Source organism: Mus musculus, chromosome 2 (assembly GCF_000001635.26).
Source record: "Mus musculus strain C57BL/6J chromosome 2, GRCm38.p6 C57BL/6J".
Classification (NCBI taxonomy): Eukaryota; Metazoa; Chordata; class Mammalia; order Rodentia; family Muridae; genus Mus; species Mus musculus.
The window spans coordinates 82,044,967-82,333,324 of record NC_000068.7 but is presented as its reverse complement, the minus strand read 5'-3'; the positions used below and the strand labels follow the sequence as shown (position 1 = coordinate 82,333,324).

The 288,358-nt window shown below is 35.3% G+C and overlaps 1 protein-coding gene and 1 pseudogene across 2 annotated transcripts; one reads left to right on the top strand and one right to left on the bottom strand.

Annotated features, from left to right (window-relative positions):
- Window positions 1–73,445: 73,445 nt before the first annotated feature.
- Zfp804a (zinc finger protein 804A) lies at window positions 73,446–283,196 on the bottom strand. Of its 2 annotated transcripts, XM_011239522.3 has the most exons (5): window positions 279,424–283,196; window positions 97,384–97,527; window positions 79,734–79,864; window positions 74,217–77,110; window positions 73,446–74,176 (listed from the first exon to the last, which is right to left on the bottom strand). In XM_011239522.3, the coding sequence occupies exons 1-5, from the start codon at window positions 279,532–279,534 to the stop codon at window positions 74,079–74,081; spliced, it is 3,378 nt and encodes a 1,125-aa protein (XP_011237824.1). In that variant the 5' UTR covers window positions 279,535–283,196; the 3' UTR covers window positions 73,446–74,078. The 2 variants fall into 2 exon arrangements, with proteins under 2 accessions (XP_011237824.1, NP_780722.2); NM_175513.3 differs by having other exon boundaries at window positions 73,446–77,110; window positions 279,424–279,667.
- Gm13677 (predicted gene 13677) lies at window positions 210,196–211,001 on the top strand (annotated as a pseudogene).
- Window positions 283,197–288,358: the final 5,162 nt, after the last annotated feature.

The following is a 288,358-nucleotide window of genomic DNA, read 5'->3' as shown; positions in this document are numbered from 1 at the left end:
TACATTGATGGATTTTCGTATATTAAACCATCCCTGCATCCCTGGAATAAAACCTACTTGGTCAGGATGGATGAATGCTTTAAGGTGTTCTTGGATTCGGTTAGCGAGAATTTTATTGAGGATTTTTGCATCGATATTCATAAGAGAAATTGGTCTGAAGTTCTCTATCTTTGTTGGGTCTTTCTGTGGTTTAGGTATCAAAGTAATAGTGGCTTCATAAAATGAGTTGGGTAGAGTACCTTCTACTTCTATTTTGTGAAATAGTTTGTGCAGAACTGGAATTAGATCTTCTTTGAAGGTCTGATAGAACTCTGCACTAAACCCATCTGGTCCTGGGCTTTTTTTGGTTGGGAGACTATTAATAACTGCTTCTATTTCTTTAGGTGATATGGGACTGTTTAGATGATCAACTTGATCCTGATTCAACTTTGGTACCTGGTATCTGTCCAGAAATTTGTCCATTTCGTCCAGGTTTTCCAGTTTTGTTGAGTATAGCCTTTTGTAGAAGGATCTGATGGTGTTTTGGATTTCTTCAGGATCTGTTGTTATGTCTCCCTTTTCATTTCTGATTTTGTTAATTAGGATTTTGTCTCTGTGCCCTTTAGTGAGTCTAGCTAAGGGTTTATCTATCTTGTTGATTTTCTCAAAGAACCAACTCCTCGTTTGGTTAATTCTTTGAATAGTTCTTTTTGTTTCCACTTGGTTGATTTCACCCCTGAGTTTGATTATTTCCTGCCGTCTACTCCTCTTGGGTGAATTTGCTTCCTTTTTTTCTAGGGCTTTTAGATGTGTTGTCAAGCTGCTAGTATGTGCTGTCTCCCGTTTCTTCTTGGAGGCACTCAGAGCTATGAGTTTCCCTCTTAGAAATGCTTTCATTGTGTCCCATAGGTTTGGGTACGTTGTGGCTTCATTTTCATTAAACTCTAAAAAGTCTTTAATTTCTTTCTTTATTCCTTCCTTGACCAAGGTATCATTGAGAAGAGTGTTATTCAGTTTCCACGTGAATGTTGGCTTTCCATTATTTATGTTGTTATTGAAGATCAGTCTTAGGCTATGGTGGTCTGATAGGATGCATGGGATAATTTCCATATTTTTGTATATGTTGAGGCCTGTTTTGTGACCAATTATATGGTCAATTTTGGAGAAGGTCCCGTGAGGTGCTGAGAAGAAGGTATATCCTTTTGTTTTAGGATAAAATGTTCTGTAGATATCTGTCAGGTCCATTTGTTTCATAACTTCTGTTAGTTTCACTGTGTCCCTGTTTAGTTTCTGTTTCCACGATCTGTCCTTTGAAGAAAGTGGTGTTTTGAAGTCTCCCACTATTATTGTGTGAGGTGCAATGTGTGCTTTGAGCTTTACTAAAGTGTCTCTAATGAATGTGGCTGCTCTTGCATTTGGTGCGTAGATATTCAGAATTGAGAGTTCCTCTTGGAGGATTTTACCTTTGATGAGTATGAAGTGTCCCTCCTTGTCTTTTTTGATAACTTTGGGTTGGAAATCGATTTTATCCGATATTAAAATGGCTACTACAGCTTGTTTCTTCAGTCCATTTGCTTGGAAAATTGTTTTCCAGCCTTTCACTCTGAGGTAGTGGCTGTCTTTTTCCCTGAGATGGGTTTCCTGTAAGCAGCAGAATGTTGGGTCCTGTTTGTGTAGCCAGTCTGTTAGTCTATGTCTTTTTATTGGGGAATTGAGTCCATTGATATTAAGAGATATTAAGGAAAAGTAATTATTGCTTCCTTTTATTTTTGTTGTTAAAGTTGGCATTTTGTTCTTGTGGCTGTCTTCTTTTTGGTTTGTTGAATGATTACTTTCTTGGTTGCTCTAGGGAGTGATTTCCGTCCTTGTATTGCTTCTTTTCTGTTATTATCCTTTGAAGGGCTGGATTTGTGGAAAGATATTGTGTGAATTTGTTTTTGTCATGGAATACTTTGGTTTCTCCATCTATGGTAATTGAGAGTTTGGCCGGGTATAGTAGCCTGGGCTGGCATTTGTGTTCTCTTAGTGTCTGTATAACATCTGTCCAGGCTCTTCTGGCTTTCATAGTCTCTGGTGAAAAGTCTGGTGTAATTCTGATAGGCCTTCCTTTATGTGTTACTTGACCTTTCTCCCTTACTGCTTTTAATATTCTATCTTTATTTAGTGCATTTGTTGTTCTGATTATTATGTGTCGGGAGGAATTTCTTTTCTGGTCCAGTCTATTTGGAGTTCTGTAGGCTTCTTGTATGATCATGGGCATCTCTTTTTTTATGTTTGGGAAGTTTTCTTCTATTATTTTGTTGAAGATATTAGCAGGCCCTTTAAGTTGAAAATCTTCATTCTCATCAATTCCTATTATCCGTAGGTTTGGTCTTCTCATTGTGTCCTGGATTACCTGGATGTTTTGAGTTAGGATCCTTTTGCATTTTGTATTTTCTTTGACTGTTGTGTCGATGTTCTCTATGGAATCTTCTGCACCTGAGATTCTCTCTTCCATTTCTTGTATTCTATTGCTGATGCTCGCATCTATGGTTCCAGATCTCTTTCCTAGGGTTTCTATCTCCAGCGTTGCCTTGCTTTGGGTTTTCTTTATTGTGTCTACTTCTCCTTTTAGTTCTAGTATGGTTTTGTTCATTTCTATCACCTGTTTGGATGTGTTTTCCTGTTTTTCTTTAAGGGCCTGTAACTCTTTAGCAGTGCTCTCCTGTAATTCTTTAAGTGACTTATGAAATTCCTTCTTGATGTCCTCTATCATCATCATGAGAAATGTTTTTAAATCTGGGTCTAGATTTTCGGTTGTGTTGGGGTGCCCAGGACTAGGTGGGGTGGGAGTGCTGCGTTCTGATGATGGTGAGTGGTCTTGATTTCTGTTAGTAGGATTCTTACGTTTGCCTTTCGCCATCTGGTAATCTCTGAAGCTAGCTGTTTTAGTTGTCACTGTTAAGAGCTTGTTCTTCAGGTGACTCTGTTAGCCTCTATAAGCAGACCTGGAGGGGAGCACTCTCCTTAGTTTCAGTGGGCAGAGTATTCTCTGCAGGCAAGCTCTCTTCTTGCAGGGCAGGTACCCAGATATCTGGTGTTCGAACCAGACTCCTGGCAGAAGTTGTGTTCCACTCACTAGAGGTCTTAGGATCTCGTGTGGAATCCTGTGTGGGCCCTTGCGGGTGTCAGGCGACTCCGCTGGCAAGGTAGCCTGGGGCTCGAGTGGAGCGGAAGGGGTTTGTGCCCCAGATCAAGCCCGGGTAGCCTGCTTCCCTATGTTCCGCGCGATTGGATTGGGGCAGGCGCTGTGTTCCACTCACCAGAGGTCTTAGGATCCCGTGGGGAGTCCCGTGTGGGCCCTTGCGGGTGTTGGGCAAGACTCTGCTGGCAAGGTAGCCCGGGGCTCGAGTCGAGCGGAAGGGAATAATTTTATAAACCAAACAATTGTTAACAAAAATTCTCTATCAATCTTTTGCTGACCATGTGATTACAGCATATAATTTTATATATAATAGATTTATCATACTGTGATCACTGGAATTTCATGGTTGCGACAAATATGTGAATACTCTTGTTTGACAAAATTTTTTAATTGCCTTGGTTATTACTACTGAAATTATCATCATTAACAGAGGCATGAATATTAATATTATGCATTCTGAATTAGAGGCAGTTGTAAAGAAAATCATATCTCTCTATATATGAATATAGATATATAAAGATCCACAATATAATATATATGTTATGCATATAATTCAAATGGGTCCTGTCCAGCTAACAACTGATATGGAGTTATAATTCAGCTCTGTGTTTCTATTTATTTCAGCAGTCAGCTTCCTGATAGCTTATTAATCCATTCAATCACTTAGAAATTCATCTAAATGCCTGACAAGCAATGAAAGCATATCAAGAAATATTAAATATGTCAGTTGTAGAGTACAAACAAACCCATTCTTATTTATAAGTTGCTAAGGCTTACTCCGTTAGTGAGCACCATGGTAATTATTATAAAAGAGATCACTGATTGTGAGGAGATGTTATTTTCAGGTTTGATTTTTGTGTAATTACTCCAAAATAGTATATAGTAATAGTCACTTATTTTATTTATTTTTCAGGTTTTTTTACTCTCCATATATTACTCCCTTCCCCATCCACTTTCTGACTGTTTCACATCCCACACCTCCTCCCCACCCTCCTGTCTCCACATGGATGTGCCCTACCCCACTCCACCTGACCTCTAAACTCCCTGGGGCCTCCAGTCTCTCGAGGGTGAGGTGTATTATCTCTGAATGAACAAAGAACTGGCAGTCCTCTGGTGAGATTGCAAACTGGTACAACCACTCTGGACATCAATCTTGAGGTTCCTCAGAAAATTGGAAATACATCTACCTGAAGACCCAGCTATACCACTCTTGGGAATATACCCAAAAGTTGCCCCACTATACCACAGGGGCATATATTCCACTGTGTTCATAGCGGCCTTATTTGTGATAGCCAGAAGCTGAAAATAACATAGATGTCCCACGACATAATAGTCACTTATTATTTGTAGGCTACCTTCCCCTGACATGTCTACAAATTAAATAATGCATTATTATTTAACATGTCATTATGCACTTGTAAATTTTGTATTTAGAAATATGTTATCATAGAAATTCTCAGGTATAGATCCTAATCCAATGAATAAGTGAATTTTCCACTCTTGGTGTGAGTCTTCAGGAGGATAGAACTGATAGGGACAAGCCTGTCTTTCCTTCTCTTTCTTAACAATGGAAACTTTAGTACTTTGGATGAAAACCAATTATAATCCTCAGTTATAATATTGCAAAAGTTTTTCTCATAATGAACAGAAAATGTTTTGCTGGAACTTATAACCACTGGCCCTAATTCTGCCCTCTGGAGTTAAGGAAACAATCTAATCCTCTTCCTCATGTTCTAATAAAAGTATTTATTAAAAAGTAGGAAATTTTTATTTTCCTTGTGCTGTAAGCGAATAGAGAGAAATGCCCAAGGGATTTCTTTCTGTTTGCCTGCATGCCAATAAAACCTGCTTTAAAAACTCTGTGCTGGAACATGGTCAGGGATCAACATAACGAACACCAGTGCCATGAAAACGACAGGAACACAGAAGCAAGGAAAAAAGCGTGGGAGACTGTGTCTGGGGAATTCAAATGAAAAGGGTTTCTGACTAGAGAGGGACAGGCTTTAGGAGATTCATATAAAATTTTCTTACCATCTTCACAGGCAAAAATCTCAAAGTTTATAAGGAAAATTGACAAGAGAAAAAAATACTGAACAAAGAAGCATTCCAATTTATTTACAGAAGTTGTACAGCGAGATGTACATAAATTTGTATATGAATTTGAGTATTTCATATGGAATAAAAATATCAAAAGACAGAAAATAAACAAACAATATATGGTTTGAAAAAAGACATAATAATATTCATATCTTGTCAAGGTAGCTGCCTATTATTTTACCTTTAAACAATTAAAAATTAGTAACACCATGCTTCTACCAAGATATACTACTCACATAAGATTTTTCTTCTTTCCCCATATCCATTTTTAGCTGGATGAAGCAGCAGAGGGCTGCTATCCCAAGGTATGTTAAGTTGAAATAGGAAGATTGACTTGATTTCAGGGTATACATAAAACAAACAAACAAGCAAAGAAAGAAAAAACCCTGTCTACGACAAAATAGGAAGAAAAAAAAAACTAAAGTATCAATCATTCTAAAGCTTTTCTTAGGTTATTTTCAAGCATTCCTTTCTTTATATATTTAAGGACTACTTAAATCATTAAATGTTATGAAAGTTGCAAGTGTTTTCATATTTGTCATTCTGTTTGTATGACTCATATATGTTAATCGTTGCTCTAACTAACCAGCATCAAGCAGCCTAGTAACACCTTTTATTCTTTTCTTTTCTTTCTTCTTTTTTTTTTTTTTTTTTTTCTTTTTTGAGACACGATCTATCTGTATAGCCGTGGCTGTCCTGGAACTCACTTTGTAGACCAGGCTGTCCTCGAACTCAGAAATCCACCTGCCTCTGCCTCCTGAGTGCTGGGATTGGAGACGTGCAGCACCACCGCCTGGCACCTTTTATTCTTGAATCTAAAGTCAGAGCCACATAGCCAAAACTGCCAAGTTTTGCTTCTTACCGGGGCTGGAACATGCCATCATTTTTCTATACATCTTCCATAGCTTTCTCATTTTACTGGTTTCCTTCATTGCCTAATGAAATTAATCTAAATATCTTCACTTTAGACTTGGGCACATTCTTCAGACAAGGTTAAAAAGAAGCCATATTCTTCAAAAAATTATCACAAAAATTATTTCTAGGTAGTATACTAAAATTATTATACTCTGAAACCACTTGAGGCAAGCCATTACAGTTCAAATCATCCAAAGTACAACTGTCGTCCATGTTCCTATGAGAATGGCCCATTAAGTCACACTTAAAGCATTCCACTGCTTTCCAAAGTTCCAAAATCCACTTCCTGCCAAATGAAAGCAAGGGCAGGCTTATCACAGCGATACTGTTTTCCTAGTACCAACTTTCGCCTTTATTTGAGTTTTATTGCTGTGTAGAGACACAATGACCATAACAAGTCTACTAAAGAAAAACATTTAATCGAGGTTGGCTTACAGTTTCAGAGGTGCAGTTCATTAGCATCATGGCAGGAAGCATGACAGTGTGCAGGTTAATATGGCACTGGAGGAGCCAAGACTTGACCTCATGATGTGAGGCAGCAGAAATGGACTATTTCCCCCAGAAAAGAGAAGGGGACTTTCCCACACAGAGTGAATGTTGTGAGCACTAGGAGACCTCAAAGCTCACCCACCCCCCAATAGTGACACACCTACTCCAACAAGGTCACACCTATTCAGACAAAGCCACACATCCTAATAGTGCAATTCACTGTGAGCCAAGCTTCAAACACAAGAATCTATGCGGACAAACCTATTCAACCCACTATAATACCAAATATCTTCCTTTATTCTTGCCTGTTTTTAGACAGAATTTTTCTGTGTAGTTCTGGATGTCCTGGAATTCACAATATATACCACACTGGCCTCAAAATCAGAGATCCTCCAGCTTCTTCCTCCTGTTGCTAGGATGAAAGAGAGAGAGAGAGAGAGAGAGAGAGAGAGAGAGAGAGAGAGAGAGAGAGAGAGATACTTGCACACCAGAAGAGATCATCAGAGTCCATGGGACTATAGTACAGTTATAGATGGTTGTGAACCACCATGTAGGTGCTGAGTTCAGTACCCCTGGAAGAGTAGCCAGTGCTCTTAAGTGCTGAGTCATCCCTCCAGCTCCCCCAAAATACTTCTAAATATGCTTGTAATAGCAGTAGATGTGAAATGAAAATGAATCTTGATCTTTGCTAGGTGCCTAAATATATCACATTTATTATACTACTAAAAACAAGGCAAATATACATTAATTTTTAGTGAAATATTAGCTTCTTTATCCCAACCCACCAGGACTCACATAATTTCTAGACTTGTGAACTTTGCGTCTCATGAGAACTCTTCAGAAATGCAAGTTCTTTGATCATCAAAGCAGAATTTTTCTGCAAGAATTCCTGGTAATCGATTCAATGATCTAATTTGATCTGCTCCTGATGCACATTAAAGTTTGGAAATCACTGCCCTGTGACCTCAAATCTTAGCTATAACAACGTTTTTAAATGGACTTCTTAGTTACTTGATTATACTGATTTACAAAACATAGATCGTATTCAGCTCTTATTCTTTTTTCTAGTCTACTCATAGTCATATAATAATTTCTACCTTGTATGTTTATTAGCACATTTGAGGACTTATGTGAAAAAATCTGCACCATGTTTGTTTAATGATTTACTTTTAGATTAGAGTTTCATTCTTTATGTTATTCTGTGTTCTTATTGATTCCTATGTACCTAATACTATGCATATATGTGTGTGTGTGTGTGTGTGTGTGTGTGTGTGTGTGTGTGTGTAATCATTTACCTTCAAAGATCAAAGATCAATTGGAATTGAGCAAATATCAACTTTCATTGTGTGTGTGTGTGTGTGTGTGTGTGTGTGTGTGTAATCATTTACCTTCAAAGATCAAAGATCAATTGGAATTGAGCAAATATCAACTTTCATTCATTCAAGCTCTTTGTTCAAAACTCTCAAGACTATGATTTGTTTGTTTGTTTGTTTGTTTGTTTGTTTTGAAACAGATTATTATGTAGTTCAGGCTGACACTGACCTTGTGGTACAGCCCAGCCTTGCCTGAAACTCCAGCTCTGACAGCTTCAGCTTTCCACATGGATACAGGTATATGCATTACGTATCAGGCACATGTAAGACTTTTAATTTAAATTTTGAATGAAGAATTATAAATAACAACCAAAACAAGCCCCTTTCACAGGAAGACACCACAAATTGCACGTCAGATGAGGGTTTTCTTTTCCCTCGCACATATTCAGCCAACACTCAACTTAATTTTAAAACTGGTCACATAATAAAAAATGTTTTAAACAATAAGCAGAACTACAACGACATTAATTCAAACATTTCTTTTTACTTGGGAAAATGCCAACCAAAATTTCAAGAGGAATTGTATCTAACTGAATATAACAGTATCCTGAGTTGTATCAGCATTGTTATGGCAACATCCTTGCTGTTACAAGCATTGATTATCAAGCCAGAAGTGAATACATTCTTTTTATAATAAAAATTTATAAAAATTTTTCACATTTATAAAAATATCACATTGTATTTCTCATGTAACTTGTATCAATGTATTGGTATATCTATAAAAACTATATGAAAAATTACTAATACATTAAGAGTATTATTTTAATACTGAAATTATTCAGGAATATCTTTTAATGTCTAAATATTACTTGTTTCAGTTTCAGTCATAACAGTGGAAACAAGCTATTTGGTCACCAAAAAATTGGATAGAAATGCCAATTCCCATATTTTAAAGTGATCATTTTATTTGTGTGTGTGTGTGTGTGTGTGTGTGTGTGTGTGTGTGTGTGTGTGTGTGTGTATACGTGTTTGTTTGCTTATATCGGTATAGTTGTGCAATATGCCATGACATACATGTGAAGTTAGAGAAAACATTGAAAGAATGAGGTCTCTCCTTCCACCACCTGGTTCCTGAAGATTGAACCCAGGTCTTCAGACTTAATGGCAAGGATCTAACCTGCTGAGCCATCTACACCCTCCCCCTAAATTATTTTCTTAAGCCATTCATCTCTACAGTGAAGTGAGAATGTGTTGTAATGGAGAGTGCTTTTGAAATTGTTCTTTTATTCTACCCATCATATGTATGTGGAGCTACTGAAAAATGTTGCCATAGGCACATACTCCAGACTACTTTCTCAAATTGTAGATGATGTAAAGAAAATGTTTTTCTTTTTCCATTCAGCAAGTTTTTTAATAGAACATTTAAGTTGTACACAAATGTAGAAACGGTAACAAAATTCATGTCCTTACCCAGCTTCAATGACTCTCATGTGGAACATTTCATACCTAACCACCATTGAACTGACCAAGTGCAATTTGATGAAGCAAGTAGCTGGAATCATTTTTTTTTTTGTAAATATTTTTGTATGCTTTTCAGGATTCTCTTTATACCACAATCCAACTCCATCATATTCAGAATATTACCACCAAGCACCTTCTATAGTCTCACCATGATCTAAGTTCCCTACAGTTGTCTCACCTGTGTGGGCTGGAGTGGTCTTATTGGTTTAATTGGTTGTATACATTCTTTATTCTACTCAGAATCTAGTGATGTCTGTCCACTGGCTTGTCTAAACTTTTGATATTGTAACACAACACTATCTGCAAAAGACACTTAAGACCTAAACAACAACAACACAATAAAAAAAATCTCACAGTGTTGTCAGTACATTTGGGCACATTCACAGCTATCCTCAGCTACAAAGGGCCTGTCCATAAGTTGGGCATGTCTGATTGGTTTTAGGTCACAGATTTCTTTTGTCTTTTAGATTCCCATGACCTCTATACTTTCTTCCATGTGCAGCTAGAATCAAAAACTTACTCACTTAAAAGACAGTGTTTAGGCTTCATTGATTAAATGTAGATGCTTTCCTGAGCCTATTCTTCCCTGTACCAGTATCTCTGTCAATTAGTCCTTGTGTCTTGACGGAGATGAAGTGAAGTTCTTTTTCTCCCTAAGAGTGTTTCACTGATTGTGTCTATTTCTATTTGAAGAATGATTGATTATTAACATAACAATTCGTTACAGGTTACAATTTTTTGCCACAGTTGTTTGTAGGATATTGTTTCTAGAATATTCTCCTTCTATATCCCCCACACCAGGATTTCCAACATCTATTTAAAAGCATTTAGACTCAATAAAAATGACACAATGTTTGTATATAACATACTTCCTTCCCTAAATGATAAATCATATATAGAATTCTCATAATAAAGTGTATAATATAAAAGTTATAAATATTTATATTTAGGGAATGTTGGTAAAAGTATACTTGTTAATTCAGGGGGAATTCTTTCTAGGTTTTATTAATCTAATGTTATTTGAACTACACCTGAGGAGACCACATATGCATATTATACTCACCTATTACCTAGAAGAACTCAGTGTTTTCATAGGACTTACCACAACACTTTATATCACAGTTCAAAATACTTGACACTATTGGTATGACAGATTCTGGATGGCAAGAAATCAAGAAAACACAAACAAGATGGAAAAACAAACTTCAGGACATTGAAGCAGAAAAGGTTAAAAAAAAAAAGAATATGGACTTTCTTATGTATCCTGCAGCATTAAGAATTTCACTGTCTGTTCCACACTTTGTCTCTGGATCTTCTCCCATGGGTACTTTGATCCCTCTTCTAAGAAGGACCAAAGAATCCACACTGTGGTCTTCCTTCTTAAACCTCATATAGTCCGGGAATTGTAGGCTGGGTATTCAGAACTTCTGGGCTAATATCCGCTTATCAGTGAGTGCATACCATGTGTGCTCTTTTGTGATTGGGTTACCTCACTCAGGTTGATAGTCTTTAGGTTCATCCATTTGCCTAAGTTTTCTTTACTTTTTTTGTTTGTTTGTTTGTTTGTTTTTTTAATATTTTATTTTATTTTAATTAGGTATTTTCTTCATTTACATTTCCAAAGCTATCCCAAAAGCCCCCCATACCCTCCCCCACTCCCCTACCCACGCACTCCCACTTCTTGGCCCTGGTGTTCCCCTGTACTGAGGCATATAAAGTTTGCAAGACCAATGAGCCTCTCTTTCCACTGATGGCCGACTAGGCCATCTTCTGCTACATATGCAGCTAGAGACACGAGCTCCGGGGGGTACTGGTTAGTTTATATTGTTGTTCCACCTATAGGGTTGCAAACCCCTTTAGCTCCTTGGGTACTTTCTCTAGCTCCTCCATTGGGGGCCCTGTGATCCATCCAATAGCTGACTGTGAGCATCCACTTCTGTGTTTGCTAGGCCCCAGCATAACCTCACCAGAGACAGCTATATCAGGGTCCTTTCAGCAAAATCTTGCTAGTGTGTGCAATGAATGGTGTCATCGTTTGGAGGCTGATTATGGGATGGATCCCCAGTTATGACAGTCTCTAGATGGTCTATCCTTTCGTCTCAGCTCCAAACTTTGTCTCTGTAACTCCTTCCATGGGTGTTTTGTTCTCAATTCTTTTTTTTTTAATTTTTACTTTTTAATATTTTTTATTACGTATTTTCCTCAATAACATTTCCAATGCTATCCCAAAAGTCCCCCATACCCTCCCCACCACTTCCCTACCCACCCATTCCCATTTTTTTGGCCCTGGTGTTCCCCTGTACTGGGGCATATAAAGTTTGCGTGTCCAATGGGCCTCTCTTTCCAGTGATGGTCAACTAGGCCATCTTTTGATACATATGCAGCTAGAGTCAAGAGCTCCAGGGTACTGGTTAGTTATGAAGGGGCAAAGTGTCCACACTTTGGTCTTCATTCTTCTTGAGTTTCATGTGTTTTGCAAATTGTATCTTATATCTTGGGTATTCTAAGTTTACATTTACACAATGGAGTACTACTCAGCTATTAAAAAGAATGAATTTATGAAATTCCTAGGCAAATGGATGGACCTGGAGGGCATCATCCTGAGTGAGGTAACCCAATCACAAAAGAACTCACATGATATGTACTCACTGATAAGTGGATATCAGCCCAGAAACTTAGAATGCCTAAGATTTTCATGAATTCATTGTTTTTAATAGCTGAGTAGTACTCCAATTGTGTAAATGTACCTCATTTTCTGTATCTGTTTCTCTATTGAGGGGCATCTGGGTTCTTTCCAGCTTCTGGTTATTATAAATAAGTCTGCTATCAACATAGTGGAGCATGTGTCTCACCTAGGGATCCATCCCATATTCAGTTACCAAACCCAAGTTGGAGCCATGGGTCCCTCCATATGTACTCTTTGGTTGGAGTTTAGTCCCTGGGAGCTTTGTGGGGTCTGGTTGGTTGATATTTTTGTCTTCCTATGGGATTTCATATGCCTTCATCTCTTACAGTTCTTGCCCTAACTTCTCCAATTGGGTCCCCACTATCAGTCCAATGTGTCTGTTTTGGTCCAGCTCTGACACAGCCTCTCAGGGGACAGCTATATCCGGCTCCTGTCAGTAAGCCCTTCTTGACATCAGCAATAGTGTCTGAGTTTGTTGTCTGCAAATAGGATGGATCCCTAGGTGGGGCAGACTCTCTCTTGATGGCCATTCCTTCAGTCTCCGCTTCATTCTTTGTCCCTGCATTTTCTTTTGACAGGAGGAATTCTGGATTAATATTTTTGAGGTTGGTGAATGGCCCCATCCCTCAACTAGGGACCATGTCTATCCACTGGACATGGTCTCTACAGGTACTATCTCCCTTTTTTTTATGATATTTGAGCTAATGTTCTCCCTGTTGGGTCCTGGGAACCTCATAGGTCCCTGGCATCTGAGACTTTCTAGTGGCTACCCTCCGTTCCCTCTCCCCCACTGCTACACAACTACTTTCAAATTCCTGACCCTCTGTACTTCTCCCCCATCTCCTCTTATATCTGAACTATCCCCCTTTCCCTCCCCCCTCCTCTCTCCCTCTTAGATCCATCTCTCTCTCTACTTCCAGGAGATTATTTTCTTCCCTCTTCTGAGTAGGACTCTACATCCACACTTTGGTGCGATATCTTTCTTTTTTGGTTTAATATGGTCTGTGAGTTGTATCATGGGTAATCTGAACTTCTTTTTTTTTGCTAATATCCTCTTATGAGTGAGTACATACCATGTGTCTTCTTTTGTGTCTGAGTTACATCACTCAGGATGATAGGTTCCAGTACAGGGACATTCCTAGGAAGTGAGTTTAAGGTAATTGATTTGTTTTTCCTCCAGGGGCTCTGCTTGTAGTCAGATGTTAGATGTTAGTGTAGAGGAGGAGGGCAGAGGTGAACTCTTTGTGCATCAGTTCATTCTGGAATGTCTGCAGCATAGACATAAACTGCCACCATGATGAATTTACAGCCTCCATCCTTTAATATTTCTGCCAATTGTAACAACTTCATAGGATAAAAAACATAAATGAAGGGATGTATTAACGTACTTCTATTTTGGATACATGACATTCACTATTATTATTATATTTTGAAAGGAACTTATATTCATACATGTCACATTTTTAATTTTATTACCATCATATTTATAATTCCTATTCTTCCTACAGATATTTACCCAGTAACACATCTAATAAAAACAAGAACCAGTTATAATATTGTGCTCTTTAGTTTTCTTTCAATCATGAAAAGGTCTCTGGTGTTTTTTTTTTTTTTAAGATTTATTAATCTCATTTATATGAGTACACTGTAGCTGTCTTCAGACACATCAGAGGAGGGCATCGGATCCCATTACAGATGGTTGTGAGCCAGCATTCGTTGCTGGGAATTGAACTCAGGACCTCTGGAAGAGTAAGCAGCCACTGCTCTTAACTGCTGAGCCCATCTCTCCAGCCCCTGAATCTCTGTTTTTAAATATTTGTGTGACCAATGAGTTCTAACAACAGAACACATGTAATCATAACATCATATAATTATAAACATAGACAAATCTTAGACAATGTTAGAAAATATCAAGAATTTCAAAATGCGTAAGTCATTTGTTCTTAATTATATAAATCAGTTGCCATATAAGGCATAGTGATATTGTAGTTACTGAGAATAGTGCAACCACATAGACTAAAGCAACTCACTTTCAGTATATATTGAAAAGGGCAATGCAATAGTTTCCTTTTCTGTACTTGGTGTGAAAGTCTGCTGGTTAAACTAGATGTCTGCTGGCTATGCAAAATAAACATATCAATGTGCTGCTTATTTACTTAGAAATTGCTTGACGTATGGAAATACTAGCCAGGTGGAAATTATTTCAGACACCTGTAGAGAAATCTAAACTTTAATAGAAAATCTGTTAATTTTTTAAAAAATGAAACACCCAGCAAAGTTATTCCACTCTAAATTTCTTAGTTTCTAGGTTTGAGAGACATCAGGGTGTTACTGTGATTAGATGCTCTGCTGTGTTGTGAGTTCCACTAGTATCTAAGCACAATCAATCTGACAACTACCCAATGAGTACTCCTCTGACTTCTTTCCTGTCTCTGTCCCAGAGACCGTAAAAAGAAAGGGAAAGCATTTTCACACATTCCTTAAGTCTCTCAGACACAGTATTCTATGGCATTATTTTCAAATGTAGGACATTATGTTCACAGAGCAGATGTTAAAATAAACATGTTGCATAGGACTCTGGAGGCTGTGCAGTTGCTTCAAAATTTTTGAGAGTGCTATAGTCATGGTTTATGGTAACCTTTCTCCAAGTTTGTTGCATGTCTTTTAATCTAAACATACTTTTGTGAAGAATGTTAATATATTGAGAAAATCGAGTTTCTCCTGGAAATAAATTTCATTCTTTACTCTGAAAAAAAAAAAAACCTCCATTATACAACCCATAATTTACTAGGGTAAATGCATAGAAATTGCCACATTTTACTGCAAATACGCTAATAATCTTGAATACAATCCATTTTAATATTCTAACCTGTATTCATATTTGCTTGGTGTAATTTTAGCAGACAGTAATGAGAGTATAATTAAAAAGGTGTCTTGAATTTTTCTATAATCTTCAACTTGCACATAATAATAAATTACATCTTTACCAAAGCAATAGATTGAGTCTGAGAGTAATTTTAAGGAAAGATAAATTGGACTACATGTTTAAAGAAATAAAATGTCTTTATAATACAAGGGACTCTTTGATTTTATAAAAGTATAATTAAAACTTTGATATGAAATCTTTATTATAGATTATAATTGTAAAAGATTAAATATGATATCAGTTATATCTGAATTTCTGGAGAAACTTAATAGAAAAAACAAATTTCCATAAATTTGAGGATTGAAACTATTATTCTCCATGCACTCCTTCACATTTTAGTCTCATCCCAAATTTACAACTTTACATGTTAGAATACAGAAGTACATATGACAGCATGCAATGAACTGAAATGATCATAAAATATATAGATGTTATATGTGAGAATAAACAAAATCTTGCTTAGCTTTCAGTTTTTCTCTTCAAAATGTTTATCTCATCAATCAATTGTTGTTGCTCAAGGATTACTTCGGGGAGAACATCTAATTACCTAGTTCTAAGACGAGGTCACACATGGGCCGAATGGCCCATTTCCCACTGAAAAAGCCCTAAGGGACCAGCATTTTGATGTTTCAAATTGACCAATCTACTGTCCTCAGTGATTTGGTTAAACATAGATTTAAATTTATCTAATAGTGTTTAGAAAGTTTCAGATGGAATTTAAAGGGCTTTTTTATGTTAAATAAAGATTGTTAAAGATTATTTGACCAATTTTGTCTCAACACGTTGTGGTTTTTCCATGGAAGACTGAGGTGTCCCTGAAAGTGAAACCCTTTAGCCTGGAAACAAGAGCCTTGACTTTGCTCCCATGTTCAAGTCTGTCAAGGTCTTCTGTTTTCAGAAGTGCCCACACTGTGGAGTTTACATTTGCTTGCTTCATCATTAAAACTTTTGCCCTGTCTCAAAGTTGGTACAATGAACATAGGTTTAATGTTGGACTCAGAACACAGTGCAAATGTCTAAAGGCTCTTCAGTAAATAAAAGGTTCTGTCAATAAGTAAGCCATATGCACACATAGCCCCGAGGAATACAATTCATAAAAGTACCAAAATGTAGTCCCTGGCAATTAGGGAATGATCTGATAGACATGAATTGATGAGTTAAAAACACACAGATGAAGAACTGGGAGAATCCTCATACTGTCTAGACATGATCATGGCTTATATTAACTAATGAGATAGAATTGAATACTCTATATTATCCCATCTTGTGCTCTAATAGGAAATCGACTATGTCTTAATAATTGTTCCATTGTGATAGTTGTTGGCAGTGATGGTCTCTAGGCTGTCAACTTCACTAGGTTTAGAATCTTCATTTAAATAAAAGTTTAGGGCCCTGCCCAGCCTGCCATCCCAGAGGGAACCTCCATTCTCCCCACACCTGCACTTATCTACCTACCTTCATCAGACCTGTGGATCCTGAACCATACAGGTAAGCTTCCCTTCCCCCACTCATCTTTCCTGATGGCTGAGTCCTCTGGAACAAGTTGAACTTCACTAAGCAGTCTGTATCCCAGGGGAATTTAAATTCTCCTCTCACTTGTTCCCCAACCTTCATTGGGGTGACTGTTCCAAAACCATACAGGTAGGTTTCCCTTCCCCCACCCATCTCCGGTGCTAGGTGAATCCTCTGGGCCTTCCAAGCTTCTCTGAGCAATCTGCTAGTCCAGGCAGAACTCCATTCTCCTGCCAACTTTCTACCCACATTCCTTGTATATGCAGCTTATAAATCATACAGACCTGCAGATTCTGAACTATACAAACCTGCAGATCTAGAACCCTGCAACGCAAGAATACCATTCAGAGGCCTGCCATGCCAGCACCATGAACATCCATGAACCAAACCCATCCACATGGCTAAAGGCCCTCAAAACAACACAATCAACAAAAGACAGGTCAAAAAGACAGCTCTAGAGCACAGCTACCCTAATACAGTAAGCCCTGGATATCCAAACAGAACCAAAGTACAAGTAAATGACCTTAATTCTAATCTTATAAAGATGATAGAGGCCTTTAAAGAAAAAGTGAATTAATGCCTTAAAGAAGTACAGGAAAATATAATCAAACAGGTAAAAGTCTTTAAAGAGGAAACAAAAAAATCCCTTAAAAATATAGGGAAAATGTAATTAAACATGTAAAGGAAATAAATAAAACTGTACAAGACATGAAAGTAGAAATAGAAGCAATGGAGAAAACACACTCAGGAAACCTGGAGATAGAAAACCTGGGGAAGCGAACAACAGATGCAAGCATCACCAACAAAATACAGAAGATGGAAAAGAGAATCTCAGGTGTATAAGATGCAATAGAAGAAACAGATACATCACTGAAAGAAAATATTAAATGTAAAAATTCCCTGACACAGAACATTCAGGAAACACAAGACACCATGAAAATATCTAATTTAAAAAGAATAAGAATAGATTTAACAGAAATAAATCAGTAGCTTTCCTTTATACAAATGATAAACAAGCTGAGAAAGAAATTAGGGAAACAACTCCCTTCACAATAATCACAAATAATATAAAATATCTTGAGGTAACTCTAACCAAACAAGTGAAAGCTCTGTAGTACAACTTCAAGTCTCTCAAGAAAGAAATTGAAGATCTCAGAAAATGGAGAGATCTCAATCCATGCTTATGTATTGGCAGAATTAACATAGTTAAAATGGCCAACCCAAGAAAGTCAATTTAATGCAATCCCCATCAAAATCCCAACACAATTCTTCAAAGACATGGAAAGAACAACTCTTAAATTCATCTGGAAAGGCAAAATATGCAGAATAGCAAAAATAATACAAAACAATAAAAGAATGGATGGGGGAATCATCATCCCTGACCTCAAGCTTTACTACAGAGCCATAGTGATAAAAAACAAAACAAAACAACAAAAAACAAACACAAACAAAAACACACTGCATGATATTGGTACAGAGACACACACTTGATCAATGTAATAAAATTGAAGACCAAGAAATAAAAGCACACACTTACAGACATTTTATCTTTGACAAAGAAGCCAAAAATATACAATGAAAAAAAGAAAGCATCTTCAACAAATGGTGCTGGTCTAAGTGGCTGTTGATATGTAGAAAAATGAAAATAGACCCATATTTGCTACCTTGCACAAAGCTCAAGTCCAAGTGGATTCAACGACCTCAACCTAAAACCAGATACACTGAATCTAATGGAAGAGAAAGTGGGAAAGAGCCTTGAACTCACTGGCAAAGGGGGAATTTCCTAAACAGAATGAACTCTAATGGCTCATGCTCTAAAATCAAGAATTGATAAATACGACCTTATGTAACTGGAAAGCTTCTGTTAGGCAAAAGACATAGCCAATAAGACAAATCAGCAACATACAGATTGGGGAAATATCTTCACTAACCCAACATCCAATAAAGGCTAATATCCAAAATATATAAAGAATTCAAAAAGCTAACCACCAAAAAACCAAACAACCCAATCAAAAAATGGGATTTAGAACTAAACTGAGAATTCACAACAGAGGAATCTTGAATGGCTGAGAAATGCCTAAAGAAATGTTCAAAGTCCTTATTGATCAGAGAAATGCAAATCAAAACAAACCTGAGATTCCACCTTACACCAATCAGAATGGCTAAGATCAAAAACTCAGGTGACAACACATGTTGGTGTGGATGTGGAGAAAGAGGAACACTCCTACATTACTGGTGGGATTGCAAACTGGTACAACCACTCTGGAAATCAATCTGAAATTTCCTCAGAAAATTGGAAATAGTTCTACCCGAAGAGCCACTATACCACTCTTGGGAACATACCCAAAAGTTACCCCACCATGCCACAGGGGCACATGTTACATTATGTTCATATCAGTCTTGTTTGTGATAGCCAGAAGCTGGAAACAACCCAGATGTCCCACGACAGAAGAATGGATACAGAAAATGTTGTTCATTTACACAATGGAATACCATTCAGCTATTAAGAATGAGGACATCCTAAGTTTTGTAAGAATATGGATGGAACTAGAAAATATCATTCTGAGTGAGATACTTCAGACCCCCCAAAAGACATGCATAGTATGTACTCACTAATAAGTGGGTATTAGTCCCCCAAAAAGTGCTGTATACCCAAGATACAGCGCACAGAACACAAAAAGGTCAACAAGCTGAAGTGCCCAAGTGAGGATGCCTCAGTCCCACTTGGGCAGGAGAAGAAAGCAACCACAAGGTGGGAGGGAGGAATCTGGGAGGGGAAGTGGATTGGGGGGTTGGAGAGGTGAACTTGATTGGATATTGGCTGGGGGAAGAGGTCTTTGTACAAATTTAAGGTAGTTTAAAGTATATGGTAATATAATGATAGTGAGAAATATGTACTGAATTATTTTGTTATAATCTAGTTCTTATTAATGGTTTATGTTTATAGAAATTTGGAGGCATAATTCTGGATAGATAATTCCCAAGCTGCTAGGTAAGAATGATCTTTACCAGCTGGGTGTGGTGGGGCACGCCTTTAATCCCAGCACTTGGGAGGCAAAAGCAGGTGGATTTCTGAGTTCTAGGCAAGCCTGGTCTACAAAGTGAGTTACAGGACAGCCAGGGATACACAGAGAAACCCTGTTTCAGGGGAAAAAAAAGAATGATCTTTACCATACTGTTGAAAAGAAAATGTAACTGTAGCTGAAGCTCTCTTATGGTAAAGAGGGCAATGACAAGAGAAAATGACAGTTTAAATATAGACTACCCTATTCAACACAGAACTGTCTGCCTGGAACAAAACCATGAAGAGGAAAACAAAATCACCACAAATTTAGGTCTTAGAAGTTTGCTAATAAGTGGACAGATATGAGTTCATTGCAGCTGTGGCTGTTTTGTTGGATGAAATTATTTGGGGGCAACTTTGTGCTTGTAGTTATTACTAACATGTTTTTCCCATATGCATCACCTCTTCCTTGAGCAAATCCATACAGCAGTTTGAATCAGACAGCAGGCTTCTTAAATCCTCTCAAGATGTCAAACAACAGATGCTCAGTGAAAGGCGAGGTTTTTGAAAAGTATTAAGAGCACGAGATGAGATGATTTCAATTATTCAGTTCTCTGCTATTACTTAATATAGCTACGTGAAAACAATTGTCCCAGAGTGCTGAATCATCTGAGATAGTCATTTGTAGAAACAGCTGCATAAGTCCATTTGAATGACATTTTTAAAGTGAATTTTAAAAGTACAGAAATTTACTGGTATAAATTTTAATCACACTCTCACAGAGCAGCATATGCAAGTGACAATAAATTTAAGTTTTATGCCTACAGGTAGGGCAAAATGTTAATAGTCTATCTCTAGTTTAAACGGATATCATTAGTTAATAGTCTAAATAAAATGAGCACATGATTTTATATTTCAGAAATACATTGTAAATATATATATATATATATATATATATATATATATATATATAGCTTACAGAAGTATTTTTATTATATATATTCATCTTTAGTTCTTTGAGAAGTTATTACATTCTTTGATCACAATTCTTCCCAGTTCTGCCTCCCCCTTCACTAACCACTCAGTCCTTTATCTTAATCCCCATCATGGCCTATTTGTGTCTAAGATACTTGAAATGGAATTTTCTGGTTGTGTCATGTGATGCAGAGTCACATTATGTTTTGCTGAAGCAAGACATGTTAAAGGATATGTATTGTTTGGAGAGAGTATAAGTAGGACTCACCAGAGAGTTTTGTGCTACTTACATAGCTAGGTGTGTAACTCTCGTTAGTCTTATGTCTTTGCTGATCTTCACTTCATTGAGAGGAGCACAGCAGAGAATTCCTGGTGTTCTGGCTTGAATTAGACATTCCTGCTGATTGCTGCAGATTTAATGGAGCCCTAGTGGTTTCTGCTGGGTTGTGTTGGCATTGCTGATTTGTGTTTGGTGAGACTTTGGAAGTAGAGTGTTGGTATCCTGACACATACTGAGCTGGACTGCTGGTATCCTGACAAACAGAAATTAGAATCACTCCAAAGAACTACTTCTAAAGAGGTCCACATGCCCTTGTCCTGTTTGTCATCTTTTCTCCCCTACCTTTGGTCAATGGGCTAAAGGGGGGATTGAAACATTTGAGAAACCTTATTAAAGTAATTGTGAAAAATAAAAGCCTCCAGATATTCTTGGATGTGTGACATTACATAGGAATATGGTTGACTTATCAGCATATACATTTTTTTAGAAAACTGACCTTCTTCCCAGCATCTGATAATTTCCATATACACTAGGCTAGATGAACTCAACAGGCTTAAGAGAGCATATGAATTTGGAAATAAATTGCTAGAGGAAAATAGGAAAGACACAGGATAGGAGGGAATGGGACATGATCTTGATGAAAACTCATTACATCATATGTAAAATTATCAGCACAAAATTTTGCTGTATTTAAACACTAGTTGTATAATTGACTGTTTATATCATTTAATGTTTTTATATATTATATGAGTGCTATAAATTAGAAAACTGTATCATTTTATACTATTTTGACAACTAGTTTTTAAACTCAAGCTTATTTAATCCTGAGGCACACAAGTTAAAATGAGATGTAGCGTACATGCAATCAAGTAAATAGAAGAAAGGACTTCAGGGGTTCATTTATTTCCTTTATTCATCTTTTTCTACTCCTCATAATTTGCCCCTTCTGTAATTGATTCATAGTGAAGATCAATGCAAAATTTCTCATCTGTTGAGGTTTGAATATGAAATATCTTACAGTAGGCCTATGTGTTTGAAATTGATCTCTAGCTGTTAGTACTGTGAGGGAAGATTAGGGAATGTTTAGAATGGAGCATTGCTTGAGGAAGTACTGTATTGTGGGCAGATTTTAAAGTGATAGAATTTGGTCCCACTTTCTATTCATTTCTTGCTTCCTGTTAGTGGATATGTGATCAACCAGCTTCCTGCTCTTGCTTCTATTCTTTCCTGCCTGTCATGTTTTCCTGGCCATAGTGGATACTATCACTGTGGAACTTCATGCCAAAATGAGTGACTTTTCCCCCCTAGAGCTTTTTTATTTTCGTATTTTTTCATAGCAAAGGAAAAGAAGCTAATCTCCTGTCCTAAAGTAGGAGGGGTACAGAAGTCTCAAGGTTATTTAAGTATAAGGATTAGCCATGTTAAGGATGAGATCATGAATTTCTTATGAGGGCAGCACATATACATACACTGTCTTCTTATTGCTCAACCTTCAACCTATGCACAATGGCAAACAATTGGCTCTGGCTTCTCTGCTCTATGAAGCTACTGGGATACACCTGTTAAAACAAGACTAAGACAGCCGTCTTACCCCCTCAAAATATGAGGACATAGACCAAAAAAAAGTGTTATTTTGGAGCCTAATTGTAGATCTTTGAGAGATGCCAATTCTAGAATGCTTAAAAATTAAATTTTGGCTTTATGAATTAATCAGTCTTGTATAATTTGTAATAAAAGTCAAATGAAATAAGACAAGTAAGCACACACACAAACAAAACAAAAAACAAAACAACTAAAAAACACTACAAAAAAAAACAGAGTGAGGATTAGGAATATTATTAATGTGAATCTCCTGGAACAGATTTGGATTAGTGCCAGGCTAGGAGAGTTGTGAAGTACATGCTAGAAGTCTGTGTTTCTATGGGCTGGTTGCTAAAGAGGATTCAGGTGAAATGTGTATAGAAAAGAAGAGAAACAGGCTCACTATTTTCAGAGAGAATGTGAGTAGTTCTTGATAAATTGTTGGTCGAATTATGGATTGTAAAGGAAATTATGATAAGGTGTTAGGCAAAAACGAAGAATGCTACTAGGATTTTGATCTTAAACTTTGTTGGATCCACAGTCTAGGGGGAAAATGTTGCTAATAAGTTATCTAGTGAATGTTCTTTTCTTAGAGCACTTTAAAAGACTCAAGTTTAGTATGTTGTACATTACTTTGATATAAGCCTAAATGCTCTTATTTTAAATGCCTAATATGTAAATTAGGTAATTGTATTCTTTTTATGTTAGGCCATTCAAACTATGTTAGCAACCAAATAGGATATAGGGTAGTGTGAAATCCTTAGAAATCCTTAGAATAGAAAACCCTGTGGGCCTTTCCAGAGTTCTAGAATTATCTCATAAGCTGTGAGTGACTCCAATATAAATTATTCTTTTTCATTTTGTTCCCTTCTCTATAACAAATACATAATATTTGAAAGATATTCAAGGAAGGAGATATGAGTGACTAGAACCAAATTTGAAATTTGTCTTAAATTACTTAAAAAAATAAAATAACTACATTTTAGTTAGTCAAAATATTTTAAAGAAAATCTGATATTTATAAATGAGTTGGTTAAAAAAAACTGTCATTTTTTTTCCACGCAGTTTGTCATTGTCTCTCACGGTCATATGTTACTAAAACATTGTTAGTATACTAAGATAAACAATATAAGATAAGTAATTTTCATACATATTACAACTATGGAGGTAATATGGTAAGGAGACAGTAAAATGCAATGTAAATGTTTCCACTTTATCAGAAGCACACAGTATTCATAGTCCACATCATAAAATGTCTTTTTAAGTGTAATCTAGAGCATTATATAATTTCATGTGAGGAATAGGAATGGGAGAGAGGAAAGCAAGGATAAAAATGCTGAACAGCCAGAAGGAGTGAGGTCCTTATTGGAATAATGGAATATCTTTGAATGTAGCTGATCATTCAATAAATGTCATTATTGACCAGGACAATAATTAAGGTGGACTATCATCTTTCAAAGTGAATTGATACATAGTTAATGATGGTGACAAGGGTGATTCATTACATCTTAGTATTTTATTATTTGAGGTAAGATCATTAATGTATTTCACAAAATGAAACTTTAATTTTTTCAAACTTTATTTTTAATGATAGTTACTAAATGCTTTAACCTCCCTTTCAGCCTATCACACAGCAGAGGTAGTTAGAAAGACAGAATATGGGGAAAGTGGACCTGTTTAGAAGGGTTCATTGGAGCAACTCCCTTGTGTGTTGTCTGGAAATCAGCATTTTAGTTCATAGGTTAGCAAGCAGTGACAGCACTATCCACTCTCAAACACATCATGGATACACCTTGCCCAGTACAGGTAGGGTAGAAACAGAAGTGACATGACCTAATAGAGACAGTCAGGCCTGAACTTTGGCTTGAGCCAGCCGGTGGGACCAACATGAAGGCTAGGAGAAGTTATCTCAGCTATGAGTCTCTCAGGGAAGTGAAGATCAGCAAAGACTCAAGATGTACAAGCGTTGCACAGTGAGCTGTACCAGCAAGCCAAGCTCTTTCTCTGTTACTCCCTGGAATTCTATTTATACCCTCCAAACATCACATGTCCTCCACATGCATTGCCTCAGCATGTGCATCCAACCAGCCTGAGTCCTCCAAGTCCTGACAAATGCAGCTCAACTACACAATGTAAGGTAAACCAATACATGCCTGCTGTTTGCAAAGAATCCACCATCTTGTGTCCTTTCATGTGTTTGATTTATCAGAACATCCTCTCTCTTGTGTTTGCTTCAGTGAAATGTTCCCTCACAAGTCTGCATTAGCTTTTCATACCTGTGTCTACTTTAACGAAATATTCCTTCACATTTATCCCAGCAAAACACCATCCAACACAACTGACTCTCCCTTAAGTTTCCACTTCAAAAGAGAATTTAATATTTTCCAACAAACTTTGCATCTTTTCCTTTGGGTCTTCAACCATGTACACATCAGTGTCTGTGGGGCACGGAACATCTAGAATGACTAATATCTATCACACATAATCAGGGTGTTGGGTAGAGAGGATAATTAAGCAATTACAAGAGCAGCATAGTCATATTGATACTATTGCTGCGATATATTTCATAATGTAAGTGCTATGCTTCATAAAGAACACTGGTTAGATATATCATTACTACTAGGTAGAAAGTCTATGGTCACTTTTGAGATATTTTGTTATTACATCAGTTTGAAATAAATTAATGATTTCTAACTATTATTATACATTGTATTATTTGGCTATGTTTAAAATTAATGTTTCTAAGCATTCTACCCATGAGCTTGATGCCAACAATGGAATAACACGTAAGTGCTTTACATGTAAGTGTTTAAAGATCTGTTTCAGATTAAATGATTTGAGCTAACTTTGAATGGATCTAGATCCCAGAATGGCTCTGGTGTGGCATTCCACAGCCAGTGATTACAGACAGGGAATTCAGACACTGAGCCCAATTACTCTTTTATGGGATGCAATCTCATTGTATAGCACACAAGAGCTAATCTACATGAGTAGATTTAATTTTGTAATATGCACAAGCTTTTCTAATTAAAAGAAAATACTGTGTTTTACTGTATTATTAGAGATTATCAATTAATTCAAAATAATATTTAAACTGAGTTTAGGGAATTACAAAATACTACTCAAGCAGTCTGATAATTAATTCAACAACATCTTAGACTTTAGATTTTCTGAACTATTGTTTCATTCCACTTTTCATGAGGAAGTAGGTTGGACAATTAAAGTAACTATCAATAATAGTCAATGAGATGATTTCAAGCCAAGCAGATTTAACTGTTAAAATTCAGGAATAAAAATGAAACCATCTGGGTAAACAACCAACAAAATTCACCAGTAATACATCAGTTTCTCTAGGAAACATTGATTTCAGCCATGCTTTTTGTTTGATTGTTTGTTTTATAAATCATGGAATAAGTCATGTATGTGTGTGTGTGTGTTTGTGTGTGTGTGTGCGCGCGCGCATGTATGTGCATGTATGCATGCATGTGTGTGTGTGTGTGTAAATAAACTTGAAGATAAGTGTTCAAGAAGAAAGATTAATATAAGAAGATAACTATTTTGTTTTTGGTTTTGTTTTTGTTTTGTTTTGTTTGTTTGTTTTTTGTTTGTTTGTTTGTTTGTTTGTTTTTTGAGACAGGGTTTCTCTGTATAGTCCTGGCTGTCCTGGAACTCACTTTGTAGAGCAAGCTGGCCTCCAGCTCAGAAATCCACCTGCCTCTGCCTCCCAAGTGCTGGGATTAAAGGTGTGCACCAACACGCCCAGCAGATGAACTATTGTGAAGGGCATTATTACCCTGATTTCTTCCTCATCCATTTGGCATTTTTATAGGGAATGGCTACTCAATTTTTTTTTTGAGTTAATCTTGTATCAAGCCACATCACTGAATGTATTTATCAACTCTAGGAGTTTCCTAGTAAAAGTGTTCGGCTCTCTTATCTATACTATCATATTGTCTGAGAATAATGATACTTTGCTTTCTTCCTTTCCAATTTGTACCCCTTTATCTTCTTTAGTTATTTTATTGCTATAGTTAGAACTTCAAGTATTATATTGAATAAATATGGAGAGAGTACATAACCTTGTTTTGTTCCTAATTAGGATGGGACAGCTTTGAGTTTCTCTCCAGTTAAATTTCTGTTGCTACATAGGCTTGCAGTAAATTGTCTTTATTATGTTATATATGTGTGTCTCTTGTATCCCTGATCTCCCTAAGACTTTATCGTGAAAGGATGTTGGATTTTGTCAAGGACTTTTTCTTCAACTAATAAGAGAATCATGAAGGGTTTTTTTTCAGTTTATTTATATGTTATATCCTTCAAAATAGTCTCAATATCTTGGGGTAACTCTAAGCAAGCAAGGGAAAGACTTGTATGATAAGTACTTAAAGAAAGAAAATAATGAAGGAGATATTAGCAAATGTAAAGTCCTCCAATGCCCATGCATTGGTAGCCTTACATAGTAAAAATAGCCATCTTACCAAGAACAATCTAGAGATTCAATGCAACACCCATTAAAAATTCAAAACAATTCTTCACACACCATTAAAGAATAATATTCAACCTCATGGAAAAACAAAAACCTAATATAGCTAAACAATACTGTACACTAAAAGAACTCTAAGAAGCATCACTATCTCTGATTTTAAGCTGTACAATAGTTACAAAAATAAAAAAATATGGCATTGAAATGAAAATGGACAGGTTGATTCAAGGAATAAACTAAGATTCAAATGTAAATCCACACACCTATGGGCATCTGATATTTGATAAAGAAAGAAGAGTTATACAAAGGAATAAAGAAAGTACTATCAAGAAATGATTCTGGCATAATTAGATGTCAGCACATAGAAGAATGCAAATAGATCAATATCTGTCAACCTGAACAAAACTAAACTCTAACTGGATCAAAGACTTCAACATATAAATGAATGTACTGACACTGATAGAAGAGAAATTGTGGAATAACCTTGAAGACATTTGCATTGGAGACAACTTTCTGAACAGAGCAACAATAGCAAGGGTGCTATGATTAACAATTCATAAGTGGGACCTCATGAAACTGAAGCACTTTTGCAAAGAAAAGGATCAGCAACAACAACAACAACAAAAACAAACAAACAAGCAAAAAGCACAGCCTAAAGAATGGGAAAAGATTTTCAAAAACCCCATATCTGACAGAGGACTAATTTTCAAAATACTTAGAAAATGCAAGAAAGTAGACATCAAATATACCATAACTCAATTAAAAGCAGGGTGCAAAGCACTTAAAAAATGTTTAACATCTTTAGTAATCAGGAAAATACAAGTCAAACTATTTTGAGATTCCCATCTTATACCTGTCAAAATGGTGAAAATGAAAAACACAAGCGACAACTCAGTCTGGCAAGGATATGAGGCAAGCAGAATATTCCATTGCTTGTGGGAGTAGAAACGTGTACAACCACTTTGGAAATCAATATGGTAGCTTCTCAGAAAATTGGGTATAGTTCTACCTAAAGACGTAGCTATATGAAGTACGAAATACTTACTCTTGGGTACATATCAAAGTGATGCTCCATCCTACCACAAGGACACTTGCTCAACTATGTTCCTACCTGCTTTACTCATACTAGTCAGAAACTAAAAATAAACTAGATGTCCATCAACTCCATACTACTCATTTCAAAAAAAAATTAAATCATGATATTTCTACACAAATGTATGCAACTAGAAAAAAATCATCCTGAATGAGGTAATACAGACCCAGAAAGACAAATATGCTGTGTGTTTACTTATAAGTGGATCTTGGATGTTAAGTAAGTGATAATCAAGCTATAATCTAAAGACCCAGAGTTACATAAATAGGAAGGTTTATATTCTTTTATAAATAGGAAGAATGGAATAGAATAAATTTTCCTGGGTGACTATGGCAGATGGGCCAGGGGTGGAAAGGATCAGGTCTGGAACCAAAGGGATGAATGGAGTCAGTAAGGGGAGAGACAGATGGAATTTAGGGAGCATTTAGGAGGTGATGTGTAGATCTAGTACAGTGGAAACTTCCTGAAATCCATGAAGGTGAACCTACTGAAGACTCTGTAATGGTGGATACAGAGTGTGAAGTGGCCATCTTTTGTTGCCAAGCAAGTGTTCCAATGGTAGGACTAGGTTCTAATTGGTTAAAATGTTGGCATAAGGTTTCCATCACAGATCCCTAAACAACCCAAGCTGATGTTAGGACAGAAAAATCACTCTCTGAATACTGATAGCAAGGCCTCATTGCTGAGGATGATGGCCACATAGCTCATTGAGAATAAAGGTCAAGCCCTCATCTCCATGTTCTAGTCTCTTTCTTGTAAAAAGGTACTCTGTAGGCTATAGAAAGAGGAAAACAAAAAAACAATCCTGAGTGATATGGCTCAGATCCAGGGAGAGAAACATGGCATGTATTTACTATAAATGGATATTTGTTTATTACAATCCACAGACCCCAAGAGGCTAAATACCAAGTAGAGCTCAATGGCAGATGTATTGTTCTTCCTGGAAAAGGGAAATAGAATAGATTTCATAGGTAGACTGGCAGTTTGGGAGATGGGAATGTGAACAGGAGGGATAGGGAGAGATTGGAGAGCATATCTGAAGAGTACTGGAATTGAGGAGGGAGGGTTGCATTTTAGGATGATGTAGAAACCTAGTGCAATTGAACCCCCCCAGAATCTACAATAATAACCATAAGGAAAATTCCTAGTAATAGGGGATATGGAGCCTGAACCAGTCAAGGTCTCTAGAGTAGTGACCGAGACATCAACCCAGCCACAAGGAAAAACAGAAACAGAAAACAAATAACAAGGAAAAAAAAAAAAGAAAAGGGAAGGGAAGGGGAGGGGAGGGGAGGGGAGGGGAGGGGAGGGGAGGGGAGGGGAGGGGAGGGGAGAGGAGAGGAGAGGAGAGGAGAGGAGAGGAGAGGAGAGGAGAGGAGAGGAGAGGAGAGGAGAGGAGAGGAGAGAAGAGAAGAGAAGAGAAGAGAAGAGAAGAGAAGAGAAGAGAAGAGAAGAGAAGAGAAGAGAAGAGAAGAAAATTGTCCTGTTTGCAAGAAAGATATGCTGTGGTAAATGGGGTGTTGAACTTTTGGGAGTGACCAACCAATGACAGATCCAACTTGAAACCCATGCTTTAAGAGGAAGCCTACATCTGACACTATGTAAAGGTCTAGGCAAATACTGGCTAGCCAAGAGACCTTGCTGGAAAAACTAGTTAATGATATCCAGCTGTACCTGTAGACAGGAGTCTAACATAATCATAATCAGAGAGACATAATGCAGCAATTGATGGGATCAGAGGCAGAAACCCCAAGCTAAACATTAAGTGAAGATCTGGGATGAGAGGGAGGAGCCAGGCTGGTTAAGGACAGCACAAAAACAAGGCTCACCGAACAAATTAACAAGGACCCACAGGGACTCCCAGAGATTGAACCAACAGCCAGAAAGCCTGCATTGGTCTGACCTAGGTTTTCTGCATATATATTATGGTTGTGTAGCTTGGTGTTCTCATGTGACTCCTAGGAGTGGGAAACTGTGTTTGACCCTTTTGCCTGCTTTGGGAAACTTTACCTCCTAGTGGGTTGCCTCATCCAACCCTGATATGAGTGAGTTTTTTTGTTTGTTTGTTTGTTTTGTTTTGTTTTGTTGTGGTGGTGGTGGTTGTTATATCATGTTCAGCTGATATCCCTGGGAATTCTGCTCTTTTCTGAAGGTAAACAGAGAAACATTGAATCCAGGGGTGAGGGGCTGGGGGACTAAGCATTGAGAGGATAGGAAAAAGGAGAAATTACAGCTGGGACGTAATTTTTGAGAGAAGAATAAAAAAATAAATTTTGGAAAAGAGGATAAAAAAGAATTGAATGCAGTAATAGGCATAATTATGAGAACAGATATAAAGATGATTGTTTTCTAGTTCTAATTCTGTCAGGAATATTTTTGTCATTTTTTGTTAAGTGCATAAAAATGCTATACAATATGAGCTTCCATTACAATATCTATTCTAACTGTACAGAAGTTCACGACATTGTATAAGCATGACTTGATTTCTGTTTAATTTTTCTGAGTGGTGTTTTATATGTTTATAAGACTTTTAATAATAAAGTTTATAAAATTTTTAAAATGTATATAAGTTTAAGAAAATAATTCCCCAAAATCTTTAATGTTATTCTAAAGTAGTGGAAATGTGGACTGGGTGTAGATGGAAGATGGCTTAGCATTCATAGCATGCAAGAATTAGGGAATGAAGGAGTTGAAGGGATTTGCCACCCCATAGGAAGAACAACGTCAGCCAACCAGACCCAGCTCCCAGCGAATAAACCACCAACCAAAGACTACACATGGAATGACCCAAGGTTCCAGCTGCTTATGAAGTAGAGGATGGCCTTGTTGGGCATCAGTGGGAGGAGAGGCAAAGGCTGGCTAGCCAAGAGACCTTACTGGAAAAATTAGTTAATGATATCCAGCTGTACTTGTAGACAGGAGCCTGTAAAAACTCAATGCCCCAATGTAGGGGAATGCCAGGGCAGGGAGGTGGGAGTGGGTGGGTGGGGGAGCACCTCATAGAATCAGAGTGGGATGGGAAGGGGGTTTTTAGAAGAGAAACCTGGAAAAGGGGATAACACTTGAAATGTAAATAAATAAAATAACTAATTAAAAAATACCAATTTCAATCAGACGCCAGTATCTACCATAATTACAGCTCTCATACTGCACCACCAATATTTTGTTGTCAAATTCATAAGAGATTTCAAACAAAAGGTAGAACACGTAAGGATAAAGATACATATAAAATATTTCAACCATTTCTCATATTTAATTTCCATAGAATCATTTTAACAAATGATCTAATCACTGTCCAAAATTGTTTGCTAGAAATTTTAAAAATTCGGGTGAATTTTGGTTGAGAGGGTATCAAACTGTATTTGTTTTGTTCGATATAAAATTCTATAATCGTAGGTAAAGATAATACGTTTATACTAAGGGAAAGTACACAGTTTTCTTTTGACTTTCCTTAAATACAAATACTTCTTGTTATATATTTGAAATATGTCTTCATTCAGGAAGTGACACTTTTAGCCATTAGCTATTAAACATTATTAAATTTTTATGTTCATTAAAGCATACCCAACTTTGTAAATTAAAATCCCCGCTACTCATTTATTCAATTGTTCTTGTCAGAGTGTGATGTAATCTGGTTTTCATTTTTTGACTCACATTTGAATATCAAAAGCAACCTATCTTCTACTCATTGTTCAAGAACAAAATACTAGGAGAAAAATTAAAAATTAGAATCAAAACTCTAAGTAGATATCATTTGAAGAATAAAGGTCAAACAGAATCTTGTAGTACAATGATTTGGGAAAATCAATTTACAAGGACAAGAAAGTTAATAAAAAATTTGAAAGTATAATAATGCAAAGAGAAGAAATAGAAGCCAAAATGTTAACAGACACGAAGAAATATAATAAAAGGAATACAGAAAAGGGAGGAAATGGCCACGTGATCCCATTAATTGGAATAATAACTAATAACAACTTTAAAGGACATAGCAAGCACACTTTCATTAGTTTTAGCTTTTTAACAATGTACAAACAGAATTAATAGAATTCTGGTCTTATTCAGAATGAAATTTGGAAATTATTTCATTTCATGCTTTTTATTAAACTTAAATGAGATTTATTTGCAGGCTGAAGTGATTTTTTTCATACATATATTGCATAGTGTTCTGCAAAGGTTAACATAGTCTAAAACATTTCTGCTTATTTAATACACAATTGAAGTACTTTCTTAAGTTGTGTAATACTTAATTATCCATAGTCATATACCTTACAACAGTACTAAAGAACTTCATATCATATCTAATGATACCTTATAACATATTGATGATTAACATCATCTCTCTCCTTTTTATTTTCCTCAACTTCAGCTAACTACTATTTCAGTCTTCATGATACCAGACAATAATCCACATTTGAATGATATCATTGAATAATTGTATTTCTGATTTTAGGCCCCAGCATGCATTTAAATGCTGGGAATAGACACAGGCATCTGCACCTCCACAACTGTGACTTAAGCAAATGAGGATCTCTGAGGCTCGTTGGCCACCATTCTAGATTTATAGTCACTGAGATAGGATATCTCAAGTGAATAAGGCTGAAAGATGGGCAGGGAAGGATAGAACAGTGCACTCAACACTCTCCTCTGGCCACAGTATACTTACACAGGCACATGCACACACATACACATATACACGTATACACCACACACTTATATCACACATAAAAATGTACAGATACCCAAAAACAAAGCATAAAACATTTTTCATTTCTTGTTTCTCACGGTTGTTAAGCATATGGAGATAGTAGTATTGAAATATTATGGAATGGGGACAGAGTGTGTGTGTGTGTGTGTGTGTGTGTGTGTGTGTATGTGCATGTGTGTGTATATGTATGTGTGTATGTGTGTGTTATGTTTCTATATATATGTAACTATGTGTCCATGTAGATATTCTACTTTTATTTTATAACAAATACAAAAAAAATATTTGTTTTGTAATTACAAAGAACAAACACAGATATATTGTCGCTTCCTATTCCGACCAGCAGAAAAGAGCGACAACACTACTTTCTTCTCAAAGCAATTTATTCAGGAACTTCTCAACATCATGCATGAATCTCTCTCCAGAAATCAATCTCTCCAGGAAAAAACAACAACAACCCATCCCCAATCGCAATCCCTTATATATCCTCTCAACCACGCCCCATCAGTCCAGTCCATGTAACAGCAGTCCATTGGCCAGAATCATTACTCGTCATATGGTCCAATCTTGCATCATGGTGCACCTGCGCAGTTCTCACGATGGATGGGGCTTATTTTCAGGTGTATGAGGAAGTCAGGTGCAAGTCATAAGACTTGGCTGCAGTCCCAGGCGCCATCTTGGGACTGCTGCCACACCCGCTCCTCATAATATATTGAAAAGGTAGTTAATAATTACCCAGAAGGGTATAACATTTGAAATGTAAATAAGGAAAATATCTAATAAAAATAAATACAGAGACAATTTGTGCCAATTGCCAACATTATCATATTCTAAATCTTCTTTATACTGTAAAGAGGCACTGACACTAACTTGCTGTTATAACCTCTGTTTATTAGCTTCTGTAAGAATGTTCTTCTTTTTTTCTTTTTCTTTTTTTTTTTTTTTTTTTTCCCGAGACAGGGTTTCTTTGTGTAGTCCTGGCTGTCCTGGAACTCACTTGGTAGATCAGGCTGGCCTTGAACTCAGAAATCTGCCTGCCTCTGCCTCCCAAGTGCTGGGATTAAAGGTGTGTGCCACCACTGCCCGGCTGTAAGAATGTTCTTATCTGACATTTCATAATTTAATGTTTTCTATCCTTATTTCCAATAGGCCATTTATTTTCATATAATCATGTTTTACATGCTCATAGTTGTAATAAGAGTTTTATTTCTTCATTTGAAACTAAATATGAGTGCCATGTAGAAGTTAAATTCCCTGTCACTGACCTTGCAGGTTTATATCCATCAATATCTTTGAATTTCGTTAGTGTAATACTAAAGAATGTTGAGGTCATCATAGGGTGATGATGTTGCTATACATCTAAGACACAGTCATGACTCTGATATGAGGATATATGATATAGTATATTGACTACTGTGTGGTCAATTTCTCTTAACAGGCCAATTTCTTAGGCAATTACATTCTTTCACTGTATTCTTAATACATGTCAAACCCATAGTCCATACATTATATAGTAGCTGTCACTTCATTTTTAAACAGTTGTATAAGGTTTTAATTAAGGAAGAAAAAAAGTTATCTGTGACTTTAATAAGGAAAATTACTCTATTACTTTGACAAACCAAGGCCATGACAAACTATATCAGATTAAAGAAAACTAAGTAGTTGACCTGGAACTCAGATATCTTCATATCTCTGTCTTCTGAAATGCTGGGATTAAAGGTATATACCACCATGCCTAGATATAAGCTTTTCTTCATCTAGAACATGCTTTGTCCCAGGCTAGACTTGAACTCAGAGATCTGTTTAGCTTTGTCTTCTATGATTAAAAGTTTGTACTACCATGCCTGGATCTAAACTTAGCTGGATGGGATCTTTCTCCCAAATCCATTAGTCTGTTCTCTCCTAGAATATAGGATTCAACTCCATTTCTCATCCTGGTGACCCTTTAATATTTGAACCATATATTTTATATTTTTCCTTTCTAAACTTGCTACCCTTGCTCAAAACAGTCTACATGAGATTTAACCAGAGAACAAAGTCCCTACTGTCAATGCAATTAGTACAAATCTCTTCCTTAACCTCAAGTATACTCTTTAGACAAAGGCAAAAAAAGCAGCCACATGCTTTACCAAAGTACCCCAAATTCTCTTCTGAAACTTTTTGGGTCAGGTCTGCACAACTCAAACTATTTTCAATAACAAAGTCTTCCATATTCCTACTAGGATAGCCTATTAATCCCCATTTAAAGCATTCCATAGTATTTTGAGTTTCTGTGCTAATATCTACTTATCAGTGAGTGAATATCATGTGTGTTCTTTTGTGATTGGGTTACCTCAATCAGGAGGATATCCTCCAGATCCATCCATTTGCCTAAGAATTTCATAAATTCATTTTTTTCAATATCTGCATAGTACTCCATTGTGTAAATGTATCACAATTTCTGTATCCATTCCTCTGTTGAGGGACATCTGGGTTCTTTCCATCTTCTGGCTATTATAAATAAGGCTGCTATGAACATAGTGGAGCATGTGTCCTTATTACATGTTGGAGCATCTTCTGGGTATATGCAAAGGAGTGGTATTGCCAGATCTTCTGGTAGTATTATATTCAGTTTTCTGAGGAACCAGCAAACTGATTTCCAGAATAGTTGTACCAGCTTGCAATCCCACCAACAATGGAGGAGTGTTCCTCTTTCTCCACATCCTTACCAGTTTCTGCTGTCCCCTGAGTTTTTTTTTATCTTAGCCATTGTGACTGGTGTGAGGTGGTTCTCAGGGTTGTCTTGATTTACATTTCCCTGATCACTAGGGATGTTGAACATTGTTTTAGGTGCTTCTCAGCCATTCAGTATTCCTCAGTTGAGAATTCTTTGTTTTAACAATCCCTGTATCCCATTTTTTAGTAGGGTTATTTGGTTCTCTGGAATCTAACTTCTTGAGTTCTTTGTATATATTGGATATTTCCCTCTATCCACTATAGGATTGGTAAAGATATTTTTCCCAATCCGTTGGTTGCATTTTTGTCTTATTGACAGGGTCTTTTGCCTTGCAGAAGCTTTGCAGTTTTATGAGGGCCCATTTGTCAATTCTTGATCTTACAGCATAAGCCATTGTTGTTTAGTTCAGGAATTTTTCCCCTATGCCCATATGTTCAAGACTCTTCCCCACTTTCTCCTCTATAAGTTTCAGTGTATCTGGTTTTATGTGAAGGTCCTTGATCCACTTATACTTGAGCTTTGTATAAGGAGATAAGAATGGATCGATTTGCATTCTTCTACATGCTAACCTACAGTTGAACCAGCACCATTTGTTGAAAATGCTGCAATTTTTCTACTGAATGGTTTGATCCATCCCATATACAACTGCCAAATCCAGACACTATTGTGGGTATCAACAAGAGCTTGCTGAGAGTAGCCTGATATAGCTGTTTCCTGAGAGGTTCTGCCAGAGCCTAACAAATACAGAAGTGGATGCATCCATTGGACAGAGCACAGTGTCCCCACGAAGGAACTAGAGAAAGTACCCAAGTAGCTGAAGGGGTTTGCAGCCCCATAGGAGGAACAATATGAACTAAGCAGTACCCCCAGAGCTCCCGGGACTAAACCACCAACCAAAGAAAACACATGGTGGAACTCATCGCTCTAGCTTCATATCTAGCAGAGGATGGCCTAGTCAGTCATCAGTGGCAGGAAAGGTCCTTATTTCTGTGAAGGTTCTATAGGGGAATGCCAGGACCAGGAAGTGGGAGTAGGTGGGTTGGTGAGTGTGGGGGGGGGGGTGTTGAGAGAAACCAGGAAAGGGGATAACGTTTGAAATGTAAATAAATTCTCTAATAAAAATAAATAAAGCATTCCACTGCTTTCCAAATCCAAAATCCCCCAAATCTACATAGTTTTAAACAAAAGCATGGTCAGGCCCACCACAGCAATACTCCAGTTCCTGGTACCAACTTCTGTCTTAGTTAGGATTTTATTGCTGTGAACAAATACCATGACCAAGGCAACTCTCATTAAAAAAAAAAAAAAAAAAAAAAAAAAAAAAAAAAAAAGACATTAATTGGGACTACTTACAGGTTCAGAGGTTCAGTCCATTATCACCAAGGCGGGAACATGGCAGTGTCCAGGCAGGTATGGTACAGGAGGAGTTGAGAGTTCTACATCTTCATCTGAAGACTGTTAGAAGAATACTGACTATCAAGAAGCAAGAAGGAGAGTCATATAACCCATACTCACAGTGACACACCTACTCCAACAGGGCCATACCTTGTAATCCTGCCACTTCTTGGACTGAGGATATAAAAACCATCACAGCACACCATACTTTGTTATCAAAATTACAGGAGATTTCCCAATATACTCCAAAATATAGACCAGTACACAATTAACTCTTCATAAATACTATGTAAGTGCTTATAACTGTGTCTATGTATAAACAAATCTATCTGCATTAAAATGATTTACATTTTAATATTTTCTTTTATTTTCTATGTTCATACATATTATGGAATAATTATATTTTAATGATGTTTAATGGTCTTTGACTTCTTTCATTAGTCAATATATCTTTCATATTTTCCATTTGTCAATTTCAGTTTTTGATAAAAACTAGAATCAACTTACTATACAATTATTTAAATATTAGCATATGCAATATAAACAATGTCCAACTATCATATTTTCATAAAGTCACAATCACATATGCAAGAAAAAAATTGTAGATAGTCATGTTTAACCATAGTTACTGAGCAGTATTAAAACTGTATACATATCTCTTATGTCAGGCCAAACTAAAGGAATTAAAAATGTTAAAACATCTTAGTGTTACTTCTGAAATATGTGTTATTAAACTGACTGACTATTAATAAGAACAAATTTTTTTTTCTTTTTCCATTAATTAATTTATTTTTATCTCAAAATACCATACCCCCTCCTCCTCTTCCCCTCATTTGTGGATCTTGGTCTACTACATTTTTCCTTTGACTTTTGCATTGAAGAAACTGCAGTGCAACACTACTGCATATTAAAGGAGTTTTCTGAGGTCTCCTCAGCACATTTTGATCTAGAGTCAAAGTGCTAAGAAGGTGGTAAAGGAAGAGGTGCTGTGTGGGTAGAGATTTAATATAAGCTGAGGCTGGAGGGGGTAGAGAAGAGGAATTGTCTATAAATCTTGTTGAGAGACTAAGGCCAACAGAAATCTGTCACCAGAAGTGAGTGGAGATTTGCAAAACTTACCAGCTACTCACTAGAGTGCAGCTAAGCACAGCGGGAAAGGAGCTCAACAGATGTTTAGTTGGAGTTGCCAGCAGCCATCTGATACAAATATGGCTGCAAAATCAAATAGGTAATGGTAAAATAACTACAAGCTTTACTGTGAATCACGAGAGATTCTCATAAAAATTCCACAAAGAGTCTGTCCTTGTTGCTAGCCAAAAGGCATAACTGAAAACATCCACACAGGCTGCAGGAGCCAGAACATATAGAGTAGCCTGTAGTCAGAGTCCACAGAACATATGGTCTCCAGTACCACTACTCTGTGTTTTACTCACAATGCTGAAAGCCAGTCCATATAGCATAGAGGAAGTAGTTACAGGCCAATTCTCCACTGCCATCAGACATGAATGGAAGAGTGTAAATTAGCCACTTTGAAATGTCTCAGCATATAGTACTGAATAATATGAATCTTTGAAAAATTTCTGACATTGTATGTTCATAACAGTTAAAAATTTTGATGGTATTGAAGTCATTTATTCCACTTAGCAAATGAGTTACTTTATTTGAATTTATATGTTAATTTAATAGTTTTTACCCATTTACAGAGCTCGGGACATCTTAACAAAATTATCTTTAAAATATATTCTTTTTTTCGTATCTATAGCTCTTAAGGAACATAAGAAGAACTACAGTATAAAATTTAATAGAACCTTTTATAATGAAAATGAGGAGAAATGGAGGGAGAAAGTATAGGGAGAAACAGCTGGTATTAGGAAATATTTGAGGTAATGTGGGAACTTACTGCAGTGGAAACTTCCTGGAATCTATGAGGGTGACCCTAGTGTTGACTCCTAATAATGGAGAATACAGAGTCTGAACTAGCCATCTTTTGTAGCAAGGTCAGGCATCTATTGGTAGGATTGCTTGTGTTCAATTGAGTTGTTGTCTGAGGAGGTCCCATGGAGATCCTTCAATAATCAAGGCTATTACCAGGAGGTTTCTCTCTAAAAACTAATGGCAGGGCTCCATAGCCAAGAACAACTTCCACTCAGCTCATTGAAAGTAGAGAGGTTGAGCTGGTATGGGCTTGGAACCTTCACCCCTACATTCCTGTCTCTTTGTTATTGTGTAGGACTTGAGGGGAAAAAAAAAAACAGAAAAAAAAAAAAAAAAAAAACTAGACATCAACTCAGCCACAAGGACCTTTATCTACAAACTTTTCTGCCTGCAAGATGTTCTGGGGTAATGATGGCACAGAATATGTGTGAGTTGCCAAACAATGATTGTTTTAACTTGAAGCCCACAGGAGAGAGAACACATGCCATACACTGAAAATGGCCAGGAACTGGAGAATGGATCATCCAGAGACACAGGGCAAAACCAAACATGACTAGCCTATCTCTATCTCTGCTGCTGCCCCTGCCCCTACACCTGTACTTCTATCTGTTCTCTCTGTCTCTGTCTCTCTTTCTCCCCCCCCTGTGTGTGTGTGTGTGTGTGTGTGTGTGTGTGTGTGTGCGTGCCTTGTCCAGTAGTCATCAGAGAGGTTTCTCCATAAACAGATGGAACTGTGTCTAGAGACACAACAGTCATACATACGAAGAGAGAGTCTAATGTTGAGGTCTACATCAAGTCACCTCCCTCAGAGACTGGGGAGCCCCATGGAAAATGAAAACGGAAGATTTTAGGAGTCAGAACACCTGGAGAAATCAAGAGAACATAGCCCACTGAAGCAACTAAGCAGGGTTCACAGAGATTGAAGTGGCAAATACAGGGCCTGCAAGTGTCTCTACAAGATCCTTTGCATGTGATATTGGTGTAAGCTTGGTAATCTTGTAAGACTTCTAACAGTGGGAGTGGGTACATCTCTCACTCCTTTGCCTGTTGTAGAGATTGTTTTTCTCCTATTGCATTTCCTTGTTCAGCCTTGATGTGAGGGCTTTCATCTTGCCTCATGATATTACTTATTTTTTATTGGTCTGGTTGTTATCTCTCGGAGAGCTACTATTTTCTGAAGAGGAAATAAGAGGGGGGTAGATCTGGGGAAAGGGGAGGTAAGGGGGATTTGGAAGGTATGGAAGGAACACATGTAGGAGAGGGAGGAGAAACTGTGGTTGGGAGGTATTTAATGAGAATCTATTTTAAGTCAAAAGAGAGTGACAGTTAGAGAAAGAGAGAGCGAGCGAGCGAGAGAGAGAGAGACAGGCAGACAGACAGACACAGAGACAAAGACAGAGACACAGAGACAGAGACAAACAGAGATTTCATGTAGATATTTTACTTCTCCCACCTTTGAGAATAAGAAGACTTTGTTCTGTTATGAATTGAATTGGGTCTATCTCAAAATGTATATGCCGAAACACTGACTCCAACATAAATGTAATTTGTGATAAACTTTATGTGTTGGTGATTAAAATATTTACAAGTAACTAGAAAGCTAATGAATAGAGCTAACAACATAGAAGAAATATGAGAAAGAACTCTTCCTGTCTTTGTTAATATCTCTTCCCATATTTTTGCAGTAAAAGGCAAGGCACAGATATAGATATTGAGGAAGGGCAATTATCTGTCTCTCAGGAAAAGTAAATTCATCAGAAAACCCAAGTACTAATATTATGAAAATAATTGTCCTATTACTTAAGTGTGCCCAGTATCTTATTTTATCACTTCATCCAAAATAGTCTAATTAGGTTCAATTGCCTTCACCGCAGGTACTCACATAATTAGTATGTGATTAACACCGCATTCTGTGTAAAGCATTGGTGGTACATAGAAAATATGTCATCTTCATTTCTTTTGAAGCATTCACAATTGCATATTAACAAAGAAATACCACAAAATGGTGAATGCAGTACACTCCAGATCTGCATTCCTTAAATTCAAATCTGCACTGAAATAGATGACATGATTTTAAAAATAACATTGCATTCTTAGTTTTATAACAAGACAAATAAAGAACGATACATAAAATAAAGGTGTTTCTCCTTGTTAGTAGTGATTATAGTAGCCATCCATCACACTACTCATGCTATACTGAAGTAAATCATTAACAAATAATTTCATTAATATTATACTTACACTGATATATACCTTTTCAATCACATTGAGATTCATTAAGTCATTAATTGATGTATCTTGCCCCAATATGCCCCAATAGTTATCACATAGTTCAAGAAAAATATTGTTCAGAATCAGTATGAAAGATTGTAGAACAAAGGAATGTATCACTGAAAAATCTAAAATTAATTTAATTAAAATAATAGGCATTTGAGACTGTATTTTCCACATATTAATGACACTTATCTCTACTAATGTGTCAACAATTTACCAACCATTTTAAAAATTTAATTTAATTTAATTTCCTAAAACTGCATCAAACGCCATTTAGAGGTCACACGAACTTAGTTAAGGTAACTACAAAGCAACTAAAGAGATAGCAGGGAGCAATCAAGCAAATGATCTCCAAGCCAATGGGAGTCCTTTTTTAGATGTTACACAAACCTCTAGTGGCCGAGAAACATCTCTATTGGCAATTCTGTCCTGTAACAAGGTACTTGAGGAAAGAAACACAACAATCTGAAAGTTTGTCTTATCTGCTCAGAGGCTTGAGTAAATGTCAGTCACAACGCTACTGACGGTGAGGCAATAATATCACGACAACGAGAGCACTTCTCAACTGAATCACTCACTTAAAGGCATCACAAAAGGAAAATTAAAGGAACAGGGAAAGGACAAGACAAATCCATCACAAGTGTTTCCACCAGTACCTAGTTCTTACAACCAGCTCCTAGTAAACGCCTAACACACACTCTGTATGAAATGTTAGAAACTCATGATCAATTATTTCTATAACATCAACTTGGGATGTAAATTCCAACATTTCAACCTTTAGAAAAAGATTACATGTTTAAGACACAGCAGGTTATCTCTGATACCTGCTTCCTGATCTTAAGTATTCAGCCCAACTTCGGGATTCCACAACTGTTTCCCCAGTTTCATCACTGTTAGGAGATTTTGTCTGAAGCTGGGCAGTGGTGGCACACGCCTTTGATCCCAGCACTTGAGAGGCAGAGACAGGTGGATTTCTGAGTTTGAGGCCAGCCTGGTCTACAAAGCGAGTTCCAGGGCTATATAGATAAACCCTTTCTCAAAAAACCAAAAAAGAAAAGAAAAAAATGATTAAAGTTTTCTGAGAACCAGGGCAAACTGTTGTGGATGAGTACTAATAAAATTACTTGTCCCCAGCACACATATATGTGTGACCTTGCATAATATGCTGTATCCCTACTTAGGGCAAGATCTCTCAGATAATTTACAAATGTACATCCTTGAGAATGTGATGATTTATTTGCTTCATCTTTCTTATGCTCTTTTTTATTACCTCTTACTTTTATAGAACGTCATACATGAACACTGCAACTACATCACTCATTTTTATCCTTCTCCTCTATTTCCTCTTGTGTCGCCCATTCTCTCCTCAATTCAAAATACTTGTTAATTATTTTTCTTTTACACACCCCCCTCACACACACACATACCATATTTGGTTGCATTTAACAGTGGTAAAAGTTTTAGCAACCATACCTTCTTTAGTGCAAATGTGAAATATCATATTTTTTGGATATATTGAATGTCTTTACAAGCCTTTGGCTTTACTCTATGTACCTATACCATACTGATAGGTATCTTTTCATACCTATCTCTATGTAATCCTAATTAAAAGCAGCTAGAATAGTCATATCATTGCCACTATTCAGATTTCTAAGAGTCTATACTCCCATTTAAGACAGCACAGATTTGTGTACATTCCTATGGGGACTTTCATCACCCAAATTCATATCAAAATTGTCCATTATGAAAGACATAAAGGCCTTGTGGAACATGCATTTAATTATATAGCCGTCTCCTGAGAGACTATGCCAGAGCCTGATCAATACAGAAGCAGATACAGGCAGCCAAATATCGGATTGAATGCAGGCACCCTAATGGAGAACTTAGGGCAAGGTTTGAATGAACTGAAGAGGTTTACAACCGCATAGGAAGAATAACAATATCAACGAATCAGAAACCCCTCAAAGCACCCAGGGACTAACTCACCAACCAAAGAGGATCCATGGCTCCAGCTGGATATGTAGCAGAGAATTGTCTTTTCTGGCATCAGTGAGAAGGGAGTCCCTTAGTCTGTGCAGACTGGATGACCCAGGATGGGGGAATACTAGTGTATTGAGGTGGGAGTGGGTGGGCAGGTGTGGGAACACTTTCATAGAGAGAGGGGAAGGGGGAGTGGATAGGGGACTTGTGGAGAGTAAACTTGGAAGGAAGATAACATTTGGAATGTAAATAAATAAAATAACCAATAAAACGGAAAAAAATAAAATAAAATAAAACAGCATTCCAGCTTTCTTTAGATTTCTACATATTGAAATTTTCTATAAAACAGACTCATAGTTTTGTTCCTCTGTGCCTTAGAAAGTGACCCAAGATTTATATTTTATATCATGAATTTTTAGAATATGATAAAGATTATTGTTTTTTAACTGATTTGTTTAAGAATGATTTATGCATTCTGCTAAAAATTTATTCTATACAGAATTATCAGCCTTTCTAATATTTCTTCTTGGAGTCCTATAAATACAACTTCTATCTACCAGATGTAATTGTAATCCTGTAGGTTTATGGCTGAATAAGCTCACACTTTCTAGATCTTTCTGTACTTTGTCTGGTTCAACTCAGCTGTTCTGTCTCATAACTCCTCTCCAAAGGTAACTTCTTCAAGTTGGATCCTCTCAGCTTCTGACTGAATTGCTCTGTCACAAACTAACTTGTAATTTGTTCAATCTTCTGGCTCCTTTCGATCCTCTGACTTGTTCTGTCTTCACCCAGAAACCTTTCTCTGTGAAATTGTCCCAGTACAACTAACACACACACACACACACACACACACACACACACACACACACACACATCTTTTTCTCCTTGTTCTGCTCTTAAGTCACCTCTTTTTCCTGTGCTGTTTGCCTGAAAGTTAGGCATTTTTTATCTGATTCATTCTGTCAAATCATTCTCTGATTTGTTACATTGTCTGTCTTTCAATTAGATGTCACTTTCAAACATGGCTCCTTCCTTCTATGAACTAATCTTCTTTTCATTGCTTGAGATTAAAGGTATGTATTAAGGACATGTCTATATTCAAGCCAAATCATACTTTAATCCAGAATATGCCTGCATTCCATCCAGATCATATAGACTTAGAAAGTCTTTGGATATGATCCCTTGCCATAGCAGCCACACTGTTGAATTAAAATTCCTCTACAGGACTCAAGATCACTCCAGACAAAAGCAAAAATAAAAATAATAATTATTTTTTCATTATATCAAGTTGTAATGAAAGCCAGTATAGTTCAATTACATTTAAATGGCATGGATATTAATATTATATAAATAGCTTATTGACTAAAATTACAAAATAAGAATAATTTTTAGTGTAGATTTAAAATTGCTTATGCAATGTATAATAGAGTATGTATAGGTATATGTGAGGGTGTGTTTATGCATACATGTGTGTGCATGTATGTAAAGGGGAAAGAAAGAGAGAAGGGAGAAAGGGAGGAAATGGAGTGGAGAGAGAAAGAGGGGGAGAGAGAGAGAGAGAGAGAGAGAGAGAGAGAGAGAGAGAGAGAGAAAGAGAGAACTTGACCTAGATTAAATCCATAGTTGCCTTTAAATATATTAAAATCAGGTCCAAACATGTTTGACTATAATCACCAAGGTAATTAATGTATCTTGAAAGAAAAATCATGCATTTTCATAAGTTACTTTTCTCATTTTAAAATTCACACTTGTATATAATAGTAATCTAATTCTCACTTGCTGGGGGAAAAAACATATATAAGGCCCCTCAGGATTTTAAAAACTTGTGTATCTTTATTCAACTAGAGTAGTTAAGAATATTTTGAGCTATTTATGAGATTTATGGAAATTTTTTTCACTCCTCATTTTTCTCAGTTTTTTATTAACTATCATTGGGCCAGAAAGGCACTAGGAACTATGGGAACTATTAAACTGACGGAAAGAATTATTTCTACCACTCTTCTTTTCCCTTTTTATATACAAAGAGCAATACATAAAATAAAAACAAAAGAATATATTAATAAAAATTTCAGGCAGTGGTGGTGGAGCCCTTTAATCCCAGCACTTGGGAGGCAGAGGCAGGCGGATTTGTGAGTTTGAGGCCTGTGTGGTGTACAGAGTGAGTTCCAGGACAGCCAGGACTACATAAAGTAAACCTGTCTCAATAAATAAATAAATAAATAAATAAGAAATAAAAAAGCTAGAATTTCAAGACAATATATTTATGTGCTAAATTGTATGGACCAGGATGTTAGTGTTATAAATTGGGCAGCCAAGCCAAGCCAAGCCAAGCCAAAAAAAAAAAAAAAAAAAAAAAAAAAAATACAACTCACCCGAACTTTGTTGTTTTTTGCAATAGACAATAAGCCAGACATCTTCAGACTATAAATTGGTAGGAATAAGAATGATTTCTTTTTAGTTTTTAACCATTTTATTTATTGGTAACAATTTACTTTGGTTTTACAACTCAGATTTTATACATTTTACTAATTCTTTGAGAATTTTACAATTATAATTTTATTATATTCATTGCTATTCCCCTATTCCTCCAGGATTCCTCCCCCTATTCTCCCAACTTCATATCTTCTCCCTTTGTCTCTGTTTTTCTCTCCGTCTCTGTCTGTCGGTCTTTCAATATATACACATTCATATACACTATTATATAGAATGTGGTATATTGTATAGAGTATAGAGTGCAGAACATACTATAGTTATGTAATTTAGTATTTAATTTATACCACAAATAACCCATTTAGGAATTTTAGTGAAAAAAAAACCCTATTTACAGGGGTATTAATCTACATGGTATTTAAATGTTTGCATAATTGAACTCTGCTAAATTTTATTTTAGGTATAATGACCTGGGGCAGATGTGTACAGGTTCTCTACATTCCATTCAAGAATACATCAGTGGTATACAGATTACAAAGGTTTATTATTATTATTATTATTAATGAATACCTTATTTCAAACCATGTGCTTGTAGTAGACAGGAAAATGAGAAGTCAAGAATGACAAAAGGCTACATGAGGGAGCATTCTCGGGGTCTGGAGTTGTTTGGGGCTACTTTTGCAGTACTCAAGAGAAGTAGTTTGCTTGTTAGGTGGCATCATTTAGGTAGTTCTCTGTTTTGATTGACAGGGTGAGATTGTACAAGGCTTTGCTTACTGCATGTTTCTTCCCATGATGTATCTGATTTTAATTACATACATGCTTAAATGTGCAGAAGAATAAATTTTTAATGAAAGGATTCTTGTGGAAGTTCACACAGAGCACACAGTTTGCTATAAAATGCATGTACTAAAAACTTGATGAAAACGTGCCTGGATGGAGTATACACCTGAGTATACTGGGACACAGCATTTAATTCATTTGTAGGTATTTACTTTGTTTTTACATCACAGTTTTTATGATTTTATTAAGTCTTTGATAATTTACGCATACTAACACAGCACATTCATGGGGAGCAACTTATACCTATTGTTTAGAGCTGTTACAAATACAACCTGACATAGATGCGAGTCCTAGGTTGTCAACAAATTACTTGGCTTTTACTTGGTTGCTTGTCCCAGTATTATGACTTCTAGAGATCTTATTGTTGACAGTTGGCATTAATGGACAAGTAAATATATTCAAAATAACATACCATCTCCCCCATCATTTGTAGCTGACTAAAAGACCATCACCTTTGCCAGCTTGGTTTAGCTTCTGGTTTTGGGTTATCCATACACTGCTATGCACCTGGCTAGACTCAGGAAGCTTAAACAGGCAAGTAAGTTCTGAAGATGGTGAGGAATGCCAGTGAAAAACAGCCTTTGTTGATAAAGTTTTCAGTGAAATAGGTCTCTTTTATTGGGGTGAATAAAGGCCATATAAACTTTTGGGGGTTGTTAGGGGTTTTCAGAGAGTGTACATTATTAGCTGGTGCTGAGGCACTAGCAATGCTTCCCATTCATAAAGAGGAATTCCAGCTGCTTGATAGACACATCCTTACAGGAAGAGAGGAAGTTCAACCTGTAATTTGGCCACATGACTACTTCAAGGGTGGCAGAGGTGTGGGTCACAAGTCTATGTGAGCTGGGACAGGCAGGCCCAGAGCAGGGAGGAAAAACAGTTTTACTCCTGCAGGTATCACAGTGAGGTTTTCCATATTTGTACAATTCTCGAACTCATTCTTCGTTGGACTAGCTCCCCCAGTCACAAAGCTTTCTGACCCTACACATCTCTACCCTAACAAATATAAGTATTCCAGGAAAATGATTAATAGACTTCTTAAAGACATAAGAAAGCAACCTTTAAAACATAAAACCCTAAGAAGAAAATACTTCCAATTCTAAGAAGAGATTCCAGTTCTAAGAGGAAAAGCATAAATTAGCTTTACAATCCAAAGCCAAAAGTAATGAAATATAAAGAACATTTATAGTTCAAGCAAGAAGCTCACTCATGTTATAACCTCACATACCCTAAAACCAGAGTTGAAACTATGGGAGTACATGTTTACCTGACTTGTTTTAATCTGAAACAGTTTATTATTTTCTTTTTGGTTCCATTTCAGATAGTAGTACTGCCTTTGTGCTGTTGTATTATGGATATATGTAAAGCTCTGTTTTACAGCTAAGAGTTTGTCTTGATTCTCAACAGACTCTAAACTTTAATTTAATTAGGTTTTAATTGTTTAGAAGATAGACAAGATGGATTTTGTTTTATGAAATAGCTGTGCATCTTCAGAGGCCAGAAAAGAAATGCTCTGTTCAACTATGACATGCCATCAATAAATTTGAACTTTGGACACTTGGTATCCAGCTGGAGATGATAGTTCACAAAGTTCTGGAAACTTCAGGTGGTGAGCACTCACCTGATGTCAATGAAGGTGACCCTTTGCAGATTATACCTGACCTCAGTTCTTGCACTTTCTGTTTTCCATACACAATGTGACTGGCCTCCTCCAGACCCTTTGCTTCCATGATCTAGGGCTATCCGTACTCAGACCAAAGAAGTCAGAACTGAAATCGGTGAAACCAGGAGTAAAATACATTCTCACCTTTGAGTTATTTGTTTTTTGTGTTTTGTTTCAGCAAAACATAATGAACAAAATAAACAATAATAACCTTCTGGGTTATATACATTCTCCTCTAGATACTACCACCGAGGGTACATTTCAAATCATAGAAAAGAGAAGAATGTAATTTATGATGCATGTGAATAAAATGATATAATCTTCAAAGTACATGACTAATTATTTTATTAAATGATATGGATATAAATGTGTATAACACTCAAATTATCTAAATGCCCTGACACAACTTATTGATTTTTGAGTTTGTTTGTTTTTATTCTGAGAATTTTATACATGAGCATTATACTTACATCATTTCAATTCCTTTCTCCTGACAATTCCTTGGTATTCACCAAATCCCTTGAAAGTATATTTTTACGGTTGGCCAGTTGGAGTTAGACAATCTAACAAGGGTTCTTGCTAGCAGAAGATTATGTGTCTACCTTTCAGAATCCCTTTGTCATCTGTGGTTCTTCATGTATTACTAAGGCTTTCTGAGATGTTACGCATCCAGATTGTGAATTCAACTACAGTTGTCATTGTGCAGCTGTTGCCTGAATGGCAATAGTTTTGAGGTGTCATTGTTACAGATCCTCCCTCTGGCATGGTGGGCTTTACTTCCCTAAGAACTCTGAGGGTACCTAGGTCATACACTAACATCTGAAACTTAGCAGCAAAGATCCTCCAATGGTGAACCTGAATCTCGGTACTGTACTCAGCATAATATTTTCTAGTTCCATCCATTTTCAGCACATTACATGATTTCATTTTTATTTACAGTTGTGTAATGTGTCACATATTTTTATTATCAATTTATCAGTTGAAAATTTAGGTTATTGTAGCTACAGCCATCTGTTTCCTCGTGTTTTTCCATCTGTCCATTTTGCTCCCAGAAATAATGAACCTGAGACTTAATATTTAATGAATAAATACCTAGGCCAAAAGCTTTGCTTGTTCTCTGACTAGCTCATAAGTTAATTACCCATTTATTCTATTCTATGTCATGCCATGTGGCTGTTTTCCTTGTCCTTATTCTCATGTGGCTACCTTCTTCTGTGTCTGGGGCTAATCTTTCATGACTATCTCCCAGAATCCCCACCCCCACCCCTGTCGGTGTCCCACCTTCTAATTCTGCCTCAGCTCATTGGCTGTAGGCTTTTTATTGACAGGAAATGCTTCCACACAGTACATTGCACAAGAGACTCTCTCTACAGGTTGTTTCATTTTCTAGTTATTGAGGGACCCAAGCTTAAATGTCTTAACCTCAGCAAAAGAATTTCAAAAACCCTCTAGAGTTTCACTGTGCTACATTATAAAATCAAAAGGCCATATTATTGTAATTACTATGAAATAAAACAGGAAATCAAGGGCTAACATTTTAACTTTGAAAAAATGCTCTAAGATAATTGGCAAAGTTGAGATAGTAAACTTTTTTGTTGTTGTTGTTTTGTTTTGTTTTTCATTTTATCACAAGTGGCTATACTTTCCTTCAGTGGCTTATTTGTTTCTGTTCATGAGGGCTGCCTGCCATATGTGACCAATAACCCATCTGCCTTCTCCTTCTCAGGTAAGCAAGTCCCTCTCTCTTGGGGCTGTCTGTCACATTAAAATCATTTTGACAATGTACCTAGTTTTCTATCATTAAAAAAATAGAAAACACCAAGAATGGAAAGATTTACGCATAACATGGAATGTTTTTATACCATGAATTGGATATATTAATACAAATGGATTAGATTCTTTTTGTTTTGTTTTTGTTTTTGTTTTTGTATTGTTTTGGTTTTGGTTTTTTGAGACAGGGTTTCTCTGTGTAGCCCTGGCTGTCCTGGAACTCACTCTGTAGACCATGGTAGCCTGATTAGATTCTTCTGGAAAATATATACATATATTTACTTTTGAATGGATCTAAAAATGTTGGCTTATAAATTTGAGGAATTAATAGCTCCCTTAGAGCCCAGGGACCCTGATCAAACATGGATGACAATTGTTTAATTATCTCCCAGTTAAATACATTCAAATGCCCTCCCTGGGCCTCACAACAGCAATGATGAAATGCCTGTAGTCTTCTGAAGTCTATACTGACACACATCCCGGAGATCTGCCACATCAAATAAACCAGCCAGGTTAAGCTCATAATACCACAAGATAAGACTCTGTGAATGAGACAAGTGACCTGGATGGAGGTTGTCAAACAACAGTGTTACAGTAGGGATTTAAATTTTAAATTTCAAATAAATAATAGTCTTAGACATACAAGAACCTTTGTACATGGGTTAACAGAGCTTTGCTTTCTGGGGAAAGGAAAAGGTTCCAGTAGGTATTTGCTATTTAAATCTTTTCAGGTAATTAGTCCCTATGGTGCCTTCTACTTCAGGCTCCAGCTGTGCATGCTAATGAGGAGTTACATAGTGTCAGGGATTCCCATCCTCCAGCACTAAGTGGTTACCCAGTAATGGTGCACTTGAGAAGTTGCACATATAAAAGGAAGTGAAGAACAACTTAAAGTCCATTATCACCTGCTTTTATGAAAGGCAAATACTACTGAAATTCACAGATTTAGTACTAAGTTCTTTTCTGATGAAGCATCGTTCAAAAATGAAAGAAAAGCTGAAAGGTTAATATTTCAACCATAAAATATGTCAATCCTTCACATGTACAATGAGTTTTAAAATATATTGATGTAAGAATGATCAAAGTTCATAATACATACCCTCTTATATCTTATATTTACAGTATTTCCAGGAAGACGTCTAATTTATAAATGTCTCTGGGAATAAGGTTCAATAAACTTCATATACCCAACCTGGACAATGTTGTTTTAGCAAATCCGGCTTAGGAATTTTTTTTTATCATTTTAGAAATTGATCATAAAGAATCTTGAATTTAATATTTCATTTATTATTTAGTGACTTGTACCCTGTACAATATTTTTTGAAAACATTCTCATCAAGAATGCTAAAATAATATATATTTGACATAAGGTGTATACTTAAAGAATAGAAATGGGAAGATGGATCAATTGATGAAGCTCTTCTTTATAGTCCTGAGTGTGGATATCCAGCAAGCATATAAAAACACCAGATAGATGGTACAACCCTATAACCCTATGTGTCTATAACCCTAGCGATTTGCCAGGCAGATACAGGAAGACCTCTAAAGCTCACTAGCTAGCCATCTTAAGTTAATAAGTGAAGTCTAGGTTCAGTGAGAGAACATGTCCAAAAACATAAGATGTAGAGTGACTGAAGATGATACCTACAATTAACCTCTGTTGTGCACATATGTACATCTACATGTGCGTGAAGACATGCACACAACTACATCACAAACACAGAAAACCCAGCTACATTATATAAAGAATTATCAAATAATTGCTAGGTGAATCAATGAATCAAAACATTAAAGGTTAATTTTAAAATGAAAATTATAGACATTTGAATGTTTTGAATGTTTTCTGTTTACCATTAATCAAAATACGCAAATAAAGAATTTAAACTTAAATAGTAAAAATAAGAGTAGTGCATATTTTATGAAACTGATAAGTATGAAAGAAAATCAAACTAAAACGATGGCTCACGGGGTAGGAGTTAAGTGAGGCTTGGAGAACTAGCTCGTCATTTAGGAATGCTCACTGCTCTTGCAAACAATCCTGACTCAGCTCCTAGAAGCCCTAACCCTCTGCGATCCCAGTTCTAGGGTATCAGACAACCTCTTGTCGCCTAGGCAATCACAAAGCATGTAAGCAAGTATAAGTACTTATATGCAATCAATATACTCGTGCACATAAAATAAAATAAAAAGCTTTTTTTATTATTAGTTTTTCGAGACAGGGTTTCTCTGTGTAGCACTGGCTGTCCTGGAACTCACTCTGTAGACCAGGCTGGCCTCGAACTCAGAAATCTGCCTGCCTCTGCCTCCCGAGTGCTGGGATCAAAGGCGTGTGCCACCACGCCCAGCTATAGCTTTTAAAAATATAAAACATAGAAGTTAATACCTTCAAATCTGTCTGCAAAAAATACAGAGGTTGTGTTTGAAAAATCACTTAGTTCTTAGAAAACTGGAGAAGGGTGGAGAATAATGGCAGACTAGTGTATGTATGTTTAACTATAAAAAAGTAAGATAGATTAATTTTATTAATAAATTAAAATATAAATGAGTTCCAATAATTCATTTGTAGGTTCTGAAAAAGAATAACCATACACAAAAGAGGAATATGTAGTTATAACCTGAATTAATTTTTAGTAAATAATGATATTTGTGGAATCTTATACACATGTATGTGTGTATGTGTGTGTGTGTGTGTGTGTGTGTGTGTGTGTATGTATGTATGTGAATGAGTACAGATACATACATACATTGAGAGGTATGATGTCATGGTCACAAAAACAACTTCAAATAACCTTTGACATCTAACTCAATTGAGTTTAAAGAAATGACTGAGATACTATTCTATGTTAGGAAAAATTGGATATTAATTGTGCTTATTTTTCCTTCATAATGAGCCATCACTCATGAAAAGTATGACTGAAAATGAACCCTAACTAACCAGCTATACATTATGTACTTGAGGTCTCTTTCCTATTTCTTATTGTTATTATTATTATTTTATATTCAGATATACTACAAATAGGACCACAAGCAAACATTACCATCAACATTTTAAATCCATTAATGGTAAAATAAAATTTATTTGAAGCAAAATGATTTTTCATTCTATAACTATGGAAATAATCAGAAAAATTCTAATTTTGAAATATCAATTTTCTAATTATTTCACCTAACCAATATGATGGTATTTATTAATGAAATTTTTATTTCTTCAAAGTAAATTCCATATGATAATATTTAGAATTATTTCAAAGATAAGAAAACCCTCTGTTGAAATCAGAAGCTACAATATGACATAAATATATACCTTCCATAGAGAAAAGATTAAAACAAAATACTTAAATATTAGCTACTCGTCTCCTTATAAAAGTATTTACTTAGAAAACTCTAGTTTATCTTCCCCTAAAGTAGGTGAGAAAACTCATTTCAGAAGGTCTGCCTGTACCTGAAAGAAAAGAACTAACTAGGTTCTTGTGAAAGAGGTTAAGAGAAAGTAACAGTGGCCATTTTAATCCAATTAATGAATGCATTTATTATTTAATTACTTATAAACTTGCTTTTGTCAAGGTCTCATGAATCTCATGCTGAACATGATTTTGAATTCTTAAGGCTCTGGACTCCGTGCCAAAACTTCTCAAATATGTGGGGTTTTTATATTTTGTTTTGTTTTGTTGTATTTTTTGGTCACCTTAATGGGCTTAGAATAACGTATTCATTCTTAACTATTTGCATGTGATTTGTCTGCATGAGTGTGGGCATGTGAGCATGTGTGGGCATCTGTGTGTGTGTGTGTGTGTGTGTGTGTGCTTCGATGTGTGATGTGTCTCATGTTTGTGGCTCCGTGGATGACAGAGAGGAATCAGGAGCCCCTTGACCTGAATTACAGGAGGTTGTGATGTGGATTTTGAAATAAACAGATATTTGATTTTATGAGGAAAAACCACCAACATATATTCAATTCTGTAAGGAACCAAATAAAGGATAGTAGAGCGACACTAACCTTGTCATGTGGTAAGAATGGTTGCTGGGAACAAATTTTAGGTCATCTAAGATCAATAAGTATGTTTAATCCTAGTGCTGTCTCTCCAGTTTCCAGCATATCTCTTAAAATTCCATGTTTTCCTCAAATACCAGTGTACTATATTTTGGTATTGGAATAGTACCCAATAGAAAGGAATAGAATGCAGAGTAGCCTTGAATTATTAATTGGTGGTAGCTTGATGGGGGAAAATGGTCTTCACTTTGACCTCACTCTGGACTCTCCATTCTAAGGTTCCACAGATAATGGTCATAAAGGGAGAACCACATGTAGAAATTTGTGGTACACAAGAATCTGCTTTCCTTTAGAAATGAGATTTTTGAAATAAACAGATACTTAATTTTAATGAGGTAAAACCACCAACATATATTTAATTCTGTAGGGACCCACATTATGGACAGAGTAGAGGGACATCCAAGTCTATGTCAAGATTGAGCATATAGAATTTATTGACTTTTCCCAATTTGGACAAAGGACTCCTTTTAAGTGTCAGGAGTAGGAGAGGTGCAGCTACATATATAGAGAGTGCCAAAGACACCCCACATCAAATCAAGTTAATGACTTCTCATTAAAAAGCAATTACTTATTCCTCAATTAAATTAAAATGGTAGTTCAAATATTTATTTTTTCTTCTGTTTGCAGAATGTAGAATCTTAGATATAGATATCATGGTATTTGTATTCATAAAAAATGGTTTCATGGTGCTTCATACAATCAAGTGGAATGTTCTCAACCAGGGCTTAAATTCCTAATCAACAAATGAAGCCACCTATGATTCATTATGTGGGATAGAGAAGATTGAAGAATATTTCCAATGTGAATCAGGAATTGAATGATTTTATTTTCAATGATTTGATGGTGATGTGAATACTTGTTTTCTTGGGTTTTTTTTTTTTTTTTTTTTTTTTTTGGTCTGATGTTACATTGACTGTGAGTTTTAATCATAGATATTCTGATCAATAAAGTGTTAAATAATTTCAATAAAAAACCCTTGTCATTGTATTAGCTTCACTAGGTAGGCTCTCTGCTATCTATTTTTGTGGCTTTGGCTACCAGAGCTGCATCTGCAAGAATCTTTCCTAGGAGACTTCTGAATCTTAGCTGATATTCCTCAGTTTATTTTCTACTTCTAATTTCACTTTAAGTTGAGAGAACCCATGTTTGGAGAATAATATGTGGTTATTTCAAAATATTTTTGAAAGTGTCATCAATCTCCTCACTAAAATGAGAGGTTTGCAGTAGGGATCTTGTAAGAACAGTGTCTATATGGGTTGAACAGATCAGAAGGGTAGAAGCTTTAGAAATATGGGTGACCTTAGGATTTGGTCAGAAATATTGGACACAAGCTATATGTGAAGATGATTTCAAAGGTAGTTCAGTCTTTCCTTTGAAACTATTAGATAAGACAAAAGTGAATTGAGATGAAGAATTTCATCATATAGTAAAGATAAAGTCACTAAGTTTGTATACTTCTTTTCACTTCTGGGCTCTGCTAATTTAATTATAATAGAGAGGCCAAAACCTTTCTCACATTGACATACCAAAACAATTGTAACATAGGTTACAGTGAGATAGCTATTTGGAGTAGACATTCTGCACTACAAATAACATGAGAGTAGCTCTCAGTGAAACCGAGAACTATATTCACACAGGAATACCATTGGTATAAAAGGAGAGCCTCAGTTGAGCTATGAAACCATTATCCCACATTACTGAGCATTCTATATAAACAGGAAAGAACGGTTTCCTAGGTTCAGCATAGTTACTTGACTTTGGGTAGCCAACTCAGAGAAATTTCTCATTAGAATTTTCTAAGGGAATTGGCAAAGCTAGTTGTCAATTTATCAATGCATAGAATGAGTTCATCTCTGGATGCAGTCAGCGTCACCCAATCTGGATTACAATCTCATCTCTAATATGATGTCTTCATCATACTCAGTACAAAGTCATATGACAAACAACAGAATAGATTATTCAGCTAATGAAATCAGAGGTATATCATGAAATGGAAAAACTTGGTTTCACCACAAAGTCATTTTGATCCATTTATTTTTCACAATATATGGCTCTGAATGTTAAGTCACAGAAATGTAAATGCAGGTGCACATCACACTGATGACCTAAATATTACCAATTGTAATATAATGATTTGAATGTCCGATGCCTCTAATTCTAGATTTATTTCTATTGTTACTATATAGATCATGATCAAAACCAACTTGGTGAGAAATGACTTACATATCTTATATAAGCCAATACTTACTGCCCAGTGATGGTCTTGACCACCATAAACTGATCCCTCCCATAGCAACCACTCATCAATAAAATGCCCCACAAACATGACCACAGGTCTATCTGAGGCTCCCTCTGGTTATATGATTTTCGTTTGTTGGGCTAACAGAAAACAAAAACACAAAAACAAAAGGACAGAAAAACAAAACAAACAAACAAACAAACCAAAAAAAAAAAAATCAAAAAACCAAAAAAAAAAAAAAAAACCCAAAAATCAAAGAAACAAAGAAAAAACTGAAAACACAAACTAACCCATAACAAGTAAAAGAGTGATGCAGTATAGGCCTTAGTGTGAGGTATTCAGTGATGTAACCCCATGGAAACTTTAAGAAATGATTAAATAAACTAAAATGGTTAAAGTACTTATAAAGTTCAATGGTTATCTGAAAGTGAATCTATTTCATAAAATCCAATTTAGCTCTGTGACACTATAGGAGAATGCCACAAAAAAACCCTATACAGAAGGTCAGGAGATGCAGTCATGATTTCTCCAGACTTGCCTTGAGAATATTAAATATCTATCACATATAAACTCCCCATTCTCAGATCACAAGACACAGAAATGACTCAGATACATGGGATAATAAACACAGTCGTATTTATTGGTGGGAGAGCTCCTGACCAAGAGTGCCAGGAGTGACATATCATCAGCTCAGGCAATGCCAACACCTACATTTTTATATAAAAATTAACAAAAAAACTATTTTATAAACAAATTTCTCAATTTTTTTGAAGAAACAATGTCTTCAGATATCAGTGAAACTCAAAATTATAATTACAATCATAATTACTAAAATGTAAAGAGAGAAATTATATGTATACTCAAAATCTCCTTTGTTTAGGCAAAAATAAACAGAGTACCAGGATTGAAGATTCCAAACCAAAACAGGAGGAAAGTTATGAGGGATTTAAGGAGGAATGTGGTATTTAGGTTGGATGTAAACAAACTGGCTTTTTGTTTGTTTGTTTGTTTGTTTTCACTTAGGCAGTGTGAAATGGACTAAAAGAAGAACACTTTGCCCTTCAGGAAGCATCAGTTCATAGAAAGCACTGGTAATGTGTGGTTGAATCTAAAACAAATCCTATGAGATTTTCAGTGTCTTAGTTCATCAGAGTCCTATCATTCGTGGTCTTTCAGGAAGACGGGTATTTTAAACGTCCATCAAGTCTTCAAGAAAGAATTGCTGTGCTCTCTGTTGTAAATGTAATTCCAGTTCAAAATTTCTTGTTTCTTTGGGTGTTTGTTTGTATGTGTTTGTGTATAGGTGTGTGGGTAGGTGGGTGTGGGTTTGTGGGGTGGGTATATCTGGTTTGTGACTATAAACAAATGTGAGACAAGTATCTTATCAGTTACAATATTTCTTGAAAGCTGAACAATGTCTTAAGTATGTAATAATAAATGCTTTAATAAATTATAATTTATTAAATCAAATATAGAATATAGCATTTCTGAAGCCAGCTACATATGAACAAAATGGAAGAATTGTCGTATGTATGGATTTTTTTTGGTTTTAAATTATCTGCCAAGTAAACTTCAAGACAAATGTATACTTTATTCATATTTTCTGCTAAAGATTCCAGAAGGGCAGGAGGTATAACCCATTAAGTTATCATTTAAGTTACCATTGTTGCTTCTTCTGAAGCTACGCTACACACCTGACTCCAAACTCTAGAACACCATTAGTCTATTCTCTGCTACCACTAATGAGTTTACTATTTGTCCACACGGAAGGGAGCAAAAGTTATTGATAATATTTTCCAAAGAAATTTTATCTGTTCAGAAAGAAGTTAAGATATCATTTTCTGATATTAACTTAAGAGGTGGCTTTGAAAATTTCTTACAAAAGGAAGCACATTAGTTATGCTACAGGTTTGAAAAGAAATAGATCTGAGGTATTTGGCGATTGCCTTTTGAGTTTGCGAGCCTCTCATGAGGGGCCTCATGATGTTCACATTCTGCACATGTAAAAATAGCATGCTTGTCTAATATTTTAGTGAGATTCTTAATTAAAATAAGAATACAAATGATTTTCTCTTCCATAACTTTTTGTTGTACTTTTACAATAAGCTCCTCACATTGTATTTTAAAGGGTCAGAATTATTTTCTATGTTTTAGAAAAGTCCAAAAGATATTCAATTATTACATTACCAAATAAAATAATGATGTGATTTTCAAATACCTATGGAACAGATAGTTTTCAAATGAAATAGAAAGTTAGCAAAAATGAAGGGAAGTTATTAAAATGTTTAAAAACTCACAAAAATTCACTACTTTTTCTATTAAGGTTTGTTTTAAAAGTACCATTTCAAATGCTTCTCAACAAAGTTATCATAAGAAATAAAAATTGGGATTGTGTTCTTGTCCTCTCTCTCCATTTTACTTTCCTCCCTTTTGTTTCCTTGTGTATTTTTCTTTCTCCTCTCCTCCCTCCCACCTGCTTTTCTTCTTCTCTTATCTCTCTACCTTAATCATTAATACTTACTCTATCCCATTCTGCATTTAATTGGATAAAATGAAGCACCCTTAGCATATCATTTCAAAGGGAAGAAAATATAAGAACCTATACATATGATTTATTGTTGAGATTAATTTATTGAGATATTATTAAAATAATATTTTAAGAGAGAATAGTTCATATTTACATGATCTGAAATTTTAATATAATGGTCCCTGTCAAATCAATGAATCATATTACTAGGTAAATTATATTTTCCTAGAATTAATCATCCTTTGGGAGTTTTCTCCACTGCCCTTATATATTCAGAAAAGCCGGTACCAATCAAAAAGTAATTTGAATAGTCATAGTTTGATATGAAAATCATTAGTGTACCAAGAGTGAACCTTCAAAGCATCTTTGGAAATCTAATAGTGAAATGTTATCATAGAGCAGTCAAAATGTGTCAAATATTGAAGGGAATTCATTGCAAATCTGGGTCTCAGACCTTTCTGGAGAAGTACAGAAGAAAACGTGCACTTGACTTGATGGCTGAAAAGTTATTTCAGCAGCTTCAGTTAAGACTTAAGCCAAACCACAAAATCACTAAGTCATAGTCTGTTTTCACTGCAAAAAATATGCTAAGGTAATGTTCCAAACCTTGTGGGAGTAATCAACAAATGTCTGATCTGACTTAAGGCCAACTACATGCAACATAACCTATACCCAATCTGCTTGGATGACCACGGACCAGAGACTATATAGAACAGACATAAGATAAAACAAATCACCACTTGTCCCTACCCCCAAAAAGTATCAATAAAATGACTCCCAATGATATCCTGCTATACTCATAGATCAGGGTCTTATTCAGACATCCTCAGATGGAACAGATGGAGAGACTCACACAGACATAACTCAGAGAAAAGAGAATCTTTGGAACCCAGAGCTCTAAATTGGATGTTTCCATTAAACCCGTCCCATCAGAGCACAAGAAATCTTTAAAGAGGAGGTGGAAAAATCCAGAGGGGTTGGACGACATCATGAGAAAAGGACCTCTCAATCAATTGAACAAGCTCATACGAATTCACAGATACTAAAGCTTCAGAGTCAACTCATATCTGCCTGAGGTCCTCTGTCTATATATTAGCACTTTCACCACTAGTATTTCTGTGGGAGTCCTGAGTATGTGATTGAAAGAGTCTCTGACTCATTTGCCTGATCTTGGGTTTCTTCTCTTTCTATTGGGTTGGTTGATCCAGCCTTGATATAATGCTTTTAGTTTTATCTTATATTTTATGTTGTTTTGTTGTTATCTACTAGAAGCCTGCTCTTTTCTAATGAGATAGAAAAGGACTTGATCTGGATTGTAGGAGATGTGGGGACAAACTGAGAAACATAAAGAAAGGGAAAACAATAATCAGGATATAATATATGAGAAAACAATGTACTTTTTCAATAAAGAAGAAAAGAAAAATGAAAAAAAAACTGTTTTAGCAGTCTTTGAGGAAACGTTATGTATCTCAAGGTGCAGTTGGAAAACCATGTTGTTTTTAACGGGACAGATAAATCAATGCTCATACTCATTTGTGGAAGTCAGGAGTTAGGAAAATTCTAGAACTGTCAAATGCTCCAAATGCTTCAATTTTTAACTTCCAAACTTGGCTTCAGACAGGTTAAGGTTGGAAGATGAGTTCAAGAGAGAACTTCTATTGCTTCTATGCTGGAAGTAAGGTACCAAGAGCACTCCGCTATTCACTGGGTCACAGCCAAGGCTGTCATTTCAGCCAAGGGCTGATATCATCAGCATGGGAACTGCCAATGATGCAGCAATATGATTTCTTTATATATGACTAGCCACAGTAAGAGGAACACAGACAAATCAAAACAAAAAGTACATTAAAATGAGGAATTCAGGCCCTTTTCTCAAGCCCAGCACTTATATTTTCTGTACTGATGAATGTTATCATACTTTTTAAAAGAAACATTTAATGCTGAGCTCTCTTACATTAGAAATATATTGTCAGGGAGGTTTTGAAGCAAAAAGTTAACAAATTAATAATTTAATTCTTGCTCCTTAATAAACATCAGGTCTCATGTGCTACCTCATTAGAATAATAGAGAAGAATCCATATCAGCAATTACCCATTCCCTAGGTCCAGCATAGCCTGAGATAATCTTGTGTGTGGGACCTCCAATCATATAAGTAATGAAGACCTTTTGATTTCAGCTAAATTGTGTACTCCATTTGCTCTATCAACAAAAGAAGCTTGATTGCTACAAATTGGCATTTAATTGAAAAAAATTAGGAAAGAGAAGGAAACTCATAAAAGTTTCACCATAAGATTTCTTCCTGAAGTTTTGTGTTAAAACATTTCTCTCCTGTTCATTCTCTTCACAGCTATTTGTTATGGTTTCATGACTCACAATCAAATGAAACAAACTCTCTTTTACAGACTTATTGTCTGGGATCCAGAAAAATTCCCGTGGGGTCTGATTGAAATAGACTGTATTTAAGTAGGAATCTTCAGTGAAAACAAGAACAGAGGTAGCAAGGAGACTGAAATATGCTATTCAGCTTTAGTTACTGTGTGCAGCGACTGTAATAATCAGTATAAAATTAGAAAACCGAATTTTTGTTTAGTTGATTTTGGGCTCATTGTCTGTTACTGTGTAACACTACATGTTGAACCTGTTATGAGTCTATATATAATGGCAAAGGTGTTTTATCAAATTCATTATTTCATGATCAGGAAAAATAAGCAATGAAATTGTCATCAGAACCCAATAAGCATCTTTTAGGACACATCACAATGACCCTAAGGACCACCTTACCAAGAAGATGGAAGTCTGAGATCAAGTTATTGGCAGATTCGATTTCTTCTAAAGCCCCTCGCTTTTGGAACAGAGAGCCATTTTATTGTGCTTTTCAGTACTTTGACTATATGTAAAAATGGTTTTATGATCAAATTATTATTATTTAATTAATTATAACAATTCCATAGCAACACCAGTACATTGTGTACATGACAGTATCCTTCCTCTAAAACTGTGTAGATATATGTCTTTTTCATCCTGCTACTAATAACTAATGAAACTGCTGATTTTCCTATTATCTAGACTTTTGTTTTTGTTTGTCATATTCATAACATAATTTATTATGTAACGTTGCATGCTAATTTCAAAATGTTCATGTAATTTTCTTGATGCATTTTATGCTTTGAGCATTTGTATTTTTAAAGGCTGAAAAGCATTACATTATTAATGCACACGATGAAATATAAACACACATACACCCACACACTCACTTTACTACTTATTTAACATTTGATCTTGGAAAACCTAATCAATTAACCTCAGTCTATTTATTGGTAAAATTAGAGGCTGAATGTAGATGTCTCGTTTATTATAAAGTTCTATATCAAGGCAAGAAAGCAAACTACGCTGGTATCTTATAAGATTATTGAACTTCAGATAACCTTTGCTCATGGAGTAGTACAGCATGTCCATATCCTCATTATAAAGACTAAGCTATGAAAGGACTCAGATAGAGCTGTCTCTTGTGAGACTATGCCGGGGCCTAGCAAACACAGAAGTGGAGGCTCACAGTCAGCTATTGGATGGATCACAGGGCCCCCAATGGAGGAGTTAGAGAAAGTACCCAAGGAGCTAAAGGGATCTGCAATCCTATAGGTGGAACAGCAATGTGAACTAACCAGTACCCCCCTGGAGCTTGTGTCTCCAGCTGCATATGAATCAGAAAATGGCCTAGTTGGCCATCAGTGGAAAGAGAGGCCCATTAGTCATGCAAAGTTTATATGCCTCAGTTCAGGGGAACAACAGGGCCAAGAAGTGAGAGTGGGTGGGTGGGGGAGTCGGGGGGGGGGGAGCGTTTGGGGAACTTTTGGGATAGCATTGGAAATGTAAATGAAATAAATACCCAATTAAAAAAAAACAGAAAAAAAGAAAGTTTCTTTCAATTGAAATGTGTCCAACAAAAGAGAAACCCTCACAGAAGAGCTCTGTAATAATTCTTATCCATAACTTTATCCTTATGTGACATAAAGTCTTGGTTTTTTTATACTTTGTTTATAAACTAATTCAACAATGAGTCTCCCTATGCCCCTTTGTAGGTAGCTTTGTAGAGTCACTGTATCTATAATGGTCTTCATTTAAATCTCTTTTCTGCCTCTACAGAAGCAATGGGCTGACTGTTGACACATAGGTATACGGATTTTCAATCATATTATTTCTTACACTGTCTCAATTGGAGGTGCCAGAGATTTATAGCAAAGTTGGAACACTATTATTAAATCTGTTATACTTTTCTAGGAGAATTGTGAGACTGAAGCTGGAAGCAGTAAATACTATATTGCCTTCTTATACACATTTCTTTTTCTAAATGATTATGACCAATGCTTACATTCTCTACTCATTCACAGTACAGTTTTATGTTAAGACCAGCTGTCAAAGTAAGAAATTGCTTCAGGTAAAAGAAAACATATTATATTTTTGAAAAAAAGTACATCAGATCAAATACTTATTAAATTATAAATATCCCATTTATAAATTATGAAAATCAATACAGCAAATCATATATTACCATTATGTATAAATAAGTGGCCTATAAATAATAAAAAAATCACACATCATTCTAAACAAAACGATATAAGGAAAATGTTTTAATTATATACCACATTCTATTCTAAGTATATATTCTCTTTTTAAAAATTTTGTTAGTTTAAATTGAGCTGCAATTCTTCAAAGACTGAAAATTTTGTTGATAATTATAGACTATTACAGATTGTTATTATTATTATTATTAACAAGGTCATTCAGATAATACTAGATAGAGATCTGATTTGGAATCAATGTTGTTTATGGAAAAATAGTCTGTATTTAATCTGTAATGTTTGGTTTCAGTTCCATGCTTAGAGTGAAATAAAACCACAGTTTTAGATGGAAATGAAACTTCATGCACCTAGTTACTGCAGATAGAATGTGAACATTCTTACTCTAAAATATATCCCCAAGTTAATTATAGTGTGTGTGTGGTACTCAGCTAACATGAAAGCCTAATGTTCATGGATCAATTGCAAGAATTAAAATTTACACATGAGGCTTTAAATATTCATAGCATTCTTTTTTCATGATTTATCTTTTAATTGTGTCCATCTCAGTGTATTTAATTTTGAACAAGCAATGTCAATAGTATAAATCTTTACCTTTGCTTCTTACCATTGGAGTCATGGTGTTCCATAGAAGCAAACCTGTGAGTAATATTCAATCAAATGCTATGCCTACCTCATCAGTATTTTCTCATATTTGTGTTGTGTTTTGGAAATGTAATATTTCCAAATAAGTTAGAAATATTTTTGTGTGTTTGTGATTTATCATGGAAAAGAATGAGGCACATTGGAAAAGAGACACAGTAAAAGGTAAAGAAAAAAAAAGTGACACGAAGAAATTTACACACCAAAACAGAGTGAAACATGAGAGTCTTTATCCTACTTCAACACTACCAAGTTAGCTTACCCTAGTTGTGTGGATTCAAAGGTGAAGGGCAGTGTACTGGCTAGTTTTGTGTCAACTTGACACAGCTGGAGTTATCACTGAGAAAGGAGCTTCAGTTGAGGAAATGCCTCCATGAGATCCAACTGTAAGGCATTTTCTTAATTAGTGATCAAGGGGGAAATTTCGGCCCCTTGTGGGTGGTGCCATCTCTGGGCTGGTAGTCTTGGGTTCTATAAGAGAGCAGGCTGAGCAAGCCAGGGGAGGCAAGCCAGTAAAGAACATCCCTCCATGGCATCTGCATCAGCTCCTGCTTCCTGCTTCCTGACCTGCTCGAGTTCCAGTCCTGACTTCTTTGGTGATGAACAGCAGCATGGAAATGTAAGCCAAATAAACCCTTTCCTCCCCAACTTGCTTCTTGGTCATGATGTTTGTGCAGGAATAGAAACCCTGACTAAGACAGGCAGTCATAATTGTTTCTCTGAGCCTTGACTCAAGATAACATAAAAAAGGCTCAGCCGGCACCTGAACACTCTATCATTTACCCAGAGAAGACAAGCGCTGACCTTAACTTGGGAGTTATTTATCTTCTACATAACTGTCAGTAAGCATGCCTACACTTTGCTCTAAAAGCAGAAACTATCCCACTCATCTAAGGTTGTTCATTATATATACATGGTTTAAAAAAAATTCAAAAGAAAAAAAATGCTATCTTACATAAACAATGAAGATATGTGAGTGGATTCCCATGATTTTCTAATTTCATGAAGAGGCTTTCTTTGTTTCTCTTTGTAAAGTACAGTAATTATTGGAAATGTTTCCAGGTAGGAAGGAGGAAAATTAAATGAAGCCCATTTGAATATAAGAATGTTGTAGGACTCCTACAAGCAGAATACAACCAAGAAAAGAACCACAAGAAATAAAACCAGCGAAGCGAAGCTTTATTTGTGGGCTTTCTGAGTGTGCTTAATCACTGGCTCGTTGGGATTTTATTTCCTTTTTTTTTTTCCTTTTGTTTTAGATTTTTATTTGTTATTTTATACATTTACATTTCAAATGTCCCTCTTCCTGGTTTTTCTCTCTGAAAATCCTCCATCCTATCCCTATCTGCCTGCTTCTATGAGGGTGCTTCCCCACTCAACGATCCACCCACCCATCCACCCATTCCTGCCTCTCTGCCCTAGCATTCCCCTATGCTGGGGCATCAAGCCTCTACAGGACCAAGGGCATCACCTCCCATTGATGCCAGATAAGGCAGTCTTCTGCTACATATGAGGCTGGAGCCCTGGGACCCTTCATGTGTACTCTTTGGTTGGTGGTTTAGTCCTTAGAAGCTCTGGGGGATGGGGCGTGGTGTTCTGGTTCGTTGATGTTGTCGTTCGACCCATGGGGTTGCAAGCCCCTTCAGTTCCTTCAGTCCTTCCCCTAATTCTTGTGTCTTTCTCCTAACTCTCCGTGCTCAGTCCAATGGTTGACTGCAAGCATCCACATCTGTACTGGTCAGGCTCTGCTAGACCCTCTCAGTGGACACAGGCTTCTGTCACCAAGCTCTTCTTGGCATCAACAATAGTTTCTGTTTTACCTCACCTTTTTCTTGAAATAAAGTTCCTTAGGATTTTGTTACAAAGTTTTCAGAGTAAAGTTACATTTTGCTTTCCTGGTTGCTACACTGATGCAGCAATTGGTTTTTAGTTTATTCTGAGGGTGCTTTTCAAATAAGTTATTTCCTCATATTTCTGCCTCAAACTCTCTTCCGAGTGGGCTATCAAAGCCAGACTGAGAAAATGAAGAAAAATGATTGCCAACTTCATGACGGTATATGTTTAAAGGATGTAAGAACTACAACATATTGCAGCATTTCTCTTGGTAGGTGTTATTACAATTCTTATTTGAATATTTGAAGCAAACTTCAAAGATGGTTCTTCATTGGCTTGTTTAGTTATGTGAATCCCATTGTCTCTATGGCCATCAGTGTACTTCAACTGATTTATAAGAAATATGAGTTCTGAAATATTCTATTCTCACATCACATTAAGTAAAACATTAAGTAATAAATACATTGAAATTCATATTCAGTGTGAATTGTAAAGTGTGTTGCATAGAAGGTTAAAAATATTAGGACAATAAAAAGTCTTTTCTCTTTGTGGATATTGTCAATGTTATTGAAATAATACATTTTGGATTTCTGAATGTTGACAACAATTTTTCATATATTATAGTATTAACCAAAATTTTACATGTAACACTATTTTCTCATGGTTAAGTAACTTCAAGTGAAAAATGAAGAATATTAATATAAAAATTCAACACTACTTTTAATGAAATATTTTTTCTTAAGCTCACTTTAGCTCTGTAAAATTTGGGTCACTCATCTAATTAATATACATGACTAATCATACTGAATATATATATATTATATATATATATTATAAATAGAAGCTGCTTTGTTTAGATATTATTATTAAATTGTAAAGCTCTTTTTGTAGTCCTTACAATCAATTTATTTTATTTTTGCCTTAGTAGAAATTTTAAATTCCCATGACCTTTCTCTTTTGTTTTTATTTTAATAGAAATTAACAAATAAATGAAGGCATCACAGACCAACATCAACCAGAGCCAAAGTCTACAAAGCTTAATGAACTTATAGAAATGGCCTTTGAAATTGAAGCTGTGGGAAAATAACCCTGCCTAGACATTTATTCAGCTTGGTAAGATTAATTCTCATGGTGTTTTCTTCAGAAAATTTACTTCTCTTCTTTTCTGTGGATGACCCAAAGACATATGTGTGTTGTAGAATGAGACTATGTATTTAGTGTTTCCAAGTAGTTAGAGATTTTTAAATCTCTTTTATACTATAATGAACTTGAGGACATTGTAGCATCCTGTTAATGAAACAATGTTTCTTATTTCCAAACAACTGTGTGTGTCTGTGTGTGTGTGTGTGTGTGTCTGTGTGTGTGTGTGTGTGTGTGTGTGTGTGTGTGTGTGTGTTTTACAAAGTTGGTATATAGAGACAAAATGTATGCACTTTTTCCAACAGATATTTAGTTCGTTGCCTTCTATAGAAATAGGAGTGATGGTGGCCAGGCCTCTTCATATATGGTAGTCAAAGTGAATGATTTTGATTTGAGGATAAGTATTACTTCCTGATGGTGTAGTAGAACATTATTATCTATTAAAACAGGGAAACAATTCAAAGGCACCTTGATAGGAATTTCATCCATTTGAGGAAAAGTGAACCAGGGTAAGGGTAGAAATATTTCCCCCTTGCAATAGCTGAGTGCATTATTAAAGAAGACATTCAGTCTCCTTTACCAGCCTCAAGCTCAATGACCATCTCTTAATTAATCAATGATCATCTCTTAATTAATCTTTAATGGTCCAGCCCTTTAAAAAGCAAACAGATACTTTCCCCCTTGCATTATACAGTATTTGGCAGTGTGGTATTGGAACAATGTGGCCTCTTTCATGCAAGTTCTTTGCTATGACTGTGTGGAAATTATAGCCTTGCTAGCATGGCATGCAGGAAGTGGAGGCAGTGACAAACAAGCATGACAACCGTAAAGAAGGGAGAAATTAATTCAATTTTGTAAAGTGGCTTACACAAGCAACTGATGTTACACCATCAACTTTTTATCATTAAACTCTGACATCATGTTATATATATGAGTTCAGTTTAAAATATTCTAATAGAAATAGTATTGTGAATAATTTTCCTGTCATGTTTTTATTTTAATCTCCTATATTCTTATGCAAATTTAAGTATCATTGCTATTAATAAATTCTCACTTAATATATATATATATATATATATATATATATATATATATATATATATATATATCAACCGAAAGGGACAGCACTGTAAATGACATTACAACTTGCAAACAGATAAAAATATGCTTGGATGCCAAAAGGTTTATTATATTTGGTAATATTTAAAATATATTTCAAATACTCTAGCTTTCTCCACATTACTTAGGAAATCTGGATTGCCTGTGTGTGTGTCTGTGTGTCTGTGTGTGTGTGTGTGTGTGATTATAGTACATGCTAATAGTTCTAGCCTTTTCCATTTCAGATGTTCTTGGAATAAAAAACCATTTAATAAGACCTATAATCTCTTTTAGGCTTATCATTGTAATATGAAGATTGATTTCCTGCCAACTCACTTAAGTCAAAGTAATAGCCACTTGTAAAACCGTTGGAATAGAAGATAAGTTGAATGAAATAAGATTAGTTGAATCTCAGAGCATTAATTTGAATCTTACTTGTTTAAAATATGTAGAGAATTTAATATGTAGAAAAAAATTAAGACTACAAGAGCAGAGTTTTGGGAGAATTCACTCTCCTTTTATTAAAGATGTTATAACCATTGAAAATTCAGTCCAGAAACATGAAGAGAATATGTTTAGAAGGTGAGGACATTTGATGTCTGTCAATCGCACTTAGAGTGATGTAATTAACTCGGATACAGAAGTAGAGTTTCACAAGAATGAACAGAAGACGTAAGACACATAGTGCGTTTAGACCCGGATAGAAATGGTAGCTGTTCAAATAACCCAATGGGCCAGGGAAGAACCTAAGAAAGGAACTTAATCTGCGGAATCTGAAAAGCAAACACTGAGGAAAAGCAGGGGAGAATGTAAGATGCAGTATTGTTCTCCTGGAAATGTGGACTGAATAAGGTGAATCTAAAATTATTTAATCAGAAGGTTTTCCAAATAGACGCTAACTCATTATGTTAAGTCACCAAAGCATAAGAAAATGACTTGTATTATATATGAGCATATGGATTTTTCTCCTAATTCACTATATCTTACATTTTTAGCAAAATGTGAATTCACATACGGATAGTTACAACTTAATAATAATTATTATTGGAAAGGATACAAAGTTACATTCCTAGAAGCCTCTTAACATAAGGTTCATCAGGAAAACTCAGTACATAATGCATGAATACTTTCTAGGAACTTATCTTTCCTATTTATAATTTTGATATAAAATTAAGGATAACACTTAACCACTAGAAAAGAATATGCCAAGTAAGACAAACATAAATGTGGATAATTAGATGTGGAAAATAAGATAAGAGAAACGTGTTTGAAGGGTTTAGATACAGTGAATGATTTTTAATTTTAAATATGCAGCATAGTATTCTGAAGACTATGAAGAAAACTAAAGTTTAGAAAACAACAATGAATTGTGTTGGACAGCAATTTATATAACAAGTTAAAATAATTCAGATAAAATTAGAATTTTAAAAAGAAAAAGACCAAATAAGCTACAAGGTTTAAGAGAAAATTGCAAGGAGAGTAGCTAGATGATTGGCAAACTCCTGGAAAGAGATGCAGATCTGGAAACAGTGCAAGGAGATTGGGCTTCTGTGAAAGAGGTGACAGCTTGGTCCAAAGGTATGATTTTCTTTTCACCTTTGTAATGCTACTTTTATTTGATAGATTATTTCACTAGAACATATATATACCTTGAATAACAGTGTCTTTTGAAAATTATATTCTAACTGAAGTTGATTTGGGAAAAGCCTGGAATAAAAATGTGTAACAGCCTTGAATTCTACAGTACATTTTGTATAAAATTTGAGATATTTTTCATACAAGTTTCATTCCTCATCATTGATTATATGGTGTGTTCACTATGTGTCATATACTGCACTGTTACAGAGAGATTGTATTCTAAATGATTGGGTTAAAGAGGCAAGACAGAGAAAAGAGGCAGCAAAGGGAAATATTTATAAAAATAGTGTTGCACTGCATGTTATATGAAAATAGAAAGCAGGAAGTGTTTCATGTGAGGAAGAGATAAGGTGAAGGGGAATTTCAGAGCATAAATGGCATCCTTATTGAGTATTGGCTATGCCTGCTTAGGTACATGATGGTACATTAGAAACAAAAACCACTGAAGCATGCCTGGTCATGCTCATATGAGCTACAAGAGGATTGTAGCTGTGTCAACTAGGATCATTGACCTTAAAGAATGATATATTAGATGGACACTGACATGGACTTCATGGAAGAAATTTTTTCACATGACAGATAGAGGATTTTGATGTTTGTATTGAAAGTAACACAATCTAAAATAAATTTAAAATGAAACCTCTAATGTTGAGGTTGAGTTTTTAAAGTATAATGTGAGAACTATACCTGAAAATGAATTATCTAAGGTGGAGCCTGATTGAATAGACTTGACTGTAAACCAGGACTGACTTACCCATTAGCAAGGCTAGGATCAAATGGCATCTCACCAAAATGGATACTATTTCAAAAGACATTAAAGAAAAGGAACCAAAGGAACTCAGGAGCTCAATAGTTTTGATGTAGGCAAAACACTATGCATTATGGTTTTTACCTTAGTAAGATGTTTTAGTAATTTGTTATTCACAGAATTTATAAATATAGGACCAAAAGACAGGATTCATTGGTACTTATAAGAAAAGATGATTTGTTTGGGCTTTGAAAATTTTGTTACATAGTCAAGTTGAGATGTCCAGTGTGTCACACATTGCAAGTAGACCACCACCAACAAAGGAATTTGGAGAAAATACTAGTCTAACATCCATGGAACAAGAAATTATAGGTGTTTTTTTCTTACTTTTCCTATTAATCAGTGAATGTTGGTTGTTATTTTAGCATTTACTTATTTATTTGTGTGTGTTATGAATGTACACACTGTATATGCATGCAGTATTCCCCCATGCTTGTGGGTACATGTATTGTGCATGCATATGCAAAGTCAGGAATGGTTTGACAGTGTTGTGCTCTGTCATTCTCCACCTCATTCATTAGAGACATCTGGAATGTTTCATGGAATGCATAACCCATGGTTTGGGATAGGCTTTCTGGCCAAGGTGCAGTGATCTTCAGGTCTCTACCTATCAACAGTAGTAGGGTTACAGAAGTATAAGCCTTCATGCTAGACTGTTTACTTGCAACTTCAGAATGAAAACTCAGTTCTCCCTCTTGTGTGCCATGGGCTTTAACTATGACATCATCTCTCTAGCCCTGTAAAACCTTTTGTTAGCTGATTATAGCATTTCATACTCATGCTTCACTCTGAATTTGAAGTTATTCACCATGAGTGCCACATATGTCATAGTGATAAACATAACTAACAGATCATATATAGCATTCACAATAATGATAGTCTGAAAAAAAATAAGATGAATAGGTGGGGGGGATAGGGATCTTTTGGATAGGAAACTAGGAAATGGATGATATTTGAAATGTAAATAAAGAAAATGTCAAATAAAAAAAGAGAGAGAAAAAAAAAGATTTCTGCTTTAAGGTATCAAGGGAACATCCTATAGTGCTCTTATTGAGATGAGCCATTCTCTATTCCTGAAAGTTTAAGCTTGAGTAGTCTGATGGCCCACTGCTTCATGACTCTTTCATGACTATTTAATGATTTTCCACTCAATGTTGTTCTTGAGCCAGTTGACCTGAGATACTTGATTGTAGGGTGTTATTAGGAGAGATTAACAAGTGTCTCCTTATAAAATCATATCTCTAACATGTAATGGATGAGAAGATAATATAAATAATATCTTAGGACACTGTTAAATACAGAAATGAAATTATAATCAGAGTTACTTTGATAGTACTTAACTAAAGCTCAAGTCTCTTGTTCAACTATCTGTATCCATGACAACCTAATAATTTATCTGTCAAGTTCAATTTCCCACTCTTCTTACATAAGAACTTTCTTCCACATACATTCTAGAAACTCCTGCCATTAGATAGCAAAAAAATCTACATAGTCAGTCTAATTCTAAGGTTAACTAAGTCTAGTTAGGCACATAATTTAACAACGACTTAAACAGTAAGAAAGCCACATCATTCGGGAATGAAAACAGAAATGATAACATGGTGAGAGACAAGGAAACACACAATTGCATATAAACTGAGCTGCCGGAAGAAGCTCTTAGAATAATAATTGCAAGATATAGACAAGATGTAAAAATAGACAAGCTGGAAGATAGGCATAAGGTGATGGGAAATAAGATGTACATTGTAAAGTTCGACAGTTTGGAATTGGGGCAGTGTAAACAAAAACTTTGTTCTTAAGTATGGAAACCAATTTGGGTCACAATTTCCCAGTAGATGCCTTCATCTACTTTTTCTTCAAAGATATTTTTAAATGCTTTGCTTGGAGAAAATAAAAAAAGATCTATTCAAAATTAAGTTCCCACTATGGAAACATAACATGTTAAAACATGTTAAATAAAGTTACATCCATCCTGTATTTATCTATGTATTTGTCAATCATAATAGGCACATTTAGCCCATTACAAAAATTTTTAGCAGAACATTAAAATAAATTATTAATATAGTAAATAATAATTAAAATAATTTTTCTAATGTTCCTCATTGGCTCTTATTTCAAATAAATACATGACATGGCAGATGCCATATGTTCTGTCTTTTAGGGTCATTCATTTTTTACATGAATAAAATTTTCTCAGAACAGGACTGCTAAAAGTTGAAGTCTATTGTGTTGTCTGATATGACAAAAATCCTAACATTTGGATATGTTGAGATTGACTCTGACTCATATGAAGACTTCTTATCAGCTGGCATTCATTGGAGCAGACACAACTAGGAAACTGCTTGGAGAAATTGTGTTCCTCCAAGGTGTGTCAATAAATATTTGCATTCTTTACTACTCACCAATAGTGGGTTAAAACATAATACTGAGATAATTACAAATAATTAGAATAAAAAAGGCTGCTTTAAACCTGAAAAGAGGTCAAGAAAATATCGATAGTCATTGCTACCTGATTGGTAAATATATTACATGTGTGACTACTAGAAAGAATTATTGAAGGAACAGCTTTTGATTTTTACTTTTCCTTATATCTATATTCTCAAGAGTATACCAAGACAAAGACAATGTTTCTGCACTTGATCTCAAATTGTCATTTAATAGTGAATGATTAAAATTGAAATTATTCCTTAATTTATGTCAATATCTTCATATCTATTTCCTATAGGACTTAATATGAATATAATAAATTTAAGAATGTTAATGTTCAAACTTTATGCACAACTAGTATTTGTTGACATTTCTGTTTTAGTACTCTTATGGGGATAATATATATTCTGCATGATTTTAAGACTACTTCACTTTCAAATTCTAAAGTTGCTTAAATGTAAATTTCCTTGGTTACTGTCTAAATTCATGGTCAAGAAAATCAGTAAAACTCAATATAGGTAATATTCTATGAAATGGAGAAACCAACAATTATACTATGTGTTATATTTGCTGTGCTTGATGGCAACATTTAAGTGTGGTAAAACTCTGAAGATACTTGGTTCTTGGTGATTGTTTGATACCACTGGGCAGAAGAGAATCATAAATAGAACACAATTTCCAAAACTACTAAACCAGTGAAGACCACCTAAACACCACAGTTTGATTTACTTAAATAATTAACAAAAATTTATTGCAAGAGATATATTTCACTGAATTTACAGTTTCAAGGTACATGGTACAAAACAAATAGGGTCATCAGCTTTGTCTAAACATTAAATAGGTGCAAATACACAAAGATTAGAAAAAACAAGGAGCATACTTTACAACATAAATTACAGTACTATAAATATATTTTATGTACATTATACATACTCTTAAGACATCATTTTAATATACAGCATATATTATATTGATTCTCAAACTATTCAGTGCTTTAATAATATTATATATCAGAAACTTTAATAATTTATTAGCATCGTTACACTTACAGTCAATGTTTTGAAATAAGGCCATCTTTGGCCAGTTTATTTTGTCCAATAAATAGCCAATTATGCACATAGATGAACACCTACTCATACACATGTCCTTTTTCCTTTATGGTGGTGACTAGAAGAGGGGCTGGAGGGGAATGACAGTTGGATGTGGTGAAAGCAATGAGGGAAAGAATGAATGGGGTAAGGGAGGAAAAGCCAAGGGGCTGGGGTGAAGAACGGATGCAGGGATGATTGGCATCTGAGGAGAAGCAACCAAAGCTGGCTGACCGCCAGGACAAAGCCTAGGTCCTACAGTTCCTACGGAGATCTGAGGTATAGATGTTCTGGCAAGAGCAGGGACCTGGGGAAGGAACTGTTGGTGTGGCTGAAGCACTTTGAAGGTTCCTGCAGCTGCAGCTGCAGCTGCTGCTGCCGCAGCTGCAGCATGATGCTGTAAAACAGTGTGATGGATAGTGGTTACAGAGGTAGAACAAAAGGGCCGCTGCAAAGGCAAAGGCTGCACTGGAGTGCTGGGAGGAGGCAGGGGAGGCGGAGGAAAGGTAAATTTGACCTTGTTGGTTAGCATGTTCGGCTGAATGATGTGCTGGTAGACCTCACATGGTAGATGTTTTAACTTGTCGTGGTTTTCTAGTGGAATCAATAAAGCTTGCTCTGGTAAAGGCAATGGAGCCAGGATTTGCTCTGTTGTAACAAAAGCATGGCCGCTGACGTGTGCTTCCTTGAACTGCAATGGTGGTTGTGTGTTAAGGATTCCTGAATTATAACATAGCCACTCTGTTGATGCCTCATTCGTCTTTCCCTGTGGAATGGTCTCGGCCAGCTCATATCGGCAAATGTACGACTTTGCCTGTGAGTGTCTAAAGTTCCTTTCGGGATTAGTCACCTTGAAAGGAGTTTGTTTTTCGTTACTGTTTGTAGTCTGACTTCTTTGATTGTGTTCAAGCAAGGTATTGTCAGTGGTGCTATTTGATGGGTCCCTTGTGACATTCACAGGTGTAGCAAGATCATTGGAAGTCTGCGATGAGTCACATGGCGTAGTCTCTGTTACTGAATGCTCACCTTCTCCACTGGGTTCAGAAAGAAGTGGATTATAAGGATGGAGCATCCCTTTGATTTCTGTTTGCTCTGTTTGCTCTGAGTTCTTCTCGATACTTACATTTTCTTGTGGATTTATGTCCTCTTTTATGCAGTCCTTTGCTAACTCATCTGGTTGACTCAAAGAACTACACTTCATGGGATAATTTGAATTGCCTTTCATTTTCGTAGTTCCATCTCCAATGTGGAGTCGGCTTCTTTTTCTCCTTCGTTTCTTCTTAGGCTGACAGGAAATGAGTGAAGTACTTAGTGGCTTCAAGTATTCTCCTAAATGATGTTGTTGATTTAAACTTTCATCTGACGAGTAAGAACATGAATGCTGTCTGCGTTTCCGATGAATTCTTTCTGAGTCATTTGTGAGAGAACTATAACCTCTTTTAACAGGCTGATTCTGAGTTGGGCCTTTCACATTACTTTGAGAAGCCAAGCTCCCATCATCCTCTTGATATCTGGATGTTCTGGCTTTCCAACAACAGTAAGTTCTGACATATGTTAAATTTTGTTTCACAGAATGTATCACTAGTGGCTTTGCTTGTTCATTTACAACTGTTGCATTTTTTCCTCCACAGTTTTGAGAACCAGGAGCAGCATCATTGGATTCAGTGTTCACTGTTGTGTTCATTGTTTCTTTTTCTCCTAAATGTGTAGAGGCTGCTTTGGGTCTTTCATCTGGCAGCTGGTGTAGGTCTGACGCTCTCTCTGGACTCCTTGGATGTTTTTCCAGAACTGGCTCCCGTGGATTCTTCCTGGCCTCATCAGTGCGTTGTCTGCTCCTTTCTGTTTTGCCAGACCCTTCAGGTTCTTTGCTTGACTTCCCAGGATGATACCGACATAACTTTCTTCTCTTTTTCTTTCTTCTACTTTTATGGAACCAGTGCTCACGGGTTTCCTTCAACCTCATTTTGTCGTATTTCTCATTTAGCATGTCTCGTTTAATTTGACATCTAGTAAATTTGTATTTGTTTGTTTGTCTGTTTGTACAGGAAATATGTTTATACCTCTGACCCACATTCTCATTTTGTCCTAAATCACAGCCATTAGACAAAACGTGGACAGGCGAAAGTGTAGTAACTTGAGGGTAATCATTTTTACTATGGCCAGTTTCATCATTTGTTACTCTTGCAATTGGAACATCTTTGCAGTCAGCATGTGCTCCCTTACAACAGTCCTCCTTCTGTTCAGAGAAAAGGTCATTTAAAGTTAGCTTATTTTTATCTTGATTGTTGTTTAATTTAGTGGACTTGAAGTCAAAACAGAGTGGATTACAGCTATAAGATATTGATGGCTCTGTAGTTGTATAAGCAAGCATTTCTGATGGCCACTGAAGCACTGTGGATCCAAGTTTGTTAAGTACAGGTACAAATGGGTCACATTGTCTCTTACATAGATCTGGCCTTTTTTGCAACCTTATGCTTTCTTCTATAGTACTTGAAGGTGTCAGTGGCTCATGATCAATTTTATTTCTAGTTTCCATTTTGGTCACATCATTAATTGTGATGTTTTCCTCTGTGGTCATCTGTGCTGATGTGCGGTCATTAGGCACAGTGGGATTCTTTTCTATGATATTTGGGTTGCTTTTACTCACAGGTCCATCTTCATTCACAATAACTGCTTCCATTGGTAATTGGTCTTCAAATGGTGCCAAATTTTGGCAAGTATCTGCCTCAGAACATGTAGGGATGTAATGTTGAAGCTGGCAAAACGAAGAAGTTAACAGTGTGTTGTTTTCATTAGAAGTGATTTTCCTCTCTTCAGTTTGAGCAGTTGCTTTGTCAGTACACATGGCCTCGGGTGGAGGAGAGTTACCTTTCTCCTCAGAGCTCAGAAGCTCACATGTTGGTGGTGGTAGTTGAAGATGAGAAGTGCTGGGGACAAATCTAGTTTTCCTGCTAAATTCTTTCTCCATAGAGGATTCATCGCTGTATTCCGAGAAGGCTGCAGCTGAGCAGGATTCTAGCTTCACCGTGGCTTTCTTTGGAAATGCAAAGGAGAAGCCAATTCTGTGTCTGTGGACAGCCTGGCTTTGATCCCCAATCTGGCAATTATTTGCTGTGCAGTTACTCGCAGTTTCTGTTTCTGCCAGAGCTGTAGTGCCATCTCTCTCTTTCTCTTCACTAGGAATCAAATCTTGCTGGTTGTTAATTGGATCTACACTCTCCCTTTGGGAAACATCATTGAGATTTTCTCTCACGGTAACAGTCGTTGACTTGAACATGGGGCCACTTCCAGGAGCACTACAAAGGATGGAAAAATATAAGTTACAAGGCAAGCTGAATAAAAAAAATATTCAATGACTTATTTCTTAGATATATAGTTAAATGTTTTTTGGGGGAAGTTTTCAAATTTATATTAAGTTTGTTGATTGATACTTTTATACATATAGTAATGTATTCTGATCATTTTATTTACCACTTCTTTTTAAATGTCCTTCCTGTCCACATCAAACTCCTGCATCTCACAGTCTCTAAAAGACCCTTTCCTGGGTCCTTGGCTTTATGGTTTCTTTCTGTGCCCTGTTTAGTTTAACCAGGATCATTTCTATACTCTTTGGATTGGAAGTGTTCATTGCCTCCTACAGGTGTCAGTAGTTGGCACACAGCAGAAGACAATGATTATCCTGGTTCCTGAGTCTGTCAGTAGTAGCGAGTTCAGCAGGAAAAATGAGAGTCCTCAGGATTTCTTCGTCATTTGTACCTGACTATTGGTGGAACCTTGTGTTTCTAAATCCAACATCTATCATGAAACTCTGGCTGAAACTTAAATGTGTGTTATAAAGTTATTTCATTGAGTGAATTTAATTTTTCTCTGTGTCTCAGAAACATTTTTTTTTGCTTGTTATTTTTGGGGTAACCTAGACTTACTGTCTAGGAATGTGGTCTAGAGCTGTGAATTACATAGAACTTTCATATGCTTCCAATCATTACTTCCCAGTCAACGTTTTGTACCCAAATGGCCTCTTCATGGAGAATTATATAAAATATTCTACAGAAAAATTATTTTTGATTTGCAGTAATTTTTACAATTGATATTATAAAACTGATACCAAATGGCAAGATAAGAAATGAAAATATCACCCTAATCAAGATTATGCCCAACAGTAGGGAGAGGGAACTTATAGAGCCCACTGACAGCAGGAAGACATGACATGAAGTGAGGGATGGGGTTGCCATCCCACAGTCACACCTCTGACCAAAAATTGTTCCTCTCTGAAAGAATTACAGGGATAGTAATGGAGAGGGGCTCACTGTGTACTCACTGTGTACTCACTGATAAGTGGATATTAGCCCAGAAACTTAGAATACCCAAGATAAAAGATACAATTTGCAAAACACATGAAACTCAAGAAGAACGAAGACCAAAGTGTGAACACTTTGCCCCTTCTTAGAATTGGGAACAAAACACCCATGGAAGGAGTTACAGAGACAAAGTTTGGAGCTGAGACGAAAGGATGGACCATCTAGAGACTGCCATACCCGGGGATCAATCCCATAATCAGCCTCCAAACGCTGACACCATTGCAAATGCCAGCAAGATTTTGCTAAAAGAACCCTGATATAGCTGTCTTTTGTGAGGCTATGCTGGTGCCTGGTAAACACAGAAGTGGATGCTCACAGTCAGCTATTGGATGGAACACAGGGTCCCCAATGGAGGAGCTAGAGAAAGTACCCAAGGAGCTAAAGGGGTCTGCAACCCTATAGGTGGAACAACTATATGAACTAACCAATACCCCTGGAGCTCGTGTCTCTAGCTGCATATGTATCAGAAGATGGCCTAGTTGGCAATCATTGTATACAATGAGAAATATTGTCTACTAAATGTTTTAATGAATTATTAGAGATTGTTTATATATTATAAATACACCTTTCTTAATATATCATAGTTACATGGCAATTACACTTCTAGAACATTTTATTGTGTAGTAACTAGTTCCCAAGATTCTATATAGCCTTGATTTACATCAATTCTGCATCAGATTCTACAACAGTAAACAGATCTCATAACTATAGATGAGCAACAGTTTCTTTAAAAAGTTCCACCTGGGATTCAAAAAAAAAATCTTTCATATTGTTTTAAAATTTAAATTTGGGATTTTAAATTTTTTTAAATCAAAATACTCCATGACAATATTGAATATGGAATTAATTTAGCACAAATCTTTTTTCTAGACAGTAACAAGGAAGACTTCATTTGTTAAGAGAAATAAGGGCACCTTACACAGAGATTTTCTTTTAATAGCTTTGCCCTGGCTGGGCTTGTGAGGTCTGAATTATAACTGTGTTCACATCTAACAGCTGCTCACTGTGAGAAACGGGTCAAAGTTTAAGAGCTGTGAACTTCTAACAGTCCAGCTCTAGTTTATTCACAGAGAAACTAATTTCGAACTGCTTCAGAAGTGGCAGTATCTTCCTGACCTCATTTTTCAAATTTAAAAGTAATTTCAAAGAAATGTTCTCCAAATTATCATTAAAAAATATATAAATAAAATTTTCTCAAAAACGCTTTTTTGCCAAGAGTCAGGAGATAGAGCTTTGCTCGCATCTTCAGTCAAATGGTTTGAATTTCATGAAGAAATGGGACAGTTTTCAATTAAGATGGCTTAGATACAGGCCTTGACTGATGCAAAATATACTTTTATAAGCTGAGATTACACGGTAATTTTGGAGTTTTAGTGAAATGTGCATTAAACAGGTATTTGCATGAAATTTAAATTACTCTTTACTTCTACAAAAGGCCATGAAAACATATATGCCTCTTTCTCTGCACTGACATAAATAGGTTTGTGCCCTTTATTTCTAACTCCCGCCGCTATTTTCTGAGTGTATTTTAAGAAAAGTTAGCATTTCATTATACACTCACCACACAGTTTCCTTTCTTAGCTCGGCCAGCTTGTGAAGACGTTGGAGTGCCTTTTCCTGTTTTCTTTCATCCTTCCTGGATTTAGATGCTACATTTCGAGCAAATTCTCTCTGTTTCAGTTCTTTGAGCCTCTATTAAAAAATATGGAAATAATTAATAGTGTCTTCTTTGAGAACAACTTTAAAGTTATATTGTTGCAGGGGCTTTTCAATACATCGACTTCATCAAAGGAAAACATAGTATCAATCAAAACCTGTTTCTAACTCAAATATATTCTTCCACTTTACTTTTTATAAAAATGCCCAACCATGAAATTATATTACTGTGAAAATTGTATCTGTGCCTTAGGTATATTGAAATTACAATCTTCTTTCCCTTCTTATTGATTATTGTCTTCTAAGTATCTTTGCTTAATTTAGAATATGCATTACAGACTTGGTTAAGCCCTCAAGCTTCAAACAAATTCAATACATTTATGGATTTTAGTTATAAAGTTAAATCTTTTTTATTTGAGTGTGCTCTATACTAGAATGTGATACCACAAAACTTAAGGCAAATGATTACCACTGAAATGATTAAAAAAAATCTTTATGTCAAAGGTCAAATCATGGTCCAGATGAAGTATTAATTTTGTTTGGGAAATTATTATGTTGAGCATTGTTATTTTAATCTGTAGTGAAGGAGATTATTTTCAAGAGCGAAGGCCAGAAAAAAAAATGCTAACACACTTGAAGAAAAACAACAAATAGTTACAAGTATGATGTGACTGGACGAATATCACAGGGGTCCATCTTCAGTCATTTTAGCTGTGGTTTCTTATTGAGATGGTGCATAGTTTAAAAAAATTATTGAAATAGTATTTTGTTAGTAGTTTATGATGTGCCAGAATTTTGATGAATTGTATTTTGTGAGTAGAATTCTAGAATAATGATTGAAATAGCCATATTTTTAATGGTATTGAATAAAATTTTAATATATGCTGTGTGTATGTTTACTGCCCTATACTATAAACTTAGGATAATGCCTTGGTTACAAAAGACCTACTCAATAAATATTTATTAAATTTGTAGGCAAATTGCTCATATTATTCAAATCAGTAATTTTCTATACCTATTCATACAAGTATTGACTTTGTTGAACTAATGTTAAACTCTTATTGGTCACAGACTTAACTTGTAAATTAATTCGTACAGCATCATGTAACTTCACCAACTTTGAGGACACACACAGAATCAGGTTCAACTGGCTTCTTACATTTATGTTAATGCATATTGTAGGTAGATGTACACATGTAATCCTTCCTATTCTTGATTTTTGTGTTATATTCATTAATATTATTTAAATAGCATAGCATTTTCAGTTTTCTAATTAGCAATAATCTACTTCTTCAGAAGGAGTTCTTGAAGTATCATATTTAGTCTTATATTAAGCCATGTCACTAGTGTACAACTCTGTGACTGAAGATTTGACAAACTCATGTCCATATGACTGGTAAAGGTAACTATAACTTACAAAATTCATTGACTTGTTTTGGATATTAAATCAGAATATAATAGGTCAATAACAGTGTTTTCCTCAATATTAGAAATCAGTAGTCTTAGTCATTATAAGTTCTCTGAAGTGAAATATAAGGTTCTAAAAATCAAGGGAGTAAGACAGAGATTTTTAGTTCTTTAAATAAAATCTTTCCTAAATAGTTAATTTTATATACATAATAAACAGTTTTAACAAATATATGCATTTATAATTAATAAAACACATGTCATGAAAGGGGTTTGAACTAGTAAGTTAAATTCCATTAAAAAGAAGAAAAATGATGCTTCCAGTGACAGAGGGCCTGAGTTACTACCAAGAAGAGAAAAATTTAAATTATGTTGAGATTAAAAGTTTTCTCATATTGTTTTTTTATTTCAAAATTGCAAGCAAAACTTTAGTAAACATTTTATGCACACTTTATACTCATGGCCATCATCAGATAATTTCTTGAAAGCAAAAATATTGTAATCAAATTGATCAAGAACTCCTTTTTTTAAAGGCTTTAAGTTTCCAAACAGCTACAAAGAACTTTATATTATTGTCTGCACACTTTCAATCGAACAAGCAAGTTTGTACTTTTTCCATTGTTGAGTAGTATTTCTCCAAGTTTTAATTTGATAGTCAATAATGCTATAACTTAAAGGGAAGGTTGAATCATTTTCACAAACATATGGATCTTTAGTATTTCTCCATTTACCTCTTCTATTTCTCCATAAAATTCATTAAGAAAACATTATCTTGACGATTCTTACAAAACATACCTATGTTTACAAAGCTTTCTTGTTATTTCTGGAAGTGAAGGAACTGAAGCTAAGCAATTTAGATGGATTGTTCATCTAATCTACATACTCTATGATATATCTCTCAAATTTACAGGTATTGCTGTTCAACCTGCTCAAACTTCATGTCAACCTGAGGTAACTATTGTGTATATTCATTTACAGTTATCTAAATATTTACAATTTCTCAAGGGTTATTCTAAGCACATTTTAAATATCTGTGAAAATGAAAATTTATCATTTCTTTGCATATTTTTATTGTGATCAAGGACAGATGTTGGAGCATATGAAAATATTACTTATATTGTATAATAGATCTTGAAAAGTTACTTGATATGAGTGAAAGAAAGGGTTATAGGGATATGGATAGAAGGGGAACTATTTCAAATACAGTGATTAGGAAAGGCAGTTTTATATTAAAACTTTGATTTCAGTACAAATTCAACACCTTAAAATAGCCGACACTTATTCATTGTTAGGCCTGCCATTTCTGTAGTCAAATTGTTTTTATCTGGAAATATGGCTGGGAAAATGTCTTTTAGTGTTCTACAAGTTAATTGATATAATTCATTTCCATCCAAATTCTGTAGGACGAGAAAAAATAGCTTAGATTTCATTCTAGTAAAAAAAAAAAACAAAAAACAAAAAACAAAAAGCAGACAAACAAACAAAAAACCCGCTATTTTAAGCAACTAGAGCCTTCTAGAACCCTTTTACAAATTGCCTTTTGCCAACATCTTCAGTGTCAACAGAGATGACTCTACATTTAATTAAATCTTTTGTATGATAACATCTATGAATCTGCTTCTTGACTTTGATCAGTGAGAAGTCAAAGATTCCATTGCCAATCAAGATTATTGTATAAGATATGCTAATTAGGAATCAACCTATGAAATTTTCACTGTGAAAGTGTTTATTACCTTGAAAACTTTACAGCAGAGATGGTTAGGAGGTGAGAAATGAGCTATAAGACATTTCAAAAACGGAGAAAAAACAACCTATAGCAAACAGAACATCCAGAATACAATCATCTACAGACCATGTTCATTTGAACACAGGTTTGGTTTCTCCAAAGCCTGTTGGTAGCGCTGATGCTTCGGGGCTGTTTGTTCATGGGGACAACAGAAGGAGAGGGCCAATTTCCAGACAGAAATTGTGAACATAATGCACGGGATACAACTACCATATCTAAGGAGATCGTTGTTACATTTGAGACATTCCAGAAGGACCCTGATGGCTGTGAAGCTTTCCAGTGGATCAAATGTCAAACAATGTGTGAGAGGAGAGGATGATCCAAATATAAGAAGTCCCCAGTGAAAGTGTTTTGTTTGACATGGCATGATTATCTTATGTTCAAACTCATAAAGAAATTGCAAGGTCTTCCATCCTCCATTCTACATGAGTCAAGTCTATGTTCAAATAAGAAATGGCGAAACCTTCCCTTCTGGCCCAGGTTTGGTGTTGATAATATTGTTTTAAAAGATTCTATGCCCCAGTATAGGGGAATTCCATGGCCAGAAAGAGGGAGTGGGTAGGTTGGTGAGCAGGGGAAGTGCGGAGGAGATAGGGGGTCTTAGGAGGGGAAACCAGGAAAGGGAATAACATTTGAAATGTAAATATAGAAAATATCTAATAAAATAATTAAAAAATAATAATAAAAAAATGTCCATTGTTCAAACATAGTAAGAAGAATGACCCACTTAGAAAAGTTCCAGAAACAAAGGCACAGGGCCTTTTACCTCAGGTGCAGTTTTTTCCCTGGATTGCTCTTGGATGTGATTTCATGCCTCCTGTGACAAACATTTATAAGACATGTTTGTTCTTGTTGGATGTCTGAATATTGCTACAGAACCCAATCTGGTCAGTGTACCTTGAATCTGGGTATATCCTTCTGCCTTGCTTTTGTGCTTTCCCAGATATAATGTATAGTATGTGCCAGACTATTCTGTTTAAATTAATATATTATGAGGAAGTTTGGGAAATGGCTGTTCTATTAATATTTAGCATGTGTTTAATGACCTTTGTTTGCATGTTTTTTTGTGAACTTAAACAATCTTCCTTGGATCATTGCTTTTTTGTTATTTTCACATATAAATGTACACTGAAACTGGATTTAACATAATTAAACTATACATTCATTCAGGTCCTCATTTCTCAGGTCCAACAGACAAGATCAGCACAGGTTGACTGAAAAGTCAACTGTCTGTCGTAGCTCTCTTACTCCAGACGTTGACAGCCTGAAGATTACTTTCATACACAGATTGATCTTACCAAGATTGATTCAGCGGTACACCATAGATCATGACTTCTTGTTTATCCATTTATAATGACCTCATTCTTATTCAGTTGTATAAAATAACCGTGCCTCTCTGTTCAAATACATATAATAAATACTCTGAGCTTATGAGGTACCATGGTTTCTCCATCAGAGAGTTAAAGCTAAACCATACCCAGATTTTCTTTTCTGTGTCTTTGTATTTGTGTTTCAAAATTGGCATTCAGGTGCAAGCCTCTGGAGCCCTGTAAAGGATATAGCAATACTAGAACCCATTGTTTATTTTATTTGAGGAAAGAAAATAAGCTCTAAAATGATATACTAATATATGAGTTAAGATCAAAAGATCTTTCACATTATCTGTCTGTCTCTCTTTGTGTCTTTCTATTATCCATCTATCATCTATCACCTCTCCCTTCTGCTTACACACAGACACACAGACACACACACACACACACACACACACACACACACACACACACACATACACACACACACACACACACACACACACACAGTTTAACATGTATTATGTAGGTTTTGTTTCTATAGGGAATCCCAAGGAATATAAATTCTCAAATGAAATGATCATCCTCTGTTGATGTTCCTGGGTCAATGTAAAATTTTTTACACACTCTTCTGTTTCTTTAATAGAATTACATTTAATCCCTATTAACTGAATTGACAGCAAAATTCTATGAATTATATGAACCTGTTTTCTTTCTTTCTTTCTTTCTTTCTTTCTTTCTTTCTTTCTTTCTTTCTTTCTCTCTCTCTCTCTCTCTCTCTCTCTCTCTCTCTCTCTCTCTCTCTCTCTTCCTTCCTTCCTTCCTTCCTTCCTTCCTTTCCTTCCTTTTCTTCTTTCTTCCTTTTATGCTTTCTTCCTTCACTTTTTTCTTTTCTACATTTCTTCCTTTGTTGTTTTGTATTTAAAGAGAAAAATTTCATTCCCTGTTCTTTAACCTTGATGCTCTGTCACTACCAGTGTTTGACTGTTATTCTAACAGGGGAGTCCCCCACATTCTCAGTTGTTAGGTTATTCTTTTGGCAAAGACAAAGCTGCTAAACTAAGAACATAACGAATTAAAAATTTCCAGCCCCTTATGTCATAATTTAAAAGTAGACAAATTAATTATTTAATTTGAGAATAAAAAGCCAAAATTGAGAGTTTTTTTATATATAGTTGATTAAAATATTTCTAGTTTCTAGATGTATACCTCCACAGTTCTTTTCAGCTCTATTTCTCTTCAAATAATATTTAAGGTTTTCTTTAACAGTTTTATATTTCACTATTATTGTATTATTAACAGTTAAGCTTTCCAAATGTTAGAACCTCAATTTGAATTTAGGAGAGCTGTTTTTATCAAAAACTGTTTCAGTGGTTTTTAAAATCTAAGTATGCTTTTGTACCTTTTAAAGAAGTAACAGCCTCAAAGAATCAGCATCTCCACTTCCTAAATCAATTTAGCATTCTTGAAATGCACTGTACAGCATGATCTATTAGAATGTTAGCAAATACATTTTATTTCAGAGGTGGTAGTCTAGTGGATGTTATCAGACTTCAAGGTGTAATTTCCTTCTAGTCATTATTTAATCAATGGCATTATGCTGAGTGATACTGTACAAGTTATTTTTTTTTTCACATTTCACTTCTCATTACTATCATGAGTGTGTATCACTTGGACTTTTCTCCTGGCAGCTTTAAAAGCATCTAATCTCTTAATGGCATATCAGATCTGAACAATATCTTTCCCCAAGGCCTCTCATTCTTTAGATTCCATTAACTCAAGGTTCTCTTTGTGGATAAAAACCTCATTCTAATTCTAATATAAAAGTCTTGGCAATCAGTGTGTGTTCTGTCTAAAACTGATTTTCCAACTATTGAGTTCATTTTCTTAAGTGCTGGATCAGAAGTGTCTACTGCATTGTAAGTGCTTATGAATGCTTATCAAATTGAATTGGCACAGGATGGCTGTGATTAACTTCCTCTTACAATAGGAGGCTTTGAAAATTTGCTAACAAAAATCTGGATAAGATCTTTAGTAGCAGAGTGAGAGCAATAGAAACTTGATTGTAAGAAACATGGACATGATTATTTTCAAAAGAAATGAGCCACTTGAATGAGCAGAAAATGAAGGATGATTGATTTATGGCTCAACTTTATAAATATATATTATGCATCTATTACCAAAAATGTTAAAAATTAAAATAACATTTCTTGGACTGTAGTGTCACTTTAAATAAAAGAACATATTAAGATTGCACAACATAATAACATACATATATATATATATACATATATATATAGTATATAAAATTATAGATGATATCTTTAATCATATGTCAAACAATATCTCATTTTAATTTTCAATTAAAATATTTGATTATTTATTTGTGTACTATCATTTTTAGTCTTTAAAAAGAGTACTTAAAAATCAAGCTTAAAGACTGAGGTGTGTACTTTAAAACAGAAACAAAAGTTATTTTCTATTTTATGTTAATTCCACATAATCATTGTAAGTACTTTATCTCAGATGTTTACAATAGCTTTGAACATTCAGCAGAAATCAATATATCAGATAACACTGATGAAATCAACCTGAAAATTCTGTAGATATTATTTTTAAAATTTAGTTACACAATATCAGGTGGTCTTCTCTGAATTCAATTCTATAGAAGCAACACTAAACAGACACAGCAGGATTTTCCCTCAGAGACCTAACATTCCATTTGGCTGGCCAGCCACAGGGCAAGAACACTGTTCTCAGGAAGGTCCATTCAGCATATGAGATACTGAGGAGATGGGAGGAATAGTAATCACCATCTGACTGAAACAATGCTTCTCCTCCCAGAAGCCTGGCTCTCTGTGCAGCCACTCATGTAGTTACTCAGAAAAGCATCCTTTATACTTTTTTATGTTTTACCAATTCTCCTTTTTCCACATTTCTGATACATGCCCAAAGCCTGGCTATGCTTTCTTGCACACTCTGGGCTTTCACATCATTCCTCTATGAAGTTAATCCATATTCTTTCTACCATATGACCACTTAACAAAACACATTCTTTTCTTTCTCCCTCTTCTCTATCTTCCTCTTTCAGGAAGCTGACTAGATTTATAGCTTGGCTGGCCAGAGTGTTACTTTAAACTCTAAATGATTGTTATCATGTTTCCTTCACAGTCCACTCTTAAATTCTTAAAAAAACAAACAAACAAACAAAAACAAAAACTTAAACTCCCCAAGAGAGGACCTCAGATTCACTGACAAAATGTAGTGCTCCAACTTAGGGCTCCTCAAAATTTCTGGTAAGAGTCTATATTAAGTTTTATAAATATTTATACTTCTATTCCTTCTATTCTTCTTAAAATATTACCAAAAGGTTATCAAATTGACTAAAGACAACAAATAACTTTTCTTCTCTAGAGTAACAAAATTGACATAAGCTTAGAGATTTTTGTCTAAAAGCTACTCAGTAATGGTGAATGCCTTTACCCACTGAGAGATCTTGCTAGCCAAAGAGAGATATACAACTGAAATAATCTCCAAGCCCAAATTATAAAAATTATATGTATTTGCATTACAACATAAATGAATTCCAAAAACAAATAATAATTTTACATATGTAAATGTATAAATATCCATTTAATATATGTAATATTTATATATATTTACAAAATCATCTTCTAGTCTGTGGCATTAGTATTTCATGTAGCATTATTAGTTTTCCATTTGTAAATATATATAATTAGTTGAGCTATGTTTAGGAAATTGTCTGGTGTTACTAAGTGCTATTGTTCATATAAGTGATACACATATGTACAGTTAAAAATAAGTACGCATAACATATTACTAAGCTTGAGTAAACATAACATAGACTCTTATTGTACTCATCAAAAACTGATGCAATTTAGAAACTTTTAAAGACCTAGTCACTGTCACAGTGTGAACTATAAAAGAGAAAAGCAATAATAATAATTTAATTAGCAGCAAAACACTCATGAATAAAATATGTGAAGTGTGAATAAATACAATTTGTTAAGTTATGGATATAAAAATACACTTCATTTTCTTACTGTCTACATAATTGGTCACCTTGCTGACCTGAATTAGCCTCATCAGAGAGAAGATAGAGACTAGTCAGGAAATGGTATTCAAACTTATGTGTGGATGGGACTTTTTAAATAAATGATAAGTGTTTTAAAATTCCCTACTTATTCTCTTACTCCAGTCTATAACATTCTTAGTTGCTGGTAAAGACACTTAGACTCCTTTGCATGCTAAGATCATCCCCCGGCCCTGCTATCCTTGAACAATATCAAGTTTTCTAAATACTGATACAGTCGAGTTTTGAAGCCTAAACTTAACATGTCTTATGACACATTTTCCATTGCTTAGGATTCAGTAGCCCACTTCAGGTGGCTCAAATTCTGTTTCATACAAGTTATCACCAGTCTAATTGACACCTGAGTTAACTCTTGTCCTCCGCATGATCACCGATCTTGGAATCTCTCTCCGTCTCTTTTTAACTTGTATTCATTACAAATTTTCAAATTTTCTTCCTGCTGAATCACATTGGAGGGTAAAGAGAATGTTTCAGGCTGAATGGATGGAATATTTAAGTAGAATATTTAAATATTTTTAATTTGGAAGTTTTAAATAGTAGGTTGGTATACTAACAAATCTTATTCCTTCAATATACTCTTTTATGAAAACAATTTGGCCTTGAGTCAGTTTCGAATCTGCAGAGGGTGAAGTAGACCCAGAGAATTTTTTTTTCAGGATCTCACATTTCTCCATGGTCTCCCAATACCTCTCTTCTGCTTAGCTTTTTTTCCTGCAGAAGAAATATGATACATGATAATCATTCAATTTTTCAATGCTTTGCTTTTCATTCCCTTTGGATGGCTTTTTAAAACTTGTCTTGGATCCATAAGAATGCTTTTTTGTTTCCCTATATCTTCTTGATCACTGAAGAATACAGGTATCGTTAGAAGTAATGAAAGCTCCAAGGAGCTAATGGGAACTGCAACCCTATAGGTGGAACAACAATATGAACTAACCAGTATCCCGGAGCTCTTGTCTCTAGCTGCATATGTATCAAAAGATGGCCTAGTCGGCCATCACTGCAAAGAGAGGCCCATTGTACTTGCAAACTTTATATGCCCCAGTACAGGGGAACGCCAGGGCCAAAAAGGGGGAGTGGGTGGGTAGGGGATTGGGGGGGGGTGGGTATGGGGGACCTTTGGGATAGCATTGAAAATGTAAACGAGGAAAATACCTAATTAAAAAAAAAAAAAAAGAAGATGACCTAGTCGGCCATCACTGGGAAGAGAGGCCCCTTGGTATTGCAAACTTTATATGCCCCAGTATAGGGGAACGCCAGGGCCAAGAAGTGGGAGTGGATGGGTAGAGGAGCAGGGTGGAGGGAGGGTATAGGGAACTTTCGGGATAGCATTTGTAATGTATATAAAGAAAATATCTAATAAAAAAAAACAAAAATAAAAGTGAAACTATATCTGAAAAAAATACTTGGAAAAAAAAAAAAAAAGAAGTAATGAAAGCAGTAACCTCTCTGCTAACCTCCACATTCTTTATAATCCTGGCCTCACAATGCAATCATTTGGGCAGCTTCAAAATAGAGAACCTGGAAAAATATGGTGTGTGTGTGTGTGTGTGTGTGTGTGTGTGTGTGTGTAATTTCTCATATGATTTTGTTTTCTTTTGTTTTTCCTTTGACTTTTTCAAGACTGGCTTTCTCTGTGAAGCCCCAGCTAAGCTGGAATTTGCTTTCCACACTAGGATAAAAGGAGTGTGCCAGGACCAATCAGCTCTCTCTGATGAATCTAAAGATTCTAAACTTAAGTGACAATTCATTTTCTTTGTTTCTTTGTCCATGTTTACAACTTATGGAGAATATAAATACAGACATATTCATTTCTATAAATGTCAGGAGCATCATCATATATTCTGAGATGATACCTTATTTAAATAATGAATAATCCCTCTTAGAAGGAATTAACGACAGTTAAAATTCTGATATCCAAGAATTTACTGGTACTAAAGCCACACATAATAAGAATGTTAGATGTACACATTTATATTATTCAGAATCAATTTTCTTCTGAATAAGTTGGATTTTATTAATGATAGTTCCCAGAAAGTTTCTCAATTTCTTCAAAACAAAACTATAAGTAACTCTACATGGGAAAGGCAAAAAAAAGGTTCATAAATTACTTTTTAAAGGAGATAAATATATTTGCTAACTTATGAATATTAGCAAAGTATAATAAAAATAAAATATGCAGTTCCAAAGATAAATGCCAACAAAACTAGCAAGTACTATGAAGAAGCATCATTTAGATGGCTAAGAGAGTATAAATTATTTGTAGTATAAGCCTAATAACTGAGCTTGATTTGAGGCCTGAACAACTGGATCTGGGCCTATCCCCAAACTTGTATGTGGGATATGTTCTTCTAGCTGAGCTGCCTGGTCAGGGCTCAGTGGGAGATGAAGCACCTAGCCTTACAGAGACATGAAGTGCCAGGATTGGAGATACCCTGCTCGGAGGAGAAGGGGATGGGGAATGGAGAAGTATTGTGGGAGGGGCTGACCGTGAGGGGGCAGTGAGTGGGATGTAAAGTGCATAAGTTAAAAAAACATCCAGATGCTGCACAACACATGTGTAATCCCAGCATTCCAGTGCTATAGGAGGCAGAAGGAAGAAACATCTACAGGTTTTCCCTAGGAAGAGCACACCAATTGGTTGTCCAGTGCCAAACTTATTTCTGAAAACATACATACAGGTGGCATTATGTGAATTGAATAGGTTTTCTTAGAAATATATATGTATATAGATGGAGATATATTTGAGAGGCTTTAGAAAGAAGAGAGAGAAATGTTGTATTTAGTTATAACATCAAAAGTGAAATGAAATGAATATAGTAATATATATTTAAACAAAGAGTAATATTACATTAATTCACATCATACACACATGGAAAATGTTGGAAATAATTTATATATATATATATATATATATATATATATATATATATATGCTACTTTCAGTTCACCATTAATTTTATATGCTGGCACACAGATATTAAGAAATAATTTCTTTCTCGAGTGTCACTGAAGAAGCAGTTTAAATCATTTAGAAATACTAAAACTTGTAAATAAAGCTCTTCTGTTTTCAGAGCCTTAGAATTCTCTGCAGGAATAATACTTCTCAATAACCTGGCCTGACCTTGACTTCCTCTTGGGAAGAAGAAAGCAGCAAGCTGCAAGTCTCTGAGTCTTGACTTGCTGAGGTGAAGGTCACTTCACTGCCTTTTGCGAGGTATTTCAGCCGCCACTAAAGCAAAAATTCAAGATGTTTGAGGGACTCTAGGACTAAAGCAATCATTCCCTGTTCTATCTCTCCATTGCATCAATGTGACAAATTTCTTACAGTGAAAATAACTCTGAATTGCCAGTAGGTAGACAGGGGAGTGGGCAGACTTAGTATGACTTGACTTGAACAGCAGATGAATAGGTCAAATTGCTTAGAGGAAAAAAAAATTTTTTTCGCCTGATGCTGAGTGTTTGATCTTTTATTTTTATCGCAGAGAATAAAATTTAGAAGAATGGTACACTACTGGAAACCATTGTATTCACATTTTATAAGGAGGAATCACTTTAAATATGAAGTAGAGTATTAAGTACAGTACATAGTGGTAATGGCTGATTATGGACTATAATTGATAACCTTGATTTTGTGACATTCATATCTAAACAGATTAAAGAAATTCATCCTTCTAGACCATAGCATGTAGAAGGAATAATAGAACCCTAGGAGAACTAAGATGAGAAGACTCGTCCATATCAGCAGTTGGTAACAGAATAAGTGTGAGGTACTTACATAACTAAGCTCCTCATTATGCATTTGTTACATATTTATGTTATTATTCATATGTATTTTCCTCATCAATACATATAAACATACTAAAATAATATGAATTTTTCAAAATTTGATAAGCCTTGATATATATTTGGGTCAATATATAATTAGCAAGTCCATTAGGTTTACCAAGATATTGCTGTTAGACATTCATCTTCTTTAACAATATCTTAAACTGTTTCTTTTTAATTAATACATATAATCATATTGTCTGTTATAAGGTTAGTATGTTTATTTGTTATTATTTGTTATAATAATCACAGCACATGATTATGGGTACACAGTGAGAGTGACAGGGTATTGGAATATATACCAGTCCTTAAAAGAACTCTATGATTTCTTATATCAAGCAAATTCCTATGCTCTAAAACTATTAACTATTATTCTGTTGTAATGGCACAAGCCTTTATTCCCAGAAGCTATGGAGATAAGTCTGATGGACCTCTCTGAGTTCAAGACCAGCCTGGTATATATAGTGAATTTTAGGACATCCAGAGCTATGTAGAGAAACTCACTCTCCTGACTCACAATATAAACACACAAAAAACAATAAAATAAAAGCCATTGTAGAAATGCAGCTCAAAATAATGGTTTGTAATCAATCTATCATTTTCCTGCCCAAAATTAAATATTATATTTGTTGATAGACTCCTGTGAGTCTTTATGCTGCTATCTGCCAGATGAGATTCTGCAACTGTTAGTAAGGAATCAGCCTGTGGATCCTCCCATAACCTCAGGCAGCCGAGAAGAGAACAAGACTCCAACCACTGAGACAAAGCTTCCAGGGATAGCATGGGGCTTTGTACAGGATAGCTGTGAGAAGCCCACAGAGTATGATCAAGAAACGGGCAGGAAAGTAGAATGCAGACACTAGTCCTTTAGGACATTAAGGCATCAGAGAGAGAGAGAGAGAGAGAGAGAGAGAGAGAGAGAGAGAGAGAGATCTGTATGCTGTAAACTGATTCAAACTGGATCACTTCCAGCTTTGCATAGGTCTGGAGCATAGCATAACCAATCACTACAACACAGTGCATTCATCTTTGTTTTAGACTTCTGCATGAGCTATGAAGTAGGCCCTCATCAGCGTTGTTGACATATGTACTATCTATACCTTTGTCTCTTTGTCTCAGGTATCACAGCTACTCACAGATGACTGGTTACAATTGAATTCTACTGACTAGTTCTTCCAACAGGCAGAGAATTAACCCTGGTGAGGTGGTCATAGACTGTGTCCCACCAGCTTCAGGATATCTATGCACCTCTGTTACTGTTTGGATATTTGTGTCTGTGAGACTCAAGCACAGAATAATCTACTATCTGTCCTACTGATCAAAGAAAATTCTTCACAAAATCTATCTCACATTTAGACAGTGCAATATGGAGCAAGATTGATTTTATAAGAAAATAGAGTGGTAATCACAGGACATTGTCTTGGCATTCAGTGCCATTTGAAGAAACCTAACACCACCAGATCTCAGTGACTATAATCTCCCTAAGGACCACAGCTTAAGGATGGAGCTTCCAGTACAATATTTGTGGGAAAGGTGGGGAAACCCTCCCCATCCCACTAGCATTTTTGCAGTGGTCATGTGCCTCCACTCTTCCCACCATTATTCCTCCTAATACATTATGGGACTTTGTCTGATCCAATGTTGCAATGGGCTCCAGAAACTGATATGAAGTGATAGCCCTTTTGGCCTAAGTGGCTACAGGTAAGATATAAGAGTTGGGGGCAGGTTTTTCCATAGTTTATCTTCTCAGTGCTATCATGAAATAAATCCTGTACTGCAGACCTCAATAATTGTGTAAAGAACACAATATAACTTTACCACAGGAAGTAGGCTATGGGGATAGTTTCCCCTTATTAGATTCTTCTCAATCTCATAAGGAATAACATCCAATTGTGTATTGGAATCATATTTGACCTTTCATTGTCTTCTAGAATGAACTACCCTCAACAGATTAATAGCACAGTTGTGGAAAATTTGGACTTAAATGATTCTGTACCAAAATAGGGATATGATTCAGGCTAGAAGAAGAAAAGCAGGGCGCTTGGAATTTTTGGAAGGGCAGGCACAAAGAAAATCAGATTGTAAGGAAAGAAATAAATACCAAATAGCTGAATGCTAAGATGATTATCCATCCTACACAGAAGGAAATAATGACCATTCAGAAAATAATGACCACTTCAAGAGGGAAAGACTCAGTAGCAGCAGTCAAAGAGAAATAATGTTGAAATATCATTAAAATGATGATTTTTAAAAAATTCAATGTAATGGAAAAAATAAATAGAAATAATCAGAATTTTATCTGAGAAATTTCAAGTGATAAACATATATTTTTTAAAAATTATATAAATTCTACTTTTAAAATTGTATTTAATTAGATATTTTCTTTATTTACATTTTAAACTAGAGCTGAAAATGTAATAAATAAAATAATATACAGTAATTTGAAGGCATAGTAGCATATTACATTGATCAGAACATGTTAATAACCAGGCTATTTGAAAGGGTATGAGGAGAAAAAATAACAAGAAATGAATAAAAATTACAAGAGCTTTAGGATGATTTTAAGACTATCATGTTATATGAATTGAAGAATGACTTAGGAATGCTGAACGAACAGAAAGCTTAGATTATGGAACCTCCTCAAATAGCTATTTCCATGTTGTCTACACTTTAACTGTCTGATAGCCCACAGTATTGATTTCTCTTGTGCCTTTAATTTGTGAATTCCACGAGTCATCTTTCTTAGTTCTTGAACAGGCTTGACCATGGGGGACAATCTATATTTTCAATATTTAGTTCAGATATTGTCAGGTAGTGGGTATTTTATGTTTTGTTTATAGTATTCCAACTTCAAGTTCTTAGAAGAAAAAAAATTACAAAAATTTCCACCAGCAATCTGTGCCTTTTTTTATACCACCTAATGCATCTATTGGCTTGATATCTTGTTGAGAGATGAGGTTCCCTCTCTATGAAGACACTGTCATTGGTAAGCCATTGTCTCACAACAAAGTAATACAGTGAGAATGTAGACTTAAACGTTTCCAGGTTCCTTATCGTTATCTAAGGTTTTGCTCATAAAGAGTAATATCAATGCTCATTTTGAATTAATAAACTATGACTATGATATTTAACAGCATTTATGGCATTTGATAATCTATCTGTGTGCAAGGCTTAATAGTATTTATTATGGTGAAGTGGGATTCTCCAAGTCATTAAATGATAAGTCAAATCCATTCTGACTTCTCTTAGGTTACATGGATAGAGTGTGTGTGTGTGTGTGTGTGTGTGTGTGTGTCTGTCTGTCTGCCTGTCTCTATGTCTGTCTGTCTTGTGTGGAAAAAAACTATTTTTAATAAGAAATAGACAAAAAAGCTATTCTTCATACTCACTAGCTGGTCTTTATTTTTAACTGGTCTATGCATTTTATATTGTGTATTTTTTTTCTGTATTGATATTGTATGCTTCATTCTGTAAGAAAATTGACAGAAATTTTAGGATAAGGTAGATATCTGAATGCTACAAGGATTCTCTAGTTGTCATAGCCTGAGAATCCTGTGTCTAGCATTGGGTTTTGTTTGTTTGTTTGTTTGTTTGTTTAATTAAGTGAGAGCTATTAATTTTTTAAAGAATAAATAGTGTGCAAAATTCATGAGACTGGGAACAGAAATGTTCTTAGGCTTACATAAGTGACCTTGTACTTTTGGACAAAATTATTGATTTTGTCCTATATTGTAAAAATAGAGAAAGACAATATGTAGTCTCAAAATAATATATATACATCCACGAATTTGAAATAACTGGTCCTTTCTAAAATGAAAAGTATAACACATTAACATGTCAATATGAGTGTCACATCAAAAACATAAGTAAATAAAATATAACATTACCAAATTCCAAAAACCATGAAATCATACGATTGGTTTGTGTGTCATAATATTCAAATTAGGCAGTTAATATGTAAGTAGATTCATTCTGATGTAAGAAGAGGGTTTATTCTATCTAAACAGTTGCCTTTGGTTGTGGAATCAGGGATTGACTACACAACAGGGGGAAGAAACAAATCACAGACAGATCCTTAAGCTAAACATTCAATAATTAGTCATGTGTGTAATTGAAGAGTTACTTTCTTCCTACTGCAACTTTTCTGAGCATAATTTAGTCAATATGAAAGACTGGAACATTGACAGTAAAATACAATGCACATAATTGTCTTATAAGCACTTAATGAGATAATTTGCCCCTAGTCTTTCCTTTTCTGTTGGATAATTCAAACTTTTTTATCCCAATATTAATGGAAACTTGGTGAAAGTTCATCTGTTCAAACATATTTCTTTTATCTTTACCAAAATTAAATTTGAGTGATTGTTGTGGGTGAGATTTGACAAATAAAATATGTATAAACTGATGCTAAGTCTGACATTCGATTATTAGAGAAACAACAAATAATGTTGTCATGGTAAATATCAGGCACTTTAGAAAATAAAATCAAAATTAACTTCACTTCTTAGTTACTAATTTAAATTTGTTTTTACAGAACTTAGCAAACAATCAATAGTGGATTTATAATTGATATTAGTATAAAATACAAATAGACAGACATAGACGAATCATGAACATATTTAATCAAGAACCCTAAGGCATTTTTCCCATGATTTTTCAGGACAGTTTAAGTCTATACCACTTTCACGAAGAACACAATCAGCACCTCTAGAATTTTTGCCAGCTGTATAAGGATTCATTTTCCAATATATGTAACTTATTGTTAAGAAATGTAAGACCTTATATGTAAAATCTTACTTATGTTGAATGACTCTAGTTTTGAACAACTTTTTAAATGTTATATATTTGAGGTCATTTAGAAGATCATTTTCTTCAGATTTTTGCTTTTAAAACAAATGTGAAAAATATAAGACTTTTATTTGTGACTTGATTTTCATTAGACATTTCTTTCTAACATTGACTTTTGACCTTTAAACTTGATTCATCATCACAGAATTACAACTTTATGATTATAAATTTGATGAGAACAAAATAAAACTTTTAATGTGGTCTTAACAATTCAGTCCATGAAAATTATTTAAAATGTTTACTTTTGATATATTTTTCTTACCTGTTTGTGGGCGTGGTCATATGAGTTAATGTGATTGTCAAATTCCTGATGCTTATAATACTGCTTGTCACAAAGCTCACAGTAAAAATTTGCCTTCAGATCCTCCAGAGCTTTGGCAATAGTGTTCTCCTTTTCAGCATAGTCCTGAAACATAAAATTTCAAGGGAAACATACAATGAGCACTCCCTTGAGTTTACTTTGACCCAACTGTTGTCAACTTTAATATAACAATTAGAACTAGAAAAAGAACAAAAGACAAATAAAAAAATCAGCAAAACAAGTTTGAAAACATGAGTCAAAAAAAGCAAAGAATTCACAGATTAAGCCAATATAAATGAAAAAAAAGAAAACAGCAGAAGTACAAGAAAGACAGTAAATCATATAGAAAGAGGCATTAAGTGAACATAGATCCAATCTTTGCCAACATTAAAATACAGCTTCCAAAAGTAGTTTGGTTCTGCTGTAAACAGCTAATTCTTAGCTACTATAAAATCCTCTTTGGTGAACATCTGAAATGTGGCCTTTAAGAAGAGATATGTACTGCCAATTATATATGCAAATGGATATTTTCATTCTTTTCATAAATATTTACATAAATATATTGTTAATTTAAACTTCATTTATTTTGTCATTGTAATTGATTCCATGATAAATTTTATTGAAATTTTAAAAATTGAATTTTTGCACCCTAAGTTACTTTTCTGCAAATTATTTAAGTTCTTCATCTAAAGAGATGAGAGAGAGAGAGAGAGAGAGAGAGAGAGAGAGAGAGAGAGAGAGAGAACAGAAAACAAACTTGGCAGCACATTATGTCCATGATGCTTATTGTGAATAAAGATTGATTTACAACTCTACCTTCCAGAGGATGGAGAATAGAGTCAGATGTGTGATTATCTGATTAAGAATCATGAACTTGTAAGGCTTTGCCTATAACTTTGAGACCTTACTTATTGTTGCCAGACACAAGTACATCTTTCAGAGTGAAACACTGCCTCATTTTTTGTAACTAAACCATTTTAGAATTTCATACAAGGGTTCTGCATTTGTCATTTCCATTTCTTCTCCACTCCAATTTCCCCATGTCCCCAAACTTTCTCTCTCTCTCTCTCTCTCTCTCTCTCTCTCTCTCTCTCTCTCTCTCTCACACACACACACACACACACACACCACAAGCTGCATTATATTTCTGTCTTACAATTTTGTTTATATAATCATTTAAATTTGAAAATAATCACATATTCATTTCCCCTATGCTACTACAACATGCTCCTAGACACTGAGATTTGGAGATAAAGGGATGATTGTCGGCATGCCTGTAATCCCAGCACTGGTGTAGATACAGGTAGAACCCTGAAGCTTGTTCAGCCAAACAAACCTATTGATTAGCATCAGGTCTGTGAGAGATCTTGGCCAAAAGAAGTATTATAGCTGTAGCAATTACTGAGCAGTTAAGATCACTGCCCACTCTTGCAGAGGACCTAAGTTAAGCCCCTAGTACCCACATAGTAGCTCAATATTTACTATTATTACATTCCAGTTGATCCAATTTCTCTCTGGCTTCTGTGAACACTAAGCATGGGCATAAATGCAGGAAAGATACCTAGACATATAAAAATTCAAAAATGTGAAGGTGGATATATGAAGATGAAGACTTATCAAATCTCTTGTCTACTTTTGGCCTCTACACATACACAATACCACAATACAGGATGCACATATATATGTATGCTCATCTATATGTATATATGCTATATATATAATGTATTCTAATAAGAATTTAGTGATAATATTTTCCTTATATTGTTGTTTATTGTAATGAAAATATTTATGCAGAGAATACATAATAAAGTTTTCATGATTTGTGAGGTGGGGCTTTAAGTGACTAATCATATGTTAAGATCTATGAATGAATAGGACACACACTCCATCAATTAACTTACTCATTGTTTGATATATTTACTTTCAACTTCACAGGAAAAGATAATATTCTAGCAGCATGGTAAATTCTTATGTATGATTTTATGAATTCAAATGATTGGTTAAGTGTTTCAGCATGTGCTGTTTCCTATTAAGTTATTTGATACTTCTGAAGTTTAAAAGTTTTAAAAGACTGAAAATGAATCTTACTGATCTAGAGTTCTTGGTGAATCTATATGAATAATCAAAATAATGTTTTGCAAAGTATGCAATTTGAATGAATAAATAGTATGATTTCATGGTTTAAATCTGTGTATTTGTGGTAGCTTTAGAGTCAATACATAGGATATAGTGTAGTGGAATCAGCTTTCCTAGTGGTTGAGTCAATGCTCAAATGGTTTTCTGCAGAGATTTCTTTTTTATTCCATCTCCAAATTTTAGAAAGTTTAGAGAAATAGATTAATATTTCAAGAAAATATAATCTTTCAAAAATTTCAATATTAGACTTGAAAAATGATTGTTATTTTAAATAATAAAAATAGTAAACAACATGTACATTATTTTTATAGGCTCAGAGACTTAGAATTTGAATGTGCTAATTCATTTTGTCATATTTTTAAACTATTTTATTAGATTATTTTATTTATTAACATTCCAAATGTTGCCCTCCTTCTGGTCCCCCCTACCATAATTTTTCACTGTACACTCTCATCCCATTTGCCTATGAGAGGGTTCTTCCCCATCAATTCACCTACCCTCCCACTCACTCTCCCACCCACCCTCACACTCACTCTCACCTCCCAGCATCCTCCTTCCCTGGGGCACCATTATTAAAATATTAGAAATGTACATTATAAATGTTTCTTTAATTTATAACTGAAAATATCACAACTCAGAAATTTAACTAACTAGAGGGAGAAAACTGAAATGACCAGCAAGTCTCACCACTCAGATACAACTACTTCTCCAAGGTCAATGCAGTCTCTGCATCTGCCTCCCTCCTCACTCTTTTCCTATCTGTACTGTCCTACTACAGAGTAAAAGATACATAGTTTGGTTGAGTTTAAGGTTGTAAACTGAGGTAAATAACAAACAGTTTTGAATGCTTTTTTTTTTCAATTTGATATGAAGCGAAGTAAGGAATCAAATCTTAATCATGTCACAAATATTAAAGAAAAGGAGGCCATGAATTTGAAAGAGAGCAGGATTTATATAGGTAGATTTGGGAGAAGGAAGAGGAAGAGAACAATGGAATGATATTATTCTCTAAAAATATTTAAAGTTAAAAAAATTCATGCACAATATGGAGTGACTTTATTATTATTTATTTGGCATAGACATGTGAAACACATGCATTATTATTGCCCAAGCATTTTAAAAATGCATATGTGTAAAAATAATATCAGTTGTAAGTTGCTGGCTTGCTCAATGGCTTCTCTGATTTTTCTTTCAGATTATATTGAGACAAGCATTGACTCATGTTATGAATAACCATAATGTATTCAGCGTAGCTTCCCACAGCAGAAGGTACGGAATATAACTGAATAACTGGAAAAGGACATAACTCCTCATATATGCTCAAACCAAAAGAACACTTTGGTTGGCATAGTCATTTTATATTTAACTTGAACACAAATTTTAAAATGTCTACCAGATGTGATGGCAGGAAGTGAAGAATAAACCCAAAAAAGTCATATATTTAAACTATTCATTTAAAATACTGAAGGCTGAATCTTTAATTTTAGGAGGGCAATATGAATGTCTTGAAACACAATCAGAAAATAAAGAAAATTTTCAGTGCTGAGGATTTATTTCAATGGTAGAATGCTGCCTAGTATGTACATAGCCATGAGTCTGATCCTCAGCATGGCAAGAAGAGATTGTTTTTAAAATTTAGAAGCATTGACAGCTGAGGTATATAAAACATTTCAGTAAATTAAAATTGAAAATGTAGTGGTCATTCAATGGCCCAAGGATAATTACCTCCCCACATATATAAAGGGAACACTTGAAGTCCAACCTTAAAGAAAGAACATTTCATTTTTAACACGATGCCTCCTGTGGCTTATCACAACCCATAGTACCAATTAATATTCATATAATGTAAAGGAAGATGTTATAACTGGACATCCTCAATGAACATTTCTGCATGAATGTGAGCACTTTGAGAGCAGAGGTTTTTCTTGTTGTTTGTTTTGCTTTGTTTTCTGTTACTGCAACACCCTACACATTTTAACAGAGCACTTTCTATTTGTTCAAAGTCTAGCACAAATTGAGCCAGTGATAAAGAAATAATGTTAAAACTTTTTGAATTGAAAGTATTTGGAAAAGGAAAGTGATGATGTTTCAGGATGACCCATAGAAATATCAATGTGAGCAAATGTCCATTCTTGACAATACCTACATACAGCTACCTTTCTATGACATATTACAAACATTGACATGACTCATATAAACAGCAACCATAAGAAATGTAATTAGAATCCAGGACTATCCAGGTTTGCATCACCAAACTTAAACTCTGCATAATACCAGCCTTCTATATTCCCAGTTTAATTATTTCAGACTCAAACTCTTGACATGCCTGGAAACTTCTTTCTCCAAATGTGTCCTAGTGTAGAGCTAACCTCCTAGATTTATGAATCCAAGAAATGGTTAATGACAGGCAGGGTACAGAATGTATGCATTTTGAGTTAAAAGTAGCAACAAACAAGCCTGCATGAAATCACGCAACAGGATCATTGCAGGACCATGATGCAGTGATCACTGTATTGATTCCCAAATACTGAAATTTATGATCAGGCCTTAGAGATACAAGATTCAGTTCTACTTGATGCTGTGTGAGGCCAACGCGGCCCTGTGTTTCAGGTCTCCTCCTTTCTTCAAACATCTTACAGAGGTTATGGTCCTACCAAAGGAAAAATTTTACATAGCAGCTGTGATCTATATATAGTCCAATTTCTGTGGTTCCATTCTTTACAGAGAGAATACAGGTCTATTCTAGTAACTGCATTTGCAAAGAACTCTCATGAATTCAGACTTCAGAACAACACCTTACACACAGATTTTTACATTTTTTCCAAAAGAGCTTGGAGTCTTCAAACCCATAAAAACTCATTGTCTATATCACTACATATGTACCTATAGTTTAAGCAAAGTCCATGCTTCAGAATAAAACAATGCTCTAGGCATGTTCCAGGTGACTTTAAAGTCCGATTATACATGTGTTTACACATATGCTAAGCTAGATAGTGTGAACAAATCCAGGATTTAGATCATGTCCAGAATCCTAAGTCACAAACTTGTATCCATGGTTTTAAAGTCCAGACACAGCTGAACCAGCAACTGTGGGGTCAGGCCTCATCTTAGTGGCCTCAGGTATGATGCTTGTCCTAGATGTGTGTCCTTGAGGCAGCAGGATCCTAACCATGATGCTAGCTATGTCTCTTCAAACAAGGGTTTCAGGCTGATTGTCAGAGATTCAAGTTTTATCCTTTTGTATCTCTTTCATATTTGTGAAACTTGCCTGATAGGGAGCTACAGAAGAAAGGCTGACAATGTGAAATAATGTGACCAAGAATCTAAAAATAGATGGACTGTTCTCAGACAGGTCAATCTGAACAAGAAAGCTAAATCTCCATTTAGTTAAACCTGCTGCCAATAGTGTGAGACAAAAAAAAAAAAAAATCTAAAATTCTAAGGAGGCATCACACCCACCACAGTCAAAATCATGTCTGAGAAATTGACCAGAAAGGAAGGGAATATGAGAAACACTGACATGATCCATAACTGTTTAAGCACGTAAGTTTTAGAAATCACACACACATGGACACACACATACATGCACACATATAGACACACACAGACAAGTACACACACACACAAACACACACACACAAAGAGAGAGAGATAATGCAATAATATTGGAAGATAATGACTAGCTTAGAAATTTCAAAAAAGTTGGATTTATAAAATACAAAAGTAAAAAGCAACTTCTGGTATTGAAAACATTTGAGCAAAATGAACAATGGGTCAGAGCTCATCAATGGCTAAATTGAACAGACAGAATGAATTAGGAACTTGAAGACAGACTAGGCAGGGGTAACAAAATGATCTTGAACCAGTGGGAGTAGGAAAAGACTAAGAAGATGTAGGATGTAGCAAACACATGTCTAAGAGGAAAACTCTTCAAAATAAACACCTTTATCGAAACTGAGACTAGGTCTGGTGAGATGCTACAATGGGCTCATGCTTACTGATTTGAGCTCAATCCATAGGAAACCTAAGACAAAGAGACTGAACTCCTGCAACTTGTCCTCTGACCTTCTCCTGCATGCTGATATAATATTATAAATATGCATGTACCTGAATACTGCTTTTTGCACATGCATTCAGGTACATGCATATTTATAATATTATTTTATTAAGAATCACTTTAAAATATAATAGTATCTTTTGAAAAACGGGATTTTTTTTGAAAAAAAAATCCATCAGAGAATAAGCACTACAAGGCACTATAACCAGCAGATAAAAGAAACAAACAGATAAAACAGAAAAAAGTAAAACAATATATAAGGTATATTTAATAATGTTGTGATTTTCGTAGATACGTTAATTAAAGTGACATGCCTCTATCTGAGCAAAAAAGAAAGAAATAAGCCTGAAATAAATAGAGAAATGGAGGAAGAGATGGTGTCATTGCTACTAGACATGGAAAGGATCCGGGGAAAGGGACAACTACATGTCAATGTAAGAATAAATGAATAGTAATAAACCAGGTATCCTAGCAGAGAAGAGGATTGACAAATTCCAAACAAACATAAACTACCAAGAATGACTAAGGAAGTAATTAAAGACAGAATCTACAGATAATGATGAACTTGACAGTGACTGATCAAGAGTCTCATGCCAAATGTAAGAGCAGGCACTTATAATTGATTGCTGAATTCTATACACATCTTACAAAATTTTTAAAGCCTGGAAGAAAAGGAATATTTCTTTTTTGAAGCCAGGATTATCCTGATCTCAGTGTTAGACAACCACACTGGAAGAAAGTAAAATAGCAATACAATAATCCTCATAAACATGAGAGTCAAACGTCTCAACAGGATACTAACAAACTAAATCCAACCCCACCTCCCAAGGATCGTTTTGTCTTAGTAGCTGATATTTCTATGTTGTATTGATGTTTATAAATGTAAATTTTATATTATCCCTGTCCATCATAAAGTGGCATAAATATTTTGGGACAACCACAGCCCCTGGTTGAGGGATGGGGCCACCCAACCTTCTCAAAATTTTAACCCAGAATTGCTCCTATCTAAAGTAAATACGGGGACAAAGAGTGGGCAGAGACTGAAGTTTCCAGAGACTGCCCCACTTGGGGATCCATCCCATATGCAGCCACCAAGTCAGACACTATTGCGTATGCCAAGAAGTGCTTGCTGACAGGAGCCTGATATGGATGTCTCCGGAAAGCCTTGCCTATACAGATGTGGATGCTTGCAGCCAACCATCTGACTGAGCAGGGGGATCCCAATGGAGGAGTTAGGGGAAGGACTGAAGGAGCTGAAGTGGTTTGCAAACTCATAAGAAGAACAACAATGTCAACCAACCAGATCCCGCCAGAGCTCCTAGGGATTAACCCCAACCAAAGAATTCACATGGAGGGACCCATGGCTCCAGCTTCTTATGTAGCAGAAGTTGATCTTATCTAGCATCAAAGGGAGGGGAAGCCCTTGATCCCGTGAAGGCTTGATGCCCCAAGAATTGCTCCTATCTAAAGTAAAAGTAGGGGAATGCTAGGGCAGTGGGGCAAGAGTGGGCATGTGGGTGGCGCGCACCCTCATGGATACAGGGGAAAGGAAGTGGTGGGATGTGGGGTTCTCAGAGAAGAAACTGGGAAGGGGATAACATTTTAAATGTAAATAAATAAAATAACTAATAAAATATTTTAAAAAGTAAATTAAGGAATGCTCTATGAAATTGGATCTCTATCTTGCTATGTTAGTGCAGTCAAGAACCTGAGTCTAGATGGGTCATGGGCCCTAGAGGGAACATACAGCAATTATATTGCTAACATAGTGATATATCAGAATACCACTGAACACCTATCAGAGGAGCTTCTCCTTGCATCAGATGATAATTAACATAGAGACTCGAAACTGGAGAATGAGAGACATTGGAACACTCAAACTTAAGTAGGATGTGTTTATAACATCCTCCCATCCGGACTCAGGGATCTCCATAAATGAGGAGGTAGAAAGATTATAAAACCCTCAAGTTGTGGAAAGCTTAAAAAAAAAAAAAAAACAAAAAACAAAAAAAAAACAAACAAAAAAAAAAAAACAAAAAAAAAAAAAAACCAGCATTTTCCAGACAAACCAAGGGAGGAGAACATAGAAATTCAGAGCCTTTGACAGCACCCACAAGCCCTGTGCATGTTCCAGTCATACAAAATCCCAGCTTGGAGAAAGGGAAAGGAACACAAATCCTTACTCTTTTTCATGAAGCTATCTCCATTGATACCCACAGACAAAAACAAAACAAACAAACCAAAAAAAAAAAAAAAAAGAAAAAAAAGAAAAAAGAAAAAAAAACAACCAGTCTTCGCAGGTGGTAGATCTGTGGTATGCTATTGAGAGATGCTCAGAAGTAGCTGACCAATAAACTCATCAGCATTTTTGTGGGTTTCTGTTATGTTGTTGTTGTTCCCTGTGTGTTTAGAGTTTTGTTAGTGGTTTTGTGGGTGGGCAGCTGTATGTGTATTCCTTATATATACGTATTTTTGACGTTTCTCTAACTGTTGTTGTATCTTGATTTAATTCTTTCTTTGAAAGAGAGAGAGAAAGGGAGTGGGAAACATGCAGTTTGTGTGTTAGTAACTTGGCAGCTTTTGTATCGCTGTATTATCCATAGACTATGCTGAGGTGTCTTTTATTTCCTATCCAGGTGTTTTTCAATCTCATGATAAGAGTGTACATTATTAAATTCCCACTCTAGGAATGTTAGAGTGTCAATGTTAGATGTATCCACAATGAAACCATTTTAGGAGGTGAGAATACAAGCAGATATATTTATTCATAGTATATATATTTGAATTTATATCTCAGGTTTATACTTCTCAGATTGTACTAAATTTTCATGAAAAGCAGTGCAGCTTCCTTCTCTTAGCAGCAAGCATCATAACATTACGTCAGTTTTGTCTGTCCCATTTCTTTTGATTTTTGGACTTGTTCCCCAAATCAGATATCTAAATAGAAACCTTTGCAAATTAAACATTGCTTTCTCATTTAGAACTTGCTTTGACTGTGTTTTTACTATTTTTGGGAGGATCTTTCTGGCCAGCGACAATTTACTGAAAAACTGAAGGTGATATTATTCTTGTGTTCATATCTTCAACCTTCTCTCACTATCAGAATAAATACCCACACAACAACAGAGTTCTATTGTGTACCACCTGCAATTCTATCATCATCCTCTGCCTCATCATAAATATGTTCTTTGCTTCTAGTTCCTGTAAAGTAACTATAGAAACCCTTGGGATCTTCAGGGTGATAAGTATCTCTAGTATGAAACGTAGACAATGATGGTTTATGATTCATAGATAGATTTAAAATGAAGACTGCTATATGGGAAGTCCAAGCAATGATCCAAAGTGCAACTTGCAACCAACTTCATGAACTCCTGAAGAGGGGTGAGTGGATAAAGCCTGAGCCCATTATCAATGATGGTTTCAATCATTATCAATGTATGGCTTCTCAAATTCAAATCACTTCTGGATGATGGATAGATTTAGGAGTGGTGCATATAGGCCAATAAGGTATGCAGGAATTCCCTGGCATTGTTTCTGATGCTATCCTGTGATCTATCTTATATGCCCATCTGGAATTACATTGTTACAATAAACCATAAAGAGAAATAAACTCTTCTCTTGATTTTTTTCAAGGCTTTCTAGAAAATTATCAAACCTGTAGATCATGCCTTAGAAAAATCATGAATTTAAAGTAGTTGTTAAAGTGAGTACAGGTAACTTCTTTTTTTTCCATTTTTTATTAGGTATTTAGCTCATTTACATTTCCAATGCTATACCAAAAGTCCCCCATACCCACCCACCCCCACTCCCCTACCCACCCACTCCCCCTTTTTGGCCCTGGCGTTCCCCTGTACTGGGGCATATAAAGTTTGCAAGTCCAATGGGCCTCTCTTTCCAGGGATGGCCGACTAGGCCATCTTTTGATACATATGCAGCTAGAGTCAAGAGCTCCGGGGTACTGGTTATTTCATAATGTTGTTCCACCTATAGGGTTGCAGATCCCTTTAGCTCCTTGGGTACTTTTTCTAGTTCCTCCATTGGGAGCTCTGTGATCCATCCATTAGCTGACTGTGAGCATCCACTTCTGTATTTGCTAGGCCCCGGCATAGTCTCACAAGAGACAGCTACATCTGGGTCCTTTCGATAAAATCTTGCTAGTGTATGCAATGGTGTCAGCGTTTGGATGCTGATTATGGGGTGGATCCCTGGAGCATAGTTTTGCAGACAGGGGTTTAGCTAGGAGAGTATGAAATTGCCTCAGATAACTATTTTCACAATTAAATGAAATTGTATGGCACACCGTTGGTATCCAAAAAGTTGAAGGTCAAATTTGTGTGAGAAAAATGTCATAGATTTTATATAGGAAAAATTGTAGCAGAAACATATCCTAGTAGTTCTGTTTTATTCTTTATTTGATTCAAATATTGTCCTGTATGGCAAAGGCATAGCCATTTATAGATGAAAGAGGGCTGGCTATTGTCAACCATAAATGCCAGGGTGCTCTCAAAGTCCAGATTCTATCATCGAAAAAAGAAAATCATGTATTACACAGTGCTTTTGAAGACCACAGAAGGGACAGGTAAAGACTAACTCAAAAGCTCAAATTTTTATCAAAGGTCACAGATTCATTGAACAGATTATACCAAAGAAGTTAGTTTTAAACAAAATAAAATTTAAGATGGCACAAAACAGGAATACCTTACTTATAGATAAAGGCAGAGTTTGATCACCACAAAAGCTGATATTGAGTATCATGTCTTCATGTCTTTTAGTAAACCTCTGTTGGGATTATGGTTAGACAGTAAGCAGTAAATATTGATGGTCAGTTTTCAAAAAAGGAAAGCAAGTGAAGTTATTTCCCAAGAGTTTTCTTTGCGTAAATCCTTTTTGGAATCATCGTGAAAGTTTTTTAACTCATAAAAAGTATTTTATTCATTTCATTGTTGTATGTTATAGGAATTTAGTGTATCTGGTACAGGTAGACGTAAGAAAAGGGTGACATCAGATACCCTGGGACTGAAGGTATAGATGTTGGTGAATTGCCACATGAGAGCTATGATTCAAACCCATGTCCCCTGCAAGAGGAAAATGTGCTCTTAACCACTGATCCAAGTCTCTAGCCTGTCATGAAATATTAACTAATAACTACCTTCTTATTACTACTCATCTAATTTCAACTATTGGATAAATAGCATATTTTCTATCTTCATAATTCCTCTCACTTCAAAGGACTGTGGACTTCCTTGCATCCTCTTTAAAATTATAGTGTCATATATCCTACTTGGATATATTTTTCATCAATATGATTTTCCCTTAAAGGTGTTTGCCCTTTTGCAATATCAATTTACTAATACTACTTGGATCTTCTGGCTTAAAACTATCATTATTACAATTAAGGCAAGTACCAGAAAATATTAGCTTTTTTGCCCTTTTGCGTTTGGAAATATTACTTTAGGAACTCACTACTATTAATATCACTCACCAGTCTCCCTAGTAAGGATAGTGGTATCACAGCTTTCAAGGTAAACAGGAACAATTACATTAGATTTTCCAAAAATCAATGCTTTCTAAGTTGTATTATATCTCTAGCTCTTATATACATATATATATATATATATACATATATATGGATTTCATAAAGAAAAATTCTATATAAATAGATTCCAAAGAGCACAACTATAGCAGATGAGTGATAGTAATTGAGGGTAATTGTTTCCTTGAGAATTCTCCTAAATTTACAAGCAGTAGCCATTTTCTCTGAAAGTTAGAAGAAAAGCATGTAATGATCTAGTGCTTATTTGTGACTTTCTCAGCTGTAGCAGCAGTCTAGGATAAGATACTATCATTTCTTAGTAAATTGTTTCATTTGTGAACTTAGCTTCAGTGACTCTGAAAATAGAAGCTGAGACAATGGAGCTTAAGTGGCTTTATTTTAGCCATGTGAGTTTAGATAGTTTATTCCGGATCTCAAGAAGCACTGAACAATCGTGGCAAGTGTAAAATGCTGACAAGGACTCTGGCTTTTGCTCTGACTTAAGGAGAGCTTGAAGGCTGTCATCTAACCACAACATGTAACATCTTTTTTTTTTTTTCCTTCCTTAGAATTACCAGAGAAGAGAATTACCATATCACAGGGTGGAATGTCACTTAAAACTTTGAGAACAGAAACATTCAGAGAGGTGCAGCAAATGATCTTTTTACACTGATCACAAACCACTAGAGTCAAACTGGGGCTTCATGATGTTAACTTGAAAAAACAAAAAAAACAAACATAACCTAATGGTAATCTGTTATTTTGTGAGAGAAACTCTTACTACTTAGGTATTTTGATATTCTGAGTTTTCCATTCATAATTCCTATGTTCTCATAAAGAATCTACAAGGAGGCAGTTAATATCCAGAAAAAGTACAAGAAATAGTAACTTCTTGCTCATAATTTATTTCCTTCCCTGTGATAAAAGTTTCCTCTCATGTTAAAAAGATTTTTTCATGGTTCAATCCAATTATCTATTGCAAATCAGGAGACTGAAAGTTTTTCCTACATGTGCCTCACATCCAACCTATGTAGGGGAGGTATGACAATAGGGATAAGAACTTTAAAATATACTGAGAACTTCGTAATTAAAATTAGGGCTAGGTATCTGGGAATGAAAGAAAGAAAAATACCATGCATGAGAAAAAACCCAATTATTTAATAACTATGAGGCATAGAAATAGGAAAACACCAAGAGTTAATATTAATACAACTATGAACTGCTTCTATCTCCTCCAAACTTTCCATGCCAGCTATTGTACTCCCATGTTATGTTCTTTAGTTTTAGCTTCAGATGTTACTTGATTCCAAGGAAGAAAACATAGGAGGGTAAAAAGTTTAAATGGATCCCAAATCATAAATAGGCTTCAGTAAATACTATATGTGTGTGTGTGTGGTGTGTGTGTGTGTGTGTGGTGTGTGTGTGTGTATTTACATATATATATGTATATGTATATACAATGTGAGTGATCAAAAATACTGATATTCACCATAGTCGCTAACCCATAATACGTGTCAAGATTTTAAGAAAAGAATGTGCTCTATGTGTTAGAGTTGTATATGATATATATATATATATATATATATATATATATATATATACACATATATATATATGTATATACATAGATAGATAGATAGAGATAGATAGATAGATATAGATATCTAGAGAGATAGATAGATATAATGAGTTCAATTCAGCAATCCTGTATCATAATAAGAAATAAGTACTACAAACATATTAGTAATATCATGGAAGAAATTTAAAATATATACAAATGAATTTAAAAAGAAAATGGGAGGTGCCTTGTAAGAATAGATTAAATAGATAATTTTAAAAAAAATCAAGTAAAAAAAAATAGGCTGAACTGTCATGGAACACATCTTTATTCCCAGCACTCAAGAAGCAGACGAAGGCAATTCTCTGTGAGTTTGAAGCCACTCTGGTCTACAGAGCAAGGTCCAGGATAGTGAGGGCTACACAGAGGAACACCATTCTGAAAAAACAACCAACCAAACACACACACACATACACACACACACACACACACACACACACACACACACAAACAACCAACAAACAAAAAGTAAACTGAAATAAAAATATTTATAGTGACCATATTATGCCTATAAGTATAAAAATTAACTATGAAGATGTATATAAGTAGATTCTTATCAAGCTAATACAAAAAGGGAAAGAAGGAACAAATAATGAAACTAACAAGCAGAAGATTACACAGGAAACTGTGAGTAATACAGAAAGGAAAAGACAGAGAGAATGGAACAGAAAAATATGTGGACTAATAATGGATGATACATTTACTGGATTAAAAACCTTAAACCAAACTACAGATTCAAGAATCTCAGACAAAAAGAAATTATAAATTAAAAAAGCAAATGTATAGTTAGGTCATATCCAAGTAATAGAAAGCGAAGATTAAAATTTGTATGTAAATTTTAGAAAATAAAGTAATAACTTTTTTTTAGAAACCATGACAATAAGAAGAGTGGATCCAAAGAGTCAAAGCAGACTGCTGACAGGTAGCAGTCTCTTGTATCTCCAAGGATATTAATGAAAACATCAGGTCTCTCACTTCAGAAAGAAGTGAGTTATATGCATCAGGTCTCTAATATTTAAAAAAAAAGTGAGATACATGTTCAACAAGCAAGGTGTCACACTAAATAGCAGATAGCAATAAGTCAGACTAATTGCAGAAATATTGAATGTTAGATTTACAAAGGAACAATAAACTCCATTTAGAGTAATGAAGAAAGCTATGAGGAAGAAAAAAAAACTTTTCCTTATTCTGCACTCTCTGAGCATAAAACAAAACTAGAAAGGAAAGATATGGATTTTAAACAACCCAATGTTTTAGATGTGTGCTAGGAGGGTGGATTGGGGCAAATGGCAGAAATGTACTGTAAGATCTTAGAGGCAGAAAGACATGAAACTATGACTGATAAGCTTCACTAAGCAGGGCAAACCAGTTTTAGTTGATAAAGAGACAAGTTATTTGTAGAAGATGATGAGTGATTAATAGTTAACCAGAGTGGATCAAATAACTATTCTACATATCTCCTTTAAAAGGAAGAATATAAGACAATAGCTACTATGACCTGGGGAACCACACTGATCAACCTTTGACATGATTTCATTTTAATTTAAATGAATTTTTAAAATTTGAGAAATTAGTTTATATTTTCGAACCTTCACTTATATCTATTTTATATAATTGCAGTATTATCTCTTAAACTAGCACTCATGCTTTTCAAAATATTAAAAAGGTGAGAGATTTTAAGCATCATATGATATAGTCTAAAAGTTAGGGCTTGTCACTTTTAATATAAAAATTAAGTTGTTAATGTAATCAATATAATTTTTCAATATTAATGTATCCTGAAATATGTTATGCCCATTCAGTGAAGATATTTTCATTCTCAAGAAAGAGTAAAGCAGTCTTTCTTTGATCATCTGGAAGGCCAGTGACTCCATTAAGCAAGGACTACTTAAATTTCAAAATGATACTCTCAATAATTTGTTATTGGTTAATACATAATTACTAATAGAGCTTTGGGGGAAAGGACATTAAGAAAACAGAATAATGAACAAAACACATATTAGAAAAAATGTGGTTACATGAAAATAGAAGACAAAACCACTGTGTGAGAGAGTTGCAATGGGGGGGGGGGTGGGCAAGTGCTCTACTACTGCGCTAAACCTCTGGCTCACAAAGTAACTAATATTGGCATAGAAGGTAACTGAAAAAGGAGTCAGAGACTCATAAATTTCCCCCTCAGCTGCATTTCTTGGCTGCAAAGGAAAATTATCTTGCTGTGAAAAATATAAGGTAAAATCATAGACCTCAAAACTTTTAACTTTATCTATCTTCTGAAATATTTTCTCAGAACATAGTGTGACCCTGTAGGCAGACACCACCGAGACCCCAAATGACTTACACAGATTACTAGGTAGTCACAGCTTCCATAATAAGAGGAATAATGTGTGGAAGCCTGCTGTCCTTCCCATTAGTCCCAGCAAGCCCTGTCCCTATGGCTAATTCTACTTTGTCTTGAATTTCCAATGGGATGATGGTCTATGTATCTGATACATTGTTAGCACAGCAGGAGAGCACCACTTGAAAGTGATCATATGTATCAGATATACATAAATAAAGACATATTTTGTTTTAGAAAGTACTCTTTTAACTTGTTAAACAAAACGTCCAGTTAACATTTGAGTGGACAAGACAAATGAAGAAAGACTCAGACAGTCACCAGATAATAGAGAACCTAGGAGGAATACAGTGACCTCCATTCTGTAGAAGATGAAAACAGGATGAGAAAGACATGGATACCCAGCCAAATCATTGAGTCTGGTATTAGCTGGCACATGCTGAGCTACTCATTGAACCCTTCTCTATGCCTGAATTATGTATCAGATAATAGGAGATTAACATCCTATAGGTTGCCAAGTATACAAAAAAAAATCATGTAGCAAATACTCATTTACATTTAAACAGTTTGGAAAACATAAGAATTTTTGTTAAAATGTTAAATTTAATTAAAATACTTTATTATAAAGCATTTAATTATGGTATAATTTAAATGTGCAATAGCTAGTCAGACAGTAAATTTAAAAGAGCTGCATTGTGAATGCTACATACATTCATATTTATGAGATTGTTCAAATAGTGCATAAGATACTGTAACCCTCATAAGGAAAACAATGGTATGGTTTATCCAGCTTCTAAAAGTTGCTTAAGATTATCTCATGGATATAAGTCAAGGTAAAGCATAGTAATTGGAAAGTAGAAATTTTATTAAAAGGAAACTATTCATAAAATTTACTATAATTAAAATCTAATCAATATGTACTAGGAAAACACAATTTTGAAATGTTACACTGTAATGCTGTTCATAAATAATACCTTCTCAGCAGAGACAGGCTACATTGATAACGTAGCAATCACTATCAATGAGATGAAGCAACAGTATCTCCCACTACTACTTTTTCCTTGCTATTCCTAAAAAATTCAAGCAAGAGACAAAACAATTACTTTTCCCAATGTTGAATTAGTGCATAATTTTATGCATTATGTACAGAATACATATAAGGCATTTGAAGATGGAGAAAATATGGTATCCCACTCCTTGACAAAGAAGTGTCAGCAACTAAGGACTTCTGAAAGAGAGAATTAATCATCCCCAGGGTGAATCCTTTAATTAATTATCCAGGTCAAATGATCAACTCAATAGTAAAGCAATGTTAAGCAGACCCACACACACGCACACATGCAAACACACATCTGTGTGTTGCATGTTTACGTATATTCATAATTGTAACAATTAAAGAAAAAATGGACACGAATTTGGCAAGATGGGGCCATGGAAGGGTCTGGAAGAAGGCATTGATCTGGGATACTAATGTACCTATTTTAAAATTTAAAACAAAAATTTAAAAAGAGCAAATATTAGGATAAAGCAAAAACAAAAAAAATTAAGTGAAATAAAAATTCAAAAAATAAGGTGGCATCTGCTAAGATGATTAAAATGATATGTGCTGGTCATGTGATAATTGCTTACCATGATGTTTATAGTATTCACATACAGTCTTATAGTTTTTGTGTTAACCAACAATCAAGCTTTGCAATTCTGCTTGCACTGAGTAAGTCATGATATAAAATAGAAATAAAACTCTAAACTTAATTTAAACCACAAGTTTTATCCACAGACATTGATCTAGAAATAATGTTATGGCCATCAACGTACATATCTACATACTTCCAGGGAATGGATTTTTGCTGCATCTATACATGCCAATAAGCAGTTGTGTATCATTATTCTTACAGCTTCAGTCTACTTCAGTGCATTTAGGTAAAATGACATATATAAAAGAAGAAAATGATTGTGTTCATATTACAAAAATATTCATAAAAAACTGGAGTTCTATGTAAAGTAGCACTCTCTCAGACTTGGAAATTTTATTTTAAATTAAGTATATTCCTCAAATCAAATATTAGCACACAGCTGAAAAGTCTATTTCATTTTCAATAGCATAACTCAGTGCTGACTCACAGCTGTTTCACAAAACGGAAGAGCCAAGAATAGATTGACCTGCCTTTCAACAAAGATCATAGCTCAGAATAACTTTAGCTGGACTAAAGGAGAAAGAGTGCCTAGAATTAAATACGTACCTAAAAAAAAAAAAAAAATAGAGAGTTGCAGCTAATACTCTATGTCAAGAATTCATAATGCCAAATCATATACCTTTATAGAATAATATATTTAATATCAATAAATAAGAGTTTATAAAAACTACAGTATGAAAGTTGGAGAATTTTGAGATATCTTTACATTTTCAAATATTTTTTTTATTTATCAGTTCTCAATTAACATTTAAATGACCTGACCTTCAAGTGAGTAACCATAAGCTATCACTTCAGATAAAATTATGAAGTTGAAAGAGTTAATATCTAAGTTTGTTTGCCAAATTGATCCTACCCTGAGAATTCTTAATATTATGACTGACCTAAATGCAGCCAGTTTTAACTCCTGGTAAGAAACAACAAGACCGCAGTTTCTATTATTTTCCTGTTCTGTATAAAATTTAGTTAAAAATCAAACTTTTGTTTCCAAACTCTAATGCAACCGTAACAATGCAATTCAAGCTGAGTTGGAATTAACATTATGAGTAAGAAACACCATTTTCTAGACCATATAACAATTTCTGAGTATCCCCTAGGTTCCAAAACATCCCATGATAATTAGTTCATTTAACAAAATAAAAGTTTTAAGTAGTATTTCTCAAGAAAGTAAAGACCAAATGATGCCTAATGATACTCTGTTATACTCATAGATCAGGGCCTTGCTGAGCCACCATCAGGGACACTTTCTACTATAAAAGATGGGAACAAATTCAAAGACCCGCAGCCACGTATTATAGAGAGTGAGAAAACTTGGAACACTCAGACTTCGGGGAGATGTCTCTCCATCAAATCCCTCTCTTTAGGGCTAGGTGAAGAGGAGGTAGAAAGAGTATAAGAGCCAGAGTGGATAGAGGACATCAAGAAAACAAGGTTCTCTAAATCAATATGCACAAAGATCATATAAGCTCAAAGAGATCAAGGCAGTATGCATCAGGTCTATATAGTTCTTTACCAGGTCCTTTGTATGTATATTTTGACGTCCAGTTGTGGTTTGTTTTTAAATGAAATTTCTGGATATGTGAACTAGTGAGTCTTTGATTCTTAGGCATTTTCTTGGCCTCATTTCCTTTTTTGTGTTTGTTTTCTCCAGTTCTGATGTGTTAGTTTTTATCATATCATACAATATTACATTATATTCACTTAGAGGCCTATTTTTTTTCTAATGAAAGACAGAAAGGAAGTCCATGCAGACTATCCAGAGGGTAGGCAAGTCACTACAAAAATACGTGTACAATTCTATTATTTGAAAATGGCAACAGACAATACTATAGGGAAAGAAATTAAGATGGTATTGCTAGGGCTAGTTAGGTAATGAGAGGAATAATTGGTTATGGATTTGGGTTTTTTTTCCTGCTTGTTTGTGTTTTTGTTGCCTTTCTTTAGACAAATGAAAAAATTCTAAAACTATTCATAGAGCTATGTGATTATACCTAAAACTATTGCATTGTAAATCACAATTGTGCAAATTATATGTTGATGGACCTGTTAAGATGGTAACATGATGCAGTGTAGCTGTTGGTATAAGCTATTCTGTAAGTGAAAACTGAGGGGATTGGAAAGATGGTTTAACTGTTAAAAGAACTTAGTGGTACTTCAGGGGGCCTGGATTAAATTTGTGGAACCCACATGATGACTTATAACCATCTTTAACAACATTTCCATTGGATCATATGTAATTTTCTAGCCTCTGAAGCCATCACACACCCCATATGGCATACATACATACATACATACATACATACATACATACATACATGCAGGCAAAATGCATGTGACCAAATAGATATTTTAAAGTTGAAAATTAAAATTAAAACACCTGTTTTAGTTAAACTCGGTTGTTATAATGAAGAGTTTTTGGTTGGATAACTGTTATACAAATAAAATTTGTAGTACAGAAATTGATAAATCCTAGATGAATATTGAGGAATTTTATACCAGCAACATGGCTGCTCTGGCAAGGAATCACCTCCAAAGATCTGGGCCTGTGTAATCTGGCTAGAGTATAGGCACAGCATACAACTTTAATCCATCTGGCTAGAATATAGACAGACCTTTAGTATATGCCTTTAACCCCCAAACAATGATGTCTACTTGAGGAGAAGACAAAGAGACAACTCAGGAAATGATTTGACAGAATGAGTCAGAGATAGGATATGCCCAACTCTCACAAGAAGAAAAATGAAAAAAGCTACTTGAGTTCAATGCAGTTCAATTGAATATAGTTGAGTTCAATTGAGTTTGTGCATTTTGTTCAGTCTGCACAGTCAGTATAGTTCAGTTCATGGAGTTTAGATGTAGTTTTCCTAAGCAGAACAATTCAATCAGAAGCCAAGAGAAGCCAATTTGAATCAGTCAGCTTGGATAGGAGTTTGAGTGAGAAAAGCTGAATTGAAGGAGCCAGGCAGAGTTCAGAAATAGCTAGAAAAGGTGAATTTATTCAGCAGTAAATTTCAGAGGCTGAAACATTCTAGCTCTAGGTTGGCAAATGGAAAAAGAAGCTGAAGTCGTCTAGGCTTACAGAATATTGGATCATATGGAAGCCAGAAGCTTCCTAGCGTATGTCTAAGGATATTTAGATAGAAGGTCTCTGGGCTTAGCATAGGTATGGCTCTCATCTCATCATTCCTTCTGAGAGAATTAAAGTGAAAATTACAGATGAATGTGCCAGTAGGTTGAGGAGAACATATCCATGTTTATAGACAGATCTTTTTATGTTACCAAATTGTAAAAGGGACTGAGCAGTGAGGACAGAAGTTTCATTAATTTTTTTGCACTACGCTGTCTGAGCTTACTTCTCTCCTGAGAATTGATCTGCTGACACTTCTACATACTGTGTAGGTTTGAAGATATGAATTTTAGTTTCAGAGACATGCATATTACAAAAGTAGCTAACTATTGTCTTAGTTTATGCATTGTTTTAATTTCTTCAAAATGATATTTATAAACCTGACCTTTTTCCAGAGAAAATTTGTTATGAAAAAAAAAAAAAACAAAAAACTGTGGAGGAGTTCAGACTTAAGCTTACATTTCTTGAATACGTTTATCATATTAGTGGAGAAACCTGTCAGTTTAACAGAAATGCTGGATGCCATTTCAAGTCGTGTTCTCTAAAACACTGAAAAAGTGGTAAGAGAATAAGAAATACAGACAAAAATGTAAGTGAAACCAGGAAAAAAAAAGTACAAAAGCTGCTTTGTTTAGAGTGTGCCTCTTGGGTCTCAGAAATACAGACTTCATGTCTCTGTAGCAAGATGTGCAGACAGTCTCATAAGGGACTCTCTCTCCTCAAAATTTCCATAAACGCACCAAACTAGCAAAAACCAAGAAAGCTTTACTACCCACTAATAAGAAAGATCCAATACCACCGCAAGGGCAATAGATTAAAACTATTGAGGAGCCAAAAGGGTTAACACTGAAAATGCCATTATAGCTCCTAAATCGGCAGGACATCTTCTTCTAAAAGCAGCAATGGCCCTTTGGAGATGGGACCATCATGTTGGTCCTTATGTAATTTCTATCGATAATTTTTCAAAACATAGGGCAACTCAAATCCATAACAAAATAATGCTAATACTTCATTACATTTTAAGTTGTTAGCAACTGAATAAGAACTAAATAAATCTGTGTGAATTCTGTGAGAAAGAAAAAGAACATAAGGAGAAACAGCAAGAGAAGGACAAGAAGTAGATGTGAATATTTAGAATATTCTGTTCCTGAAAAGATTTAACAAACTAGCTTTCTGGAAAAACAACAAACAAATATAAAAAGAATTCTGTGTTCCTATGTCAACCTCCAGAGCTCTTTGGATAAATGGCTGATTTTAGAACTAAGGAAATAAACACAAAGATGTGTTTAAAAGTCCATGGTACAGTAAGAAGTAAGAAAATATTTTTAAAATGATAGGGCATGCCAGAAATAAATAGAAGCCTGTTTGATAGGTGTCATGCTGGCTAAACTGTAGAAAAAATTAGCATTAAATGAACACTATTTGAAAGAGAGGGTGAGATAAAATAGGTTTCTATGGATATTTTGTAATGTAGATATATAAGTAGATAAATATAGAATATGTAAACAATACTTTGTAACATATTATGATGAAATTTAAATGAAGAGAAAATTATAGAATTGGAAAAACATGCCAGTGTGAAAACATTATCCTCACAGTTGATTCAGGCAAAGACATTTAATTAATACTTATATTTTAATAAAATGATGCTTTCTTGATATTTCAAAATATTCTATATTATACATAGGTGCCGGGAAGGCACAATTTACTGAGGTAATCAAAGTTAATATACAGCTTATTGAAAAATGGCTTCTTGTGCTTTTAGATAAAATTCATAGAAAAGGCACTTCAGCTTATATGACAGCCTGCATTTCTACTGAAAGAAAATCATCATAAACGAACAAACAATAAAGTAGAAAATTGTAAAAACAAAATGATATTGTTATTTAGAGCTATAGGCAACTCTCAATTGCAGGTATATAAATTTTAGTCCACTGTTAAAATGATAATATTTATATATAATAAGTTGAGAGGTTATAGTAGCTGCTGTACAATAACTCCACCACCACATGAAGCTAGTATAGCAAATAAGTACAATGTTTTTTTAAACTTCTCTTTCTCACTACTAATCTATATTTCTTACTAACATAAAGAAACATATCAATAGGAAATCACTAGTGTTAGGAATAGCAATGAAATGGCAATCAAGAATAATACAAAAATCACAGCAAAGGGTCCATGTCATGCAATATAAAATAACAGAAGAAAAATACCTACAGAAAATTTATTGAATCAATCTCATTTTATAAAACACAGAGGATGAAGCTCTTAGCAACAGTTGGGAGTTTATATCCTGAGGTAGCAACATGGAAGTTATTCTCAGAGTTTTGGCTAAGTCAACTATTCTTGACCTTATTACTCATGAATTGCATGGCTGGAATGATGTTCCAGATAAATTCTTAGATAAAGTCGTATAATTTGGGATGTTTGTGACAGCATGAAATAAGAGGCATCAAGTTTATGTGTCCTGGCGAAATGGATCACAAATATGAATAGATTCTCCCAACAATGACTCGTAAGTGGCGGCATCAGGAAACGCACAGAATTTCACAGAGCCATAGAACACAAAAGGAAAACTCACTACCATACCACCTGCACAAACTGAAATATTCAAATATATGTGAAAATCTCATATTGTACAACACTACTGCATACTTAAAATTTTATTAAGCATGTTAAGTGTTTAAGATTGAAAGTATTCTCAATCATAGGGAATAATGTAAAATTTCAAGTGTGTGGTTTTGCATAGATAAGTAATAATGTGCCAAAATTTTTGAATATTATGATTAACTGGTTTACTGACATATATCTTTCAAAATTATGATATCTGGAATTAACAACTACAAAAGAGGTGGTTTTGAAACTAATGAATCTACAGTTTTGTCTGCATTAAGTGCTTTTATTGTGAATAATTTGGTGATATATATTTTTAAATATCAGGAGGTTTTTTTTGTCTTCATTTTACTTATACAAGTATATAAAATAAACATTTTAAAGGTACTTATAAGGGAAATGTTAGCATTTCAGTGAAGAATTTTCTAATTTTAGTTTTCCTATTTTTCTATAGATCTTTTGTTCTGTGAAAACTTAAAATAAGAATTGAATCTTAAAGAACCCAGTTAAATTCAAGTCCTTTAAGCAAAGCAATGTCCTGCTGTGTCTGTAATTGCTGGAAGGAAGCCCTTTGGATAACCATGGCCACCCACTGGCCAGAGAACCAAGGAAGGATAGACCTTCAATAGTTTCTCTTGGATTGAGGGAATGGACACTTAACTATGATGTGGATAAAAGAAAGGACAACTTGTATCATTAATTGGAAAGTACCAGTACAACTTTGATGAATTTATAAAGCAAATGAAGTGAAAGAGGCTGCATGAAAGTCACCTATAGAAAAACTAATCTTCTACGGGCTTGGTGCCCTTGAACCTGCTTATTTCTGTCTCTATAATAAGATTGAAATAATAGAAGCAAGCCTAACTCTGCTTGCTTATAGTTCATTCTCTAAGAGTATTAGAATTTCTGACTTCTACAAACAGTTCCATTTGTGTCTGTGTCATTATCTGAAAACTTTGAACTAAAATTGTTCCCCAAGTTGTGCATTTCTCATATTTCCTCATTTGTTTCTTGCTTATTTAGTTTTTAGTGGTACTAGCCTCACATATTAAAACCATTCTTTTCTTTAGGTAGAATTATGAAAACAACTGGATACTTCACATTGGTGTTTTAAATCAGTAACCACCTGTCACTGGCAAGATGGTGATGTTTCTGGCCTGTGCGAACTCTGCATGTTTCAGAAAGCCTTGAGCCACAAAGAAGTCCTAAAATGTAATGTGATTATTAAATTGAAACCAGCTAGGATTGTGTGTGTGTGTGTGTGTGTGTGTGTGTATCATGTATGTTATAGTGACATTTGTTGGAAACTACTAGATAGCAGAACTAACAATTAGTGCCATTCAAAAACAGTATCAAAAAAAGTTATTATACAACCATATAATAATTATTCTAAAAATACACACAGACATATAATACATATATGTAATATAACATATGAGTTAAAGAGAAATGAAAAATACATTAGCTTTCAAAATTAAAATGAGGTAAGCTTTTAGCACTGTTACTGTTAAATTGAATAAAAATTTCTTACCCATGATCTGCATGTGAATTCAGCTGGTATAAAAGATCATTTCTATTGTCACTTTAAAGAGACATTCTTGCTTTCGTTTTTCAGTCTTTCAAACCAAATATATGAATTTTTCTTCTGTTCTGGAGGTAGCTCTCAGAAAATCATGAAACATAGCAAAGCTACTGGTGCTGTACTTTGGAGATTAAGAGACGTGTGGTTCCCGAGTCTTACTGCAGCACACTGGTTATATTTTAGTTTCTTTTCCCACTAGCTTACTTCTACAAATTGAGGCTGTAGTTAAACAGATCTTACATTTTATTGTGCTGTGATAGTTCTGCAGGTGTACCTGGTTAAAAAAAAATTACAGCCATTTTCCCACCCAAGCTGGATTCTATCATCTAGTAAAATGTTTTATTCTCAGAGAAATCTTCTCAGAGTTTCAGAGAACCAATTTAGCTCTTTAGGAGTGGATGGAAGGTGACTCACCATGAAATATTGATATTAAAGTGTGAGCTGAAGTGTTCTCAATTGTATACTAACAGTTTTCTTTTAAAGTCACTCTAGTACTCTTGAACTTCCAGAGGACTCATCTTTTGACTGTTTGCTAGTGTAGACTCCTAACGTATCACCTAATAACAAAAGAAATTTGCTTCAAATGATTAAACATTTAGGCAAACACCTTTGCACTGACTTCCACATTTAATTCTGTTCACAAAGCAGAGCTAGTAATGTGTTAAAGAAATTCACAGACGTATTTATCTCATTATATTAATTTATATTTTTAAACCTGTTTTTGCATTTTTTTACAATGAATAGATATGAAAGATTTCAAGGCATTTACTAAATGAGCAGACATTTTATCACAATTATCAGTAAGTGGATGTAAAAATAAGCAGATATTTGATACTATAGCTCTAAATTCTATAAACAATAAGATTAGGTTAGTATAGCACTTGATTACCAAAACTCATTTCAAGGTGAAAACAACTGTGTCAAGAGTATACATTAAAAATAAACAAACAAACAATACTCCCAGACTGACTCTGATCACATAAATTCAGCATATTTAATGTATCTCCCCTCAAACTCATATTTTACAAATTCTTAGTCATGAAAATACTACCAGTCTCTTCTGCTTTAATTGATCTTCTAAACATCTGCATGTCTTAAGGTATTATGTGCACAGTGTTGAAATTGACCTTTTTTAACTGAAAAGTTAACTATAAGTGTTCTGTTCATCTTTTATAATTACTCAAATATTTAAGATTGAATCCCAAGGTTCTTAATTACACATAAATAACGTTTATAACTCCTCTGAATTTCAGCCCCAAAAGCCACCATGTTCTGTTCCAATGTTCTAATGAGTCAGCATTCTAAATAATTCTGACCATACATTGTCTCCAGAGTAATTAAAGCAGGGAGAAAAAGGTGAAGGAAAAAAATGATGAAAAAAAAAAAAAAACAAGCTATGCAACAACTAACAAAAATAATGATAAGAAAATCGCATGGAGAAAAAAACTAAAATAATTAGAGAAAAGCAATAAATGGAAGATTTTTTTGGAATTTGAGTAAGTTTTCTTTTCTTTTTTTTATTTATTTTTTATTTATTTTTTTTAATTAGGTATTTTCCTCGTTTACATTTTCAATGCTATCCCAAAGGTCCCCCATACCCACCCCCCCAACCTCTACCCACCCACTGCCCCTTTTTGGCCCTGGTGTTCCCCTGTACTGGGGCATATAAAGTTTGCAATTCCAATGGGCCTCTCTTTGCAGTGATGACCAACTAGGCCATCTTTTGATACATATGCAGCTAAAGACAAGAGCTCCTGGGTACTGGTTAGTTCATATTGTTGTTCCACCTATAGGGTTGCAGTTCCCTTTAGCTCCTTGGGTAATTTCTCTAGCTCCTCCATAAGGGGCCGTATGACCCATCCAATAGCTGACTGTGATCATCCACTTCTGTTTGCTAGGCCCCAGCTTAGTCTCACAAGAGAGAGCTATATCTGGGTCCTTTCAGCAAAATCTTGCTAGTGTATGCAATGGTGTCAGCATTTGGAAGCTGATTATGGGATGGATCCCTGCATATGGCAATCACTAGATGGTCCATCCTTTCGTCACAGCTCCAAATTTTGTCTCTCTAACTCCTTCTATGGGTGTTTTGTTCCCATTTCTAAGAAAGGGTAGAGTGTCCACACTTTGGTCTTCGTTCTTCTTGAATTTCATGCGTTTGGCAAGTTGTATGTTATATCTTGGGTATCCTAAGTTTCTGGGCTAATATCCACTTATCAGTGAGGACATATTGTGCGAGTTCCTTTGTGATTGGGTTACTTCACTCAGGATGATAATCTCCAGGTCCATCCATTTGCCTAGGAATTTCATAAATTCATTTTTTTAATAGCTGAGTAGTATTCCATTGTGTAAATGTACCACATTTTCTGTATTCATTCCTCTGTTGAGGGGCATCTGGGTTCTTTCCAGCTTCTGGCTATTATAAATAAGGCTTCTATGAACATAGTGGAGCATGTGTTCTTCTTACCGGTTGGGACATCTTCTGCATATATGCCCAGGAGAGGTATTGCGGGATCCTCTGGTAGTACTATGTCCAATTTTCTGAGGAACGGCCATACTGATTTCCAGAGTGGTTGTACAAGCTTGCAATCCCACCAACAATGGAGGAGTGTTCCCCTTTCTCCACATCCTCGCCAGCATCTGCTGTCACCTGAGTTTTTGATCTTAGCCATTCTGACTGGAGTGAAGTGGAATCTCAGTGTTGTTTTGATTTGCATTTCCCTGATGATTAAGGATGTTGAACATTTTTTCAGGTGCTTCTCTGCCATTCGGTATTCCTCAGGTGAGAATTCTTTGTTGAGCTCTGAGCCCCATTTTTAATGGGGTTATTTGATTTTCTGGAGTCCACCTTCTTGAGTTCTTTATATATATTGGATATTAGTCCCCTATCCGATTTGGGATAGGTAAAGATCCTTTCCCAATCTGTTGGTGGCCTTTTTGTCTTATTGACTGTGTCTTTTTCTTTGCAGAAGCTTTGCAATTTTATGAGGTCCCATTTATCGATTCTTGATCTTACAGCACAAGCCATTGCTGTTCTATTCAGGAATTTTTCCCCTGTACCCATATCTTCAAGGCTTTTCCCTACTTTCTCCTCTATAAGTTTCAGTGTCTCTGGTTTTATGTGGAATTCCTTAATCCACTTAGATTTGACCTTAGTAAAAGGAGATAGAAATGGATCAATTCACATTCTTCTACATGATAACTGCCAGTTGTGCCAGCACCGTTTGTTGAAAATGCTGTCTTTTTTCCACTGGATGGTTTTAGCTCACTTGTCAAAGATCAAGTGACCATAGGTGTGTGGATTCATCTCTGGGTCTTCAATTCTGTTCCATTGGTCTACTTGTCTGTCACTATACCAGTACCATGCAGTTTTGATCACAATTGCTATGTAGTACAGTTTTAGGTCCTGCATGGTGATTCCAGCAGAGGTTCTTTTATCCTTGAGAAGAGTTTTTGCTATCCTCGGTTTTTTGTTATTCCAGATGAATCTGCCGATTGCACTTTCTAATTCGTTGAAGAATTGAGTTGGAATTTTGATGGGGATCGCCTTGAATCTGTAGATTGCTTTTGGCAAGATGGCCATTTTTACAAAGTTGATCCTGCCAATCCATGAGCATGGGAGATCTTTCCATCTTCTGAGATCTTCTTTAATTTCTTTCTTTAGAGACTTGAAGTTCTTATCATACAGATCTTTCACTTCCTTAGTTAGAGTCACACCAAGGTATTTTATATTATTTGTGACTATTGAGAAGGGTGTTGTTTCCCTAATTTCTTTCTCAGCCTGTTTATTCTTTTTGTAGAGAAAGGCCATTGACTTGTTTGAGTTAATTTTATATCCAGCTACTTCACCGAAGCTGTTTATCAGGCTTAGGAGTTCTCTGGTGGAATTTTTAGGGTCACTTATATATACTATCATATCATCTGCAAAAAGTGATATTTTGACTTCTTCCTTTCCAATTTGTATCCCCTTGATCTCCTTTTGTTGTCTAATTGCTCTGGCTAGGACTTCAAGTACAATATTGAATAGGTAGGGCGAGAGTGGACAGCCTTGTCTAGTCCCTGATTTTAGTGGGATTGCTTCCAGCTTCTCACCATTTAATTTGATGTTGGCTATTGGTTTGCTGTAGATTGCTTTTATCATGTTTAGGTATGGGCCTTGAATTCCTGATCTTTCCAAGACTTTTATCATGAATGGATGTTGGATTTTGTCAAATGCTTTCTCAGCATCTAACGAGACGATCATGTGGTTTTTGTCTTTGAGTTTGTTTATATACTGGATTACATTGATGGATTTCCGTATATTGGACCATCCCTGCATCCCTGGGATGAAACCTACTTGGTCAGGATGGATGATTATTTTGATGTGTTCTTGGATTCGGTTAGCAAGAACTTTATTGAGGATTTTTGCATCGATATTCATAAGGGAAATTGGTCTGAAGTTCTCTCTCTTTGTTGGGTCTTTTTGTGGTTTAGGTATCAGAGTAATAGTGGCTTCATAAAATGAGTTGGGTAGAGTACCTTCTACTTCTATCTTGTGGAATAGTTTGTGAAGAACTGGAATTAGATCCTCTTTGAAGGTCTGATAGAACTCTGCGCTAAACCTGTCTGGTCCTGGGCTTTTTTTGGCTGGGAGACTATTAATAACTGCTTCTATTTCTTTAGGGGATATGGGACTGTTTAGATGGTCAAGTTGATCCTGATTCAACTTTGATACCTGGTATCTGTCCAAAAATTTGTCCATATCGTACAGGTTTCCCAGTTTTGTTGGGTATAGCCTTTTGTAGAAGGATCTGATGGTGTTTTGGATTTCTTCAGGATCTGTTGTTATGTCTCCCTTTTCATTTCTGATTTTGTTAATTAGGATTTTGTCCCTGTGCCCTCTAGTGAGTCTAGCTAAGGGTTTATCTATCTTGTTGATTTTCTCAAAGAACCAACTCCTCATTTGGTTGATTCTTTGAATAGTTCTTCTTGTTTCCAATTGGGTGATTTCACCCCTGAGTTTGATTATTTCCTGCCTTCTACTCCTCTTGGGTGAATTTGCTTCCTTTTCTTCTAGATGTTTTAGGTGTGTTGTCAAGCTGCTAATGTGTGCTCTCTCTAGTTTCTTTTTGGAGGCACTCACAGGTATGAGTTTTCCTCTTAGGAATGCTTTCATTGTGTCCCATAAGTTTGGGTATGTTGTGGCTTCATTTTCATTAAACTCCAAAAAGTCCTTAATTTCTTTCTTTATTCCTTCCTTGACCAAGGTATCATTGAGAAGAGTGTTGTTCAGTTTCCACGTGAATGTTGGCTTTCTATTATTTATGTTGTTATTGAAGATCAGCCTTAGACTATGGTGGTCTGATAGGATGCATGGGACAATTTCAATATTTTTGTATATGTTGAGGTTTGTTTTGTGACCAATTATGTGGTCAATTTTAGAGAAGGTACCATGAGGTGCTGAGAAGAAGGTATATCCTTTTGTTTTAGGATAAAATGTTCTGTAGATATCTGTTAAGTCCATTTGTTTCATCACTTCTGTTAGTTTCACTGTGTCCCTGTTTAGTTTCTGTTTCCATGATCTGTCCATTGGTGAAAGTGGTGTGTTGAAGTCTCCCACTATTATTGTGTGAGGTGCAATGTGTGCTTTGAGCTTTACCTAAGTTTCTTTAATGAATGTGGCTGCCCTTGTATTTGGAGCATAGATATTCAGAATTGAGAGTTCCTCTTGGAGGATTTTACCTTTGATGAGTATGAAGTGCCCCTCCTTGTATTTTTTGATGACTTTGGGTTGGAAGTCAATCTTATCAGATATTAGGATGGCTACTCGAGCTTGTTTCTTCATACCATTTGCTTGGAAAATTGTTTTCCAGCCTTTCATTCTGAGGTAGTGTCTATCTTTTTCTCTGAGATGAGTTTCCTGTAAGCAGCAAAATGTTGGGTCTTGTTTGTGTAGCCAGTTTGTTAGTCTATGTCTTTTTATTGGGGTGTTGAGACCATTGATATTAAGACATATTAAGGAAAAGTAATTGTTGCTTCCTGTTATTTTTGTTGTTAAAGTTGGCATTCTGTTCTTGTGGCTGTCTTCTTTTAGTTTTGTTGAGGGATTATCTTCTTGTTTTTTCTAGGGCTTGGTTCCCGTCCTTGTATTGGTTTTTTTCTGTTATTATCCTTTGAAGGGCTGGATTCGTGGAGAGATAATGGGTGAATTTAGTTTTGTCGTGGAATACTTTGGTTTCTCCATCTATGATAATTGAGAGTTTCGCTGGGTATAGTAGCCTGGGCTGGAATTTGTGTTCTCTTAGTGTCTGTATAACATCTGTCCAGGCTCTTCTGGCTTTCATAGTCTCTGGTGAAAAATCTGGTGTAATTCTGATAGGCTTGCCTTTATATGTTACTTGACCTTTTTCCCTTACTGCTTTTAGTATTCTATCTTTATTTAGTGCATTTGATGTTCTGATTATTATGTGTCAGGAGGAATTTCTTTTCTGATCCAGTCTATTTGGAGTTCTGTAGGCTTCTTGTATGTTCAAGGGCATCTCTTTCTTTAGATTTGGGAAGTTTTCTTCAATAATTTTTTTGAAGATGTTTGCTGGTCCTTTGAGTTGAAAATTTTCATTCTCATCCACTCCTATTATGCGTAGGTTTGGTCTTCTCATTGTGTCCTGGATTTTCTGGATGTTTTGAGTTAGGATCTTTTTGCATTTTCCATTTTCTTTGACTGTTGTGCCGATGTTCTCTATAGAATCTTCTGCACCTGAGATTCTCTCTTCCATCTCTTGTATTCTGTTGCTGATGCTGGCATCTATGGTTCCAGATTTCTTTCCTAGTGTTTCTATCTCCAGCGTTGCCTCACTTTGGGTTTTCTTCATTGTGTCTACTTCCCTTTTCAGGTCTAGTATGGTTTTGTTCATTTCCATCATCTGTTTGGATGTGTTTTCCTGTTTTTCTTTAAGGACTTGTAACTCTTTAGCAGTGTTCTCCTGTATTTCTTTAAGTGAGTTATTAAATTCCTTCTTTATGTCCTCTACCATCATCATGAGATATGCTTTTAAATCCAGGTCTACCTTTTCTGGTGTGTTAGGATGCCCTGTACTGGACAAATTGGGCATTCTGGGTTCCGATGATGGTGAGCGGTCCTGGTTTCTGTTAGTAGGATTCTTATGTTTACCTTTCGCCATCTGGCAATCTCTGGAGTTAGTTGTTATAGTTGTCTTTGTTTAGAGATTGTTCCTCTGTTGATTTTGTTACCCTCTATCAGCAGATGTGGGAGACTAGCTCTCTCCTCTGAGTTTCAGTGGTCAGAGCAGTCTCTGCAGGCAAGCTCTCCTCTTTCAGGGAAGGTGAACAGTTATCTCGTGTTTGGACCTCCTCCTGGCTGAAGATGAAGGCCCAAAACAGGATCTTTCCCAGGAGCTATGTTGCTTTGGCCACGAAGGTGGCCGGTTGTCTGGAGCCGAAGATGGCGCCGCCTCAGAAGCTTTGTGTCTCTCGCCTGTCCCAGAAATGGCTGGCCTCTGTATTCCACACCCTCACCCGTGCAGCCTGCCCTCCATGGATTCCTGGAGCCAAGGAGACTCCTGCCGCCAGGGCCTGAGGCGGAAACCTCTCGGGCTGGGCAGTCCCCTGTGCTCTCACCAGGAAGGTGGCCGGTTGTCTGGAGCTGAAGATGGTGCCACCTCAGAAGCTCTCTGGCTCTCTCCTGTCCCTGAAACGGCTGGCCTCTGTATTCCACACCCTCGCCCATGGCGCCTGCCCTCCGCGGAGTCCCAGAGCCAAGGAGGCTCCTGCCACCGGGGCTTGAGGCACAAACCTCTCAGGCTGGGCAGACCCCTGTGCTCTCACCAGGAAGGTGGCTGGTTGTCTCTTGAGTAAGTTTTCATTGGCAGACTCAAGCATTAGTTAATTTTAAAGTGTCAAAAAATCATAAAATCTTTGTCTCTGTAACTCCTTCCATGGGTGTTTTGTTCCCAATTCTAAGAAGGGGCAAAGTATCCACACTTTGATCTTCATTCTTCTTGAGTTTCATGTGTTTTGCAAATTGTATCTTATATCTTGGGTATTCTAAGTTTCTGGGCTAATATCCACTTATCAGTGAGTACATATTGTGTGAGTTATTTTGTAAATGGGTTACCTCACTCAGGACGGTATCCTTCAGATGCATCTATTTGCCTAGGGATTTCATAAATTCATTCTTTTTAATAGCTGAGTAGTACTCCATTGTGTAAATGTACCACAATTTCTGTATCCATTCCTCTGTTGTGGGGCATCTGGGTTCTTTCCAGCTTCTGGCTATTATAAATAAGGCTGCTATGAACATAGTGGAGCATGTGTCCTTCTTACCTGTTGGAACATCTTCTGGATATATGCCCAGGAGAGGTATTGCGGGATCCTCCGGTCGTACTATGTCCAATTTTTTGAGGAACGGCCATACTGATTTCCAGAGTGGTTGTACAAGCTTGCAATCCCACCAACAATGAAGGAGTGTTCCTCTTTCTCCACATCCTCGCCAGCATCTACTGTCACCTGAATTTTTGATCTTAGCCATTCTGACTGGTGTGAGGTGGAATCTCAGTCTTTTGTTTTTTTTTTTTTAATTTGCATTTCTCTGATGATTAAGGATGCTGAACATTTTTTTCAGAGACAAAGTTTGGAGTTGAGACAAAAGGATGGACCATCTTGAGACTGCCATACCCGGAGATCCATCCCATAATCAGCCTCCAAACGCTGACACCATTGCACACACTAGCAAGATTTTGCTGTAAGGACCCAGATATAGCGGTCTCTTGTGAGACTATGCCAGGGCCTAGCAAACACAGAAGTGGATGCTCACAGTCAGCTATTGGATGGATCACAGGGCTCCCAATGGAGGAGCTAGAGAAAGTACCCAAGGAGCTGGGGGGATCTGCAACCCTATAGGTGGAACAACAATATGAACTAACCAGTACCCCCACTGAGCTCATGTCTCTAGCTGCATATGCATCAGAAGATAGCCTAGTTGGCCATCAGTGGAAAGAGAGACCCATTGAACTTGCAAACTTTATATGCCTCAGTACAGGGGAATGCCAGGGCCAAGAATTGAGAGTGGGTGGGTGGGGGAGTGGGTGTGGAAGGGTGTGGGGGACTTTTGGGATAGCATTGGAAATGTAAATTAAATAAATACCTAATAAAAAAATAAAAAAATACTTCATTGAGCAAAATTTACTCATGAAGAACTATATGTAAACAGTCGAATCACATACCCTGTCCTTGTAAAATTGAATAAAACCATGACATTAAAAAAAAAAAAGAAATCATAAAATCTACGTGGGCAGTGAGTACCTGAGGACAAAAATGTTTAGGAAGAAGATATTTCCAAGCATAATTTGAAATGTAAAACCTTCCACAATCTTACAAGTAAAGTTTTCTCATAAAGTACCAAATAATATTTCTGTCCCCCTGGGGTAAAACTATATTCCAGATGTAACTATGAAGCTAGAGTGGGATCCAGAGTCCCATCTTAAAGGCAGTTGCTGTTAAAAGTGATACTAACTCATCAGTGGGGGAATTAGCCACCATCACTGGTTTGTGGCTTGCTGTACCCATCTTGGAACAATTGCCATGTCCTCTGCTTAAGCTACTAATGTTGTGGCCTAACATGACATCTCACTTATGTCTCTCCAGAGTCCTAAGTTGCTTCAGGCATCCAGAATCAACTGTGTGTAAAGAAGGGATGGTGAACGATGCTGTGATCTGGCTCTGCTCACAATCCATTTGTCTGTCTAAAGACAGCTTATGCAATGTAAGCAGATATTTTTAAATGACAGTTTAGACTATAAAGGAGCTTAGTGTGTATATGAATTAGAACATGAAAACCTGAAGAGTTCATAAACCAACATACCATAGAGGAACAAATTCAAAACCAAAAGTCTGTTCCATTTTCTCACGCGTTTGGCTTTTGTTTCCTCATGTGTGTCTACATGTTTCAGTGATTCATTAATTAGAATACTATAACTACATTACATGGCATGAAGAATTTAAGCATTATTATATTCTAAAAATCACACACACTGATGAGAACATAACTATCCATGCTTAAATATGTATAAGTTTTACTATGTTTGGATTGGATGATCCCTTCCTCTAGCATTATTTTAATGATGTAAAATGGACACGTGTTTCTGAGTTCCAAAGTAGGGCTCAGAGTTGGGACAACTTACTGCTTCTTCTTGAAAACATCAACGTGCTTCAGACACAGCTACAGGGTTTTGAAAATGTAAGGGCCTTGATCAACCAGATTTTTCCCTTGTAGGTAAAATTCTTCCTAAACAAAGGCCATGCTCAAAAGCATATTTATGAACCCAAAGGCTATGCAAGAGCAGCTATGCAGCGAAAGGGATCTCATTTACATATGTCAAATTAAGTTGTCATGTTTCTAAAAGGTGCCAGAAATTTAAGTGGGTTTTAAATAGGTCAGAAAAATCTACTCAGCTTTCTACAGGCTTCTCAGCCACAGACAAGTGATTCTGTCAGAGGCAGCCAGTGCTCGAGGAAAGGCCAGAAATGGCCACTCTGTGCTGAATAAATTCTCCTCCGTGACCTTTCCGTGACAACTTTCTCATTTCCTATAATGTGGAGACAATTAGTGTTAAATTACGTGTTTGTGGAGCAAAGCAGAGGACTTTGATGCAGAGGTTTCACTGGAAAGAGTGTTGGGGAATGTGTAAAAACAGCTCCTGACAAGTAATAGAATTGTAGTGTCCAGTTCCTTCCCTTACCAGAGGAGAATGTGGATGTCTAAATACTTGCACTAGCTTAAAGAGTGTAGCACATTATTAAGTAAGGATACTTCTGAGACCCACAATTAAATTCTTAGGTTAGTAATCTTTCAGCAATATATTTGCTTTTATTTCTAAATATAGCATCTCAGTCACTCCTCCATTATTATTCATTCAATTAACAGTCTTCTGGTGATATGAATGAGATTATCCCAAACGTCAAAATCAGAGAACTTGTACGTCCTTTGGAGCTTTCAAAAGGTGAGTAAAGTAAATGTGTTTTTTGAATAAGAACAGCCCGCATAGTCTCATGTATTTGAATGTTTACTCATCAGGGAGTGTCATTATTTGAAAAGGACTAGGAGGTGTGGCCCTGTTGGAAATCGTGTCACACTTGCGATGGACTTTTGAAACCTCTCAAAACCCCAAGTCATGCCCAGTGTTGTTTTCTTCCTGCTACCACAGGATATTGATTTAGTAGTCTCAGCTACTTCTCCAGTCCCATGTCTACCTGCTTTACTTATAATGGGTTAAACCTCTGAAACTATAAGCAAGCTCCAATTAAATCCTTTCTTTTATAAGAAGTGCCATAGTTTTTTGTGTCTCTATACAGCATCAGAACACTGATTAAAACAGTAAGTTGTCTATCATCAAGGTTGACCTTATTCTCTTAATATACACACTTTCAGGAAATTGCTATGCATTATGTATTATTGTATTTCTAAGAAAAGAGTAGTGAAAAGAACAATAACAAATACCTTTCCTACTTAGCTTGACTAATAATTATTAGGCTACAAATGTGCTTAATTTAATGTATACATGAAGTCTTACATGGGTGTTTATAGGTCAAGGATTTAATACATATACTAAAGGTTTGTGGACAGAGAGGCCAGAGAAGAACTTAGTGCTGAGCCCTACGTGGTTTTGAACAAGAATGCCCCTCCTTAGACTCATGTATGTGAATGTTTGGCTCATAGGGAGTGGCACTGTTAGAAGGAGTTGCCTTCTTGGAGAAAGTGTGTCATTATTGGGTCAGGTTTTGAGGTATCATTAACTCAAGCTACAGTCTCCTGCTGCCTGAAAATGAAGATGTAGAACTCTCAGCATCTTCTCTAGCACTATGTCTGCCTGCATGCTGCCATGCCTCTTGCCATGAGGATAATGGACTAAATCTATGAAACTGTAAGCCAGTTTCAATTAAATGCTTTCCTTTATAAGAACTGCTGTAGTCATGATGTTTCTATACAGCAATTGAAACACTAAGACAGAACCAAAATAGGACAAAGGCAAAGAAATGATCAGTGAGGAAATGATCTGTTGTGCATCAAGCAATCATCCTGTGAATAACTGAGAATTCTGGAGATCGCCATGGGAAAAGATGGAGGTATCCCAATCAAATTTTACTTAAAAGAATGTATTAGCAAAACTTTTAATAAAGTGATGATGAGCCACCAGTGAGGTGGAACTAATTATTTCCAGTGTATTACTGAATGTCACTTTCCATCACAGTGAAAAAAATCTTGAAGAAATTGTTGATTAGCCCATTAATTTCTACTGCTTTGGTATTTTTCAAAATGTAAAAAATGGATAAATAATTAGATAAAACCCAGTGTTAGCAAAATTGACCACGAGTTACTCAGGCTTTTAAATAATTCTACTTGTTACGCAATAATGTTCTAGTTAAAATTAAAAAAATATGCAAAGTAACAAAAACTCAACAATCATTGGCTTTCATGGATAATTCTACTTAATTGTTGACTTCCATATATGTAGATGTTCCAGACATTTTACCTGATGTTAAAATGTTGTTAAATATTTATTTTGGCAATTAATATTCTATGTTATTAAGAAGATAGCTTTCTTTCCTTAAGTCTTATATGTGTCACTGGTTATTGTGTTTTTAATTCACTTTTATATATTTATTAATCCTACAAATAGCAAACAAACACATCGCTCCAGTGTATAGCTCTCTGAGTGGGAGAAACTATTTCATCAATATAAGAGCTACACATACAGTTTCTTCAACCCCATACTACTAATAATCATGTCATGTTTGTCTTTTGACTTAGATATTTTTGATCCCCCGAAAAAACGTTTTGAAATGCCACAGGCTAGCTGCCTCCACAGGTGGAGCCGGGGTTTGATGTATCTTTCATTCTGCTAGGACTTATATCCCTCTAAAAACTGCCAACCATTGCCTCATCCACTTGAGGGTGATCTTCCTTGAATAATCTCAGTGATCTCAGGCATCCAATATGACACTGTGTATGTGAGAAAGAAATAATAGAAAGGGAAAAATAAAAATAATATATTTATTGAATTTTCATTATATCTGGAAAGGTGACTAGAGAGAAGAAATAAGCTTCTGTTCTTGAAGTCTTCCTCATGACTGAATTTCTACTCCAGTTTCTTCACTTGGCAGGTCATTAGCTAAGTATCACTGATATTCTGTCTGGGTCAGTGTGCTACTGGAGAATTAGAACAAGCAGAATGAGTAGAGACTAACTAGTACTACCATTTCCTGCTAATGGACATGAAATTAGCTCCTCCTAGAAATATTACAAAGCTTATGAACTCAAGTCATTAATATTTAGTTGTTTATGGAAGTCAATATAGAGCAGATGTCCTAAATATTCATTGGGCATAGCAAATGCCTTCAGAATATACCACTAGCACTATTATATTTATCAGTCTTGATTGCATTTTTTGTGCTTTTGAGAAATTTAATTACATATGTCCCTTCCACTTATTCCCTCCAGAGCCCCCATACACAACCCTGTAGTCCGTCAAGTTAATAGCTTCTTCCCCCATAATTATTTTAGCATGCATGCATTTGCACTCATACATATATGTGTATTTCCAAGTATATGTTGCTCACTCCATAATGTTACTTGTACATTTCCAGAACTGATCATGAGGTACTCACTGAACAATCAGTTGGTGTGCTCTTCCCAGTAGATAATCATTTCTTCCATCCCCTGCTTTGCTTATTGCCTTATGTTACTTTTTGTTAATTTTGAAGCCTCATGGGCTTTATCCCACCCACTTTGGCTTGTCCATCAGTGTCATGTTTGTTTGGCTCACCTTTGGACAGTCATATTAGCAAGACTTTATGTGTACAGTTTCTGATGTTACTAGGAGACACCATCTCTCAGCAAACACTTTTATCATCTGGCCCTTACAATCTTTCACCCTCTTTTTTACAATATTCTCTGAGCATTTGGGTCAGGAAGTGTGTTATAGATGCTTCCCCTGCAACTGGCATCCACTACTCTGCATTGTCCTTGGCTGTGATTTCAAGTAGTGCTTTCCATCTGTTACAACGTGAATTTTCCTTGATGAGGGGGGAAGATTGCATTTTTATGAAGACAAATGTTTATAGATTGCTCATATGGATTATTCTGGTTTAGTAAATTTAAGGTTGCATAGTCCCTAATAGTAAGAACATTTCACTACCACTAAGTTGTTAGCTAGGTTTGCAGTACCAGACAGGGTTTCCCTCTTGTTTAATGGGTCTAATGTCCATTTAGAGAACAGGTGGTTATTTTCAAGTTATGTGTACTTTATTAACGCATTTGTCAGGCTCAGAGTGACTCAAACTATATGGAGTGAGTAATGCAATGGTCCAAGATCTAGTGGTTTTTCTGAAGAAGGGCAATGACATTATCTCTTAGTATTAAGGGAATGACTACTTTTTGCAGTATTGGTTCTATATTTAATCAATCTGCCAAACTGTGTAGCCAATCAACTGAAAATAGATTCTTCTCTCATACAGTACATCTTTACCATACTTTCCTTTCCCTAAACTCTTTCTAGCCAACATTCAGCATTTCCCTGTCCCCAATATGTATTCCTTCTCAGTTTCCTCTTCAGAAAAGAACAGGTTTGCAAGATAACAGCAAATCAAGAAAAAACAAGATTCAAGACTAGGCAACGATTCATATTAAGGCTGGACATGACAATGCAATAGGAGGAAAATAGTCCCATGTGCAGGCAAAAGATAACCTGCTTCTACTATTAGTAGATTCACAACAAATCCAAGCTAATGTTCTGATGCCATTTTTAAAATTTTGTATTGTTAAGTGGAGTGTCAAATTCTACAAAAAAAGATACTGAATATCAGTAATTCATTAATGATTATGTGCAAATTATGGTCTTTAAATGACAAAATAGAAAGAAATTAAGAAAGGATGAAGAAAGAGAGGACGAAGTAAAGAAATGAAGGAAGGAAGAAAAAAGAAAGAAAGAAAGAAAGAAAGAAAGAAAGAAAGAAAGAAAGAAAGAAGGAAGGAAGGAAGGAAGGAAGGAAGGAAGGAAGGAAGGAAGGAAGGAAGGAAGGAAGGAAGGGAGGAAGAAGAAAGAGAGAGAGAAATAAAAAGCTGTTATGTATTAGTATCTAGAGTAATAGAATAGAATAATCAGCTCAAATAAAAAGAAGCATAAATCATTATCTCAATTTACTTAATCAATACATTTAATTAACCATCTTTTTTTTTTAACCTGGGAATAAATTAGATAGGTGATTTCTTTGAAACTTCAGACATACAAAGAAGGAAGAACACCACATTTGTATGTGGGAGAGTACGACTATCATCTTTTCTCCTGTCAGTATTTTTGACATTTCACACCTTATGGATGGGCTTCTGCATCCTCCTGTTTAATTGTTACCTAACTTGGCCAAATACATTTTGTGACACCCCCAAAGCTGAACATCTGAACAAAGTGTGTACACATACTTTGTTCTTCGAATCTGTGACACCTCAGTGCCCATCACTGAGAAATTCATCCCAGTATCTTTTTCTTAGTATGTGCTTAAAGTTTAAACATAAAATGGCATGTGAAAATTAACTACAAACAAGTATGAATTACATTTGACATATAATAAAAAATTCAGAGATATTTAGTGTAGAATATATATAGTTGTATTTTAGTATACACATATTTTTACTTTTTGTAAAGTATTGACTTGAACATTTTCAAATTTAGAGTGAAATAATAATTATCAACTGTGACTTTCAGGTTGATCACTAAATGTGAAAACTACAGGCTATGTGTTTTCCATGTGTGTGGTTTAGTGAATATGTGATCATGCAGGAGATCATATGTGCTATTAGAAGAAACAGCTATACACACGTATAATTCATCTTTGGGTAACTAATAACAAATATCTAATCAATTCTTATGACCAGATATGAAAACAATGATATACCAGTGACTATAAAAATTTCTCCAAAGATTTTTTTAAATTGGAATTTACAGATCTTATACTACTTAGCCCCTCAATCAAGAACTAATAACAAGTTTGAAAAGGGAAGAAAATAAATACGCAGACAAATGGGGATGCCTGTGTTTCATAAATCTTTATTTATCAAAGTAGTTGAGAGGTTAGATTTGGCCTTAGGACTATTATTTTCTCATGCTTATTCGATAGAAAAAGAAACAAATATAAGTTAAACATGAAATATGGTCTAAATCCAATATTAATGTGAATTACTCTCTTTAATTTATTTTGATCTTTTAATTCATTGGATATAATAGTAGAGAGTTATGCAAGTCAGAATGTTTACATTTTCATGTGGTATTAGAGATTTTAGTGATTGTCTCATGCTTCCTTTTATAAAATAAAATATATAAGAGATGCCTTTAATGACTCAAGAGAATATTTCATTTAGTTTATATAAAACTACATGTAAGTGAATATTCATGTAATCATATACACCCATTGCCCATTGTTAATGACTGTAGGCTTTAAGCCTATATTAAAAGCTAACACATATTGACTATATTTCTATGACTCATTATATATATATTTCAAAGATTTTTAAGGGTGCAATTACATTTTCTACAAGTGACATACTCGCATGGCCAAAAATACTAAATGACTGAGATTCCTTGATGATTGACAGAATGGTTCAACCACTTTTTCTAAGTAATGATAAGGTGGATAGTGAGACTCCAGCTAAATATTTTTTAGGTTATATTATTTGTTTTACTTTTCTCAGAGGAAGAAAGGTGTCTAAGATTATATCATATACTATGACATGCAAGGAATAAGTATAAAATAAAATTTGTAACATTACCTGTTTAACATTAAAAGACATTATGGCCTTGTACTTGCCAAAATAATTTATTATAATCTATTCTCAATTTTTCATTTTTGTTTTATTTTAATTAATTAATTTTTTTTACACTCCATATTTTTTTATTCCTCCCTATACACTCTCTGACTATTCCACATCCCATACCTCCCCACCTCCCGCCTGATACTCTCAATTTTTAAACTTATTCTAAAACAGTTGTTTGTGTGTAGGTTTTACATTTCTATTTTTCTACTATACTACTCTTCAAATATAAACCGCTGGGTGTCCTTTGGGACATAGTATTGGAGTTGTGCAAAAATATGAACATGTAAAAAATTTTAAAGTATAACCTATTAGAATGATTTTAAAGAATGAATGTAACATATTTAGAACTAAGTTAAAAATTTTTACATGTCCATGTTATATATGTGAATGTTGAAATCAAGTCTGTACCATATTACTAATATATAGAATTCACAAATTCTCCTTGAGAGTGTAGTCCTTTAAAGTAAGATAATATCAGAGTATACCATATTCATGTATAGAAATATCACAATGAATCATGTTATTTTATACAAGTAGCAAACAAGAGAATAAGTTATTAGAGTTTTACTTTAGAAAAAAGTAAGATACTTTTAAACAAAACTTGGATGAATAAATTGTGTATTTACTGGAAAATTAATTGTTTTGTATCACTTCTGTTACTGTGCAGAGGATATTAAAGTCTACAAAGCAATAAAAGTGTAAAAATCAAATATCTGAAGAATAATTTCAGTTTTAGAAGAACAGGTAAAAATTATTTCTATGATTCTAAAATATAAAATATAAATTTAATTTATATTATATAATGGTATGTAGTAGATATAATATGAAATTATTGGTTGTATATTTTATATGTTTAATATATATTCACATATATTTGTCTTTATAATTTTGATTTCTCCATGCATAACAGGCTATGAATGTTGTCTTGAATATATGCGAAATCTTTATGGTGATGTCTTATTGCTCAAGACACCACAGACTTAAGTAATAAGATACGGACAAACCCAGCTGGTACTAACATAAAAAGCCTCAGCCTTTCTGGTTAGCATCCATCGTGCTGTATCTTGCTCTACATACTACTGGAAAGGAGGCAAATAATCAATCATCTCATCTAGGTAGAAATTGTTTGAACTATAAATACCTATTGTCCAGGCAATGTTCATGGGTACAATAGTGTCATGATGGTTATGGAAGAAAACAACAATTTTCTCTGTAGATTCAAAGCGGGTTTTACAATGTCAAACTCTTGTCAGGAACCCTTAGCTGGAACTGAAACTCATATCTGATATGGTCATAGTTCCTATGCGATAAATTGCCACAATTAAACAGATACAGTAATCAACTGCTGATCCCTGTACTTTTATCCTTTTACCATAGATTAATGCATATTTCAACTTTCATCAGAGAAATGTCTTCTTTGTGCAGAATATGGATATTAATACAGATACCCACAAATGGATGACATTTAGGGAATAACAGTCAGAATTAGTGGAGAGTGTCATTGAAACAAGTATTTTCTAGAAAGTACACACCTGTTGCACACATAAACTCAAAGGAGCTGTAACTCCACACACAAGACCTGAACAAAATCAAGACAGCCAAACTCCAAGGATGGATTGGCAAATGACTCATGAAGTCTCAGCTGAAGAGCTACTGGCAATTGATGGCTGTTATGGAAAGGAGAGTCAATTGTCTTCAGTAATAAAGCACTGAGAGATGACACCTGCTGCTGTAAATGGTCCTTTCCTCATGCACATACAGACAGCACTAAGAAGATGCAGAGGAGTATAAAAACGACCATGGCCATGTAATAATGGATATAAAGAGATGTGTGTGGAGCAAGGGAAAAGATAGAATGAGGGAGGATTTGTTCAAATTCTCAAACTGTGTGTGTGTGTGTGTGTGTGTGTGTGTGTGTGTGCAATTATTAACTGATACAGATACTTAATGACACAATACTTACTGCCAATACAAAACTCACATATTTGAGTATTTGTGTGTGTGTGTGTGCATGTGTGTGTGTATATATATATTTCTCAGAATTCATAATCGCTACCTTTCTTTTACTATACATACAAATTGGAGAATCCATACTTGAATTCCAAATCTAATACTGAGCTCATGTCATTTTTCTGTTCTTTCTCATTAAGTACTATTGATCTTTAAATAGATATTCAAGGCTAAAGGCATAGCTAGGAAATTGAGTTGTGTAATAAGTGCTTTTCCAAGTCTGTATTGTCATATTGAAAACTTAATTATAAACAACACAGGTTACACGGGGGCCATCCTGCTCATCATCAAATCATTCAAACAGATCGAAACTAATCAAAACCATGAAACTTGTTTTCTTCAATTTCAAAAAGCAGCATTATACTAAGATGTCAAGTTGGGTTTCTTGTAACTGTCTGCTAATGCTCTTTATTCCCCGCTTGGCTTCTTGTCAAGCTGGAATTAGACAGGTGCTTTTTCCTGTAACTTTTTGGAAAATAAGAAATCTAAGTTCAATTGAAAATTTCTATTTATCAGTTCTTCATGCTGAGAATTGTGTTGTTCACTGCATTCCACTTTTAAAAAGGTCCTTTGTGAAAATCTTTCAAACATATAGCCTCATCGACCCTTTCTCCCCTCCTTCCTTTCACTCAAAATAAAATGGTAAGCAATTAAATCAGGTTGCTATATTTGGTGTATCTAAACTTCACAAGTTGATAGCATAATGGTTTTAATAACTACTTTAAATGTAACATGGTGACAAGTTGACACCTGAGTTTTGTGTCCTGCGATTTTATTTTCCAGCATCTATTGTTGTACTATAGGAATAGCAATGTGATCAGAGTGAATGTTACATGTTTTCTATATTTCTGAGTTAGATCTGGTATGTGCATTTAATATACCCATGTAAAATTGCTCAGGCTAAAATGCATGTTTAGTTGATTGAGAATTATTTGGAAAGATAATAGCATGTGTGACAAGGTTATCAATGCTTTCATTATAAAGAATAAAATAATCAACATATCATTTGTTTTATGAACTTTACTTGTTCATCAACATTTTTTGTGAAAATAATAACACCAATGTTCCTTTGGAATAAAAATATATCACATTTAGTATTAACTTCAAATTTAGATATAAATAATCCTAAAATCAAACGAATTATGTAGCTTCAAAAAAGTACTTTTGTGTAAATGTGCCACATTTTTTGTATCCATTCCTCTGTTGAGGGGCATCTGGGTTCTTTCCAGTTTCTGGCTATTATAAATAAAGCTGCTATGAACATAGTGGAGCATGTGTCCTTCTTACCGGTTGGGACATCTTCTGGATATATGCCCTGGAGAGGTATACAATGGAGTACTACTCAGCTATTAAAAAGAATGAATTTATGAAATTCCTAGGCAAATGGATGGACCTGGAGGGCATCATCCTGAGTGAGGTAACACAATCACAAAAGAACTCAAATGATATGTACTCACTGATAAGTGGGTATTAGCCCAGAAACTTAGTATAGCGAGATATAAGATACAATTTGCAAAACACATGAAACTTAAGAAGAACGAAGACCAAAGTGTGGACACTTTGCCCCTTCTTAGAATTGAAAACAATCACCCATTGAAGGAGGCATATATGCATAAGTGGTTTATACCATGTGTATTATATGTAGTGATAGTGTTCATTGAAAGAAATGTGTCTACCTGGATCCCATGAATGTGACCTTATCTAGACAAAGGAAGTACATGCAAATGATAAATTTAAAAGTACTTTAAAGATGGTGATTTTGACTGGTTGACTCCTACCTGTTCATAGACTATGTCCCTATTAGAGAAACAGAGTAAAAAGTCAATTGCAGAATAGAAAGCCATGTAAAAGCAGACAACCCTAAGACAACTTAACACTTGGAACCAGCAGAAGATGGAGGAGGCAAGGAAATTCTATCTTCTAGAGTCTTCAAGAGCATGGGTTTGATAATAAAATGGTTTTTTACTTCTCTGGTCAAGTACTGTGAGGGATTAAAGTGTTACTGTCACAAACCAGCTTCTTTGGTTATGGATAGTATAACTCAAGGAAAATGTGGATTTTTCTGAAGCTCAGAGTTAGTGATAGATTACTTTCATGTGCAGTTGTGTGTCCACATTACCATTTCAATAATGTTGATCAGTATCAATTATATCTCCATGGTAATATCATGAGAACAAACATTGTGAATGACAAAATGGTGATAGCAGTTAGAAAATGATTGTCATTCAGGGTATTCCAGGTTATTAAAATATGTGATTGGAGATCATCAGTACTTCATTATATTAATTGCCCCTAAGCATACTTAAAATAATCAGAGAGTACTCAGGCTCAGGATTCTAATTTTTAAAATAAATTATTATTAATTTATGCAAATTCATGTTTCAAATATTTATATTATGTTACCGGTCAATAATTGCATCTGTTGATCAATATAAATAACTAGGTAAATAGACAAGTTACAACCACTCTGGAAATCAGTTTGGCGGTTCCTCAAAAAATTGGACATAGTACTACTGGAGGATCCAGTAATAGCACTCCTGGGCATAGATGAAGAAGATCCTCCAACATATAATAAGGACACATACTGCACTATGTTCATAACAGCCTTATTTATAATAGCCAGAAGCTGGAAAGAACCCAGACATCCCTCAACAGAGGAATGGATACACAAAATGTGGTACATTTTTACAATGGAGCACTACTCAGCTATTAAAAACAATGAATTTATGAAATTCTTGAACAAATGGAAGGACGTGGTAGGCATCATCCTGCATGAGTTAACCCAATCACAAAAGAACACACATGATATGTATTCACTGATAAGTGGAAATTAGCCCAGAGGCTCAGAATACCCAAGATAAAATTCATAAAATGCATGATACTGAAGAAGAAGGAAGACCAAAGTGTGGATACTTTGGTCCTTCTTAGAAGGGGGAACAAAATACACATGGAAGGAGTTACAGAGACAAAGTGTGAAACAGAGACTGAAGAATGACCATACAGAGACTGACCCACCTGGGGATCCATCCCATAAACAACCATCAAAACCAGACACTATTGTGGATGTCAACAAGAGCTTCGTAAAGCTGTCTCCTGAGAGGCTCTGCCAGTGCCTGACATACAGAAGTGGATGCTCACAGCCATCTATTGGACAGAGCACATGGTCCCCAATGAAGGAGCTAGAGAAAGTACTCAAGAAGCTGAAGGGATTTGCAGCCCCATAGGAGGAACAACAGTATGAACTAACCAGTATCTCCAGAGCTCCCAGGGACTAAACCACCAACCAAAGAAAACACATGGTAGGACTCATGGCATGCATGAGTGGCAGAAGATGGCCTAGTTGATCATCAATGGGAGGGGAGGCCCTTGGTCCTCTGAACGTTCTATGCTCCAGTATAGGAGACTGCCAGGGTCAGGAAGAGAAAGTGGGTGGGTTGGTAAGCAGAGGTATGGGGGAAGGGTTAGGGGATTTTCGGGAGGGAATCTAGGAAAGGGGATAACATTTGAAATGTAAATATATAAAATACCTAATATGAAAAACAAAAAAGAATATTAAATAAAGTACCATAAAAAAGAAATAAGGAAATAGTAATAAGGAAAATAACTTGTCATTTAACCTTATATGAGTGTCTTAATCATTAATCATTTAAGTAGAAACCTAGTTTAGCTACTCAATAAAGTCATAATATTATGTTGACCGATATACAAATAACAATAATCATGTGCCAACACATTTTACATGCTGTGTTTGTCTATATGTGTCTGTAAAATAAAAGGATAAATGCAATGATAATGTCACGCAAGGGGATCAGAATAATCAATATATCATAAAAACTTTGTTTCAAGTGGCTTGATGTTTGTGTAGGGGAAAAATTTTAAAATGCCAACATTAATGTCAAAATTAAAATTTCTCCACTCTATGAAAATCTCTTTTGAGAAGTTGTACATTATTGCTTCTATAATGTAAAAATCATATGGATCATTTTAAAACTGATATTTGTTGCATATGGTTAGCTAAGAAACTGAAAACAAACTTAACTTTTTTCACAGAAATTTTGGTGACAATATTTGCTTTAAGAGAGAAAAATTTACAGTAAAACACAATATGTTCCTAAAGACAGAAAATTGGGGTAACATTGGAACTTCTTGTCTACTGTTCTCCTGTGCCAATCACAAGCTCATGTTAGTGACAGACTCATCACCTGGAACTACAGGTGCCTTACAAGCCCATCTCTGCACATCTATGGCCGCTGACCTAAAGGCTAGTTCCCAGACTTCCCTTTTAAAATAAATAAGCAAACAACTCTGGAACTGGTGGTGTGAACCTGAACACACGGGTAGATGCTGTTTCAGAATCCAATGCCCAGCTCTCTTCTGCAGAGAGATATGAATAAAAGGATTGCAAAGTGGACGGCAGAGCAACAAACTTCATTACATAATGTTAGGTTCAGAGTTCTCTACTCTCTGTATTCCCTAATCACTAAATCCACTTTTGAACTTTTATGAGATTCCCAAAGGCTTTTAGAACTAGAACTTTTGGCTGTTATATAAACTAAGGAGGGAATCATTTCTCTAAAACAGGACAACAGCTGAACCAAACCAACCAACCAAAGATTTTCCTTGGTCACAATTCAGTGAGCACAAGCACCTCCTGTGTCACACACCTTGACCCAGAGTTGACTTAATTACCATAACATCGAATTTCTGAATTTTCTATCTTTATTCACCTGTTTTGATTCAATTTACCCTAATCTGTGAGTAAACATTGTTTATTCTGAGAATTTTCTCATACAAATTGTACCAATTAACAAAAGTCTTATGATTTCCTCTCCAGTAGTTGACAAAACAAACACTGAAAACAATCAACAAACTTGATGCACTAGCATGTTATTGTACAATTGCATCCTTCCCCAACTCTTTATCCTCAAGATTTCAAATCCTCAAGATTTCAAATAGTGATATCTATATCACAATATATAACTTAAATACCTTTAAATTGAAATTGTCCATATTCTGAAAAAAATCCAACCATATTAAAAAAATCTCTAGAATTTGGACCATTTCTTGGACATCCCAAATCATGCTCATTTATCTTCATGTTTATATACCAATGTATTATGTAACAATCTCTAGGCATGAGTTTAACCGTTACTATTGTGTAAAAAGTGATCTATCATAAAATTTCCTAAACAATTCATTGTAAATTTTAAAGAATATCTATAATTTCTGCTAGAGACAAGGATAATATTGCTGTGATTTATACCTACATATATAATTAAAGAAACTGCTTCAAAAAAATCTCTAACGTATACAAGGTCTCATTTCTGTAGGTTTCTGTAGAACCACATGGCAAATTAATTTATTACAAGAATAAAGAGCTAGGACAGTTACTTTCAAATTAAAGTGAAAGCCAAGCTCAATCTGATACTCAGGATCTTTGGTCTCCTAAGGGTTTGAGCAACCCCACCTCACCGGCTCTATATCCACAGCACACATAGGGTGTCTCATAGCTCAGGCAAGCTCTACCACAAAGCAGCGTCTGTACTTGGCTGTCATCCCATGATATAGGTGTTTCCATAAATTTTGGAGTCTCCACTTTAACTGTAATGAGCCTGCATCAACAGCTTCTCTTGAGCTGTTCTTGACAACTTAGCTCCTGCCTCATAGTGACAAGCCTTAACTTTACTTCATGATCCTTTTTAACCCTGAGGCTGCTATTGAATCTGAGCTGTACCTTTAGCAATAGCCTCTCCTAGTCTCCCACACAGCCAAACATTAGCTACTTTCCCTGACCCCTTCACTCTTTCAAAACAAATACCAAGGATTTTTGTTTTTGTGATATTAGTCTCTTCATAATTCCAGCTGATCAGAAGAACCATATAGGCTTAATACAAAATATTGCACAAATAACCATGGAAAAATTTCATTTCAAAACTTCATAAGCTAGGCCTCCATTATCTGTGTTGCTTTCAACACGTTTATCTTCCAGGTTCCCAAAGAACAGCTCACTGAGCTCTGAGTATTCAACACCTTTTTTACTACAAAGTTCAATCCTCCCTAGTACACAAGTTCAAGACTGCCACAGCAATGTTCTAGTCCTGATACAAATTCATGTGTTAATTTTGGTTTCTGTTGTTGTGATTAAGACCATGACCAAAAGCGACTTGGAAGACAGAAGACATAGCTTAAAGTTCTAAGGTCCAACCGAGGGAATTCAGGCCAGAAACTGAAGGTTGGAACCTGAAAGCAGGAACTGAAGCAGAAGACATGGGTGAGGTGTGTGTGTGTGTGTGTGTGTGTGTGTGTGTTACATCCCAGGACCACTTGCTCAATGGGTTCGCTACCTAATTTAGAGTGAGAATTCCCACATCAATCATTAATCAATGCAATATCTCCAAAGACTTGTCTACAGGATAATCTTTTTTTTTTCTTCGAGACTGGGTCTGTCTGTATAGCCCTGCCTGTCTTGGAACTCACTCTGTAGACCAGGCTGGCCTCGAACTCAGAAATCCACCTGCCTCTGCCTCCCAAGTGCTGGAATTAAAGGCATGTGCCACCATGCTCAGCTTTATCTGTCTATTTTTTTTTTTGATGTTGTTGTCTTGTTTTGTTTAAGAAATTAAATTTGAATAGGAGGAAAAATGATTTTAGTGATTATTCAGAGACTAGGTTTAGGATGGTTGGTGAGGGATATAGAAAAAAAAATCAAGGACTTCAATTTGGCACACTGTGAGCAGTACAAATGCTTCATATAACATAGAAGGAAAACTCAGAATGAGCTGAAGGAAAGACAAAATCTCAGGAAACAATTTAAGGCCTGGGAATCACCCACAGGAACATTCATTATATCAACTGCACTGATGCACAAGAATCTTTCCTGATGAGTTTCTATAAATAATCAAGACTTTTTATGTGGTATTTCAATAGGTCCTCTTGAATATTATGTGAATGGTCAAGGAAGGCTGTAATTATTACAGTCTGGGTCACAGAAGAACTATTAGACATCTTTCTGCAATGAGGATTATTCATGGAATGAATCAGAAATTACAAGGTAAACAAAGACTGAAAATCAGTACATGCTGCCAATGAGCTGAAATCATCATTGGGTCAAGAAAATTCTCTGTTCTCCCCTGTAGTGTAATATTATTGTGCACTATGGAATGATTATCTTTGTATTAGTCAAATGCTGATTTATCTGTCCTTGAATCTGGTTGCAATACAGATATGGCATTGTAATACTTATTCTAAGAATCTTCTGTTTCAAGTTTATGTAAAGATTTCTCTCCATTGTTTTCTTATTTGTCAATAAAAACTGTTTAGCCAATACCTAAACGGGGGAGAGAATACAGTTGGACTTCTGATCCCAGCCAGGCAAAAGTAGAAAGACAGTAAGAGATGATTCACCACATGGAGGGGATATGAGGACACCATAGGAAAAATATAGAGCAGAGAGAGCCAAATCAGTATTAAAATGCAAGTATATTGACCATTTTGGCTGGGGTATAGCCACATTGACTTGAGAGTTAAAGTAGAACAATTACTTAGATACTGTACTAGAAAGATTATCAAAATAACCCTCTATTCTCTGTTTCATTTATTTGGAAGCTAGCTGGGATAAAGAAGAAAACACTACCTACAAAATTGCTTTAAAAGGAGCTCTTGATACTGCTGACCTCAATTGAGGTACATCTTCACATATTACAATACAAACTCAATATGAAATGGACATGTGCCAAGGATTATTTTTTTTTCTAATGAACCACTAATGTAAGTAGTTGGATAGTCAAGCAAGTTGGATCTCCCCAGACAGGCATTCAGCATAATTTCATAATGTCTAACACTAGCAAAAATCTCAAAACAGCTGGTCACTAATGTTATATGCTTTAGTCAGTAGCAGCAAAAATTCTAAGACCTAAGTTTCTAGGAGAATCCACCAAAATAGTATTGCATTTCATCACAGTTATTAACGATGTTTACGGAAGTGACAGGACTAAGGTCATTCATTTTGCAGCAAATCCTGATTAATCACTCCAGCATTGCACAACTCTCTAGATGTCAGTGAAAATGAAGTGAAGGGATAAGATAGATGGTGTTGAAATTTCAGGGACTCATTTGCCCTCTGAAAAGAACACAGGCCACACATAAGGAAGTAAACATATACATGAATTAGTTTATATATGATAATCTATTCCTCCACTCCCATTTTTCCATCTTAGTATTAGTATAGATCATTAAGGTGATTTTATTTCACAGTACAGATTTGTACTGAGGCTTTGTAGGTAATGTGAGTTTAAACTATTGAAAATAGAAAACATTGTAAATGAAGGTGTTGAAAAATAAGTAAAAGAAACATTTCTTATTTATCCTGTTTTTAATAATTTCCCAGAAAGATAGTGTTTTCTCAAGCATCACTGAAAACTACTCATGAGCTCATAATTCGGCATTCAAACTGAACACAGTTTTTCTCTAAATTATATATACATATATAGAATCCAGAAATACTAGTTTACTCTGTACTACTTTATAGTTAGCAGAACATTTATGCAGTGTATATCATGTGCTCCTTCCCCAAGCATTGGCTTTCTTCTGGAACTATTCTCTGTAGATGACCCTATTTCTGTAAGTTAGGGATTATTACACTTAAGGATCACTTAATTCTCTTTAAGCTTTGTATCATGGTTTTCCAAACTACATAAAATAACATGTCTTTCTTCAGATAATTATAATTATATAAAATTTCTGTGGGTGGTGACCTTTCAATGAACTGTGAGCACACATGGATATTTTAACTATTATGTATTTAAAATTCACAAAACCACAAAGTTAAATTTAAAAGGCTATTACAAAATTTTGCATTTTAAATCTTAATATAATGTTATATGGACAATAATATGTATAGTAGATTAGATAAACAAAATAAAAGCACAAATTCTTATAACTATCTCTCAATTTCAACTTTACAAACTGAGAGTTAACCATGTAAGATAAATCCAGAGATCTGAATTTTGTATTCGTTCAATTTGTAGTTCATTGAAAATACAAATAAGTAAAGCTTTTTCTGTAAAGAAACAAAGGAAGAGCAACCACTCTCTTCCTTCCTGAGTGAGATAACTTTATTTTCAATCACATCTTGTGTTACAGAATATCATGGACTAAGTGACATCCCCACCACGAGCAGCTCCATGCTCTCCTTTCTGCTCTCAAATTTCTTCATATATTTTCGTGGGAACACATTGTCTCCTTCACTCACTCTACCTTGAAGAAGGCAAACTATGGTTTTTTTTTTTTTTTATACCATAGACCTTTACACAGAGCTGGCGCTTTCAATCACAGCTGAAAAGTATACAATCCTCTAAGTGCATTTCAAGATGAAAAATTGCTATCATGCACCATCCCTAACCTTCACAAGCTGCAGAGGCAGCCCTTGACCTTGGAAGGGGTTTCAAACTGGCAAGAATGAGTTCCACTACAAATCGAGAGACAATGTGAAGTCAAAGATTCTTGGAAGGATGAAAAGGTTCCTGTCCGTTGCCTCATGCCAAACCATTAAAACAAACAAAAGGTTGAGGGGTCTCCTTTTTATTTTTATTTTTATTTCTTCTAAGATCATAAAAAAAAAAAAACCTACCCAAGAGAACTAGACACAAAGAAGCAATTTTTAAAAGTATAATTTTCTGAGGCACATTGTATTCTAAAGTGTTTGTTTTCTGCTTATTATTCTCTTTCCTTATTCCATACTAAGAGGCCAGATTTATCACCAGTTGCTTGGTTTTCTGTTTTGATTACTGTCTGCTTGTTATTCTTTCTATACTTCTCTATAACTGTGCACATCTTTTAAACATGGATTTTAGTGAAGTATCAATTTGAATAGAGAATACTGACTGTGAATATCCATGATTTCCTCATACATTAATGTACCAAGACAGGTGGATTATCAGTTACACAGAGACCTGATGAGTTATAAATATCCAAGGAACCACTTAAAGTTCATTTGGTTTTCTATAGAACTGTATTTTCCCACCTCTATCTTCATACACAATACAGCACCAATGGAATTTTTAAAAGACAAGCTAACAAATTACAACCTTACAAAAATGTAGTTAAATAGGGAAAGTGTTTCAATGTATTTTACCATGCATAATCATTTTGGTAAAAATAATTAGCTATCTGTGTAACTCAAGTGAAGTCTTTAGAGAGATAACATTTAACATCCACCTTGCAGTCTATAAAACAACCAAGAAAAGTAAATAATATATGTTGGAACATCTACAGAGAAATCAGAGGCCTCAAAAAGTACTGTAAGAATGTGAAAAATGCCAGTCACTCAGACAGAAGCCTGACATTTCCTCAAAACAATAACCATAGGTACAACATGGTCCAGAGGTCCTCTTTTTTATATAACCAAAATTAAACACTCATCTGCATAAAGATTTATGTGCAGATTTGTAAATATTGCTTAATTATTCATAATAGCGACAAACTGGAAGCAACTCATACTGAGAAATGGATAAACACGACCTGTGAGTTCAAACACTATACATCACTCACCTGAAGGAGGGTTGGTGAGCTGACTCATTTGATACCAAGCTTTGGACATAATGAAGGAAACAAATTAAAAAAATATAACCTACTACACCATTTTAGTTATGCTAACATTTTCAGAACAAGCAGGTCTTTAGAGATGTAAAATAGATATGTGTTTGTTGAGGGCTGAATGGCAGAGAGAATGGTTTTACTACAAGTGACTATGGGGTGTTTGGGGTGAGTGGACTATGAAAATGTTTTAAAATTAATTGTGCTATAACTGTGCATTTCTAGACACTATGCAAACTACTTGTCAATATGATACTCACTAGAAGATATAGAAAAATCAATATCTAAATAAGGCTAATATTTAATATTCATATTATATAAAGAAATAGAAAACACCAAAATAAAAATACTTAACTATTAAGATATACTCTCATTGCCTCTGTGCTACATTCACATCATTATGTATCCCTGCATGAACAGGGGACATTTGGCTTGCGCATAGCTAATCATACAGCTGATAAGATATAAGTCTCCTTAGGTTTCTTTAGTGGTTTTGAATAGACTCCTGTTTGAATACTTGGCTCACAGGGAGTGGCACTATTGGGAGGTGTGGGCTTGTTGGAGTAGGTGTTGCCTTGTTAGAGGAAATGTGTCACTGAAGAAGCTGGGCTGTAAGGTCTTAAATCCTCAAGCTTCATCCAGTGTAGGAAAGAGTCTCCTTTGGGTTGCCTTCAGATGAAGACAGAATTCTCAGTTCCTTCTCCAGCACTATGTCTGGCTGGTCTGCTCAATGCTATGCTTCCTGCCATGATGATAATGGACTGAACCTCTGAAACTGAAAGCCAACTTCAATTAAATGTTGTCCTGTGTAAGAGTTGCCTTGGTCATGGTGTCTTTTCAGAGCAATGAAACCCTAAGACAGTTACCTTGTCAGGTAAACATAAGATACTCCATCCTCGCCATTGCTTTGTCATATGAGACAGTGTTCTTTGTACTTTTCACTTACATTGTGACAAGGAAGAAACAAGCTACCTACTGCTTAGCCATGAAGAGATCTACACATTAAGGAAATGCAGTCTGCTTGTATGTACCCAGAACCTATATCCTAGTCTGAGTTTTTCTGACTTAAGTGATCTTGGCAAAGAACTCTGCTCCAATTTTCTTCAGATGACAACTCAGCACCTCTTATACAATGATGTAAGTATTCTGTCCTCTTAATCAATGAAGTCAGAGGCATGCCTGGACTCCTGAACCACCAAAGCTGTGTGACTCAACACAGGTACATAACAGGGACTTTGTACACATTTGTAGATCACTGAGTGGTCTTTGTTCCTAATACTATAGCTCCACATGAATAGGACATGACGTTTCCATTTCTAATACATTGGAGACTGCTCTATCTATATTACTTAGACAGAGAACCAAAGAGTTTTTGACTGAGTTTTTGGGGGCTCTAAATTATTGCTTTAAGAGGCATTTTTATTATCTTTTGTTATGTAGCAGTTTCATTCTAGATTAATTTCTTCCATTTTGGAGGGAAGCTTCTTCAGAAATAGAATGGAAAAACACAGGTAAAACAATGGATACTTTAAGAGAATGTTTATAGGACGGTGAAAGAACAGACAGTTTTTTTTTACATTTTTTATTGGGTATTTAGCTCATTTACATTTCCAATGCTATACCAAAAGTCCCCCATATCCACCCACCCCCACTCCCCTGCCCACCCACTCCCCCTTTTTGGCCCTGGTGTTCCCCTGTACTGGGGCATATAAAGTTTGCAAGTCCAATGGGCCTCTCTTTCCAGTGATGGCCGACTAGGCCATCTTTTGATATATATGCAGCTAGAGTCAAGAGCTCCGGGGTACTGGTTAGTTCATAATGTTGTTCCACCTATAGGGTTGCAGATCCCTTTAGCTCCTTGGCTACTTTCTCTAGCTCCTCCATTGGGAGCCCTATGATCCATCCATTAGCTGACTGTGAGCATCCACTTCTGTGTTTGCTAGGCCCCAGCATAGTCTCACAAGAGACAGCTACATCTGGGTCCTTTCAATAAAATCTTGCTAGTGTATGCAATGGTGTCAGCGTTTGGATGCTGATTATGGGGTGGATCTCCGGGTATGGCAGTCTCTACATGGTCCATCCTTTCATCTCAGCTCCAAACTTTGTCTCTGTAACTCCTTCCATGGGTGTTTTAGAACAGACAGTTCTGAGTGGGGCTAAACACCCTGTCCTTCAGAGAAGGTCCTTAATACAGGGAGAAAACAGATCGAAATAGCTTCAGGAAGTTGATGATTTTATCAGATTCACTGGGACTGTTTGGCTCTTAAACTTGGTTTCATGATATGAATTCCTAAATGTTATGAATGATATCTTGCTTGGTAATGTTGATTAACTATATCATGTTAATATCAATGAAAGGTCATGTGCCAATAGACAAATGTGTCCTTCTAGTTTACTATTCATCCTCTGGGCAATGTCTGCTCTTTTGACTTTTCTGGATTCTTTTGCTCTCACTAGGATGTCCTGCCTTGGATGGAAATGACACTAGATTTAGATGTTACTCTTTCTTTTCATCTCTTTCTTTTTATCTCTTAGAAATCACAGAGCTTCAGTGTCATCTACTACGTTATAATTTTTAAATAAAAGCAAGTAAAATAAAATCAAAAAGACTCAATGATTCTCTCTCTTTCTCTTATTTATTTCTACTCCCCATACTTTGTCATACTGGGGCATCTGTTGTACTTCTGCCACATTTTCAGTTAATTCATCTGGGTCCCATAAATAGAGCACCTCCTTTTTTAAACCTGGGTTACCATATTTCCTTTTTTGAGAAATCATGCATAAATGTGTTCCCAAACACAACTGGTGTGAGGCAAATCTAAGATCCGGTAGAGCAGGGTACACAGGTTCTCACAGACTGACGCAAGAACACATCCTGCAACCCTGACTCATAGTTTGAACCAAAGTGTTCTTTCTTCAAAGGAGACAGACAAAAGCCTTGCACAGAGAAATAGTTTAGGCAAAATATGTGGTAGGAACCTGGAAATCAGAAGCAGCACTGGTTATGAAACAGGAAATGGGATGGAAGATAATGTCTCTAAACTGAAAGCAAACAAGGTGTGTACAATTTTTGCACAAAAGCATGATCTGGATCATATTTGAAACTCACCACACCCAGCAAATGACAAGCTATTCCTCAAATTGTTTTTTTTTATTATTATTAAATATTTTCTTTATTTACATTTCAAATGTTATCCCCTTTCCTAGTTTTCCCTCTGAAAATCTCCTGTCCCCTCCCTCTCTCCCCTTGCTCACCAACCCACCCACTCTCATTCCTGGTCCTGGCATTCCTCTATACTGGGGCATAGCACCTTCACAGCACCAAGGGCCTCTCCTCCCATTGATGACTGACTAGGCCATCCTCTACTACATATATAGCTAGAGCCACAAGTTCCACCATGTGCTTTCTTTGATTGGTGGTATAGTTCCCAGGAGCTCAGGGAGTACTGGTCAGTTCATTCTTCACATTGTTGACTGTAATGATGATTGTGTTTGTTTTTATGTGTATATAATTAAATGAAGGTGATTAGGATAATGTAATAAACCAAAAGACATTTAAGATATGGAAAGTTTGGCAGATGTGAAGAAATATCAACAAAATATATTCTAAAAAGAAAAGAATATTTTAAGTTAAAAATTTAAATTAAAGACAGCAGTTATAGAATTTATTATCATCTATTTGAAATCATTTTTGTTTTTGCATGTATCTAGATTCATGTGAATGCTTGTATATGTGGGGGGAAACATAGTGAAGGCAAACAACCACCATGGGTGTAATTTTGGAAATGATACACATCTCCTTTGAACAGGATTTCTCACTGGCCTGAAGCTCAACAATTATGATAGATGACCTGACAAGTGATCCCTGTGGTTCTTTCCTTGGCCAGTTCCTCATCTATGAGATTATTATTATATCATTATATATATTATATATTCCTCAGCTATGAGATTATTATTATATCATAGTCATAGTACTGGCATTTTCATATGAGTTTTGGAGGTAGGACTCAGGTTCTTAGGTTTGCAAAGCAAGCACTTTACCAATTGATGTACAATTTGACTTTTGATGCCACTGAAATTACTAAATGTCTATTTACATATAGCTTAGTTATTTTGTCATGTATACATCTAAGTCTACAAATTAATTAGTATGTTAACTTAATAAGGTATGTTACAAAGTCCATGACTAAGATTTATTATGAAAATGTACCTTCCTATCTTCTGTGAGAAAAACCATGAGTCGTGGTGTTGAGGACAGCTAGATGTACATTATTTGGCATCTCATAGAAATAGAGTTTTTCAGGTCTTACTATGGAACTGCGTAAATAGAAATTACTCTTGATGATCCAGTTATCCACACATTAGCTGATTCTCTGGATCACACAAGTCCAATCTTGCATTTAGAATAATTAATATTTAAAAGTAAATTTCATATTTACTTTATATCTGCACAAATTTTTACTGTTGGGTTTATTTTTTTGTCGACAATCTACTGCCAAGCTTGTCGTCTATCCTTAAGAGTAAGTAGTATGTTACCTTGGAGACAGGATATCATTTTAAATTTATGGGTTTGTATCAGATGTGGGGGGTTTAGTTTTGCACTTCTCCTTTGGTAGCATGCACAGTACTTTTCAGTATCAAGAAGACTATTCCATAGAGAAGGTTCTATGTACACACCAGCTTGAGTTTTTAATGTTCACTGAGTTGTATTAGTATTGTCTTCAACTTTAGGGTCTTTTGATTCTTTGTTCACAGTAGCCTACGGACTTGAGAACAGCCTTGGTGGTTTAGGAGTTCTAATGAGATCCATTTGGCCAATAACATAATTAGATATACCAGAAAGCTTCAATTGGTGCCAAGAGATATCCAGCCAAGGCTTTCTCTCCCCTCACTATTTGGAAACTTGTCATACATTTATATTTTAGAAAGCTTACGTTTAGGAAGGTTTAAGAAATATTAGATTTCCATCTCACCTCTCCAATGGCACTTGTTTTAACTGTGCTGCCTCATATTCCCTTTCCTTGTCACTCATTTTCCTATACCGCCTGGCATGATCCTTGCATTCTGTTACTCCTGGTCTCCTGCATGTTCCATTCATAACTATTTCATTTTCACTTCCTAAGAAGACATAGCTATCTTCCATAAGCACTTACTCTATACTTAACCTCTCTAACCCCAATGGTTCTACAGATTGTAGTTTGCTTATCATTGACTTAAAATACAATATCCATATATAAAAAAATACCTACCATATTTTTCTGGGTCTGTATTACCCTCTTTCAAGATGATTGTTTTTTCTTCCTTAAATTATCCTTCCATTTAACTGTAGATTTCAAGATTTCATTTTTTTTAACAACTGAGAAATACTTCATTGTATAAATATGCGACATTATCTATGTCCTTTTTTCTGCCTTGAGAAATAGACTTTACTTCCAATTTTTGACTGTTACAAATATTGCAGCAATGAATATGATGAAACAAGTGTCTCTATGGTAGGATGGAATGATCTTTGTGTATATTCCCAAGAGGGCTTTAGATGTATCTTGAGATAGATTGATTCAAACCTTCCCAAAGAACTGTAATACTGATCTCCATAGTTACTTTGCAAGTTTGCAGTCCTGCTAGCAATGAATATATTTTGCCTTTACTTTATATCATGGCCAGCACAAATTGTCATATATTTTAATGTTTTTATTTATTCTGATAGGTGTGTCTCAAAGTTGTTCTTCATTTGCAGTTCTCTGATAACTAAAGATGTTGAACAATTCTTTAAAGTATCACCATTTAAATTTCCTCTTTTGAGAACTCTCTGTTTAGAAGCTTCTATTTTTAAATTGATTTTTTTGTTTAGCTGTTGTCCAGATTATGTGTTCTTTATATATATTTGATATTAGCCTTTTGAACAGAAATTGCTGTTCAAAAATATCTTTGCCTTCTTTGTAGGCTGCCATTTTCTGAATGATGTCCTTTTCCTGGAGAATCTTTTTTAGTTCCATGACTTCCCATTTACTAACTGTTGGTCTTAGTGCCCGTGCTAACAATTTTTTGTACAGAAAGGCTTTTTTACCCTATGCCAATGAGATCAAGGCTATTCCCATCTTTTCTTTTATCAGGTTCAGTGTGTGTAGTATTATGTAGAGGGTTTTAATCAATTTAAAGTTGAGTTTTGTGAAGAGAGATAAGTATAGATCTATTTGGATTCTTATGCATATAGTCAACCAGTTTGGTGAGCACCTGAAGATTTTGAAGATGCTGCCTTTTATCCAGTGTGTATTTTGGCTTCTTTTCCATAAATCATGTATCCATAGGGGTATGGGTATATGTCTAGGACTTCAATTTGTTTCCACTAATCAACTTGTTAGTTTTTGTGCCAATACCATGCTGTTTTGATTACTATAGCTCTGTCGTACAATGTGAGTTTTAGAATAGTGGTTCATAAAGCAGTTCTCTTATTCAAGATTAAAAAAAAAAAAATCTTCGGTATTTTGTTTCTCTATGAAGCTGAACATTTTCCTTTCAAGATTGTGAGAAATAATGTTGGTATTTCAAGGGGGATTGCATTGAATCTGTAGATTGCTTCCTGGTAGAATAGTCATTTTATATTAGTCCTACTGACTTCAGATCATGGGCTATCTTTCAACCCTCAAACCTCTTCATTGGTTTCTTTATTCAATTTCTTGCAGCTTCATGATAGGAGTTTCTCACTTGACTGGTTACCTCAAGATACTTTCTTTGTATTTTTAAGACTTCTGAAAGGTTTTGTTTCACTGATTTCTTTCACAGTCTGTTCGCCATTTGTATATAGGGAAGCTACTGATTTTTGTGAGTTAACTTTTTTATTGTGCTTCTTTGCTGCTAGTGTTTATCAGCTGTAGGAGTTTCCAAGCAGAAGATTTTAGGGACACTTAAGTTTGCTATTATATCATCATCCTCAAATAAAGATAATTTGATTTCTCTGCTTCCAGTCTGTTCACATGATCTCTTTCAGTTACTGCTCTCTCTAAGACTTCAAACACTTTAATGACTAGACGTGAAAAGAATGAACATCTTGGGCCTTGTTCCTGACTTTAGTGGAATTTATTTTAGTTTCTCTCTATTTAAGTTGATGGTGGCTATGGGATTTTTGTAAACTGACTTTATTATGTTGGGGGATATTCTCTATCTCTTCAGGACTTTTATCAGAAAGGATTGTTGAATTTTGTCAAATGCCTCTTCTGCATCAAATAATAAAATTTGTTTTGTTTTAAAGTTTGATTCTATACTGGAGTATATTAACTTATTTTCAAATGTTAAACCTTCCCTGTATCTCCATGATCATGTATATTTGATAATGGTACAAGTATTTAATTGAGAATCTTTCTACACTTTTAAAATGACACAAATAAACAAACTGAAAGATATTTGCAGTTATCTCTAAGTAAAGTGGTAATATATTAGATGATTTTTTAACAGTACCTTCTTAATTTGCGTGGCTACCGTGGTAAATTAAAGTGACCTATGAATTATAATCTTGACAGTCTACATTTGTGCAGAGTAGGTTCATAATTTATATATTTTCTATATCTATCTCATTTTGCAAAACTTAGTCTCTGTGTACACGAAAGAAGTCCTAGTTTTCATTCACTAACTTTTGGTAACTGCCACTCTATTTTATGTTTCTACAAATCTAGACCTTTAAGGTGTTCTAGTGCCATGAATAAGTTCGACTATGAGGATTCTGTAAAACACCCACATAAAAAATCCTTGGATGCTGTTAATAAGAGCTTGCTATCTCACTGCTGGAGGGGCAGATTCAAATAGACATGGGGACTGTTTTGAGACTATGTGAGGAATAAAGATCTCATCTAAAACAAAACAACAACAGCAATAGAAGAGATGCCCTAGTGCCTTATAAATGATACACAGGTTGATTTCTGAGCTCCAATGCAATTTCAAAGAAGTACATGTGAGTAACTGCAGCGCCCCTTCCCCAGACACACACGAAGCACTGATTACATGAACTGGAGCTAGCTAGACATTAGTAGTAATGAAGACATTTTTCATGGAGTCAGTTTGTAAATATGTATAATCTAAAGATGTTCACTATCAAAAGAAACATAAAAATAATAAAGCAGTAAAGTCACTGAGGAGAACTTGCTTTTAGATATTAAAGGAGATTAATTAATAACCTTTGAAGTTCAAGTTCTGGCTGATCCTGTCTAATTCATGAGGACTTGACTGGAGTATGAAGGGGGAAATCGTGGCAGTAATATTTTGGAAGGGGGTTTTACCTGAGAGAAAATAAAACAAACAAACTAAAACAATAGTCAAAGGAAATGCTGAGTCCATTTGGGAACTCAGGTAGGGCATCTTTTTGTCATTAACAATCAAGTGTACATTGAAAGAAGCCATAGACTTTAACAACCCAAGTTTAAATCCAAGCAAGTGTCAAGACTAGCACTGCACTTGCATTTCTTTTCAGACACTTTACAGTTATTTAATGCAGTATAGATGCTGGATTTTAGCTTTGCATCTTACAAATTACTCAGTTTAAAAAAACTTGTCTGTAGTGTTTTATTTAATGTATAACTGTACACAGTTCAAATATGATTGTAAAGTAAATGGTTATAACTCTACAAATAGATTTAATTATTTAAATTTTGAAATAGTGAGTTCTTAAGTTTTTTACATTTTTTAGTCTAAAATGACATTAACCTAGATGAAAAAAATAATGAAATGCAATAAGCTCTTATTTGTGGTGATTTTACTTGATCAAACAATTTGACCAACTTAGACGTGCAATTTTCTCTCTAGTTTTGAGACAACACATACTGATTTGTTACACTCTAGTGTATTTAGAATGATGATTTCCACAGATTTGCATGTGAAAATTGGATTCAAAAGAATGTATATTACAACCATGTGAGTTGACATACAGTTTGAGAAATATTAAAGCAGAAGACATGATTTGAGGTTTTAAAAAATTCATAGCATTTAAGGTTATTTTTACATATGTAATAGTGTTACATGTATGTTGCAGATGTACCACTTCCTAAGGGCTAAATGGTGAAGCATAAACTTTTCTGTTTTAAAGAATTCCACTCCTGCACTCCTTTTGTAGAAATTTAAAAGAGATGCATATAACTTAATTCATAGAAAGTTCAGGCTCCAGGATTATATCTTATATTTTTTATTTCAGTACACATTTTGAATTTGTTTTATACTTGGTTAAAAGTCATTTCAATTTTGAAGTTGGGTAAGATTAATTGAAAAGTTATGTTTGTTTGGTAAAACAAATAGGCAAGTCTATGCTATTGTAGAAGATTATTTCTGTTCTCTGATGTTTGATAGGATTTGAAAACACCTATTCTCAACATTTTACTTATTATTTATGAGCAACATGGGTATTTGGTTGACTTCACTAATAACATACTTACAAGGTCGTTGGTTAGTGTTGTTACAGGGGCTATTCTAAATCCAAGCAACAGAGATCATTCTCCCATAAAGATTGCCTTTTTTCCCTTAATTAATTTGGTTTTATAGAAAGTATGAAGAGTTTCTTTCACAAGGGAGTTCAGGGTGGCCTACAAATAACTATGGAGTGCAGACTAGTGCTGATTCTCTAGCAGTTTTCATGTCTCACTATCTCAAGATGTTAGGATTACAGGGAAGAGCCACCAAAACAACATTAAGGAAATAGTTGTAAAAATATAATCCAAGCTAAACTTGAAAGAAATTCTCCATTGTATATTGCTGAATGACAAGCACAGGCTTCCTGTTAAACTCGGGCAGTTGGATAGTACCACCTACAGAGCTCTACCTTTTAAATAAGGTCTTTCCAAAATCTCAGAAATATCAGTGCCAGGCTGATTCATGCAGTTCTGTCTTAATCTATTCACGCTGGTGTCCCGAGACCATTCTTCAACACAGTTTTGTTAGAGATTGCCTATGTTCCATTACTCTCTCCCATTTTAAACAGTATCAGTTATATTGATTATAAATGAGAATCCTGATTTTTGCATGAATTTTGAGGTCAATTTATATTCTTTAAATCCCTATTCAATTCTTTGTCTGCTTAGTAACCTTTCAAATATTTGATATAACTATTCAGTTATTAAAAATATGTAGATATTCTCATAAAATGACACATGAGGACTCTATTTATTTAGTTTGTCTTTTATTCATTTTTTGAGCAGAAATCCTGTTCTTTCTTTGCAGAAAATTAAAATACCTATGTCTTTGTTAGATAGATTTTATTTCTTAATGCCTCAGATACCATTAGCATCCCCTATGCTTATATGCTCCTTCATTTCATAAATCATTTAGTCATAGTATATGTACTTCCCCCCACAAATTCATGTCTTACCATAGATAATTATATTGTTTGGTGAGAATAGCTTGTCAATTTTCTTGTCATTCAGCCTGTGTGTTTGCTAAATATGCAGCTTTAGTTTTGCTCAAGGTTCTTGGCTACTAAATTTGCTTATGAGCCACAGGGTGAGATATCAGGCAGATGTAAGCATTTCTTCCTCATTATCTGAGTCTTGCTCAAGAGGGGACACTGTTTCAGATAGAGTCCACCACCCACCTACCTTGCATGTCTTTTTTTTTTTTTTTTTTGAACATACAAGGATGTTCTACTAGGATTTCATTTTAGTTTTTCAGTTGTATTTTTATGTTTCTCCCTTCTATTATGTCTGTTTGGCAATATTAATATCTTAGCTAGAGCACTTATGATTTTAGATGTGTGGGGTTTTTTATTACAAAGTTTCAATTAGATTCTCACACATGTCATAAAGGGAAGTTTTTCTAGCAAACATTAAACACAAATATCATCTTTTTAAATAACAAAAGGACATGATAGGTAGATAGTAGAAGTGATGGATTCAGGTACCTTCTCCTGAAAATAGGTTTCCTTGGAATTTTGAGGATGCTATTGTTTTGATAAAAACAATAAGTTAGAATGAATGTTCAGCTTAAGACATTGTGGTTGGAAACAGTAAATAAAAGAGCTTGAACTAAGTATAGCTGATCAATTAAAAAAAGTTGAATCAATGAAGATGTCAATGGACAACAATACCATTTCAACAGTGTTACATGGAGCAGAAAGATCTGCAAAGCAGGCTTTGCTTAATGGCATGAGAAGAATGACAAAGGGTACAGTGTGGTAAAAAGAAATAAATCTCAGTTATTTCAAAAGAAAAATAATCCCTCTTTTTCCATTTAGCATCTAAGCTATAATTTAGTAGTTTAAAGGGAGACCTACATATGTGCTAATTAGAGAGTTGAGACCACAGCCTTTTGAGGAAGGTACAATGAGAACCATTCTCTTATTCTTTGAGAATCTTAAGCTTATCAGGAGCCTAAAGAAACCAATAACAAGGAATACTATCAGACTTATTCATCATCTGTAAAACTCATCTGGATCCTAGCTAATACATGTGCCATTAACGCCCTTGAGAAATTAGAGACTCATTTGTACTGCACTTTGTGTATATGTATCCTTCATTGCAGTCGTTAATAATATATTATCTGAAATTATTTGTTTCCATATGTGATATCTAGAGAGCTGAAAACTTGTTTTTATTTTCTGTAGTTTTGCTTTACATCGCCTGGTTGCCCTTTAAGTTCCTGTATTGTAGTAGCACATACAAAATTCAATAAATAACTGTGAGATTGATTTTCTCATAATGTTAAAAAATATGCACCAGACCAGACTGTTATTTTTACAAAATTGTATTTCCAATATTGCCCTGAAAGCTTGGAATGCTATTTGAATCATTTTCTCTACTTCAAACCAACCTGTGCCTATGCTGAACAATAGTCCTTAAAGCTTCAAGCTTCTGGATTGAACTGTATCTGACTGAACACAATTTGATTTACAAATGTATCCTGAAATTCAAAGCAACAGATAACAAAGCTGGGGAAAGGCAATTTCTTTCATAAGGCATTACTAAATTTTTAAAGATGCAAACTTGATGCATTGAAAGTCTTTCAACTGTGCTCGCTTGTATTCATAATGGCTTCAGACCACTTTTATGTTTGCCAAAAAATTCTATAGAAATCAAAAGCCAGCTTTATCTTTTGACTTTCACACATACCTCAAAAAATGTGCTGATGCTGTAAACCTAAGAGAAGCCATTATTGGCTTTCTAAAGCCTACAAATTCAATCAATATTAACACAAAGTAAATATGGTTTGAGTAATATAACAAAGAAAAAGTCACATCTATGCAATTTTTATTTTTAATAGTAGTTAAAACCTAATCACATACTCAGTGCCGGGTACTAAGTAAAATATCCAGCAGATAAGGACAATGAGTTTTAGGTTGGGAAGAAAATGTGTTATGTTACATGTTTGGTAAGTTGTGACTTCAATCAGGAAAGCAAGATGAGAAGATTTTGTAAAAAGAACAACAACAAAAAATAACTGAACACAAAAGAAATGCTCACCAAACTTAGCCCTTGTTTTAGGACTCATTTAGGCCCCTAGTATTTCTTCTACATACACAGCCACGCATAATCCATCCTGACAGGGTCTCTGTTGAAGGAGAACAGGTAAGACTCTATCATGCTTTTCTATCATGCAGAGTTAGAGGACTGTTAGGATATGTGTACCAGTCTAAAAAGTGGTAACTGTAAATTCCCATATTATGCACAAATAACTGTTGACTTAAACATTTATTATATATTTTAAAACTCCTTTCAGTAACATAGATATTCAACTGTGTATTCTCCAATGAAATCATGTACAGTTGTCTTTCACGAGAAATTCTACCTATCAGAACATTTAATGCCAGTTTATTGATATACTAAGTAATGTATTATTTATTTCCTATGTAATGATTATAAGAACAAAACAAAATGAAGCATTTAACGATTTTTTTCTTTGTTTTTGGCAGAAGGGTTCTTGACAGGCTTCCCAAGCTGGCTTGACACTCGCTCTGTATTCATTCATAATCTCCAACTGGTAACTCTTCTGTGCAGACCTCTTAGGTGTGTGACTGCACATACATGCCAACACTCTTACCTCAATAGTTATCTCTATTCATTATATAAAATTACAGGAAATATATGACAATATAAAAATGGTATTTTTCAGCCATAATATCAAAACAATCTGTAATCGGCCATAAATCCTGTACCCAGAAACCCAGGAAATACCCAGCCACTGCCCACCTGCCCACCAATACTCTTTAGAGCCCTCCTAGCTGTCTGCAGTAGAACCCTCACCCCTTGCTTCCATATCCTGACAAAAAATTCCAGGAGATGGCTCCTGTTTTACCAGATGCCAAACAGTTATCCAAAACTCCAGGGGCCAAAACAGTACCCAGGATACTGGAAGCCTCTGCTCCACCAGATGCCACACCAGTACCAGGAACTGCAGAGGTCATAAGAATTCCCCAAAACCCCAAATCCTAGAGGTCACACGGGCCTCCAAAAACCCAGCAACTAGACCCTACTGGATCTGAAGACTTACCAGTCACCAGAACTACAGGCCACTCAGGCCAGAAGATGAGTGAGGAAACAGAAACTAAGCGAAAAAAAAAATTCATCTAACAAAGATAAACTCTGAAAAGTGCACCTAAATCAATAATGACCCCAAACTCAGATACCTAGAAGCCAGCATAAGAACACAGTTAGTAACAACCAGGACAGTATGGCACCACCAGACCCCAGCTGTCCTAATACAGCAGGGCCTAGATAGTCCAACATACCTGATGTATAAGAAAATCATCTTTACAAAATCTTATAAGGATGATAGAGGCTCTTTAAAAGGAAATTAATAGACACCTTAAAGAAATCAAGGAAAACACAAACAGGTGAAAATGAATAAAACTGCTAAAGACCTAAAAAAGGAAATAAAGAAAACACAAACCGAGGGAATCCTGGAGATAGAAAATGTAATGAATTAAACAGGATCTAAAGATATAAACATCTCCAACAGGATAAAAGAAGTGCAAGAGAGAATCTCAGGCACAGAAGATACAGGAAAAGTAATTGATATATCTGTCAAAAAATGTTAAATCTAAAAAATCCCCAACAAAAAATATTCAGGAGACCTGGGACACTATGAAATGATAAAACTGAAACAATAATTAGAAGAAGGAAAAGAATCTCAGCTCAAAGGCCTAGGTAATAATTTAAACAAAATCAGGGTAGAAAATTTTTTAACCTTAAGAAGGACATGTCTTTAAACTTACAAGACTCTTACAGAATACCAGATAGATTGGATCAGAAAAGAAACCACCTGTCATATAATAATCAAACACAAAACATATGAAACAAAGAAAGAACAATTAATTCTGCAAGGCAAAAGGTGCAGGTAACATATAAATGCTATTAGAGCTAAACCCAACTTCTCAATGGGGACTCTAAAAGCAAGAAGAGCTTGGACATACACAAGTCAAGAGACCACAGACTGCAGCCCAGACTACTGTACCAAGAAAATTTTAGATTACCAGAGATGGAGAAAGAAAGATATTCCATGATAAATTCAAGTTTAAACAATATCTATCCACAAATCCAGCCCTAATGAAGATACTAGAACACTGCAAGCCAAGGAGGCTAACCGCCCCCATGAAAACACAAAAATAAATAATCTACCAGAAAAAAAAAGAAGGAACACAAACACACACACACACATACTTACACACACACACACACACACACACACACACACACACACACACTAACAACACCACCTCCACCACCAAAAAAACAGGAATTAAAAATAATTGTTATTGCCGGTTGTGGTGGCGCACACCTTTAATCCCAGCACTCGGGAGGCAGAGGCAGGTAGATTTCTGAGTTCGAGGCCAGCCTGGTCTACAAAGTGAGTTCCAGGACAGCCAGGGCTATACGGAGAAAGCCTGTCTCAAAAAACCAAACCAAAAAAAAAAATTAATATCTCTCAATATTAATGTACTCAATTACCCAATATAAAGACACAGGCTAACAGAATGGACGTAAAAACAGAATCAATATTTCTGCTGCATACAAGAAACATACCTCAACTTAAAAAACAGAGACATGGTCTCCATGTAAAGTATTAGAAAATTTTTTTCCAAGCAAATGGAGCTGGTAAGCTGGTGTAGCCATTCTAAAATTTAACAGATAGATTTTACAGCCAGAATTAATCAAAAGAGATGAGGAAGGACACTTCATACTCTTCAAATGAAAAACACAACAATTTTGAACAACTATGTTTCTAAGGCAAGGCCATACACATTTGTAAAAGAAACATCACTAAACCCTAAATCACACACCAAACCTCAGACCTATTGAATGGGAGACTTCAATACCCAACTCGAAAAATTAACAAGTCACCCAGAAAAAACTAAACAGAGAAATAATGGACCTAGTGGACACTAGGACTCCAAAGGGCCTAATAGAGATCTCCAGAAAATTTTACCCAAATAGAAAAAGAAATATCATCTTCTTACCACTTCATTAAACTTTCTCCTAAATTGGCTTCATAGTCAGTTAGAAACCAAGTATCCAAGACATAAGTAAATAGAAATAACATGTTGTATCCTATTAGAACATCATGTATTAAAGCTGGAATTTATGACAATGTTAACAACAAAACACCTAAGAACTCATGGAAAGTAAATAACTCTCTATTTAAGGACTATTGGTTCAAGTAAGAAATAAAGAAGGTGATTAAAAATTTCCCATTTTTCAGTGAAAATGAATGTACAACATACCCAAATTTATGAAACAATGAAACAGTGCTAAGAGAAAAGTTCATAGCACTAAGTGCATTCATAAAGAAATTAGGAGATCTCATACTAACAAATTAACATCACACCTGAAAGCTCTAGAACACAAAGCAAACACATCAGGAGAAGTAGACAGAAGGAAATAATCAAACTGATGGCTGAAATCAATAAAGTAAAAACAAAAAGAACAATACAAAGAATCAATGAAATAAAATTTGATTCTTTGAAAAAAATCAGCAAGATAGATAAACCCCATCCAAACTAATGAAAGTCAGAAAAATGTCCAAATTAATGAAAGCAAATAGGAAATAACATCCAATAGATAATGGATGGAATACGGAGCCCCCAATGGAGGACCTAGAGAAAGTACCTAAGGAGCTGAAGGGATCTGCAACCCTATAGGTGGAACAATAATATGAACTAACCAGTACCCTCAGAGCTCATGTCTCTAGCTGCACATGTAGCAGAAGATGGCCTAGTTGGCCATCATAGGGAAGAGAGGCTCCTTGGTCTTGCACACTTTATTTGCCCCAGTACAGGGGAACACCAGGGCCAAGAAGTGGGAGTGAGGCGAGCAAGGTGGGGGGAGAGTATAAGGGACTTTCAGGATAGCATTTGAAATGTAAATGAAGAAAATACCTAATAAAAAATTGGAAAAAGAAAAAAAAGGAAATAACAACACATTATGATATTGTTGCAGGATTTTTCCTGTCCAATCACATTAGGGCAATGAGAGGTTTGTGATTGGACAGGAGAGGGAGGCAGAGCAAGGAGTGGAGGAGACAGGGAGACAGGTCTGAGGAGGAGGGAGAGAAGCAGAATGGAGGCTGATGTGGTGTTGTCAAAAGGTTTGAATAAATTGGGTTAATGCTTTATTATTATCATTTGGCTCTGAAATTATTGTATTGGCATCGTGTAAATTGTGCTATTATTGATGCATAAATCTGACTGACAAATTAAGCATTAAGAATCTTGATTCTACTGGGTAATTAGGTGTTGAGGTGCCTAACCAGGGGTGCATGGGGCATTGTGTGAAAGCAAGAGGAACTGGGGAGAGGGCATTCGAGAGATGATCCAGTGGGGCCTCGCAGGGCTGGTGAGTTGGCAGGCCAAGAGACCCAGCTAGTGAGATCACCTGGCACAGGGACTATCTTTAGAGAGTTGTTTGAGGAGGCAGGAGTTCAGGAGCGTGACCTGGCCCCGCTGAGAGTTGGTGGGTTCACTTTATAATATTTCCCAGAGCGTGATATAACATTACACACACCAAGGAAATCTAAAGTATGATCATGAGATTATACTTCAAAAAACATATACTCTACAAAACTGAAAAATCTGAAAAGAATGTATATCTTCCTTGTTAGATTTTACTTCCCAAAGTTATCAAGATCAGATAAAAAATTTAAATAGACCTATGACCACTAAGAAAAGAGTAGCAGTCATTAAAAGTCTCCCATCCAAAAAGGCACAAGACCAGACGGTTGAACTACAGAATTTACCCGGCTTTTTAAAGAAGACATAATAACCATGCTGCTCAAATTATTCTACAAAACAGAAATAGATTGAAGAGGACAAAAATCATTTCAGGAGGCCACAGACATCCTGACACTCATTCAAAGAATGAATAAAGAAAATTGTGGCATATTTACACCATGAAGTATCTCTCAGCTTAAAAAAAAATTAACATCAAGAAATTTGCAGACAAATGGATGGTACTGGAAAAATAAAATCATCCTTGATGAGGTAACCCAGACCCAGAAAAATGAATCTATGTACTCACTTATAAGTGGATATTAGCTGTCACTCTATCCTGCTTATGGCAGGCAGGAGAGCTGTCCCTTCCCCTCACCAATGGCATCGCTTGGGAGAGCAGGTCCTGCACTTCATCTGGGCAGCAAACTAGATCTTCCATCACGGTGTGGATGTGGTGAGCCACCCTAAGGGCATGGGATCAGGAGAGCTGGCTCTGCTTCTTGCCAGCTGAGGCATTGGGTGAGCTGGCTGGGACAGTGTTGGAGAGCTCACCCTGGTGGTGTGGGTGCAGGAGAGCTGTAAGGCTGACTCACTCAGTTACCACCCAGTCTCAGATTCAGGGCTTTGAGTTGGCCCACCTCAACATCCACCCTGCTTATGAACTACTAGAGCACATGGCAGGGCTCGTTCTACTGATCCACAGCTTCAGGACATTCCATGACAGAGGAATACTTGAGAAGAGTCCTAGTGAGAATTTAATATTGATAGTGTACCAGGCAACAGTCACCTCAAACCAGAACAATGGCTTATTGCAATGAATGCTTGCTAATAAAGAAGTGTGAGCAAATGTGTATACTGCAGGACACTCTGTAGCACATTACAGTTTCCACAGTGATTTCTTTTTTCCTTTTGGGGAAAAGATTGCAAGGGCAGAAATCATGTACAAAGAATGGTGGGATTGGGGTGCATGATGTTAAATTCACAAAGAATCAACAAAAATTTAAATAGATGATAGATAGATAGATAGATAGATAGATAGATAGATAGATAGATAGATAGATAAGATAGTGTAGGTGTGGGGAAACAGAAACTCATCTTCACTGTTGGTGTGGGGAATGTGGTAGTTTATAGGAATTAGTGTGAAAGTTTTTTTTTTTATGTCAGAAATAACTGCGGTATCATATGATACATCTCTATGACTTTTAAGCAGATTCCCAAAAGATTCTTTATCCTACTATAATAAATAAATTCACATTCATCACTGCTCTACACATAATAGCTAGGAACAAGAAACAGCTTAGACAGTAATGAAATTAAGAACTAATAACAGAAATGTGGTATATTGACAGCATATGAATCAGCTGTTAAGAGAAGCAAAATTATGAAATGTACTGGCAAATAGCTGGTGCTGAGAACATTTATTTTGAGTGGAAAGACAAAGTTCACATGTTTTCTCTCACTTGTGTATATTAGTTTTGAATCATTAAATATGTGTGTTTCATTTGGAGTATCAATATAGTTTTGGAAATTAGTACTAAACCACATTAGTGAGCCCTGAGAAGAGGGGAAAGGGAACAAAGTATTTTCTAAAAGGATAAAGTGGAAATAATTGAAAAAACAGATTAAACTGTATTGAGGGAGAGGTGGGTAAGGTAAAGGAGACAATACAGGGAGTAGTTGATAACAGGAAAGACCAGACCCCATAGGAAGATCAGCAGCCTCAACTAACCTGGACCCCAGAGATCTCTCAGATACTGAGGCACCAGCCAGGCAGCATACACTAGCAGGTAAGAGGTCCCTGATACATATACAGCAGAGGGCTGCCTTATCTGGCCTAAGTGAGAAAAGAGATACCTAACCCTTGAGAGACTTGAGGCCCTAAGGAGGGGGGAGGTCTGGAGGGGAGGGATGGGGTGTAGGGGATGGGGACATCCTCTTGGGTCAGGTGATGAAGAGGAATGGGATGAGAAACTGTCAGAGGATATACAAGGAGGGGTATAACAACTGGACTGTAAAAAATTACAAAAAGTAAAAAATATTATATTTACAATTACTACTTGAGCACATTTATATATATGTATATATGTATATATGTATATATATATGTAACTCAAATTTTCATTTTATTAATTTCCAAATCATTCTATTTATAACATAAAAATCTTAACATCTGTATTTTGCTTAGCTTATAAAACATTTGATAGCTAGTATGGTAATAGACTGATTGTCATCCTCAAGGTAATTTAAACTTCTGATACATGACTTATCGTATGTCCTCCAAACTATCCATAATGCTAAGACAAAAAGGCACAGTATGGCTGAAACATGTGTCTTGATCATGAGAAGGTGTAATCCAAGCAAGCAATGTTTTTTCTGACTTGAATCGCATCTGTGCTATGTACATTAAATATTCTAAAAGTGGGATGTTTGCTACCGCCTAGAGAAGAAGATTAAATATGCATGAGTTTTTATTTGTTTGTACATGTGGTTGAAGGACTATTCACATAAATAGGACTTTAGGCTTTTGTTCGTGATACCTCACAGAGATAGCTAAACTGTGAGTCTTGAGGCACAATAATAATTATTTTCTTAAAGAAACATGCTCACAGAACATTAACATAATAGGAATATTAAAAGAAATAAATTACATTTTCAATAAATATTCTAATGCTTCAAAAATTCTTTCTGAACTCACTAGTTAGTAGAACAAAATCATAGGTATAAACTATTCAGTTATAACAGGTTATAGTCTGAGCTATGGAATTCAGGTCAGTGCCATTAATTTTTTAATCTATTCCACTTTCTTAGATTCATTGGTATTTATATAATAGCAATATAATGTGAAAAGATACTATTTGCAGGGAATTTTGGGCATTATATAGACTACTATCATTTAGTACTATGTTTATGTGGAAATAATTATACAATAATAATTTTTTGTTTCACACACTTAATAAAAAAGTTTGATTAAAAACTCAACATTTGAAACAAATATTATTATTATTATTATTATTATTATTATTATTATTATTATTATTTATCAAGCAGATTTGGTTGTGACTCCAACATTTAAATACCAGAGACACTCTTGCAATTCATGTTTTTCTCACTATATTGCTTGAAGTTAAGGCTTTTATTTTTTTCATCATCTCAAATGATTCTTTGACCATAGGTTGTTTTAACATAGAATATGCATATTTATCTGGACTTTTGGAAGTAGAGACAATGTTGTCAATAATATGTCATCTTGATATTTTAATTAGTTCAATTTTATTCAAAATCGCGAATTTACACATGGATGGTTGATTCTTTTTATGAAACCATATTGTTAATAAAATGTATTATATTAGTAAGTTTGGGTTACTATAAAATATCATGAAAATATATTTTTATGAACAAGGTAAAATTATTTCTAAAAGTCATAGGAACAAGATACAAGCAGATTTGAATCCAGCGAATGTTTTTCACTATATATTTGCATAAAGTAACATTCAAGGGTATCATTGATTTGTCTTTTATAAGGCCACCAAGTGTTTTCTTTCTACCTTAATCATCTTCCAACAGCCCTGCTTTCTCTATGCATTACTGTACAAGTTAAGATTGCAATATAAAATATATGTAATTCAATCCATATGAAAATTCCAACACAAATTCTTCACAGACATGGAAATAACAATTCTCAACCTGATAGGGAAAAAGAAAATATCCAGGATAGCCAAAACAATTTTCAGCATAAAAGATATTCTGGGGGAAATCCCCATCCCAGACCTCAAGCTGTACTACAAAACAATAGTGATAAAGACTGCATGGTATTGGTACAGAGACTGACAGGTCAATAAATTGAATAGATCAAAGACCCAGAAATAAACCCACACATGAATGGACACTTTATATTTGACAAAGAAGGCAAAAACATGCAGTTGAAAAAAGAAAGTATCTTAGTAAGTTCAAAAATTGGTGTTTCTCTAACTGGCAGTCATTATATAGAAGCATGGAAATAGATTTATATTTACAAGCTTGCACAAAACTCAAATCCAAGTAGATCAAGGACCTCTACCTAAAACCAGATACTCTGAATCTAATAGAAGAGAAAGTGGGAAAGAGCCTTGACCTCATTGACATAGGGTGAAATTTCCTGAACAGATCAAAATGACTCAGGCTCTAAGATCAACAATTGATATATGGAACCTCACGAAACTGAAAGCTTCTGTAAGGCAAAAGCCACCTTAAATAGAACAAATCAGTAACCTACAGATTGGGGGAAAAGTCTTCATTAACCCTATATCCAATAGAGGGCTGATATCCAAAATATATAAAGAACTCAAGAAGTTAACCTCCAAAAAATCCAAATAACTCAATTAAAAATTGGGGGTACAGAGCTAAGCAGAGAATTCACAACTAAAGAATCTCAAATGGCCAAGAAGCAGTTAAAGAAATGTTCACAGTCCTTAGTCATCAGAGAAATGCAAATCAAAATGACCCTGAGATTCAACCTTACACCAACCAGAATGGCTAAGATCAAAACCTTAAGCAACAGCACATGCTAGAAAGGGTGTAGAGAAAGAGGAACAATACTCCATTGCTGGTGTGATTGAAAGCTGGAACAACCATTCTGCAAATCAATCTCATGGTTCCTCTGAAAACTGGAAATAGTTCTACCTGAAGACCCAGCTATTCCACTCCTGGGCATATATCCAAAATATGCCCCACCATACCACAAGGGCTTGTGCATCATTATGCTCACACCAGCCTTATTTGTAATAGCCAGAAGCTGGAAACAACCCAGATGTCCCTCAACCAAGAAATGGATACAGAACATGTGGTACATTTATAGAATTAGATACTATTCAGCTCTTAAAAACAAAGTCCTCCTGAGTTTTGCAGACAAATGGATACAAAATATCATCTCCAAGTGAGGACTCAAAAATACATTCATAGTATGTACTCACTGATAAATAAATGTTAGCCAAAAAGCACAGAATACCAATGATACATTCCACCAACCTTTAGAAGTTTAACAAACAGGAATGCCCATGTGAGTATGCTTCAATCCCACTTAGAGGCAGAGGAAGGGAAAACTTTCATAAGAGAGGCGAAGGGAAAGAGAAAAGGGGAACAGGATCAGGTATGGGACAGAGGGCAGGAGATAAGCCCAGGGGGACAGGAGAATGAATAGAAATATATATAGCCTCTGTGGATGAGGGGTAGGTGAAACCCCCTAGAAAGTACCAGAGACCTGGGAGGAAGAAGACTCTCTGGAGTCATTGTTGATGACCTTAGCTAAAATGCTCAACAATGAGGAGAGGGAACTTGAACAATCCACCTCCAGTAGATAGACAAGGCCTTAACTAGAGGAACATGGTTACCAACTCACAGTCAAATGTTCTGGCCCAGAATTTTTCCTGTTTAAAACAACTATAGGGGCAAAAACTGGAGAAGAGACTGAAGGAAAGGCAGTCCAGTGACTGGCCCTACCTGGGATCTATCTCATAGGGCAGGGAGTGGGATGAGCATCAAGGCTTGATACTATTACTGATGCTATGATGTGCTTACAGATGGAAGCCTAGCATGACTGTCCCCTGAGAGGCTACTGCTGACTGAGACAGATGCAGATACTTACACCCAACCATTGGACTGAAATTGGGAACCCCTATGGTTGAATTAGGTAAAGGACTGAAGAAGCTAAAGGGGAGGGTGACCACATATGAATACCACCAGTGTCAACTAACCTAGAACTCTAGGAGCTCCCAGGGACTGAGCCACCAACCAGGCAGCATACACAGGCTGATTCAAGGCCTCCCTCAAGCACATATATAGCAGATGACTGCCTGGTCTGGCCTCATTGAAAATAGTGCCTAATCCTTGAGGGACTTAGAGAAGGGGAATGCCTGGTGAGGGGATATCTTCTCAGAGGCAAGTGGGAGGAAAAATGAGATTTGGAGCTGTGGGAGGTGGGACCAGGAAAGGAGCAATTTCTGGAATTTAAATAAATAAAATTATTAAAAAATTAAAAATAAGAGAGACAAATATCTGGAATACACACATACAAAGAACACATTAAATGAGTCTCATGAAGTGCATGGTGTATTCTATGTTCATATGTTTTATTTGTAATTACACATATACAAAATAATTGTAGTTGTTTGTCCTCTTTGTAATAAATAGTCTATGCGTTACAATGGGCATATGGCCACAGATTAGAAAGGTTAGGTTTAACACAAGAGAATTTTTCCAGTAACATTTAAAAAATCATTTTAAATTTTATGTGTGGTTATATAATATTAATATATTTCTGTAACTTGTGAATAGATTTTAGTATTACAATGACCCTGTACTTTTTAATGGGTCTTCCATGCAATCAACTAATGTTGTTTGCTTATAGCTCTCCTTATCTTAAACTTTAATTATGTATGTTTAACTTGCAATGAGTTTTTCATAATTTTTACATGACAATGTTACCTAATTTTTAGCATTTACTGATTCATTCTACCTTTGCTGCATGTGACTTTTTTCACAAGGCTCTTTTTGTCATCTTTTCTCCCTTTAGGAGTATAGGTTACCTTGGTCAGGTACCCAAATAATGAACTAATCAAAGCCCTGCAGTAGTAGCTATACATATATTAGTGTAGTAGAGGTGGTAACATCACCTATTATAAGGGAAGGTTCATAGGACCCTAACCTGGAATACTAGCCAGTACTCACAGCAGACTTCTCTCTGCTGCAAGTCATAATGGAGATGCCAGAGTATATATGAAAGAAGGTGAGATTTCATGAGCAAGCTTCTATCATTTTGTAGCACTTAAAGCTGATGTAAGTATTTTGGGGTCAATAAAAATAAGGCCAATAAACACACTGTTTTATTAAGTTATTCTTGTTGGCTTTCCTATTTTAGCGTGTTATCATTCTCTATATGGCCTGATAAGATGCTTGTTCATATCTTTCCAGGACAGGATTACACACTACATAGTGAAAATAGACTAAATAAAAACAAACATACTATATGCCATCATTCATTATTTTGAGATCATGCAGCCTCCAATTCCTCTAACTTCATATTCAATATTGCATACATACAATTTAAAAGTAGTGGGACATATTATCTTTAAAACTTTGTGCTTTAGGTCCTAATAACTGAAGTATGAAGGATTGGATTCTCATTGTAAAATTTCAATTTTTATTTTAAAGTTTGCTTTTGTGATATCTGTACACCCTTCAAATCTGATCTACTTTTGATGCTATTGTACTTCAAGAAAACCTAGAGGTTATGCTTTACATCCAAACATCAACGATAATGTTTAAAAAGCACTAGTTCAATGTGGTGCCACTCTCAATAATGTGCATCAATGTCACAAGAACACCATTTATGTTAGAAACACCATATAAAATTGAACATCAAAGTTTGATTCATGCTGTTGCTGTAATGTGCTCTTTCAATCACAAGTTGATTTGGAAAGAAAGATTGCTAATTAAGAGATTTGGGATTTGAACAGTTAGATAAATAGTGGTATACTTTACAAAGCTATGGTAGTATTGGGGTATCCAGGGCTTTTTCTGGTGGGAAAGCTGAGTTATGATGTTGTAGAAGTTTATTAACTTCTACTGTATATGACTTTGTGCTTGCCCCTCCCCACCTGGTTATCTCTGGGGTTTAGCTTTGGTGTCTCTGGAGCCTGTCTCCTTTATCTTTGGGTTGCAGCACATCTCCTGGGAGATCTGTGACTGTGGGGGTCTTGAGAAGGGCAGCATAGAGATCTGCCCTGCTGGAGGTACAGACTGGAAGGGAAATAAGATTCATGTTAAGGGATAGAGTCCCAGCATACACACACACACACACACACACACACACACACACACACACACACACACACACACATATTCCTAGCCTTTGCTAAGACCATGTGATGATAATCAAGGAAGGATAAAAATCAAATAAAACAAGCACTAAAATGACAAGAACCCTAAACTATACATAGTAACTCTAAATCAGCATGTTCTTAGTAGCATCCATGAAGGAGAACAGGTTTCCATTCCAAAGAGTAACATTAGTGACTCTGAACTTGAAATGTTGTTTACTATGTGGTTTTCTAACATGGCTCACTGGTGTTTGACAAATGATCTTTCTATACATCCATGTCACAGAAGATGCAGCCGACTTTTAAATTTAGCTGCGAAATCCTAATATTAGAATATAATCGATATGTTTTATTGATAAGAAGCTAGAAAACATGTGCATAGGATGTTGAATTCCATGTAATTTTAAACTGTAAACTTAAATAATAGAGAGGTTTCTGCAGTTCCACGTTATTTTTAACTAACAACCACATTATACACAAAAATATCTCCCTTCTTATCAAATGATAGGCTGTCAGAAGCAAATTTGTTCTCTCTCTTTTTTCTTTCTATCCTATACTTTACTCTTCTCGGATACCTACAAAACACATTCAAAGGCAGCTGTCAGATACCTCCGTTTGAATACAGAAAATGAAATTGAATACAAGAAAGGGAATATATTACCTTAGTATTTTAAGACATAAAACTTTTTTTTCAGAAATATGGTAATTGAAACACTTGTGCAGGTTGAACAATACAGACTAAAAAATAGGGTAGCTTTTATCTCTTTACGCTTATTATCATGATGATTGAAATGAATGTGCAAAACTGCTTGTCTGTATAGTTAGGAGCCATATCTGAAACTAAACAATTAAAAAGAAAGGTTATTTCTTTCAAAATGATATGTAAATTAGTACTTAGCATTTATGCCAACAGGGCTGTTTTTAAAAATAACATACATGCAACTCATTGGTATAAATCAATACCTAAACTTCAATTTAGATTAAAGGCTAAAATTTAGATTTAATATGTGAATCCTAGTTCTAATATGTTTATTATAAGTAAGGTTGAAAGCCATATTGATTTTTTGTAATTGTAGAAATTATAAAAGAGAGATTATAAGAGAGAGAGACTAAATATTCAGATAGTCAAAAAAATTTCAAATTAGTAATATATGTAAATAAGTATGAAAAGTTTCAATTAACATTTGACTTCTAAAATTAACTATTTTATGTCAATGGACAATTATGACAAAGTATACAGTATTGGCTATTTAACAAAATGCACAAATAAATGCACAGGAGCAATTATTTGTCTATTTTTGCCTATGATTTTGAGGTTTTACAATGATATACTAATATTTATACTTTAATATTCACTACTGTATTTTTAAAAAGTTAACAAAGCGTAAACCTTTCCTCTGCCATTATTTTCTGAGTTTAAGCCATCAACAATTCAATGGATTGCATGATACAATGAGTCTTTGGCTAAACAATATACTGGATTCTCTAATAATGTGATTTATTCAGATTTCCATCCAGACAGAGTCAGCTCTACTTCTAGGAGGATGAAAAACAAAGATAGTCATCAGAATAATCAATCAATCATAGGGAGATTGGTCAGTGCGTAAAGTGATTGTTGAATAAGTATAAAAGCTCTAATATTCAATTCCAGCACATAAACAAAAAGCAGAAATTTATGATACACCTATGTAACCATAATGTTAGATCAGTTTATATAGGTGGATTATAGAGCTTGCTAGCCAGCAAGCCTAACCTAATTGACTAGCCTCATTTCACACTAGAGATGATGTCTCAAAAATTCAAGGTAGATAGCTACCAAAGAAGAACAATTAAAGTCTAGCCTCCATGCCCCAAAACAACATTATACATTTCTATCTTTCCTTTCATCCTTCCCTCCACCTCTCTCTCTCTTCTCTCTCTCTCTCTCTCTCTCTCTCTCTCTCTCTCTCTCTCTCTCTCTCTCTCTCTCTCCCTCTCTCTCTCTTCCTCTCTCCCTCTCTCTCTCTCTTCCTCTCTCTCTCTCTCTCTCTCTCTCTCTCTCTCTCTCTCTCTCTCTCTCTCTCTCTCTCTCTCCCTTATGATTATAGGATATAGCTTCAACTGACTAGACTCCAAAGCTCAGGTGAGCTATCCTGTTTAACAAAATTCTATCATTGCCTAAAATGTTAGACTGTGGCTTCATTCATGTGGATAGCTGGACAGTTCATGCTTGTGCAGTGGACTTTATCCCATATGATATTTCTCTTGCTGATTTGAATGTGCATCCTTTCATAATATAAACTGTGACTGTGATCACAGCATGCTTAGATTTCTGTGTCAAGTCTTTCTTGTCTACTATTGAAAGTGAAGGTTGAATTTAGTTGGATATTAAATTTTGAGTCTCAGGTGATAGCATTGGGAATTCTGTGTTGGAAATCTTTTGTCAGGAATCAGAATGGTATTGAAGAACATTCTCTCAGTTTAAAAATATTAAAATTCCTTCTTTATAAAATTCATATTCTTAAATTTTTATAAATTAAATTCATCAGTAGTTTTATTTTTGAGATATGATTCGGCATTAAAAGTCATTATTGAAATCTTGTTACATATAAAACTACAGAAATTACTGAAAATATCCCTTTAGGCTAAAAGCACAGTATCAAAAACTTAATGTTAAGCTATTATATTGTCATTCTAGTTGTAATCCCTTTACCAACATAATTATCTTGAGTAATTTTTGCATGCAATCAAAATTATTGAATACAAGAAAGTAAAATAAAATATAATTACTAAGTTTTTACCTCATGATCTAAATTTTAGAATATTTAATAATAGCATTATTCATTCTTGTTCTAACAAACAAAGGAAAATATTGCCCAATTCTGTTTCTGAAAGAATGTAGTGTTGTGAGCATGGGAGAAATCACCTCCACTACCACCTATGGCTGGAAGTTGTGCCAACCTAGAAGACACAAAAGTGGGAAAGCTGTCTCTGCCCCTCACAATCTTCATTATGCAGGAAAGTGGGTCCTGGGGAAAGCAGGAGAGGTGTCCATACTGGCTCTGGTACAGGCTAATCAGCTCGACTTCTACCCAGGCCCAGATCCAGGGCTCTAAGCTGTCACCCAGCAACTTCCACCTCTTCTATGAACTGCTGGAGAACATGAAACAGCAGGTCCTACAGAACCGAAGCTACAGAGCATCCATGACATGGGGCAACAACAGGATATATGATAGGAGTCCCGTGAGGACCCAGTATTGACAATATAGCAGAAGCAGAGGCCTCAGACCAAAACAATGACTCAAGTCAAGTAAATCTCCATGGGCAAAATGGTACACTGTATGACACTGTGCAACACACTATAGCTTCCATAGGGAGTTGTTTGTTTGTTTGTTTCTAATTTTATGTGTTGTTTTCTTTTGGGAAGAGGTTACAAGAGCAGAGGACAGATAAACATGGACAAGGAGATAAGTTGGATTGAGATGCAAGATGTGAACTTTATAAAAAAAATCAATAAAAAGTCACGTCTGTAGCTGCATATGTATCAGAAGATGGCCTAGTCGGCCATCATTGGGAAGAGAGGCCCCTTGATCTTGCAAACTTTATATACCTCAGTACAGGGGAACGCCAGGGCCAAAAAGTGGGAGTGGGTGGGTAGGGGAGCAGAGCAGGGGGAGGGTATAGGGGAATTTCAGGATAGTGTTTGAAATGTAAATAAAGAAAATATCTAATAAAAATTTAAAAAAAAAAGTTTTAAAGAATACATTCGTAGGTACCAGAGAGTCAGGTACAATAAGATAGAAGGAGCTAATGTACATGTCTGCGATTCTATTTGATAGTATTCTCAACTTGGATTTATAGATACCAGAGTTTTGCTGAGTCAATAAATTCTAAAAGGTTTTTATTTATTATCACACACACACACACACACACACACACAATCCTAGTGATTTACTTAATTACAGGAAAATAAAAATTGAGAAAAAAACAGGTTTCAGGTTATTTGTAAGGAATAAAACAAAAAAAAAATTGAAAGATCTCAGTTTAAAGCATGTATTTCAAACTTATCAGAAAATGATAGCACAGCTTTTAGACAGTGCTTAATAAGTGTATTACATAAGAAGCATAAAAGTGTACACATTGGTTTTTAAATTCTGGCGTCCTCTTTGATTAAAGCAATCGGTCAAACCAGCTTTGTATTTCTAAAAAATATTTGTATTTATCATATTTGATATATGTAGCAAAATGCACATGAGCCTTACCCTGGAATGAAATCTTAGGCATACACTGGAAATATGCATTTCTGCTCTGACTTGATCTGAATAGAGCATGGGGACCACAATCCGAGAAACCTTTTCAATATCCACAGTGGACCTGGCATTAAACTGTGGTTTGGATATATTGTCCGAATTATGACCAATAATGTTTTACTGCTTTTACTGGCTAAAATACAACAGTAATACAAGTGAATATCTAAGAAGGTGATGGTTTATTATATTAAAACTAACTAGGGGCTTTACTGGACTATCTAAAATAAATATTTTTTAATCTAGCAATGCATCTTGGAAAATTTGGCACAGATAAATGTTGTTAGATTATAATTTTTCTATTGAAGTTGTCTTGGATCCAAGAGTTGAATCATATGACCAAAGGCAAAAGTACAAAACACACATGATACGAAAAGTACACCTGGTAAATGTTTCGGGACCTCGAGAAGTTGTGTGAGGGAAGAGATACTGAACACATGTAATTTTTGTACTTACATGGAAATGAACATGCAATTATCTTGTGTAAAAATCACACAACATATGGAAAGCATGAATAACAAATATTTTTATTCATGCATTTCAAATAAACATTTAATTACACAACAAAGCAATCTGCTGTTTATGTTTGATGAGTATAACTTCTTTTGCTTTTAACTCTGTAAATAATTGTATACATATTTTATGCCTCAAAATATAAAAGGTGATGTTATTAAATTCACAGAAAACTTCATAGTTTTCTTCATATTCATCCAAAAGTATACTGCTTAAAATTTGATCACAAGCATAGGAATTATTCAGTTTATTATTATTCAGGTTATTATTATTCCACTTATTTATTTTTTCATTTTAATATTATAATCATATCTAAGGATCATGTTTGAAATGTCAACCTTGTATTAATTTGCTAAGTATTATTATTTTTCATACAAACTAAAATGATAGTGTTTTGACAATGTGAGTTTTTATTGAATTTTAATAAATATGTTTTTGTTATTTCTTTTGGTAATTAATCTCTATATGCTATTACTGTAGAACAGTTATAATAGGCTCAAATTTTCCTTTATTCATAATAATTTACTTAAAAGAATTGCTTCAAAATTTTTGCATACACAGATCTGAGCATTGTGTTTTTTCAAGGTTTCCATGTATTTTTATTATTACAATTATTTTGTTGTTTCAGAATAAATAGTTGTAGAGGACTTTTAATGTAGCAACATGGCTTCTCTTGGATTGGGTGTCACACATTTAATCCCTGTTACTGGTTTCAGACACACCCTTAGTACATATTTTTAATCCTAAACAGTGAAAGTAAATTTATTTTGTAGAAGGAAGCAGCCATATTTGAAAGTGACATCTGATGGGCAAAGGGATAAATCAGAGAAAGATCTCACAGAACAAATCAGAGACAGGAAAAGCCCAACTCTCAGAGAAGAGACAGGAAAGTGAGTCTACTTAAGTGCAGTGCCAAGGGAGTCAGGAGTGGAGGGCAGTTTAATGAATGTAGTTCAGTTGAGTTTAGGCATTGCAGTAGAATTCAGTCTTGTTCAGTTCAGTGCAGTTCAACTGAATGCAGTTGAGTTCAGATGAGTTCCTGAAGTTCTGTATTGTTAAGTTTGTTCAGTCAGTGTTGTCAGTTCATTTCAGTTCCTAGAATTCAGGGGCAGTTTTTCCAAGCAGAACAATTTAGTGAGAAGCAAAAAGAAGCCAGTTTGAATCACTCAGTTTGGAGAAGTGTTTTGAGCCAGAATAGGTGAGTTGAACCAGGTATCCAGAGTTCAACAAGAACTAGAAAGGGTGAGCTTATTCAGCAGTAAGCCTCAGAGGATACAATTACATCTAGTAAATAAAAGTTACTATTCCAAATCATTTGGTGATTCTTTGGGATATCTTTCCAAGAATAAGATAATAAATACGTTTAGAATTACACAGAAAAAAGTGAAATGTGAGGCAAGAAAATGAAGAGTAAAACAAGCAGATGGAGTATAATGGATTGAAAATCCCTAAAGACAAGAGCCCTAGATGGAAAACAAAAAGGAATGTTCTAACTCACAGCAATCTTTCTTTTATATTTGTAATTTCTTTTCTGTATATACTATATAGTCCTTTCTATTTTTGATATTGTAATATAATATTTCTTGCTGTTTCCTCATATAATTTGTTCCATTTTGGGATTATAAAATGATAGCATCCTTATCCTCTTTCCTTCCTCCAAACCTTTCCCTCCTTACTGTCTTAGTTTCATGGTTTGTTTTGATTAATTACTGTTACATGCATATGTGCATATATGTGTAAATATATTCTTAAATACGTAAATGCAACATGTTCAATATCTATAATGTTATTCATATGTGCATATTCCGAGCTTTGTACATATTTATTTAAAGTATCATTTCAACACTCTTGGGATGAGTTCTTTTACAGCAATACACCAGTGATATTTTTTCTTTCAAAGAAGACCATGAAATAATTAGTCTTCAAATTTCCTAATAACTGCTAAAACTGCTTTTGAATCTGAGGTCCACAAAAGACCAGCTCAAATAACACACACTATTTTTATTTTATAAACATTCTATATAGATGTATAGTAACTGACTTCCTTCTAGCTATTTCTTTATATATATTATTAATATAAATATAATATTGGTAATAATCTATATTGTCTATTTTTAAGTTATTTTTCTTCCATTTCACACATGTGCTTGAAAATGACATTTTCTTTTTCTTTTCTTTCTTCTTTTGAGAAATTAAGTTTACTTTTTACTCAAAAACAATCCAAATCATAAACCTAACAATGACTTAGGCTAATGCCCTATTTATGCTGCACACAGAAACTATCACCCACGAGAAAGTGGCGGGAAGGATTATTTATTACTCCGTTATTTTTATGAATACTGGTAAACAACACAAGAACAGAAAATTCTAATAATAATCACAGTGTATGATTAACTTGCCTAGTTTAAAGACTTGTTAATATTCATCACACAAAATAGAGTTAAAACAATTGGCATAAAGTTCTATAGAAACAGCTGCTATTGTAATTCATTATATTATAAAACAAAAACCATCAAGACCATATACTCATAAACAGATTTAGTAATATAATATGACTGCTGTCTGAAATTGAACATTAGGAGTAAAGGGAATTTTCTAAATTTGATGTATACAATACTAAGGCCTAACAAGCCATAAGCTTAATTAATACTTGTATAAACTACTCATGCTACAAATAAGGACAATAAATATTTATTAATATATTATTATGTGGTGAGTTGGATAAGAATTGTCCACATAGGCTCATCCATTTGAAGGACATTTAGTCACAAGGGAGTGGAACTTTGTTTCACTAGCTGTGCTTATTGTCCATGAATCAAGATGTAAAGTTCACAGCTGGACAATGGACTAAGCACAGGAAAGTAAAAGCAAGTCACAAACTGTTATTGTTTATAAGAGTTGCTTTGGTCATTGACACAGCAATAGAAAAGTAACTAAGACTCCATTCATGAACATAGCAGTATGAGCCATGGACACAGTGGGGAAGTATAGTATCCCGAGCTTTTGTCCCCGCCAGCAAGAACACACTCAGGACAACAGGAATCTTCTGCGGCAAAGCTTTTATTGCTTACTTATCAGGAGGGAAGACCCCGAACCGGGAAAATGGCGCTGCTTATATAGCCCGCAGCTTGACGTTTCAGCACCTGATGTGGCATGACAGCTCCTGATTCCTTGCTAGCCCATCACCCCATTACTACGCTGAGAGATGGGCAGTGACTAGATGTGAGTTCACTCTTGCACTTGCGCATAACGCTTATTTATTAGTTAGGCGCAGTGGAAGCCAGCGCCATCTTATAATGGCAATTGCTCACGGCACGCACGCGATTGCTCGCGGCATGGCTCTCCACAGTATAGTACAATATAACTATAAAATTATTTGATTGTACTCCATTGTGTAAATGTACCACATTTTCTGTATCTATTTCTCTTTTGAGGGACATCTGGGTTCTTTCCAGCTCCTAGCTATTATAAATAAGGTTGTGGTGAACGTAGTGGAACATGTGTCCTTATTACCTGTTGGAGCATCTTCTGGGTATATGCCCAGGAGTGGTATTAGTGGGTCCTCAGGTAATACTATGTCCAATTTTCTGAGGAACTGATTTCCAGAGTGGTTGTACCAACTTACAATCCCACCAGCAATGGAGGGGTGTTCCTTTTTCTCCACAACTTTGCCCTCATCTGTGGCCAGCTGAGTTGTTGTTGTTTTTTTTTTTTTTCTTTCCATTCTGACTGGTGTGAGGTGGAATGTCAGGGTTGTTTTGATTTGCATTTCCCTAATGACTAAGGATGTTGAACATTTCTTTGGGTGCTTCTCAGCCATTCAGTATTTCTCAGTTGAGAATTCTTTGTTTAGCTCTGTACCCCATTTTAATGGGGTTATTTGGTTCTAACAATGAATTTAATAAAGTCTTAGGCAAATAGATGGAACTAGAAAATATCATCCTGAGTGAGGTAACCCAATCACAAAAGAACATTCATGGTATGCATCATTCGTAAGTGGATATAAGCCAAGGAACTTGGAATATACAAGATACAATTCACAAATCACATGAAACTCAAATGGCTGGAGAGGCCCTTGGTCCTGTGAAGGTTCCATATCCCAGTATAGGGGAATGCCAAGGCCAGGAAGCAGGAGTGGGTAATTTGTTGAGCAGGGAGAGGACAGAGGGAATAGGGGGTTTTCAGATGGGAAACCAGGAAAGGGGATAACATTTGAAATGTAAATAAAGAAAATATCTTATTAAGAAAAAAAGGAAGGAAGACAAAAGTGTGGATCCTTCTCAGAAGGGGGAACAAAATATTCATGGAAGGAACTACAGAGACAAACTTTGGATCAGATACTGAAAGAATGATCTTCCAGAGACTGCCCCACCTGGGGATCCATCCCATATACAATCATCAAACCCAGACACTTTTGTGGATGCCAACAAGTGCTTACTGACAGAAGCCTGTTATAGCTGTCTCCAGAGAGGCTCCACCAGTGCCTGACAAATACAGAAGTAGATCTTCACAGCCATCCATTGGATGGAGCACAGGGTCCCCAATGAAGGAGCTAGAGAATGGACCCAAGGAGCTGAAGATATTTGCAGCCCCATAGGACGGAACAACAATATGAAATAACCAGTACACCCAGAGCTTCCTGGGACTAAACCACCAATTCAGGAGTGCACATGGTGGGATTCATGGCTCCAGTTACATATGTAGCAGAGGATGGCCTAGTAGGTCATCAATGGGAGAAGAGGCCGTAGGTCCTGTGAAGGCTCTATGCCCCAGCATAGGGGAATAGCAGGGCCAGGAAGTGGGAGTGGGTTTGTAAGCAGGGGGAGGGGTAGGAGATAGGCAGTTTTCAGAGGGGAAACCAGGAAAGAGGATAACATTTGAAATGTAAATAGAGAAAATATCTAATATAAAAAGAAAAAAATATTTGATTGTTAGTATGAATAAATTTGAGGTCAGCCTTGTTACAATAAAACCCTGTTAATACATTTTAATTATTATCCATGCAAGTTGAAGTGAGCCCAAATTCTCAGAAAGTGATACAGTGATTGCATTTTATCTAGTGATAATTTTAGCTGGTGAGAGAAAAAAAAATCACTTTTTATTAGGAGTTAGGGAGGATCTGGAAGGACTTGGGAAATGGAAAACATGATGCAAATATAATGTATTAAACTTTCCTTAACAACAAGTAACAAAAAGGACTGTACCCACAGATACATCCAACACAAGCCACTGGAAGTCCACAATCTAAGATTATATGGGCCACACAAATTGGACTCCATGAGTTTCAAAATTAAAAAGGAATAGAGACACAATTTGGTGAGTAGGAAAGAAGAATTAGTCTGAGAGGACTTAAGAAAGAGAAGTGAATATCATCAAAACCTATTGTTCAATTGTAACAAAAAACTAAGAAAACAAGCCAGAAAAAGTTGATTCCATCATTGACAGACATGGATATGTTCGTTAGGAAATTATTGGGTAGTCCACCCTAACCTGGCTATTTAACTCCATAAAGAAACATTTTATTTAAAATAACATCTTTTATTGACAAATTAACATGTACATAATTTATTTGGTATATGAAAATATGTGAATAGAATGTGGAAGGGCTAAACTAAGCAAATTAAAGTTGCCTTACCTGATAAAGTTACCATATTTTCCAGAGAAAATATTTAAGATCTACTGTCTGAAATATTCTCATGTCTAATATGATGTTAATTAATCTACCATCGTGCAGAAACAGAACTGTAGAATTTATTACTGTCTAACTAAAATATGGTACCTGTTTGTATCTCAATTATCTCACACCATTTTCCCAATCAGTGATAACTAACATCCTGTTTTGCTATATTAGCTCAAATTCTTTCGTCTTCTTATGTAAGCAAAATAACTTGGCAGTTGCCCTTTTTTTTCTGGTTCATTTAGTTCCATACAATGCCTCCAGTTTGATTGCTTCTGTAGCAAATGACAATTTTTTTCTCTTCTTTATAGCTTAATAGGATGCCACAGAGTATAAAGTAAATAAGCTACATAAAATTTTTACCTTTCACATGAACAATATGAGGAAAACACTGATAGCATTTGATTATTCTTAATCCCTAAATATATAATACTCTTTGGAAATTATATTCATGCATAATTACTGTAGAAAATAATTATTTCTCAGTGTCACAAATAGACAACGAAAAGAACAACAGTTATAAAACCATGGCTCAGATTATACAAAGAATGACAACACTTCCATCTACTAATAAATATCTACCAGACATGAAGGAATCCATACATGTAAACTTCTAGCATCTCCTCTCTTATGTATTTTCAAATCCGGTTCTTAAATCTGGAAAAGCATAGACCTTTCTCAACTATTGCTAGAAACTTGATAAGGCGCATTGATTGATCCATATCATTTAATATCCAGAGTGATATTAAAACATAGAAAACACATGCAAAGGCCAAAAAAATGGACTAAAATTTAACTTTGGTTTTTCTAGATTATTTATTAGTATTTAGACGTGTATAGCCTTACTAATTGTCCAAAACAGGTGAGTTGCTTGTTTGCAATTCAGTGCTTTTATACATAACATCTTACCTTTCTGTAAATGTGAGCATATTTGAATGGATTCTTAACTTTGTTGGTATTTTAACAAACATACATCTGATTGAAGGATTCTTTAGAGGTTTTACTCAGTGTGTTCATTTTCTACTTTAATTACTGTGACGCTTATAAAAGTGCCACTTTTCTTCTTGACATGATGGCTTCCGTTGTTCATACCTACTGATTTTGCTTAAAATATTTTCAATTCAGAGATTGTTTTTTCGTATTATTTTCTAAATTTAATTTGAAAATTGTTCATAATAACAATAGGTTCCATTTGAGATTTTGAATATAAAGTATTGATGATGAGTCAGACATGAAGATGGCCATACAACAAAAGTTCCTGTTACTCTATTGGATCATGGTTATTAATCTTCAGTAAAATATCATAAGTGATATTTCCATTAAAGATGAACTACTACAATTTGATACTTTGTTCTGAAGAGAATTGCATTCAGGGCCTGGAAAAAGATTTCAATCTACATTGGTATTTTATGTGGGGGCTATCATAATACATATAGAATTGAATTGAAATAAAATATTAGAGGTGGTTATTAAAATACATATAGAAACTAAATGTAACAACATTTTTGCATAGAAAATAAGGGTAAATTAGAATGAATTAATGCAAAAATAATGAGGCATAATAAAAATTCAAAGAAATACTGGCAGTAGAAGTCAATTTTATTCTTGAAGGAAGAGATAAACAATATTTACTGACTGGTCTAATAATAAATTAACACATTTGAATTTAATTGCTTTGATAAATTTTACTACTAAGACAATTCTCTCATATTGATTGTACTGTTGACTTCATGAATAAAAATTCTCCTGGAAACTATGTCTTCTGTATTTTACCAAGCTCTACTAGGAAAGTTAACTTGGTATTTTATGATGCTCCAAATGTGTGATGTAGCGAAATTCTTTTGAAGTAAATAGAAATGCCAGGGCATCTTTAATAAGACCCTCAGTGAAATGCTAACATATGTTCTGAGGAAATTTTACTTTAAGAAAATGCAAAATAAATGTTATGCTTTTTTGTGTTATTTTGAATATAGACAGGATTCACTTTGTTTAAATTACCAAGGAAACTGTTCACAGTTCCACATAATTTTTTAGAATTCACAATGCTAGAACACTCAGCTTATGTTTTACTAGTGACATATACTACTGACAAAGTTTACATTAATAATAATTATTAATTTAATATGTGATATACCACCTCATTTAGAAAATAAATGGAATAAAGAGTTTATGTTCTTGTCATACAAAACTGTTACCAGGTGTATACATTTCTAACATGGAAGATACTACCCAAGGAATAATATACTGCCCACATTACAATTGCACCGTTTAGAACCATGTTTCAGTTATTTCATTTTGAAATTATTTTGAGTAGATTCAAACTAAAATATTATATGTATTAATTTACAGTGTAGACTATACATTTATTGTATGACTGTTTGATTATACCTTTCCATTGTTTAGTAATAAATTTAAAACATGTAAGAACATTGGACATTCAAAATATTTATGATAAAAATGTTACTTTAAAGTCAATTTTTTTTATGGATTCAGAACCTTAAACTAGGACCCAGTTATATGTAATTGTCCTAAATCTGTATAGATATGAACAACACTAAGAGGACTCAGTGGACTTACAAAACTAAGACTATGAACTCAGGAGGATACAGTGGTGGAAGGAAATGAGAGGCGGGGAATGGAGGGTAGATTTATTGAAAACATATGAATGTATATGATTAGCAAAAACATAGGAGGAAAACAACTTAAAAATTTTAAACAGTCTCCAGTAATTATTTCTATTGGAGTTTGAGCATCTTTAATAAGAAGATTATAGTAATATTATATTGATAAAATAAAATTGCATCTTATTTAAGAATAAGTTCACTGTATTTTATCAGACAAAGACTTAATGAAAATGTAGAAATTATTTGTTAAAAAAATGTCAGTGGTCCATCATTTTATGTTATTCTTTTTCTTTTCCTAATAGTTGCAAGAAAATGATAGCCTTTTTCTAGAGCACAATTTTGGAAACTTTAATACGTGTGCAAGTGTTAAAATATTTGAGGAAGAAAATGAAAAGAAAAGGACAGTAAAAATATAAAAGATAACTTAAAATTCTCAATTATGTTAACTTTCACAAGTTCCCATTTCTTAAAGACCTCCATTAATTTTTAATGCTGTTCAGCACATGTAAGCTAAAATTTAAAGGCTTCTTAACAACAGTTTAAAACGGAATCATCTATCTAACTACAAATTTACCTATCTGTTTACATCTTTCCTCTATTGACAATTTAATACAAACAAGTATTTGGATGAAATTAAATTATATACTTTATTCATTAAAGAACTACTCAAGTACTTAGATAATTGCAGGCCACTCTAATAGCCAAGATATTTTTGGAACCACTGCAGGAACTAATACTAATCATTAAAATTTCCCTATGAATTATACAGTTATGCCACTTAGCTGCATGGAAAGCAGTTGCTGTTTTTACAGTGATTAAAATGTGCATTTTGCTGAGCAATTTGTGGACTGGAAGCAGTACGCAAGACAAATTTCAAGTAAACAGACTACTTAAATATATTCATTAAAGATTTATGTTCTTATGATTTCAAACTGAAATGCTAATACATAATCACTGAAAGGCATATCTACAAAATAATGAGACTGATATTCATGAAATGTGATTAATGTCAGTAGCTATAGTCATATTATATTCCTAAGTAACATCAATGACTTTTGCAAATTATGATGAGCGTTGAATCCAAATATACCTGCTTTGATTTATTTTCTGAAAATTTAAAAATAAATGCATTATGGAAAACATTTTAGACCAATATTCAATATATTAGATTTTCCAGCTGGAGAATTTTTTCTTATGCAAAGAACAATGTAATTGATGTAAGCGCTGGGTAACATGTGAACTATTCAATTCTTAAAAAATCTCTATCACAAAGCCTGTTCTCCCCAAATGGATCGGTTCTGTAAACATAACAGATAATGTTTTATTTAACAAAGAAAAAATTACATAATCTGCTTATGAACAAACATTACTTCTCAGGATTTTAGTAACTTTTACTTTTGAATATAACTATCCAAGGAATGTTATAATCTTTTTCTTAAAAAAAATGTTAAAACTAACCTCTTCATTTGGAATGTATATTATGCTAGATTTGGTCTCCAGCATCTTGTATGCCTAAATTGGATACCTACTTGATCAACTCATGCAAAGTAACAATGATTTTAATGTTACACATTGTAAATGACACTTGAATGTTCCACTTGGTTAAATACTACTAAAATTTTGGAGCTGTTGTGTAATGTCTACCAATGACAGAATTTCAAACTCTAATGAAACATTTTCTGGGGATAAACATTGTTTTGCCATTTTTTTTTCAGAGAGCTGTTTTATTTGTTTTCTAGTACCCCTTTATACTATTTTTCTTTTTATTTAATTGGGTATTTTCTTCATTTATATTTACTGTGCTATCCCAAAAGAACCCCATACTCTCCCCCACACACACTCCCCTACCCACCCACTCCCATCTCATGGCCCTGGCGTTCCCCTGTACTGAGGCATATAAAGTTTGCACGACCGATGGGCCTCTTCACTGATGGCCGACTAGGTCATCTTCTGATACATATGCAGCTAGAGACACAAGCTTCGGGAGGTACTGGCTAGTTCATATTGTTGTTCCACCTATAGGGTTGCAGATCCCTTTAGCTCCTTGGGTACTTTCTCTAGCTCCTCCATTGGGGGCCCTGTGATCCATCCAATAGCTTACTGTGAGCATCCACTTCTGTATTTGCTAGGCCCCGGCATAGTCTCACAAGAGACAGCTATATCAGGGTTGTTTTGCCAAAAATAATTTCAGTGTTAGATTAGTAAATATTTTAGAAAAGAATAGGTTAATCTAGGTGCAGTCATCCACACCTGTGATTCTAGCACTTTGAAGGTAGAGGCAGGAGGATCAGAAATTCATGGTCAATCTCAACTCAATTTTAACCCCATCCTGGACTACAATAGACTTGTCTCAATTTACAATAAAATAAAATAAGAAATAAAAAGGCAATTAAATGTGAGTTATATTTACATAGCCATTTGTAACATCAAAATTACAGATATAAAAATTAAAAGCTGTCCCTTTTATTTCTGAAGGTAAATTGACCTTCAGAAACTGTATTTTCTTTATGTAATATGTCAGTATTGATTTTACATCTTAATATGTAATAATCACTAGAGGCAGAACAGAATTTTCAGAATTAAATGGAAACAGAACACAGAATCCTGGAACACTGAAACTAGAAAGACATATGGCAGTATACATGAACTTATAGGTGTCGGGAAGGACTTATTGGATAGAACTTAATTCATCCAGGATTTAAGGCCCAGCACTGACATCTGAAAGTTCATGAAATTAAAAGGTATCTGTACATCAAGAGAGAATCTTATGGAGTAAGAGTTACTCTTTGCAAGTTATACAATAAACTGGACCCTTGGGGCACTCAGAGATAGAGCCACCAACCAAAGAGCACACCCTGTCTGAACCTAGACCACCCCGAACATATGTAGCAGATGCAGATCCACCTTCATGTAAGTTCCCAATAATTGGAGAAAGGTTATCCCCAAAGCTGTTGCCTATATGAGGAATCCGCTAGGGTAGGAGAATATCTAGAGGGATCATATACCCTCTCAGAGGAGAAGGAGAAGGGACCGCCTGAGGAGTGAAGTTGGGGAGGAGAAGTGATGTGTATGTAAAATGAATAAATAAATTCATCAATGGGAAACAGAATTCATAATATAAAAGTCAATAAAGCAATCAACTCAATTAAAACACTTGGTATGGATTTCATGAGAAAAGAGGCAGTTTTTACAGGGACACATTTACAGCAACAGGTGACAGAGAGAACAAGGTAGACACAACTGAAGATAGAATGGGCCAGAGAATGAGGAGACAGAATATTAGAACAAATTGCTAAAGTTAGTGTGAGACCAAGCAGAGCAATTGAGAAAGAAACTGAGACAAGCTAGTTTGAATCAATCTGCATGGAGAGGAATTTGAGCCAGAAGAGCTGAGTTGGACCAGCCAGCAATAATTCAAAATTAGCTTAAAAGGGTGAGCTTATCCAGCGGCAAGTGTCAGAGACTGAAAGCACTCTAGGCTAGATTAGATTGTGCAAAAAAATTTAGACAGTTCCAGGTCTAGGCTTAAGTTAGGAGGCAAAGGGAGTGACAATTATGTTAGACATATACAAGATACTTTTACAGTTGAAGACACCACACATCCTACAGACAAATTAGATCAGCAAATCCAGATATGACTTATGTAAGATGTGTGACCCAAACTGTAACACATTTCAAAATGACTCTACTGGCCCATCAACCATAAATTGAAGATTCTATATTAGTCACTTACATATCATAGAGTAATTGAGATGATATAGACATTTATTAAAATTCTTGCAAAGTATTAGCTGTACAAAAATAGCAATAACATTTGAGAAGTCATATGGACATCTCAAGCAACTTCATGGACGGCCACTAATAATTATATTCATACATGTTGGCAAGGTATATAGTTTTATTCCTAATATAAATAAAGATTTAGCAGTTTTGAAGTTATACTGTATCATTGTTCTCAGTAGTTATTTTTCCACTGCAATTAAAATTATATGTCTAATGCTGTTTTTTTTAACAGTAATGATTTAAATTCAACACAGTTCTCAATGTGTAAGACGCATATCTGATCAGAATCATAGATTTTGATGGGCTTCTTCACAAAATTGCTACACTCTTCAGCATAAGTCCTGTTGACATGAAATTATATCTGAGCATCTGCTAGAATGTGTATGCTCATTAACCATGCATTTTTCAATGTCTATTAAGTGCCAGGAGCTATGTGAAGCAAATTCAGTGAAGAGCCAACGATATATTTTTTTTCTAGTTTTTCATCAGTCCAAATCCAATCTATGTCCAACATTTTTTTTAAAGCCTAAAAGTGTATTCACTGAAACTGCTATGACATAATAATACCGAAGATGTGTTTCATGGAACTCTAGTTACATTGTGAAAGGGTATATAACTCATCATTCTTGTTTTGGCAATGTTAAGAGATCAAACCCAGAACCTTATGCAGTCTAAGCAATCATTTTATTCTGGGTAGGTCTTCTGTGCTTCCTCCCCTAAGTTATTCTAATCATAGTCAGAAAGAAGTGTTAGAAAACTGAAAGTAAAATTTGGGTGTATATCTATAAGAGGATGTTATTTACAGATGTAAATAAGCATGGGAACTCATCATCTGTACTGAATCCTTGTGCCTAAATGCCATTCATAACAGACATTTCAGCCTATATTTGTTCCACAGGTCAAGTGAGAGGGAATCTTGTTTACCCTCTTACAGACAGCCAAGTAGCAGTCGTGCAGCCAGGTCTCTGTTCAGCTTTTTTTTTTTCCCTAATCACCATCTTTTTCTCTGTAATGTGCAGGTATTCTATTGCAAACTTTGTGAATTTATGAATTCCTGCCTTTCTTCTTAGAATAGAGACTACTTTCACTTGCTGAGATTTTCCTTCACTGGCTCATATAAAATCAGCTTATAGTATACCAGCAAATGCAGAAATTCAATATTCTTAAAATTTAAAAAAGCCCCTCCTCAGATTGTTCTACTTTTTCATACTTCTTCCTTGCATATGTGTGTCCTAATGTTATCTCTTTACGTACAATAGTTTTAGTTATTGCTATATTTTATTTGCTTTATTTGTTTTTAGAATAAAGCTCGGTAGTATATTTTAAATGACTTGTCTTTATTGTTGACATTTACTCCTGTAATCTCCGATAGCAATTTTACTACATTATATATATTTTAATAGTTTGTGCTTTTATTTTAGTTTAGGTTAGTTTGCAAAGATCGATCATAGAAAGTAAAGTTTGTCTATGTAGGTTCATTTTGTTAATTAGACTAATTTCCCCTCTTTCATAAATTTTCTTATTGTATCTTGCTTTTCTGATGTGTTCTCTCATACATAGCTTATTCTACATCAGAATTATTCGTTTTTAAGGTAATTCATAGTCTCCTTTGAAGTTATCGATTTTGTTTCTTTCAGTTGTATTGTCTGTGAATTTAAGGTTCTTTCAGTTGTATTGTCTGTGAATTTAAGGAACAGAATCCTCTTGTGGTCTTAACAGACTGGCTTCAAAGGTAAAAGTGAGCACCTGTCAACCCAACACATACTTTAGAAACATCTTGTGCATATTAAAAGAAACATATTCTTTTGACATGTCTTAAATTCCTAATTGAAGAAGATTATTATACCCTCTCTGGCTCTTTCTTCACTTGTGTGTGTGTGTGTGTGTGTGTGTGTGTGTGTGTGTACATCCAGGAGTTACTAAAATCTTACCCATTCTTTCATTTGACTATTGAACTGTGCTGAACTGTGAAGCAGCCGAAGAGAGGAACTTTGTGTTCTGTGAACACAGATAGGCTAGTGGGGTATGGGATGTACTACAAAGTATAGACACCCTCCTACTTCTGTGTCTTCTTAGCCATTGCTTCCATGAATTGTGATTCTATTATTAGCATATTAAATGAGGCATATCATAGCCTAGGCCCATTGGGAGGTATAAGCAGGTTTTACTATTGTATGTCACAAGTAATGGTTTTTTTTGCAAATATCCAAGAATATTGAAATACTGACCAGGTATCAGGTCATATATATAATGATTTCTTATCTTCCTATTCTAGAGTTTGGCACTGACACAGTTGTTGCTCGTTTTACAGTTTTAGTTTTATAAGTAAACAAAATTTAGAATAGACAGGTGAATACTCACCCAACGGTTTCTCTGCTGCAGCTTGAACATGGGCTCTGTTATTCCCACTTTGCCATTCTCTATATAAGAACTGACCCATCTTAAGAGCATGGTATCAAAGATCACACTGACACCCTTAGATGGAACTAGCTCAATCTAGATTCTCCTTGATTGCCAGCTTCAACACTGTAGAATCATACTTCTGTTATGGGAGCATCATGTGCTGGGAAAATGACAGAAGGAAAGTGCATCCCAACTTCTGATATCTTAGAAAGGTCAGCTATGATATTTTTATACTTTTCATTCTTCAAAAATGTACTATAAAAATTGAATTTCCTTAACTCTTAAGTTCAAAGGACTTCACAAACTATGAACTCTGCCTTTTGAATTGAATTCCTCACTACTCCTTAACATTAATCTAAACTATCACTTTGAACATATTTCCACCACATTCGGTGCTGGTTCACATCTAAAATTTTTCCTGTGTGCATCTCCATGTACTTTCATATAAAAAATGCACCAAAATTTCAGGCACCTTTTGCTTCAAAAGCAAGTTTCTATAAAATGCAGTTTAGAGGTGTTCCTGCTTTCTGTTCTAAATTTCTTGTCCAATAAGTTTTAGAGATTCATTATCAGACATGACCATATTTTAGAAGCTGTCATGTCAAAACCTCAAGCCTATTTAAGATCTCGTTTAAAGGTTCACAACATATTAATATGTTCTTTTTCACATAAGAGTGAGGTTAGTGTATGTTTGTACAATTTTTAATCTAAATATGATATTTTGAAATTTATCATTTTGACCATCTCTTTAATGGGACTAAAGACATTAATTTTCAGGTAGTAGTATTACATGTTTCATTATATATATATATATTTTATGAGGCATACATCATTTTATACTTGGCATTTCTTTCCACGGATGAAATTTACCTTTTATGCTTTAACATCAAGTCCAGCCTAATTACTCAGAGATGCCAACTTGATAAATCAAAATAAGAAAATGCATATAACTTTCCCTACCGGTGTAAGCTTCCATTTTTACATTCCTTCAGCTTGAACTGAATGATGCAAGTTTCTAAAAAATATGTTTAATAGTTATTTAGACAGTTCTCAAAGTGTAGTTTAGAGTAAATTGAAATTTATTGCATAGAACAGTTTGGTTTCACAATTGTGAGCCTATTACCTTAATTTCCAAAACATTGATGTTGTAGGGGTGCAGTATCATGCAAAAACTTTTTTTGTATAAAAAGGGTCTAAAGATTGTGAGTTGCATGGTCATTGTAGCAGCTCATACAAACTCTTCGGTGTTTTAACTGACATACAGAACGGTACTTCATAGGGCAACAAACATGCTTAATTCATGAGTAAGAATTGTGTGACCTCCAGAATCTGAAAAGGCAGAATCTTGTCCACATCTTGTCATTTAAGTGGACTATATAACGCTTAAATAAAACATTTAAAGCTTTTTAACATTAAACATTTGTGGCAAAATGGCATTGTCCATTTTCTTCCCTGAGTCAAAGGACAGTAATATGCAGCAGTTTTGACTTCTGCTTGATTGCGATTGGAGTCTGGATTCCAGGCTCAGTCCCTAGGCTTCTCACCAGCATTCAAGCTTCTCCGGGGTCTGCTTTGTGTTGTGCTCTGTGTGTGTACATATACACAGAAGATAAAAGCCAACAAGTTTAGCATTTGATAATAATCCTTTGATTAGTACTAACGTCTCAACTTTCACAAAGTTTGTTATTATTTATCTCCACCATATGCCTCATTAAAGCCCTATTAAAATATGATGTGGCAGCTATCACTCCATGCAAGTATTTCCTGCCTGCCGTGCTGAATAGGTTTAACAATTCCTTCTAATCTTCAATCCTCCTAATTCACAATCATGAGCATGCTGCTCTGTATTATTACCTATTACCTACATCTCAAAAAGAAAAGTAATTAATTAAATGATGGGCTGTCTCTTATTTATTTAATAGCTGCCTTACATATAAAATTTTGAATTTATTTTAATATTTAATTTGACACTTATAAATTAAGATAATATTTTCTGAGTGGGACATTTTGATATGTATTTTTAATTTTGTTAAATTTATGATAACGATGCTCATAAGTCTGAAAAACTGATGTAAAACTATATTTTATATTTAGCAGTCTTGTGAATTCTACTGTTTTAAATTATGAATTGTATCTAGATGTCATCATGATATTAATTCTATATCCTCCTGTAATCTTCTCTCAAAAAAGAAGCCACAAAGTTAGTCATTTCTTGTCCTTGTCCCCAGTTGCTACTTCAAATTTAGAGTCCTTATTCAACTCTATGTATTTGATTAGCTTTTCAGTAATGTTAGAGAAAAATCATAAGCCAAAAGTAGTATCATAGCATTAAAACATAGTAACCTTTCCATATCAGATATTTCTAAAGCCACATTATCTAAATTCAGGACAAGTTTTAATTATGGAAATTTAACTGAAATTATATAGAAAACTAGGTTTATAACCACGTGGGCAGAAATGGAGAGGAGAGAGAGAGACAGAGACAGAGACAGAGACAGAGACAGAGACAGAGAGGTGAACAGCAACCACAGAAGTCAATAGGAACAATATGCATACTTTGGAGGCCGTTATGTCTTTTATCTCATTTCCACTTTAATAATACTGAGCCTGGTGGCAATTTTTATGTGTTCGCATGAGATACCTTTCTACATTATAGGTTATATATAAACTCATACTTTATGGTAAGTTTCAATTTCTTCTTCTTATTTTTATTGATTATTTTATTTATTTACATTTCAAATATTGTCCCCTTTTTCCGTCTCCCCTCTGCACATGCCCATACCATCCTCTCTTCCCTTTGCCTCTAAGAGGGAGCTCTGCCCCATCCACCTACCCACTCCCTTCTTGCATCTTTAGCATCCCCCTTCTCTGAGACTACAAGCCTCCACTGGACCAAGCATATCCCCTCTCATTGGTGCAAGATAAGACAATATTCTGGAACATATGTAGCAGAAGCTGTGTATTCAATTTTTAAACACTCATTTTCATGTCATATTGTAAATTTAAATTTGAGAAAGCCTACTGAGGAAGATTTCCATGAATCTTGAAGATTTCCATGAAGTAAGTAGTCACTGACTACAATTAAAGCATGTATTAAGTTCTGTGGATTTCAAACTCATACCAACAGCAGAAAAAGTGAAATTCTCCATTAAGGTAAACACTGGCTTAATTTTTATTCTACACTCTCCCTGTTTGTTTCTTTGCAGTTCTTAGTACAGAAATATAAAGGCATTTGCTGAAGGACCTGTGTTTGTTCCAGAATGTAAATTCTGAAGAACTCCTTTTAACATTATAGTACTTCACAAATGAAAAATCAGTAAGCACCTCCCTTCATACAGAGAAGGTCTTACAATTAATGCTGGGAAGAGACATTCTGGGATCATGTGATTTTAGTGAGGTGGAGTGACCATACACTTCCACCCATGTAACTGTAATTGCAGCAATTTGTTCGTAGTTAGTAATTCTACTCTAATAGTTATTACCCCAGGGAGACTGTTCCATGTATTTATAGCATGTTATTTGCCTTTATATTATTACTATGAGAAATTAGAGGGAAAAATGGACCATATTATTAAGAAAATCACACAGTTAATACCCATTTGATCATTCTAGAAATTCGGTGACATGGACTTTTCCCTCTTCTTAAATTTCCCTATAGACATAATCTTTTTAGTATATGCTATGATGACACAAAGAAGATATTTTCTTGTTAGTAAAATTGGATGATAATTGTCCCACTTGATAACTGTAGACAACACTGTAAAATGACTAAAACATAATTTGAAGACAAAAAGGCACTAGATTTTCCTTTCTGTGCTGTCTATATAATAAACTTAGTGTTAGTCACTGACATTATATTCGTAAGAAATGCTTCGTTTGCTGGGTTCTATTCCATTAAGTATTATTGTCATGGAACATAACAGTCTATCTACTGCACATCACTTATTTTTAAAAAGTTCAAGCAGTAATTATTCTTATAGACTGTGTAGTTATGAAAAGGTAAGGCTGTAAAAATCATTCTCTTCATCACTTTCTGTCTTGCCAGTGACCCAGGGTCCTTTCCAAATTGTTTACCTGAGTCATGTTTAGAATTTATACAGCTTCTTTGCTAGGATTTCATATATAAATGTAAATAAGCACAAGATATGTTCCAAAAATAAAAATAATATCACTAATTATATACTGAAAAGCTTTTTATGGCTGTGTCCAAGCTTGCTGAATAAGATCTGTACATAATGAGTACATAAAGTTCACAGTTTTCTTAATAAATTCAGTTCTTATGAAAACTATCGTTCTTTCTTGCGCTGCTGTTAAAAATCAAAGTAACATGGCATTTAATGATGAATTTGGTCTAGTATTCTTGCTTCAAAACTTACCAACCTTAGCCAACATTATCAGCATGGGTTTAGGTATTGATTATGCTTTTCATGACTTTGGTTTGGACCTCTATAAAATTGTAATGATTGCTGTAATAATTACTCAGCATTATGTGGTATGGATTCAGTAAGTTATGTTTCTCATTATTCATAACATTTATCATATGTTAGTAGGTGCCATCAATCAAAGTAGTAGAATCTTCTTGAATGATGACTATGACAACATTAGCTTCATTTTCATTACAACATTTTTTGTTATTTTATCATCCCTTTTGGTGTAACATAGTGTACCATGTTGGAATAATTATTGTCAATGCCAGAGCTGGCTCAAGGCTACTTTCCACATTGACAGTGAAGCTATGTATTTTGGCAGGAACATGGGTTATCATCTATGCCAGATGTCCTGATGCCATTTAGTTACCTGGATTCAGCATTTAATTTTCATCCTAATCAATACACGATTAAGCGTAATGATGTCTAAATATTCAGCTCATTGACTACATTCAAAATACCAACAATGAAAATCTATTCTGCTATATTAAAGCTGATTTTAACAAAGGCTTAAATGGTAAGAAAAGGTAAGGATGCCTAGAATGGCATTTAGAAGCCTCATTCAGATTGAAATTAGTTCTTCTTTCTCTGCTCTTTTTATCACTCACAATTGCCAATTATAAATGTGACCATATGTTGCTCATATTGTGTAATGTACACAGACTCTTCATTATCTATTTCAGCTGTATCTTCAGCCACACAATTCCAAATTTATCTAGGTGTCCATTCTAGTACTCCATACATGTTAACTATGTGCTTTGTGTTAATGTTAATACCCAGTCGCACAAGTTATTGTGGGCATATCAACTCAAGCTCCTCAATTGCTCTTACTGTTGACTGGTAAAACAACATACATGACACAAACTTCTCGATAACAAAGCATTTGGGTTTCTTTTATAGAAATATTACTGTCTTTCATGAGAAATAGCTTTCTTCCTAGTATAATTATTTTATCTGGATATGACCCTAACCTTCTATCTCTACTCTAAAATATAGTTAACTCTCAGCACCAAACTGAAAAGTGAACAGACTTTGAGTGATGGGTTATACACTGCCCCTAGTACTATTAACTTCAAACAATAACAAAAGAAAACATAAGTTGTATATCTACAAGCCCTATTATTTATCTAATAAACTTCCTTGTCTACAATATGAAAGAGGCTTCACTGTCATTCGCTATGTGAAGCAAACTACATGAAACACAAAGTATTTGAACAAGATACTTTCTAGTTCTTCAATAACAAAACACATTAAAGTGCCAAGGTTGATGCAGGGAAAACACTTTGGCAGACAACAACCTTTAGTTTTAGTGTCCTGGGATATTGTGTAACTTAATAGATAGTATTACAGAGATAAGAAACAAGGTCATGGAATTATAGACCTTTGGAAAGGAATAGAACCACTCATTCATCCTGAATTGTGATCAAAGCTTCCCCCAGAAGCAAAAATTCTAGGTATATTATCATTTGCTGGGAATCTTGTTTGTCAACAGAAGGATAATTGCATGTATATATTTGACGTTACTATAGCAACGAACACAGCTTATACCTAAATGTGTAGAGTCTTAGGTAGGGCTTGGGAAGCACTTCTTTCCAAATACTTTCTGGTACTATTGCAAACTATACAGCTGACTTTTTAAACAGTGGTGACCCCTTCATTTCCTGTATTCTACAAATTTACTTTATACTTATAATTTTGTAAGCTGCTTCCTTAAATTCCACTCTGTGATCTCATTATTGTTTATTAATAATCTTTTGAAGATAATAGCTTCAAATGTCTTTGTATGAATTGTAAAGAAAATACACTGTGACTCTTAGCCAGAGTGGTCCAGATGGCTACTATTTTCTGATCACATCTCCTTCTCTTAACCTCCCTGCTTAAAATCTATATTTACATTTCTTTTAGTCTTATTATTTCCCTGAGTCCCTTAAATCCTATTTTTAATACTTGAATTCAAGGATCTTCTTTCTGCCTGACTGGAGAACTTTGCTAAAAAAACATTTTATGCTATTCCAGGTTTCAGCATGACACTTTCTCTACTCTGCCACCTCTGACAGTGTTCATTATTGTAGTTCTCTGGAGAATGATATTAAAATTCATATTTTTCCTTAACTTATGAGTAGATTGAAGAATTAAACATATAACCTAACATGTTTTAAAACTGTCAATAGTTTATAATGGTTGAATGAATGGGTATCTCTCTTATCATAACTAGAGTTTACACATCACTAACACAGTTGGGGCTATAAGAAGAAATATACTTGTCTTGTATCCTAAATTCAGCTTTTAATAAACTATCTCATGAATTAAGAGAAAAAAATCTGTTTTTGACATATGACACGGAATAGCCTCATAATGAATCAGATTTTATCTCATTTGTGTAAAACCAGCTAAAACATTTTCAATGTCATGAATGTAAAAATGTTTAAAAATGTGAAACGTATAGCTAAGCTTGAGTGGAGAACAGTGGCTCAGTGAAGCTCCCTGTCAATCTCCAGTGTCTCATGGTGAAGTCTATGCATCACTGAGTATTGTTTAAAAACCAATGACCCAGATGATCACAATCTTCTCTCAAGCTATCAACTGCAAAGTTTTAAAAGGCAAATGGCAACCAACTACTAAAACACCATAATATATTATAAAACATATTTCCATAATTTTAGAATATGTAAGTTGTTTCGTGTTGACAATTTCTCATATTATCTAATTTTAGATCAACATACCACTCAGCTTTGAGAACTTTTACATCTTTGGATTTCTAAATCTTGATGAGTGATTTCTTCTTTGGCCTCCTATCCCCCACTAGCCTACTCAGCAATCTTGGATAGATGATTTCATGTACTGTTTTCTTGTTCTTTCTCAGTACTCAGGTTTATGCATTGTGATTAAAACATTCTATGAAATCAACACTATATTCTGATGTTTTGGCATCTAATATGTGGTGTTTGTCAAATCAAGGTTTCAAAGTCTATGATTCATATGGATTTTGTACTGATATCACAAACACTAAAATCCAGAAACAAACACAGGGAATGTGGGGACTAACTCAGCTGCTTTTATTTCTCAAGCTTCCTGTTTAGAACAAACAAACAAACAAAAAAAAGAAAAACCTACCATCTTTTTTAACTTAATTATTCCTTTCACAAATCTCATTGAGTTTCTTGATTAGTTAATGATCTCTTAATTCACATTGAAGTGCAATTAATTATAAATTTTGCAATAATGATAATAGTTTAAATTTTTAAAGTGTTTGGACACTTGATAGAATTAATTTATTATAGTTTATTATCAGTTTCGCATTCATATATGCAGCAATTATCATAATATTTTTTCTTTTTTTTTCCATTTTTTATTAGGTATTTAGCTCATTTACATTTCCAATGCTATACCAAAAGTACCCCATAGCCACCCACCCCCACTCCCCTACCCACCCACTCCCCTTTTTTGGCCCTGGCGTTCCCCTTTACTGGGGCATATAAAGTTTGCGTGTCCAGTGGGCCTCTCTTTCCAGTGATGGCCGCCTAGGCCATCTTTTGATACATATGCAGCTAGAGTCAAGAGCTCCGGGGTACTGGTTAGTTCATAATGTTGTTCCACCTATAGGGTTGCAGATCCCTTTAGCTTCTTGGGTACTTTCTCTAGCTCCTTCATTGGGGGCCCTGTGATCCATCCAATAGCCGACTGTGAGCATCCACTTCTATGTTTGCTAGGCCCAGGCATACTCTGAAAAGAGACAGCTATATCAGGGTCCTTTCAGCATAATCTTGCTAGTGTATGCAATGGTGTCAGCATTTGGAAGCTGATTATGGGATGGATCCCCGGATATGGCAGTCTCTACATGGTCCATCTTTTTATCTCAGCTCCAAACTTTGTCTCTGTACCTCCTTCCAAGGGTGTTTTGTTCCCACTTCTAAGGAGGGGCATAGTGCCCACACTTCAGTCTTCATTTTTCTTGAGTTTCATTTGTTTAGGAAATTGTATCTTATATCTTGGATATCCTAGGTTTTGGGCTAATATCAACTTATCAGTGAGTACATATTGTGTGAGTTCCTTTGTGAATGTGTTACCTCACTCAGGATAATGCCCTCCAGGTCCATCCATTTGGCTAGGAATTTCATAAATTCATTCTTTTTAATAGCTGAGTAGTACTCCATTGTGTAGATGTACCACATTTTCTGTATCCATTCCTCTGTTGAGGGGCATCTGGGTTTCTTCCAGCTTCTGGCTATTATAAATAAGGCTGCTATGAACATAGTGGAGCATGTGTCCTTCTTACCAGTTGGGGCATCTTCTGGATATATGCCCAGGAGAGGTATTGCTGGATCCTCCGGTAGTACTATATCCAGTTTTCTGAGGAACCGCCAGACTGATTTCCAGAGTGGTTGTACAAGCCTGCAATCCCACCAACAATGTAGGAGTGTTCCTCTTTCTCCACATCCACGCCAGCATCTGCTGTCACCTGAATTTTTGATCTTAGCCATTCTGACTTGTGTGAGGTGGAATCTCAGGGTTTTTGATTTGCATTTCCCTGATGATTAAGGATGTTGAACATTTTTTCAGGTGCTTCTCTGCCATTCGGTATTCCTCAGGTGAGAATTCTTTGTTCAGTTCTGAGTCCCATTTTTTAACGGGGTTATTTGATTTTCTGAAGTCCACTTTCTTGAGTTCTCTATATATGTTGGATATTAGTCCCCTATCTGATTTAGGATAGGTAAAGATCCTTTCCCAATCTGTTGGTGGTCTTTTTGTCTTATTGACGGTGTCTTTTGTCTTTATTATAGTTTATTATCAGTTTCGCATTCATATATGCAGCAATTATCATAATATTTTTTCTAAAACATAATATTTTATGAAAATTATAATGTATTGATCAAAGGAATCATTATGTTTAGACATTAAATAATAACAATTTAAAATATAAATGTATCACTAGTTATATATAAGGTTTAATGTTCTAGAAGATGATTTATTATCACATTCATTTTAAATTATCAAAATCACTATGGTTAGGCAAATATTTATAATCAAAATAAACAAATAGTTTAATAAGCATGTTTAATATGCTATTTGATCACAATTATGTAAATTTAGAATGCACAAACGACAATGAAAAAGTATAATCATTTTCAAGTGATTAATAAAGTGTATTTTTTCTAATTTTTCTTATTATTTAAAATATTCATATATATATATATATGTGTGTGTGTGTGTGTGTGTGTGTGTGTGTGTGTATAAATCCTGTATTAAACCATATAACAAGTCAGTTTTTCATATTGGGGATACTATGGATTGAACCCAAGGCCTGTCCCAGCAAACTTCACCACTAAACTACATCCTTTATTTATTTATTTATTTATTTATTTATATGTAATTTTTCAACTTGAGACAAAACTTTGTACTAATTGTCCAGTTTGGTCTGAAGCTTTCTATTTACCCAAAGCTAGGCTCAAAATCTCCATTATTCTCACTCATTATTTGCAAAATTAGCAATACAAGCCTTCCTATTTCACCCTTAGTGATTTATCTAAATGATATGAAACATTATTTCAATGAGAATGCCATTGTATTCTCTGAAATAATCATTTTTCAGCAATTCACATATGGGTAAGAATGGCGGTTTCAGAACCTGTCACATTTTATAGCAGCCTTGTGGCCACCAGAAAAACAATACGGTAGCCCATCTCAGAAATTTTTCATTTTCCCAAAGTTATGCTGTTTTCTTATGAGTAACTTCTAAAATATCTTCACACCTCTACTTTAAACCATCAGCAAATTACCAACTTTGATTGTTCATACAGCTGTTGCTCTCTTTGTATCCACAATAGACCCTCAGAAGATTGGATCCATTAACATTCCTCATGAAATGTGAAGAGGGCTTATAAGAAGAACAAAAGGTCTATCTGGTGTTCATCTTTATATGGGGAAGTTGTATTTCTGTCGTGTCTTTTCTATCTCTATACAAAGTGGATAGGAATAGATGTCTTAAAAAGAGTCAACACTGATAAGACTGAGACCTTGACCTGCTTTTGTTTACATTTGGAGTCTGTGTTTCCTTAACACTAAGCCATTCATTGTCCTCATTTAATTTTTTTTGTCTCTAATTTTCTTTAATTTCAAAAAGTTCAGAGTTTTAAAAAAAATATCATTACTCATTAATTCTGTTTTCTCTTATCAGAAAGTTGTCTCCTGTCACAGGAAACATTAATAAAGACACCTATTTCTTTGAAATTATTGTCATAGAAATAAGACTTCCACATTAGTAGCTCTAAAATAACCCAATAGATAATTGATTGCTAGGGGTACAATCAACAGTATGATTACAAAATTAAAATTATTCTGTGGGAAACATAAAGATTGGTAGCAGACATTACATAATTATTTCAATTCATCAAATGATTCATCGTATTTTTGTATGAATAGAGGTTGAAATTATCTTGCTGATCAGTAAAAATTTAAAATGCTAAGATTAGTCAATAATTTGACAAAGAGGAAATCTAGCTTTTGCTCATATAATGTGTTAGAAACCTACTGCAAATTATATTTGTCTATATTTTCTTGTTATATCTGACTATACATTTAGAAAGATAAACAAAAGTATTGCAATCCATGAAAGACTGAGCAATTCTGGATGGTCATCGGCATGAACATCTAAGTTTATCTGTGTGTAATGCCCATGAACCCTTTAAAACTCTTAGTATTTCTGGGAAGCATCTTCAGTGACTGATGATTGTCATTTCAGTTGATGGACCTCACTTCCAGACTGACCCTCCTCACCACTTACAGCAACCACAGAGGGGTTACTAGTGCATATGAACAGCCCTGAAATAAGACAAACATTTTATGCAAGTCCTACTTTACATACAACCAGAGACTTTCCAGAATTAGAAGGAAGGTATACTACAATATACACCAAACTTTTTAGCTATGTATCCCACACAGCCCTCTAAATTTCTTCTTCTTCTTCTTTTTTTTTTTTTTTTTTTTTTTTAACCTGAATAAAGACAACAGGGAGGAGGGGTATCGGAGATCAGCACAAACTTCAGAAAAGAATCTGAATTAATTTAAGATAAGCTTGACACCCCACCCCCACCCCCACCCCCAAGTGACTTCCAGGACAGCCAGGACCACACAGAAAAACCCTATCTGGAAAAAACAAAAACAAACAAACAAATAAACAAACAAAATAAAATAAAAAAATTCAACCATTCACCGTTCATCTGAAATTCAAACTTCCATATGTATGCAGTAGTTTAGGTATCGTTCAATTTGTATGTGTGCAGTGGTTAAGTACCATCCAATTCAGCCCTAGATAACAGTTAACTATGTTCTTTTTTTTTCCATTTTTTATTAGGTAATTAGCTCATTTACATTTCCAATGCTATACCAAAAGTCCCCCATACCCACCCACCCCCACTCCCCTACCCACCCACACCCCCTTTTTGGCCCTGGCGTTCCCCTGTACTGGGGCATATAAAGTTTGCAAGTCCAATGGGCCTCTCTTTCCAGTGATGGCTGACTAGGCCATCTTTTGATACATATGCAGCTAGAGTCAATAGCTCTGGGGTACTGGTTAGTTCATAATGTTGTTCCACCTATAGGGTTGCAGATCCCTTTAGCTCCTTGGCTACTTTCTCTAGCTCCTCCATTGGGAGCCCTGTGATCCATCCATTAGCTGACTGTGAGCATCCACTTCTGTGTTTGCTAGGCCCGGGCATAGTCTCACAAGAGACAGCTACATCTGGGTCCTTTCAATAAAATCTTGCTAGTGTATGCAATGGTGTCAGCGTTTGGATGCTGATTATGGGGTGGATCCCTGGATATGGCAGTCTCTACATGGTCCATCCTTTCATCTCAGCTCCAAACTTTGTCTCTGTAACTCCTTCCATGGGTGTTCTATAAATGATTTTTATTAGATATTTTCTTCATTTAAATTTAAAATGCTATCCCCAAAGCCCCCTATAACCTCTCCCCACCCTGCTCCCCAACCCACACACTCATGCTTCCTGGCCGTGGCATTCTCCTGATCTTCACAATACCAAGGGCCTCTCCTCCCATTGATGTCCCACTAGGCCATCCTCTGCTAAACAAACAACTAGAGAAACAGCTCTGGGGAGCACTGGTTAGTTCATATCGTTATTCCTCCTATAGGGTTGCAGACCTCTTTAACTCCTTGGGTACTTTCTCTAGCTCCTTCATTAGGGTCCCTGTGTTCCATCCAATAGATTATTATGAGAATCCAATTCTGTATTTGCCAGGCATTGGCATAGACTCACAAGAGAAAGCTATGTCAGGGTCTGGTCAGCAAAATCTTTCTGGCATATGCAGTAGTATCTGGGCTTGGTGGTTGAATATGTGTTGGATCCCCAGGTGGGGCAGTCTCTGGATGGTCTTTTCTTCCATCTCAGCTCCAATCTTTATCTCTGTAATTCCTTCCATGGGTATTTTGTTTCCCATTCTAAGAAGGAGCAAAGTATCCATACTTTGGACTTCCTTCTTCTTGGGGTTCATGTTTTTTGTAAATTGTATCTTGGATATTCTAAGTTTCTGGGCTAATATCCACTTATCAGTGTGTGCATATCATGCGTGTTCTTTTGTGATTGGATTACCTCACTCAGGACGATATCTTTCAGATCCATCCATTTGCCTAAGAATTTCATGAATTCATTGTTTTTAATTGCTGAGTAGTACTCCATTGTGTAAATGTACCACACTTTCTGTATCCATTACTCTGTTGAGGAACATCTGGATTCTTTCCAGCATCTGGCTGTTATAAATAAGGCTGCTATGAACATAGTGAAGCATGTGTCATTACAAGTTGGAACATCTTCTGGGTATATGCCCAGGAGAGGAATTGCTGAATCTTCTGGTAGTACTATGTCCAATTTTCTGAGGAACCGCCAGACTGATTTCCAGAGTGGTTGTACCAGCTTGCAATCCTACCAACAATGGAAGAATATCCCTCTTTCTCCACATCCTCACCAGCATCTGCTGACACCTGAATTTTTGAACGTAGCCTTTACCTGTGTGAGATGGAATCTCAGGGTTTTTTTTTTTTTTTGATTTGCATTTCCCTGATGATTAAGGATGTTGAACATTTGGGTGCTTCTCAGCCACTTGGTATTCCTCAGTTGAGATTCCTTGTTTAGCTCTGTACCCCATTTTAAATAGGGTTATTTGATTTTCTGGAGTCCATCTTCTTGAGTTCTATATATATATTAGATATTAGTCCCCTATCTGATTTATGATTGGTAAAGATACTTTCCCAATTTGTTGGTGTCTTATTGACAGTTTCTTTTGCCTTACAGAAGCTTTGCAATTTTATGAGGTCCCATTTGTCAATTCTTGATCTTACAGTGCAAGCCATTGCTGTTTAGAGCAATTGTGATGAAAAAACAAAAACAAAAACAAAAAACAAAAAACAAAAAAACCACAAACAAAACAAAACAAAACAAAAAAACCAACTGCATCATGGTACTGGTACAGCAACAGACAGGTAGATCAACTGAATAGAATTGAAGACACAGAAAGGAATCCACACACCTATGGTCACTTGATCTTTTCAAGGGAGCTAAAACCATCCAGTTGAAAAAAGACAGCATTTTCAACAAATGGTGCTAGCACAACTGGTGGTTATCACAACTGGCAGTTATCGTGTAGAAGAATGCTAATTGATCCATTCTTATCTCCTTGTACTAAGGTCAAGTCTAAGTGGATCAAGTAACTCCACATAAAATCAGAGACACTGAAACTTACAGAGGAGAAAGTGGGGGGAAAGCCTTGAATATATAGGCACAAGGGAAATTTTTCTAAAAACGAATTTAAAATGTATACTAGGCTCCTCCCTGTTCCAGAGACAGCCGCATCTTCTTGTGCAGGGCCAGCCTCATTTTGTAGACAAAATTGGGAAGGTCAGTGTGAACGGATTTGGCCATATTGGGCAACTGGTTACTAGGGCTAGCATCTGCTCTCCACTTGGCAAAGTGGAGACTGTTGCCATCAACGATCCCTTCGTTGACCTCAACTATGTGGTCTACATGTTCCAGTATGACTCCACCCATGGCAAATTCAATGGCACAGTCAACATTACTATCTTCCAGGAACGAGATCCCACTAACATCAAATGGAGTGATGCTGATGCTGAGTATGTTGTGACATCTTCACCACCATGGAGAAGGCCAGGGCCCACTTGAAAAATAGGGCCAAATGGGTCATCATCTTCGCCCCTTCTGCCAATGCCCCATGTTTGTGATGGGTGTGAACCATGAGAAATGTGACAATTCATTCAAGATTGTCAGCAATGCATCCTGCACCACCAACTGCTTAGATTCTCTGGGCTAAGCACATGACCACAGTCCATGCTCTGAAAAGCTGTGGCATGATGGCCATGAGGCTGCCCAGAATATCATCCCTGCATTCACTGGTAGTGCCAAAGCTGTGGGCAAGGTCCCACAGCTAAATTGGAAGTTCACTGGCATGGCCTTCAGTGTTCCTACCGGACCAACCAACCCAGCAAGAACACTGAGAGCAAGAGAGAAGCCCTCGGTTGCTGAGGAGTCCCTATCCCAACTCAGTCTTCAACAATGAGAATCTCCCTCACAATTTCCATCCCAGACCCCCATAATAACAGGACTGGACTAAGAAGCCCTCCCTACTCTCTTAAATACCATCAATAAAGTTCACTGCAACCCCCCATATTAAATATATACTAAAATATATAAATGTGTATAGAAATATAATTCTGATAAATTGATATACATATTTTACATACCAAAATTATATGAGCATTAAACTTATAGTAACTTCTGGAATGACAAACAATCTTTTAGGTAAAATTACTGATTGAAAATGGCACAGGTTTATGAAATGACTATTGTTTGGGGATGTGTCTTCCTTAAAGAACCTTGCTTTTTTTAAATTAAATTTGTTCTTTGATAGTTTCACATATATGTGTAATGTATCTTGACCACCCACACCACTCACCTTCTTCCTCTTCCCCAATAACTGTGTCATTCCATAACCCATTTTTGGTAGTCTCCATTCTGCATTATTATTTTTATATTATCTTGCCTTTTATAAGAGGGTATGTTACCTTCACAATAAACTCAATCACATCTTTAAAGGTTCTTGTCTAATGAGGTTTGGAGAGAATTTAAAAAGTACAGAGCTGGTGGGGTGGGGGTGGGGGTGGAGACATCCTTATGGATACAGAGCAGGGAGGAGGTATGGGATGTGATACAGTCAGAGAGTAGACCGGGATGGGAATAAAAACTGGAGTGTGTGTAAATGAATGAATGAATGAATGAATAAATAAATAAATAAATAAATACATAAATAAATAAATAGAATGTTACATGTCATTTACATATATGTTATTACTTCCAAATTTGTGTTTATAGATTTCTGTGTGCATGAACATGTGTGTCTCTTTGTCACACATGTACTTCTTGCTTCTCTTTGGCTATTTTTCTATTCTTTGTCTCTTAGTTTCATCCTATTCCAGATTGTGGGTTTTTACTCCCTCACTTTATTATAGTTGTTTAGGTGCATGTCATCTAAAGAGACAGAAAAGATGTGGACTCTGATGTGAGGGAAGATTTGGAGGGTCTCAGAGGAGATTGAGGAAGCAAAACTAATCAGAATATATTGCATGAAAAAAATGAGAAGGAAAAATAATTTGAATAATAATTTTAACCATGAGTTTAATCTTATTGAGCATTTTGTACAATTTTTTCTGATTTATTTTTTCTTCAAATTGTGTTTCTTCATCTCTTTCCTCTCAGTTTCCCACTCTATAACTCCCCAGTGTTCCTCTCCCAAATTTGTGTCCTCTTTTGTTTTTTACGAAAAATGAAACATGATATTTACTAACTCCAATTGATATTTTTAGCCGTAGGTTAGAACTACAAAAATGAAAAGGTGTATGTAAATAGTTTATCAATGGAGAACGTTACACTTTTGCATCTAAATGAAAGCTAAATTGAAAAGAAACATACATGTGTTGACATGCATGCAAACTGTTATCTTAAGTACATTTAAGCTCAAATACTTTGAAGTATAAATTTAGTGAAAGTCAAACACAAAACAATAAAATCTACATTTTTTTTTCTTCTAAGAAAATAGTGAAGAACCAAGCAGTAATTGTAAGGTATCCTGAAAACGTGTTTTCTCTGAAATTGGGCTTCAGAGAAAACACCACGTAAATGAAACAATAGCAAGTAGATGAAACAATGGTGTAAGAATATAAAATACAAAAGAAGAAAAGAATAGAAAATATAGCACTCCTAACAATAAGCCTGGATTTATGAGCAATGAATTTGAGCTCTCAGTCTCCTGCACTGTCCTCGTCAAGGGACATTGGAGAAACTGTTACAGTCTTGGGAATGTTTATTATTGGCAATGCAAGTTTAGATTTTTCTCTAATAATGAAGGGACTTAAAATCTTTACACATTTTAAAGCATGTTTGCCAGATTATAGAAAATAACCATATTATATGTCATAGTGATGTCATTGTGCTTCCTCTGTTACATTTTATGGTAATAATTAAGGCATAAACTCTCCATATGCTGTCTTATAGTTTATATTCCCATAATAATAAATTTCTATAATATTTTCCTTTGATAGTCATAGAAGGAATATATTTAATAAGAACCAACAATAAAGTCATTTCTTTATTATGATGTGAAACATATTATGATGTGAAATATATCATTTGTCTGATGTAATACAGGGCATGTATTTTTCTACAATAGAAAAAAATTTTTTAGTTGTCAAATGCCATGAAATATCATTGATTATTGAAATGTTATTGATAAATCTTTAATGTAAATTTAATTGGTTAAAAATAGAGGAGAGTGTTAAATGGACCCCTCAATGAATAATTAAATACACTTAGGGGAAATCAATAAAATAAACAAATTTTGATTCCAGTCTCCTTTACCTTTTTTGAAGCTGTGAAATGCAGGCTTTATTTGAGCCATTGAAAGGACATAGGATCCTGCACATAAATCACAGGGGCTGTCACCACACCAGCATCAAGTGTCAGAAACTATAAAGTACTAGCCTGCTGACAGGAAATGATGCTTATTATTTTTAATGCACTTCTTGAATTTACTTCTTCTGGATAATTTCTCATCTTTGTGCTTACAGAGAAGGCCAAACAGACAGTTACAGAAGGCTGGCAGTAAATCTACATCTGTGAATAAACTCCCCTGGGATTTCAAGAAAGACTATAATGAATTCTACACATGATGCTATACTCAGGGAAGACAATCACACCATGAGACGAGATAGGGTTTTCCTAACAAAATTTAATGCTTAGTTCCACGAGTGCTTAATCAACAAGAAAAGTGTCATTGATATGAACTGTTATGATCTAAGCTTAAGAAGATAAACAACCTCTCTCTCTCTCTTTCTCTCTCTCTCTCTCTCTCTCTCTCTCTCTCTCTCTCACACACACACACACACACACACACACACACACTCACACATACACACACACACACTCACACACACACACTCACACACACACACTCACACACACACTCTCTCTCTCTCTCTCTCTCTCTCTCACACACACACACACACACACTCACACACACAAACACACACCAGTTACTACAAGCAAGTTATCTAATGACTATGTGTTATGGTTCTTACATTGGAAGCTGTGGAAACTTTGCCTGTATCCTGATGTGTACAAGTCCCTCCAAGCATAAATTCTGAGAGCATATGGATTACTGAGCAAAACACAATTGTTAAAGTGATATGTAAGAAAGAAGACATTTTCAAAAAATACACATAAGCATAATAAACAGTAAAGTACTAATTCATCCGAAAACACTTCCCTTAATTATACTGAGATAAAATTAATATTATTCAAATTGTATGCTCAGATAAATGGACTTACCTTTATATTATGTTTATATCGCAGTCACAGTACAAGAATTTATTTATAATTTCATTACTATTAATATAAATATTGGTTTGTACTTTATGATATTATATATATATATTCACTTTAGCCCAATTTGTGTCATTAAGAAAATTCATCACTCTACTTTCCATATGAAAAAGGGCTTGCATAGGACTAGAGAGTTGATGCAGCAGGTATAAATGCTTGCCACAAACATGAAGACCTAAAAAGTCCCACAAAATGACCACAGTGGAAACAAAAAACCAACACCTACAAGTTGTTCTGTCTCAACATGAATGCTGTGGCACACACATTTTCCCTGTAACCCTCACATATACAATAAAAAAGTAAGTGTAATATTAAAATAGTCTTGCATAAGTATAACATATAGGTGGAAAGCATCTCATTATACATTACTTTAAACAAATTATTCTCACAAAATATATTTTATTTTGAAGATGCTCGCTTCTCAGGCTTTTGTCTAAAATTAAGTATGAAGATGCTTGAAGAATTAAGATGCTAACTTAAAAGTATACAAGAAGTACTCTTTGAGAAGTCAGCATATTTTAGCCTGTTTGAATCACAGTTCACATTTTATTTCCTCAAAGATACAATCAGTGTGACTTGTTAGGATTTTCCATTGCTCTTTGATAATGTTACTAAATGGTGAATATCTAAATAAAAAAATAGATATTGGTCTTGAGCACTGAATTTTCTGGCAACATGTGCAGTAACATTCCTTTATGTAAAAATATAAAACTTTCCTTAGAAAATTCCAGACTACATGTATTCAGTAGCTTCCTGGGCCTTTGAAGTACATAAATGAAACAGTTAAATCAGTTGTTACCTCAAAAAGCCAAACTACATACTTTAGTTTCTGTCACTTGAAATTATCCAATGGTATACTAACTGGGTTGTTATTAGAAATTAATCTCTCCTGCACATATGCTCACTTTCCTACAATATTTTATAGTTACTGCATCCTCACTGCCAGCAAACATATTTACCTATTTTTATATTAAATGCTAATGCCTGTGCTCCTTTTTACTATGCACATAGGACTAAATGGGATTCCTGTCAAGGGCAAAGGCTATCCATCCGTTTTGAGCTAAGATGGCTTCAGAAGCACACCCTCAGAGAGAGCTACTTCCCTATCAGCAATTATCAGTGCAGAGCCATCTGCCTGCTTATAGGTACATCTGGCCAGACTTATGTTTTAAAGGAACAGCTAACTAAATAAGGAACAGAAGATCAAGCTAATAGACATTCCTGGCAGCCAATAAAAGGTTACCAAGAAAAAAGTACTCACACATGCCACAAGGAAGTGATGAGTACATGATGTTACCCAGAGCAAGGTACACTAAGGAAGAAGGCCCACTGAAATAGGATTGAAGATGTCAGATGAAGACATGATGGAGATCTTGATAAAATTTCAGATAGAGTCAATTTAAAATATTCATGTTGAGTAGAAAAATATATAAGCTATTTCTCTAATCTTTCCTAAATATAGCTATTGAAATATTTATGTTTGATCTCCTGAAATTCCACATTTTTATGTGCTCAAATCTGCAGTTTCACACATTATATCTTCCTTATTCACCCCCTAATTTTCTCTCCTTGGGCATACTGTCTCAGTTCAGAAAATGTACTATTCAATGAAAAGGGGACAATAAAAAAAGATGGGAACCATATGAAAAAATCTATTTGAAGGCTTTCATATTGAATCAAATAAAATGTGGAATTGGGTAATCATCAAATTGACCTTACAGTGGCTATATTTTGACTGTCAACATGAAGTGTACACAATATCCAAATCTTTTACTAATGACTAAAACTGGCAGAAACCTACAGAAAAATTGTGAAATATGAAAAACTATTTTGAAATCCCTAACTATATCAAAATTTACCTAGTGATCATTAAATGAAACAGAAGTCTAATATATGCCATATAATTTTGTGGATGTATGCATATGTAGTAACAAAATGATTGCATAACACAAAGATGGTTAAATGGCAAAAATTTATTTTAAAATAGATAAGATACATACTGAAAATCAAATAGTAAGAAGAATGAGTAGTTTATCTAATTAGTCTAATCAATTCAGAGAAAGGCTCCTGAACAATTCTTCTATAACAATTAACTCCCTAAAGTTCAGAAATTAATTTGCATGTAGGAGATAACTGCAGAATTAATAATTCATGTCCTCTCTCCACCAGCTTAACAACATAACTTCCTTCTAGTCCCTGTTTTAGTGAATATAGTAGCAAAAGGGCTGGAGAAAACTGAGTCTGGAATTCTTTCTATCACATCATTTAGCTCTCAAACATCAACAAAATTAAGCAAGAATCTCAAGTGTCTAGCCCCTCATATGCCCATGGATGTTTCTGCATTTCTCCCAATTAACATGTATCCATAATGAAAAGTTTATTCTGTTATAAGTAAACATTAGCATAGTTTTAATCACAATCTTTTTGTTTGTTGGTTGGTTTGATTACATTTTTTATTACATATTTATTTCATTTACATTTCTAATGCTATCCCAAAAATCCCCCACCTGCTCCCCCCACACACACCCCCACCCACTCCCACTTCCTGGCCCTGGCATTCCCCTGTACTAAGGCAGATAAAGTTTGCACAACCAATGGGCCTCTCTTTCCACTGATGGCCGACTAGGCCATCTTCTGATACATATGCAGCTAGAGACACGAGCTTTTGGGGGGCACTGGGTAGTTCATATTGTTGTTCCACCTATAGGGTTGCAGATCCCTTTAGCTCCTTGGGTACTTTCTCTAGCTCCTCCATTGGGGGCCCTGTGATCTATCCAATAGCTGACTGTGAGCATCCACTTCTGTGTTTGCTAGGCCCTGGCATAGTCTCACAAGAGACAGCTATATCTGGGTCCTTTCAGAAAAATCTTGCTAGATTATGCAATGGTGTCAGCGTTTGGAAGCTGATTATGGGATGGATCCCCGGATACGGCAGTCTCTACATGGTCCATCCTTTCATCTCAGCTCCAAACTGTGTCTCTGTAACTCTTTCCATGGGTGTTTTGTTCCCAATTCTAAGAAGGCGCAAAGTGTCCACACTTTGGTCTTCGTTCTTCTTGAGTTTCATGTGTTTAGCAAATTGTATCCTATATCTTGGGTATTCTACGTTACTGGGCTAATATCCACTTATCAGTGAGTACATACCTGCTCAGCATGTCTGGAATTCTATTTGGAATTTCACCTAACACTACACCAAGGTTAATGAATTCACCAGTTTACAAAACTGGCATCCTTAACGACACTCAAAATATTTGTTCTTAAGCCCATAAATAAATTCTGCCCTCACTTCTCATCTCTTTGCCACAGACAGAGACCATTACATAAATCAATGACCACTCTAAATGCATGGTAGTGGAGTCAGGTCTCAAAGGCTATATCTACAAAACTCTAGCACCTAAGACTCAAGAATCATTGTTGAAGAGATGGTGGAAATATAATAAGAGCCAGAGGAATCCAGAGTTTGCTGTGAGATTGTGTCTCCTAGAATGCCAGATTCTACATATATAAAGTCTCAAGTACACAACTGCCTAACCATGAGCTAAATGAGGATAAAAAAAGGCATGCAAGGGACCAAGAAAAAGATTGGCCCTCAGTTCTTCCCAAACTATGAACAACTAAAGAATGCTGACAATGGGAGAAAATTAGTCTTCTCTAGGCAATAGCACATCAACTTGAGATCTAATACCAAATTATCAGCTCTGAAAACATACATACAAGTAGTACTATTATACATAAAAATTTATATGTAGGCATTTTTTTCATCCTGCCTAATCAATCTATGTATTTTTTATACCTTGTTTATTAAATAAAGAATTTCATTCAATGAACAGAAAAACAATAATTGTGGAAGAAAATGTATATGCTGACAGAAGGCTATTGTTTTTTTATTAACTAATCAAGTATCCATTCGAATGTATTAAACATATTTGCTTCAGTTTCTTCTATACTATCAAGACTGAAAAGTCACCGATTTAATAGGGTTAATCTGTAAAATTCAGAGATTAACTATAAACAAAAATCACCCTAACAGTATTTCTGTACAAAAAGTATAAATACTGTATTTGTTTTGTTTTATTATTCTTTGCAATGTTTGATACATGCATACAATGTATCTTGGTCATATCCACCCCTAATTCTGCTCTCCCGCTAATCACTAGCTCCCAGAAAAATCTTTCTTCCAACTTCATGAGCATTATAAAAATATAACCCAATGAATCCAATGAGTGTTGCTCATACATATATTGGTGCATATGTATGAGTGGTTACCTCATAGAGCATGGGCAAGGTAATAGTGGTCACCCACCCAGTGTAAAGTGATCCTTCTACCAAATGCCTTCAGCTTCCAATAGCATTTTAGCTAGTGGCAGGACCTTGAGAGCCCTACCCTTCTCCATGCTGGAGCATTTCTCTGGTTTTTCTTGGCTAGGGCTTGTTCAGGATTCATGTAAACACTGTTGATATAAGTTCATGTGTGCAACAGCCATATTGAATTAGTGTGAAAACATTCCTTATAGTACACCAGTTCTTAGAATCTCTTTGTTCCATCTTTTAAGAAATTCCTTATGCTTTGGGGTCATATAAATTTGTTATATCATACTCTAAATCATAAGATATTATTTAGAAATTCCAAGCATATAGCCCATTATAATATATCATCCTGCACATAAAAACTGGATAATTAAACACAGAAACTTCTTTGGATTCACACCATGTCCAACATGTATAATGTCAGTATGGTTACCATGTGATGTTATTGTTATCTGTATGTGTTGTTTGGTACATGACATAAAATATCACAGCAAAATGAATGACATTTTGACAGAGTTCATTTGTTTCTTAAAATAAATGTAAATTCATGCTTTTAAACTGTATTCTTTCAAGTTTTCTTGGAGGTATTTGTTTTTGTTTGTTTGGTTGGTTGTTGTTTTTTTTTTTGTTTGTTTGTTTGTTTTTTACCTGGTAGAATAATTTCCTTCCTTCTACATTGTTGAATCACTGCTATAGTTTGCTCTTAGCCCATTTTTGCCGGCTACCCATTTAAAAAGTGGCCAAAGTTAAAGTTGTCAAAGAAGCAGTCAGGAAGATAGAGGCACACAGAGTGATGCTTAAATGGATTGTCAGCTCATGAAGATGATTCACATGCTGTGGGAAATGAGCTCTGTTTGTGTCAAGTCTGCCATACTGCAGCTCGGCATCAAACAGGAGACTGCAGTGTCTCATAGGCTTTGAGAAACTCTTGCACTTGTGAGTAACATCTATTGTGAAGAGGCTCAGCACAGATGAATGTAATTTAAATAAAGCATCCTTAGCAATTGACAAATCAGAGTACAGGGTACAGACAGATAAAGTTTCTGGAATTGGACTCAAAACCACATGGATACTATGAAGATTCTCAAAAGGAAAGTCCAAGGGAGCTGTGGGTTGTCTACAACGCGTTCATATTAACCTCTCAAGCTTTATTCAGCATCAAACAAATGTAGATATTTTTCTCTTATTTTCCTTTTCTTTTGAGATGGAAAAACATGGGGATTAAATCAGCCTCCAATTTTTCTCCCTTTTCTCTTTCTCCTTTCCTCTCTTCCCTTCTTTTTTTCTTTTCCTTCTTCCTTGGATCCTGTTTTCCTCTCTTCACTATTTTCCCTGTTAGGCTTTTAAAGATAGGCATTGCCCACGCTGGTATATTTCTCTGTAGATCTGTGGTTGGCATCAAGTTCCTGGCAGTGCTGCTGCCTCCTCTTAAAGATCCAGCTTTCTGCAAATTCCAAATACTGATGCTCCTACTGCTAGGTTTACTGGTACACTGTACCAGAAACATCATTCACCCTTGTTAGTCTTACTTAATTTTTATTTAAAAATAATTCTTATTTTATTTTTCCTTTATTTGTTGTACATATTGACTTCTACTTCAGTGTAGACAATTTCCCATATAATACATTATTACAGCTGGCTCTTGAATTATTAAAGAAAACATCCCTTCATTGTTACTCTTATATTACTGATATGTAACTGAAGTCCAAGATGTAAATGTAATAAATTCATAAAATATTAATTTTATTTTAGATTATATTATAATTATATCTTTCCCTGTTTCCTTTCTACCTTTTAAACTTTTCAAAATACTCCTCCTTGTTCACTTTCAAATGCATGGTCACTTTATATTTAATTGGGTTTTTTCTTGCATATATGCATGCAGGATTTCTTTACCTAGATACAGATATTATAAAAATGAATACATTTCACATTATAACAAAATCATCCAGCTGAATGGTGATTAATTTGAGGTTACACTTGTGTCTTGATGTGGGTTACAGGTATGAGCACGAGCTTTGCCAACTGTTGCAGACCTAAAGAACAGTGTAATGAGAGCAGTGGTATAATGAGATTTAATCCACAAGCCATCTACTTGTAGGAACTCTTAATTTTCTTTGGCCTGACTTTCATTCTTTGCGGATACATCTTCATTTACTACACTGCATTTCTGGCATTCTGGTCTTCATTTGTTAGGACTGCAGAGAATGACACATATGTACAAAGTGATTAGGAAAGTATGACAAATGTACCTGCAGAAGATTGCTCTTCTCAGCTCTTCTTAGGAGTCAAATCTTGGGGCTGTCTGCCTTGTGCAACATTAATTAATGTTTCCTTAAAAGCTGGAAGAAGCTGAGGAGTAGAGTAACCCTGTAGAAGGACCACCAGTCTCAATTAACCTGGACCCCCAAGATCGCTCAAACATCGGACCACTGGTGTTGAGTTGGCAGCACTCACCAACTGATATGAGGCCTAACCCTGGAGAGACTGAGGCCTCAGGGAATTTAGAGGTCTGGTGGGAAGAGGGGTGGGAGTGGGGGAAATCCTTGTGGATACAGGGGTCAGGAAGGAAGTATAGAATGTGGAACAGTTGGAGGGTGATCTGAAAGGGGAATAAAATGTGGAGTGTAAATAAATAAATAAATAATTTTAAATAAATGTTTCCTTTCCACTAATAACTTCATGGAAATTTGAATATTTTCCTTCCCTTATGCACTCATTGGTGTACAGTTGGATTCAGAAACCCAGAGGTTAAGAAAATAATAATAATAAAAAAATAACATGCAAAGTGATCAAGGAGAATCTAAACATGATGCTCCAGCAAGAGACTAGAAAACAAATAACTAAAGGATTTGAACTGGAAAATGCATAATTCTGAAAATAATGATAATAATAGTAATGATGCTAAAAACATAAAGCCACCAGACAGAAGGAGAATATTTATCTACAATGAAATAGCAATTATACTGACAACACAATTCATGAGAATTCAGACACAGACAGAAAATTGGGCAATAAAAATTTGCAAGATAAAAGCAGAGTAGAACATTAAAGCTGGAATTTTCTCCCTGCTCAAGTGTCATTACAAATAAGTATAAAATAAGCAGAATTTCATATGAGCAAATGGTAGGATAATCTGAAAGCTACAAAGCATCCCAAAATAATTACAAAAATATTACTTCCAAGGAAAACACATAGCATGGGAAATGTGCATATCTACAGTGGAAGCTTATTTTTCAGAGAAATGCAACTTACTCAAATATAAAAGGTACACAAACTGACATCCTAAATTATCTAAAATATGATCTGTAAAAAGTAATAAAAAACCGTATTATATGTCTAAGTATACTTGAGGTTGTAAATCTGATACCTTCTGAGTCACTTAGTAGTGTGGTTGAAGTAGCTTCCCTAATATCCAGGGTGACATGTACTTTCAGAATTTTTTAAATTTTATTTTAATTTATTTTTCATACTCCAAATTCCATTCCCTTGCTCCCCATCCACCCTCCGACTGCTCCACATCCCACACATCATCACCACCCCACTTGAACTCTAAACGCCCTGGGGCCTCCAGTCTCTTGAGAGTTAGGTGCATCGTCTCTAAAGGAACACAGACCTGGAAGTCCTCTACTGTATGTGTGTTGGGGGGCCTCATATCAGCTGGTGTATGCTGTCTGTTTGGTGGTCCAGTGTTTGAGAGATCTCTGGGGTCCAGATTAATTGAGACTGCTGTTCCTCTTACAGAATGGCCCTTCTCAGTTTCTTCAAGCCTTCCCTAATTGAACAGGGGTCTGCTGCTTCTGTCCATTGGTTGGTGCAAATATTTGTATTTGACTCTTCAGCTGCTTATTGAGTTTTTCAGAGTGCAGTAATGCTAGGTCCCTTTTTGTGAGTGCTCCATAGCCTCAGTACTAGTGTCAGGCCTTGGGACCTCCTGTTGAGCTGGATCCCACTTTGGGCCTGTTCCTGGACCTTCTTTTCCTCAGACTCCTTTCCATTTCCATCCCGGTAATTCTTTCAGACAGAACAAATACGGATCAGAGATATGACTGTGGGATGGCACTCCCATCCCTCACTTGATGTCCTGTCTTCCTTCTGAAGGTAGGCTCTATAAGTTCACTCTCCTTAGGGTCGCACTTTTCAGAAAACAAATATCTGTGGTATAGTAACCTTTAAAACATCACCAACACTTTTTCTCTTGTTGAAGAAACATTTCATAGCAGGAAACTGGTTTTTAATTTGCTTGAATTTTGTTTACTTAAACTAATCTTTATTATCATTTTCAAATTTCCTGGCAAGTGAATCCACATTTGGTAACAAAGTTATTAGGGTGAACAAAGGTACTTCCTGGAGGACTTAATATGATTTTTTAAAAGTTTACACATAAGAAGTTGAAAATAATCCTTGTGCTCACACATTTATGGGTATATGCCTTTATCATGTGACTGTACATTTTGTTCATTTTGAGCTAATTATGGAGGCAAACATAAGAATGATAGAGATACGATTAAGAAGCATCAGAATGACTCCTACTGTCTGCTGTTCATGGATGATAATTAAATGATGCATATTAGTAGAATAATTCTATCAGCAAAAATAAAATAATCCTAAAGACAAAAGGAAACTAAAGGTTAGTATTTGCAAGGGAATATAGCTTATTAGAAGATGAATGTCTATTGACGTTTTATGTAATTTTACTGGGTCCAAAGATGTTGATACAAAACAAATTTTTATAAGTATATAATAAGTGCATTTATGGGGATTATTTTGTATTTCCTAATAAATAAAATTCCCAACAACCAATATAACTGCATTTCTATGGAAAAAATAAGTATTTTTACATCTTTCCTAATTCCTCTCCATCACTTTCCCTCTCTGTCCCCACCCCTTCCCTCTCTTTTCTTTGTTTCTCTTCTGAAAAGAGCAGGCCTCCCGTGGTTATGAACCAACCATAGCATATCAAGTTGCAGTAGAACTAAAACCTTAGTATTTTTACATGAATATAGTAAGTCTCTTTTATTTCACTGTATAAATTATATTTGGAGATATATAAGCATGTCTATGTATATGTACATAGGTTTATATATGTATATATGATAGCTATAAAATATGTATATATGAATAATTTTGCTCATAGTCACATTTACTGCACAATGAAAGTAGATTAGCATAGGTAATTTTTAGTTTCATTAACCCATAAGAAAATTTGACAAAAATGGTAAAATACCAGAGACTATTGGGTTTTTTTAATTATTATTGTTTAGGATTTTTTAACTAAACTAAGCCTTTGTTCTTGTATGAATTTGAAATTAAAATGTAGTTTTTGTGAATAATTAGATTGGCATTTGGATGGGGTTATTGCATTGAACCTGAAAATTTATTTTGATCAGTTGGCATTTTTATTACTAATAAACTACCCAACCCATATGAAAAAATGGTACATATATAAAACATAACTTTCTTCTTCTGTGGAAAAAATAAATTATGTTTTTCACAGATAAGCTGTTGGAGCTGACATAATTCTGAGTGAAGTAACCAATATCGATAAAGATAAACATTATGTGTTCTGTCTCCTTCACATATGTTTGCTAGCTTTGGATCTTTAAATAAATATGCTTAAATTGAAGTGCCTATTTAAGTCAGAAAACTAGTAAGAGAACATATGGGATATGTAGTCAAGAGAAGAAATACATAACTCAGGTGGCATGAAGAGCAAAATGGAATAATCGAATGGAAAGACTTAAGTGGGTAGGGATGGATAACCAAGAACGATGAGGGAGTACAGAGAGAATATGCAACAGCTTTTAGAGGAAATGAATCCTGGTAACCAGGCCAAACTAATATAAAAAGAGAAAGCATATAACTTGGGGATAACCATAAGTGCTCTGAGCCCATGCCTCAGACTAGAAGCCTAGCTAAGTATTCAATGTTAGTGAGGTCATAATTATTAGAGGATAATCTACAACCACTAATTTATTAAAACAGCAAAATCCCTCACTAATCAATAAACATGTCAATAAACACATAGAAATGTAGTATTCATCATACCTCTTCAATAAACTATTCATTACAACAAATCCAAATAAGTATAAAAAATAAAATAAAAAAGCAGCTGTTGAGCCCATTCCCAGTGAGTACATCTACAAAGCACTCTTGTACTTAAGACTCAAGGAACATCGGGGAAGAAGGAGTCAAAAGACTGTAACAGCCAGAGGTTTAGTGAGTTTGCTCTGAAATTGTGTCTGCTAGTAACATCGGAGGGCATACCATCATGATCACCCAAATCTGAGTTTAACAAATATACCAAGGGATATGCCATACAAAATGGAGAAAAACCAATGAGCCCTCAATTCTATCCAAAGAACTGTAGACAACTGAAAAAAGCTGGGAAAAGAGGAAGTGCTCTTCCCCAGAAAAGAGAACACCAACTTTTTGTCCAGTGCCAAACAGTCAGCACTGAAAATATACATACAAATACAGCATACAAACAGCGCAGGCTATATTAGAAACGTGCATATACACATACATAGTTTGTGCAACAGCAAGGACAATAGAGGTCATGAGGATGAAAGAGAGCAAGGTGTTGGGGGGGGGGAGTATGAAAGTTAGATGGAGGAATGAAAGCCAGAAACATTATAATTATATCCAAATTTTAAACATAAATAAAGAAAACTTTTGTCTTCCCCCAAAAAAATAGAAAACAAATTCTGACCATTTAAACAAGAATTGTCTGCATTTAAGTTCACACAGAAAAGAAAATATGAAACTACCAGTGAATGTGTAAGCAATAATAAATGCTTTATAATAACATCCAAAGTTAACTACTCAATTTTTACAGCCATTCAGTCTTCCCTCTTACTTTATGGACGGACATAAATCTAAAATCAGAGAAATGACTGGATAACAGAAATCCGAATACACAGCCATCCCTTTATTTATGCCAACTCTATTACTTTGCCTACTAATTTGAGCTAAGACATCCTGGTGGTGCTGCATCAGCAGGCCACCTGCTCTGGAGAACATAGACAAAGGGCAGGGGATAGAAAATGATTTTTCTATGCAAAAGGGAAAAACTAACATAAAAAGTTTCAATTTATTAAATAATGCTCTTAGGGAAGAAATCAAATGCAAAATTATGATTATTATGTCTTCACTTAAACATTTAATAGGATGTTAATTATTACTACAGTCAAACTTGTCCGTTCCAGTCGAAATTGACAAAAGTACATTCTACATTATTCCAGCAACCTCTGCTCAGTTTATCACTAAGAAGTGATATAGTTTGGGTATCAAAGACAACTCACAGTTCATTTCCAAGCCTCCTTAAACGTGTCAACAGCTCAAGGGATTCTTCCCAATTTTGGTGGTATCAATTCTGTAAAGTTCATGTTAATTTTTTACTATAGAATTGTAACATTACTTTCATGCTATTAGGATTATTTCTTGATGTCCCAAAGTGGCCACCTGTGCATAAGTTGTGTGTATGTGTGTGTGTGTGTGTGTGTCTGTGTGTGTGTGTGTACTGTGCCCGAACTCTTACTTTCTCTATTATAATTTTTGGTCAGTACAAATGGACTTCAAAACATCATAACAATTACTCTACGGGCCAAAGCATATCATGCCAAAAAGTAAATAAAAATTATCCAATGAAGAACAATTATTTAACTCAGCAATACTATTTATTAATTATATTGTACAATATCTAATATATAATTGAAAACCAAGGGAAACTGCCCATCATTTGTTGCTTATGTGATGTATGTAAACAATGAAAATAACTTTGTATTAGGAAGTAAAAGTATACATTTAAGTGCTAAGGAAATGTGTGAATGTGGATGTTTAAATTTTATGTTATTTTAAATAATAATCTGAAAATATCTGCAGTTTGTTTGTCTCCAAACCAGTAACTTCATTTGCTATCTTCATAACACCATAAAGATGAAGAAGAAATATAAGAAAGAACTACACTGAACACAGGCAGGTGGAAGTGCATGTGGAAAACTCTTGATTGGCATGAAATTAAAGGAATCATGAGGAATGATTTCAGTGACCTTCTATTATAACAGATTTGGAATAAAGCAACTATAAAATTTCACCTGTAATCACAATTCTAAGAGGATCCAATAGCATAGGCCTACATAGGTGCTGCATTAATGAGCATACACCACTACAAATCAACATGTATACATATAATTAAAATAATAAAAGTAAATCTTTAAAAAAAACTCTTTTATCTCAAACTCCAATAACCTAAAGAACTAAAATGTTTTCATATCTTTTTTAACTATGTCAGAGTCCTGTTCTACTCCTTGTTATATGCTCTGGATAATACACTCTACCAAATAACCTCTTGTCTGTCTTCACCTACTTTCTCATGAAAACTTTATATTTAAAAGAGCATAACTGGGCTTATCCAAAGCTAAATGTGTAAAAGCAAGTAAAATTATCCCTTATACAAAAAAATATCACTTAAACTTGCTTTATTACTCTTATATGCTTATTTTGGCATAGGGCACTAAAGATTATTCCCTTCACATTTACATATTTGACTTTGAACATTGATGTTTATTTCTTCTCATTTATTATACATTTCTGTGAGTTTCATTTTCTCTTCCCCTTCCAAGGTCCTATAACCAGAATATAATCTATGTGAAAAAATGACCAAAGTGTTTGCACCAGTTTAGTATTTATACTGTCTACATTTTAATTCTTATTTGTTATTAACCAGAAAATTATTTAAAAAGTATAAACGATGTTGAAGAAATGTATATTTGAAACATTTTAATATGATTTGTATATTCACTGCACAAAATCATTAAAACTGACAGAACAAACAGAAAAAAAAAATGGCTGATGTGATAATTGTGCCTTCGGACTCCTTTCCACTATCAAGTTTATTGATACTGAACATACTCAAAGTAGAATAAATATTTTATTTAAAGAGTAAAGTACAAAAATATATGAATTATCTTAGCAGAAATAAGCATAGAAATAGAACACATATTAACTTAGAAATTTATGTGATTTTTTTCTGCTAGTTCTAATTATAAAAGTATATATAATTATCTTACCTAAGTATGTATTTGCCAACCACAGGATGTTAGAGGTGGACTTGACACCAATTTATCTGGATGATCTAAAAGTGACCACTTGTTCACAGTTAAATTACAGCCAGATGAGGATCTTGAAGCCAAATGTGTGAAGAAAGAGAAAAAGGTATTTTGACTTTTAGCCTTCTAAGATATACATCAATCCAATGCATGTCCGATAGACTTTTTCAGACAACTTATCTTGCTGAGTGCTGCCCCAGTGTGGTGCAATATTAAACGTCAGAGAGTTGAATAATAGGTAAAGAAAGTGCATATCAGTCTAACACCTTTCCCCGAGATCATCCTTTTCAGTAGCTTACAAAGCGCAAGCTAAGAAGTTGTTGAAAGGCTCTTTGAAGCCCACAGTTTCTGCTTCTCACACACTTGAAAGATATTTGGGTGATAGAAGAATTTGTCTTGCCTTCTCTTACATAACATGTTTATGAACACAGCTTAGATATTGAGGATTCTTAAGAGTTTTAATGAAGTCAGAGATGAGAGAGATATATAGAGAGAGAACTTAAAGCTGTCATGAACCTGCACACTTTACTAGTTCACAAATAACCAGGATGATTTTTCCTGACTTTATATTTTATTTTACAATTAGTTCATCTATACTTATTAAACAATTGTTTACTTATAAAATGCTTAAAACAAAACATTATGCATATGTTTGTGTACTACTATATAGATTATATGTATAATCTATTCAATTGTTCCATTCCAATTGAATATTACCATGCAGATATCATGTCTGTGGCATATTTTGTGTGTTTGATTGTTATTAGCAGTCTCTGTTTCCTTAGTAGATTTTTATCTTTCTGTAAATGATTAAACCCTATCACTAATAGATAACTTTATACATATCTATTTTACTATTTCTTAAATTTTATTTGAATTTTAATTTATTTTTTACATTCCATATTCCATTCTCCATGCCCTGCATTCACCCTCTGATGGCTCCACATCCCATACCTCATCCCCACCCTACCCTGTCTTCACGTGGATGCCCCCACCCCTCATCCCACTTGACCTCTAAACTCCCTGGGGCCTCCTCCAGTCTCTTGACAGTTAGGTGCATCATCTCTGAATGAACACAGTCCTGGAAGTCCTCTAATGTATGTGTGTTGGAAGCCTCATATCAGCTAGTGTATGCAGTGTGTTTGGAGGTCCAGTGTTTGAGAGATCTTTGGGGTCCAGATTAATTGAGACTGCTGGTTCTTCTCCAGGATCTCCCTTCTCCTCAGCTTCTTCCAGCCTTCTCTAATTAACAACAGGGGCCAGCTGCTTCAGTCCATTGGTTGGGTGAAATAGCAAAGTATTTCAAATTCCACTCACCTACTTAACAACAAACAAATAACAACACAAAACTCTTGAGTCAATACTGTATACCTGGAGGGTATTTTAAGGTATCTGAAAACATTATTAAAAGTAGATGATAATACTGAAAGTGGGGAATAGAGGGAACAATGATTTAGGGCAGTTGAAGATAATTCAAGTTTGAGTCTCAGCACCCATGTCAGGAGCCACATAGCTGTCTGTAACTACAATTCTATAGGGATCCAAGCATGTTGGCTTCCTTGAGTACTACTCATGTGCAATATCCCCACACAGAAATATGCATACATATAGTTTTAAAACATAATCTCTCTAATAATGTAAGTAGTTGCCCATGCCATAATCTTAACCCATGTCACTATTATATCCCTGTTCCTTTTGTTTTTATCTTGTTTTTGTATCTTGTGTGTACATTAGTGTCTATGGGTACAAACTTAGTACAACTCATTTGTGGAGGACAGAAAACCATCTCACCTACGAGCCCTTATATTCTTTCTTGCTCATGGTAGGATCTCCCGTTTGTAACTGCATCTACCACCCTAGTTGGCATATGAGCATCCGAGGGGTTGTCCGTCTCCACTTAATTTCCTATACAAATACTGGGATTTCCTATGTGTGAGCTTGCACTGAGCTTCACAAAGCCCTTTATAATGTAGGGTGTGTTTTTTTTTTATCTGCAATCTTTCTATTAGTGTTAGCATTTAAGCAATATGTAGTGTTTATTGTTGTAAATATTCTTGTTTTTATTAATTTCATTTTATGAGACAGTGTCTCACCATGTAATCTGGCTGGGCTGGTACTGCTATGTAGCTCAAGCTTGTCTCAAACTCAGAGAACGCTGCCTGTCTCTCCTTCCTGGGTTCAGGAAATAAAGGAGGGCAGCACAATGACGGGCAGATTGAATTCATATTAGTGCATGTTTTCTGAAATATATCAAGTTGTAACCTGCCACTATATAGGAAGATCTGACTGTTATTCTGAAAGGTCTAGATTATACTAAGCAGAGAGTTTTAGTTGGTTAGAATATGGTAACATATTAAATGTAAATTGAGACTATAGAATCAGGTGTGGTGTGTGTGTGTGTGTGTGTGTGTGTGTGTGTGTGTGTGTGTGTGTGTGTGTGTATGCAGAAGCTTTCATAATTGTTAGGACCAAATTGTTGGCATAAGTTGGGGAATGCTAGGAGGAAGAATGAATTAAGAATATTGCCAGAGTAAGTTGTGAATCTTGGCTTGGTGAATAATTGGCTGCCATGTGCCTGGAAAAAAACAGAGCTGGGCAAGGAGGCATAAAAATTAAGGGAATGTACCATCTAACTTCTATGGTTCTTTTGCGTATTATATAACCTAAGGTAATTTCTGGAAAATGTATAATTTGTTTCAAGAGGACAACTGATCTTTAAAAACATGCAACAATTTAAGAAGAGATGTTTAAAAGCAAATACACTGCACTTTATTTTTTTTGAGAGTGTTAATACAGCCAACCTAGCATGGGTAGGATTCATAACACAGTATCTGCTGAAATTAAAGCACTAAGAATGACAAATGTGGGGTAGGGTAGAGATGTTACATGAGGACGCCTGGAAAATGTTAGCAATAAATACAGATAAACAATCTTCATCCCAGTATACACAATGAAGTTAAGAAACTCACAAACTTCTGCTGTATAGGTATCAGGGGCCTCAGACCCGCTCATGTATGCTGCTTGGTTGGTGGCTTAGTTTCTGAGAGATCACAGGGGTCCAGGTTAGTTGAGATTGCTGGTCTTCCTATGGGGTTGCCTTACTCCTCAGGGTTTTCTAGCCTTTCCCTAATTCAACCACAGGGGTTTCCGACTTCAGTCCAAAGGTTGGATGTAAGTATCTACATCTGTCTCAGTCAGCTTCTTGTTGGCCTCTCAGAGGGCACCCATGCTAGGCTCCCCTCTATAAGCACACCATAGCATCTGCAATAGTGTCAAGCCTTGGAGCTTCCCCTTAAAATGGATTCCCAGTTGGTTGGTCATTGGACTGCCTTTCCCTCAGTCTCTTTTCCATTTTTGTCTCTGCAGTTCTTTTAGACAAAAATAATTCTGAGTCGGAGTTTTTGACTGTAGGATGGGCAAAGACTTGCCTAAGTGTGGAGACAGTAGAGGCCCCAGAAAGAGGGGCCTCCTGGCACAGTTGTGTTGGTGGGGGGTGGGGGCATCCTCTTGGAGATGGGGGTAGGGGTGAGGAGAAATAGAAGAAGGGATTGTAGGAGGGCAGACTTGGAGGGGAAAAAGACTGGATTGTAAAACTATAAAAGTAATTTAAATAAAAAGAAACTCAAAAGAACTTGATGACCAAAAGCTAAATAAGGAAAACTGATGAAAACATGGACTTAGATAAGTAGACATAGTGTCATATAAACAGACAGTACGGCCTACACACATATAATTTGTAGGTTTTTAAAAAGCATTTTTTGATGAAAGGTAACTCTTAGTCATGTGAATATGTATTGAAAAGACAGATGTTAGGAGTTTAGAGATAACATCTCAGATTATCAAAGGAATCAAATAATTTCAAGTCTTTCTCCAATGTCCTAGCAGAGCTAATAGGCAGGAGATTTATTTTACATTAAAATGTGAATATTTTGTTTCTAATCCTAGACAATCTGCAAAAGTAAAAAAAAAAACATATTGGAAACAGTTTATTTCTATAATAAAGAAACTAATTCTTATTTAATGTGGATGGTGCAATTACATTGAATAAAACAATACAAATAATGTGTGTAGTATACATGCTGGAAATTTTCACAGCAGTTAAATCTTTAGTGCTTAAGAAGTAGTTGCTTATTTTGAAGTGTAAGTTGAAATTAAGTTTAGTGATTTGTAATTCTATATATGACATACTATAAAACAAATATGCTTTCTTTTTCAAATAGCCATTTTTAGGCATCATTTGACTATGATAAATACTCTTCATTTTAAGAACACATATCTGTGAGTTTTGACAAACATGTACATTTATTCATTATAACCACTATAAAGATACAATACAGTTCTGTTACTCTCAATAATTTCTTATTTCTCATTCTAATTGATTCTATTTATGGTTCCAATCAATCAGAATTGGTTTCCTGTCACTAGGGATCACACCTTTCTGGAACCTTTCGTTCTTCACATGAAAGCTTGAGATTCATGTCTGTCCCAGATATCAGTTATTAAATAACTTGTATTACCAAATAGTGTATGAGATGAAAACTCAAAATTGGGAATTTTACCTTATACCGAAATTAAAGGGAAATAAGGCAGATCTCATTTGAAATTTGATGTAAACTATGGCTGTTCTCATGCATGCCCGTTCTCATAACGAACAGCTCTTCTATTTCTATCATTTTAATTGCATTTTCACAGATGAAAATTGGGTCATTGCCTTCTCAATTGTTAATTGTTAAATTTTATATTTTATTAACAACATTAGTATCAATCCTCAAAGGAATACTGGTCTGATATGTTTTGTCAAGATCTTGGTATGTCAAGGTAGCACTGGATTCTTAGGTTAAGAAGTCCTGCCTTGACCTTCTGAAAGTAATCATAGGATGATTGTGTGCTATTCTCTGTTAAAGAATGTAGAGTTTACCAATGAAGGTAGCAGATAAATGACTTCTTACGTTTTAAAACAAAAGGAAACTATGAAGTAAAGCAGTTGCTTACAAGTATAATTTTTAGTAATGGTTGTTATTTCTTCCTTTTAGTTGAAAATATGACACCTATTTTATAGAATATGTTTATTGCATTCATATTTTGACAAACATTTGAGTTGAAATGTAAAAAATTACACATACTGAATGTATGTTATATTCAGAGCCTATGATGTAAAACTTTCCATCTTTGAGATAAACTGGCATTTTCAATATTCAAAATGCAGATGAACAAAAATTGTTTTGACCACTTATTGCGTTTTAAATATCTCGTATTTTAAATATCTTTATTTTATTGTAACTTAAAAGCTTTTCTGTTTTCTAGTGAGAGCCAGAAAAGTGTGAGATCTTCATAGGAGGGCAGGGCTGAAAGAACTGGGAGGAATACGGGGAAGGGAATGGTAGCCAGGCGTTCTATCTCAAGAGTTGTCTCCGTTTGTGATTTCTTTATTGTTTCTACTTTCATTTATAGATCCTGGATGGTTCTGTTCAATTCCTTCACCTGTTTGGATGTGTTTTCCTGGAATTCTTTAAGGGATTTTTGTGTTTCCTCTTTAAGGGCTTCTACTTGTTTACCTGTGTTCTCCTGTATTTCTTTTTATTATTATTATTATGTATTTTCTTCAATTACATTTCCAATGCTATCCCAAAAGTCCCCCCTCCCCCCCACTCCCCTCCCCCCATTCCCATTTTTTGGCCCTGGTGTTCCCCTGTACTGGGGCATATAAAGTTTGCCTGACCAATGGGCCTCTCTTTCCAGTGATGGCCAACTAGGTCATCTTTTGATACATATGCAGCTAGAGTCAAGAGCTCTGGGGTACTGGTTAGTTCATAATGTTGTTCCACCTACAGGGTTGCAGATCTCTTTAGCTCCTTGGATACTTTCTCTAGCTCCTCCATTGGGGGTCCTGTGATCCATCCAATAGTTGACTGTAAGCATCCACTTCTGTGTTTGCTAGGCCCCGGCCTAGTCTCACAAGGGACAGCTATATCACTGTCCTTGCAACAAAGGCTTGCTAGTGTATGCAATGGTGTCATCGTTTGGAGGCTAACTATGGGATGGATCCCTGGATATGGCAGTCTCTAGATGGACCTACCTTTTGTCTCAGCTCCAAACTATATCTCTGTAACTCCTTCCAAGGGTGATTGTTTCCAATTCTAAGAATGAGCAAAGTGTCCACACTTTGGTCTTCGTTCTTCTTCAGTTTCATATGTTTTGCATATTGTACCTTCTATCTCGCTATACTCCTGTATTTCTTTAAGGGAGTTATTTATTTCCTTCTGTAAGTCTTCCATCATTGTCATGAGATGTGACTTTAGATCTATACCTTGCTTTTCTGTGTGATGGTGTATCCAGGACTTGATACGGTTGGAGAATTGGTTGGTTTCTGTTGCTTCTGCTTGCCCCCTGTCATCTGATTATCTCAAGTGCTCCCTGCCCTTGCTATATCTGATTGGAGCCTGTACTTCCTGCAATCCCAGTTAAGTCAGAAATCCTCAGAGTCCAGCTTTCTCTGTGATCCTGTGACTCTGGGATCCTGTGATGCTGAGATTCTGGGTGTGTCAGAGTTCTTGGCAGTCAAGCTTCCTCTGAGACCCTGAGATCCTGGTGTGAACAAGCTCCTGGGATCCTAAGATCCTGGGATCCTGGGATCCTAGGATCATAAAATCCTGGGATCCTGGGATCCTACAATCCTGGGCATATTAGAGCACCTGGAAGTGGTACCTCCTCTGGGGGACCATGGGGCTGTCCACTGAGTTTGTAACCAAGGTAGACCAATACAGACTGGAAAGAACTCAAGCCACTGGAGGGGCAGAGTTCCTGTGTCCCTGTTCCTGCTGGCCCCAGGCTTTCCCGGTTCTGTTGGAACACATGCTGTATTCTACTCACCAGTGATCCTAAAATTCTCGGCATGCTAAGGTTCCTGGGGAGTGGAGAGTCCTCTGGGGACCATGGGACTGTCAGCCGAGTTTGTGCCCAAGGTGGCCCAGCTTGCTGGCACCGATCAGTGGGAATAGCAATAGGAATATTGACTCATGTCTGCATCATCAGCTCTACATGGCTTCAAGGCTATCTGTAAAATCTAGTTAGTTGTAGGCTAGCCTCCTAACAATGTATAAGCTCTCTCAAAGATAGTGCCTACAATCTATAACACTGCAGCCCAGTAAAAGAGGACTGTGAGTTCAATGCATCATGGCTACATAAGCAGACAGAATTTGCTCCAAATAAAAATGGAACAACATTCAAGTTTTACAAAACAGATTTTGGTAACCATAAAGGCCATGTTTTGAATCTTCAAAGTTAGTTTAAGGAAAGATTTTTAGAGAAGGTAATACATATGGTGAGTTACAGAAGACACTTAATGAAGAGATAAAATTAAGGTGCATGTGGCTGCCCTTCAATGATCACATTTAATAAACAAATGCACAAAGAAAAATAATCAAAGGAAATACACAAGGAGCTGCAGTGTTGATATACCTGCCACCTAAAGCTCACTATGGAAACAGTGTTGGAGAGTTGAAGAGGTTTTGAGTAAAATTTCATCCTATAGCCGTGAAGCTATTGTTTAAAAAAATTTGGTTAAATTTCCTCAACGTTTGCTCATATGACTGAAATAAGTATGATAGTACCCCAGGTGTCATCACTGTATACATCTATTTACTCAAATATGCACTTAAATATTAGCATTAGAAAATATTACAACGTTTATAATTTTAAAGTTTACTAGAAGTGATTTTCTTAAAATAAAATCTTTGCAATTATGATATGTATAAGTTTTCTTGATGATGAGTGAGGACTGTACTTATCTGTAGGCATTTATTTAAATGTATGGACAAATATTAAAATGTAGGTAGAGACTCTTATTGTTCTAAGAAAATGGCAGTTGTAGCTTTTTTTCCCAGATCCATGATTTCACTAGCTCTAAAATGTTAGTGAAGTTCTCTGTACCAGGAATTATTGTTGAGCAGGTCTTGAGTCCAACTACAGACCTGTTGGTTACCACTAAAGTATATGTGCCACTAATCACACTAAAGGTTATTATGCCGTTCTAGACATTGTTGTGTTTTACAGATAACACATTTGTGCAGGACTTGGTTGCTTCCTTCCTTCCTTGGAAATTATGACTGACAACTTTTGGTACCCTGAAAACTTGTCTCTCTGGAAGAGGATTTCAAATCAATTCTAGCTCAGGGACTCCTTGGCCCTCCATGGATATTGCAGAGTGTCTTCCTTAAATAATAGGGACTACCCTTCCACTTCTGATAGTGGGAAAAAATACAGGCAATAGTGATAGCTTTTAATGTGTTTGGAGTTTCTTCCTTTCTTTTTTTTTTAATCTATAGTCTTTTCTTCCCTTCTTCCCTTCTTCCCTTCTTCCCTTCTTCCTTTCTTTCTTTCTTCCTTCCTTCCTTCCTTCCTTCCTTCCTTCCTTCCTTCCTTCCTTCCTTCCTTCCTTCCTTCCTTTCTTTCTTTCTTTCTTTTTTTTAAATTTTTTATTAGATATTTTCTTCAGTTACATTTCAAATGCTATTCCAAAAGTCCCCTATACCCTCCCCTGCCATGCTCCCCTACCCACTAACTCCCACTTCTTGGCCCTGGCATTCCCCTGTACTTGGGCATATAAAGTTTGCAAGACCAAGGGGCCTCTCTTCCCAATGATGGCCTACTAGGCCATCTTCTGCTACATATTCAGCTAGAGCTCTGGGGGTACTGATTAATTCATATTGTTGTTCCACCTATAGGGTTGCAGACCTCTTCAGCTCCTTGGGTACGTTCTCTAGCTCCTTCATTGGGGCCCTGTGTTCCATCCAATAGCTGACTGTGAGCATCCACTTCTGTGCTTGCCAGGAACTGTCATAGCCACACAAGAGACAGCTGTATCAGGGTCCTTTCAGCAAAATCTTGCTGGCATATGCACTAGTGTCTGCGTTTGGTGGCTGATTATGGTATGAACCCCTGGGTGGGGCAGTCTCTAGAAGGTCCATCTTTTCATCTTAGCTCCAGTGTTTGGAGTTTCTTAGACAACATTGAACAACCTATAACTAAAAACAGGCTACTCTTGGGGATTTCATTTGCTGATTTGTTTCTATTGGAAGGAGCATTTTCCAAACAGATTTGAATTTTTTATTTAAACTACACACACACACACACACACACACACACACACACACACACACACATATATATATGTATATATATATATATATATATATATATATATATATATATACAGATATTATAGGACTTTGGTCTAGGTATTTACACGTATGATTTATTATTAATTGTTCAGACATCCTTTTTGTTATTTTATTCTCCTTTTTATTTTTAACTTCTATTTGCAACAGAGACCACTACAAAAAACCACAACCAACCAAAATTTAGAGTATATTCAGCTTCCAATGTATATAAGCACAACACAAACCCTGAACCTAATATAGAGTGAAATCTGTGGGATAGTGGGTAGAAAGATTGTAGGATTCAGAGGAATAAGAATTTTCTCTCAGATCATGTCTTCTATGAACATCAGAAGCTACACCCATTAAGTCTCACCAACATGATATATGAGCTGAACATGAACAACTATAGATATGCCAAGGTAGATGGTGGAGGAGTCCTTGAAGTCTCAATCATTCAAAGAACTATAGGCAAGTAAATAATACTAAAAATGGGGCCAGAGTCTTCCCAAGGGAAAAACATACCAACAGGTTGTCCAATAGTAAATAGTCAACCCTGTAAACATACATGCATACAAGTAACAATACACAGTGCAAGTTATATAGATACAGATGTAAATATGGATATGAACATAGTTATAAATATAGATATATGTACATATATGAATATATCTATATTCATACATTAGTGAATAAAGAGGGCATGAATTTGAAAGATCAAGGAGTGTATATGGGGAAACATAGGAGAGGGAAAGAGAATGATGTAATTATAATCTTTCAAAAGAAATCATTCTTAAAAGATAATATATTAAGCAAAGATTGATAGAAATTGACTAAGGGGATAAACAATTTTTAAATTATTGATTGAATCATGGGTTTACAGAGCTGATTTTGTTTGCATAGCAACAAGGACATGTGAAAAGTTTTACAATTGAATTGTAGGTTGAGTGGTTAACAGAATGGCTTTTAGAGTGGCTGGAGGAAAGGACACCATTTACAACTATCTCCTTCTAGAAAAATGGGCATTATTTACATATAAAACTATCTATATGCTAGGAGCATATTCACAAGTTTTACTGTTGGAGGACATAGAGGAATATTTGCCAGTGTGGACGATTTAGCTCTTCAAGCTCTTCATTTTCTAGTGATCTTGACCACTCAAGTGCACACATTCAATCACAGTACTTGAAACCTTTGTAGAAGAGGTGGTTAGTTATCCTCCTCCTCTGCAAGGTTTCCTAAAAGCCCTCTTTGCATCACACAAGGTTTTCTGTGAGCACCTTGAAAGCTTCCCTGTGACTCACAGCAGCTTTATAATAGAAGGGCAGGATTATAAAAGTGTGTTATCAGTAAACATAAATTGTAAAGGCCTTCACCTCAATGCAGAAGTAGACTAAATGATGGTTTTCCTGATCATATGAGCTATTTGTAAGATCTTTAAAGGGCTGACCACTGAGAGTTTCATTGTAATTCAGAGAGTATATGGGCAACATAAGTTTGACTTGTTGTTTTCTTTTGTTGTGTGTGAGGTCATAATGGTGGTGGGAGTGGAACTTATAATACTGGAAAGTGAATGGGATCATGGTGCACTATGTAAAATTTCCCAATAATAAATAAAATAAATGATTTTTTTTAAAAGAGTCGTACTTTAAGATCTATAAACAAACATTTCCCAGTGATCATTTCATGGTGGAATTGGACACGTGACTGTCCTGTTCTGTGTTGACCTGAGAATTAAGAAATTTCAAAGTAGAGTGATATATATAGTGATTTGAAGTTTTGGATTATGGCAGTATTACTTCTGGCTAATAAGTGTTACTATTGAGATAAGCATAGAGGAAATGTCAGTGTTATAGCACTGAAACATATATTCTTTTTTGTCCTTTCAAAATTATAAAAAAATAGAAGCAGAATATTGGAAATGATAAGTACATGTCTAACATTCTGTGGTAATGCATGATAGCTATCCAATGATATATCTCAACAAATCATTTATTTATTTATTTATTTATTTATCTTCTAAGTTATTTTTTTTTTGGCTTGGATATGAACTTACAGACTGGTGTCTTAGATGATCAGTCTCTAGCTTGTGGCACAATTGTGAAGGCCTTATAACCTCCAGAAGACAGGAAGTGCCACTAGCAGAGTTAGGTAATAAAGAGTGGCCTATAAAGTTATACCCAAATTTTCATATTATGTTTCTCCTGAATATCAGTATACTAGAATAGGAGCTCTGATTTTTGCAGCATTTGAAAGTGTGTCCATGGCTGCTGGATCATGAGTACATCAATGAACACTGGTGTGAATTTGATATATGTATGGATTCTCTTTATTATTAAACAAGGATAATTTCTGAATCTTCAAGTTTAATCTTTAAACTGTTCCATAATTATTGTAATGGAATTGTGCCAGGTGTTTCGGTGTCAGAAATAAGGAAGTGAAATGGAGAAATCATAGGTCGAAATCTCTACAATCTCAATTACTATATTATGGTATAAAAGGGAATCAGAGAATATTTGATAGCTGGAAGGAGGGTAGTAATTAACAGACAGCAACAGAGGTTGTGACGAATTCTGTGTGATGTGGGATAAGTCCTTCATTATTGCAAAATGACTGGGAGCTTCCGTGGCCATTGCTACTGTTGGCGCAAGCAAAAATCATTCCCTAGTTTACTAGAGCCAAGAATAATATAGCATGTATTAATATAAAAGAGTATAGGATGCTAAAATTTTTATTGAGAATCAGACTGCTAAATTCCTTTCACTCATGCTTTACAATTTTTCTGCCAGGATATTAGGAACAAAAGAAACAAGTGTTAAGCTTATGTAAGACTATGTTAAAATAGTTCTAACTAAATAATTTAATTATTGTTAAACACATTAATTCTGAAATGCACCCAAAATGCTGCCTTCTAAAATTAGAGAAAAGGATGTCTTATTCTGGAGACTCTTTTATAACATTTTAATTCTGGGCAGAAAGGCACACAACAAAAATCTGTTCTGAACTACTGCCCTGTTTCCATTTATTTCTTGAAGGGAATTATTTGCATATTAGGAACATCTCCATACCTCATTTCAGATGATGACACTACATTATTCCATTTTTATATTTAGAATACCATCGGAAAATGTTAAATAGATATTAAACAGAAATATACATTTTCTTAAAATATGGAAAAAATTTAAGTGTAATCATTCAGACTTTACTAAAAATATCTCTAGAGAGTATCAAGGTGTCAATGTAAACATTATGCATTTTTATTATACTACTGAGTTTTATTCTGCCTAAAATATGTTTGAAAGTTGGAAAAATACTTCACAAAATAAGTCACAGCTCATCTGCTCATTTACTACATAATTATCAAAGCATTAAAAGCACCACCACAACAAATGAAACTGGGTATCATATATGAAAAATTGCTCCTATTACTTTTTTTCTTTTCTTTTTTTCTTTTTTATTAGATATTTTTAATTTACATTTTCAAAATTTATCCCCTTTTCTGGTTTCCCCTCTGGAAACCTCCATCCCATCCCCCCTTCCCCTGCTTCTATGATGGTGTTCACCCACCCACTCACTCCCACCTCCCCATATTGACATTTCACTACAATGTGGCATTGACCCTTCACAGAACCAAGGGCCTCTCCTCCAATTGATGCCTGACAAGGCTATCCTATGCTACATATGCGCTGGAGCCATGGGTTCCTCCATGTGTACTCTTTGGTTGGTGGTTTAGTCCCTGGGAGCTCTGGGAATACTGGTTGGTTGATTTTGTTGTTCCTTCTATGGGGTAGCTAACCTCTTCAGCTCCTTCAGTCCTTTAACTCCTCCATTGTGGACCCTGTACTCAGTGCAATGGTTGGCTGTGAGCATCTACCTCTGTATTTGGCAGGTTCTGGCAGAGCCTCTCATGAGACAGCTATATCAGACTCCCGTCAGCAAGCACTTCTTGGCATTCACAATAGTGTCTGGGTTTGGTAACTGTATATGGGAAAGATTCCTCTGGTGGGGCAGTCTCTGGATGGTCTTTATGTGAGTCTCTGCTCCACACTTTTTCTCTATATATCCTACTGTGGGTTTCCCCTTCTAAGAAGGACTGAAGCACCCACTCTTTGGTCTTCCTTCTTCTTGGGCTTCATGTGGTCTATGAGTTGTATCTTGGTTATTCCAAGCTTTTGGGCTAATATCTACTTATCAGTGAGTGCATACCATGTGTGTCCTTCTGTGATTGGGTTACCTGACTCAGGATGATATTTTCTACTTCCATCCATTTACCTAAGAATTTCATTAAGTCATTGAGTTTTTTTGTCTTTATTTATTTATTTATTTATTTATTTATTTATTTATTTTCACTCCAGATTTTATTCCCCCAGTCGTATTTTTAAGACTAAATTTTAGTTTTGAATTCCATACACTGAAGTTGAGAATAAAAGGAGATATACTAGAACAAGTTGCAACTTAGAAACTGATATTGTTTCAAAACTAGTTGAACTCATGTAATTATATCATTATGAAGTAATTTAAAATATTCTACATATTCTTTTGTTTGTTTGTTTTGTTTTGTTTTGTTTTGTTTTTTGAGACAGTGTTTCTCTGTATAGCCCTGGCTGTCCTGGAACCAGATGGTTAAGAGAGTCAAAGTCACTTTATGATAAGAATCAACTCATTATGAAATCAAAGGACTTGCATAGTCTAATAAAATTACATACATGAAAATGGTTCCATAAGATAAAAATATATACAAAGTTCTTATTGCCTAGTGGTATATAGCTATTGAAGCATAATTGCAGAAATTACCCATGTTTTGTAGTGATCTTCTTTTTTAAAAACCCCACTGTACCCAAAGTTATACAGAAGTACAGCATATATAATTTTAAATGATATATAATAATGATAGCAAATTACTGCTCTATTTTACATACTTACTAATTTTTATTTCTATCATTACAGTAGAGCATAATTCTTTTACTTAAAATTATAACTTTATTTAAGCAGTGTACTCTCACACCTCAAAGAACCTCACATTTTTTGCTACCTCCATGTCCCTTGCTTCCATCATGAGGTCATTAAAAGCTCATTTACATCAATTCTCTATAGAGATTTTTACAGGATTGCAAAGTAACTTAACAGACATTCTTAATAATTTGTTTCACAATTGATTTTAAGATATTGATGCTTTAGTCTAAATCCAGAGGCTACATATCATCAAAGACAAATTCTGATATAAAATACATTGTATATGCAAATAATTATATATGTAAGTTTATCAGATATCACCATGGGTTTATAACATTAAATGAGGTAAAAATAGACAAGTCTCTGTAGGAAATAATGAGACAGTGCAGTGAGAGGTTACTTGGGATCAATTTTCATTATGATCAGGGAACATGGAAACATACAATTATGTACACACAAGCAAAAACACACTTGTAACAGCCTGAATACCCCATCCACTCTACCATAAAGTGTAATTAGCAAATAAACAAAGCAAAGATTTATTGTATTAATACCCAAAGGCATGTCAATTGGCAGATGCCATGCAGGAGGAGCTGCAGTGGGCAAGTGAGCTTCTTAGAGATGGTCCACCATTTTGCTATAGTGGGTGTATCATGGAAAGGCACAGTCCAAAGGCTTTTTCCCATAATTGCTTTTTGCTCTTGATGTGCCTTTTCTTGTTTTTCATTGCTATATTCCTCATATTTCTGGCATGGGGAGATTGGGCATGGAGAGATTCTCACTGCCTGTAGCCTGGTATGTTTACTTTCTGGGTTATAGCAATTTTCCTGCCTATGAGCAAGAAGATGAACATTTATAAAATAATATTGTTTAGATGAACTAATGATTTTACAGAATTCCTGATCTGATTTAAATAGTTTTAGGAAGATAGGGTAGTTGATATAAAGTTTAAGGAGTTGGTTTAAGTTGTTTTGCCAGAGATTATATAACAAAATTAGAATGAGGAATAGAACGTGCCCTCTCCTTGTAGAATAGTAAGGGCTGCATAGGTGAGAAAAGAAGTCCAATGAGCTTTCATGTGTTACAAGGACATACTTATACTAGGAAGAAAAATAGGCTTGAGTCGATAATGATCAAAGAAAACATTTCATTCTAGGTTGGATTCCTGAAGTTGCTGGACCTTGCGGTCTAGGGATGTTGCCACAGGTTTCAATGTCCACCATCAAAGACAGGGTCATGAATAAAGAGCAAACAATTCTATTATGAGCACAAGAATGTAGTAGGATAGATGATTAGCCAGTTTAGCTAAAAAAAAAAAAACTTCAAAATAAGACATAAGTTAGATAATGACCTGTTTCTTCATAAATACAAATTGCCATTAGTTAAACATAGGAAAAAAGCATGCTAAGATAGGCTAGCTTGCTTAAACTTTGTTAATCAATTATAAAATAATTATTGCTTTGGGGTTATGTTAAACTTGTGGAGAAAAAGATCTATGGAAAATATTTATATTTAAGGATGAAATCCAAAAGAAGAATGTATAATCAATAATACTATTGCAATTTCCTGTTGTGTAATGATCTTAATCTGTTTTTGAAGAATATGTTTTTGTGGTGATTGCTTTTAGAGAATATGTAACTTGTGGCTATGAGGTAATGTTTGAGGTAATGTTTTTCTTACATAGAGAAATTTGTTTTAGGAGGCATAAGAAGTTTAAGAAAAAAATAAATTTGTTGGAGTCAACTCATTGAAGTTTGTTCCATCAACCAAATATGTACATATATATATATATATATATATATATATATATATATATGTGTGTGTGTGTGTGTGTGTGTGTGTGTGTGTATGTGTTGTGTGAGTGTGTGTTTATGTATATATAGGTGTATATATGTGCACATGTGTATATGTATATATAAATATGTGTGCATATATATATGTGTGTGTATATATATATGTATATATGTATATATAAATATGTGTGCATATATATGTGTGTATATATATATATATATATATATATATATATATATATATATATATATATATGAAGTTGTTTGGAGCTTTGCTCCATTCATCAAATGTATGAATGTGTACGTATGTATGTATGAATTATGTATGTACGTATGTATGTGCCTGTGTGAAGTTGTTGAAGCTTGCCTTGCTTCATTCACTCAATGTGTGTGTGTACGTGTTTGTGTTTACCCCTCTTTCTTTTTTGGAGTCATTGGCTGCCCTCAGTACCAGGACCTTTTAGTTGTAATCTAAACCAGAACTATTTGTGCTTATTACCATAGGCTTCTATCAGCACTGGCCCAGTCTCTAATTCCATACCTGGCCTGCCTTAGTTTATCCTGTGGCATTGAATCTATCCTTTTAATAAGCAATGTTCAATATTATACATGCAAGAGATCTTATTCTTTAAAAAATGATAGTATTTAAAAAGAGCAAATAATTTTAAGAAAGAGAAGGAGTAAAAATATGAAGTTAGGCAAATAATGAGAGAAGATAAAACACAAGACATTGTACTTAGTAGTTGACCTGTATTTACCATTTAGTGACACACACACACACACACACACACACACACACACACACACACACACAAGAAATATTTCAGCAGTATCCTGTGGTTTTCCTGACCCATATTCAAATTAGTCATTCTTTGAAATATCCCATTTCATTATGTAGTATTAGAAATTCAGATCTGGCAAGTAGGAGTGTCTTTGATTCTTGACACTTTCTCTTGACCTAGAGAAGGAGGCCTCCTGGCTCAGAGCTTCACCTGCTGTGACAATAACTTTCTGGCTACATAAAACTCTTTCTTACATCCTACTATCATTTTCTAAACAAGTGATTATTGCACACAAATGCCTTGAATAGTTGTAATTTTTATATATCCTATGCCAGCTGAATAGATGCATAAAAATAATTTAAGCAGGAAAAAGATGGCAGAATTAAATTGTCAAGTTCATGATTTTAGACAGTTTGAATGGGCTTTTCCATGAAGAAATTTACTGATTCCCTTTAGGATTCTAAGCAGGATTAGGAAATTAAAATATCTTAAAGTACAACCATGAGAACCATTAAATTTAATGCAGTGGGGTTTAATAAATGAACTAGGAATTTTTTGCTGTTTTGTTGTTCATTTCATGTGTTATTAGGCACAGTATTTGAGCAATAGTCATTGTGTTTATGCGAAGAAGAAAGATTCATAGCTATAATCTTAATAGCTACAAGGTTGAGGTGGGAGGATCATAAATTCAAGGCCAAATTGGACTACATAACAAGACCTTGACTTCAAATGAAACACAATCAAATGACAAACATCAAACATCAACCCCCCCAAAACAAAAATAAGTAATTACCTTACTTGATAGTTCCTAAACACATCACTATTTATCAACTGTTTCAAGTGTACACACTAAGCTGAAGGTATTAAGTAATTTCTAATTCTATGCTTTTGTTCAAGGCATTTCAATAGAGACAATGAATTATATAAAATTGAACTTGGTTTTAATATTTTAGTAGTCAAGAATGAGATATTAGTCAGTCTGCATTGAACTCAACTTAATATCAACTAATGCAGACTTACTAAAACATAAAGGATAAGACAGTACAGATCTTTATTTGCTTTCTTTAATAATGTTTCCCTTTTATACATAAGAGATTGATTGTTATTGTGTTATTATGCACTGAGCCTGTATACAGGATGATTACAGTACCTTGAACAATAGTAATTAGTTTGTACTACTACTTAGGATCTTCTAAACAGAAGCAGTGAGACAGGTTTACGATGTTATTGAGGTTCTTTACATTTGAAGTGGTTTGACATAATTGCTAAATTTCTTTAGAACATCCTTTTGGGGTGTGAGAAACATGACATGTAGTTATTTCAGATGAAAAACAGCTTTGTATTGTAAAATACCTATTTTGTTGGATGTACATAAATTATTTTTATAACATCCACATACAATTGGAGAAGTAAGTTAATACAGTGTTTGTCTTTGAAAGTAATTGTCTAGCAGAATATATTTCTTATAAGTAGAATACAACTATCTATGTAGAGGAAGAAAATAATGAGAAATGCAACCATTCTCCTATACTAGCATCAGTAAACTCTCTGAGTCTTGTGCACAGATGACATGTTTTAACAAAAAGTGATATGAAAATAACAGTTCAGATTTTAAATAGATATTGATTTCAATGTAGAGAGATTGTGTGGCCCACGCGCATGCACTTGTGCTCACACATACACACATGCATGCAATATGGAAACTTAAGGATGATAGAACCTACAAGTATATCCTTCCATTTATATCCCATCCTATAGCTTCTGAAATGAATTAACAGAAACTTAGGGATGAAATACAAAATTATTAACTCATCGATTTTGGTATCCAGAATTTTAAAATAAGTCTCAACTAGCTTAATTAATGGTATTTTCCAGATTGCATTTCTTTGAAGAGATGTGAGGGTGGGAGACATTTCTCCTGTCACTCTGCTTCTAAAGAATACCAGATTTCTTGCCCCCACTGCCAAAGAAAGCAGTGTAATACCTTCCATTCCTCCTCTGCCTCCCTATTTTCCCTCCCTCCCAAAAGGATGTTTAGTACAATAAGTGTATTATATACAAACATGCTGTCAATATTTGTGTGAAGTTTAAAAGAAGAATTGTGTTTTTATTTACAAATCATTAGAAAAATACAGGGCTATCCGATCACAGTGCTGGTCTATCATAGAGCATGGAGAGGTAGGGGAAGAAACAGTGTGAGTGGAATGTTTTAAGCTGCTTCAGTATAAATGAGCCCTTCACATCAAGAACTCTGATTGGTTTTACTGTGTTTACTTAATTGATTATTATAAAAAATGAAAAAAGAGAAGTTTTAATCTGTTTTGAAATACAATTGAAAATGTATATTGAACTTAAGATGTAAAATTGTAATAAAAATAATAATTATTGTCCTCAAATGAAGGAATATATCAAGAATAATCAAAATAATCATATTCTTTTTCATTGTCCTGTTTACAGAAGTCAGTAAATAGAAAACGGAAGGAGTTGGATATTGTGTACATAGTTAGGAATTCAATAACTTGAAAGCTTTGGCTTCAAACTATTTCTAAGACAAAACCCCAAGCAAAACATTTAAGATATCTGTAATGTTTGTTATGTAGAGTATTTGGCAGCACAGATTAGTTGGCTTTCAATTCTTTTGTGGAATTCAAATAAGTAGTAAACATGTTTTCCTGCCTATAACATTAAAGAGTGGGCCGACAACTCATGGTTCAGTGTTTCCCTTTTGAATGGTCAATTCAGACTGTGGCTCATGCCATTAACATTATGCAACTCATGACCCTCTGTAAGTAACACAATCCCCCCAAATTCTTCTAAACATAACTGGGGTTGACTAAGAAAAATTCTACTTCCTCTGTATGTTTCCAAATCCTATGTTAAATCTACCAAGGTTTAACTTCTTAGGAAATTCAACCAACAACCATTTATGTACTGCCCAATGGGATCCACACTATGCTAGGCCACCAGTCTTTTACACAAGAGAAGGAGACCTCATTACAAACCAGATAAACTCATTGCGTTTGGCTTACTCCTTTCCTTCTCTACTTCTACAAATTTAAAGTAGGTACAAATTTAAAGTAGTTTAACTATTACTCTGTATATCATTTATTTTCTTGTCACTCTAATATCAAACCTCTAAAAAAAGAAAATATCAAATTTTGTGTTATTTGTCAAAGTTTTCATTAAAGCTGAATGAAAGATAATCAGTAGGTAGGACTTGAACTCTGATTGAATTATAAAACACTATGACATTTGTACCTTAGAGGAAATGCCTGACCAAGCCCCACTACAGACTAAGGTAAAAGTATAAAACTTTAAAAATATTTATAGCTATATGCCTATTTGTTTATAAACAAAAATGTGTTAAATATTTCTAAAAACTAGCTCTGAATGTTCCCTATTCCCAAAACCAGTTCAGAACTTGGCATTGTTCATCTTTACTGTTTCATGACTATTTAATACTGGTATTTTTAACAGAAGGAATGAAAAACTTTCATTTTACTTGTTTCTTCTTTATATAGAACAAAACAATAACTATCAAATATATTCTGATCATTCATTTCCCTCCCCACCAACCGAACATCATAAAACACATAAACACACACAAAGAAATAGAAAACATTCAAAAACAAAATTGGAAACCACAATATACAAAACATCAGTAAAAAAAAAAAAATACCCAAACAAAGCAATATGAGGCAAAAGCCTATAAAAATAGTATTGAGTTCCTTTAGTGTTGATCATATAGTGTTGGGCATGGGCCCTACCCTTAGATGTGGTTAATATAGAGAGCTAGATTTCCCTGGGGAAAACTATTCTTTCCTTTGCAAATGGATGTCAGTTGCAGTTAGCTTTGGTTAAGGATAGAAGTGTGTGCCCACTTCCTCTCTCAGCATTTGGACCCCCTCCCCCCCCCCCCAAATCTGGCTTAAACTTTTTCAGGCCTTGTCTATGCTGCTGCAGTCTCTGTGAGTTCATATATAAATCAGTCCTGTTGTCTGAAAGAGACTGTTCCTTGATGTCATCGATCCTCTCTGGTTCTTACAGTCATTTTGCTTCCTTTTTGGTATAGTTCTCTCAACTTTAAGGGAGGAGCTTGAAGAAAACATCCCATTTAGAACAGAATGTTCTAAAATCATTTGCATCATTATACAGTTTACAATACTTCCTTGCTCCTTTTACATTGTTTTCTAACAGGCATTTTCATTTTTCAGGGTAATAATTTTTGTCCCATATAATTTTATACTTATATCATTGAGCCCAACTACCCTATGTCAGTAGTTGTTAAATGTTATGTTCTTGTTAGTTTATTGTACTATTTTTCTTGTTTATTTTCATGAAAAAATAATTGCTTTAGAAACTTACACAGCTAACAGTGATGATATATGGACTAGAACAGAGAAATCTGTGGACTCAACAGAGAGACCATTACAAAATAAAAATGTCTTCTATAGTTTTCTTTAACTACAAACATTGAATATGTTTTGATATTAAGTATACTTCATGTATAGATTATAAACTGCAAGTATTCATTTTGTTTCATCTAAGTCACTATTGTTCTGATTGCTCTTGATCAAGTAGAATTAAAAGATAGTGCAAGTAACACTAGGGATACCACAAATCTTAATTACACATGCAGAGTCAACTTGCTAAAGTTGCTGTCAATATTTTAGTATTGCTAATTACAATAATATTAATAATGAATAGGTAACGAGGATAATATTTTACATGGCATAACATATTGTGGAAATGAATGATACAATAATAGTTAAACCCAGTGCCTGTGTAAAGATTGGAGAGGATTATTGGAGTTCATTTTCCATTGGTTTCTTTTTCCTTCTGGATGACACAGAGAGTAGATACAGAATACTAACCAAGGCTTATTTTAAAGATTATTTTCCCTATCCAGAGAGACAAGATTTTATTTGTGTCTAGTTTCCAGTGTTAAGCTGTCTTATTGTAATACAATACCACTTGCAGTCTTCCTTCCAGGAGTTGAGGAGCCCAACACTCTCACTGAAAGAACTTCAAAATGAAACTGAGGAATGGTTCATTATGTACAAAGTTTACTATCTGTGGTTAATGTGTAGAATTTCTCTGAACTTTACTTTGTGTGGCATGACATTTAAAAGTGTAACTGACAGAATTATCTCATGAACATTTGTTTCAAATATAAAGCAACCAAAACATATAAAGTTTATATGTTAATTACCTACACAGTCCTTATAAATAAAAGATTAGAAAAGAGCATTTGCCATTTTTTTCTTATACAAGAGCAAAGCAAATTAGACATACCTAAGAATTAAACTGTCTTTCTAAGGGTTAACATCTAATAACATCTAATAAACTTAGACAGGTTATATAGTTTCTTTTCAGACCTCAGCATCCAAATGTCTTAATAGATGTCCTAATAGAGTTAGAATAATTACCTTTAGGATCTTATCTAGTTCTAAAACACTATAAATACAGAAAAGTAGGAAATACCATAGGAATATAACACAACAGCTCTCATTAGGCACTTAGATATCATCTTAGTTTCAGAGGAACTGTTGGTGCTGTGGACGGGGGAGATAAAAACTAGTGAGTTTAGTAATAACTGAGTGGTGAGAAAAAAGACTCAACGGGGCCTTTCAAGGAAAGCACTGTTGTAAATTGGGGTTGGCTACTGGATTATGCCATTTTTATGACTTTGTTTTCAGCATATATGCCTTTTATAGGCTAATTTATACTGAAAGTACTGGAGAATCATAGGAACTCGAAGAAGCGTAAGTGTCAACCACACTGTAAACCTTTTTGGATACTTGGCTTTGTGGCTACAAGTACACAAATGCTCATTATTATTGTTTTATAGATAATCACCAACTTCAAGAATGTTCAATGCACTCGTTTTAAGTAGATATCAGTTAACATCTTAAACCTGTTTCAATAATATGCTTAGACATGAGCAAAAAACAAGAGACACTTAACTCAACAATAAAAATAATTGAAACTGAATTATAAGTTATAATGTGTATTGTATACTCTCAGTTACCAAGTATTTAGTATTCGCTTATCCTACAACCTTTATACCTTGAAATCGTATCATTTGTTGTTCTGTGTAGGTCATTATTAAGATGTATCATATAACTGAAAATCCCTAGAAACTTTCCACAGATACTCAGTTTATAAAATTTGACTTTAACAAACTTGCCTGAAAGTAAGATTGGTTATTTCCTATGATCTTCTCCATGGCATTAAGTTTTCTACATTTTGTTTGAATACAAAGAAAATGACTGGCAAATTCAGATATCTAATATATAAAATAATCTTTGATGAAAGACACATTAAGGAATCAAGAGGAATCCATATCGATGGGACAATGAACAAGTTGATGATGTCAATGATGTCTTGTATCCCACAGAACAGTAGTTAAGTCAAATCAGACATTGGATGGTGATTTCCACAAGTTCTGTGTCACCATTGACGTAGAATATCTTGTAGGCAGACATATATATCAAAGTTTTTGTGGCTTTGTTGGTGTTTACTTTTCACTTTTGGCAAAATGCAGAGTACTTCTCCATACTTTAGACACTAGAATGTAAAGGTTAAGGGTTCATACATGCTACAGTTTAACTTTATGTTCATTGAGTGTTGTCCTCAGCAATGGGACCCCACAATCAGTTTGCAGAGAACAACCCTTTGTCTTAGCAACAACCTAGATTGTTTGGGGATTTCCATGAGGCCCCTCATGCAAGCCAGTTATTTTACTGGAAGACTTGTTTGATGATAAGAGATGGCCAGTTGTCACTCTGTCACCCTCATTATTAAGAGCCCTCATTTGGATCTTTTTCATATATTTTGGGTATTTTCCACAGCACTGTGTATCCATATCATTCAAATAACCTGTTGAGGAGAGTGTTTTAATTTTATTTGCTGAAGTCATAGCATTCTTTTTGTTAAGTTTTTAAGTAGAATGTACTGTCTTCCTGTTTGTGACTTTCAGTATCTGATCCTGGCCACCTTTCAGCCATCTCTCTCCCCACTTCAATTTAACACCTAAGCATCCTTTTGTTACTATCTAAAAAGCATCAACATTTAGCAGAAGCTTCCAAGCTCTCTGTTAGAGTAGATTTGCATATAAGATATAATATCATAAAGTTCTTCTCTTTGGAAGTTCATAGCAACAATAATTGATTTCTTTTTATAATCATTACTGCATATGGCAGCTTTGCCCAGAACTGAGGTCTATGGGGGAAGTAAGAGGGATTTTTGTTTGTTTTATTATATTGCAAGCAACTGTGAAAGATAAATCTGAGAAGTTCTATATTCAATGAGAAGTGAATTATTCTTCTGCTGACAAATTATCTTAAAACACTCCTAGAAAGCTGAAGGTCACTTAACTGAAAGAGTTCACTGAATTAAGAATTCAAAGATAGGTAGATCCTGAGACATGCATGCTTAAACTGAAATATTAACATAGGGTGCTTCCTAGAGCAATTATATTCTTACTTTTTCTTAGTTATATGAATATATGTGCAATTTAATGCCTAGTTAGTAACTAAATCACAATCTAAAATCACAATTCTGTAAAAACAAATGGGTAAAGGTATACTACACTTTATACATGTATGGTGTCTATGAAAATGCATACTGCATATGCTAATATACTTAATAATGTTCAGCAAAGGTCAAGTTCATACAGCGTCAGTGTATTCACACTGAAATGTAATTCAATTCAAGGTAAGATGTCTGTCAACACAATTTACTAAAGAAGAATGGAACCCAGGTGTGAAAGTTTCCAGTGAAAAAGTGCTCACAGAATAATTCAGCAATGAAGCCCTAGAAGAAAATTAATTAAAGCTATATAATTAATTTAAATACAAACTTAGCTTCATTCTACGTGTCAACAAGTCAATGCATTTTTATTTCTGAAAAAGGCATAGATATGAACTTTTCATTTATGAGATAATTTCAATTGTGTTATGATTCACTCTATCTACTAATGAGAACAGTCGAGATAGATCAGCTTAATGATCGAGTTGACAATGAAACAGTAAACAGAGTATAATTAATGAATTTCCTTTTTAGCCTTCTCAGATACTGGCAGCATTCCAGACTAGCTTGCTAATGCTGAGCAGCTTACTAAAGTATGCACTGCAGTTCAGAATTAAACTGCACAATGTGCTTCGACCAAAATTAGACATTGGAGATATTTATCCAAAGTATCTAATGTATATAGTTATTGCACATAGAGGTCAAATCTACTTTTCTGATAATACACTTACATGATACTCATACAAGTTCTCTATTCTGATACTAATCATCTATTTTTTTAATAATGAGGTACTCATATCCAAATTGACCATCTTGAAGGAAATGAAAGCAACATTTGTGTGTTAGAGCTAGGTTTTGTTAAAAAGAAAAAAAGGAAAAAAAAGGGGGGGTCCTAATGTGCACTAGCTACAAATTATGCAGTTGTATCTTGTTTAAGACACAACATTCTAATTATTTGACAAGAAAGCTATGAGTTGTGCTGGCATCTCAATGGTGAGAATAGATCATTTCAAGATTCATGATCCATAATAATAGAAAAGAATAAAAGAACATGAAGAATAGACAATCACCTCTATGTGAGCACAATTACAAAGTATTCCTTAGCTATGTGAGTCACAGCAGAAGTTACTCTGATAAAGTTTATGTAGTAGTATGCAAAGGAAAGAACTTCTATCAAATATCCCAAACCAAATTAAAACATTTCATTTAATATTTGATTTTAGTACTTTCTTATGCAGACTCTAAAAGATATATCAAGAGAATTATGGCAGGCTTAAATCTACAAATAAAAGTCTTTGCTTTTTCTACAATATTAAAAAGAAAAACAAAACCTAGTGACGGTGTGCCCAAGCTAAAACTCAAACAAAACAACTGAGAAGATGAGTTATCCTAAAACAATGAAGAAACAAACAAGCAAACAAGCAAGTAAACAAAACATCCTCCAAGTTGTGGGCACGCTCACCCTGGAGGCTAGGCGCTCTACTGATACTTAGTTGCCTAAAAGTTAAATATTAGAACTTGTATTTAAATATTTTATACAAATTTATTCTGAGGGAGAACTTAAGTGTTGAAACGCTAATAATGTTTGTCAGAATAAATTGATGGATGCATAACACTACTTTTAAAACAATAATAGAAAAATAGTAAAATAGTGCATTCCACTAAACTTTAAAGATTATACATAATCTTTAAAGATATACTTTAAAGATTATGAAAAATCATTTGACTCAAAATGTAGTAACTAAATTGCCTCACCATTTATCCATAATTATCCATAGTTATAATGTAAAAATAATGTGCATTATAATTAATGTTGTGTGAAGGGAGGTTCTTGTGTGACTCTGGTCACATGTGCATATATGGAGGTCAGAGGACAACTTCAGGTGACGGTGCTTGCTTTTTGCTTTATTTTGAGATGGTCTGTTTGATGTTTATGCTGCAAATGCCAAGAGTGCTGACCTCTGAGCTTCCAGAGATTATCCTGTCTCTACTTTCCCTCTTATTACATTGCACTGAAATTATGTATATGTTACCACACCCAGCTCTATGGATTTTGAGGATTCCAATTTTGGTTTTGATTCACTTTTACCAGCTGAACTATCTTATCAGCCTTATTGATAGTTAATGAAAATAAATAATGAAACTAACTTCTATTGGCCTTTATGTATCACATTCAATGTTACTGTATATAAACATGAGTATAAAATATTATAATTCAAAATATTCTTTAATATTTCATTTATTTTCACATTATGATTTTGGGAGTAGAAAAATGATACAATGGGGTATTGTTTTCAGTGACCTGTTGTGTGACAGTTTTGTAGACTTTCATACACAATGAGACACTCTAACTTTGAAATATTGTATCTCTGTAGTTCTTTATCACAGGCAAAACCACATTTCTTGTTATTTTTATCCTCCCACTTCCAACATGATCCATGACACTACCATTTGTGAACTCTTGAATTAAAGATAGAGTTGTTTTAATAATCTCTCGAGTGCCATTTAGGCTTAATGAAAGCACTGTGCTTGTTTTGAAGATGAAAGTAGTGAGAGGGCATTTCCATCCCAGACAGAACAAACCCTGGCTGCTGGAAGTAGTACATTCTAAACACTCAATACACAGATGGTGGCGTCTGCTTGCCGCTTACCCACCCCCTCTCACTGAAGAACTATAATTTCAAGTTTTATCCTGTAATACAGTGTTATTTATTAATTTAATCATCTGTTTCTTGATTTTTAAATGTCAAAGCTATACAAACTCCTTTTCCACATTGAAAAATGTCATATAAGCAAATGAATGGTTAGATGAAGTGTGCAAGTAAAATAGAAAAGTGTATAAGGCCCCTCGGAGATGCAGTCTATCTACTCTGTGCTGTATATCCTAGGATGCTCCAGATGGAATATGGCTTTTTAGCATCAACCTGGAACCTATATTATGAATAATTCAAACTTTATGAATATGTGTGTCTTCTCCAGATTGTAAGTGATCCGAACTGGCACATAAACCCAAATAAGATTTTACACTGTATAATTGCTGCTAGTGCTTTGAGCAAAATAAGATATAGATTCCATCCTACCCCCTTACGCAAGAACAGGCACTGGTGCATGTCTGGGCCAGTACTTGACCTCACATAATTAAAATTATGTTTTTTATCAAATTGAAGGTAGTATGGATATATTGTGTTTATAGCTAGACTATAGGATTCTTGCATTAATTGTTGGCATGTATATTGTGGTAAAACAGATAAAATGTGCCATTTTCACTCCCACTTATTGATGTTCAATATGTTCATATTGTTTTGAAAACACTTTATTGTATTTTACTTCAACATTATCACAAAGACTATCTGAATAAAAAGATATTTAATAAACCCTTGACTAGTTGGTAGTTGAAAAAAATCACTCTACATATACACATATGTCCATGCAAACTACTCTATCTTGTTTTATATATCATCAATAAATCAAAGTTTATCTCTTGAAAAAAAAAAGAAAAAATCACTCAACAGGATTTTTACTGGCCTTGTCGATCAGTGTGAGAAACATAATGTGCATTTTTTTTGATATTGTGTTCATGTGTCACTTGTAAAAGTGATACATCATTTAATGATAATTGCTCTTGCCTTAGTAAATATGCTTTAAAGTTCTCAGGCCATTTCTGATAATTCTCAGTCCATTTGGTTGTCCCATTTCTTCATATTATTACACAAATATATTTTTTATAGTTTTCTTTTGAAATCAGACATTTTACTTATTTTGGCTGAAATGGAAATAGAATCTGCTACTGACCTACATATATCACCGTCTTGACAAAGGTTCATTTATAATCTTAATAGTGCTACTACAGCATGATGCCTCTGGGATTTATGTGTGCATACATGCATGCTCAAGCATATATATGTTTTAAAACATGTTTGACCTTAATGTTGTACAATTAATAAAAAATATATCTTAAGTGCAATTATCTGAAACTCTAATTTCCTTTTATAATCTATAGTTATTTTGATATCCATTATGTATTTTTTATAAATACTTGGCAGAACCCCTTGAACTAGAGATACAGACAGTTGGGCGCTGCCTTGTGGGTGCTGAGAATTGAATCCGGGTCCTCTGGAATAGCAGCCAGTGACTCTTACCACTGAATCAGCAAGCAAAAACAATGTAGAAACCAGTTATATGATTGAAAAGTTCTATATTGACTATTTGGGGAGAGGAGACGATATAACAGAAGTAAAATAAGCATGTATTCAAGCTTGGTAAAGGTGTAATCATTAGCTCACAACTGTAGCAGGTGTTCAGGCTTGATACTAGTGTGATCATTAACTCGCAGCTAGAGTAGTTTTCACCGGCATCCCACAAGTTCAGTCCTCTCAACAACCCATCAAGGCATGGGAAAGAAGACATGGAGAGAGGCTGGGGGAAGAGGAGCCACTGTATTTTACTGTGTACTCACAGCTTAGAATGTTCCAAAAGCATCTCCAAACCATTCATAATAATTAGAGATTTAAGAGAAGAAGTGGGGTGGTTAACAGGGGTGGCAGAAGGTATGTATGAGAGTTATGAATAAGCTTTATGTGTGTGAAATTATTTAAGAACAAATTTAATAAAAGACAATTTTTAAACAATAGATAAATTAATTAATTAATACTTGGAATGTAGTTTTGATGAGCTTTAATTTTTCCCAGCTTATCCACAAAGATTAATAACATAAGTGTACCTTAGAACAACTAATTCACAAGTAAATATCATACTATTATATAACATTGTTTAAACTGTACATGAATTTATTAGACTGACAACAAAATACTCGAGAATTTAATAATTCTAGATATCTATCTTCTAGATTATTCTAAATATGCATTTTCCAAAACCATACATGTTTCATAGATAGTTTTCAATGAATACTTGTTAATTCATGTTAGGTTTATTTAATTATATAAATTTATTTATAGCTTGTGAGTATGTATGTATGCACTTGTGCATGCATGTGTGATGTATTCATACAGATGACACACATGTAAAGGTCAGAGGTAACCGTGGATCTGCATTATAAAACCAGCCACTGGGGTGTCAGGACACTACTCTTGGGGATTGGAAATGCAGAGACCCTCGGCTACTTTCCTTCTTCACCACCATCAGTTTGTAGGGCTCAGGGCAGAAGGAACACAGCCTAAGACAGGGGCTCAATACCGGGTCTCTCCAGATGAGAAATGGCTGGGACGAAGACTGAGGTTGTAGTTCTCATACCCCTATGTACTCAGACACTGCTGGGAACCAAGAGGAATTGAAAACTGAGGCTCATAGTCCTGAGGTATGCAGGGGTAGGAGGTCGGGGATCTGGATTAGCACAGGGTGACTGTCAGGAGAGCAGAGGGGCCTTCTGCAAGTGACTTAAGGTGTGTGGTTTTTTATGAGAGAGGCAGTCTTTGCTTGTTCAAACTGTTTAACAAGGGTGCATATGACTTGCTCAGGGATTAATTCTGACCTGTGATTAAGTGCCCTTTGCAGGAAGAAATGCCCTGGAATGATAGCTTATTGACTAAACTCTCAGGGCTCATCTAGATTTCCCCCAATAACATGGAGAATTCTGGGCTCTATGCTAGGTGACAAGTTGTCATGATCTTCTTAGTGGGCTGTCGTGGTCACATGCTCCAGGACAGGAATCTGGTTAGGGTCCTACTGTTCTCAGTTATAAGATTTTCTAGGGTTCCTTGATCTCTTCCACCTTACAAGGTTTTCTGTCTGGTGACAGGATTCCCCTTGCCTCACAGGTAAACTTTCAGAAGTGGATTCTTCTTTAGAGATTTATTTATTTCCTTTCATGTGTGTTTGGTTGTTTGTGTGTATGTGCATATCCTGTGCTCCTTGTGGCCATGTAAGTCAAAAGAAGGCGTAAGATCCCTTGACACTGGAGTTACCGATGGTTGATAGCCAACATATGTGTACTGGCAACCTAATCATGGTTCTCTGGAACCTTTGCTCTTAAGGAAAACAAATATAAAATCCACTGCTTAGATTAATAACATATTCTTTTCAAAATTCCTATGTTCTTTTGGGATGGCTAGCATTTACTGAATTTTACTGAGGAGTTGGATAAACAATCAAAGCTATTAATGTCATATTTACTGTCTGACTTGTAGTTATCATTATATTCTACCAATAATCTCTACATGTGAAGTCTACACCAGCCTGGTCAACATAATCTCCAGAGCTCAGATAGATTATCTAAAGTTGAATGGCACTTACAAGGCAAGTATAAGTGGACAGTTCTCAAATATGACCCTGACAGAGTAGACTGAGCCAATGCACAGACCTGAGAATATGCCTGCATTGTCCTACACTCCAAAGGTTACACTAAGTTAAGGTCAACAGTCTATCTTCTAAATGATTTACTTTGAACATGACGAGATATTTCATTTTATCCTATTCATTTTTAATCCTAATACCACATTGAACCTCCTTGATATCACAGCCCTATTAAGACTTTTAAATGAATGTAATGCACACAGCTGATACAATATATAGTAAAACTCTACTGAAATATTTCAAATATGATAATTATACATATCAAAGTTACTCTTATTATTTAAACTTAGCCTCAGTGAAATACACTGCACATTATCTAAAGTTCAGACACATTGTATTGGAGTCCACTGCACTAACCATACTTTGTAAAAACACATACACTCTTTATCTAACATTGAACCAACAGTGACCTGATGGCATGTGGAAACAATAAATATATACACACTAAGTTAGCTGTGTAATGTCTATAGTTACACTGGTGAAATTCTCAGAAAGTCTTTAAATCTCCAATTTATGATCTTATATTTGTATCAGTTTGTTCATTTAAAGGCATAGATAAAATTTGCACAATTATAGGCTGGAGAGATGGCTCAAAAGTTAAGGGCGTGGGTGGCTCTTCCAAAGGTACTGAATTCAATTTCCAGCAACCATATGGTCACTCACAACCATCTATAATGGAATCTTATACCTACTTCTGGCACATAGGTATATGTGCAGATATAGCATTCATATACACTAAATTAATAAAAAATTTAATAAATAGTTTAAGAAAATTGTACAATTACATACAAAATACACACATTCATGGTTAGCAATATAAATGCTGATAATAGAATTTATCTTGCTGCTGATAACAATATGAAGTTTATAAGTCATTTTATTAGAAAGTTGCTATGCTTATCATTTTTACCCTAAGTATAAATATATGTTCAAAAATCTCCAGCTGGATTAAAGTAGAAAAATATTTTATGAGGAAAACTGCTCATCCAGGCTCTCCTGTGTAACAAATATGTGTACAAAATGTTAAAGGGTATTGTGGAGTTTTACATTGTTTTACATGTATTTTACTTTGCATATATTATAATTTTCTTAAATTTCAAAACTGGTCCAATGAAAGAATTTCAACTGTTTCATCATATATTTATTTTTCCGTCATCTATTAAACATCCTTGATATTTATAAATTCAATTTGCTGAAAACTAAAATGCATACAATTTTAGTTTAAATGGACGATTCCGATCCCAACTGTGAAATACAAAGCGACTCTCCTCTTGCTGAAGATTCTCTACAAGGGGAGACAATAGGATATGAGTGTACTTTTCTCTTTTAAAATGTAACCACTAGGTCATCTGTCTTTACATTAAGTGGAATCAAAGAAGCAAACAGTATATTTCTCCTTAACCCCACCAAAAACTAGGTCTCTTCTGCAGGGAATACATTGAATCTATTATTTCACTGGACATTTCTTTCCCCCCTTCAAATTATCTCTCTCTCTCTCTTGGTCTGTGGATCCACTTACAGTAAAGGCTTACTGTCCCTGAGCATGGCTTTCAACAGGCCTTGAAGGAGAAAGATGTAAGAGTGTCTACCTTGATAACTAAGCAACCACTAGAAAGGAGGAGAATATTGCATCCTCTTATCCCGGTTAATTCATTTTAAATCAAACCAGGAACCTGTTTTTATACAATATATTTTAGCCATTCTTTCCCTTCCCAAATTCCTTCAACATAATCCTAACTTCACTGTATGCTCTACTTAGCATTGTCTCTGTCTCCCTCAAAAAAAAAATCTATTTTATTTTAAATTAAAAACTAAAAGAAAAAAATACAGTAAGACAAAACAACAAAAACAAGACATTATCAAACACACACACGCACACACACACACATACACCACAAATGTAGTCTGTTCTTTGTTGAAGAGCGCACTGCTACCCTCAAGTGACCTGCCCTCATTTCATTGAGATACCTATTGATACACCATTGGAAAAGCTGATTTCACTTTACCAGTAGATATCAATTGTAAGTAGCTTTCTGTTTTTAGTTGTGGAACATGAGACTCCTCTTCCTATTCCCCTAGCTAGTTTGTTGTTGTTGTTGTTGTTGTTTTCCTGGTTTGAACTTCTGCTGGTCTTGCATTTGCTGTCAGAGTCTCTCAATTCATATGTGTTTACAACCTGTTGTATCTGGAAAGTGTTAGTTCACTGGAGCATCTACCACTCCTAGCTCTTACAATCAGCTGAACAGTTTAAGAAAAGGAGTCCACAAATTTGAAGAGGGAAGGAACAGGGAGACTTTGGAGGGAAGCAAAGAAACAGGAGAAATGTTGTAATTATACTACAATCTGAACATTTTTAAATTATTAAAATAATTTTAAAAGACAAAAAATAAAACAGATGCCTCTAACTACATTGGCAGTTTACATTTTGATTTAATTAGTTTTGGAATAAATTGCTGATGACAGAAACACTAGAAAATATCTTTACAGTTCATAGGAAGGGATGCTCATAAGACCTCTCCCAGTGACTGCTTCCATATTCCTATGTGCTGTTCTTGCCCCTGCGACTGGCATTCTTCCTCCATTTCTTCTGCAGCACAGCCAGCAATTAGGAGAAATATATTTGGAAGCACCAGTATTCACCAAATATGTATTAAGTGGCTTTGGGTCCACTGTGTTCTCGTGTTCTCTCTGAAAATAATCTTCTGAGAAAGATAGACCGATAACCTGTACATTATGAACTGCCTGAGTATGAAAGGCAGCCTTCTGCCAGCATGCAGGGCAAAGCCCAGTGATTGGGAAATGGGCAGCTGCTGTTATCTTATTCCTCTGAGTGAAAAATTCAATAACATATTCCAGAAACTGACGTTGTACTTGCAGCTCTGAACTCTGTGGAAGTAATTCTTTATCCACTTTAGTGTATGAACATTTATTATTCTTAATAGTTAGTAAAGAGAAAATTGCAAACACTAGGAATAAAAAAATGCTGAGAAAAAAATTTTTCAAAGTGAGTTGCAATACTGAGAAAATATTTTAAACTCTAACTTTGACTAAATTCATACGGTCTTTTACTAAATAATGCATTTTTCCTGTCTTGGTATAATACATAATGCACATGAAGCATATTATTTGGTACTTCACTTAATCTTATTTAGCTTCTGTTCAATTAATCGTCCTAAGAAGTTAAAGAAGCATGATAACGTGTTTGAGAAACACTTCTTGGTGAGCTAACAAATGGACAAGACTTCCTATTTTAATTAACTCTATAGACTTGAATACTTAAAACAGAAAAAATATCAGTAAGGGAATTGGAATGATGACTCATTACATAGAGCATGTATACCTTAAACACTGGGACTTAAATTCAGATCTCCCATAAGTATAAGTCGGGCACAAAGATGTTCTCCTGTGATCCCAGGAAGTCAGAGCCAAGGGAATCCCTAGGAATAGTGGCCAGTAATTTTTTTTTGGTGGGGGGGGGGAACAAAACACCCATGGAAGGAGTTACAGAGACAAAGTTTGGAGCTGAGACGAAAGGATGGACCATCTAGAGACTGCCATATCCAGGGATCCACCCCATAATCAGCTTCTAAACGCTGACACCATTGCATACACTAGCAAGATTTTATCGAAAGGACCCAGATGTAACTGTCCCTTGTGAGACTATGCCAGGGCCTAGCAAACACAGAAGTGGATGCTCACAGTCAGCTATTAGATGGATCACAGGGCTCCCAATGGAGGAGCTAGAGAAAGTACCCAAGGAGCTAAAGGTATCTGCAACCCTATAGGTGGAACAACAATATGAACTAACCAGTACCCCGGAGCTCTTGACTCTAGCTGCATATGTATCAAAAGATGGCCTAGTCGGCCATCACTGGAAAGAGAGGCCCATTGGACACGCAAACTGTATATGCCCCAATACAGGGGAACACCAGGGCCAAAAAAATGGGAATGGGTGGGAAGGGAAATGAGGGGGGGAGGGTATGGGGGACTTTTGGGATAGCATTGGAAATGTAATTGAGAAAAATATGTAATAAAAATATTAAAAAAAATCTGTAATCCCCAGGTTCAGCAAAAGATCTTGTCTCAAAAAATAAGGAGGACTGGGACAGGTGAGTCATGGTTTAGGGCACTAGCTCCTCTTACAGAAGTCATGGGTTCAATCTCCGGCATCCACAAGACAGAGCTCAACTGTTTGTCACTCTATAGAGCATTCCCAGACTCTGCAAGCAGGTCCTATAGGTCATGCACAGACATGCATGCAGGCAAAACACCCATAAACATAATATAATTATCATAATTTAACTAAATAAGGTTAAGATATCTAGAGTAAGACACAATTGCATGAGCTACTGGCCTCCATAGGAATATGCTCACATGTATATCTTACTGTACAATGAACACATATAAAAATATATACAGAAATATAAAAGTTAATAAAACTAAATTTTAAAATAAAAGAAATCATTCGCAGGCAAAATTATATCTCAGAGTGATATATGATATACTTATAAGTTTCCTGATTCTCAATCTCTATGACTTTTTGATATCTATGTTTTGCAAGCTGTGAAAAATTTTTTATGTGTTTCTTCTGCACTAAGCTAGAAGGTATGATGGTGGGGGGATATAGCTCAGTGGTAGAGTACTTGCCAACTAACCTCAAAGCCCTATGCTCAGACCTCAGCTTCAAACATAACAGATAGAAAGGGCATGGATATACATTTGTCCTGATCAAAGTCTTCTCAAATTGTCTTATGTACTTTCTGTAGCATCCATTAAAAAAAATGTAGAGAGTGAAGATTACCTAGTCCAGAGTATTTAAGCTGTTTTATTCACTTATAACAATTTTCATAAAAATAAATTAAATAGGCCTCGTGATATTATCAGTAAGTCTTTAGCATTCAATATGGCACAAGATAAGTGCTTAACAAATAAAGAAAATAATGGGCTTGTTCCTGGGATTTGAAAGTAAGTTAGTTATGATTTTTTTAGGTAAATATAAGCCAAAGTTTTTGATAAGTAGCAGAACCAATCACAGGACGTTTAGTGCAGAATTGATCCCAATACAGGTAAACATAACTAAAACCTGTGACAATGAACAAAGATGGTTCCATTCATGGGAACAACACCATGAATATCAACAGGAAATTCTAATTTTAATGTGTTCTGTTTACAAGAGTATAATTGGTATATATTTGTTTTGCTAATTTTTTAAATAAATTCATATTTTCAATGACCAACCTTTGGTATGATTTTCATTTAAAAAAATCTAGAATTATATTTCATGAAACTCCTCACTTCTATGTATTTGTTTCTATTAAATTACATGGTGCTTTTCTCAATTTATTCACTAAATAATTCCTTTGATATTAAACTCAATTACTACACATAGGAAATGTATGAAATGATATCAAATACATTATATCTAATTTCTACACGAACTATAATCCTCAAACGTGTTTGAAAGGAAATTGACATTAATTGACTTTTCCTGTAAAGGTTGTATTTACAACTGTCTCTTTTTCTTCTTTGAAAGTGAAGCTTTGTATTTCCATCCTTTCTGTGAACATTAGACTGTTACCTTTAAAATGCTTTTTTTTTATTATTCAAACTAAACGTTTTATGGTTTTCTTCTTTTTAAGTAACAAAAAAAAAAAAAAAAAAAAAAAAAAGAAAGGAAAAAACCCAACTTATTTCTTCTGCCTCTGAAAGGCAACCATTGTGATGCTGTCAGGTGAGTGATGGGCAGAGCAGGACTTCATTTCTCATGCTAAATAAGAATGCCTGACATCTAAACTACTTCTGGAAAGATTCCATTGAAACCCAGCCAGATGAATATTATCCCAGGAAAGCAGGAGTCACCTGCCTACCTTTAGAAAAATTAGATTCCTGAACTGTACCCACAGGTAGTAAAATTCAGTAGTGTTGTACAGCACACATTTTCAGAACACTCATATGTTAATGAGAACCATCTAGATTTGATTGGCACTTTAGAACTGCATAGAAAAGATAAGTGTTTACTTCCAGTCTATCTATGCCCCATCCCTTTTTTTTCTGGCAAATTTTCTGTCATTAATTTTCTTGAGTTTGTTTAATCACCTACTCTATTCTAACTTGATTTCTCATGTTTAAGTGAAAGGTATGTATCCATACATTTTGGGAAGTCAGAAGAACAAGTACTATTTCAGATATCATTTTTATTTTCTGTAAACATAAGCCAGCTGCCACTTTTTAAAGTCAGCATAATCTCTAACTACATTCTTATTTGATATTAAGCATAGATATAAATAAGGATAGTAGTCCTCTCAACCCTAATAAGAAAACTTTCTTTTACAACAGCAGAGACCATTACAGGAAACTACAACTAATCAAAATGCAAAGCTGTGGAGCCTTTCCCAGTGGTTACATTTACAATACCGGTTCTTCACTTTAGACTCACTGTGAAAAGAAGTCAGCAATATTGTTAAAAGCCAGAAGCAAAGTTTGTCTTCTTTGTTTTTTTTTTTTAATTTGATATTTTTTTCATTTACATTTCAGATGTTATCCCTTTTCCTAGTTTCCCCACTGAAAATCCCCTATCCCTGCCACCTCCACCTGCTCAACAACCACCTGCCCACTCCCACTTCCTGGACCAGGCATTCCCCTACACTGGAGCATAGAACCTTCACAGGACCGAGATCCTCTCCTCCCTTTGATGACCGACTAGGCCATCCTCTGCTACATATACACCTAGAGCCATGTGTCCCACCATGTGTTTTCTTTGGTTGGTGGTTTAGTCCCAGGGAGCTCTGGAGGTACTGGTTAGTTCATATTGTTGTTCTGCCTATGGAGCTGTAAAACCCCCTTCAGGTACTTGGGTCCTTTCTCTAGCTCTTTCATGGTGGACCCTGTGCTCAACTACACTTACAAAGTCTTACCAACATGAATGCCAAGCCATTAGCAGAAAAAGAACAAAAACAAGAGTAGACATGCCAATGTGGATAGGGGAAAGCCCAAAGAGGCATCAACCCTACACAGAAATTTGCATGTAACCAAGGCATGCTGAGAACCTGAGAAATAATCTCCCCAAGGGAAGAGCACACCAACTGGTAATCAAATACCCAATAATCAGCCTTCGAAAACATATGCACAAATAACATTATATGGACTAAGCAAGTTGTATTATCTATTTGGGTGTGTGTATGAGTGTGTGTGTCTATCTATCTATAGATAGATAGATAGATAGATAGATAGATAGATAGATAGATAGATCGATCGATACAATAATTGATGTAAAAGAGGACATAAAATTGAAAGAGAGCATGGAGAGATATGTATTTTGGAAGGTTTGGATGAAGGAAAGTGATAAGGGAATGATGGAATTATAATCTCCAAAAATAAATATAATTAAATCTAACAGTTGTGATGTACTAAACACAAATTGACACTTCACCTTCCCCCCCCTTTTTTTTCCTTTTACTCTTAAAACAATACTTTCACTCAATTTGCCCATTCATCTTAGGACATTTCAGTAATAATTGAATATTATTAATTAGTATGCCTATAAACTTTTGTTCTACAGCAAAATATAAATAATTTATAGTTATTGTTAATTAATATAGAAAGAATCAGAAACCACAAATATAATGGATTTACATTATATAGTTTAAACTCAAACTTAAACATTTTTCTGAAGCCTTACATTTACTATAGAAAAACAAAAGGACAGGAATCAAGAAATTATGGGAGACACTTTAAAAACTCTATTTAAACCCAGAACTTGCTGGAAAATGTCAATTTGTATATTTTGATAACTCCAACCAGATATTTTCAGTTAAAACACAACAAAAGAAAACAAAATTTTACCAAATAAAACAAAGCACACTTATTCCAATATGTTAGAAAACTGGCAGATTCAAATATTACCTTGAGAAACCAAAGTATATTTTACTTTGCCAAAATTCTGCTGCTACCTAGCTTGAATCTGCACTGCTGTGTGTGATGGTAAGACACTCTCTTTGGCCTCCTTTTCCTCCCAATAACGCTGAAATTTCCTTAGAGAATCTTCAATAGACTGTGTCATCATGTTCTGTCACAGAATAGCCCTTCTAAGCCACGTGGCTAAAATAGTTTGCCAGAAAGAGGAGGCAAGGGTAATTAGATTCACTATTTCACTCTTGATTACTAATCTTGAGGTTGCTGAGAAAATAACTGAGTAGTTGAAGACTTGCTCTACAAATGGTATCTTTGCTGAAATCCAAAAGAATGCTGACCAGCATAGAGAATACATTTCTGCAATTGTGGGTGTTTCTAGAATAGTGCATAACTGTGTAGGTTACCTTTCAAATGAGAATAGTTATGAGGCTGAAGAATGGTCTCACTAACAAACATGCAGGATCACAGTCTAACCTAGCTTGGGGCTTGGTAATCCTGACATGCAACCATACTGTTATTTAAGTTAATATAGGTCTCATAGAAGCTGGTATTCCTCTTAAATGATTTTGCTTTCTCCTCCCTCAATCCTTTTGCCATCTCCTTTTTATCCTCTTCCTTTCTTCCACTCCCATCCTCATTGCTTCTAATTTCTTAAATCATGAGGACTCTGAAGCTTTGTCTACTAGATTAATTGCAATTTTTCTGTATCATATCACCATGAAGAGCTCTGATATATCAATTGACTTTATAAACAGTATTTCTTCTTTTTGTTTCTGATCTTTGATTTTTGTTTTCTTGTTTTCAGAAAAGAATGTTTTCCTAGTGGCCTTGGCCAAGGTTTCTAGAATTCTATGGATTTCCTGAGGAAAACATATTACATTTAAAGATTAACAGAAAAACAACATCTTCTTCTATTAGGAGCTAAGTGTATGTTGGAAGCATGCATGGAAGGAAAGGGTTAACATCTAGGAGGAAAGAGGGGAAACAAGAAAAGAAAGAAAAAGACTTTTCTCAGAGTGTACATGTGCCTGTCTGTCTTCCCAGGAGCTGTGAAAGCACATTGTCCAGATTTGACTTAGGAAACTGAGACAAAAGAAGACTGCCTTTCGAAGTATCTATAGGTTATAAAGCATATGTGAATTGAATTGTTGATATAGTATTTTAATTAGAGTGATTATATATAACAAGTAAACAACACTCTCACATTATCTTTTGTCATTAAAATATGCTAGGCATTATAGCAAAATTGATCAATTTACTTTGATGTTTCATTGTTATTTACTTCACTTGCCCTATCCTATAGGATGATATGAAAATAAATTGTCTTCAATACAGTTTACTAGAACAGTCGTATGCAGTATGCATTTCTGAAATGCTGTTACTATCAGCCTACATGTAAACTAGTCTCCTGGGTGTTTTAATGAGAACAGGGATCATAGTATCCATTCTTCTAAGTGATGATGTCTAAGTAAAGTGTCTCTTTTATATTGCATCAATAATTGCACAGTGATTAGCAATAGAAATACACCAATGTGATTGTATGTAACCACCCTCTTTTGTCAAGAAAGGTTAATTCTCTTGTTATGGGAATGCTTGGTAAAGGCTACAACTATTCACTCACAAATATTTTCATATATTTTCCTTTATCTTTTTTGATGATGAAAGATTAAACATATACTTCATGCATAAAAATTAAGGAATCTTGTCATTCTCTATAGAAACACACACTTGAATAAAACATAGAAGAGACCTCACTGATTCTGCAGTTTTCCATAAAAAATCTAGAGAGACAGTAGGACAAAAGCAAGACACTTCATAATTTCACACATTCTTTCATAGTTTAGCTGTTTTTCTTTCAAAATGACAGTCATTATGCTACTCTAACTTTGAGCAGTCCTTGCAAGTTTCAATTGAACTAGATTATAAATTAATTTAAAATTAAAATAAAATTGCCATTGAAAATTATAAAGCTACTACATTGAAAATACTGAGGAGAACCCACAAACCATAACTTCAAAATGCAAAACTAGCCAAGATTTCAAAGCCAAGATTGACTGCCTGCCAAGGACTTTTGACATACACTCCATGTTACCATGATTTTACTTTATGCAATACGTGTGACTAAGGTAGAGAACTGTCACAAATTAACATGGGAATAAGCACTGGGATAAAACATGTAATAGACACATCACACCTTTATCGTCTTTATATAATGAAAATTAAGAATGACTTTTAACTAATAAAACAGTGATAATTATTTTTGACATATTTATTAATTTGGGGATATTTACTGTTTGAAACGTGAAGCAAGAGGAAATGTTATGTCGCCCCCTAGTGTAAATATTAATTTTGTAACGTCAGAACTTCAGTGATAAAAGACCTCGAAGACTTTTTACCATGGACACAGAAACCATTAGAGACAGCAAAAGAAACCCCAAACTTTTCCCTAAGGAGTTAGCTTAGAATGATTTTATGAAATTTATAAATTAAAAAAATGACTGATGTCTGAAAGTTTCCTTAGAGTTCTTATTTATCTCCAAAATAAAAATCTATGCAAATTGGGATGTTTTGTGCATTATTGACATCCATATGTAAGGAAAGTTTCTTAGAGTTTCGTTGCTGTGAAAAGACACCACGACCATGACAACTCTTACAAAGAGTATTTCATTGGAGCTGGCTTACAGGTTCTAGGTTCAGTCCATTTGTCATCACCGCTGGAAGCATGGCAGCGTCCAGGCAGGCATTGTGCAGGAGGAGCTGAGAGTTCTACATCTTCATCCAAAGGAAGCCAGGAGCAGACTGTCCTTCCAGTCTGTGCGAGGAACATCTCAAAGCCTACCCCAACTCTGATCACTTCTTCCAACAAAGCCACATCTTCCAACAAAGTCACACCTACTCCAACAAGCCAACACCTCATAATCATGCCATTCCCTGGGCCAATCATATTCAAACCATCACAGTGACCAATGAACAGACACTTCTGGAATTATGTCAGCTGACACATTTTCATTAAACAGTGTAAAGCTTCATATTTAAGCCCCCCTTACACTTATGTACAAACTCTCTCTCTCTCTCTCTCTCTTTCTCTCTCTCTCTCACACACACACACACACACACACACACACACACACACACACACACACACACAATTACTCAGGAAATATTTATTATCTTTAAAACCCTTCCCAACAAGTTATTCAAAGTCTCCTGATTTTCATACACTTTGTAAGATACATGGCCAAACTCACAACACCAAATAGTTTCTAAACATTCTCAGTTGTGGAATTCCATGATTTTAGATTTCTTGCCTGAGAAACACAAATACTACATACAGTAGGGATGGTTGCTATTGACCGAATGATTGTTCCCAAAATGAATTTATTAAAGTCCAATAAGTGTGATGCCATTAGAAGTTTTACTTTTATAGGGGTAGTGGTTGCAATCATGAATCCTTCACAACCTTGGTGCATGTTTTAAGAGTTAGATAAGCTCACATTTCTCTCTTCTTTCTACTATGTGAGCACATAACGGGTGCAGAAAGAAGCCCACACCACACCTGGCAATACACAGCATTTTCATTTGGGAATTCTCAGTCTCAGGTTCTGCAGCTTAAAACAATATGGACTATGAATGAACTTGTCATCATTAATAATTTGACTCCCAAGCAGCTGAATTTGGGAAGTCAACTTTCGTAGTTAGAATAGAGATGATTTGTTTTCAGAGTACAGCAACAGAGTCCAGAAAAGTTCTCAGGATCTTAGAAATCATGCATGAGTTAGCTTCACAGGAGGAGAAAAAGTGAACACAGAGACTCTGGCAGCTTCTGACAGGACTCCTGTTTGTCACCCTCCACCATCCTAACACCTCTGCTGTCTACCATGCTTCATCTAACTGGACCTTCAATTACACTGGTCATCATAAGAAATTCATGCAATATGAAGAAGGGAAGGAAAATGCAGAGGGGAACTCTCATAAGCAAGACAGTTGCAAGTCAGTACAGAAGGAGGAGAAAAAGAGGAAAGGAGAAGGAAGAAGAAGGAGGAGTAGGAGAAGAAAAGAAATGGCAAGCGGCCAAGGTGGGGAAGAAACCATTTTTCTTATCCAGCTGTGAAGCCTATGAATCACAGCAATGAGCTCTATGGCAGGATATACACAAACGTAATACAGTGGCACTCATGTGTTTTTGACAAACAATAACTGTCTAATTGAACTTAAGCTCCCTCAGTAGCAGGAAAATGATGTCTGGTACTGGACACCTAAACAACTACCTGGATCTAAAGAAAACATAGATCCTAGAAGAGAATTTATATTGGAACTATACTAGAACTGCATACTTTCTAGCTATATTATGAACCTTATTCTTATACCCACAGATAAGAGTCATTCTTAATCCTCACAGAAAAGCTTCTCTTCTTGCAAATTACAGAAAACTACAACTACAGAAAACAAACATCCATAGATTGGATCATGGGGAGCCAGCCCTAAGGGATACAAATACAACACTGCTCTTGCACTTCAGGCTCCTCAGGGAACAATGAAGAAGGGACAACAAGAAGATTGTAAGAGCCAGAAGAACAGGAAGTCGGCAGTGAGACTATGTCTCCTAGAAATGGCTGCCTAAGCAAGACCTGAACAAGGACCACATCAATAGAAACACTAATTCAAAATGAGGAAATTTCATGCGGTCCCACCTGTAGACAACAACAGGCAAGAAGTACCTGCTAGGATTTGGGAAATTAGTCTCCCCTAGAGAAGGTTCTCTAGGAGAGATGGTTATCCATCACAAAGTCATCAGACATGATATTGTATGGACACAAACAACAATAACAGACTCAGCAGGTTGTATTTATATATTTGTGTGCTTATGTCTATATTATTATATAGGTAACAATAGTAATCAAGAAATGAGCCCATCAAGGTAAGAGACATGGGAGTTGTAGGAGGGGGAAAGCAATAGGAAAAATGATAGATCTTAATTACAAAATATATTTTTAAAGGTCAAAGAAACAAAGAAACTCAGAATTCTCTAATTCTGCCTCATTCCCTAGCAATCATCTAGGTTATGATTTTCAATATAATTCTCTATGTTTTCATAGGACTTAAAACTGTTGGCTCATGTTCTTTTAATGTCATAAATGTCTATTATGAATAAGTCTCAAAAATTTCACATTTCTCACTCTTATTCTACCTAAAGTCTATATTGAAAACATGACTACCCTGACTTTGTCTCAGTGGAAAATATGCCAACTCCTAAAGTATCTGCAAAAGTGACAGTGTGTGAGTGTGAAGAGGGCAAATATTTCCACCACTGCACAGCGATACTGTCTGATAACTTTCCTTGACTCTTACATTCCTAAAGTGCCATCTTGAATTCACATTTCTCTGATGTCCCTTAATCCTTGCCTGGATCAACTTGTCCTCTGACTCATCTCTCTCTGATCACCCATTCCTTGTCTTATCAGAGTCTAAAAATTGAAGTTTCTAAAACTTCCATGCAGGAGCTTGTCTGGGTCAAGAAGTCAGGAGAACATCAAAGGTTTCATCCTAGGAATAGGATGATACAGACTGCCCCTCAGTCATATCTCATCACAGATGAAAACAGAGTCATTGCTTTCATTACTACATAATCTCATCCACTATAGAATATAACCTTCAGCCTCCTACTAGTCTGTTCTATTTCCCATCAACATGACAAATGCTAAGATAACCATAAACGGGCTCTAATCACAGTAAAAGTCCAGAGATTTCTTCATAAGTGTTCATGTCTCCCACAGTATATTTTACCTTGTAAAGACAAATGTTACCTACCAACATTCTTCCACTACAACTCTAATCCAGGTAACCTTGAGCTGGTGCATATGACCATAATTCTGTGTGTTTTCATGAAGAATTTTTTGAAAGATGGAAATTTTAAACAATTCTATTTAAAACATACTTAAGAAAAACTCTTATGCTACCCAAGCTTTATAAACTACTAAAGATTAAGTGTAATTTTTTTCTTTCATTTAAAGTAAACCTTAATATTTTACCTCAAGAAGTATTCGTGTCATTAGCTGTGGGGATATAACAGATAGTACGGGTGATGTTTTGCATAATTATAACAGGGTATGTTATAGGAAGGAAGGAAGGAAGGAAGGAAGGAAGGAAGGAAGGAAGGAAGGAAGGAATAATAAAGGAATGAAGGAAGGAAGGAAGGAAGGAAGGAAGGAAGGATGGATGGAAGGAAGGAAAGAAGGAAAGAAGGAAGGAAGGAAATATATATGTGTATGTGTGTGTGTATAAAACAATAATCATAAGATTTTTATTAAAAGCAGAAAGAGTCACAATCAGCTCTTGATTTAACCTCTACAGTTAACCTTAACTCACTTATTTCCTCTTACATCCAACTACCTTCTTTGTATTTTCATATTTTAGTTGTCTTATTGAAAACATTTTATGAGCTGAAGTTTTGCACATCAGAGTTATTCGAGTAATTTAATTCATAGAAATGGTAGACTTCTTTGTGTATGGGAGAGTACATGTGTACACACAAAATGTATAGGAAGGAAGTAGTTCTGTAGCTGCAGTGAGTGGTCCATTGGGAATGTGGAAATAATTGGTGGACTAGAAATGGGCAAGAGCAGACCGAGCAATCATAAAGTAGAATTTCTTCTTTTATAATAAACCTCAGTGTTTGATCTGATAGACTATCAACAAACAGCATGAAACCAGCTTCTATAGACTAAATTAATATCTGGGTGGGTGGGGGAACAACTTCTCAGACCCAAACAAAAGGGGGGATAGAATAAGGAACTCAGAAAGGGGGTACTGAGAAGGGGCAACATTTGGAATGTAAATAAATAAAACAATTTAATAAAAAACTTTAAGTTAATAGAGTAGAAGCTAACTGTATTTACATAATTCATTACTGCAATATAATTAGCATTTGGGTGATGAGTAGTTACTGTACACTGAATTCTACACAGCTCATTTACTAAGACGGCTAGGAATTGAAGCACAGCTCTACTACTGCAAACATTTGTGTATGAACAGTACTTACATTGAGGAAAGTATGTTCCTGTCTTCCAAAGACGCCAAGCCATTATTAAAGAGTTCAGAATAGTACATCCGGTAATGGACAACATTTACTTTAACAACTAAGATTGAGTATTAATTATTTATTACCCCCACTTTATTTTACGTTGTGCTAGAAAGTAGAGAACAATACATTTATAAAAATTAATGAAACCTTGCCAGTTATAAACACCATCAGAAATACATTATACAATATAACCATTTATTTTTGGATTTTATTTCGTTTTGTTTGTTTGTTTTAGATGCAAGACTCCCTTTAAAATCAAAAGAAATATATTAAGTTATTTCAGTAGAATTTCCAGAAAGAAAATATAGCAAAATTATGCTTTAATCATATTCCTTGTGGTTGGCACCATTAAATGTGATAGACAGAAACATGTAATCCCTTCCTAAATTTAAGTTACAGCATGCCAGAAATTATAATTGTTATACTCTCTGAAGTGATTTATCAACCTTCCAGAGCACAGCATTCCTCTTCAATAGCACTAACTTCCATCTGTAGGTCACTAGAGGAAACTATCACAATGTTGTAACATCATCAGAATTATTTTAATTATTTAATTATTTTAATGTCTAATAAGGCCATTAATAAAATGCTCTTCACCTAAGTAAACTAAACATTTTAGGTTCAAGTTATGTTTAACAATAACTACATGCTAAAACTGCATTTAAAGTTAATTTTGAAAAGACTAGAGAAAGTAAGAAAATACCTAAAGTACTGGCAGCCTAACTAAATATGTTTTTTTATTTGATTTTATATATATTTTTGACTTTGGAAATTGAGTCCAAAACTTCATGAATGGTAATGGTAACTGTGTTATGTACCATTGAGCTTTATTCTCAGATAAAATTTGTTACTTTAAATGTGGAATATACCATCCTCTATTGCTTATATGCTTATTATGACACTGCCTAACATATCTGATCTAGGTATTGCTGCCAACTAATTCAACCAAAATATGACAAGTGAAGATGGAAGACATTATGAATGTTCTTCAAATGATGTTAAGACTTTTGACTTCCTTAGATTTGGTCCAATGAAGAATACATATAGAAACAGAAAAGTGATTTTATATCTCTATAGGAAACTTTGATAGGTAGTATACATAGATTTAAATGTTGTCATTATTTTGAGAAGGTAATATTAAAAAATAAAAACCCTACCCAGCAATAAAAAGAGATCTCTGAGGTCAAGGACAAACTACTCTACAGAGACAATTCTAGGACAATCAGGACTACATAGAAAAATTCTGTGTTAAAATAATTAAAGAAAAAAAAAGCAGTGTAGAAGTGATAACCTAGAAGATATTATTTTCAACTGATACTGAAATCCTAATTTTTAAAAACACTACATACTAAAAAAAACCTGCCCCAATACATATAAATATAAATAATATAAATATAAAAAGATAGTACCAGTATAAAACCCAATTAAATTGTTGGACTAGGTTTCCAGCATTTTTAAATTAAAATGCAATTGGCAACTTCAATAATATACAAAATATTGGTGCACATCTGAGGAGTAGATACAAGATTCTAAGTAACTACTCAAATTACGTAAATAGTTATTGAGTTGTTTTACTGTTTAATAGGAGCATTTCTTCTTGATAGTGTTTCATACATGTGTTGAGCCATGAAAATAAACTGTTAATTATTTAGTGACTTTTCTCATTTGAATAATATCTCTAAGGATGTACATTCTATAAAGTTTTACTATAATAACACAAAAGAGTAAATGGGATCTTTAGTTTGGAAAGAAAGACTCAACATAGTCATTAATACTGAATGCATGATTTTTAAAAGATACTTGCAAGAGTATGTTATCACTGTATGAGTATGCTCTTAAAGCTGATGTCTATGGACACTCCACTCAATTACCTGATTAATTCCAATCTCACTCATGAACTCTTCTGTAGATAGTAATCTGTCAACACTAATATTTCAACGTCACCGACTCAGAAATAACTCAGAAATAGGTATCTTCACTCTTATAGCCATAAGGTATAACCAAAATAGGTTTCAGTGAGTCAATGAAACCTTTCAATCATAGTTTCTAGGAGATATAGGAAAGGTAAGTGAATTGCTCGAAAAATCAAGTTAAGTTTAAATGACAAAAGACCACATGGTATATATCTCAAGGTCAACCTAAATTTCGTCACTTCTAATATTCACATGCAAATAAAATAAAAATATATTTCTGTACTTTAAAATTAATACATAGACAAATATCCTGAGTTACAAGAAATGTGGAAAATGGGAAGAAAGTTTAAAGCAGAATCAAAATGAGCAAGAACATTAAACACAGATCACTGGTGCCTCTAGAAATCTGGTGCAGCTGAAACATCTCAGTGCAGTTGAATAAACTAAATAGCAATAACTGAAGACCAATCAATAAATTAACTTCTTTTCTACTGAGTCTGGGACTTCCCATATCAAAAATGGTGGTCATTATAGAACCTTGATAAAAAGTTAGGGATGTTTGCCCACTTGAGGATAAGAAGCAAAATACATCTAAATTCATATTTTTAATTTAGCACTATTACTCTGTACTTGGAAACAAGAAGAAAACTAAAATGGTTTCAACTGTACATGACACAATAATATCTTTAAGTTAAATTACCACACTTATCCTTTTATGTTCCATGATTTATAATATACCATAAACTCTGCATCATGACATTGGCTTACTGTGTGATCTTCCACCACTAGTGGTTCAGGTTTTTGTACTTTAATTCAGTGATATTTAAACACAAAATGAGACATAAAAATTCCAAACGACTAGTAGACACAATGGAACAACAAATAATGACATCTCAAGTTCCTAATGTCAAAATTCATACTACACATTGAAATGACATAAATATATATTGCATATTTAATTATATATTGAAACATTTAAAATGTATAAGTGGGTGAAATAATTTCTGTGTATAAATTGCAGAATTCTATTAAAAATGACTTTATTCAAAAAATGTAGTTTCTAATGCAAACTAGTCAAAAACAGACTGCTTAAAAAGTTTATTCAAGATCTTAAACTTTACCTACTAAAATTACCTAATAATTTGTGTCACTAATAAAAGATTAATTTCTCATTCCATGATATTAAGTTATGCAGTTTGTAACAGACACAAATAAGTCACTTTACCATTCTTTTCTCTTTTTTTTTTCTTTCAAGACATTATATAAGCGGATGCTTTTGAATGTATTAAAATTGCTAATTTGGAAAATTTCATGAATAGGTTCAAGACTCTCAAATGCTGTGGATACAGTGGGGTACAAATAAGTGCATATATACATACACAACCATATCTTCATATCAAGGTATTCGGTCTACAGGAGAGCTGCCATTTTTGCTATAGGAAGTCACGGATTAAGTATGAAAAGAAGTTAATTTCTTGAGTGGACTTCCTCATAGTTGCCATTGAATTCATTAATATATATGCTTATTGCATATAGGACAGAAGCAGCAAACCAATGACACTGGAATCTATATAAACCAGATGTATTGCAAGTAACTTTTTATTTGTAATAGCACACTACATTGAAAGCTCTATATGGTTAATTAATCTCAGGATTAAGTGTAAGTTATACAATTGCTTTCATTAAATCTGAAATTTGAAGAAATTAATAAATACACATTAATCAACTGGACATTGAAAATAACTTAATTTCTTGGGGAAAATTTAAATTTTTTCTGTGAATGGCTTTAGTTATATCTCCTTGAAATTAAACATGGACATCATTCTAATTTCTTAATCTTAGAGGAAAAGCCCTATATTAGAAATTAAACTATAAAGGAGTATAAACCGGTTTCCATTATTGATATATGAATGTAGGTTTTAAAATATTCTATACATTTAATTCAACTGCTTGTTAACTTAAAGACTAAAACATTAAAACAAACAACCTTGGATGTATCAATTTTAACTTGAAGATTTTCATCATATGGTATATGCCAATTTTAGGTTAATATTTATGCTTAATATTTCTTAAACTTGTGGATGAAGTGTTTTTAATTAAAAACTATAGCATATAATAAGGGCTCAAATAATTTTAGATCCTGACAAGAATACATCATTATATAAGTTGAACAAGTCTTTATTACTTAACATAATTCCTTATCAATATATCTAGACTCTCCAACTATACTTATGGGAGAGTATATATCTCATTTTTCTTACTGACAAAACTCATTAAAAAGTACTTAGAGCACATAAACATATATTCCCTATAAAGAAATTGTGTTAAATAGAGTTGATTACAATTGTGAATATTTAAATCATGAAATTCACACACACACACACAATAAATTCAAACAGGATAGCTTATAAAAGTCTGGAAAGGACTGACACGAACACCCCTACAAGTTTCAGTCATTACAGTCATGAGAAACCTTGTGAGCTTCATTTCATACTGTGTCTCTCCTGCTTCTTGTTCTGACATCTACATATATTTTGATTTATCCATCTCATTTAGGTGGCTGCTTTTAATGTGCCCATTTTAATCATGAGGTTACACCGGGAAAACTCATATTTAATCTGCCCTTTGTCAACATGAGGGAGGAAGGACTCATTAGCTTCAAATACACAGCAAATAAGTCACCACGAGCAAATCTGGTCCCTGGGAAGTCTAAGGAGACTGAAGAAGCACAATGAACAGCACTGTAACAAGTTCAGGGCTGGCAGATAACTGCTCATTTTTCTGTGAATTCTTGACTGTTTTAGCTCTGCACAATGGAAGTATCTCCCTTGTCTAGTTCTTTTGCTTACCCTTAAATTATATTTAGTTTAATGTATAATGTTGAAGAAAGGGCTGTTTAAAATATTAGCTGACCTCTCTGAGAGTCCAGACAGTTTCAATAATCCTTCTAGACTCTGCCTACCCTATAGTACTCAACTAATGATGTCTGGAGCATGGGTTCTCAGTGCAACAGAAAGAGCAAATAAACACATCCTGAACAATAAAGACATCAGGAGTACATCAAATGCACCCCATGGGTGTCTCAATCCACTTAAATCTTCAAATGAGAACTTTTCATCCTCAAAAAAATAGGGAATTATTTATTAATGCGTATATACTTTTAAACATATAAAGAATCTGGGGCTTTGAAAACTATATTCGCTTTGAGCTACGTGTGTCCTTGACTTACTCTACCTATCTTTTTCAGATAAATACTAGGAGAAATCTAGAGCAAAGTCTGCCAGTGGGCACAGACTTCAGAAAGTCTTCCACTTTTACCACCTGATTTGGGCTGGACTCTCAGTGCACATACTAAGAGAACTCCACGCTGCTGCTTTCTGCCTTTGGAGAAGTGGTTACTTCTCCTGACACCCTTGCTCATGAGAGTTGGTTCTGTAGGGAGGCTTTGCGTATGATGTGATGAGCCTTTGTGGATGATGGGAATTGGGTGGAAAGTAGAAGCTACTCCGTGCTCTCTCTATGCTCAGCACATCTTCCACTAATCAAGAGCGCTTTTCCTGCTGGGTGCTGAAGGACAAGCTGTGCTTGTCAGTGAGAATAGCTGTGTGGGTTTTGTTTTCTAACATGCTTCCTACTGTCTGTACTTGTGACACAGTGATCACCTTCCACCCATATCCCCAAACTCTAAAGTGTGACAAGCTGCAAGTAGTGGGCAGATGGGAATATTCTGCTTAGCTTCACACAGAAAACTTCTCAAGAGAAGTTTCCTGTCAGTCCTTCAGCGAAGAGCCAAGAGCCAAGAAACAAACTCATTCGGAGACCCTCACCCAATCCAGCCACTTCCCCTAAGCCACCAGCCACATGGCTCGCTGCTCCATCAGACACCCACACCTCCATTCACCTTTAAGCTGCCTAAACGGAAAGATGTCACAGGATCACTTGGGGTTAGTGATCCTTTCTATTTTTAGGAGGTCCTGTTGAAAGAAGAGGTTTATAATCTTCAGCACTGTGGAGTGTGGTGGACAGAGAGCTTCATGAAGTCTCAGGAAAACATTTAGGCAGAGCTTTCCTAAGATTCCTTCCCTTTTCTATACCCGATTCTCATCCCACGCCCATCAGATAAATAAATGAAATAAATGAATTCCTTGCAAACCAAACATCACTAAAGCTCCCAAATCCATCCGTCAACTCATCCCTCCGGATATGCCCTATTAGATGAGAGACAAATAGAAAGAGAGAGAGAGAGAGAGAGAGAGAGAGAGAGAGAGAGAGAGAGAGAGAGAGAGAGAGAATGAATTACCAGAGTTTTGTTCCCGTTCTTGCTGAGAGGGCCCCGGAAAACTCCCTTGATGTTGCGAAAGTGTCCGTTGCTGAGATGCGTGGAGCTGATGACAATGTAGTAACACTCCATGGGGCAGCCGCCGCCTCTCCTCCGCAGCCGCCGCTTCCACGCACCCGCACCCTCAGCCGCAGCCGGGGCCGGGAGGGTGGGCTGGGGATCGCGGCAGGGCGAGCGGCCGGCTGTGCGCTGGCGGCGGGCACGCGGGTTCCTTATGCCCGGCTGCGGTGCGCGCCCTGCCGCCTCCGCATGCCGGCCGCGCTCGCCTAGGCTCCGGCGCAGTGCTCGCCTGGAGATAGGAACCGGGACGTGGAGCCCCTGGGGAGGATGCAGCCACAAGGGGGGCCGGGCCGGGCGGGACCGGGCGGGAGCGGTCAGAGCCCGCGCGGTAGGGCGCAGCCGGGCAGCGGGAGCCGCCCGCGCGGCAGAGGCAGCGGTCGCAGCATCCCCCGCGCCGGGCGCCCGCACTCGCAGTCGCTGCCGCTGGCAGGCATGAGTGTTATTATAGTGCGCGGCGTTGCTGGTCCATCGCACTGAGCCAATGGCAGGGAGCCACTGGGCTGATACTGAGAGCTGTCAGAGGAGTACATCTGTCACCCGCCACCTCCCCCCCGCCTCCCCCGCCGCCGGGACCCACGGCCGCGCCAGCCTGGCCACGAGTGGGAGTGCGTCGCGACCGCCAGGGGCCGGGAGGCGACGGCCGGTTACAAGTGCGAGACTCCTGCGAGGTGCGGGCGGAGGTTGGGGGGTTGGGGAGCAACGCGACCGCAGCTTCTGCTCTGCGGGTTGGAGTGCGGGCGGGGGAGCAGGGGAAATAAATAAATTAATAATTTAGTACCCAAGCCATCCGCTTCCAATTGCAGCGAATCGGGGCAGGTGCCAGGTGCCTCTGGGTTTGGCTTAGGGGAGTCTGCGCTTTGATGCATCTTTTGTATGGAATACCCCGCACCCCCGCGCCCCCCAGTTACACATATCACAAATGCTATGTGCTAAGAGCTTGGGGGAGGGGATTTGTGGCGACGAGAGTGGAAGTAGGGAGAAGGGAGAAGCAGGGACTCCTGATGGATGTGCTCCCATTCCTGGCGCTCTCCCCTCATCCACCTCCCCTGGGAGCATCAGTTCTTCCTAAATTGCCAAAGCTGAGAGGAAAAGGATGCTTTGCGGCAAAAGAAGCCGCTGCCAGGAGCTCCCATGCCAGAGAGGTGCTGAACAAAAACAGAAGCCTTCGCCCTAGAAGCGACCTGAAAGGAAAAGCTGCACACAAACTCCTGCGCTTGTCACAGAAAGTAGGGAATCCGGTCTGCGGTCTTCAGCAGAGATTCCGGTTGGATTTTAAAGGGTCAAGGCAGCCATCAGCAAGGACTGCTTCTACCCTACCCCTTCCCAGGTGATCCACTGACCTGTGTAAGTTTAGCTCCTTTGAGGTGGTGGAGTGGGAGCACCACAGATACACACACCATAGATCTGCTACTACCATAGGACTCATTAGTCGGCACTTAAAAAGATCGATACCAGGCATGGGAGTCTGGGACATGGTGCCTTCAATGGATTTACTGAAGGCTTTATTTCCCTTTTGCTTTGAAAGGCTTAATTGGTTAAAGCAGATTCCAGACATTCTGATGCCCCCTATGACAGAGAAAACTGCAGTCCGATACAAGCTGTGTTTATCTTGTTTATCCGTGGGCCAAGACTAAAATACGGTCGAGTATGTGTGCCCTATATATAGAATTTTAGGTAACAATGACAGCCTCTTCCCCATAACCCATAATATGGTACTTAAATGAGTCTGACAGTTTGATTTCACTTCTTCAAAGAAGATAGAATGGGGGAGTCTTGCTAAAAGAGGTGGCAGTCATGTGAGTGAATTATAAATTATAGGGTATAGCGGGGGAGTGTTAGATTTATATAAAAAGAAATTTTCCATGTATCATGCTTCAATTAGAAAATACTTGATGCGTATTGATTAAACCTCATTATGAAGTGTCGGTTATTTTAGAAGAAGCAGACAAAATTTCTCTGATATCCACTTGGGGGAGTCTGGAAGTCTTGGGAGAAAGAGAAGTAGAAACTCAGAAAACTTGTGTGCTGTGGGGAGGAGGTCACCCAGAAATATGTAGAACTCAGAATGAACACAATTACGCTGGAAAAATAGTCAATATTGGAAGTTAAAGGAATTTCTGACTCTCTTCACTTGAGAATTGTTTATTATTTGTTTGTTTGTTTACCAGAGCATGTAGGCTTTCTCTGCAGGCATCACTTGAGAAGGACTGAAGACTCAACTATATATTTGAAGTTTTCAAAACATTATTAGAGAGGAAAATGTACTGAGTTCCATGAAGCAGAGCAAAGATATATCTTAGGAAAGTAAAGAGACACCCATAAAAGATTGAGCCATATGTATTTAATTTTTGTAAGTACATAACTCAAAATAACGTAAGCTAGGCTAGTTTGCAAATAATTTTTACACAGAATACTTCTGTTGTGATGGTCATATCTTTGTAGCCTAGAGCTCAATGTTTAGTTCAGAAAATGAGAAACAGCTACCTGAATTGTTCCAGGGAACACTGGACAGCAGTTGTGTCAAATGTCATATTGTTCTTTTAGAGGAAGCATGCACATGTTCATTATATGTTCACCTGTACATGCATATGTGTATAGTATGGTAATATAGACACGTGTATTTATATACCATGCACACACATATACATATACAGCCATATGTACATACTTACCTAAATAGTTATGCTGTCAATATTTTTCAGTTTGTTCACAAAATCTCAGATAATGCTGAGTGACTGCAACTCCAAGTTAATCTAATTTCTGCATCACTTGGTTGAGGCTTAGGAAGTTATCTAGACAGCAAAAGCATCTAAAGATTTATGTGACAAGAAATAGAGGCTGCATGTGAGTTCTCAGTGTATGCCTACACACAGGCATACTATAAAAATATACTCCAGTGAAAACCCTCAGCAATTTCTAGCAAGAATCATTCTCCTGTCAGAATATTTTCAACTTTTACATCCTTGATATAAAGGAGTGGGGCATTGGTCACAGGAAACCTTATTTTTTAATACATATAACAGCATCGATTTACCACCAATTCATGAAGAATGCAGTTATAAAAGAATGTCAAATAAGTGTATGGAATATAGCTATATTGTTTCTTTATACACAAATACTAACTCAGTGCAATTACCACGTTTCTATGCCTATAGTTTGAACAAGTTAGTGTTCATAGCCAAAATAGTCATTAAAATGAAAGTAGTAACCATACTTAATAGTCACTGTGGCCAGCAGGCTGTTCACCATTACAACAATATAACAAATTTTTAAGAAAACCACATTATTGTGGAAAACATGTTTCCAATACTAAGAAGCAAACACTGGGTAATGGTGATTTTATTAATATTTTAATCAAGTATTTAATGTAAGGCTTTTACTCATCTAGAGAATGGCCACTGGTTTTGCAATAATAACTTAAAGCTATGTGGTCTATTTCTATTACTTAAAAACTATCCTGGTATTGTAACACTTTGAGTAACTATTGGCATGTGTTGTTTTAGAGAGCCATTCTCATTTTAAAATATAATTTTTTTCTACAGCACTCTTATATGACTTAAATATATAACTGCTTATTATAATATGCATACTCAATATATCTTAATCACAAACTGTTTAAAATATTTTATGGATTAGTTATATATCACTTGTGCTCAATTCCCAACTCTGGCTGAAAAGAACAATTAAATTTTTAAATATAAAATATGCATTAGTATAAGATACGTAATTTACTTTTGTTTCATCTAGTTCAGTTTTTCCTCTTCTAAAATTGCATTTAAAACATAAATAAATAAAACTTCCTGCACTTTGTGCTTGGTATCACCACTCTTTCCTAAACTCAGATCAGATCCGGACATCAGGCGGCAGCTATGCCCTGAGCATTGCTCTACATGTGCATCTAGCCTATCCTGGTCTTCAGGACAGAGGTGTTACCCTAATAATATAAAAGAACAAGATCTCAGATAAAGAGAAGACCAATGGCTGGATGCCTTGGTCCTGATTCCTTACCTTGATTCAACCAGCACAGTTGATTTCAAGTGGGTAAATCCAGTCTGTGAAGTTAATGGATGCTATATGTTACAACCTCCAGTTACTGTCATAGAAATCACTAGGCATTTCTACTCTATTAAACAACTCTATTTTTACTCTTGTAAACAACTTTACAGAACTCAGTTGAATGACCCCCCCAAATTAGGTCAAGTTCTGTATCCCAGTCACCTCGCTTTATGTACATTCTCTTAGCTGAGTTTTTATTTTTCCTGCTGGTTATCCTTGAAAAAAACAAACAAACAAACAAACAAACAAACAAATAAAATGCATCTGTCATGAGTGTCTGTAATAGATTCTCAGAACATTTTGGATGAAATGTATAACCATCTGACTAGATAACATGTAACTAAGTGCTTCCTCTGTTTGAGTTCTACAGTTACACATATTTGGAATTATGCTGATGTCAAATATTATTGATTTCATTATGTTGATGCAATAAGGAAGAATCACATAATTCCACAGATTGATGATTTATTTGTTCTAATGTAAGGCCAAATTATATCATGGCATCCTTATCAAAGGTGTTGTACATCTATATTGGAAACATATAATGATGCTATCACCTCAGACCATGCAAGGAACCATGCACTTCCGACACTTTGAGACCAGTTTTGACAAACAGTCATAAACAGAATCATGTTTAAGCAACTTCAGCAAGGCAGCATCATCTGTTGTAGTAAATTAAGATTGTAAATTGGATATTTTGCCTGTTGTATTTTTATTTGCCTTCTTTCTTTGTTTTGTTTTTACATAAGTTCTATAAGCATATGGGGTTGTATAATTAGTTTGATGGTAACAAATTTAAGTGAAATTATGCCATGAGTAAATTTCTCTATGAATAAATCTTTTAGGAGAATATTCACACTATTCAAATATGAGAAACAATGCTATAAACAAGTTATGAAGTATATTATATATCAAATAATATCAGTACTCACCTTATCTTCAGGCAATAACAATATTGTATGGCTTATTGATTGATGATAATTTACAAAGTTACTGTCAAATTCCTATTCCTTTAATTGATTCTATACAGACATTTCTGATTTTTCTATTTCAATTTTATATGCTGAAACACAAATTTTAAGCTCTGTATATTCAATAACAGTCAATCCACTACAATTTAGCCCAAGACTTAAAATTCTCCACTGTGAATGAAAACACACCACTAATTAACTCCACCAAGTCACTGATAATATGCCATCTTTAAATTAGAGATGTTACAAAGTCAAATGTAGGTCAAAATCAATGAAGTTTAGAACCAATGTTTCTGTAGACTGTTATGACCATCTCACAAGAATTTATCTTCAACTAAAGCAACCCCTTGAGATGGTTTCTGATTCAAAGTCTTCTAACTTCTTTTATTTAACCTTTCAAATAAAGTGGATATACGAGCTATTATCCTATGTATTTTCAAGCTTTAACTTTGATTCTCAGATAGCATACTTACTCAAAGCTTATAATAACCAAGCATAACAAAACCCCATCTTGTTTTAATCCTTCAGTGGGTGGGTCATAACTATTTCTGTATTGTGGGAATGGAAAAAGTAAGGCAAATGTAAAATTATTTTTCTTTTGTTCAATCTTAAAGGGTAAATAAGTTATTTACCCTATAAAATATTTTTACATATTCCCTAAAGAGATAATATGTGCTTGTTCTCTATACCATATTTAGTAAAAACTGATAATTTCAAAGCCTTTTCCCCTCTTTCCTTGTCAATTCTTCTAAGTACCCTGGGAGAAGAGCCAGAGTATGCTAATTTAAGAGCCAAAGCTATATTTCCAACATATTGCCAAAGAAATTAATGGAATTGGATGCTACATAACTTTTCCACCAAAAGGAGTAGCATTAAGATATATTATTTTATGTTAAGAAAGGAGCAATTTTTACATTTCAATGTTTTATAGGATTTTGAAAGAAATATAGCAATATGTGTCAAAATTAGAATTGTGTGTAAAATTGACTCAGCTATGTCATTACTGGAGCTTGCTACACAGAATATGAGTATGTGTTTAAAAAGATATTTATCAGGAGGTTTTATACAACATTGTTCAGTTGTTTATCCTTATAAAAATCTAGCTATCCACAGGAAGTAGTTACATAATACATTATATAAGCTAAACTTCTGAGAATCTATTAAATTATAAAGCATATTTATACCCATTGATTTGGTAGAATTACTTATTTGGTTTTTTACATAGGAAATGTAAGCAGCAAGTCTACAAAGCATGTAATATAATTTTGATTTGTATATAAATGAGATGAGTATATACTTAAAATATATAAATATATATTTTTAAAATATATAAAACATACTTAAAATATTAACAAGTGCAAATATGTAAAGAAATGTATCGTATATATATACACACACATATATACATATATACACACATATATATGTATACACACACATATAAATATGACTGTGTTTGTTGTTCTAAGCATGAGCTTAAAGATAAAAATATAAGAGAAAAAAACCTGGGGAGGAAGAGAAAGAGAATAGTCAGACATTCATAAATGTATATATACACACCTTGGTAAAATCTAATACAAAAGGAAGATAGCAAAGGCTCATTGTAGGAAGAACGATTGAAGTATTTTCTGGGCTTTCCCTACATCTAAATAATATGTAAACAGTACATATGGTATTAAGAGATGACATAATGCAATTAATGTTTTTTAAACAGGGAAGAGACACTACACCCCTTCCTAGTCAAAGACCAAGAAAGAATATGTAAAATGGTTTCAGTGAACATTAACATCACAGCAATTTATCTAAGCCTTTAAATGGAAATAATAAGGTGGGAGCAGTTTGAGCAAATGCATTTAGAGTTGAAATTGATGGTACTAACTATCAGATTAGTTGTGATATAATAGACACATTAATAAGTAAAATATTTTGACCCTAGCAAATGAGAGAATAAGGATATGATTTTCTGAGACTGGGAAGTCTAGAGCAAAGTAATATTCTGAAAATGCTAAATATCAGATTAATTTATGGTATTTGGATTATTTGTTGACACATAAGTAGAACCAATAGAGATTACCTGACATGGAATGCAGACACAGCATTGAGAGTTACTTTGAAGCAATGAGCATATCAGTAACATTTATATCTGTGTAAGAACACATGAGGTTATAAGGACATCCCCAGAACAGGGATAATACCAGGCAAAGTGTCCAACAGAAGAATTAAAGATTCCAAAAAGAGCTTTAAAACCAAGAGCATGTGAAGTCCAGAAATGTCCCTATAAAAAGGTGGACAGAGGGGACTGGCTTCAAAAAGGGATAATGCTCAAGCAAGGAGAGGCTTGTAAGGAGTTGGTGTTCATAAAGAATGGGAAGTCTTGACTGTAGTTCCATACAATTCAAGATATGACCTGAAGATTGCCATCTGGAAGGTCATTTGTGACCTTGAAAATTCTTTCTAGAATTTAAACAATGCATTGCACAAAATTTGTACAAATAAAACCACAGCATAGAATTCCTCCTACTAAGATTTGAAAACTGTTGTGACTTTATTACTGAACACATTTGAAAAAAAAAAAAGGCCTAGAGATCAAGACAAGACATTTCCTAGTAGGATAGATACCAAACTGTCCTCATTTTCTCACCTTTCCTTTTCCAATAAGATTAGATGAAATGCCCAACAGTGGAGAGAGGGAACTTGTAGAGTCTACCTCAAGTAGAACAACAGAGCATCAATTGGAGGGACAGAGTTGCCATCCCACAGTTGAAAACTCTGACCCAGAATTGTTCCTGACTGAAGGAATTGCAATGACATAAATGGAGAAGAGCCTGAAGGAAAGGAAGTCCAGTGACAGGCCCAAATTGGGATCCAGCTCAGGGGAGAGGCCTCAAGGCCTGACACTATTGCTGATGTTATGGTGTGCTTACAAACAGGAGCCTAGCACAACTGCCCTCTGAAAGGCCCAACAAGCAGCTGAAACAGTCAGATGCAGATACTTACACCCAGCCATTGGAGTGAAGTCTGAGACCCCTGTGGTTGAAATAGGCAAAAGGTGGAAGAAGCTGAAGAGAAAGGCCAGCAGTCTCAACTAATCTGGACTTCAGAAATTGATCCTCAAACCAGGCAGCATACACTAGCTGATATGAAGCCTCTGACACATATATAGCAGAGAACTGCCTGGTCTGGCCTCAGTGAGAGAAGGTGAACCTAACCCTCGAGAGACTTGAGGCCCCAGGAAGTGAGGAGGTCTGGTGTTTAGGGGCAGGGACATCCTCATGGAGACTAGGGGAGGAGGAGAAGAGGGGAGGAGGTATGAGGTGAGAAAGAGTCAGAAAGCAGACCAGGAGGGGGATAAAAACTGGATGTAAAATAAAAGATATAATAATAATAATAAATTAGAGCAAAACACCACTTTGACTAAGATTTCCAATTTATGTTGTCTCATTGACTTAAAACCAAATAAATGGAGACCATATATAGTTTATTAACTTATCAAGGTGATTTATAAGTTCGTAAACTCAACTTCATATAATAAAAGCATAGAAGTCCAGAGACTAAGACATATGTTCCTCTTATCATGATGACTGATGAACCAAGGAATCGTTTTTGGTTCTTTCAGTCTGGTGGGGGTTCCCTTTTTAGGTCATAGTCTTATGCTAATACTTTTGCATCTTCATATAGCAAACTGATCAGAAATTTTCTGTCATTTCCCAGGAGCCTACTAATCCTTTCATAAAGTGATGATATACACGACCTAATTGCATCCAAAAGTCTCACTTTCATGTGCTTCCATATTGAAAATAATAACTTCA

Coding starts and splice junctions, on each gene's coding strand:
- Zfp804a (NM_175513.3), bottom strand. CDS start 279,534: ATGGAGTGTTACTACATTGTCATCAGCTCCACGCATCTCAGCAACGGA. Junction 97,528..279,423: donor AGAACGGGAACAAAACTCTG/GTAATTCATTCT, acceptor TTTATGTTTCAG/GACTATGCTGAAAAGGAGAA. Junction 79,865..97,383: donor ATGACCACGCCCACAAACAG/GTAAGAAAAATA, acceptor ATTTTTTAATAG/AGGCTCAAAGAACTGAAACA.